A 231,693-nucleotide genomic window follows, 5' to 3' on the forward strand; every position below is an offset into this window, starting at 1 on the left:
AAACAAACAACACTTAAGTTGCCTGAGGCAGTCACCAGATATGTCTCTTCTGAATTCAACCCCTTGCTTGCTATTGGGCACTCTTGGGGACTGAGCATCTTACAGCCTGAAGGCCACATGTGACACTGTAACCTGAACTGGCCATTCCCACTTGAGGGCTCACAAACCCCATCTATAAAATTGGACAGGCTTGACAGACATCAGTTATCAAATAGAAATGGTACATTCAAGAGTGAGCCCAGCCAGGACCCCAGGGGACCATTATGTTCCATAAACAAATGGCTGGCTTATCAGAAGGAGCCAAGCTAGCCATACTGAATGCTCCAGAATGGCTGGCTTGGCTCCCTCTGAGGCCATCCAGGGCCCAAGACTCAGATACTTGCCTACTGATGGCATGGCAGGTCTACTGACAGAGCTGCAAAACAAGAAGAAGACAGGTCCACGAGGTTGTGTCCACCATCTGGCCAAGGGATGGTCATATATTGACTGAGACTGAACATGAATGTTGTGCCCAATGGGTCAAACCATAGGAAATGATGATGGCCATCCAGGCCACCTCTACCATCATATCTTGCTATATTTTCACGAATTTATGGGCTGTTGCCAACAACTTAGCCATTCAGTCAGAGGAATGGCAACTAAGTGACTGGACTATTAATGGATTCCTTGTATGGGGAATAGGACTATGGCAGCAGCTTGCTGCCTGGAAGGGAGACATATATGTCACTCATGTGGATGCTGGGACTACCATAGACCCTCTTGAGAGGAAGTTATGTCATATTTTTGGACACTTCATGGGACTTTACTCTGACCAAGGAACATCCTTCACTGCCTGGGGAACATGATGGGCACACTCTTAGGGAGTATGATGGACTTTCCATGCACCCTGTTATGTGCAGGCCAATGGAGCTATTGAACAATGGAATCGCTAGCTGGCTCAGACAGCAATGTAAAAAGGACATCAAGACAGCCTGCTGGTATGGAATACCTGCATCTGACTAGAGCAGTATGGATACTAAATTCTGCACTCCAATGCAAAAGAAACATGGCACTGCAGCACATGTTGGGAAAACACTGAGCTTGATGGAGATGGAGGTGAACCAGGCAGCCACCTGATTAGGCTATGTCTGGAAAATCCTAATCTCAGTATTCCCAACCATTCTTTTTCTGCTTTCCCTTAAGAGTGTATATTCTGGATTCAGATTCAGTTCAAGATTCAGGCCATTATGGCACCCTGAACAGGGCCTTCCCAACTCTAATCTTCAGGTGATAGTTCCCCTGCTGCCTCCCTTCTATGGGATACCACAGGGGTGGGAGACAGAATCAAGGAGTACCAGTGTGTTAGGGTTCCTCTAGTGGCACTGGGGACATCTGATCTTTCCAGTAAGGTGGGTAGTGTTATCAGATGTCAAATTTGTACCCGATGTAATTTCCCTACATGGGCTAGACAACTGAGGCTGCAAGGCCTGGGTCAAGCAACAAGGGCAATGGGTGCCTACAGAGGTGGTAGCCTGGGGACTGGGACAGACTGGGTCACTACACCACCTCAGTCCAACCCCTATCTGTTAGGCAGGAACTACCTGGACCTCAGGGAAGGGGAAGGGGAAGTAACCTGTCAATCTACTTCTTCCATGAGGACATGGCAGTAGAAGCCCGGAGCATAACACTTTCATTAGGCGTTCCCAAGCTGTGACCACTGCAGGTTGCCAGACTAAGTGCTGGATCCTCCATCCCAGACTTTGCTCTGTTACAGACCACACAGTGGTAAAGTATACCAGCATTCCTCTGGCCACAGTGTACACTAACAGAATCCAAGCCCTGGTTACTAAGTGAGGATCTGGCGCTTGCCACTTGAGAGGGGGCTACAGGTGCCTGTTACAACTTAACTGACTCAAAGTGTCATAACCACACCTAACAAAACCTTGGTGGGCTCATGCTTTAACACAACACGGTCCTTTGGCTACTTGGATCAGAAATGTCCCAGCAGTGATGACAAAAAGAAGGACTGAACAAATACTAGTCCCCTGCGTAGGAGCTTCATGAGCAATATCGAATGGGAGAACTGAGCTCATGCAGCTATGTGATTAATGAGGCCTAGCTGGTGAAGCCAGTGCCTCCGTGCTATGAACAGGTCACTGAACAATACAATGGGGGAATGGATGCTGTGTGCACCCGAGGGCTACATCTTTCTCTGAGGGCAGTTGGAGGTGACCTAAATATGGAAGGGGCAATGTCATGCCTGAAAAGCTGATGGATGAGGGGATTCCATACATTGAGCCTGCTGGAGGTGCCCCTAGACAGCACTCCTTGGGGTGAGGTGCACTGTTGGGCCAGCAGCCTAAACCTGTACACCAGGCTACCTAGGGACCTGCTAGGAGGAGGAGCTGACTCTGGAATTATGTCCTTTATAAGAGCTTTGGTACCATACATAGGAGTCAGAGCTGAAAAAAAAGTCTGTCCCTGACCATGAAAGATATTGTTTCTTCCACTGCCCCTGCCCCTGCCCCTGCTGTAGCAGCCCAGCAGATATCCTTCAACTTATTCAAGAAAGTTGTTTTGGACAACAGAATTCTTCTAGGCTTCCTTTTAGATCAGTCAGGAGGAATGTCATTGCCAACACTTCCTGCTCTATCTAGATAAACACTTCAGGCATTGTGGAGACACACGTGGAGGAGATCCGAATGCAGCTCCCCCGCCCCCGCCCACTGCAGACAGTGGGGGCAACTGAAGAATCCTTCTTTGGCCTCTTTAATGAACTCTTATCTGGATCACTCGAACCTTGGGTAGGTCACTGCTCAGGCAGGTAGAGCCACCCTGCTTGTGGTTATAATACTCCTGGGCCTAATGAAATGTACTCTGGCTCACTCAGTGATGTTGCACCAAGATTGTGTCAGCGAAGGTGTCACATCGACCTGACAAGGCAAACCTCTACCTCCAGATCTGGGGAAGTCTGTGGATGTACAAAATGCACTAGCTTTGCCAAGAGGGATATCTGGGTTGGTGGGGGGTGACTGCAGGACAGTCCTCCAGGGAGCCTTGGACTGACCTAATTCTCACCCCCTTTCTTGCTTGCGGTTCTCAAAAAAATTGTAGAATATGCTGAAAACGTAATACCCAAAATAGGCCTGTCATGGTGGTTCATGCTTGTGACCCTAGCACTTTGGGAGGCCGAGGCAGGCAGATCATTTGAGGTCAGGAGTTCGAGACCAGCCTGGCCAACATGGTAACACCCTATCTCTACTAAAAATAGAAAAATTAGCCAGGTATGGTGGAGGGCACTTGCAATCCCAGCTACTCGGGAGGCTGCGGCAGGAGAATAGCTTGAACCCGGGAGGTGGAGGTTGCAGTGAGCTGAGATCATACCTATGCACTCCAGCTTAGGCAACAGAGCAAGACTCCTTCTCAAACAAACAAACAAACCCAAAATAGGCAGCAACTGCCTGAAACAGCCCAATCCTCATTTCTGTCCCTCCTAGAAAAAGTAACATCTGGAGCTAGAGAGAAGCTGCCTGGGACAGCCCAGGCTTTATTCCTCTCTCCTCTGGAAGCAGGATGCCCTTCCCAGCTTTGCCCAGTGAATCGCATGACCCCTGAGATATGTAACTCAGGGGGAATTGCCTTTCAGGGCCTCTCAGCTGTGGTGTGTGGGGGGCGTGTACAGTCAAGACTCCATCCTTCCCAAGCAGCTGTCTTGAGCCTTGAGGACTGCCTCACAATGGATCCTAGGCTTCATTTGTCCCTTGCTGCCTGTCTGTATTATAATAAAGCCACTTCACATTATTTGTTGCATGCGAGCGTGTCTCCAACAGAGCACTTCAGGCCAGGATGCAGTGGGCGGAAGTGTGTGGATTCCTATTCCTGGCAGTTAGCATAGTGACGATCTCTGCTGTCCTGCCCATGGTGGGATTGGTGATTAGTGCTGCTTCATAGTTATGTGAATGCTCCTGTTTGTCCTCAGTTTGAGGTCATAATTGACAATTCCAGGGTTCCAGATACATAACATTCTGCTACACAGATGCTGTGTCCTTTACCCAGCACACCTGTCACCCACCTCAACCCCTTCTCTCTTTTCCCCATCTTTCTGTGGCTAGCTCCTCCTCATTCTTTAGGTCTCAGTGTAGACAGCACTACTATCAGGAAGGAGTCCTGACACTGCCAGGCCTAAGGTAGGAGACTAATCTTCTGCTTCCAAAGTTCCCTGTGCCTCCCTCATCACAGCGCTTCCCAATTATGTTTCAAATTAGTCTGTCTTTCTGGACTAGACTAAGCCCCATGAGGGCTGAGACAGTGTGAGCCCGTTTTGTTCATGTTTGCACCCAAAGTACCTTGTGTACAAAAGGCACACGACATTAGTTGACTAAACTTGTGAACGAACTTTTTTTATGGTTTTGAGGAAGAGGGAGCTTGTGTGTGTTTGGAAAAAGCCTGGACTCCTATTGATAACACCACCATCCCTGCAGCCCACTCCTCCTTGAGAGCCACTGCCCTTTATTCCTGCTGCACATATCAGATTATGTTTGCAGAAAAATATTTGAAATATCTAAACAGCTGTATTTGAATCTGTACTTCTATAAATCAGATTTATTTGGTCAACCCCATCCTATAAAGGCTTGCAAAAGAGAAAACTATGAGACAGCTAAGGATGGTGTATTATCCTGAACTTTTTGCTCCATTCCTCACAAGGCTTTTCTTGGTTAATTAAAGGCCTGACTCGGGCAGGTGCGGTGGCTCACACCTGTAATCCCAGCACTTTGGGAGGCCAAGGTAGGCAGATTACGAGGTAAGAGATCGAGACCATCCTGGCCAACATGGTGAAACCCCATCTTTACTAAAAATACAAAAATTAGCTGGGCGTGGTGGTGTATGCCTGTAGTCCCAGCTACTCGGGAGGCTGAGGCAGGAGAATCGCTGGAACCTAGAGGGTGGAGGTTGCAGTGAGTAGACATTGTGCCACTGCACTCCAGCCTGGTGACAGAGCAAATTCCATCTTAAAAAAAAAAAAAAAAAAAAGCCTGACTCAGCCAGTAGGAGCTCCCTTCCCACCAGTTGACTATAATGAAAGGGAAATTATGGCTTCTTCTACTACTCCACAACAGCCTTTGAATGCAACATTCCACCATTTATTTGTTCGACAAAATACTATTAATATTAACTGACCTCGAAGGGCTGAGAGGGCTTTAATGTACATCTAGCTGAGGCCCTTCATGCTACTAGGGAGAGAGTGAGTGATGAAAGCTTCCCCAAAGTAAGGATATTCCTATGCTTGGACACTAAAGTAGAGTTCTCAGGGGCTAGGGCCTGTCCTTCCTTCTCTTTCTCTTCTTCTCCACATCTCCACAATGGAAGAGAAAGCAACAGTTGTTCCCCAGAAAAAAATGCCGCTTGGCCTTCAGAACCCTGGGGTGAAACAGAATATCATTCCCAGGAAGTAGCTCCAGACATAAAATTCTCCACATATTGATGTATCTCAAAATAATAAGAGCTATCTGTGACAGACCCACAGCCAATATCATACTGAAAGGGCAAAAACTGGAAGCATTTCCTTTGAAAACTGGCACAAGACAGGGATGCCCTCTCTCACCCCTCCTATTCAACATAGTGTTGGAAGTTCTGGCCAGGGCAGTCAGGCAGGAGAAGGAAATAAAGGGTATTCAATTAGGAAAAGAGGAAGTCAAATTGTCCCTGTTTGCAGATGACATGATTGTATATCTAGAAAACCCCATCGTCTCAGCCTAAAATCTCCTTAAGCTGATAGGCAACTTCAGCAAAGTCTCAGGATACAAAATCAATGTGCAAAAATCACAAGCATTCTTATACACCAATAACAGACAAACAGAGAGCCAAATCAAGTGAACTCCCATTCACAATTGCTTCAAAGAGAATAAAATACCTAGGAATCCAACTTACAAGAGATGTGAAGGACCTCTTCAAGGAGAACTACAAACCACTGCTCAGTGAAATAAAAGAGGATACAAACAAATGGAAGAACATTCCATGCTCATGGGTAGGAAGAATCAATATCGTGAAAATAGCCCTACTGCCCAAGGTAATTTATAGATTCAATGCCATCCCCATCAAATCACCAATGACTTTCTTCACAGAATTGGAAAAAACTACTTTAAAGTTCATATGGAACCAAAGAAGAGCCTGCATTGCCCAGTCCATCCTAAGCCAAAAGAACAAAGCTGGAGGCATCACGCTACCTGACTTCAAACTATACTACAAGGCTACAGTAACCAAAACAGCATGGTACTGGTACCAAAACAGAGATATAGACCAATGGAACAGAACAGAGCCCTCAGAAATAATGCTGCATATCTACAACCATCTGATCTTTGACAAACGTCACAAAAACAAGAAATGGGGAAACGATTCCCTGTTTAATAAATGGTGCTGGGAAAACTGGCTAGCCATATGTAGAAAGCTGAAACCGGATCCCTTCCTTACACCTTATACAAAAATTAATTCAAGATGGATTAAAGACTTACATGTTAGGCCTAAAACCATAAAAACCCTAGAAGAAAACCTAGGCAATACCATTCAGGACATAGGCATGGGCAAGGACTTCATGTGTAAAACACCAAAAGCAATGGCAACAAAAGCCAAAATTGACAAATGGGATCTAATTAAACTAAAGAGCTTCTGCACAGCAAAAGAAACTACCATCAGAGTAAACAGGCAACCTACAAAATGGGAGAAAATTTTTGCAATCTACTTGTCTGACAAAAGGCTAATATCCAGAAACTACAAAGAACTCAAACAAATTTACAAGAAAAAAACAACCCCATCAAAAAGTGGGTGAAGGATGTGAACAGACACTTCTCAAAAGAAGACATTTATGCAGCCAAAAGACACATGAAAAAATGCTCATCATCACTGGCCATCAGAGAAATGCAAATCAAAACCACAATGAGATACCATCTCACACCAGTTAGAATGTCAATCATTAAAAAGTCAGGAAACAACAGGTGCTGGAGAGGATGTGGAGAAATAGGAACACTTTTACACTGTTGGTGGGACTATAAACTAGTTCAACCATTGTGGAAGTTGGTGTAGCGATTCCTCAGGGATCTAGAACTAGAAATACCATTTGACCCAGTCATCCCATTACTAGGTATATACCCAAGGGATTATAAATCATGCTGCTATAAAGACACATGCTCACGTATGTTTATTGCGGCACTATTCACAATAGCAAAGACTTGGAACCAAGCCAAATGTCCAACAATGATATACTGGATTAAGAAAATGTGGCACATATACACCATGGAATACTATGCAGCCATAAAAAAGGATGAGTTCATGTCCTTTGTAGGGACATGGATGAAGCCGGAAACCATCATTTTCAGCAAACTATCGCAAGGACAAAAAACCAAACACCGCATGTTCTCACTCATAGGTGGGAATTGAACAATGAGAACACATGGACACAGGAAGGGGAACATCACACACTGGGGCCTGTTGTGGGGAGGGGGGAGGGATAGTATTAGGAGATATACCTAATGTTAAATGATGAGTTAATGGGTGCAACACACCAACATGGCACATGTATACATATGTAACAGACCTGCACGTTGTGCACATGTATCCTAAAACTTAAAGTATAATTTAAAAAAAAAAATTCTCCCCATATTATCTGCCCTGCATTATCTATTTTGTTCTTTAAAATAGGGGCAGCATTTTTGTCTAAGAAAAAATAATATTCCTAGATTAAATAAAACATTAATTCATCTAGAATATTGCACTCATCTGTTCACCCAATGAATATATATTGAGGAATATTTATATGCAAGTTTCTGTGGATACTTAAAGATATAATTCCCGCTCTCAAGTTACTCATGATCTAGTGAGAAGAGGGAAACAATTTCAGCACTAAGCACTATGATAGGGTTATACATTTATGGCCAGAAAGTGGAGGAGGTCAGGGGAAGCTTCCCAAGGAAAACAACACTGGCTTAGTCTTAAAGTTGGGGTCGACCCAGCAGAGAAGGGTGGAGGGAGGTGATGCAAAATTGCGGAGTGAACACCAGGTACAGAAGCTAGGCATCATAGACGTAAGCCCTTGCTGAGCACTTATCCTGGGATGGATGCTACATTAAGAGCTCAACAACAAATCTTTGAAATAGGGCCTATGCCCCCTTTCATATATGAGGAGACTGAGGCGTGGAGGGGCTAACTAAATAAATTGAACAAAGTCACAGTTTTCTTAGCAAGTGATGAAGCCAAGACTCAAACCAGAAAGTTTGAGTCCGGAGTCACTGCTCTTCACCACTTCGTTACCTGGAACTTGCTATTGATGTGAGGTGTCTTTTGTAAAGGAATATAAGATGCCGGAGAAAGCAGGACAGGAAAACAGACTAGGCAGTGGACAGAAAAGCACATCATGAATGTAGAGTTTATAAGCCCTGTGGTGGCATTTGGACTTATCTTAAAGGCAACAGGGACCCAAATGATGGATTTTGAGGAGAGAAGTGGCCTGACTTATTTATGTGTAGTATTCCATCAACATTGGATAGTATGATTAGATTGGATGAGAAGAGAATAAGACTACTAGAAGTAAGAAGACCACTGGTAAACTATTGTGGTGTCCCAGGCAAGAACTGATGAGGACCAGGAAGTGAAAGCTTGAACTAAGGTAGAAGCAATGAAGATAAGGAGGAAGAGATGGGTATGGGGGGTGTTTCAGAAGTGGAATTGACAGGACATCGAAACTGAGTCAGTGCAGAGAGTCGCGAAGAAAGAGCAGTCGTGAATCCCAGGTTCTTTGTTTTAGAGGTAGGATATGGAGGAGAAGCAGATTTGAATGATAAGATAATTAGGGTGGGTTTGGGTGTGATGGGTTACACATGCTTGTGGGAAGATTCAACTAGACAAGACAATGGGAAGTTCCCTATATGAGTCTGGAGTTAGGAGTGAAATCTGAGTAGAGATGTATATTAGAGAGCCATTGGAACATAGGCTGTCATTGAGACCATGAGAATGGACGAGATAACCCAGAGAGGATCTTAAACGATAAAAAGGCTGAGGATGGACACTAGAGAAACACCAAACACAAAGAAGGAGAACTGGAGGCAGGAGGCACAGGAGGAGCTGAAATAGGAGAAAAATTGTGTGGGCATGCTACCACTGAAGCGAAGAGGAGAAAGAGGTTTAGAGAATGAGGAATTGATCATTTCTGCTATGTCAAGGTAGAATTGGAAAGTGCTCTTATATATGAGATGAAGTTGTTTGTTGTTGGCCCTGGGAAAAATTGAGTGGTGAGGATGGAAGAAAAATCAAAGTGGGTTTCAGAGCACGTGGAAGGGAGGGGATGGAGGCAGCACTTTTCAGGAAGCTTGGCTTTGATGGAAAGTAAGAGAGAACACAGGAGCAAGGGAGTTGTTTGTTTGGTGTTTTGTTTGGTTTGGTTTTTATATAAGAGACTTAGCATGGTGTATTAGTTTCCTATTGCTGCTGTAACAAATTATTACAAACTTATTGACTTAAAATAATATAAATTTACTGCCTTATAGTTCTGGAGATCAGGAGTTCTAAAATGGGTTGGCAGGGCCTGCATTTCTTTGGGAGACTCTAGGGGAGAATCTATTTCCTTTCTTTTTCCAGCTTCTAGAGTCTTCTTATATTCCTTGGCTTGCATCCCTTTATCAGTCTTCAAAGCCAGCAGTTTACCATTTTCCAATCTCTCTCTCTCTCTGTCTCTCACTCTCTCCCTACCCCTTCCCTCCCTCTGCTTCTGTTGTCACATTGCTTTATGTCTGATTTTTTAAGACCCCTTGTGAACTCATTGGGCCTACCCAAATAATCCAGGACAGTCTCCTCATTTCAGGATCCTTAATCATATCAGCAGAGTCCCTTTTATTATATGAGGTAACATATTCACAGGTTCTGGGGACTAGGATGTGGACATCTTTGGGGGGTTATTACTCAACTAACCACATATGGTACTCTGCCTGGTATATAGTAAGTGCTCAAAAATATTATTACAATAAAGATATTAACATTTCTATGCTGAGGAGAAAGAGCAATCAGAAAGAAAGACATTACAAACATAGGAAAGAGAGAAAGAGAGAGAGAGAGAGAGACTCTGAAAGACAGAAAGCAAGAATCCCTTAGACCAAAGGGATGGGGCCTTTAAGAACAGGAAAGGAAGGTGTCCCAGGTGGGAGGAATTCTTCAGAGACAGAAAAAGGAAAGAAGGCAGGGCAAAGAGGTATGTGGGAGTCAAGTGAAAACACTGGCTGTGGCCCAGCACGGTGGCTCATGCCTATAATCTCAGCACTTTGGGAGGCTGAGGCGGGTGGATCACTTGAGGTCAGGAGTTCAAGGCCAGCCTGGCCAACGTGGTAAAACCCCGTCTCTGCTAAAAACACAAAAATTATCCAGGCATGGTGGTGCACGCCTGTAGTCCCAGATACCCAGAAGGCTAAGACTGGAGAATAGCTTGAACCCAGGAGGCGGGGGTTGCAGTGAGCCAAGATCACACCACTGCACTTCAGCCTAGGTGACAGAGCAAGACTCTGTCTCAAAAAACAAACAAAAGCAACCAAAAAAACACAAACCACTGGCTGAAGTAGTTGAACAGGTAATTAGTAGAGGGCACAACAAGCCCCTAAGAATGAGTTTGCCATGGGCCGGGCTCGGTGGCTCACGCTTGTAATCCCAGCACTTTGGGAGGCCGAGGCGGGCGGATCACGAGGTCAGGCGATCGAGACCATGGTGAAACCCCGTCTCTACTAAAAATACAAAAAAATTAGCCGGGCGTGGTGGCGGGCGCCTGTAGTCCCAGCTACTCGGAGAGGCTGAGGCAGGAGAATGGCGTGAACCGGGGAGGCAGAGCTTGCAGTGAGCCAAGATTGTGCCACTGCACTCCAGCCTGGGCAACAGAGCGAGACTCCATCTCAAAAAAAAAAAAAAAAAAAAAAAGAGTGAGTTTGCCATGATACAAGATATACATTGGCGATAGTTAATAATACTGTACTATAAACTGGGAAATTGCTAAGAGAGTAGATTTCATGGGCTCTCACCACTTTAAAAAAAAAAAGGAAAGATCACTATGTGAGGAAGTGGACATGTTAATTTGCTTGACGGTGGTACTCATTTCACTATGTATCTATATTAAAAAACTATGTTGTACACCTTAAAAATATATTATTTTTACTTTAAAAATTTTTTAAATAAAAATTAGAAAAAAAGCTAATGACTCTAGATTTCTCAGAGATACATGAACAGTACTACAACAGAAGAAGCATGAGAATAAAAAAAGCACTGTGCTGGAAAAAATTTTTTTAATCCTAAATTAAATGCTTGATTCTAGCACTAATTTCTGCATGACCTTGAGCAAATTACTCAGTCTCATTGAGCCTCAGTTAGCTGAGAGGACAAAGCGAGCTGATGCAGGTATAACAGCCTAGTAGCTAGCGTTAAGAAAAGAAATAATGCCGGAGGCTCACGCCTGTAATCCCAACACATTGGGAGGCTGAGGCAGGTGGATCGCCTATGGTCAGCAGTTCAAGAACAGCCTGACCAACATGATGAAACCCCTTCTCTACTAAAAATACAAAAACTGGTCGGGAGGCCGGGCGCGGTGGCTCATGCCTGTAATCCCAGCACTTTGGGAGGCCAAGATGGGCGGATCACGAGGTCAGGAGATCGAAACCATCCTGGCTAACACGGCGAAACCCCGTCTCTACTAAAAATACAAAAAAAATTTAGCCGGGGGTGGTGGCGGGCTCCTGTAGTTCCAGCTACTCGGGAGGCTGAGGCAGGAGAATGGCGTGAACCCGGGAGGCGGAGCTTGCAGTGAGCTGAGACCGCGCCACTGAACTCCAGCCTGGGCGACAAAGCGAGATTCCGTCTCGAATAATAATAATAATAAATAAATAAATATAATTTTTTTAAAAAATGGTCGGGAGTGGTGGCAGGCACCTGTAATCCCAGCTACTCAGAAGGCTGAGGCAGGAGAATCGCTTGAACCAGGGAGGCAGAGGTTGCAGTGAGCTGAGATCGTGTCATTGCACTCCAGCCTGGGCAACGAGAGTGAAACTCCGTCTCAAAAAGAAAAAGAAAAAGAAAAAGAAAGAAAGAAAGAATGCAATACATTTTTGCTGTTACTATCTCTCAGAGTTGTTGTTATGAACAAAACACCATGTCAAAGCACCTAGGAAATCATCTTGGTGGAGGTTCGGTAAACTTTAATCTCTTCTCTTCCACATTAGAAATTTAAACTAAATGCTCTCAAGGGATGAGAGACACTGGAAGCTGGGAGGCTCTTGGAACTCTGTTGCCATCATCAAGGTGAGAAAACTCAGGGCCTGGTTCAGAGTCCATGGAGGACTCAGGTAGTTGAGGTTTAAGTGGTTGGTACATAATGTCTCTTTTTTCCACCTTAATATACAACATATCTCTTTTTCTCATCCAAGTTTTGGACCAGTGGAGACAAAGAAATGAGGCAGATAGCAAAACTCACCTTTATAACTGGTTAAAAAAAAGACATGGTGGACTGACTCACCACCCAACATAATTATTGATGGAAAACATGGGTCTCTCACTCATGGGGACATAGCCCTGGGAAATGTACAGAAAGCAGCAGGTGCATGGGGTGCTTTCTGCATCCTGGGGCCAAGAGTGACAGCCAGAGCCTAGAGAGGCCAGGAGTCTTTGTTTAATAGGGTTTCTGCCCCAAGAAAGAAAACACCAGCAATGTAGAGAAAGTGTTCCCCCAATGGCTGTTCTACTTCTTTTTTTCTACTTAGGCTTCCAGATACAGCCCTGTAGGTCATCCAGAGGTGCCAGCCAGCCCTCACCAGTGGTCAGCTTTTCCTCAGTGGAGTGGTGGGTGAGCCAGTGGAGCTTGCTCTGAAGATACTAGTGGGAGCCAAAGCTGTCTGTCCCTTCAGTGTGACTCAGCTTCCAGACTCTATCCCTTTAGACATAAATGAAGAAAAGTCAACCTTGATACCTTTGAGGGTTGGTTCAGGGGATGATGTGTTGTGGGGTTTTCCCACGGGTCAGCAGTCCAACTACCAGGGCCAGAGCCCCATCAAAGAATCCTCAGTGCCAGCCGGAAAGAATGATGAACTCCCTGTGTAAAGGGAGTTTCGGGCGACCACTCAAACCATGGCCTCATGAGAAGCAGCTGACTAGGGAATGAGAGAGGAATACAAAAGAGAAGGCATTGCGAAGCCATGCCTCAACTGTCATGTTTTTCTCCCCAAGTCTGGTTGGGGAGAAAAAATCAATATGCCTGAAACAGGGAACTAGAAAGGACTCAGACAAAACTGCTGACAAGTATGGGGTTTCTTGGGGTGGGTGGTGAAAATATTCCAAAATAAGATTATAGTGATGTTTTAATAACCCCCTGGATATAATAAAAAACATGGAATTGTACACTTCAAATGAGTGAATTGTGTGGTATGTGAATTATATATCTCAATAAAGTTGTTTTAAAAAGAAGACACAGTCTGGGCACAGTGGCTCACTCCTGTAATACCAACAATTTTGGAGGCCGAGGTGGGCAGATAGCTTGAGCCCAGGAGTTTGAGAACAGCCTGGGCAACATGGTGAAACTCCGTCTCTGCCAAAAATACAAAAAAAAAAAAAAAAAAAAAATAGCCGGGTGTGGTGGTGCTAGCTGTAGGTACGGTGGCATGCACCTGTAGTCCCACCTACAAGGGAAGCTGAGGTGGAAGGATCACCTGAACCTAGAAGGTTGAGGGCATGCCACTGCACTCCAGCCTGGGCAACAGAGCAAGATCCTGTTAGTGTGCCAAAAATTGTGTGACTCTAGTCACTTCCCTTCTTTATGCCTCAGTTTCCTCATCTATTAGGTGAAGGAGTGGGAATAGATAACCTCTCTAAGTTTCCCGTATTAACTTCCTGGGGCTGCTATAACAGATTACTACAAATTTGGTGGTTCAAGGCAACAGAAATTCATTCTCTCACAGCTCTGAAGGCTAAAAGTCTGAAATCAAGATATAAATACCAGGCTCCCTCCAGAGGCTATAGGGGAGAATCCACTCCTTGCCCCTCCCAGTTTTTGGTGACTGTTGTCATTCCTTGGCTTGTGGCCGCGTCTCTGTCTCTGCTCTGTCTCCTTCTCCTTTGTGTTCTGTCTCTCTCAAAACTCCTTTCTCCTTTCTCTTAGAAGGATACATATGATTGTATTTAGGCCCCACTTGGATGATCTAGGATAAACTTCTCTTCTCAAGATCCTTAACTTGGCCGGGCGCGGTGGCTCACGCTTGTAATCCCAGCACTTTGGGAGGCGGAGGCGGGCGGATCACGAGGTCAGGAGATCGAGACCCTGTCTCTACTAAAAATACAAAAAAAAATTAGCCGGGCGTGGTGGCGGGCGCCTGTAGTCCCAGCTACTCGGAGAGGCTGAGGCAGGAGAATGACGTGAACCTGGGAGGCGGAGCTTGCAGTGAGCCGAGATCGCGCCACTGCACTCCAGCCCGGGCGACAGAGCCAGACTCCGTCTCAAAAAAAAAAAAAAAAAAAAAGATCCTTAACTTAATCACATCTTTTGCCATTCCCATGCTCTAGGGAATTGATATAGATATCTTGGAATTGGGGGTGGGGGGCAATTTACTTATAGATCTTTGCGTATTTATAAGAGAGTGAGAGAACTGACTTGAGAAAAGTTGAACTAACTTATTTTTTCCAGAAACCCCCTCTTCACTTCCCTTCACCTCCATCTTAGATCGTATTTAAAATAACTTACACTTGTATGGAATTTTATGGTTTGAAAGTTATTATGCATTTATCAGCTCATTTTATTCTCATAAAAACCTATAAATTTGGTATTATCACTATAATTCCATTTCAGATGAGTAAATGGAGGCTCAGAGACACTAAATGACCTAACCAAGGTCACTAGCATGTAAAGTACTAGTGCCCAGACTCTGATCTGAGTCCCTGGACTTCAAATCCTGTGACTTCCGCACTGCCATCATTTGCCTAACACTTGGTATAGCACCAACCGGTTCTACACAAAGAAGAGTGGATGCACTTGGAGTAGATTCACTTCTTCCCATTCCTCCTGCTAAACTAAACACAGCTAAAACCCCTGGACGTTATATATAAAACTAACATAAAAAGACAGAAAGGTGTGGAAAAAGAAGCAGACTGACTAGCAACCTTGGAACCTTGATTTTGGAACCCAAGAATTGAATGGCAGTGAGTTTGTGGATTTTCTTTTTGCCTCGCATATCCTGAACTAGGTGCTAGAGAAGCAGCCCAGAAATGCCAAAGAGCATGCACAAAATAAGGTCCCAAGAAAAGCCTGCTTGTTCTCTTTAGCCAAAGCACTAGGAAGGCAATTCAGCAAGGCAGAAACTTTTAGAGAATAACTGCCCTACTCTAGCCAAACACCATGGAAAAAAATCACAGCCCCACCACCATCCCTGTTAGCAAAGGCCAAGTGGGGAGCCTAAACTTCCACCTTTAATTAGCTGTAAGGAGGTACCCTCCCCAGACTCTACCCCTCACCAGGGTGTTATCAGTGAATATGGAGTGGGGAGCTGGGACTTTCATCCCTATCCAGAGGTAACGAAATCTCTCTATTCAGCAGCAGTAACAAGGCACCCTTCCAACTCTGCCAGGACGAAGTCAGAGGAGGCCACCTGGGAAGTCTGGAATCCCATATCCACCAGTAAAGCACCTTTTTCCCCACTCTGGGTAGTCAAAGGAGGCTGAGTGGAGAACCTGGACCTTCACCCTTGCTTGGCATTAGCAAAATGAAACCCCCTCCCTTAACAGGCATGGTGTCAGAGGAAGCCTGCTAAAACAGAAGATTTAAGTAAGATCCAGAGTCTCATAACACCCAAAATGACCAGTGTACAATTAAAAAATCACACATCATACCAAGAACCAGGAAAATCTCAACTTGAATGAAAAAAAAAAATCAGCAGATGGCAACACCGAGATGACACAGATATTGGAATTATCTGACAAAGATATGAATACTCTTGGCACAAAAAATAGAAAATCTTATTGAATATAAGCTAAATGGAAATTTTAGAACTGAAAAATATAACCACCAAAGTAAAAAAACTCATTGGATGAGTTCAGTGGCAGAACAAAGGGGACAGAGGAAAGAATCCATGAACTTGAAAACAGAACTGTAGAAATGACCCAAGCTCAGTGCAGTGGCTCACGCCTGTAATCCCAGCACTTTGGGAGGCCAAGGTGGGCGGGTCACTTGAGGTCAGGAGTTCAAGACCAGCCTGGCCAACATGATGAAACCCCGTCTCTACTAAAAATACAAAAATTAGCTGGGCGTGGTGGCGGGTGCCTGTAATCCCAGCTACTCGGGAGGCTGAGGCAGGAGAATCCCTTGAATCCGGGAGGCGGAAGTTGCAGTGAGCCGAGATTGCACCATCGCACTCCAGCCTGGGGGAGAAGAACGAGACTTTATAAAAATAAAAATAAAAAATAAAAAAAGAAATGACCCAAGCTGAATAACTTTAAATTGTGTAAATACACAGACTTTCCTTATCTTCTTGAGTTTTCTAAATTGTTTGATGGCTGATGGCTGAAGCAAAAAGTATAACACGGCCTGAATGTGGATCTCAATGTATATAGATGAAATATTTAATATAATTATATCATAAGTGGAAAAACAAGGGACTTACAAGAAGGTAAGGTTTCTACTTTTGTATTGAAGTGATAGAATATGGACATCAGCTGGGCCGGGTGCGGCGGCTCACGCTTGTAATCCCAGCACTTTGGGAGGCCGAGGCGGGCGGGTCACGAGGTCAGGAGATAGAGACCACGGTGAAACCCCGTCTCTACTAAAAATACAAAAGAATTAGCCAGGCGTGGTGGCGGGCGCCTGTAGTCCCAGCTACTCGGAGAGGCTGAGACAGGAGAATGGCGAGAACCCGGGAGGCGGAGCTTGCAGTGAGCCGAGATTGCGCCACTGCACTCCAGCCTGGGTGATAGAGCGAGACTCCGTCTCAAAAAAAAAAAAGAATATGGACATCAGCTGATCTTTTTTTTTTGAAACAGAGTCTCACTCTGTTGCCCAGTAGTGCAGTGGTGCCATCTTGGCTCACTGCAACCTCCACCTCCCTGGTTCAAGCAATTCCCCTGCCTCAGCCTCCCGAGTAGCTGGAATTACAGGGGCCCGCCACCACGTCTGGCTAATTTTTTTGTATTTTTAGTAGAGACGGGGTTTCACCATATTGGCCAGACGGGTCTCAAACTCCTGACCTCAGATGATCCACCCACCTCTGCCTGCCAAAGTGCTGGGATTACAGGCGTGAGCCACCGCACCCGGCCAGATCTTTGTGGTGATAAAATAGTTCTGTTATCTTGATTGCAGTGGTGGCTGCAAGAAGGTACATGTATGATAAAACAGCATAGACTACACATTGTACCAATGTCAATTCACTGGTTTTGATTGTGTACTATAGGGCAACATTAAGTGAAGAGTGCACAGGACCTTTTTTGAGTATCTTTGCAACTTCCTATATGTCTAAAATTATTTTAAAATCAAAAAGGTTTTTAAAAAGAGGACAAAAAAAAAAAAGAATAAAAGGGAACTGAAGGGGCATCATCACAGGCAACTGGGGAACCCCCTTTTCAATCCGGAGGCCATACTTGAGGGGAGACAGTGCTCAGAGAGCATAGGTTTCCGGACTGGAACCTAGTTTCACCCTCCAGTGACATCACAAAGCCTCAGAAGCCCCACCGACCACCCAGAAGTTTTGCTAAGGGAACTATCATCTGTGTTTGTATTGGAAGCAGTTGTTTGGCCTCGCTGAGCAAACATCTATGCCTTCTCCATTACATCCGAAGGAGAATAGCCCCATGTTTGGAAAAGAATCAGTAGATGTTTGGTCGCTGTACCACATCCACTCCTAGGATATAACAAGAGCAAGCCCAATTCTCTTGGTGGTGTGGGCAGTCGGCTTGCACCACATACCTATCTCGGCTCTTTTTGGAAGCTTACGTTCTCCCCACAACTTGCAGTTTTCTTAAGGGACAAGGGTACACTCACCACTGCCGTATCTAATCCTGCTTACCTGGTAAACGTTCTCTTCTTCTTTACACCCCTGATGACTCTGGTCACTCTACTCACCCTGGTCTGGAAAGCAACCAAAGACAAAAGCAACAAGAACAGAGAGACACACCCAAGAAAGGAGGCAACAAGGCTGCCATAAATATCTGGATCTCTTGGTGGGGACTCCACTGCGGTGAAGACCTGATTGTACAAGAGGCAGGGCCACTGGAGGTGTCTCAGAGCCCAGAGCCTGGGGAGCCAGAGCTGCTTTAGCCACCCTATTCCTCCATTGCCAGATGTCCCCCTAGGCCTCATTTCCTTCCTCTGCCACCACCCCTCTTATAATGCACTCCTGCAGTTCTTTGGCTTGTCCCAGCTTCTGAGTTTGAATGTTTTTTGTTTTTGTTTTTGTTTCTTGTGGCTCTTCAAGACTGAAATAGTAAATGGCTCTTGATTTCTGCACTAACAGAGGAAAGAAACAAGTACATGGAAAAGTAAAAATTGATTACAAAGCCAAAATTTTCCTCTATAAATTGGGCATGTGCTGACTGTGGGATATTGAAATTATTGGGAGCTTACAGCATCTCAAATTATATAATGAAGCTATTCTGGAAGCTCATTTCCAGAAGATCCTTGAAATGAAATGGCTCACTCTATGCTGAATTGTAGGTACACTCCTTCCTCCTCTTCACTTAATGCTGGGAGTAAAAAGTATTTTTTTCTTAAGAAATGATTTGAAGTACCATACACTTTTCTCTCCTCTTCTCTCTCACCCTCCAACTTAGTGGGTTGACAAAATTTTAAAATATCATATCCTAAAACGATAATTTTTCTTTTTCTTTTTTTGTACTTTCAGAATTTGGAGCAAGTTAACTCCTTTCTCAAATGAAATCCAAATTAAAGAGGCAGTTTTTTGAAAAACCAAACTATTATCCAGTTCGGTTTGGGTAACCCTAGGGAGCATTTTACTACTTGCCTGAAATGAATGAATATTTTTCTAGGAGAAGAACCTCTTTGCCCAGCTCTATTGTTAACCCTTCCTTTTAGAAGCATCATATCAGGCGTCCCGTTGCTTCAACCCTCACATGCATTTGATTCTGGAAGTCTTAAACCGGGGTCCCTTCCCTCTAAACCTTTCCCCCATTGCTTACAATCACGGAACTGTGTTTGGCCACTGGAAGAATAAGTCACTCGGGGTATGTGGCCATGCAGTCTGCATCTCAAAGCATGGGTCTCTCTTTCGCCTCCACTTTAGCCCATAGAAATTTAGAAGCTTCGTCCTTTGGTGCTGTAGAGAGGCTAGGGTTGCTACCAGACCCAAGGGGAGTCCACCCCAGTGAGGGCTCTCACCTGCCTCCTGGAGTGCCTGTTGCCAATGGTGGTGGTGTGTGTTTGTTTCTGTGGTTGACCAGCTTTGGCAGAAACAAACCACCAAGCAGCTGGCAGATAAAACTGAAAAGCCTCATGGCTGAGAAAGACATAGCCCGGTTGCCTCTGACAGCTGACGCCCTCTTTATTAAAAGCCACTAGCATTCCTCCCAAGCATGGTGTGCTTGGAAAATAGTGTGTGCTAGGGGTGGGATGGGGAGTGGTGTCTTGACATGAGTGGGCATGGGTTCCATGCTTTTCCTTGTTGGGGAGGAGTTCCACCAAAGGTCTGTGCGTGTCTTAGAATTGGCAGAAAGATCTTCAGCAGCCGGGCGCGGTGGCTCACGCTTGTAATCGCAGCACTTTGGGAGGCCGAGGCGGGCGGATCACGAGGTCAGGAGATCGAGACCATGGTGAAACCCTGTCTCTACTAAAAATACAAAAAAATTAGCCGGGCGTGGTGGCGGGCGCCTGTAGTCCCAGCTACTCAGAGAGGCTGAGGCAGGAGAATGGCGTGAACCTGGGAGGCGGAGCTTGCAGTGAGCCGAGATTGCGCCACTGCACTCCAGCCTGGGTGAAAGAGCGAGACTCCGTCTCAAAAAAAAAAAAAGAAAGAAAGAAAGAAAGATCTTCAGCACTCCTAACACTCTTCAAATCTTTCTTTCCTATCATGCAGATGCCTCTATTCACCCAGAAGATATTTACTGAGCTCTAACTGTGCATCAGACCCTGTCCTGGGTGCTGGGATACAAGAATAGCAGAAAGGTGCCCCATCTTCTCTCTCCTAGAGCCCATACAGCACAGTGAGAGAGACAGATGTTAACGAAATAATTGCGTATATGATTTTTTAATTATAAATGGAGAAAAGTGCTCTGAAAAAGGAATCTGGCTTTATGAGAGTATATATGAAAGGAATCTGACCTACACAGAGAAGGTTTACCTGAGGAAGTAATGCTTGGGCTGAGAACTGAAGGGTGAGTGGATGAGAAACAGGCGAGGGGCAAAAGAAGGGCCAGGCCCCCCTGATAGAGAGACAGCACTGTCCAAGGCCTGTGAAGGGTGCAGTCAATGGCATAGAAAGATGATCGGCAGTTCTGGAACACCGAAATTGAACACAAAAATAAAGCATTATGAGGCTGGAGACATAGGTGGGACTGTATGTCACAGAACCCTGGTGGGCAGTAATCACTGGTGACTGAGCTGTGGAGGGGGGATGGGGATAGATCTCTAAGGCTCCTTCCAGTTGGTGCATTTCTGCATTTACTAGTTAGGTGCATGTATTAAAAGACTCCTGGCCAAGCGGGCGCGGTGGCTCATGCCTGTAATCCCAGCACTCTGGGAGGCCGAGGCGGGTAAATCATGAGGTCAGGAGATTGAGACCATCCTGGCCAACATGGTGAAACCTAGTCTCTACTAAAAATACAAAAATTAGCTGGGCGTGGTGGCGCATGCCTGTAATCCCAGCTACTCTGGAGGCTGAGGCAGGAGAATCGCTTGAACCCGGGAGGCGGAGGTTGCAGTGAGCCGAAATCGCACCGCCGCACTCCAGCCTGGCAACAGAGCGAGACTCCGTCTCAAAAAACAAAACAAAACAAACAAAAAAAAGACTCCTGGGCCAGATTATTTCACACTTCCCAGGGACTCAAAGTTCCCCTCCTCCCATGGAACTCAGAGCCATTTCCTTCCATCCTCCAGGATTTAGTTACTCCCCAAACTCCTCAAGACCCCCCTACATTCTTCTGTTTATATTATTCGGACTTAATGACGAACCGGCCAGGCTGCATTGTAAGCTTATGGCCATCAGATGGCAGCAAAAGATCAGCAAACCTGGTCCTTGTAGCACCCACAAAGGCAAAGGGACTCAGCTGGACAGGTCAGTCCCTCCCTCCACCTCCATAAAGGCCTATAATCAAGTCATCCACAATAATGGGAATCTCTTTTCCAGAAGATCTCCAGGGCTGGAAATTTCAGAATTTTAAAAACATGTGTTATATATTGAGCATCAATTATACACTGGTTCTTAACATATGGCATCTTTTTGCTACCTAGCTATGCTGTGGAAAGGGCATTATCCCTCCTATACAAGGAAAATTGAGGCTCAGAGCATCAGGGAGGCTGGTTATCTGTTCAAAGGCCCATAGCAGAGCCTGAATTCTTTTCCTCTCCCATGCTGCTCCCAGCATTCCTCATGGAATAAGACATTTTCAGCTTTGTGGAAGCTCTTCTTTCTCTATCAGAAATCATTTTGCTCTAAAATGCTGCTGGCATGAGTTTATAGTATTCTCTTTAGGGAGATGATCTGCCAGGGGTGCCTTGTGTCTGCCTCCCTTGCCTCCTATGACTTTTCTCCAATACCCTCCAAGAGGTCTGTCGGCAGCTCCAGCTCTTGCACCTGTAGGCATCAAGTCAACAAGCACTGACCATCATAAAGCAGCCAGTGAGCAATGGGCAGCAGAGAGAAGGTGGTGAAGAGCAATGAAATGTTAATCCCTTCTTTGAGGAGCTTTTGTTCCAGATGTGGCTAAGGGCTTCCCTTCTGCTAACAGGAGCCACGGGTTGTTTCTGAGACAGGCCAAGGATGGGGTGTTGGCATTCTAAAGCCTGAAGGGTCCTTGTAGACTAGGGAAAGCATTCAGAAGCAGCTGCAATGTTAGGGAAACAGCTAGCATAGACTTAAGAGTGGAAGGGAGTTCATGAGACGTGACAGGGGGGCAGTGAGCCAGCTGCATGACACATGCAGGGGAACAATGGGGAGTCAGGTGAGAAAATGGCAACTGCCCATGGTACAGACCTTGAATATCAGGCTAAGGTGTTCAATTTCAAGCTAGAGGGAGCCAGGGAAGGAAAGTGACACATGAAATAAACACTCAAGGTTAATCTGGCATGGTTGATGAATAGGAATAGGGAAAAATTAAGAAGATAGGCTACAATGCTATAGTTTTATCATAAAGGTTTCCAAAGTTTTATCAAAAACTTTCCAAAGTTCCCTAATTACCCTTTGGTAAGAAATAGGGAGAAATTAAGTCAAGAAGATAAGCTAAAATGCTATAGTTTTATCATAAAATGTTCCATAGTTCCTGGTTCTTTCCTGTTTCTCTGACTTTGCCTGTCGTATATTTTCCACCCGAATTGCCCTTTTGTAAACATTTCTCTGCTCAGTTTTTTGTTTTTTGTTTTGTTTTGTTTTTGTTTTTTGAGACAGAGTCTCACTCTGTTGCCCAGGCTGGAGTACAGTGGTGCCATCTGGGCTCACTGCAACCTCCACCTCCCGGGTTCAAGTGATTCTAATGCCTCAGCCTCCCAAGTAGCTGTGATTACAGGCGTGCACCAAAACGCCTGGTTAATTTTTGTATTTTTAGTAGAGATGGGGTTTCACCATGTTGGCCAGGCTGGTCTTGAACTCCTGATCTCAGGCGATCCGCCCACCTTGGCCCCACAAAGTGCTGGAATTACAAGCATGAGACACTGCGCCCAGCCTGTTCAACAGTTTTTTAAGAGTGTGTGTGGAGAAGTAGAAGTTGAATTCAAAGGGGTCCATCTTCAGAACTTTGTCAAAAAGCAGGCGATACCAATAAGGACCTTTGCTCACTCCCATCTTCCTAACTTGGAGCATCAGCTGGCTGGGTCAGTAGCTGAAACAGGTGATGCCACAAATTGGGGATAGGGTGAGAAACCTAGAAAAGTTTGGGAGTCACAGAGCTGTCTTCTCAAGTGATTGTGAGATGCTAACTGTTCCAGCCCACTGAAGCTCAAAAACTGTGGATTCCCTAAGTGGGCAGGGGCAGCAGCCGTAGAATCAGCACTGCCCAGAGCTGCCATCATCCAGACAGACTCATGGAGTGCCAGAGCCAGAAGGTCCTTGGCCCACCCAGAACTTCACTCTCACTTTACAGAGGCCTCTGGTGCCCAGGGGTAAGTGGGGGAGGCCTGAGTGTGGAGGTGTGTTTCAGAGAAACTGGGAGTGGAATGCTGGCTCCACCCTTCATACCAGCTGTGCATCCACAGCAAATTGCCTAAGCCAGTGGTTCTCAATATATGGTTCTGGGATCCCTAAGGATACCCCAAGATGCTTTCAAGGGATCCATGAAGTGGCAACTATTTCAATAAAAATATTAAGATTTTTTTCACCTCATTCTTTCATGAGTGTACAGAAGAGCTTTTGAAAGACTACATGTTGCATTTTAAAGAGATTTGCAAACATGTAAAACACTGTCATTCTTCTTTCCGAATATGTTATTTCTGTTAATATATAATAAGTTTATCATAGTTATTTTTACATAAAATAAGTATTTTTAAAAAGTTTAGTGTTAGTTTCTAACAAACTGAAGCTCTTTGGGGTCCTCCATAATTTTTTTTTTTTGAGATGGAGTCTCACTCTGTTGCCCAGGCTGGAGTGCAGTGGTGTGATCTCAGCTCACTGCAACCTCCGCCTCCTGGGTTCAAGTGATTCTCCTGCCTCAGCCTCCCAAGTAGCTGAGACTACAGGCGCAGGCCACCATGCCTGGCTAATTTCTGTATTTTTTAGTAGAGATGAGATTTCACCATATTGGACAGGCTGGTCTCGAACTCCTGACCTCATGATCCACCTGCCCAGCCTCCCAAAGTGCTGTGATTACAGGCGTAAGCCACCACGCCTGGCCTGGGATCCTCCATAATTTTTAAGATTGTAAAGGCAGACTTAAAAAGTTTGAGAACCACTGATTTAAACTCTTTAGTTTAAATTTCCTTATCTTATCCATCTCTTTATCTGTAAAATGGACACAACACTTACTTCACAGGATAGTTGAGGCTTTAAAAAGACACCTCATATAAAATGCCTAGGCAAGGTTTTTGAAACACTGCTTTCTCCAATATCAGCTCAGAGCAGTTCTTGGCTTTCTCTGGCATTGAGAGTCAAGATCTAGTGTCTGGGAAACAAAACTTTGTGGAGTACAAAGATGCTTTCCTGCCGGAAGCCAAGATCCGCGTACACAAGCTCCCATCTGTACCTGGGGAAGACCCCTCCCTGTGTCAAGAGCACCACACAGTGAGTGACAGTCCAACTAGACACATCACAATAAGGTGGCTATCGGCAACAGCTGAGTTCCCAGAATCTGTTAGCGCACCCGTAGCTCACCTCTCTCACCACCTGAGGGCAGAAACCCCACACAAATAGAACAGCATAGTGGGCTCGGGACAAAAACCAAAATAAGCTCTTAAAATGGGCACTTCCAGAACAGGAAAAGTCACTTCAGATGATGTGTCCTTTAAACAGCTGTTTTAGGAGCTGTGACATTTTCCAACCATGAGTAAATAGGGGCAGCTGACCAAGCCATGGGGATGATAAACAACAAGAATAGGCGAATAGGGGACACATCCATGCAGAGTCCCAGTTACCAGTCTTCCTTTAAGCAAGAATGATTTTCATATTGTAATGCCTCCCTAGGCTTTTTGTTTTTTTTTTAATCACTGCTACCTTTACCACCCGAATCTCCCGAATGAGGCTTTTTTTTTTTTTTTTTTTTTTTTGAGACGGAGTCTTGTTCTGTCGCCCAGGCTAAAGTGCAGTAGTGCGATCTTGGCTCACTGCAACCTTTACCTCCTGGGTTCTAGTGATTCTCCTGCCTCAGCCTCTAGAGTAGCTGGGATTACAGGCATGTGCTACCATGCCAGGCTAATTTTTGGCATTTTTGGTAGAGACAGGGTTTCGCCATGTTGGCCTGACTGGTCTCAAACTCCTAACCTCTAGTGATCCACCCGCCTCGGCCTCCCAAAGTGCTGGGATTACAGGCATGAGCCAATGCCCCCCAGCCGAACGAGTCTGTCTTAATTCTAATTAGATACCGGAAGGAGTCAGAAGATGGACTCCTAGACTGACCTGGTCACTAATTCCCTGTGTAAGTGAGCTTCAGTTTCCTCCTGTGTAAAATGGAGAGGAAAAAAAAATACACACATCTCGTAGGATTGTAAGGAGCTAAGGAAAGAGACAGAAAGGATCCTTGTGAAGTCTAAAGTGCCCTTCAGTATTTCTTACTGTAACTGTCTCAGGCAGCAAAAGCTAAATAGTTACATCCTTTTCATATATCGGTAGATCCTTTTTAATATATGCAGAAAAATCAATATGCCTGGCTTGGGTTCAGAAAGGAGCAGTGATTTAGCAAGAGCATGTTCCTTGGAGTTTAGTTGGTCTCCTTGATTCATTAATGCTCAATCCGAGTAAAATGGTTCTAGAAGACAGCCATACAAATGTGATTTGGGAAAAACTGTACTTTCTTGTTAATAATAATGAGTGCCTATTTAACACTTTAGAGTTTAAAAATGATTTTACCTACATTATCCCAATTCCTCCTAAGAATACTGAGAGGAAGCTAGTCTTCATTCTACAAAAACAGGCTGAGAGAAGTAAAGTAACCTGCTAAAGGTTTGAAAGCAAGTCAGAGGTGCAGCCAGATCTGCTGAGTCTAAGGTTTGCATTCTTTCCACTGTTTGACCCCAGAAGACACCACCTCAATTCCCAGTGAGATGATGTGGGCAGCTCTGGTCACCAGTGGCTTTGTTCAACCCAATTTACCCAATCTGCCAGAGGAGAACCAAGAGGGCCTCTGACCTCCACTCCCTCATCCCCAGTAAATGCCACTGTTTTTTTGGTCCCAAATGAATGGTAACCCTGCCTTTCTCTGCAGCTTGAAGGGGTTGCCACAGCTCCTCTGAGGCCGGCTCCCCACTGCTACCCAGACAAATATCCCAAGCAAGGTTTCCTCACAGCTGTGCCACAGTGAGCCACACGAGAGGAACCGCACAGCATGCAGGAGCAGGGGAGCAGGGCTCAACCGAATGGGCAGAGGAAGAGGGGGACCTGAGACACCCTGCCCGGGGAGGCAGAGCTCACAGAGGATCAGAGTCAGGGGCACTGAAGGGTTTGAGCCCTGCTTCCAATGCTTACCCCTTAGGGCTCTTGGACAGGTCACCGGCCTGGTCCATAAAAACGGTCCCAGGTCCATAAAAATGCCCTGTATATTCCAAAAATCTCTTTGGGGTAGAACAAAGCAAAAGGTAGGCACACGTACTGTCGAATCCTCTCTGTCTGAAGAAAGGCTTTACTTGATCTCCCCAGTTCTCTATTCCTTTAAAAAATACCTCTAGCTTGTACTTTAAAAATTTACATTAACGTGGATTTCAACCAGTTACTTCTACTCTTAACCTGGGATCCATGGATAACGTTTTGAGGGTTCTTAGTACTTGGATGGGAGGATGACTACATTTTCACTAACCTCTGAGTGAACTTAGTAGGTGTTTATTACAAGCCCCAATAGTATTAGCAATACCTGTGTCTCTGTCACTAATAGAAATCAAAATGTTTTCATATTCTATCAGTTGTTGTAGTCTCTTGAAATATTGTTTATACTCATCACAACTTGGAAATTATAGTAGTTATTAGGTCTGCCACTAGATCTGGTTATTGAATGCATTGTTAAAGAAGGCAGTAGATTACTATGTCACAAATTTGTTTTTTGATGCTTTCAATAACGTATTTCAGTAAAATTGGCTTCCTTTGTAATACTATATATTTCAGCTTCTGCATTTGGGAACACTGTAAGGAGTCCACAGGCTTCACCAGACTGCCAAAGGGGGCCTGGACACAGAAAAATTGAGGACCCCCTGACCCAAAATGCTCCTCTGAGTCCTCAGGGCCCAACCAAGCTCCCAGCACCAAGCTCCTCTGTGTGCAGTGGGACAACGGAGGTCTGAAGGATGAGTCACCTAATTTCTTGAGCTCCAATAAGTACCAAGAGTTGCTGTTTTGTTTAATTCTCACAAAGATCCAAAAAGATCTCAAGAGAAGAAACTGAAGCTCACAAGGAAGTGAGCAACAGCTACCCCAGCCCACCCCCTCCCACTCTGCAGTCAAGGGCCCCGCCTCCCATTCACCACCACCTCCACCCTCCTACCACCCCCCATAGAGCCCCATCTGCTAATGGTGAAAAATTGGACTGGGAGTTAGGTACAACCCGCTGTGTGACTGGGAGCAAGTCAGTCGACGTCTCTGAGCCTCTAAGTCCTCATCACCACAATGAGGATAAACATCCATTCCACGGGGTTTTATTGTGTGGGTCCAACAAGAAAGCATGTGTAAAGAGCTCAGCGTGGTGCCTGGGACCCACAGGCTGGCTCCTAAAAAGTGGCTGTCATCACTATCACTATCATAGAGCAGGGACTCAGTATATTGCATGTGTAGCTGCATTACAGTCCATTTTAGAAATTATAGGCAATCCTAAGGCCTCTCTCCCACCTCCAACAACTCTAATCAGAAATAGCCAAGAGCTTGTTTTCTTTCTCTCTGGGCATTCATGACTTCTTAGAAGCCAAATGGACTTCCCCTCCTCCACAGCAAAGAACACGCTGAAAGATGAAAGCTTCAGCGGCAGGGTCTCGAAGAGGGGAAGATGGGTGGCCGACTCCGGTGCAGGTATCAGCACCCTGGGCTCGGCTGAGCAGAGATTTTTCCCCCAAGCTCGCTGGGGGCCCAGGGGAAGATGGTTCCGCCGTGTCTCTGCGTGCTCGTGTGTAATTTATTTTCCTGCATGGTTGCAGGGAGGTGGCTGAGGTTTCACAAGCTGTACCTGACAGATAATTACACGAAGACAAATTGTGCCCTGCCTTACCCTTCTCCCAGTATGGCAACCTCCAGACTGCGTGTGTTGGGGATGGGGGTGGGGGATATGGAAGGCAGCGGGTGCTGAACTGCGAGAGGGGAGGGGCTGGGCCAAGCTGGCAGCAAGCTGGGGCAGACTAAGGAGCGAGCTCTAATTGAGACACAAACACTTCTTGGGACTGATTAGTGGCTCCCTTAAAGGATGACAGACGCAGGGGGCGCTGGTGCCTGGTTCAAAGTTATTTGCTTTGTGGGAAGCCGGAACCAGAACCAGACCACTCAGGGCTGCGCTGCCCCGGCACAGGATTCTCTGCAGCTCCCCCTGGGGGAGAAGCAGTGCAGAGGGTGGAGGAGCCCAACCCGGCTCCTGGTTCTGATCTAGGAGCTGACAGAATTCTAGTTTCTCACCGGGTTTCTCTCATGCCCTAGATTCCTGCCCAGACTCTTTCCACTCCTACCCTCTTCTCCCTGATCCTCCCCGTTTTTGTTATTGTTGCCTTGTAAGATTTTTAAAAAATGTTCCTGGGTGAAAACCTGAAAGATGGTATATACAGCCTCCAAATCTACCTTTTAAAAAAGAAATTTAAATGGTAGTAATTTTCACTGTAATTTTTTTTCTTTTTTTTTTTTTTTTTGAGACAGAGTCTCACTCTGTCACCCAGGCTGGAGTGCAGTGGTGGATCTTGGCTCACTGCAACCTCTGCCTCCTGGGCTCAAGTGATTCTCCTGCCTCAGCCTCCAGAGTACTTGGGATTACAGTCGCGTGGCACCACGCCTGGCTAATTTTTGTATTTTTTAGTACAGACGAGGTTTCACCATGTTGGCCAAGCTGGTCTCCAACTCCTGACCTCAGGTGATCTGCCCGCTTCTGACTCCCAAAGTGCTGGGATTTACAGGCGTGAGCCACCGTGCCAGGCCTTCACAGTAATTTTTAATTTATAATTATTTTATGTTGACCAACATAGAAGCTAATAAAAATAAATCAAGCCTATGAGCATATTAAGCTCTTTTTTTTTTTTTTTTTTTAGAAAAACAGACTGTTCGAGCCCAGAGATGCTAAGATTTTAGTCTTAAATCCTCCCAAAGCTGAAGGATAGCCTCAGCTTCCTCATCAATTAAATGGAAAAAATACCATCTTCCTTGGAGGGAGGGCTGTTCCTGGGTGCAAGGCATACTACTTCATTTACTCATTTATTCATGGAACATCTGTTAAGTACCAATGGAATGCCTGGCACTGGGCATGACATAATTTAATCTGTAACATCAAAGAGAAGAGCTGAATATGTAAGAGACCTCTGGGAGGAGCCACCAAGGCAGGAGTGATTGATGTCATCCACTAAGGGGGTCAGGGAGAGCTTCAGTGAGGAGGCTTTGTGATCAATACTTATCTCTTGGGCCATTTTCTTTAGCCCAGAGCTTGGCCTCTTCTAGTCCCTCAAAATAGATTGCTCCCTGCCAGACTCCCTCTCTCACTATATCTATATAATGTATCTCAGTCTCTCCCTCATCCTCCCCTCCGGCTTTCTCTGAAACCCCAGGCAAGATTAGCAACACATGACTGCTCTCACAACCCCACACACTGACCTTTAGCTCATAGTGAAATTACCTGGGGTTGTATGCGGTCCCCTACAGGACCCCTGGACCTAAGGGCAGGGATGGGTCCCTCCTTCCCCAGCTGCAGGCCCCACCCCAGCACAGACCAGGTTCATAACCGCAGCTGAACTGACCGGGCCTCTCCTTGGATCAATCTCCTCTGGCTCTGTCCTTCCTGCTCTCCCTCCCCACTCTGTCCTCCTTCTCCATTTGGCTTCTGCTCACCCTCCTCTCTCTCCCTCTCTGCCGCGCCTCCTCCCTGCTCCTTTGTTCTCGTTAAGATCTGTAACTGAGGAAAGATTCTAGCTCCTTGTCGGGCCCATTCGTTCTCCTCCCTTGCCTGGGCCGGCTCCCTTTGAAACACCTCTCACTGTGGTCCTGTGTCTTCTCCTGGCTCCTCCCTCTTTCCCCAGAACTAGGGGCTGAGCTTTCACAGGTGTTCCCAAGCCCCACTCAGCCTCAGCAGCAACTCCATTCCTGCACAGGCCCCCTCCCACAAATTCCCATCTAGGCACAGCTGAGTCCACACATAAGCCCATTCACTAACACAGATGTCACTGTGCACACACGTGCTCCCACCCAAACATACATACCTGGGGACTGCCAGCCTTTCAGTGAGGAGCCACTTTTGCACTCCTAAAAAGGGATAAAGGACACAGATACCTTGAGGATAAACCCACAAGTTCTTTGGAGGACACCCCCTGTACTATTGAAAATTCCAGCAAACCTCAAGGAACAGGGTCCTTACATGTCAACAGGTTTGAAGGAGATTCAGCACAGAAGGACAAGGTCCCCCACAATACAGCTCTTCCCTACATTGAAAGCCATGTGTCCCGGAGGCTCCTGGTCCTGTGGTCCCTGGTCAAATCTTGGCCTGGTCACTGCTCCTCAGATGTCTTCCTTCCAACCAGCACAGGCCCTTCTGATTCTGCCTGACACTCCCTCCCAGCTCCTTGCTCCCTGAGAGCATTTCGACTTCTTCTGCATTGAGCATATCACCTCTGGGGTATCCTGAAGCTCTGGACATCAACACCCAGCCCGGTCCCCATATTCTTCTTGTGGCTCCCCTGACATTCCAGCCCAACCCCTCTTGCCCAGATCTGTTAGATACACACCTACCCCAAGCCTTACCTGCTCCTTTTCCTTTCCTACCCCCAGCCTACTCAGCCACTCTCTTCTATAGAGAACCTTCCTAAGTCCACAAAGACACAGAGGACACTCTCTTGTTGGGATATTCTCCTTGGTCTCTACCCCTAACAGTCATAGATTAACACAGTTGTAGACTTCTGAGTCCATGGAATACAACCTCCTTATTTTACAGAAAAGAGAACTGAGACTCGAGAGATGAGGTAAGTAACCAAGGGCCCATAGCTCAGTCATCTGTATGTAAATGGTATGCCGCCACTCACTCCATTCAGTGCTCATACACCTCTGTACAGACATCTGCACGGACACATTACCCATGGCCTGGTGTGATGGTGAGGGTATGGGTGGGGGTGAGAGCTGGGAATAATTCTATGTGGGACCCCTGGGAGACAGGCCGAGTCTCCTCAGTTCTTTTTAATTTTCATTTATTTGTTCATTTTTTGAGATAGAGTCTCGCTCTGTCACTCAGGCTAGAGTGCAGTCTTGGCCCACTGCAACCTCCACCTCCCGAGTTCAAGTGATTCTCCTACCTCAGCCTCCAGAGTAGCTGGGCTTACAGGTGCCTGCCACCATGCCCGGCTAATTTTTGTACTTTTAGTAGAGATGGGGTTTCTCCATATTGGCTAGGCTGGTCTCGAACTCCTCACCTCAGGTTATCTGCCAACCTCGGCCTCCCAAATGTGCTGGGATGACAGGAGTGAGCCACTGTGCCTGACCCTTGGCCCCCTTTTTAAATTTTTTACTTTTTTTTTTTTTTTTTTTTTGAGAGGCAGTCTTGCTCTGTTGCCCAGGCTGGAGTGCAATGGCATGATTTCGGCTCACTACAACCTCCACTTCCCAGGGTCAAGCAATTCTCCTGTCTCACCCTCCCAAGTAGCTGGAACTACAGGTGCCTGCCACAATGCCTGGCTAATTTTTGTATTTTTAGTAGAGATGGGGTTTCACTGTGTTGGCCAGGCTGGTCTCGAACTCCTGACCTCATGATCCACCTGCTTCGGCCTCCCAAAGTGCTGGAATTACAAGAGTGAGCCACCATAACTGGCCAATTTTTTAAATTTTTGTATGCACTCCTCAGCTTCTTTCTCAGCCATTCTGGGAATCTTACAGTTGGGAAGATAGTCAACCGGCCAACTGGATGAACCTGTCACCCCACACTCCAAAGTACTCCCCAGGAGATGTTGGCCTGGCTTGGCTGTCTTTGGACCTCTGTCTCTGTCTCTCTGTCTCTCTCTGTCTCTGCTTCAGGGAAGGAAACATTTCTGGTGAATGAGGAGGCAACGCGCGAGACCGCAGGAGAGAAGGTTGTTCATTCTAGGAATCTGTCTCAGACAATCTTCATCACCCGGAAACGATGGGAGGGGTGATGGGGGTGTCTTTCTGTGGGCATAGGGACAGAGGCCAGGGGCGACTGAGAAACAGACAATGAGGAGACCAGAAGGAAAAGGAGAGATGGCCTAGGACAGGCAGGGAGCCAGCTAAGTTTCCACCAGGCTGAATTCCGTGAAGGAAGAGATGCCCATTTTAGTCATCCTTATATCCCTCCTGCCTCCTTCCTCATCCCCAGGTCCCCAGCACTAAGAAGAGAGTGATGTGGAGAAATGGATGGGGGCACCCAACGAATATGAAGCTGAAAGACAGGGGAAATGGCAGAAACAAAGGACAACCCTTAAGAAGCAAACGGGAGCTCAGGAGTTACGGAGGAGCAGAGGAGGGCAGGGGAAGGCTAGGCCCGCGGAGCTAGCGCTCCTCCTGAGCCCACCTCGGGCTCCGGGCAGCCGTCGGGGGGCGCCGGCGCATCCTTCGCTGCCAGCTCCCCGCCCGTGCCCCCGCTCGCGCCTGGGCCGCGCCACACTCCAGCAGAAGCCATTACAGAGAACAAACTACCTTCTTGTCTCCGACATGGGTCCCCGGGGAGGAAGGCAAATTGCCTGCCTCGTGCATAATAAACCAGGCGTGGAGAGCAGCGCGGAGGAGGCCGCGGCAGCCACCGAGCGGGCAGAGCCTCCCGCCCCCACCCGCCGCCCGCGCCTGCCGAGCCCCCTGCCGTGCGGGCGGCGCGCAGGTCAGGAGAATCTCAAAAGGCTTGGAACAGCGGGCTGCTTCCCGGTACCCCCATCCCTGCACAAGTTTGTGACTGTGGGCTTATCCCGGGAGAACCACACCAACAGCTCGATGCCTTTGCCCGGGATGCCTTTCTTCATGAGAAAAAGCCGGCTGTCCTCATCTTTCTTGGAAGTTACCGTCTCCTCACTTTGAATTCGACCATCAGAAGTAATCGCTTCCTCTTCCTGCTAAGGTAGCACTTTGTTCAGACTCCTAGTATTTAGCGATGACATCACGTTTATAGGTATTTGCATACAGGCACGTCTCTGCTATTGGACTACACATTCCTGAACGACAGAAACCATAATTTACTTCTCTCCATACCCCAGAGACTTAGCACGGTGTCCAGTACCGAATGCATGAATGAATGAGTTTTAAAAGAAGAACCTAGCGTCTCGAATCACCAACCCATCACAGGTTTGTCTCCTCCACCTACTATTATACCCTTCTTGCAATTCCTGGTCTCCCCTAAGATGCTATATACAGTTGAGAGTCTTTGGGTGAAGCCTCCTCAGGAGATTTAGACATTCTCAGGAACTGTGTAGAAGGAAAACATTGAAGAGGGCAAAAAGGGGTATGTACTGAGCCCAGTGCCTGCCTTCAAGGAGCTCCTACTCTCATAAGGAAGCCAGACAAGTAGACAGTGACAACCCAGTATGCTAAGTGCATAAAAAGAGAAAAGCAAGGGACCACAGCTGTTCCTGAGATAAGCCAACAACCACAAGCTTGTGTGTGAGTCGGGTGCAAGGATGGGGGTAGCACCTAGGACAAGCCCACAATCCAGACAGGAGCAGGGGAGAAGAAAATCTGGGAGGAGGCGAAGCCCAATATAGTTTTGTAGGATGATCATGAGTCAGGAAGAGATAAATGGGGGTGGATAAAAGTGTTTCAAGGATCCATTCCAAGGAGCTGAGAAAGGCAAGAAATGGCATGGCCCACATCATGGAGAACTATAAGTAGACTCAGGTGGCCTTGTAAAACCCTATGAAGGGATTCAACAAGAGGTGAGGCCACAGAAAGGGTTACTGAGGTCAGTTTAGGGAAGCTTTCAACCAACTTGTTAGTGGGCTTAATTTTATCCCTACCCTGACAGAGAGCCATGGAATGATTTCAGAGATGAGAGTATCATATCAGATTTGCATTTTAGAAGGATTATTTCAGAAGCAGCAGAGTCAAGTATGGATTACATGGGGTCAGGCTGGAGACAGAAAGCTCAGATAGGAGGTTCTGGTATTAATCCAGACGAGAAGTGAAGAAAGCCTGAACCAAGGCAGCCATAATAGAAATGGAGAGAAGCAGCCAGGCTGAAGCGTGAGCGAGAAGACAGAATTGGCAGGTACCAGAAGGTGACTGATTGGACATGAGGGATGAGGAAGGGGAAAGAACTAAGCCTGCTTCGAAGAGTTTAGATTAAGGACATGTGGTCATGGTGGCTCACACCTGTAATCCCAACACTTTGGGAAGCTGAAGTAGGAGAATCGTTTGAGACCAAGAGTTTAACACCAACGTGGGCAACATGGCAAGACCCTGTCTCTAAAAAAAAAAATTAGCCAAGCATGGTGGCTCATGCCTATAGTCCCAGCTACTCAGGAGGCTGAGGTTAGAGGATCACTTGAGACTGCCATGAGCTCACTTGAGGCTGCCATGAGCTGTAATGGCCACTGCACTCCAGCTTCAGTGACAGAACAAGACCCTGTCTCTAAAAAAAAAAAAAAAAAAAAAAAGGACCTGGGTAAAAGGTCATACCACCCTCAGGGAAGAAAAAGTGTGTTTTGTAAAGGTAAGGCATGTTGTTTTGAGGTACTGCAGGGATATAAAAAAATTAAATGTGGTTCTGAGCTCAGAAGGAAGCTGTGCTGGAGATAGAAGTTTAAGAGTTATCAGCATGATTTTGGTGGTTTGAAGACAAAAAAAAATAGATGAGATTACCCTCAAAAGTGTGAGTATAAGGAGAGAGAGCCCAGGAGAAAACACTGGAAAATATTTATATTTAAGAGATAGACTGGCTGGGTGCAGTGGCTCACACCTGTAATCTCAGCTTTTTGGGAGGCCAAGGCAGTTGGATCACCTGAAGTCAGGAGTTCAAGACCAGTGTGACCAACATGGTGAAACCCCATCTCTACTAAAAATACAAAAATTAGCCGGGCATGGTGGCACATGCCTGTAATCCCAGCTACTCGGGAGGCTGAGGCAGGAGAATCTCTTGTACCTGGGAGGCAGAGGTTGCAGTGAGCCGAGACCGTGCCATTGCACTCCAGCCTGGGAAACAAGAGTGAAAATCCATCTCAAAAAAAAAAAACAGAGAGACAGACAGAAGAAGAGGAGTCCAATTCTGCTAAGGATGGATAGAGAGGTGAGGGGAGAATCTGAGGTGATATCACAGAGCAAAAGAGGAGTTTAAAGGAATGGTAATTAGTGTGAAATGCTGAAGATAGGTCAAGGAAGTGTCAGGAAAAATTGTCAGGAAAGACCTTAAAATGGACCAAAAAAGATTATTGAGTGTCCGGTCTAATTTACCCATCAGGGTTATCTCTGCCTTACATTGTCTATGAGCTATTTTACAACTCTTTAAGTTGGAGAAACTGATAATAATGCAGATAATTTTTGCCCAAATAAACGCAAATTAGTTGTGTCTAGTGGAATGCAATTGATTAGTGCCCTGTGGATAAACCAGTTTTACGACTATTTGTAAATTCATTTCAAAATTCCTGGTTGACCTATATAAGCGTGGTACTTTGAATTTTCCTTTGAAATCAGTTGGAATATGTTACTGGCATCCTCATTAATTAATGGATCAAATGCAGTTTTTGACATGTGTTCATTTTATATCTGTATGAAAGTTGTGATTTAAAATTTGTTTAGCTGTGCACAGTGGCTCACGCCTATAATCCCAGCACTTTGGGAGGCCAACGCGGGTGGATCATGAGGTCAGGAGTTCGAGACCATCCTGGCCAACATAGTGAAACCCTGTCTCTACTAAAAATACACAAATTAGCTGGGTGTGGTGGCGTGCACCTGCAATCCCAGCTACTCAGGAGGCTGAGGCAGGAGAATCGCTTGAACCTGGGAGGCAGAGGTTGCAGTGAGCCGAGATCACGCCACTGCACTCCAGCTGGGTGACAGAGCCAGACTCCATCTCAAAAAAAAAAAAATGTTTAGAAAATTCCATAACAGAAGAAAATAACTGAAAAGTGACCACTGATTTTGACCATTGGAACAATATCTTTTGGGAAGGTTGAGATGAGCAGAAGACAGATTGTACTGTGCTGAGAAGGGAGAGAATGAAATGAGCAAGTAAAGACAATGGCTTTCCAAAAGCTTAGATGTGGAGGGAAGGAGAGAGATTGGACCTTAGCTGTAGGGCATTTTCTTCTTTCTTTTAAACAGGAAATTTTTTTTTTTTTTGAGGCGAAATCTCACTCTGTCTCCCAGGCTGGAGTACAGTGGCACCGTTTCAGCTCACTGCAAACTTTGCCTCCCAGTTTCAAGCAATTCTCCTGCCACAACCTCCCCAGTAGCTGGGATTACAGGTACGCCACTATGCTGGGCTGATTTTTGCATTTTTAGTAGAGACAGGGTTTCACCATGTTGTACAGGCTGGTCTTAAACACCTGACCTCAACTGATCTGCCCACCTCGGCCTCCCAAACTGTTGGGATTACAGTTGTGAGCCACTGCACCCAGCCAAGATTTTTTTAAAAAAACGGGCATGACTTCATGATGTAGATGACAGCTGGCACTACAACTCCTCTTTAAATTGTGAATAACTTAGTAAGCTGTGCTGGGTATAAAAACAATAACAGAGACACATGAGGCCATAGGGAAGGGCACTATGAGATGACAAAGGAGGGACACTTAATTTGGCATGATGGGGCACAGACCTTCTGTGAGGAGATAGGAGATAATGCCTGATTTGAGTCTTTAAATAAGAATGAGCCAAGCCAGGCATGTTGGCACATACCTGTAGTCCCATGTACTCAGGAGGCTAAAGTGGGAGGATCACCTGAGCCCACGGAGCCGAGGCTGCAGTGAGCCATGATAGTGCCACAGCACTCCAGCCTGGGTGACAGAGCAAGACCATGTCTCAAAAAAGAAAGAAAGAAAAAAGAATGAGCCTAGTTATCTTTTTAAAAGACAGTTATGGAGGCTCAAAAAGAGTCAAGAGATATTGCACAAAGTCAGTACCAAATGATATAGTTTGGATCTGTGTCGCTGCCCAAATCTGAGGTTGAATTGTAATCCCCGGTGTTGGAGGTGTGACCTGGTGGGAGGTGATTGGATCATGTGGGTGGATTTCCTCTCCGGGGCTGTTCTCATGATAGTGAGTTCTCACAAGATCTAGTTGTTTAAAGGTGTGTGGCACTTTCTCCTCTCTTGCTTCCTCCTGCTCCAGCCATGTAAGGCATACCTGCTTCCCCTTCACCTTCTGCAATGATAGTAAGTTTCCTGAGGCCTCCCCAGAAGCAGAGCAGAAGCTAGCCTGTAGAACCATGAGCCAATTAAATCTCTATTCTTTATAAATTACCCAGGCACAGGTATTTCTTTATAGCAGTATGAGAACAGAATAATCCGTGTTATGAAGAAATCAAGCTGTGGAGGGAAAGCCTTAGTGCCAAAAGATCTAGATCCTTGCTCTTGCCACTGATGTGCCATCAACACTGTAGATACAGAAACTGAGTTCTGAATGGAAAATTGGTGCAGGACATTTGCAATTGTACTTTTCTGAAAATTCAAGTGGCTTAGTTGCCACCACTTTGACATCCCTAAAAGAGATCAGAATCATGGAATCCTACATGTTAGTGTTTAGAGAGAAATTAGAAATCATTGATCCAATTCCCTTTTAAAAATGCAGTTCTAGTCCTTTACTTTAAATTTCAGACCCCCAATTTTTTACAGATAAAAAGACATGCAGGTGTTTCCTTGCCCTGAGAGTGTTTCAGTGTTATTGATGGCCCCCACACACATGAATTAGACATGCGTAACCAGCCCATTGGCCTAAACTTGAATACTAGTTTTTGTTTTTTCTCTTCAACCTACCAAAATCCCAGTGGTTCTACACTTGCCTTTAAGATCCTTTACCCCACTGAAGATTTTAAATGCAAGAGGAACCTGTGCCCAAAGGTGAGGGTCTGTGTCCTCCCATCAGAAAGAGACTGATTCTTGAACAATGAGGTCTGTTTTTCTTTTCATACCCTGATGAGGCGCTGTCCTTTTAAAAGGAGGATCTGAGATTTCAGGCTTTTTTTTTGGCATGTAGCCAAGACCTAAGGGACAGTCTACAAAAAAAAATTGTTTTAATAAGTGAAGAGACTGTTAATAGCCCTTTAGGTTATGAGGAGGAGAAAGTTGGAGCTTCAGGGGCCCTGAGGCTGGAAGCCTCTCAGGTTTATTTGCTGAGCTTTTCTTCTAGCTTGCTCACTGGGTACTGGGGATGGAGGATAGGGGAATTCCCTGTAAGGGCTAACTTCAGAGGCCCGTTATACTGAAAATTGCATGTAATCACATATATGAAAGTGCCTGGCTCACTTATTAAATATTAACTCTTTCCCTATTGCAAGCCCCCAACCTGAGCATCTCCATAAGAGGGTTTGGCATTTTATCCCATGATGGAATGTCACAGACAGCAAGGTCAGTGAAGCTGGAATGGCAGGTGACAAAGTAAGAATGGAGAGAAGGTGGGCAGGGGCCAGCTAAGGTAGGGCTTGTAGGAAATGAAAGAAGTATGGATTTTTTTCTAAGTGAGATAGGAAACCATAAGGTCTGAAGCAGAGGAGTGATGTGATGTGATTTACATTTTAAAAGGATTACTCTGTTGTCATACAAAAAGATTGTATTTTATTGTTGTTAAAGTCTTCTATGGTTTGAATGCTTGTGTCTGCCCAAAGTTTCTATGTTGAAATCCTAACTCCAAGGTGATGATATTAGGAGAGGCCTTTTGGGAGATGAATAGGTCATGAGGTCGGAGCCCTCAGGAATAGGATTTGTGCTCTTATAAAAGAGGCCCGATACACGGTGCCTCACGCCTGTAATCCCAGCACTTTGGGAGGCCAAGGTGGGTGGATCACAAGGTTAAGAGATTGAGACCATCCTGGCCAACATGGTGAAACCCCGTCTCTACTAAAAATACAAAAATTAGCTGGGTGTGGTGGTGTGCACCTGTAATCCCAGCTACTTGGGAGGCTGAGGCAGGAGAATCGCTTGAATCCGGGAGGCAGAGGCTGCAGTGAGCTGAAATTGTGCCACTCCAGCCTGGTGACAGAGCGAGATTCCATCTCAAACAACAACAAAAAAAGTGGCCCTATAGAGCTGCCATGTCCCTTCCACCATGTGAGAACACAGCAAGAAGTTGCCATCTATGAACTAGGAAATGGGCCCTCACCAGACACTGATGCTGCCATCAGTGTCTTGGACTTTGCAGCTTCCAGAACTGTGAAAAGTAATTTCTACTGCTTATAAGACACCTAGCTTCTGGTATTTTGTTATAGCAGCTCAAACAGACTAAGACAGAATCTAATGAATTTTGGTATTGATAATGAAACTAACAATAGGTAGGGAATTGCTACCAATGCCCTGCTGTGGAGAACAGACCCCTGGGGCACAAAGACTGGAAGCAGAGACCACTTAGCCACTGTAGGAGTCGAGGGAGAGCTGAGGTACCCTTGGACTTGGGGAAAGCAATGGAGGCCTTGTGCAGTGGTAGGATTTGGGTTACATGCTCAATACCCATCTGTGCTAGCTCCTCCTTCTGCTAGGGTGGTAGTATCATTATTCTCATTTTATGGATAAGAAAGCTAAGACCCAGAAATTTCCAGTAACTTGTCCAAGTCAAGTGGCTAATAAGTGGAGTTTAGACTAGAACTCATGTTTTGATTTAAAAACCAAAGAGAAAACAGATCTGGATTCTGAGAGCGGAAAGGATCTGGGTCATTGTGATGCTGACCATGTTGTTAAAAAATTACAAGTAGACCCATTACACAGAGCACATTAAGTCCTGGGATACCCCAGGAGAATCTAGGTTGTAGTGCCTGGCATGGCCATAGCTGAGTTGCTGGACCTGGGAACCCCTCTTATTTCATCTCCCTGGGATTTCTGCCTGAGAATCTGGCACCATCTCCTACTTCAGTGGAGGGGATGGGTATCAGGACCTTTGGGAGATAAAGGGGCCACAACTCCCTCCTGGAGAAAAGCCAGAATTCAGTGTCTATATTTACTGAAGATTAGGAGGTGAAGGAACATAGAGATTCTTAATGGGCTGAGATGGGGAACTCTCCCTCAGACTGGTAGGTTGAAGTGGGAGACGCTGAGCACAATGGGAAGAATCCAAAAACCATATCCTAAGAGAAAGGGTTTGAAGAATTGGAAATATTTAACTGAGAAAAGAAACTTCTTAGAAGAGACATGACATCATGACAACTACATTTCAATATCAAAAGAACTGCATGGAGAGGGAGGGGGAGGTGGCAGACTACCCAGACAGCACTGTCCTGAAGGCAGAGCTACAGCCACTGGGTAAAAATAATAAAGAGGCCCGCTCAGCCTCAATAGGAGGAAGAAATGCCTTTCAATTAATCCTGCCAACATAATAGAAAGGCTTGTTTCTTAAAGGTGGTAATAATAAATCAACAGTACTGTACGTTTACATGTATTAGTTTGAACCATATAAAATTGCTGCTGTTCACCCCTTTTTGACCTGTAAAAACAGTTCATATGGCTTGATTTACTACGTCCTCTCATCTCACAGTAATTTCCAAAGCCCTTTCAATGGCCTGCAGTTCTCACAGGATCTGTTCCATCTCACCCTTTCCAGATTTCTCACCGCCCTCTGCTCATACTGCTCCCCCAGCCACATTCCTTGCTGGTCATTGACTAACTCATTTCTGCCTAAGGTCTTTGCAGGTGCTGTTCCCTCAGACTAGTATATTCTTTCCCTAGATATAAACCCAGCCTACCTGTCCTTTTATCCTGGACACTGTCTTTGACCATCCAACATAAAATAGCACATCTCTCTTCCCAGTGTCCCACTCTACCCAGCCCTGTGTCTCTCCTGACTCCTCTCTGACATTCATTTGTTTATTCATTGTCTATCTCCCATCATTACAGTGTAAGTTCTGAGAAAAGAAAAGAACTTGCATTTGAGGAAGGCAAGTCCTTTTAATTATCAGACCCAGAGAGACATTAAAAGAGATCACAATCATGCCTCACTCTTCCCTTTGAGCTATGTATTCATCTCTTGAGACTGCTTACTTTTGCCACAAGTAGCTATAAATTAACCTAATAATGCCATACAGAACACTATAACCCACGTCCTATAGTTTAACAATTTATAGCCAATCACTAACCAATGTTATTTCTGTAAACCAATAAGAATTCCTGACAAAAAACTTCGTAGCAGTCCACTCCCTGTCAGCTTTTTTTGCCGTTAAAAATCCGCTTGTAACTGCTGCTAATTGGAGTGTATATTCAGGGCAACTTGAGTCTATGCTCCTGGGTTGCAATCCTCAAGCTTGGCTCAAATAAACTTTCCATGTGTATTAATTTTGCCTCAGCTTCTTCCTTTTAGGTGAACAGTTCCATGAAAGCAGGGACACTGTTTTGTTTCCTGCTGTATCCCCAGGTTTTGATGTAGTTTCAGACACAGGGAAAATGTTCAATAAATATTTTTTGCATGAATGAAAGATTTTTATGGTTGAGAAAACCGAGGCCCAGAGAAGGCAAATGGTTTCCCCAAAGGCACAGAGTTGGTGCGTGCAGAAGTTCAGGGGAATCAAACATTCAGATCCCAAAGTCCAGACCCCGTAAAGAGTCACCCTGCTTTCTGGTCCCCTGTTGGTCTTGATGCAGAGCCCATTTGTCTCTGAAGCTGAATTGGGGCTTCCGCTTCGGGTCCATAACAGGGCCAGGTGACCCCAGAGGTGCCTTCAATTTTTGAGATTCGATTTCCACTGTTAAGGATCTATTTTAGTGAGGGAATCATAGAGGCTCTGAGAAAAGCAAGGTTTTGGTCATCCCTCGGGTGATCACATGATTCTGGGAGCCAGATCCTTTGCTAGGAATGCTGACAGGATACTGCTCGAATAGAAGTCCCAATCAGTGTCTCTTTTGGGGAGGTAGAACATTAATCTGATCCTCAAAATATGAAATATTCCCCAGTTTGCAAATGAATGCAGGATGTGTTTGCATAGTGACCACCAAGAGAGCAGTATTATGTGGAGAGGAACAAAAAGACAAAGCTCCCTGGTTCAATTTGGGGAGCTGATGGCTCTGCTCTCCCCAGGAGGTTGCCTCTGTGTAGCTAATTACAATGAGTAAAGGAAATGGGAAAGTGAGTGCCGATGAAGTGATCTTTCTCCTCCCCCAGGTTCCTGCTTTACAAAGAGCTGGTCTTTTGGTTTTAGAACCCTGGGGGCTGGCAAGATGGGCTCTATCATGCCCAGCTGGATGGGCACATTCTCCTAATATCAGGTCACTGCTAGAGCAGCGTTCGTGTTGTGTTTGTGGCAGGGAGATGTGTGGCGTGGGATGCTACAGAGAGTGAGGCAGGTGGGGTGGCGGGGCGGTAACATGCTTCAGAGAGTTAATAGACCAAAGTAATCAACTCACATTTGAATAGCATTTAGCAATTTACAAAAGGCTTTTGTCTATCTCATCTCATTGAGTTTTTACACCATTTTAAATATAAAGAAATGGTAACTCAAAAAGGTGTGCTGACCTGCCATGCATTGCAGTTACAGGAGGCTTTGCTGGGATTTTAAGCTAAATCTTCTCATTCCAAAATCCTTGTTCTTTCCATACCCCTTGGGCAAACGGAGACATCTTTCCTGATGTCTCTAAGGAAGAGGCAAAGGAGGGAAACGGACAGATGCCCACTGCTCCCCTTTCTCTAGGCTAACAAAAGCTCACCTTTACTGGGTATTCACTTGCTAGGAACTCTGCTAAGCATTTTCCATGGGATAGTAACTATTACTAGTCCACTTCACAGAGGAGAAAAGAGGCATGCAGAGAGGTAAAGTAACTCACCTAAGGAGCAAATGGTGAAGGCAGGGTTTTAGCACTATCTGTACTAATCAGGATAGGATATACTGTGTTACAGTAACAAACAACTACAAAATTTCAGTATCTTAACAACGATTCATTTCTCCCTCAAACTACATATTCACCATGGGTTGGCTAAAGAGCTCGGGACACAGCCAGACAGATTCCACTATGACAAAGCCGTACCATTTGGAATAAATGGGCTCCTGTCGCTAGGGCAGAGGAAGACAATGCTGGAGGATCTCACACGAGCAATTAAATGCTTTGGTCTGGAAGTGACATGCCACTTCTATTTATAGTCAGCTTGGCCTTGTCTAACAGCCAGGGAACTCAGAAACAGAGAATTCAATATGAATAAGTACTGGTCATGTCTATCGGCTTCGTAGACCGACTTGAACGTCCATGTTTTTAATCACCATGCTATACTACTTTATCAAGCATGAACTCTGTCAGGCCTCTGAGCCCAAGCCAAGCCATCGCATCCCCTGTGACTTGCACGTATACATCCAGATGGCCTGAAGTAACTGAAGATCCACAAAAGAAGTAAAAATAGCCTTAACTGATGACATTCCACCATTATGATTTGTTTCTGCCCCACCCTAACTGATCAATGTACTTTGTAATCTCCCCCACCCTTAAGAAGGTACTTTGTAATCTCCCCCACCCTTAAGAAGGTTCTTTGTAATTCTCCCCACCCTTGAGAATGTACTTTGTGAGATCCACCCCTGCCTGCAAAACATTGCTCTTAACTTCACCGCCTATCCCAGAACCTGTAAGAACTAATGATAATCCACCACCCTTTGCTGACTCTCTTTTCGGACTCAGCCCGCCTGCACCCAGGTGAAATAAACAGCCATGTTGCTCACACAAAGCCTGTTTAGTGGTCTCTTCACACAGACGCGCATGAAAAGCTCCTTAGGTTAAATTCCTTTCATGTATTGTGTTTATGGGTTTGCTTCTCCTCCCTCTTTCCTTCCCTCCATACCTGCATTCCTCCAGCACATGCTGAGAAACTACATGCACTCTGTTGGGTGATGGATACTAAAATAAATGATACATGCTCTCTGCCTTTCGGTGACCTTCTTTTAGGAGTAAAGTGCTAATGTGTCATACACAACATCCTGTTATCAAAGCAGAAGGGCTATAAATGAGATGAGATCAGTGACATAATAGCTAACCCACGAGACTTCCAGGGAGGAAGAGAAGGTGAGTAATGAGTCAGGCAAGGCTTCCTGGAGGAGATGGCCTTTGGGCTGGGCCTTGAAGATAAGTAAAACTTAGAAATGGGAACGTAAAGGGACTCCAGGCAGAGAAAAGAGCTTGGACAAAAGCACAGAGGGAGGAAAGTTCAGGGGCATACCACAAACAAGGCATAATTCCATTTAACTGTGTTGAAATGTAGGGTAAGTGAAAGGGAGGGTTGTGAAGTAAGTGAAAGGTGTGGGGTCATGTCATGGAGAAATTTGAACTCACACAGGAATGTGTTTACGCCTGGGCCAATAGCTCCAGCTGTGACGCAAAAGCCTCGCTATGAGGGTGTGGCTTTTACAACTTTGCAAAGCCAGATGATAAAGTGGCTGTGTCATTATTACTTATCCTCAGGCTGGAGGTGACTTAGAGGGGCTGGGGCTCCCATCACAGAAAGAGGCCTGATACACAGGGACAAGGTCCTGTGGCCTTTCTTGTGGCTGAGAGTTGGTTTAGGCCCTTGGAGCCTTATGTAGTGTCCTATACAGACTTGTCCCAAAGAACCTGCTGGCCCTGTGCTGGGGTCTGGGGATGTGGAGATGAATAAATGTATCCCAGGTGGACACATAACATAGGAAGCACACCACCTAGCACCACTTGGCCTAATAGTATTCACCTGTGCCTCCACATTTGCACAACTTTGCTTCCTCTCCTGTTTTTTTCTTTTTTCCCTACTCTTTTCTGTTTGCTTTTGTATTCTATCGATACCATTTTAACCTATGCCAGTGCAACTTACCTCAATGCAGCCTCCAAATATAACTGTACCTTGGCCTCTCATTCCCATCCAGGTTGGATTCACCTTGGGCTACCTATAGGTTCTTGGTCCTGGCTACATGCCTCCAAACCCCAGGCCCCACCAGCACCTTGCACCTTCCCTCAGCTGCAGCTCCTGTGTCGTGACTTCTAGCCCTCTTGGAAATGGGTTGCATTATTTCGAAAGTATTTTTTCAGCTCTTACATCCTATCTTCCTCTCTGACTATGTTGGGTGTCCCTTGTGTACAAAAAAGGCTACCGTAAACTGTCTTGAGTTTGCTTGGTTGTTAACTGGATGAAGAAAACAATAAACCCTATTTCTCTAATGATTTATAGCTTTAAAAAACATTATCTGGGCCAAGCACAGTGGATCACACCTGTAATCCCAGCGACTTCAGAGGCCGAGGTGGGTGGATTACTTGAACTCAGGAGTTCGAGACCAGCCTGGGCAACATAGTTTCTACAACAAAACAAAATAAAAGTCCAAAACAAAATAAAACAAAACATTATCTGAAAAAGCATTATCTGAAAACAATTTCAGGTATCTGCAAACACTCCTGAGAAATGAGCAAAGTGAAACCCTTGGGAACTCAACTCAGAGAATTTAGGATTTCTCAGCAGGATGGCCTCTGTGTGTGTGCACTGCTGCACCATCTGTTTTTTCATTCTGCTTCACTACAAGTTCAAAAGGTTGGAGACCTCGTAACTTTGCTTTTTACCCAAACCGCATCATTTTAAATAAACAAAACTAGCCATTCTTACACACCTGTCCCAATTCCTTTGGGATCTAGATCTCAGATTCAAAAGTCTCCCCCTTTCGCGTTCCCATAATGCGATTTGGCACAGAACACTTGGATGCTGTTTTCCAATAGCAGGAGCCTCCAGCTGTTTGTCCCTGAACTGCCGTAATTGGCCTCAGGGTTCTGCACAAGTGGCAAACTAGAGAATACATTTTGCCCCACGGCCTGGAGGTGGCACAAACATTGCTTCTGCAATTTCATTCCAAGTCTGTTTTTTCCCCAAACCAGGATAACACCCGAAGCCAGACAGGCTTTTAAGTACCTAGCCGTTAATGCATTAAATAACACAAAACATGGTACTTTTTAAAACATTTATATTTATATATATAAAAAAATTAAATATATATAATATATAGTGTGTTTGAGACTAAAAATATAGTACATAATATTTTAAAAAAACGAAAAAAAAGTAGAATAGGAAAAGGTGTGAGGGACACACAGATACACATTGCTAAAAACCTACGATGGTTTGTCCTAACAAAAATAATATCTTTTTTTCTCTTCTCTTAATTATCATCATGGATCCATTTATTTCTGGGGTCTGGGTGGAGAAAATTCAACTGGAGCTAGAAATGGAGGTTGCAATGCCAAGAATGGCTGGGTAGAAAATGTGACCACAGGGAGCCCTGGGCCTCTTCTGGTAAAACTGGACATCTCAAAATTTTCTGGGTCACTGTTGCTAACAAGATTGTGTGGAGTTTTATTGTATTGGGATTTTGGCTGCTCTCTCCCCAAAGTTAGGGTATTCCCAGGGGGGACAGCATCTGAAGAGCTCCAGAAGCAAACAGAAGAGCTCAGGGCCCATCAATACTCAACAAGGCCAGTGGTTGGGGCCAGCAAAAAACCAGGGTAGGGACAGCAGACTGGCAGGAATGAGTGACAGTTCTATGCAAATGGGGTTATTATTATTATTGTTATTATTATTAAGGGCAGGTTTGTACCAGAACTGCCCAGTATGGCCCGTGACTTCTGCGCAGCAATTATTTCTCCAGGGACAGGGCCCGGAGCTCCCTCACAGTGATGCAAAAAAATGGGATTCCTCACCAACCCCCACACATACCCCCTTCCTACCAAACCACACATCTCTCAGTCCTCTCCAGCAGCCCAGAGGTGAGCGTCAGGACCACGCTGACAAAGGCGAGCCAATGCCTTTCACAAAAGCCTGGCCTTGAGGAGAGGAGGAGAAATACCATAGGGGGATAGGAGGAGGCCAAGAGAAGGGAATGGGATATTTAAATGCTAATTTTATAGCGTCTTCACAAAAATAAATGCCTTTCAATTATATCCCTTGGCCTGTGCACTTCAGTGTTCATTATGGCCTTGCCAGGGTCAGGAGCTTCACTAATCCTTTTGGGCGATTCTCAACATGCACAGCGGCCTGTAGAGGCACCAAGCGGTGGCCTGGCTCAGGTCAGACAGCACAAACTTGGGGAAGCCAGGATTTCTGAGGCCAGGGTGCTTGGGGAGGAACTGGAGTTCAGCAGTGGGGACAGAACCTTCCACACAGCAAAGAACAAGGCAGTTCGCTCCAAACGGGGTCTTGGCTTTAATGTGGTTTTCTTCAAACCCAAATGGCTGAACATTGCTATGAACGTAGGTCATGTATATTGAGACACCGATTCCGTTTTATGGAGCCCTGTGACTCCTGACAGGTTAACGAGAGGGCACGAAACTCCAGTGCGACGTGCTCCATTTTGAAAGCAGATAAAGCTCCCCTCATCAGAGTGAAGAGGAAAGTAGCCCTGCTGGAATAAGGGGAGATCATACCGCCTGAAGACAGGGTGCTCAAACGGACGTTTTCATTCCAAGCAAGACAGTGATAAGAGCACAGCACTGCTCCCATCCCTGGCCCCTTTCCTTTCTCACTTACTAGGCCTTTTTGCTTCATGCAAACTCTGTGGCTGGACTTTGAAGGATCCAGAATTTAGGATATAGGGCGGGTCCTTCACGAGGGAAGTGACCGTGGCTCAACCAAAATCACAAGATCCTCCGTCAAGATCCAGAATGTATTCCAAAGCTGTTGTACCCCTTTCCCTCCACCGGCTCCCCTTGCAAGCTGCTCCTTCTCAGGCAGGGGCAGCTGTGCTTACTCCCCGACCTCTCGCTCCAGGCACCTTGGACTGCAGGCTTCACCTGTTTGGTGAGAAGAACAAGCTGTCCCTGGGCTGGAGGAATGTTCCTAAGGATCAGGGTGGAGGAAGGCTCCTCCCATTTTCCCCTACAGAAAAAGTGCCTGAAACCTAGGCACATAATATCCCTATGTGCATACTATGTCCTGCCCTGGCAAAAGACACCTTTGCAAACCCATCAGAAATGAGTGGGGAGCAGCACAGATGACCCGATAGCCAAAGGATAGCCCCATATCAATTTTACTCTGAGGTTTAGGGTGTATTTTGTGTTGCTGTTTGGGATAAAGGGGTCCCTGGTGGAAACTAATTCACAACACTTCTGACAAGATAATGAAGCCCATGGTGAAAGCTTCTTCAAACAGGAGAGAACCCCCCCAACCAGCTCCCCAGCCCTCACCATGCTTGCTACTGTTCCCAGTTCCTTGCCAGCAATGGGCAGTCCCATCCCTACCCCCAACCCAATGGGTATAACAAAACCAGAATAGTTTTAGGTTTATGCAACCCTCCCCCTTCATTTTATAGGCCAGACAAATTGGGGGCAATGAACAGAAAGTTAGGCCGAGATCTAACCTTCGCAGCTTCAGGACTGGGTCCTGGATCTCCTGACCTTTAGTCCCTTGCTCTTTCCACTAAAACAAGCCGTCAAAGGTGATCAGGATCACCAACTGCTGAGGCATCACCATGTTGCAGGACTCCAGGATTTGACAGCAAAGCTCTGTGATCAAGGACGCCTTCCACTCCCCAGAAAAGCTATTCCACTGGGCCCATCAGGTAGGTTCCAATTCAGATTCTGATGCACCAACATGTAAGTTACAGAGGGCAGAGACTACCTTGGTTGCTGATGCTTCCCTGTGCCTTCCAGGGTGCTTTTTTGACACCCAAGAGGCTCCAGTTAACTTGTTAAGGAGTAGAGGACAGTGAAGTAGCTCTGTGTCAGGCTTCTGGAAACTAGGCTTCCTTTTTCAACAATTCTCCCTGCACCATTAGCTCAATTACCTAGTAACCTTAGGCCCTCTCTCCATCATTTCAGTAGAATGAAACTAATACTTAAGCTAAAAAGGGATAAATAAGAGAATCTGGCCAAACCCAAAACAAAAATGAATTCTTTTTGGAATTTGCATGTTTAAAAAGCCACCATCTTTAGACTTTAAGTCTTTGGATTCCCCATGGCTTCTGTTTTTTGTGAAAATAATAGAAATTTGCATGAATTTGTCTGTACAAGAACCTGAATTTCTTGACAGACCTTCCCACTGAGCTCTCATAAAAGGACTCTGTAGAAAGGTATCAGCTTCCAGGGATGGAATACAGCTGGAAGCCTGTAAATGCCCCAGGTAGGGCCCACTCCACAGGAGTTTTCCCTGCTGAAATGAAGGAGGATGCAGAGACTTCCTGCGAGGTTAAAATTAGAGCTACTTGCTTCCTGGGTATTATCTGGTCCTTCCTAGCAAGGGGTTGGCCAGGAATGTCGCCCCCCAGACCCATCCGTAAGGGTGGTAATGGCCTGTGGCTGATGAGCATGTAACTCATTAAAGCGAACATGAATTATGAATGGTGACCATGGAGAAAGGGCGAGGAACATTTTGGGAACTGCACCAGAGGCCCTGTCTCCCATTGGGCTGGACATACAGTTGGGGAGGCAGGAAATAGCCACCTCCAGACACTGCTTCTTAGGAAGGCGAGGCTGGGGCAGGGGTACAGGTTCTCCTTGGAGCGCCTGTTCTCTTTGGTCAGAAGGTGGTGGCTGAGAAGTGGTCACATGGAAGGTGTGTGTTGGATGTGCGTGCACATGGAGGAGGAGAAATGGCCCGTGGAATGCCTGTGGTGCCCTTCCGCGCCACCTTCTCCCGGTCAGCACAAGTTCTCTGCCAGGGCCATTTCCAGGCCCCTTACCTCTCCAGGTCCTCTCACCCATCTCTCTCCTAACACTGTAACACTTAACAGTGTGTCCGAGGCTCACAAGTACCCACTCCCTGCACAACCGCCCACGTAGGGTCAGTCATCCAAAGCTTGACACTCAAGGCACTGAAAGTGGAAGAAGGAATCTGATTGGTCCAAAAAAAAAAAAAAAGACACTTAAAAAACCAAAACCTGTCTCCCATACCCCCTGAAGGTGGCCTCCAACCAACTGATGGGACCTAGGAGAGTAGAGCCTGAGAGCCAGGCCCCCTCCGTAACCCTATCGGAGCCCACTGTGTGACAGGTCTGGCAACCTGAATGTTTAAAAATGGATTCAAAGTGCTTGGAGACTGAAAGAGTAATGGAGGGTGTTAGGAACCCCATGGAGAAGAATAGGTACTACCTTTCCTTTCCACTGGGACTTGTATTTGGGTGGGGGAATCCCTACAGCTTTTCTTCCCAAATGAGGTTTTCATTGTTTTTTGTTTTCTTTGAAAAATAGCCTACAGCACCCCCACCCCTACCTCACCACTCCCCAAACCAGCTCAAGAGTTAAAGCCAGGAAGTGGGGCAGACTGGGGAGAGGAGGCTTGTGTGGCTCCCTCTAGTGTTGGTTCACTGCTGTGCAGCACACAGCGGTATCTGGGTCAATCAGGACATGGTCCTGCCTTTCTTTCTCCACCAGGACCCTGACTTATCTGGTTGGCCCAGCATGGAGGAGAAGGAAGACGGGCAGAGCTACCGGGGGGATTCCTGGATCCCTCTGCATGCTGACAGACAGCTGTCCACAGTGGGTAGCCAAGGTGACTGGCATTTTGATCCCAGCTGAATGAAGGCTGGATTTGAATGCAGTGCCAGGGCTGTTCTGTAGACAAGAGCAAACATAAATCCAAGCTCCCTTCTGCAGTACCCTGAGGAAGGAGAGAGGCACCCAGGGCACGAATGCAGACAATAGAGGGACTGGCCAGGCTATCCTGTTTTCCACCTGTCTGTGCCACAGCTACCCACTCCCATACTTCATGTCCCTAGGCCAAAGCCTGCCCATCCCTGGGTACCCCCATTTCCACTTATGGGAGATCAGAGGGGTGGGATAGAAAGGGAATGCTAAAAAGTGCCCCCTCTGCTCTCCCTAACCTTCACTTTCCCTGTCCCCATTTTAGGGTCAGGCAAGAGTGCAGGTCAGAAGAGACACATCCTCCCGAAGAAGAGGGAAGGGCAGGCCCAGGAGGCTGGGGCATGCACAGAGCACCATCCTCGGGACGGGGTGTTTCCGGGAGACCTGCTCCCCACCTGCCACGGTGGAAGGAAGAAGGCTGGTCCGAGAAGGGAGCAATGAGCAATGCCCCTGAATATCAGGGAACAGCTGTGAAAGCCTTCTCCTCTGCCCCGCAGAGATGCCCCAGCCAGGCTCTGGCCCCTACACGTGAGTCTGCATGCGCTGCTGGAATCGCTGGCCGTAGTCCGAGTGCTGGGAGGTGTAGGAGAATCGAGTGGCTGTGGCGTACTTGCCAATGGGGTCATACGCCTCATATGGGGTCCGCTCCAGGCCAGAGGTTGGGGCCTGGGGGTAGCCCAGTCGGTAGGTGGGGTACCCAGCTGCCCCAGGGAAGGGATGGGAGTTGAACTTCTCATAGTTCTCGTAGGACAGCTGGCTGGTTGTGTCGGTGCCAGCTGGGGCAGCAGGGCCAGGGGGTGTGGGCTCAGGGCCATAGTCAGAGGCAGGCGCCCGGCTATAGGTGTTGAGCTGGGCATAGCCGCTGGAGTGGGAGAGACGGGATGAGGGGCGGCCGTCGAAGCGGGCAGGGCCAGGGGCACGGTAGTCAGCATAGAGCACTGCCCTGGAAGACGGGCGGTCTTCATGGGCACGCACGTTGTAGTAGCCATTGGTGGGGTCCTGGGGGCAATGAGAGAAGAGGATGGAGGCAGTGTCCCCTCTTGGGTGGGGATCAAGTCTCACCATGGCCTTCTGGGCCTCTTCCTCCAGCTCTCCCTATGTCCCTACCTAGCATTCCACCTCCTCTGCTCCTTCAAAAACCCTCCCAACCACTCCTGCCCAAGTCTGTCCTCACCTCCCCGCTACAGGACCTCAGAAACCCACTGGCCCACTAGCCCCCATGCCCTGGCCCCTTCCCTCTTTCCCACCTTCATCTCATACTCCTCCCGGGTGTCGATGGTGTCGCAGCGCAGGTCCTGCTTCAGATCCACATCATCCTTAAATGACTGCGGAGCAGCAGGAGTGGGGCATCAGCAGACGGAAGCCCTGCTCTTTTTGCCCCTCACCAACCCCTCCCCACACTCAGAGGCCACCTGCTCATGGGAGGGGTCTGAGGTCAAGGGCAGACTTGAGTTCTGGTGCTCTCAGCAGAGGCTCTGGGATGTGGTGGGAAGCGGCCAGAGACTTTGGTTCGAGCACTCGTTTGGTTGCTAACATGTAATGTGACCTTGTGTATGTCACTGCCCCTCTCCAGGGCTGTTTCCTCATCTCAGCAATGAGGCAGATGGACCAGAAAGCCTCTGGGGGCTTCCAACTTTCACACTCTGTGGGGCAAAGGAAGTCTTTGGAGAACCCCAGCTGCCTATCCTCTGCTGGAGGAAACTAGCCCGGGGTGTGTGTGAGAGAATGTGTGTGAGTGTGGGAGAGTGTGTGTGAGTGTGGGAGAGTGTGTGTGTGGCAGGACCAGGGATGGCCGACTGAGGAAGGAGAGAATGACCATGGTTATTAGAGATCCGGGATGAAGCTGGTCCTCAGAGAGTGGAGAAGGCAGGAGGCCAGCAAGGAGCAGGACCCTCACCGAGTAGATGGCCTTCATGACCCGGGTCGCTGTGGAGACGCTGGTAGTGTCATCCTCCCGGTCAGAATGCATCGTAAGTGGCTCTCGGTTCACTGTCTCCACCTTGATATCCAGCTTCCTCAGGGTCACGTCCTTGCGACCTGGGATGGGAGAGAAAGCCTGGAACAAGTGCTTCCTGCTGGCCTCTGCAGCGGCTGCTTCTGGCTCCCTCTGGGCTAGAGCTCAACGGCCAACCTCCCATCCATCCCGAGCACTGCCTGTCATGGCCCCGGAAGAGCAAAGGGAAGGCTGTGGGCTGCACAGGGCCCATACTCACTGCCTTTGCGGCGCCGGTAGAGGAAGAATACCAAGGCGATGAAGAAGAAGATGAGCAGGATGCTCGCGCCGATGGTGGCCCCAGCTATGATGCCCACAGGTAACACCTCTTTCGATGGGGAAGGAAAGGTGGAGGGGTGAGGCTGGAGTTATACTGGGAGCTAAGCTCAGTGCTGGCTAAAGGCTAGGCCACAGCTACAGAGGCAACCTTGGCTTGTGTACAGGGCTAAGTTTTGACTGAGCCTGGGGACAGTGTTAGGTTTAAGTCAAGGTTGGATTAGAGAGGAAGGTCTGCATTGTGGTTGGATTTTGGTCTGTGCTCCAGCTCCATCAGAATGAAGATCATGGTCATGTCTCATCCCTGCAGCTGGGGCAGGAGTTTGCCCCTGGTCTTGGTTGTCTGTCGATCCCTGTCCTTCAGCCCACCTGACTATGATGCTTGGCCCCTCGCTCTTGTTTGAGGTCAGCTATCTCCAAACTCTCCAATCTGCCACCTGTGTCTCGACATCTTTCACCACTGTGCCATCCATAATACCACTGTGACTGCTGCGTGTGCACCTATCTACTCAGTGCTCCAACAGTTTTCCTTGGTTTCCTCTGCTTCCCAGAGCTGAGGAGGAGCTCAGGAATCCTGCTTCCAGCCTTCTCTCTCTTCCTAGCAGCCCTAGTTGAATCCAGATCCTGCTTATAGCTCTTCCCCTCTGAGATCCTTCCCTGTGGAGCCCCACGTTACTGTATCTGCTCCATTCTTCCCCACCCCCAATCCCCTTGCTGGCATCCTCATTTAAGACTGAAGTGATAGGCTGGGCGCGGTGGCTCAGGCCTGTAATCCTAGCACTTTGGGAGGCCGAGGTGGGTGGATCATGAGGTCAGGAGATCGAGACCATCTTGGCTAACACGTTGAAACCCCGTCTCCCCTAAAAATACAAAAAATTAGCCAGGCGTGGTGGTGGGTGCCTGTAGTCCCAGCTACTCGGGAGGCTAAGGTAGGAGACTCGTTTGAACCTGGAAGGCACAGGTTACAGTGAGCCAAGGTCGCACCACTGCACTCCAGCCTGGGTGACAGAGCGAGACCCCATCTCAAAAAAAAAAAAAAAAAAAAAGACTGAAGTGATGGGATGCTGTCATTTCCCATGCGGTTCCCCATCTCGTATGTCAAATGGTTCTCAAAAAATAAAACAACAACAAAAAAATGCTATCTTTTCCTCCTTGGACATGGTAGCTTCCAAAAGCCAAAGGAATACCTCTTTTATCATGTGAGAAGTGCCTTAAAGGAGAGAACACTTTTCTGCTATCAGAATGACAATTCTTGAAGAGGTAGGGGAACCCATACTTACTAACACCTATTATATGCCAGGCATTTTGTAAATATTCTCTCATTTAATCCTCACAACAACCCAATGAGATGGGCAGTGTTTTTCCCTTTTGCAGTTCATATGATTCTCCTCCATCTGAATTAATTTGCTACCCCTCTGTAAGTCCCTCCACTACACTGAAAGTTTCTTGAGGTCAAGGACTGTGTCTTGTTCACAGCTCTTCCTGCAGCCCCTGGGGCAGAGCCTAGCACATAGCAAATGCTCAATACACTTTAACGAAGTAAGGGAACTTCCCCAGTTGAGCACGGAGGCCAGGTTCTGGAGGGGAGGCCCAAGAGAGTTCTTTCCCTCTGATGCACAGACTCCTATAACAGGCAGGAATCAGAGGGGTGTAGCCCCAAACCCCTTCACTCCTGACCTCTCAGCCAGGACCTCTCTCTGTGTGTCCCCTCCCTCAGAGCAGAGCCCAAGGGAAGGGGAGCAGCTGAGCCCTGCCCCTGGAGAAAAGAAGGAGCAGAATCCTCAGGCTGCCCTGCACCCCAGCTGGCAGGCAGCACTGCCAGTCACCTCGCTCTTCCAGCTGGATGATGGCTGTGCCCGGCCCAAAGCTGTTCCAGGCGGTGCAGTTGTAGTGAGTCTGAAAGTCGGCCTCCATGACATTGTTGATGGTGAGCGTGGATAGCACCCCACTGCCTGAGTTGGTCCTCTCCACTGTATAGCGTTCCAGGGTCCCCACCTCCAAGAAGTTCTCCTTCCAGGCCCATGCCTGAGGTGGAGAGGGAAGGAAGAAGGTAAGAAAGGGGCAGGTGGCAGAAGCCCATGCCCACGTATCCCCTGATCCATCCTCAATGCACCCTCACCCCTATGTGCCATGTGTGCCCCACGAGCCCAGCCTAACACCTCCCTGTAACAAACCTAAGTCACACCTGCTACCTCACACCCTCGGCACTGACACTCCACTCAAGGAGAAGCAGTGGCTCCCAAGCATGGCTGACATCAGATTCACCTAGGGAGATTCTTTCAAATGTAGATATTTGGGACTTATGTCCTAAATAGGAATCTCCAGGGAGGAGGAGAATCTCTATTCTCATAATGATCACATGTAATGTGGATGCAGCTGATCCAGTGAACCGACACTGGGAATCCCAGATGTAGAAAAAGTTCTGCATTTGTCCTCAAGAACGCTGGGCTCCTCTCCCCATCAAGCCCCTGTGTGGCCTCCCTGTCCCTCTCTAGGCCTCATTTTCTTCATCTATACAATGACAGAACCAGGCTAGGGCTAGACAATGCTCAAGATTTCTTCCAGCTCTGATAGTCTGTGATTCTAAGCAAGCGTAACTCAATCTTTAGGCGTACATTTAACCAACCCACATGACCTGCCTGGCTGGCTCTGAGACTGATCCACAGACTTATAATAGGCAGAACCCACAACAGGGTATTCCTGGACCCCTCCATCCCTGACCTCTCAGCCGGGCCATTCCCCTGCATGACCCCTTCCTCAGAGTGGAGCCTAAGGGAGGGGGAGCAGCCGAGAACTGGCTCTTTTCCAGGGATCAATCCTCCTAGATCTGCAAGGAAAGCCCCCCGGGAGGCCAGCCGCCTGCTGCCTGGGCTGCCGTGGTAATGAAGTGTCCCTGGGCAGCCCTGGAGTTAGCCAAATGGTCATTAAATGTGATGAGGGGTTTGACAGTTAATAGTCACAGAAGGAATTAATGGCTCATGGTGTGGGGGAGAGGAGAAAGGAGGGAGGAGAGTGGCAAGGCAAAGGGGCTGGTAGGAGGAAGGCAGGAGGAGGGAGGGAAGAGTGGGCCAGGCAGGCAGGAGAACTGATGGGAAGGGAGGGAGACAGCAGGAGCCAGAGGAGGAGGAGACAGGGAAGGGGAGGGAGCAAGGAAAAGAGCAGGAGGTCAATGACAGGGCAGATGAGGGAGAAAAGAGGAGAAGTGTTAGCCCAGGGGAGAGAGCGGGGAACTAACATGAATCGAGTGCTGGCCTAGGCATCTCACACCTGCTGCTGCCATGACTTCTCACAGCAACCCTATTAGGTAGGAGTTACTGGCCCTGTTTTATAGATGAATAAACTGAGGTTAAAAACATTAAGTGATCTGCTCAGGGACACATAACAAGTAAGGGAGGAGGTGGGATTTGAGCAGGTAAAGGGACAGAGGGACAGAAAGCAGAAGATTCAAGGATGGAAACGGGACAGGGAAGTTGAAGGAGCAAAACCAGCAGAAGTGAGAGGAGGCTGGGCCTGCGCAAAGAAGCAGGGAGGGCTGGCTGTCTGCAGGCAGGTCTGCCACTCACTATGCGGTCTGGGGGTGGTGTGCTCCCAATGAAACACTCCACCTTGCCACCGTCACCCCTCACAGCGTACTGCACTGCCTCACTGGAGATGATGGGGGGCCCTAAAAGCAAGAAGACACGAGTCAGAACCAGTTAAAAACTGCAGTACCAGCCCGCCCAGGCCGGGCTGCCTCTCAGGCCACTCACTCACCGTTCACATAGAGCGGCACCTCCCGCTCAGCCACTCCGATTCGAGGCACGATGGCCCGGCAGGTGTAGGTGCCAGCGTCTGCCTGAGTCACCGACTTCAGCAGCAGCTGGTTGCTGTTACTCAGGACCTGGGCAGAGAGAGCAGCCTCGGGTGGGGAGCCAGGAGGCCTGGGCCCCTACGTCCATGAGGGCCCCACATCGGAGGCATTGGAAAGAAAGCAGGAAGGGCCACAAGTGAATTCCCGGAAGGGAAATGGGGTTCCCGAGTCCATTTTGGTCCATGCTCTGACTCTACACAGGTTGGCACGTAAATACGCCATCTCTGCAAGTGTGGGCAGGGATGCGGTGGAGGCTAGAGAGGGCAGGTGAAAGCTGCAATCATTTTAGGAGGATGCAGCCTCTTCTGATGATCTGTTCTAGTGTTTTCATTGCCAAATGAGGTCGGACGTTTTACTCTGAAATTCCTCTTCCTGCAATTCTGGCCCAAATGGTCTAATGGGGGTCTCTGCAGAGCTGTAGACTCCAGCCTTCTTTGGTGAATCGCCTCAGCTTCCCCACCTCCCTGTGCAGCATTATTTACCAGACCTTTGCCACTGCAGTAGGCCTGTCCCAGGCCCTCTCCCTTCCTCCCACCCCACCCTGCTTCCCACGCACAGGTGAGTTTGTCCCCCCAGTGCTTCTGAACTGGGCAGCTGTCCTGTGAGAAGAGGTGGGGATAACTGTAAGCACTTTCTCCTCCAAATTCCAAGACCCTAGAAATAGCCCAGGTTCAAAGATAATGCTGCAGCCTCCCATCTACTCCCATCTGTGGCCGCACCCCTTCCTCCCAGCATTCAGAATAGGCAGTAAGAGTCTTACCATATTTGAGTCCTTTTTGGTCCAGGTGAGAGTGAGGGGGGGATTCCCAACCCAGACACAGGTGAGGGTCACATCAGAGCCAATGTCTGTGGTTGTGGGTTTGGGGTCAACTACAATCCGGGGAGCAACTGTGAGGGAGAAAGAAGCCACTCGTTAGGGTCTCAAGCTCATAGGGTTAACTCCAATCAATCTTTCTCCTGCCCTGTTACCTCCCCATTCATGGAGCAGTCCCCAACTCTGCCCCAGGCCCTTTGGGGGCCCCTGCTCTCTGTCCCCATCCCTGCCCTCCCAGCTACTCACAGTGGACATTTACTAAAGTGCTGACATTGGTGCTCCCCACTTTGTTGTGAACCTCACAAGACACAGGCTCCGTGAAAAAGGAGTAATCCACATTTGTCTCATAGCGACTCTCATGGGCGTCTTCAATCAAGAAACCCCCTTTGGCCCACCTGGAAGAGGAGGCAACACAGAGGTGGGATCAGGCCTCAGACCCTCTCAACTACATCCATGACACTTGGCCTCCCCAGTACAGCCTCCAACCCCGAACTCTTCCGTATCACTCCCCAGAGTGCTCGCAGCCTCTGACCCCCTCACCTGTAGCCCAGGATCTCGGGGTTGGCTGTGGCCTGGCAGGTAAAGACAACACGCTCACCCTCCTGCACCGTCTGTGGCTCAATGGACAGGGTCACTGTAGGAGGGTCTGCAAAGTAGAGCACAGGGAGTCAGGGTCTTTTCTGTCCCTTGAGTTTCTTTTTCCCTCCCTAACACATACACTCAGACCTGACCACTCTGGTGGGGATCTGGGAATTTGAGGTTGCAGTGTATCAGCTCCAGTTAACGCGCTGTCTTCCTCACCTTTTCCACATGGAGCCTCTAGGGGGCCTGCTAGGGTGACCACCAATGAAGACACCAAAGGGACAAATAACGCAATGGACTAATGACCCACTGTGGCCACTAGGCGTCAGTGTGAGCTTGCTTGGCTCACTAAAAGGGATGGGGTGTGGGCATCCCCAGGTGCTGCCCACACCACCATGGTTCCCTGGGCAGAGACAATTTATTACACACCTACCAGGTAAGAATACTCCATGCTAGATGCTCTTCTGCTATATGTCATTTAATGCTCACAACCCCAGGAAGCAGGTCCAGGTCCACAATCCCTTATTTGAAACCCTTAGGACTAGATGCATTTCAGAATTTAGAATTTTTCAAATTTAGAAAGGCAATGTTGTGCATAGAGCGTTTACTGTGTAAGATCCCCAGCAGCGTCTGGACCACATCCCATAGTCACACATATGAATACATTTGTAGTAAGACTTAAGACTAAATTAAATAAAAGACTATGAAGAGCCTTGGTTCAGGCTTCACCACCAAACCACTTTTAGTTTGAATAAGGTACTATAGGCCAGTATTTTATCTTTTGCAATATACAGTATACAGAATTGGAAACTGAGGCCCAGAGAGTATAAACCATTGACTAATAACAGGCTGATTTAGACCCGGGGACTGCCTGACTCCACAGCCAATGCTCTACCAGCCCTTAGTCCCCACGGTTCAATCCAGGGAATGAAAGATGTGAAGAAGGCGAGCGTTTGTCCTGGGGACCATGGGGGGATTCTTAGTTCGTGCTTCTCAAAAGGCTGCCTACATTCCCCTCCCACCCCCCTGCTCCAGACTGCTCCCCCCAGCCCACTCACGGTGCACGTCCAGCTCGATGGAAGTCTCCTTGCCACTAGGGATGGCTTCGTTCATGCTTCGGCAAGTGAAGACACGCCCAATGTCCAGGTCTGTGGGGTTAATGAGCAGTTGGCTCACGGTGGTCTCCCTCTTCCCATCCTTCAGCAATTCCTGGAACATGACAAGGGTGGGAGATACGGTCAAGCTAAAAGCCCCCTCCTCTGCTCTTAAGTTCACCTCACTCAGAGATGGGCTTGGGCTGGAGGGGTACTTTAACTTAAAGCTCAACCCCCTTCACTCCCCCAATCTCTTCCCTGTGTGTGTGTGTGTGTTTAATCAATAGACTATTAATTATCTTTTACTTAAAAGATATATCTTTAGGGTCTTGCTATGTTGCCCAGGCTAGCCTCCAAAGCCTGGACTCAAGCAATCCTCCTGCCTGAGCCTTCTGAGTAGCAGTGACTACAGGAGTGTGCCATCATGCCCACATCATAGACTATCTTTTGGAACAGTTTTAAGTTTACAGAAAAATTGAGCAGAAAGTACAGGGAGTTTCCATATACCCTCTTCCCTGACCTTACGGTTTTCCCCATTACCAACACCTTAACACCTGGCATTAGAGTGATAAGTCTGTTACAACTGATGGACCAAAACTAACATATTATTATTAAGGCCACAGTTTATGTTAGAGTTCACTCTTTGTGAGTCCAGCGCAAATCCCTTCTCTTCTGGAAAGCCTTCTTCAGCCAGCCCAGCCCTCAGAACTCTCTCCCAGACTGAATTTATGCCCTTATAGTCAGTGTGTCCTGCTCACAGCTCCAGACACATCCAGCCTTGCTTGTAGGCACCATGTGTGAGTGTTCCAGGGTTGGGTTTTTTCTGCTAAACTGTAAACTCCTTGAGGGCAGGGAAGGGACTCACAGGCTCGAAGTCTTACACTTGCTCAGTGACAGCCAGGGGTCCCTAAATATGGTCACAGGAACCCTTGATCTGTTTTCTATGTTGCAAACTGCCTGAGGGAAGCCATATTATTAATCAAAGTAAGGCCCCGTTGTTTGACCACCATGCATGCAGCTTTGCTGGACAGGCACAGTTCAGGGCCAGTGCAGTAACACTGACTCCCTTGTGTTGCTTTGAAGCTCCATTGTCTTTAATGAATATGAAAAATGGGGGTGGATGACAAATGGATATTAACAAATCAACTTGTTTGGTTGCCAAAATATCTAAAAACATGTAGCCCTGAGGAAGAAAAATCACAGTTTTTGGTTATGAAAAGGTTAAGTACCACTGAGGCCAAATTATCATTTGTCAAATGAGAAACTAAGGCCAGAAAAAAGTGAAGTGAATTATCCAAGGTCACACAGTGTGTTAAGGGCAGAACTGAAGCCAGAAGCCAGGTATCCCTGGGATTGCATGCTGAGGAGCATGGGAACGTCTCTCTCTCCACACTGAGAAATGCTCCTGCAGCACCAGCAAAGGGCTGAATACACATATGCTTACCCACAACTGGCAGGGTAACCCCAACCAGGAAATCTGGCTTTGAATTCCAGCTGTACTGTCCGCTTTGCTATGTAATCCTGGGCAAGTCACTAGATATCTTTCATGGCTTCCTCATCTATAAAATGTATACAAGGACCTCTGCTTCCCCAGCCTCTTTGTTATGATGACTGGAATAATCTGACAACCAGATGCTGAAGGAAAGAGGTAGAAGTGATCAGTGGAGAGAAAGCACAGTCAGACCCAGGTACAAACCCCAGCTCTGTGCCAGCTGTGTGACCTTAGACAAGTCACTCAACCTCTCTGAGCACCAGTTTCCTCCTTTGTGAGTTGGAAATATGCCTCCTTTATGGGACTCCTATAAAGATTAAGAGAGACTGTCCATAAAGTGTTTAGCATGCACAGTGTCTAGCACACAGTAGGTGCTTAATCCATGGCAACTTATTATTACTATTAGTCTCTGTTCAGCTACTGAATGACACAGTAAACCTGGGAATTCATTTCTCTTCTCTGGGTTTCAATTTTCCCAACTGTAGAATGGGAGGGCTGAACCAGATGACCTCTAAGACCCCTCTCATGTCTGTGTACTCCGGAGTCTGTGGTGAAACCCCCGTGGGAAAGGAGAGGTGAGCTGGGCTAGGCCCAGGAGGAGCTGGGGTTGCTGGCCGGAGCTCACCGTGCTGGCCACAGCGCCCTCCTGCTGCGTCCCATCCCGGAACCAGATGATGGTGGCAGCAGGCTTCGCATTGAAGGCCCGGCATGTGAGGTTGTGGGGGGTGCCTGCCTGCAGTAGAATCACAGGGCCTCCGTCAATCCTGGTGTCCTCTGGGGGGACTGTGGGAGAAAGCAGAGCAAAGTCAGTGCAGGGTGTGGCTAACACTTCCCTGATGACCGAAACTACTGCCTCTGGAAGCATCCTTGCACCTGCATGTGCGTCTCTAGGTAGGCAGTACCACCCTACTCCTAACCTACAACCACTGTCTCCATTGCTCTTGTGGTGGCTTCCCCTAGGTACTCAGCTCACACATCTTTCCCAGCCCTTGTCTGCTTTTCTTTCCTGGCCTATAATATTTTCTGGTACTCCATGCCCCTGCTGGTTTTTTGTTTGTTTGTTTGTTTGTTTGTTTGTTTGTTTGTTTTTGAGATGGAGTCTCGCTATGTCGCCCAGGCTGGAGTGCAGTGGTGCCATCTCGGCTCACTGCAACCTCCGCCTCCTGGGTTCAAGCGATTCTCCTGCCCCAGCCTCCCAAGTAGCTGGGATTATAGGTGCCCACCACTGCTCCCAGCTAATTTTTGTATTTTTAGTAGAGAGTAGGGGTTTCACCATGTTGGCCAGACTGGTCTCGAACTCCTGACCTCTCAGGTGATCCACCTGCCTCAGCCTCCCAAAGGGCTGGGATTACAGGCGTGAGCCACTGTGCCTGGCTCCATACCCCTACAGTTGCTCAGAGCTGCACACTACAGATGGAAGCCTCAAACTTAGGAAAGGGCTGGGCTATCTCAGGCCCTGAGTACAGCTCATACCCTTGGGAGTCTGGCTCGGAAAGGCGGCTACCTCCATAGGACTTCTCCCATCCTCCCTCCTGTCTGCTCCTCTGCCCTGGAAGCAGCCAGATGGGCTGCCCTATTACAGTAACCACCACGTCACACTGCTAGCAGGTTATTTTTCCCTACAGCACAGCTAAGTATGTGCCACTCCCCGGCTCAAGCACCTTCAATGGCTACAACTGCCTAGGGCATAAGTTCCAAGCATTTCGGCCTCCTGTTCGGGGTCCTCAAGCCAAGACCTGCAATGCAGTGCTTTCCATATGGCATGCCCTTCTCCCACAGCTTCTATTGAAGTGCTTCCCATCCTGTTCAAATCCCAGTTGATGCACAAGGCTTTCCATGCTGTAGCCCACCCCAACCATGGTGGCCCCCACCAGTCACTCTTAGCGCCATCTGTCTTGGATTTTGTTTACTTATAACAGCTGCCCCAACCAAAACTGTGATTCCCCTGGAAAAACAGCAACCCTGTCTCACTAATATTTATGTGGTCACCAGTGCCTAGAATGTGACCAAAGTAGGCTCTTGCTGAATGTTTAAAGAATTGAGGCCGGGCGCGGTGGCTCAAGCCTGTAATCCCAGCACTTTGGGAGGCCGAGGCGGGCGGATCACGAGGTCAGGAGATCGAGACCATCCTGGCTAACACGGTGAAACCCCGTCTCTACTAAAAATACAAAAAATTAGCCGGGTGTGTTGGCGGGCGCCTGTAGTCCCAGCTACTCGGGAGGCTGAGGCAGGAGAATGGTGTGAACCCGGGAGGCGGAGCTTGCAGTGAGCCGAGATCGCGCCACTGCACTCCAGCCTGGGCACAGAGCAAGACTCCGTCTCAAAAAAAAAAAAAAAAAAAAGAATTGAATTGACCGATGTCTGATGCTAGCAAACAAGGGGGCTCTCCCTGTCCTATCTCCACAGGCTTCTAAGACAAACCAGACTGTAAGTTCCCTGAGGGTAGCGGCTGCTTCTGATATGCCATCAACACTTCAATATCTAGCCCAGGGCTTGGGTGATCACAGGTGCTCAGGGATATTTGCTGAATCAATGAATGGATACTGATGAAACAGAGGCAGAAGGATTTTGATTATAATTTTTCTGGTCCACCCAGTGTTCATCAACCATAAATGAGAAAGGAACTCCTGGGCTCAAGCAATCCCCCCACCTTAGCTTCCCAAGTATCACAAACTACAGGTACACACCATCATGCTTGGCTAATTTCTATTTTTTGTAGAGACGAGGTTTTGCCACGTTGCCCAGGCTGGTCTGAAATTCCTGGGCTCAATCAACCCTCCTACCTCAGCCTCCCAAAGTGCTGGGATTACAAGCACGAGCCAGTATGCCCCACCGATAAAAGATTTTGTTTGCTTCTTTCTGAAGAAGACAAGAAAGACTCAGAAGAGGGTCCAGAGGGAACACTCGTGAGGAGATCTTGGGAGACCCACAGTGCCCAGTGGTGGGCAGGGCCGTTCTAGAATTTACACAATGAAGGTCTCTATGCTGGGGTTTCCAGTAGAAACTACTCGAAACCTGTCTCAGCATTCTGTTCAACTCATGCATGCCTAGTGGTATAGTGGAAAAATAATAAAACTTAGATTCAGACTGCCTGGTTTCAAATCCTGGCACCTTTGTTCACCTGCTGTGTGATCTCGGATGAGTTCCTAAAATCACTGAGTCTCAGTTTCTTCATCAGAGAAGAAACCAAGACATAACAATGCCCCCTCACTAGAGCCTCGTGAAGGTCAGATGAGACACTGTACATAGACTATGATGTGCAGGGCATGCGTGAGGTGTGGAATGTATTAGCCTTACTGCCTGGACGAGAGTAGCAGTGGCTCCAACTCCTGCCTGGCTAATTATCCTCTGAATCCCTGGCTCTTCCTCCTTGTTCTGTGGTGTATCTGGTTCCAATGCCAGATGGGGACAGGTTTGAGGATGGGGATGGGGAGCAGCTTGAAAAGTAGAGAAAGGTGGAGAGAAATGAATAAACAGCTGCTACTCAGGGCCTCCTGGTCTGCTCAGGCCCCTCTAAGGTCACATGCTGCTGCCACACCCAGGAGGAAGATCCTGGATGGGCAGAGCCCTGAGGAGACGCCATGCCCAGGTGTGTGCCCAGGCGTGTGAAGCCCCTCCACTGGGAAGGCATCAGCTTCCTCTGCCCTGGTAATGCTTCCTGCCCCTTTGTTCACGCAAAGAGTACCCATCTCTCACCTCTGCCAGCAGTCCACCTTTCTCTGAATTTTCCAAACTCTCTGCTCATCCTCCATGGGCTCATCCCTGCCCCTCATATATGGGACAAATGACAATAAAGCTGTTAAGGTGCCTGCTGAGCCAGCTGTTAAAGGGCATGCGTCCATGTGTGCATGTGTTTATAAGCAAGTTTTTATGGTTTGTGACTTAAATCTGTATATCTATATGCTCATGTGCCTCCCCACACTCATGTGCCCCTGAGTCTGTGGTCAAACAAGGCCTCAGTCTCCTTGTTTATAAAACTTCAAAAATACAATGGATATCTACTCCCCTGAGTTGTTATTGTGGAGGCAAAACAAAATCAAGAAGGGGAAGCCAACTGTAAATGGTGGTGGGATCGACAATAATTTCTGCCACTCAGTGAACGTTCACCTTGTGTCGGCCAAAGTGCCTCCTGTATATGACTTCATTTAATCTCTACCACAAAGTATATTTCATTATTCCTTTCATGGTAAATATCATTAACCCCAATTTACAGATAAGGAACGGAGGCTCGAAGAGGATAAACAAATGTGCTCAGAGACAGGAGAGTGAGTTAGAGGGTAGAGCTGGGATGTGGACCAGGCTTGCCTGACCCAGAAGTCATGCTCATCACCATGGCTTTGGAGGTCTGTATATCTATGTTATGTCTGCATCTGTGGGGGGAGTGGGAGGCATCTTTTCAAAGTCCTACCCTAAGGAAGAATGACAGAGGCCGTTTTGTGAAAAAGGCTGGCCTGGGGAGCGGGGGGGCCACTGAGGGGGATGGCTGGGGAGGAGAGGAGTCTATGAGACTGATGTCATGCCGGGAGGCTGATACCAGGCACTGGGCACAGCCACTCCTCATTTCTGCCCTGCCTAGTCTCTGGGTCCCCCAGCTGCTGTGAGCAAAGGCTGTAGGTAAGCAGGTATGCAGGAAGGGATGCAGGAAGTGTCATGCCTTCTTATTGCCTCCATGTGCTGCAGGTGGCAGGGTGTTTGAGAATTTAAGAGAAAGACAAGGAGAGGAGAGAGTGAGGGGAGATGGGCCTCCTGGTCTGCTCAGGCCCCTCTAAGGTCACACGTTGCTGCCACACCTGGGAGGAAGATCCTGGATGGGCAGAGCCCCTAGGAGACACCATGCCCAGGTGTGTGCCCAGGTGTGTAAAGCTCCTCCAGCTGGACTAACCGTCCCTGTCTCTCTTTCAGCTTAAAGTTATTCCTGGGGCCTCTCCCTGTTCTCTCATCCATCCAAGTCGCCCAGGCAGGCCAGCAAGGACCATACCTTCAATACCCACCATGCCCTCGAAACAAGCCAGTCGGCTCTCCTGCTATGTAGCTCTCCCTCATTGGCCTGCAAGGTCTTAAACAAGGCACTCTTCCATCTAGGGTTCCCATTGATATTCTCTTTTTCCAGGTTCTTCCTGGATTGAACCAAGCCACTGGGTGCCATTATAAGACATTGTTACTGCAGGCTGGGCGCGGTGGCTCAAGCCTGTAATCCTAGCACTTTGGGAGGCCGAGGTGGGCGGATCACAAGGTCAGGAGTTCGAGACCATCCTGGCCAACATAGTGAAACCCTGTCTCTACTAAAAATACAAAAAAATTAGCAGGGCGTGGTGGCGGGCGCCTGTAGTCCCAGCTACTCGGGAGGCTGAGGCAGGAGAATAGCGTGAACCCGGGAGGCGGAGCTTGCAGTGAGCCGAGATGGTGCCACTGCGCTCCAGCCTGGGGGACAGAGCCAGACTCTGTCTCAAAAAAAAAAAAAAAAGACATTGTTACTGCAACACTTAGTAGCTTAGCCGGCCTTTCTTCATCTCTTTCTATCTCTGTGATAAGGTAGCAGAGAGAAGAGTATCAAGGTCCACTCATTAGGATGAGAGTTCTCTAGGGCAACAATAGCACCTTCCAGGGCCTAAGATAGAGGCAGTTAGGGAGGAAAAAAGAAAGAAGAAGGTTTCCTAAGAGTCTCATGGTTCTTTGGAATGCTTGATTGAGCATGGGGCTGACACACTTCAGTGAGGGATGAAAGATGATGTCTTGGTATTCAAGCTCACCCTCTAATTTTTGCTGTCTAACCTCATTCCTGCTCCTTGCTAATTCTTTCCATTTTAGTCCTAGAGAGGAAAAGCAAATCATCCAACAGCCTTGAATCCTGGTCCTTCAGGGCCTTTACATCCAATGAAATTGGCTGTTGGGTCCCTCCAGTCCTCACTTATTCTGACACCTCACATTCACCCAGACCTTCACAGTTTACAAGTCTCCATGCAGCAAAGCAGCAGTTGCTAAGAAAAGGCTGGTGTCATTATGCCATGTTACTGATGAGAAAACTCATGCCCAGAGGTTGTCACCTCTTTAGGATCATGATGCCAAAATGGCCGAGGTACCCAGGTCTCCTAACCACCAGCAGTCTAGGACTCTCTCTTTCCACTACGCTCTGAGCACTTGTTATGTTCTCACCTCCCTCCTTGCAAAAACAAAAAACAAACAGGCTGGGCGCAGTGGCCCATGCCTGTAATCCCAGAACTTTGGGAGGCCAAAATGAGTGGATCAACTAACTGAGGTAAGGATTTCGAGACCAGCCTGGCCAACATGGTGAAACACCGTCTCTACTAAAAAATACAAAAATTAACCAGGCATGGTGGCAGGCACCTGTAATGTCAGCCACTCAGGAGGCTTAGGCATAAGAATCGCTTGAACCCGGGAGGTGGAGATTACAGTGAGCCGAGATCATGCCACTGCACTCCAGCCTGGGCGACAGAGACTCTGTCTCAAAAAAACCAACCAATCAACCAACCAACCAACCAACCAAACAACAGAAAACCTTCCTTGTGCCCAAACTCCCTCATCTCAGCTCCTCTCTCCCTTCTCCCATCCATCTTGGGGGCTCCCCACAAATTCAGTGATTTCAAGTTAGAGGGAAGGAAAGGAAGAGGGGCAAAACATAGCAAATGGAGGCAGAAAAAAAGGGACAGAGTCAACATAAATAGGGAAGAAAGAGGGTCACAGATGGACAGAGTCCAAGCCCAAGACAGAAAGCACAACAGAGGCAGAGGCCCAGTGAGACAGCAGGACTGGAGAGAACAGGAAGACTGGCAGATTCAGAGGTACTGCAAGAGTGAGACCTGGAGAGAGGCTGGGGGCTGAATGGGCGAGGGGGGGCAAGGGGTGTGCTGAAGCTGGCCTCCTTCCGGTTCTGTGGTGCTGCTGCAGGAGAGAGTCCCCTCATTATGCAAATGGCCTCGGGGGTTACCATAGAGGGACATCTGCTTGGTTCCCCAGTGGGTGGCTGCCTGGCTGGAGCAGGGTTTCCAAGAGCTGCAGGGCTTCCAAGAGCCAGCAGCCATCCAGACACAGCAGGACCCCATCCCTCCCACCCCTCACCCCAGTTCTCACCCTCAAGGCCCATTCCTTCCAGTCCTATTCCCCTGTTTCTGGAGGAGGCCCCCAGGGTGAATCTGAGAGGAGGGGTGAGCACTGAGGGAGGAAAGGAGGCAGCTGAGGGAAGAAGGGCTGTGTGAGGCTGGGGTGAGGTGGAAGAGGGGCACAGGGGCCCTTTGGGGTCTCTGAGGCAGCTGAGAGGAAAGTAGAAGGGAGACACCCCCTCACCAACAAGCCTGCCAGCCAGGACAGCTGGGAAAGGAGGGCCTGGGCCTCCATCACTCCATAGTTCCCTGCTCCTTGTCTCCACAGCCTTGTTTCTAAAAGGCAGAAGGCCCTGTCCCTGAGTGGCTGAGGCACCGGCTGGAGCAGAGATGATGCTGGGCATCACACAGCCCATGTCCCGCCAGCACCCCACATCTCCCGCATGCCTGGTTTACTTTCTTCTACCTGGACTTGAGCATTAGGGCAGGGATGAGGCCAGTAACAGAGAGGGAGAAGCTGGGAAATTAAAGAGGGAGCTGGAGAGTGGGAGAGACTGCCAGGATACAGAGAGACGGGGCCTCGAAGTACTGAAGGGCATTGGGGTCCTTACTGAGCACGGTGAGTTTGGCCCGCCGAGAACGCAGGGCGGCCTCCGTGGCCTGGCACTCGTAAGAGGCGTCGTCAGAGAGCTCAGCATCTGTGATCTCCAGGTTGTACTGCCCAGCGTCTGCGGAGCCCACGACCCGGTACCGTGGCCAGGCTGCAGAAACAGAAAGAATGAGGCCCAACCTTGAAACAAGGACACATCCTCATTCATCCCACACCAGTACTCCTCCCTCTGCCCTCTCCTGGGACACCTCTGGCAGGTGAGAAGGTGAGGCTCCAGACACAGACACCTGATGCCACGACACCCCACGGCGAGGCTGGGAGCCATACAGCCGGAGGAGCAGACAGGAGGGCAGCAGAAGCAGATGAAATCTCCAAGGCTGTTTGCAGACAAATGCCTCTCATAATGATAGGAGAGAAAGAGGAGAGAAAAAGGCACACAGCAGGGAGCAAAGGAGAGGGGGAGAGAGGGAGAGCGAGTGTGTGGGCGCCAGGAAATATAGGGCATCACGGCACAGACATGAGCTCACGGGAGCACCTCTGCGGGACTCATAAGGCAGAGGGAAGCCCAAGGCAGGCCCAGGGAGGAAGGATGAGGCAGGGGCCCGCCAGCTCCCAGGAGGAGCCCCTAAACCAAAGAGTCCTGGTTTCCTGCAGAAGCAGTGGCTGAGGCAGTGGGCCTTGCCCTCCTTCCTCCAGGCTCCCCCACCCCCTTCTTGCTTCCCAGCCCTCCCCTCAGGTTCCCCCATCAGCTCCTTCTTATGATCTCCCTCTGTCCAGAGGCTATCGATTCTTCTCACTCCATATCTATTGATCTCACTCTCTCTCCCAGTTTCTTTCTCTTTCTATCATCAATAGATCTACCAGACCCATCCCTTTCCCTTTTATGGATTGCTCTACACAGACAAATTTCCCCTACCTATACTAACACATGGAACTCACAGCAAATAATCTCAACTCTCTCAACAATAATAAGAATAAAAATATACAGCCCATCCCCCACACCCATACTTACGTCATTATAGTGCTTTAAAGCTAAAATGTGTTTTTACAAATCTCTTCTCCCATTTGGTTCAAAACTCACAGATGCACTTCTAAGGCAGACAGGCTTGCAACCACTATGCCTGTTTCACACATCAGTAAATAAAGGTCCAGAGAGGTGAAGTGGCTTTCCTAAGGTCACCCAGCTGGCGGAGGCAGGACTAGAACCCAGGTGTCCATTCTGCCAGGCAGCCTTTCCAAAGGTCTCTTTACTTGCTTTAGAATATAGGAGGTTGGCTTTTTTGTGTTTGACTGACTCATTATGTTTGCTTCAGCACCAGCTACATAGCCAGTGCTTAATAAAGGCTTGTTGAATGAATAAATAAATGAATGCTTAGGCTGATATTAAAATGAGTTTTTGGCCTCTGAGCAGACATCGCCTGGGCAGCGGGGAGGAGAGAGGCTGGAGCCAAGCCAGGCCGGCATGAGACACTTGCGGGACACAGAAGTTGCCTGTGCCCTCTCCTACCCTTGCTGCAGACTCTGGAGTCTCCCAGCACTCCTGCTAGACGGCTGTCTGCCTGCAGCGCCCCTCACGGGGTCTGTGTCTGCCTGAAGCTCTCTTATATAAAGGTCTCTTGGTTTCCCTTGACCTCTCAGGCTTCGTACTTCCTTCCTCAAGTCAGTCCTCAGTGGGAGGAAAGGCAGAGCTGCAGGGTGGGAAAGCTGTAGAGATGGAGCTCAGCAGCAGAGACAGAAGGGAGGCCGTGGCACAGAGGAGGGTGGTGAGGGAACTAAGGGATGGTGAGTCCAGGAATCTATGCTGGGAGTGGGGAATGGCAGAGAAGATGGGACAGTTTGGACGTTGGGTAGCCAGGCACTCACCTTTGAGGCCCTGGCCCATGCCCAGGGCCAGCCCGTCCTTGGTCCATTGCACAATTCCAGAGTAGTTGAGCAGCACACAGGGGAGCACGGCCCGCTGTCCAGCCACCACCGTCTGGTCAGCCGGCTCCTGGCTGAAGCGGGTCTGGGTCCCTGCAAAGCCAAAGCCAGCACTGGGTAAGACGAGTAAAGAGAGGGGCTCCTCTAAGAGGTCCCCCTCACCATGCAGCAGGAGGGAGGGTGACAGCCTCAAGTTGGGGATGGGGAGTCTCCGGTCCCTGCCCCGCTTCAGCCTCAACCCCTTTGTTCCAAGATGCCACGTCCTCACCCTTTATTCCTTCCTCCCTCTGAGACCCATGGGAACGGATTTCAGGAGATGAAGTGCTCAGCAATCACAGAAAATGGTGCACTGTTATATAAGGGCCTTAGAAATGGGTCTAGTCCAACCTTCTCATTTTACAGAGGAGGACCCTGACTTCCAGGGAGGAGAGTAACTTACTCAAGGGCAAGTTAATGGCAGAGCTGGGATTAGAACCTGAGCCCCTGCATCCAGGTCCTGGCTGTTCCTCTACTACCCATTGCCCTAGCCCACCCCCACATTAATGACTCCTACTTAGACATGTGTCATGTGAGCTGATGGGAGCCAATGTGAACCAACACACACGTGCAACTATGCCAGGTACAATTCCTCCATGAATACATCAGGGTAGATACTATAGAGCCGGCATGTCCACATGTGTGTATAGAAGCTTCCTGGGTGGAAAGTGTATCCAAAACAAAGTAGCTCTGAACCCACTTCTTGGCACATGTGCCCTGCTCCGTGTGTTCATCCTTTGCTCCCAAGTGCAGAGGGGCCTAAGTGTGTACACATGAACACACCTACACACACCCCGCCTCCCTCACTGTGGGAGCCGAGAGGCCACGTGACTTTGTTCCACTCTCCCTCCGGCTGTGGGAGCTACACATGGCTGCCTGGCTGGCAGCTCGGCCGGGAGCATTTGATTAGAGAACTGCAGAGTAATTGCCTTTAATTGTGGAGCCTAAATGGAGCAGGGAATTGCATTGCGGGTTTTTTCTCCCCCACCACTCCCACCCACTGGCTCCAACCAGCACTGGTCGGCCCCAGTGGTGGGGCAGGCCTAGGCTCCTTGCAGAGCTATGTGAGCTATGGGGCTCAGGTTCCTTTGCCACGTTGTGGGGAAAGGAGAAGGGGGACAAGGGAGTGACTAGAGGACAGCAAAGGAGAGTTCTGGGACTTCCTTGCCATGCTCCCAACCTGTCATACCAGGTAACTGAAATCGGCTCTCCCCAAAAGTCACGACCTCGTCCTTCTTCTTTCCCTCCACAGCTCATGAATCTGCACAGAGGCCACAATCCCCAAATCTGACCTTTTCCTAACACAGCTTTCTAAAATTCATCTGCCCCATCATCACTCCTGTGTGTAAGCAAACTTAACTCACCCCTCCCCACCCCAAAATCTCCCTCTAAGCCCCCACAGAAGTGGGATCCTAATCTCATCTCCTCCATTCCTTTTTCTTCACCAGCCCCATTTCTCCTTTTCTTCCCAAACCTGCTCTACATGTCCCTCTTCCAGGAAGCCCTCCTACCCCGATTCCTTGGCCTCCTGGGCAAATATAACCGGTCGCATCACTCAGCCCTGCTGTCATCACTATGTACAGGGTTTCCTCTCTCAAACGATCAGGGGTTATGCCCATGATTTTGTTTGTCACAGGGTAGAGGGCAGCTAGAAGGTGAGAGCATTTGCCCTATCTGTTCCAGCAGAATGCCAACATCTCCTTTAAAGCAGAGGGCCAAGCTCTTTCCTCCATCTGAATCTCCCTGAACATCCAACATCCATCCCCATTGGTTGTTGCACACAAAGGGGTCTGAAAAAGAGGTGGCCGGGGCCTAGAGTGGACTGATAACCAGAATGTGATCTAGCATGAGGCAGACTCTTTACTCTTGATTAAGTGTGCAATTTTAGCTCTTTGGGTCTGCAGGGGCCAGGAAGTTAGAAACAGGGTCCCTCTCCCATACTCCATGAGTGGCTCCTCAAGTCTGCTGACCTGATCTCTCATTCATGTCTTTGAAAGGATAATCCCTTTTGAGAGATCAGGGTGGCAGGTGCTGAGATCCTGGGAGAGGGGTGGGTCAGGTGAGCAGCCAACATTATTAATTCAAGCATTGCCCTCATTATTATTCAAATTTATTCATATCCTTGCGCATTTCTCTAGTGCAGCTATATGCTACAAACTCTCCACACTCACGTTTCTCCTCCCCATGGCCCCCAGAGCCCAAGTCAAGGGCTTAAGAGTGGGCTTGCGGGTGAGCCCTGGCTCAGAGGTGGAATTTATATGCATAGCTTTCCTGCATGGAGCCTGGACACCCTGGTCTCTTGCTGAAGTCTCTCAAGGACAGTGAGCAGCTGGCTCCTTGTCCACTTAGAATGAAGAGGCAGCTGACCCTGCGGCAAGATGGAGATGGGAAGCACTTGAAGTAAGAATCAGGAGACGGGGGTCTTGTGGAGGTGAGGAGTGGTGTGACCTTGGGTATGTCAATTCCTCACCTGGGCCCCCATTTGCTCACCTGTACAATGACAAGCCTGGACTGAGAAATGCCAAATCCCTCCGTGCCCAAATACTAAGAGCACAGGTTTAGGAGACAGATTGTGGTTTATATATTGCCTGTGTGGCTTCCTCACCCAGTGACCTTGGCCAAGTTACTTGCTAAGCTTCATCTTCCTCCCTGGTAAACTGGGGAATGTTAATGTCTATTTCTGGATTGCTGTCAAAGTCAAATGAGATGAGGTATATGCTATGCTTGGTACAGTCCCTTGCCTGTACGCACTAAACGGCAGCTATGATCATTATTTCTCCTGAACAGTTAGACAATTAGAGGGACAACTGGAAACCTGAACAGGAACATGACAAAGAAGGTGGTATCTGACTTTCTGGGAGTTTTGAAGTTTCCTCTTGATATAGGCCTGACTGAAGCAATTCAGTCCAGACACAGGGGGATGGAAGTAATAACCCTGCAGAGAGTCCAGAAAGGAGGGGAAGTAAAGACATCTCGGGAATTTAATTGGATGGAAAGGCAGCCTAGATCCTGAGCCTACTAAAGCCACTGGCAATGTTTTCTGGTCCCAAAACAGCCCCTGCAGCCAACACAGAATCCCAAATAGAGTTCAGATGCCCCTGGGTTATGCCGACCTGGATTATGATTACAGGAACGCCCCAAGTCTGCCTTCACCAAGTCCTGTTCTCTCTGATCTGTACACACTAGGCCTTTGTCACCTCTTCATGCCCTTGCACAGGCCTTTCCCTGGGGAGGACACTGCTCCCCCTGCTCCCTCGGGATTGAAACAGTCACCTCCTCTGGGAAGTCTCCCGTGACTTTCGTGTAGTTCCCTCAAGGCCTTCCTATTCACGTCTCACTTCTGCTGTAGTAGGGCCCACACTGCACTGGCCACCCTGTCCCTGCTGTTGCCCCAGGGGCAACTCCAGGAGTCTGGACCATGTCACTCATAGTCAAACCCATCACCCGGTACAGGGCCTGCTGCCCAGCACACTACAGGTGTTCCAAATATGTCTGTTGACTGAGGGAGTGAGAGTGAGCAAATCCGAGTCCACAGTCCTGCCTGTGAAACCACCATCCAGAAAAGGAGGCAGGGCATGCCCCTGACCCCAGGGGAGGCTCACAGACTTCCACAGAGGTAGAGACAGGCTGGGCGGGTGAAGAGGACAGCACCCTCCTCTCAGCAAGAGGAGGAACAATGCTGGGTGGAACTTGGAGTCGGTCCTGGGAAGCTCCCTGAAAAGGAGAATGTGGAGCAGAGAAGGGAAGGGCAAGGGAAACAGGCTCTGGACGGTTCTGACATATGGTGGTGTCGAGGGGGATGTGGAAGAGCAGAGGAGAAAGCCTAGAAAGTGAGCAGTGAGGTGCAGGCCTCGGACAGGGCACGGCTGCTCAGTTAGCAGGAAGGTGAGAGGGGACCCAGTAGCATTACAATGTAAAAGAGGGGTGAGGTGTTGGTTTGCCCTTGAGTGTCAAGAAGCCACCAAGAACCCACGACAAGTGGCCTAGCAAGTGGCCTAGGCACACATTTGTGTGCACATCTGCCTCTCAGGTCCTGGTTGCCTGGCCGTTCACCATCCACGCCACAAAGCAGAGCCTGCCCTGGACTGGGGGTGACATTTCAATCCCGTCCCTATGCCTGCGCCCCCTTCCAGGAAATAAAACCAGTGCCAAACAGAAACACAAGGAAACTGCTCTATGTGGGGTGGGAAGGTGGCCTCGGGGGGCCAGGTGGGAGAGGAACCAGGAAGGTCCTGACCACAGACATAAAGTGAAAACAGACCATTGCTGGGTCAAATTCTGGCAGCTCCAGTCTGGGGCCAGCCGGTGAGATTCTGCGCGTATGTTTTAAGTGTATTCCCACCTGCTTTGATCTTGCTCCCTCCCTGCCTTCAGACACCATCACAGCTGTGGCGAGCTCTTAAGCAGTCATTGTGAAGACAGCAGCACACCCGTGTGACAGGGCACACACACTCACACATACTCACACGCACCCACACGTACCCAGAAGGCTGACAGAGGCGCAGACAACGCTGAGAAACAGAGACAAAGACAGACACCCACACAGAAGCAGAGGAAGAGCGAGGAGGGAAAGGAGACTAGAGTGAGAAGGGAAGAGGCGAGCTCTGTGGGAAAGAGCCCAGGGTGGAAAAGACGCAGGCTGGACCGACAGAAATCCAGAGAGAAAAGCGGAGAGAAATCCAGAGAGAAAAGCGGAGAGAAATCCAGGAGGAGCCAGTGAGACAAAGACACCCATGGAGTAATAGAGACCCAAGGCAAAGCAGGTGGGATGGAAGGCAGAGATATGGAGACCAGGAGAAAGACAGAGGTGGGAGGGGAGCTGGGAGCCCTGGCAGCACCGCTTCTCCTGCCCCAGGGTTGGACACTCCGTTTTTCTCACCAGATAGGAAATTACCAGAAGGCCCAGCCAGGGTTTGCAGGCAGGTGAATAGTCTAATTAGGTGGAGGAGATCAGAGCCTTGAGGGGTGAGAGGGGCACAGAGGGACCTTGGGGAGAAATTAGGAGAGCAATAGGGAATTTGGTGTGGCAGCTCTGTGCTTCTTCCCCAGGTGAGGTGAGGTGAGAGGTGAGAGAACCCCAATCACCCACCAGCTTCCTCTCTGCCTCTCTCTCAGACATCCGTCCTTTCAGGTTAGCCCACAACCCTCACCACCCGCACCCCATAAGGCAAAGCTCCTCTAGCCTCAGACTGGGAATCATTCCCTCCCTATTCTCCTACTGCATTGTTGGGGCCTCTGGTTGTATCACTTTATCACAGCCTGCCTTGGATTAAAAGTTACCCATATGTGTGTGTTTCTGTCTCCCCCACACTCCTGGGAGCCCCCGGATAACAGAGATGCTTTGATTTACCTTCCTTGACCCTTCAACCCCAGGAATGTTCCTTAATAATAAACACTCCCAATTATAAGATGCCAACTATGTGCCAGGCACCAAGGCAGATGCATTGTAGACATTGTTTCTGCATAATAATCCACTATTATTATCTCTGTTTTATAGAAAAGGGAAATAAGGCTAAGGGTGCTTAAGGTACAGTTGTTAAGTGGCAGAGATGGGTTGTGAACTCAGGTATTTTCTGCTACAGGGATATCCAGGATGTCTCTCCTGAATGGACGAGATTCATGGCCTCTACCCAGAAGAGAACTATCAGTGGCCCTAAGTTCTGCCCATCTACCACTCCTGCTTCCTGCCCTACAGCTTAGACTCCCATCTTAACCCTGTTTACCTCCTGGGAGGCTGCACTCTTCAGCTCTGGCCTGGCCAGCACTCTATAGCCACGCAGGACTTGCCCCACACGCTGCCACCAACATAGAAGGCTTCGTCTAGATGTCCCTACACGAAGGGAGGAGCGGTAGCCAAGGCTGGAACGACTGTCAACAGCATCCAGAGAGGTTTTGGTGATTCATAAAGCACCAACCTTCAGGCCACCAGTGGCTACCAGCAGAAGTAGCCCCTGCTTATAAACGGCCAATGACTGTTCTGTGCAGCTCACTAATCCACTGCCACTTTTATACACAACAACCCAATAAGGTAGGCACAATTACTATCCTTAATAAAAAAAAGCTAAGGCTCAGGGACATTAAGAAACTTCCGTCTAGTCACACAGCTGGTAAGTATCGGACAGAGAGTACAGCAAGGAGCCGGACCACTGGCTCCCTTGGAATGCCATCTCAGCAGCCTGGCCACTGCTGTCTTCTCTTGGAACCTCCCAGTGCAGATTCAGGTCACTGTGCAAAACCAGTCCCAAGGGGCTTCTCCACCTCCCCTTCATACTGTCCCCTCACCTGGAGCACTCTCTCCCTCTTAACACTGATGCTTCTGGGGCGACTATCCCTGTTCTCCAGCTCCCTGCTCCATCCTCATCACAGCACTGCGGTCCAGAGCTAGGCCAGTCTCTGTGCATGAACACACTTCCTGCTCCTGCAAAGGCCGGGAGGACAATGAGGTCCAACTCCATTTTTGACAAAGAACTAGGAAGTGACCTCTAAATCTATCCTAGAGGGGCTGGAAATGCTTAGATTCATACACACACACACACACACACACACACACACACACACACACGTATGTCATACACTTCTTATAGGGACACATGTACCATAACACAAAAGCGCACGCATTTACCAGCAAGCACATGCACACACACACGGGGGGTGGTGGAGGACAGGCCCTGTCTCCCTGGATTTATCAAATGAGCAGTAATGAATCCCCTGGGCCAGAGCAGTCCCCAACTCTCCATTCCAGATCGTGCTGCTGGTTCAAAGAGAAGCCTTTGATTCGCACCGACAGCTTTCAGATGGAACTAAATCTCTCCACTCTCCACTCTCCCTCCCTCTCTGCTCTCACATCTTGGCTCTCCCTACCCCCGCCGGACTCTTTTCCCCCCAACCCCAGTCATTCCCTTCTTGCTCTATGAAAAATACAACAGCCAGAGAGGTCCCCTCACATTGGGTTCTCTCAGAGAAAAGAGGATTTCAATTCTCTAGGCTGGGCCATCGAAGGGGGAAGGAAAGAAGAAAGGCAGAGATTGGCACTTCTGGTAGAGGAGAAGAGAAGGCAAGAAGGAGGTAGGAAGGGAGGGGAGTGCTGGGCTGGGGCTGGGCAGGGTGAGGACAGATCCAGAGAAAGAAACCTGGCAAGGGCCACGGAGGCAGGCAGAGGCTCCCCAGAGTAAAGCTCTGTGCCTGCCCAGCTACTGCGGATGAGGGGTCTGGGTCTGTTGATTTTGCCTTACACACAGCCCAGCCCAGAATCCTAAAATGTCAAATTTTGATGCGACTGACTTTAGAGACCCTTAACCCCCTCCTTTGACAGATGAGGCATCAGAGGTCAGAAAACTCCATTGCCTTGCTCTCAGTGGATAATCTCAGAGGGATGACTATGCGTAGATGTCAGGTGATATGGACATCAGACGAAGAGAGGGAAATGACAAACGGCATTCCCCAAAGACAAGTTTCCAAACATTTAAGGACTATTATCACCTCTTGTCTCTGCCCACCGAAGCGCTCTGGCTTCATTTCACAGTTTGCAGTGAAAAAGACACTGAACAGTAGGAGCCTCAAATGCCCAGACTGAATCCACCTTTACCGCCTTCCCACTGCTGGTCCTTTCTCATCCCAGGAAGCCGAAGCCATGGGCAGAAGATCAATCTCTCCTCCCTCATCCAAGCAGCTTGGCCACCACCTCCCTGATGTCCGTCTCTAAGGCTGGGGGTATGGTAGGGACAGCCGTAGGGGAATCTTTCCAGGGACCAGATGGGATTTTACAAGTGGCCATGGTCTGGCCTGGTTTCCTTGCATCTGAGCAGACCACAGAGACCAGCTGCAGCGGCTGGCTGGAGGGGCTGGCTGGTGCTTGCAGTGACAGGGCAAGAAGGTTTACTGTTCTGGGCCTATGGATTAGTCACCCCAAGAGGCAGGAACAGAGCCCTGAAAAATGCAAGGGGGATCAGCCCAGCACAGCCCTGCCAGGAAGGGGCAGAAGTACTCTAAGCCAGAAGTTAGGAGACGTGGACTGGTCTGGTCCTGGCTCTGCCACCAACTTGCTGTGTGACTTGGAGAGCTCACTTCACTTATTTGGGTCTCAGGCTCCTTAGCTTGTAAAAGGGAGGAGAAGATTCACTTGGCCCCCAAGGGCCTTCCCATCTCTAATGTCCTCAGACTGCACCCCTGCCTCCTGCTGACCTGGGGCCTCGGTCAAACCTTGAGGACACTTAAGGACTCAGCACCAACTACTGGGAGGAACTAGTGTACCTGGGCCCATCTTGGCATTTCCTCCCTGGGGCGTTTCCTCCCTCATCCTGCAGGGATGTAGAGGGAGGTTTGTGGGTTTGTGTCACTAAGACAGAGGCTGAGGACCCAGATGAGGTTTCCAGCATAGGAGAAGAGAGGCCATCTTTCCTTTCCCATTAGAAGCTCTCATCAGAGTTTCTCACATCCCTTCCAGTAGGGCTCATGGTGGTGCATGGAGGATAGAGATCAGGCAGGCTGAGATCCCTGAAGCCACCTGCCAGCCCAGGCCCACTCACAGGACTTTGAGCTCTACATGGAAAAGGCTGGAAGTGGTGCTGGAAACACTCCCACCTGCCCCTTTTGAACCTCCAGCTCAGAGCACCTGGGCCAGACCTAGTAGGACAGCTCTATGCAAATGTACCCTGGCAAGGGCTCCTGAGAATGTTTTATGGGAAGGACAACGGCATGGGGAGCCTAAATGTGTTGGCTATAACAGGTACGACAGACAGGTGGGAGCAGAAAGGGGGTGGCAGGGCTGGTGGATGGTTCTGCTGAAAACCTGAATTTCAATCTGGCTTTAGTGGGCAAGGGAAGGGAGGTAGGGGAGACAGGAGGCAGGTGGCAGGCAGGGACTTAGTTCATATAGGAGGCTAAGAGGAAGGAGAGCAAAAGACAGAGCAGGAGGGAGGTGAGAGAGCAGAAACTAGGCCAGGGCTAGAGAGGCTGCAGGAGATGGAGAAAGGCACCAGAAGCTGGGGTGGGAAAGCAGAAAGGGAGGGGGAGCCTCTGTCCTCTCCATCCAGGCCCTGCACCTGCCTCCCTGACCTACAGGAGCACATGGAGGCAGGGTCCAAGGCTTGGCTTTCCAGCAATCCCCAGGGTCCACACAGTGGGAGGGAAGGAAACTGAGATGCAGGACACTGAAGGAGATGCCTCAATGTGCAAAGGCAGACTGGGAAGAGAAAAAGGATGAGAAGAAAGAGTCGTAGGCAGAAATAGACAGCAAAGGAGATAAAAGAGAAAGCTAGTTGTGGGAAAAGTAAGCAAGAGGCTGCTAAAGATTGTTTTAAGGTCAGGTAAGGAAGAAAGGTGCTAAGAGGACACTACGGTATGAAAGAAACAGAGGACAGGATAGAGAGACAAGCGAGGGGAAGAGAAGACAACTGAATTAGAATGATGACAGGAGGTGGGTGGGAAAGGCCTTGATGGTCACCACTCCAACATTCTTTATTTTGAAGGAGCTGAGGGTCAGTGAGGGAGGGAGTTATGTGGGGTGGGCATGTCTCCAAATTCCTGATGGCTTTGGCACTAGCCTCACAATAACAGAGGGCCCCTCTCTAGAGGCAGGGCACACCGCAAAGCCTACTCTTCCTGCACTGATGGTGGGGCAAGAAGAGGCTCTTCCTGGAAACCCTCCTTCACTGAAAGAAGAAACAAACAAAGGTGGTGACAGAGGAGTTATGGAAGAGAAGGTTGGGAAATTTGATAAAAAATAAGAAGTGAGAATCAAGAAAAAAGTAAGGAGACCATCTGGGAGAGGAAAATGAGAACAAAGATAAGGACAGAGGAGCAAGAGAGAAGAAACTGGAGAAGGCTGAGGGGAAAGAGGGCAGGCGGCAGAGGCAGCGGGGTCCCACAGGCAGAAATCCGCGCTGCGATTCCCACCCTCTGGCCTCATCTGAAGGCCTTGAGCTTCTAGGTCAAAGAAGAGGAATGAAGTCGTTGGGAAATGGAAGGGAGCTTTGAAAGGATTAGCCAAGGAGGGAGAGAAGAGAATGAGGTGGGCTATATCTGAGGTAACACAGAAGGCAACAGAGGACAGGGCCTTTGTGTCTCCCCACAAACCGAGGCTGGCTCACAGCTCACCTTCCTCCCACAGGAGTCCTTAAGGGGCTCTCTAACCTCACCTTCTTAGAAGAAAGGTCAATCAGTTACTCCTTCATCTCCTGCCATCCTGCCTTTTCCTGGGCAGGCACAAAATTTTTCCTGGAGTCTAACCCCATTCACTTCTTTTGTGTAAAAGCCATCCCCTCTGGGCACGACACCTCCCTACAGGCTCCATAATTAAGGAAAGTGCAAGTTCTGCTCTGAAAACCTCCCACTGCTTACTTCAGCATTCTTAGTTACCACTGTTACCAACAGAGCTTGTAAGCACAATCTGAGAAGAGCCAGAATGGTGCCTGGGTCCCCACAACAGGCTGGAAGCCCAGGAAGAAATGCAGGCTGGTCCCAGACCCTTTCTAGAGGTCTCCTGGCACTTTTAGGAACAGTCTCCTGAATAAAGAGCCTCAACTCAGAAATCCACAAAGGGCTGGGCAACATTGAGGAGGGCATTCTCTCCTTGACCCTGAAACCAAAAGAACCAGAAGTAAATCCAGATCTTCTGATACCAGGCGAGCGCTCTGAAGGACACCTCTCTGTTTCTAATTTTAACAAGCTTTATTACATTTCTATGACCCTTCACCTCACACCCCCCAACTCTTGCCCCTCTTTCCCGCCTCAAAATTTAAAAAACAAAACAAACAAACAAAAAAAAACCAGCAGGTTTAGATGTTAGACATTATTCTCCTTCCAGAGGCTGGAACTCATCGCCACAGATGACTTGCAGATTTCTCTAGAATTTCCAGATGGACCATCTGAGTCTATGAGCCAGGAGAGCAACTAATACGGGAAGGTATGGGGCTCTGATGAATGCTCTAGACATCGACCTTCCCTGGCTCTCCACTAAGTGGAGTGCCTCTAAGAAAGGCTGGCTTGGCAGACACTAGACATGCCCATAACACAGGTGTGTCCCCAGACCCCATCACTGCACCTTCCATACAAGCCCTAGGATGGACATTAACAGTTGTAGATCCCAAGGAATAGCACATAGCAGAGGCTTGCCATCACTAGAGGTGTTCAAGATAAGGCTGGATGGCCGCCTGGCAGCAATGCTCCAGAGGGCTCTAGGTAATATTTAGGATTCCTTTCAACTCTGATGCTTTAGCATTCTATTTACACACCATATATTTTCTTCTTATTTTGGACTTAAACCCATCAAATAATCAATTTGTAACAGGTCAATTAGGGTGGACTCAAAGTTTAAAGGGAGGAATTCTTTAAACAGGGCCATCTGAAGGGGAAACAACAGGTCAAAAAACAGTCTAGGATGGGAGTCAAAGGTATAAGTAAAACCTTTTCCCCATGGCAGTTAACCATGACGCCAAAGACATGGTAATGGGACTTGAACATAATCATATGGATTCAGACCTGGAGTTTAGTCTGTAGCTATAACTTTTTTTATTCTGGCTCCTTTTCCAGATGAACAGATGGCAAACTTCTTGAGGCAATGAATGTAATCTCAGTCGTGCGTCATCCACACACATGTTAGGTGCTCACTAAAAGCTTACTGTTTGCTTTTCTGAATTAAGGATGAAAGTATAAAACACCACCCTCCAGAGAAAATAAACTCAATTCAACATACATCGATTCATGTAATAAATACTTATTGAATGCCTACCATACTGTGCACTGTCCTGGGCCCTGGAATACAAAGGTGAACACGACAGACCTAGTCCTGCCATCATCCAGCTTCAAGTCTAGTAGACATACCCAAGCACCAAGTCCATACAGTGCGATGGCGGCTGTGATAGGGCAACATGGAGGAAAGTACCCGAGGTGCAGGAAGAAATCCTGTAGGAAGTGATGTCTTTGACAAGATCTGAGGGATGAGTAGGAGTTTTCCTGGTAAGCAGAGAGAGAAGGGAGAAGAAATTGTGCTGGGAAGGCAGAGGGCATAGACAGCAGTGTGAAGTTGGGAAAGTGAGGCCTTTTAGGATCCTAGAAACAGTTCAGCCTGGCTGGTATGTTGAACACAGCTCTCCTGGAAGCCAAACAGTGTGCTTGATGAGATGGGCAAGCTGGAAAATGGGAAGTTGCCTGCTCTCACATTCTATCAGGGGAGACAAATTAGTTAACAAATAATTAAGTGCTGAAAGATTCTACCAGTGTCATGCAGTAGTAACCCATGCTGATGAGATGAAATCACGGCCCACTTGGTGGGGGGCAATGATGTGGGAACCCATGCAATCTGAATACTCCTGACGGCATGGACATGGAGGTCTTATTCCACTCAGGAGCTTACAGCCTTAATAGATGCTTATTGAATGAGTATCTTAATTGCTGTTTGTTGAATGAACAAATACATTGCATTTTTTTCATATCTGACTTCCAAACTGGTCTTCCCTTGGGCTGAGACTCATGTTAGCCTTTTATAGTTCTGGGCCCTTACTATAGCCTCATAAGTTGGACATAGGTGGTCTTGCTTGCCACAGAGTAGGTATTCAATAAATGCACATTTATCGGCCAGAATGGCATTGAGCCTTGAAGACAAGAAATATTTCAACAGCCAGAGAACTGGGGGAAGAGTATTTCAAACAAAGGGAGCAGCATGAGCCAAGACACAGAAACATAGAAGTCCAATGGAAGTGGAAGTCCAGTTGGAAGTGGCTGGGTTGCAGGCACGTAAATAAATTGGAATCATGATCAGGCATCTTTAAAAATCTAATGCCTTCTCTTTCTGGACATTTCTCTGGCTCTGCACTCCAGAAACTTCTGGGCTATGGAGAGAATGGACATAGACAAACAAAGAAGTCCAGATTCAGAAAGACGAAGGTGGAAGCTGTGACACATCTAAGCTGCACAGGGCCATGTGTGTCAGCCTGATAAGGTTTGCGGACAGGCTTGAGAAGAATCAGAAAGGAAGAGGCTGCCTATGGTGATGTGAGTGTGTTTTGTATCTGTGTGCAAAGGGAGACACATGTGTCCTTGTTTGCATTTACCTGTCTAGGTAAGCGTGTGTGTGTTACCACGCATCAACATACTAGTGTTGGTATGCAGCCACCAAAAGGGAGAACGAGGCACTTTCTGCACATAAGCAGGACATGCTAGAGTTTTCCAATTAATCTCCATTAAAAATATTTCCTGCAAATGTGCTCCTAGAATCCCCAGGTTGGGGTCATCTGGATCAATTCTGCGTAAAGTAAAAGCAGTTCCAACCGGCTGCTGAATCGATCCATCTAACTCGGTTCATTTTACACGTGCAAGGGGCACAGAATGTTAATTTGCTGCAAGGAGCTGAGGAAGCCTGGAGTGGAGGCTCCATAATTAAGAGCTGTAGGAGCAGGTCTCAATATGGCAGCAGTCAATAGACAGAGGCTTGCATAGAGGAGGGAGCATCCACAGGTAGAACTTCAGGGCTGATGACGCTGGAGCTCTTGTTCTTCCCTGCTCTGCCTGACTGAGTTTCCTTGTCAGGCAGAAAACAAATGCCCCAAGAGCAGAGGAGGCCAGGGAAGCCAAAACCCCTCATCTTACCACTCTCAGAAATTTACAGGATATTGGTGGGGGACATGATTTTAGTGACCAATTGCAAGCCTGTGGTGTGGGCACATGGAGAGACTTTCTCTTTAGGGCATGCACACTGATGACTGTTCCTGGGACCCCAAAGCATGAACACCACGGCAGCTCTGTGCCCTCATTTCCATGAAGGAGGCAAGTATTAGCAGAAAGACAGAGCAACTACTTGTCCACAGGCCAGCCACTCCACCATCTCCTAGCAGACCTACATCCATCCACAGCCTGCTATGCAACCTTCAAATCTCCGTCCTCCAGGCAGTCTTCCCAGAGGGGATATAAAGGAGGTATTCAGTTTCCTTTCCCATCCTACCAAAACCAGCCACCCTGAACTGTGCCCTCATCAGCCTCCCACATGAGCCTGTTTCAGTTTTCCTACTCACCCCAAATTCTGCTGATCTGGGGGCACCCAACTCTGCTCACTTGTCTCTCTGTCCTGTGTCAGTACATCTCAGCCTCAGAACCACCCTATATGCCAGAGGAGGGGCCAGAAACATGCGACTGATGAAGCTGCCCACTAAAGCTTCACATAAAACTGCCTAGAGAGGAGCTGGATACAGCTGTGGCAAAGAAGATACCCCAATTCCAGGTGTAGGAGAAACCTTGAGAAAGCAGCCTGCCTCTTCCCTCACACTTTCACTCCATCTCTGAGTTTTCCTTTCCCTTTTTGATCTCCCTGTGTTGCCCACCCCCAAGGAATAGGGAGGGGATCTCTCATCCCTCCGCCTCTGTTGACCCTGTTCTCTGCAACAACCTAATGATTTCTCTTTCAGTTGTCCAGGGCTGGATGCAGAAAGGCTGGTTTTGATTGCTTGTGACACCTATCTCACAACAAATTTAGCACCTAGTTTCCTGGACGAGGCAATATTCCCCCTTAATTATCTCCCAGCAAGAGGGACAGGGTGCCATGCATTCCAACGAGCAGCCTTTGCTTCCTGATATCAGAATCAATCAAGCTCACAATCCTCTGATGGATGGATGGATGGGGGGTTAGGTTCTCAGGGGGGCACAGGAGAGCTCCAAGAACAAGGAAGAGGTAGAGGACAGAGCAGGGCACAGGGAAGCCTCCGGAATCTCAGCCCTCAGTGGGTTTACAGGCAGAATTCTCTGAAATGGAAGGTGGGGACAGGAGCAGTTTAACCTCTGCTCAGGTAGTTCTGGAACTTCCTTCCCAAACCACTCCTGAAATTTGGGTATTTCATTCAGCCACCCCCAAAGGTGCCCTAAACTTTGGGCTAGGAGTGAAATTTGGGTATTTCATTGAGCCACCCCCAAAGGTGCCCTAAACTTTGGGCTAGGAGACGGCACTGGAGTCATGCTATTTCACCCTGGAATAAGATGAGAGTGGAAGAGACACTTCCCTGCTTCAAGTCCCCACTCCAACATTCCTCAATACCTTGTATCGCACGGAAATGACTCTTCCTACAAAATCACTTGCTCCTGGCTGGGCTGCCAGGAAGCACAGGAATTCTGAGGGATCTGCCCCATATGACTGATGAGGGGAGATGAAAAGAAATTTCTCCAGCCCAAGAGGCAAGCAGAGGCTGTTGGATGGATGGGTTGAGAGTCCTCTCATAAGGGAGTTAACAGAGGAGGAAGGCTCAGCAGAAAGGCTCAGTGGAGGGGGAACAGGCAGATTGAAGTAAGAGACCAGGTGACTTCTGGAAGAACATGGGAAAGGGATCCAAGGAGGAGAGAGAGAGTAATAAGCAGAACTCAGCTAAAGACAGAAGGGTCCCATGCATGAAAGCTAGAAGTGTGAGGGACTTAAGCTGTGCAGGGTAATAGTAGAAGGGAAGGAGGGTAGGAATGGGTGAAAATGGCTCATCATGGTGGCTACAGACAGGGAGATGGAGAAGGAGGGGCAAAGGTCAGAGACCCCCAGAGTTTGAGCTGTGAAAGAGGACAGATGTCATCAGAACCCTGCCCAGGAATGCAGGATGCAGACTCCCTGCTGGGAAAGGCGAAGGAGGAGCGGAGAGGAAAGGGGAAGGGGCTGATCACTAGGAGGGGTGGCAGATGGTCGCTGTCATTAAACGGATTCCAGTAAGTCCAGGAAGCCTTAGACAGCACAGACAAGCTTGGGTAAGCAGTGGGAGGAGAGAATTAAGGAGCAGAGACTTGGAGGAAGGAACTTACACAGAAACCTCACACCAACCTGTATGTTTACATATAATCTAAACGTATTCCCACTTCAACCCTAACCCCAAACAGTAACCCCGAACCCAACGTCCACCTCAACACTAATTCCAATCCATACTTAATCCTAGCAATCACTCTAATCCCAAATCCCAATTAGAACATGGGCTCTTGAAGAGGCATAGCATCTCAAGTCCCCTCAGAGCCAGGTACAGCATAAGTGATCAATAGGTGCTTATTGAATAAATGAGAACATTATAAGCCAAACTTTACCTCTATCCTTAACAGTAATCACTGCTTCAAGCCTGAGCCCCACCCCTGCCTACCCCGATGCTCACACTGAGCACTAGTAAATCCCGCAGCCCAGCTGAGTATTCCCTACCCTAATCCTAAAGGCCACTTTCCTAACCCCAATCTCATTTCGCCTAACTCTAATCCCAGTTTTTTTCTGTCCCCACCTCTGGATAGATGAGGGTCCTCAGTTAGAATTCATCTAGGTGAACAAATGTAGAGACAAACAAAAGTGTCAACTCAACCTGGAGGCCAAGCCAAGGTGGACATGTTGGCCCCTGAATTCTCAAGCTAATTGTGGATGCTTACCTTGTCTCTAACCCAGACACCCAGAGCATTCTCCGCTACAGTCCTATTCTTGTCCCAGGGGCTGGGTGCTAGAAACTGGGGCAGAACATGGGTTTGAGGGCTGGGCCAAGGCTGTGAGGCTTCGGAAAAAAGGACTTGATGCTTTAGACAACAATAAGAATGAGTTAGATCTGAAGAGGCACATTCCTGCAAAGAGAAATCTGACAGGGAGTAAATGAAAGGACTCCAGTTTGGAAGGCAGAACCAAAACATCTTCCCACCCACAGCCCTGACCCTGGGATCCCTTGCCCAAACACAAGGCGCAGGAGTGCTCTATTGGGTGTCCATGGGAAACACGCAGTGGGAAGGGTGCTGTGAAGGGTGTGGAACTGCTCTGGAGACACTTCCTATCTGCCCCACAACTCAGGAGCAGGGATCTCTCCCTCTGGGCCCTGCCACTCCCTCTCTGCATCTCCAAAGAGCAAGGCCCTCCACATCTCTCAGGACATGTCGGCTGTGGCGTCTGGGAGAGGAGCCGAGTATTATGTTCTGTTCTTGCCGCAGCCAAATCTGATTATCAGGATGAGTGATGGATGAGCTGGGTTTGGACCCCCAGCGCAGGAATGGGATGATGGAGTTGGCCTGTCACTCTCTCCGCAGGCGATAAGCATCGGGTCCCAGATGTTGTCTGCAATGTGCATACCTAAGAGATGTCTCCCTAACCAAGAACTCTGAGGGACTGAAAATCCCTCTCTGGCTTCCAACTATTTCTTGATAGAAAGAACTTTGAGTCTCAAAGTACCTGCACTAGCTCCCCAAGACCTGCAGAAAGCAGGATCAGAAACCTAGGTGTCAGAATTCCTAACCCTGGGTGAGACCCATTGCTTTTGGCTGGCTGCCAACATCCATGGGGGCCACGTTGAGGGAGGGGGTGGAAAAGCTTGCCTCAGCTCTTGGCTAGGGGCCTCCAGGCATTTCTCAGTGACAGCCATGGGCCTTGGAAGCCTGGGGCAGGGCAGGGAGGGAGGAGGGAGAGACAGCACAGAATAATAATGAAGGATTTTTAATAACTCGTCAGCTATGGTGTCAGCTGAACAGCAGCAGCAGGGCAACCCGTTGGGAAAACTTGGTGAGGAATTGTCTTCCTAGGAAGTTAGAGGAGTCAGAGGGGCTGAGGGCAAGGAGGAAGTGTCTTCCTCATCCCAGGCACCACAAAGCTTTGAGTCAGCGGTGGTGCAGGACAAAGTACAAACAGAATTACAGAACCCGAGGCCTGGCCCTCTGGGAGCTTCCACTCTGGACCAGACCCGCAGGCCACTGACGCAGCTGAAGACACAAGCAATCTATGAGGACATTACCGAGCACAGCCAAGATTCCCCTCCAGAAAATCACAAGCCCCCAACTCACCCTGTGAAATCAATCAACTGGAAGGCAATTACATGCTTATCAAAGGGCTTCTTCTCTTTACCTAATAATTCACCAAGGATTTGTTTGAAGTAGCAGTGTCATCAAAGAAGGTTAGAGAAAGCCCCTAGTGACTACCTTTTCAATGGCCTCGTTTTTCAGATAAGGACACTGAGGTCCAAAGACACTGCAGACAGTTGGTGGCAGAACCGGGACTGCTAGAAACTAGAAATCCAGGTCTCTTGGAAATTAATATTATTTTACCTGCAAAAGCAGAATTTCCATATACTTTTCAGGGGACCAACTGCTGCAAAGAGTGGAGTACCTGGGTACTCTGGCATTTCAAGGGCAACTGTCTTTTGAGTGGGAGCAATGGGGAAACCTGGGGTGACCCCAAAAAACTATTACACATCTTTTCTTTTCCTCAGATCATCCTAGGAGGCCTTCCTGGAAGCAGTGGCTATGGATATGAACTGACAAATGGAGAAATAGTTCCCAAGCCTTTAGGTGATGGTGGGAAAGAGCTCAGTGGCATGAATAGAGAGGAATATTCTATGTCTGTGAAAAGCCCTGGAGACAAATTAAAAGACAGGAGTACTTATCTTGCACACAAATGAAGGCACAGAAGAGAGGACTGAGAAAGATTCCAGGTCTTAGGAAGTCAAGGGCCCTAAAGGGTTAGTGGCTCAGAGCAGACCACCAAAGACAAGGCAGGGCTTCCTTTCTGGGATAACAGAAAGAGCTGGCTGGGATTTCCTGGAAGCTCTGGCATCCTGCAGAGACCATCCCACGTGTCCCCAAACACCAAATAAAGCTGAGTGGAGGTGTCAACCCTCAGCTCTTTTTGTGTTAGGCCACAGTGCTGGGGGCAGGGACTCACACCTCTATCCCATCTACTCCCAAGAGCCCCCAAAGGCAGTAACATCTCTGCACCTCAGGTCCTGGCACACAACAGGCACTTCATTAGGGTTTGATGAATGAAGGAAGGAATGCTGGGGTCCTCCTAGGAGATGAAAAAAGATAAATGAAGGTTTGGAAGAAGGAGATGGGAGTGGCAAAGATGCTGGGATATGGCACCTCCATATCCTGGCAGAAGGTCAAGACTGAATGATTCCTTCCCTGTTTTAGAAGGAGAAACTAAGGCACCAAGGAGTGGGCACATGTTCCACATGAGAAGTTCAGAAATGAAACCCAGGAGTCAGCCCCACAGCTCCAAGCTCAGGCTGCCAACACCCCCGCCCAGCCAGCTGCTCTGGAAGATGTAAAGTGCTATCTAAACGTGATGCATTATTAACACTTTAGAAATCATATTTCACAGCCGCCCGGCTGGAGCTGGAAAATGAGTTTCTTCCTCCTGCTCTCTGAGCAGGAGAATTATTGTTGGAGCCAAATGTGACAGCAGTGACATGTGACCAGGGCCAAGGGAGAGGTGGCTGAGGGCGAAGGCCATAGGCACGCACCTGGGGCAGGTGCTGGGTGCTCCTCTTCTTCCTAAGCCCCAACCAGGCAAGACAGCCAACCTGACCCGGGCCTCTCCTGGTCATGAGCGTCAGCCTTCGGGGGCTCTTTTGCCTGTTCCCTCACCCCTAGACCCCTGCTGATCAATCCCCAGGTGCAGAACCTTGTCCTGAGCTGTGAGGAGGAATTGCAGATGGTGGTGGATGCTCCAGCCTGATGCGAAAGACAAGTCCTTGGGAGACAGACACAAGGGCAGAAGATCTGTCATCACCACTGCAGGGGCTTCTCGGGAGAGGAGGGTACAAAGCAGGATGGGGAAAGAGGGCCCTGGAAGAGGGCGAGTGGCCTCCAGGCAAGCCCAGAAGTGTGAAAGGGAATGGTGTTGACAAACAGAGACTGGTTTTGCCCATTTGGGCTGAAAGGAAAGGAATGGGCAGGATGAGGGGGGGCGAGGAGTATATCCCCAGCAGGGCAGAAGGGAGGAAGCAGGCAGTGAGCTGCATCCTGTCCTCACTGCAGAAGCACCAGCCAGAGAGGGAGGGGGATGGGGCTGAGGGAGCATCCTCCCTGCAAACACCAGTGCCTGCTCATGGGTAAGAAACCAGAAGGCCTCAGGTGGTAGATGCGGAAGAGGTAAAGCTGCCAAAGTCACTGCTGTCCCCATGTGGGACCACAACCCCAGGCCTTCCTGGAGGGTGCTGGGCTCGTGTCCTTATGCTCCATTGGCAGTGCAGGCACCTTGTAATTAGGCATGGGGAACAGATGAACCGATTTTCAATTAAAACCTTATCTACAGGGTGCATAGATATCAAGGCGGGTAGGTTTGATTCTTTTCTAAGCCAGCCTTCAATATTTGCAGTGCCTGGAAGGAGACGCAGGGAGGGCTCCCAGGCAGCCCTGGTGATATATAAATCCTGCTCATAATTACATGACTTTCAACACCACGAGATGCCAATAAAGCATTTGCAAGGCACACAAATTAATGACATGTTGGCATTCCCGAGATGGCACTTGGACGGCCAGGGCACAGGAAGGGGGGCTGCCGCTCTTGCCCATGAGGTTGGGGAAACTGAGGCTACTGATACATAATTCACCTGTTTCTTAACAAAGATATTCCATATTCAGGTCCCCTGGACCTGCCAGCTGATCTCTCTCAAATCCCCTGCTCAGTGAGAGCTGCAAAAGTAAAGGACTTAACCCCTGTTTCTACCAGAAGGGAGTGGAGGGGGTCAGAGGGACCAAAGAGAGTGGAGCTGGCAAGATGCAAACAGCTGTTAGTGATGACAGCAAAAGTCAGGCTCTAGGAGCTCTGGAGAGGCCGCCTCCCCTTCCTTGGTTTAATCTCTTTCCGTGCTCCCACCTTCTTCAGGTGGGCCAAGAATAGGCTAGGCAACCCCAGGCTTCTTTGTTCTCATTCATTCAGGGGGAAGGCAGGCAGCAGAGTCGCAAGTGCAGGTGCTTAGTGTCAATCAGGTGCCAGTGCAGCCTCTCTGAGTCCCAGTTTCATCCATGGTAAAACGGTGATTGATGGTGGATGGCCCAGAAAAGGGAGAAGCAAGAAAGCCCAAAGAAATGAGTCTGAAGATGCTTGGTGCCGTGCTCAATAAAAACTCACCCCCCAGTCACCTCCCACCTCCACCCACAGTGTAGGTAGTAAACTTGTCAAGATCAGAAACTTCCATCTTCCCTGTCGCTCTATTGTCTCAATATCCCCCAGCACAGGTCTCTCTGCAGGAGTAGGTACTTGATAAAATAAATATTTGTTGAATTGAACAGAATTGAGGAAGATAGAATATGAGGAATTCTAATGACAATTTGGTAGAGGCAGGTTTTAGTAGAGAGAGCAACAAAACATATCAGCTGGAAATCAGAACTGGATCTGAACTCCAGCTCTGCCACTTACTGCCAGCGAGACCATGGGTGAGGCACGCAGCTGTAGGCCCTGTTTCCCCATCTGTAAAGTGAATGGTTGGACAGAAGACATGGAAGATGCCTTCCAAATCTCAAGATGGTGTGAGTTCTTTGAGGACAGGGACAGGGCTTGGAGAACCATTTTGAGAAAATGTCCTGACAAGTTCCTGGCACAGGCATAGGTTGGCCATCAGCACTTTACTCAAAGCTCAGCATGCTGTTTGGGATAATAAAAAATTAAATAATAGTAGTGATGATGATGTTTCCATAAATATCCACAGGCAACTTGTTGGCAAGAAATTTTGTTTATATAACTTCTATGAAAGAGATCCCATCATGGTTAAGCAGCCTCCCCTTTGGTCCTGCCCTCGCCCACCCTCAGTCTCAACCCATCCCCAAAACTTTCTTTTTCTTTTTCTTTTCTTTTTTTTAGAGATGGAGTCTTGCTCTGTCACCCAGACTGGAATGCAGTGGCACGATCTCAGCTCACTGCAAACCGCCTCCCAGCTTCAAGCGATTCTCCTGCCTCAGCCTCCTGAGTAGCTAGGATTACAGGCACACACCACCACACCTGGCTAATTTTTGTATTTTTAGTAGAGATGAGGTTTCACCAAGTTGGTCAGGCTGGTCTCGAACCCTTGACCTCGTGATCCACCCGCCTCGGCCTCCCAAAGTGCTGGGATTACAGGTGTGAGCCACCGCACCCCACCCATCCCCACCACTTTCTTGATTCCTTCTGTCCTGTGGTTCCAGCAAAAACTGGAAGAACTCTGAAACCTAAACAATCAATTCAGTTCAATTCCATTCTTTTCTAAATAGCAAACAAGCACTGGGGACCTACTATGTGCCAGAGTTTATGCTGAGTCCCATAGAATAAGGGGATTAATAAGGAATAGCCTTGTCCTTGAGGAATTTATATGAAATAGCTTCAGCTAAATATGAGGCTCAGTTCAATCATCAGCTTTGGTGTTTAGGAGAAAAATGATCAATTCCAACAATGGGAAAAGAGGAGAGGGTGAATCTGAAAAGGGTCTGTGTAAAGGGCAAAATTAAGCCTCAAACCAGGAAATGTGGGAGTAAAGGGATTCTGGGCACAAAGAACAGAAAGGACATGAGCAGAGAAGGCTGTGGTGTGTCTGGGGAAGAGTCTGGTGTGGCTGAGGCACTGGGTATTTGTGGAAGGGCAGGGTTGTAAGGATTAAAAGTGATAATCTCCTTAAATACACTTGCAAGCTACTTGTGCATGGCAGCCTTAAGATGCTGCATTTTTATTGTTTATGAAAGATAAGAAAGGACAGCTAGACTCTGACCAGATTGTGCCAAATCTTGAATGTCATTCATTCATTTATCCACTCAATATTTAATGCACTTGCACCCTACTGTGTGTCAGGTGCTGTGCTGGGGGATGGAGACAGGAAGTAGAATCCCACATGCCTCCTGCTCTCAAGGAACATACAGGTGAGTACAGGCTTACACACATAAACACAACCTGCAGTTATAGGTGTGATACAATTTGGAAGTTTGTCCCCTCCAAACCTCGTGTGGAAATGTGATCCCCATTGTTGGAGGTGGGCCTAGTGGGAGGTGTTTGGGTAATGGGGGCAGATCTCCATGAATGATTTGGTGCCCTCCCCAGGGTAATGACTGAGTTTTCTCTCTGTTAGTTCACACATGAACTGGTTGTTTAAAGGAGCTGGCACCTCTTTCTCTCTCTCTTGCTCCCTCTCTCGCCATGCGACACACCATCTCCCCTCTATGCCTTCTGCCATGAGTAAAAGCTTCCTGAGGCCTCAGCAGAAGCTGAGTGGATATTGGTGCCTGCAGAACCGTGAGCCACATAAATCTCTCTCTCTTTTTTTGAAACGGAGTCTCGCTCTGTCGCCCAGGCTGGAGTGCAGTGGCGCTATCTCGGCTCACTGCAAGCTTTGCCTCCCGGGTTCACGCCATTCTCCTCATTCTCCTGCCTCAGCCTCCGGAGTTGCTGGGACTACAGGCACCCGCCACCACGCCCAGCTGATTTTTTTTTTTTTTTAAGTAGAGATGGGGTTTCACTGCGTTAGCCAGAATGGTCTCGATCTCCTGACATCGTGATCCGCCTGCCTTGGCCTCCCAAAGTGCTGGGATTACAGGTGTGAGCCACCGCGCCCTGTATAAATCTCTTTTCTTTATAAATTATCCAGTCTCTGGTATTCCTTTATAGCAACACAAAACAGACTAATACAAGGTACAATGATAAAAGTAAGGAAGCTTGGTGGTCAGGTAGTCTTCATAGAGGAGATATCATTTAGACTAAGATTTGAAATACAATAGGTGTTCACCAAGCAGATAAGGGGAATGTTGGTTGGGTTGGCTGCAAGCGGGGCAGTTCCTCCAGGCAGGAGATAAATGTTAGCAAGGGCTCAGGGGCCACAGATGTTTGTGAACTGCTGCATATGTAAGTGGTTCTGATTAACTAGAGTTCAAGAGAAGAGAGGGAAGAGAGATGGAGTAAGGGAGGTAGGTTGGGGCCAGATCATGTAGAGTTTTACATGCTGGATCAGGAGTTTGGATTTTATCAGAGTAGTTAAGACAAGTGATTAGGCAGAACACTCTGCCAGTAGTTAGAGGGAGGGTGGGTACAGCAGGGAGCTGCTGTACTGCTCCTGGAGAAAAATCATAAGGATATAAAACTAAGACAGTGGATAAAGGGAAATGGAATAGGTATGAAATAAATGAAGGGGTAGAATCAACAGGATTTAATGATTAGGAGAATGTGGAAGCTGAGAGGAAGGGGGGTCATTTTCAGTTTGGGTAACCAGAGAGGAGGTGAAGGCATTTACAGGAATCCTGGAGAAGAAGGGTGTGGTGATGGGGAGGCAGAAGTCAATGGCAAGTGGCCTGGTGGCCATCCAAGGTCATTCCAAGGAGTATGAACTTCATCCTGTAGATGATGGGGACCCACTGAAGAGAAGATTTTAGAAAAATTACTCTTGCATTTTTCCCAGGAAAAGAGTAAGCAAGAGGGGGGAATTAAATTGGAAGAAGGAAGACAGTGGAAGGGAGAAGAGAGCAGGTATCCATTCACTACGTCTCTGTGAAAAGGAGGAAACAAGAAGTTAAATATAGTGATAGTTACTCTAGTGTTGATGTTGATGCGGCTACATGCTGGTTATTGGTAGTGTTGACTAAATGAAATATATATGTAGCAAGTATTTTAAAATATTAGCCACTGTTATTATTTCAATAATGCCACTTCTGTCATCTATAGGTATTCACTGTGTGACCATGAACCACTAATAATAATAATAACTGATCATCTGTCATTATAGATGATAGAACAAGAAGTAGGATCTGGGAGTCAGGGTTCTTGTATCTCCCCTTGCTTCAGGAAAGACCACAGGAAGGAAAGGAAGATCTCCCAGGGAACAGCATAAGCACAGGCACAAAGGCAAGGGGACCGGGGAAGGCACCAAGTATGGACTGAGTGTGAGCAAACCTTGCAACTACACTGGGCTGCCCATGTGCTTCTCGGCCTCCATGCACCACGTCCACCATCAGAACAGTTGGTTCAATGCAGCCAGCACTGAAGTATGAGGACGGGACCTTCGTTCTGAGCAACAGTGGACAGATGTCTTTTCTCCCCAGTAAGGTCTATGCTGAAGCAGGAGAAACAGAAGGTAGACATGAAGAAGAACTTCCTGCTCTTAAGTTTTCAAGAATCCAGAAAAAGTAGGATTTTGGTAAAGTGTAGATAGTGAGATCAGGGAAGGATCAAATAGACTAATCTTAGAGCAAATATCTGACTGCATTTTTCAGAATAATGGAATTTTAGACCTGGAAGAAACCTACATGAGATAATTTAATCCAATCCTCTTATTTCACAGATGAAATACCTGAGGCCCAGAGAGATAAAGTGAATCTCCTGAGGTCACACAGCTGGTCAATAGTAAAGCCAGAAGGATAACTCTGTGGTCTCTCTGGACTTCTAATCAGGTGCCATCTCCGCTCCCCACTTTCCTCCCCAGTTCCTATTCATGGTTAAGGTCCCTGGAACACTGAACACCCTGTACTGCAGTGCTCAGTGGTCCCTTAAACAAGTGGCTTCTGGTTTTAATGGGTAGAATCTAATTCCCCCATCCCACAGTTCTGCAAGGGGTCAAGGAAATTTCCAATGTTCAGTGTTCCAGGGATGTTTATTGTGAATGGGAACTGAGGAGGAAAGGGGAGTGAAAATAGCACCTGATTAGAAGTCCACAGAGACCAGAATTATGATTCTGGCTTTACTGTTGACTAGCTGTGTGACCTCAGGGAATTCACTTCACCTCTCTGGGCCTCAGGTATTTCATCTGTGAAATAAAAAGATTGCATTAAATCAAGGAGTCAAGGAAATCTCCTTAACCTGCCACAGAACTCTGGGATGGGGAGAATTGGATCGAGTCTACGTTCACGCTAGGAGGCTGCCAGTGTGCGGCAGTACTGCCACCTGGGACTTCAGAAGTGCAGTAGTTCCTGGAACCCAGAAATTCCTCCCCAAATGTTGTAGATAATCTCTAACCACATCTCACATGCATATGCACACACACACACACCTCTCTCCTCCAGTCTCCACTTCCAGACACTGATTTTTTACTTTAAAACTGAAAAATTGGCAAGTCCTTGGTCCTCATCCAGGGATTTCCAGGAATTGCTCACCATCACTTGAAGACCAGCTCAGTCCACAAAACTTGTGGACTCTGGCTCTGATGACTCTCCCCAATTCACCGAGGGCCCATGGCTGCTGTAATACGGGTCTTTTCAGCTGCATTTCTGTAGTCTTTCTGCTCACCAACCCCGCTACCTCCCTACCCTCATTTAAACCTGGGACTCATCCCAGACTCTCTTCTCCTACCTCACAGCAGGCACCACTAAATATCCCTCCTAAATAGGTCTGGGTTCTATCCCTTCCTCTCCACCCTACCACTTTGCTTAAGGTCTTTATCCTCACTCCCCTGGACTATTGCAATAACCTCCTAATTGGTTCCCCTGTCACCAGCCTGCTTCCCTTAAGTCCATTCCTAACAAAGTTGCCAGAATGATCTTTCTGAAACACAAATCTAATGATAACATTGCCCTGTGAAAAACCCTTCAGTGGCTCTCCATTGACTTCAGATGAAGTTCAGATTCGGTTAGACCCTGGTCAACGTGCACTTTACCTTCTAGAAATCCCAGACTATCAGAGGTGTGTGCACACACCAAACCATTCTCTCAGTGCACCGCCTCAGGATGCTCCTGTGCTCCCGTCACTTGGCTCACTCCTCTCCATCCTTCAAGACACAGTTCCAGCTTAGGGCCCCAGAACCTCCCTTAAACCCTCAGTTGAGCCAAGGGCCCTGCCTGAATTCCCATTGTACTTGTGCATCCTCTAACTCTGTGAAGCTCTGAACTATAAGCTCCTTGAAGATAGGCACTACTTTTTAAATTCATTTTTATACTGATCAAAGAAGTCTGGCTCTTAGTAAACACTCAAATTACATTTGCAGAATTGAACTAAATCCAAAAGTTAATTCCCTCCTTTTCTATCACACACCACCTTCTACAAATACCTTATTCGTTCTGTCTCCACACTTGCAAATGCAAGTTTTTCTTCTTTAGTGCAACCCAAATGCTCTCTCTTCCAGAAAGCCTTTCCTGTAAGCCCCACCTGACTGCTTCTCAGGAATCTCTGAGCTCAGTTTGTACTACCTCCCTTAGCATCTCCACCTTACCTTTCAATTCTCTCTCAGAAGTGAGCTCAACTCCTACCAAATTGGACTGCTCGTTATTTTTCAAACACTTTAAATACTTTACACTCTTTCGGTCAATGTCATCCTATTTCCTACTCTTGCAATTTCCCCTCAGCTGGAGGGCAAGGACTTTACTTCACTCCTGCTGCAGCATCCAGACATGTATTTACTGTAACAGGTGCTCAACTTCAGTTGTTAATGGCCTGCCTTGAACCGCTGACTTGTATGTTTTATGCTATTTTTGTATGTGTGCAAAAGTATGTGTTCCCTTTTCCTTCACAGGTGTTTCACTTCACCTCCCTGTGTCCCAATTTGGATGACATCTCCACAGTCTCTTCCAACTTTGATGTTCTATAATTCTGTAGCTGTGAGTTCACTGTGGGCAAGGACTAGATCTATTTCTTCCCCACAGCTTCAGCACACTGCCGGCTCAAAACAATCATGCTGAAAAAAAGCCTTTCCTAGTCTTGTTTCTCTCCTCCTTTCCTTCTTAAGGGAAGCAGTGGAGCACAGCAGCTAAGCATGGCCACTTGGTAACCAGCTCTGCTACTCAACCCGGAGCAACCTGCTTTAGCTCTCTGTGCCTCAGTTTCCTCAATTGTAAAATGGAGATAACAAAAATAATTCTTCATAGGTAGTAAGCCTGATGTAAGTTTTAATAATCACTATTATTCTTGCCCTATCCTTCTTCCTTCCATCCTTCTTATTTACAGCGATTAGGTATCTAACTCCCCTAATTTTTTGGACGCAATAGGTCTCACCAACATCAGAGGAACCCAAGGACTGCTGGCCTAGAAAGTACGAGGAATCTCACAATTTTAGACCACAATGAAGTCCAGAGATCTTCTTAAAGTAAGAGAATGTGATGTAAGATCAGGCAAAAGAGAAGGGTTGGAACCAGAGAGAAAGAGCAGGGGAGAAAGCCCCAGGAAGAGGACGGGAAAGTTTCTGGCTTCATCAGAGCAGATTCTTTTGCAGAAACCAGGCTGGGGAAAGCTCCAAGAAATCAGGAGAAGGGGCATGAGGTTAGGAAATGTTTCAGCTGAGACCCAAATCCTGGCCCCAAAGTACTTTTGTGCATGGGTCAGAGAAGGGAGACGATAAATTATAGTCAGCATTTCACAGCTCTGAGAGGGTGTGTTCATTGGACCAGGGACTCATGAACCAGGTTCTGGCCCCAGCTCCATCTTTATGATAATGATGTGACCTTAGGCAAGGCTCACTGCTCTGAGCCTCGGTTAACCCAACTATAAAACAGGGACAACAGAATGATCCTGGCAGGCTGCTGGGAGGATTAGAAGTTCTCTGTAAATGATAAAGCACCACCCATCTATCAGACATCATTTTTATGAAGGCTGTATCTACATGGCCTAGCCATCCAGAAAACGTACCTGATAACTGAGGTTCAAGTGCCTTTTTAAGCCTCATTTATTTAGGCCAAATAGGCTCTCGGTTATCAGAAGGTGGAATATCCTCAGCCAACAATGATGACTTCTCCACCCAGCCTGACCTTCCCCTGAACCCCCATTCCCCACCCCAGTCAGACACAGGGGCCTTGTCAGCACTTTCCACATGGCACAACCATTGTTTGTCTGTGTTGCTCTCTTCCATTAGCCAGAAAGGGCTGAATCTTCATCATGACGACCCCTGGTGCCTAGGCCAGTGTCAGACATGCAGCAGGCATTCAATACCGACTTCCTGAATGAGCAAATACATGGATGCACAAAATTCTTATTTAGGCTGTGCTACAATCCTCCTCTTTGTAGCCTGTAGCCATTGGTCCTAGTTCTTCTCTCTGGAGTCACATAGAATGAATCTAATTTTCTTTGATATGACACTCCTTTAAGCATGTGAGGAGAGTTATGACATGTCCCTGGAGTCTCCTCTTCTCATGACCAAACATCCCTAGTTTCTTAACCTGTTATTTCCACAGGCATCTGCATACAAAGGGGCTGCATTCTCTCTTCTCTTAAAACCTCTCTGTTGACCCTGTGCCCAGCAATCCCCTCCACGCTCTGCTCTCCTTTATAGCAAAAGTACTGAAGCATAGTAGTACACACAATCCTTCTCCTCCCATTCACTCATGAACTCACACCAGAACTTTTAGTGCTGAGTTACCAATGACCTACAAGTTGCTAAATCCAACACTGGCCCTCATCTTCATCCTCATCTTGTTTAATGGATCAGCACGCTTGTTACAGATGATCCCTCCCTCCTCAAAGACCTTCCCCACCTGGTCTTGCAGGACCCCACAGTCTTTTGGGTTTCCTCCTCCTCTCTTGTCTGCTCCACAACCTTCTCCTCCTCTTCTTGTTGAAGGGTCCTGACTGGCCCTCCCCTCCCTCTCGGTTCGCTCCCTTGTTGAATTCAACCAGTTGCACAGCTTTAAACGTCATCTCTAACTTGATGTTCTATCCCAGCTCAGACCTTTCCCTCCAGCTGCAGTGGCATCGCTCAAACTTCTTACTGGACACCCCCACTTGGCTGTCTCATTGGCCTCTCATATTTAATGTGTCCAAAACTGAGCTCCCGATCTTCCACCCCCAAACTTGGTCTTCTCAGTCAAAGCCAGCTTCATTCCTCCAGGTCCGTAAGACAAAGCCTCAATGTCATCCTTGACTGATCTTTCCCTCTCACCCTTCGTCCAATCCATAAGGAAGTCCTGTTGGTTCTCATTTCCCAATAATCCCAGAAATTGACCACTTTTTGTGGCCTCTAGGTGTGCCAATGGTGCCCAAGCCATCATCTTGTGCCTGGATTACTGCAGTAGCTGCTTAATGGGTTTCTCTGCTCCTGCCCTTTCTTCACACAATCTATTCTTGACACAGTACCCAAAGCAATTCTGTTAAAACATGAATTATACCATGTCACTCCTGTGCTCAAAATCTACCAATGACTTCCCATTTCATTCAAAGTAAAAGCCTAAGTCCTATGATTCCTTCAAGGCTCTGGTCCAATAAGGAAGAATTTTTCTGGCCTTGGTCCACATTCCTGGGACAGAGATTTTAAACTCATGGAACTTCCCAAGTGATAAGAATGTCTTTGTTATTCATTGCATACTTGGGTTTATGCTAATGAGGTGACTCTGGATTGGGGCTGAGGATGCTGGAAAGATCAACCACGTGATTAGAAGGTTAGGGCACTGAGCCACATGACACCAGCTTCCAGAGAGGAGAGGGAGGTTGGAGACTGAATTCAATCACATGGCCAAATGATTCGATAATAAAACTACAACAAAAACTCTGGACTCCCAGAGTCATGGAACCTCCTGGTTGGTACACACATTGATGTGCAGGTTGGGGGAAACATCTTGATTCTACAGGGAGACGGCACAGAAGCTCCATGCTTGGGACCCTCTCACAGCTGGTCCTGTGTGTCTCTTCATTTGGTTCATCCAGATTTATATCCTGTATAATAAAACTGTAATAGTATAGCACTTTACTGAGTTCTGAGAGTCATTCTGTCAAATTATTGATCCCAAAGGGGTTGTGGGAACCACTGAATTTGTAGCCAGTTGGTCAGAAGTGCAGGTGGCCTGGGGACTCCCAAATTTGAAGCTGACATCTGAAACGAGGGCAATCTTGTTGGGGACTGGGCCCTTACCTAACCTGTGGATTCTGGGCGTTCCCATTAGCATGGTATGGCAGTGTTGTAGCCCCTCATGATTTGTGCACATGTGTAGGCACACTCCTCACTTCTATCACCAGTTCCCCTGCTCACCTCCCTCCATCCACACTGGCTTTTCCTCAAACACGCCAGGTGCATTTGCCCCTCAGGACCTCTGCCTCTGCTGTTCCCTCTGCCTGGAATGCTTCTTCCCCTTAATGTGCCTATTCCCTGAATTCCTTCACATCTTTTCTTGTTATCACCTTCTCAGTAAGTTCTTTACTAACTGCACTACTTAAAATTGGACCACTGCCGCACCAGCCTCCGGATTCCCCTTCCCTTGCTTAATTATTTTCCATTTTATCAATGTCCAACTAACTGATATTTTACCTATTAATTAGCTTATTGTCCCTCTCTCTGACAGAAGCCATATAAGGTCCTTAAAAGTGGAGATTTTCTTTTTTCATTTTGTTAATTGCTGTATCCTCAGCACTTAGAAAAAGTGCCTGGCACTTTGGGATGGGCGGATCACTTGAGGCCAGGAGTTCGAGACCAGCCTGGCCAACATGGCTAAACCCCATCTCTATTAAAAATGCAAAAATTAGCTGGGCATGGTGGCGCATGCCTGTAATCCCATTTACTCAGGAGGCTGAGGCATGAGAATCGCTTGAACCCGGGAGGCAAAGGTTGCAGTAAGCCGAGTTTGTGCCACTGCACTCCAGCCTGGGTGGCAGAGCAAGACTGTCTCAAAACAAACAAACAAACAAAAGATGCCTAATACTTTAAAAATATTGAATAAATAAATAAATCTGTTATAATTTCTGGAAGCTTCACCACTGTCCTCCATTAGGGAAGTCCAGTTTGTACACTTCTCATTAAAGTGGGTGTCCAGAGAGGATGGAAGCTCTCTCCGGGCATGGACCTCCCAGTCAGTACAGATAACTGTCCCCTCCCAGATGTGGGACTTTGCATTAAGCCCAACCTGGCTTTGGAGGCAGACAGAAGGGGGCTTACCTCCTTCTGCCACTGTTTTACAGCTGCCTTTTATGTAATGCTTCTTATATCTGGCACCCACCATGCCTTACAGAGATTGCTTGTTTTCACAAAGGCAGGGGCCATGTCCAGCTGCTCACTTTTGCATATCTAGCATGCAGCACAGTCCCTGGTATGCGGCTGGCATCCAGTTCACATTTAAATGAATGAATGAATGTCCAAAACACCCGAGCTTGTTCTTTTATGTGGATTGCCTCACTGAATCCTCAATATCCACCATTAAGATACCTATTATTAACCCCATTTTACAGATGGAAATGTGGAGGCTAAGAGAAATTAAGTAATTTGCCTAATGTCACAAAGCTAGTAATTTGCAGGGTGAAGCTGGAAAAATAGGGTTAAACATGGGGTCCTTTTTGGCGTCAAAGGGCATGACCCTGATCTCACTGTAGTATTGCCTCAATAGTATTGTCACCATGGATAAGTGAAGTAAGCCTCTGAGCCTCAGTTTCTTCATCTGTAAAATATGACTGTAAAGATTAGCTGAACTTAAAGTATGTAAAGTGCTTAGCCATAGTAAACTCCATGTATACAGTAGCTATTAGTAATAATTATGATTATAAAATGACATAAAATTGCATTAGCCTTTTTGTTCTCCACACCATGATTCTCAGCTTACCTTAAGCAAGGCAATAGTTAGTACCTGTCTTCCCCTGGCAGGGACTGCATGACGTCCTCATGGAAACCGCCACCTCCCAACCTGGCATGGGCTGTCAGGAGCCCCCACCTCCTCTTGGCACTGCTGAGGCCATGGCTGGTCTTGGTGGGAGCACATGCAGAGAGCGGAGAGGGGGCCTCACAGAGATGCTGCTGTTCACGGCTCCCTGCCACGGCACAGCCCACCACTGCCGCACCCCCACCCCCAGTGCCTCTCCAGGAAGGCACATTTTCTCCTGTTTTCCTCTTTCCCCCTAAGCAGGAGCCCAAGAAAGCAGAGGCCTTCTCCCCAGCCCCTAGAACTCGTGGTAATGGGGTACCCAGCCTAGGGGAAGGTAATGGGGAGATATGGCCACTGGGTGGAGGGGAAAGGCGTTTATTTAGGGAGTCCTGTCTGACTTCCCAAGCTGTCCCTCAAGCTCCCCTGAACTATCAGTGTTCCCAGACACAGAGGCCTTTATCCCCTGAAAGGGAGCAGCCAGGCAGAAAGACAAAGACCATATCTGATCCCGCCTGGGGTGGAGGCCACAGGTTGGGGGAAGGGAGGCGTGCAGCAAGGCCAAGAGAGGGCTGAGCACATCTGAGCAGGAATGGAGGAGGGGTGGGGTCAGCATTCTTACTCCACTCTTTCCATAAGGGGAGAATGAGGAGCTGGCTGGGACAACAATATCCCATGCCTACGTCACCATTTTCAGTTTTCGGGAGCTTTCCATCCATTCTCTTTTCCCATCTGTAGCCTCTCCCAGTGTGGATCTCACAGTCCACTCTGCAAGCAGCTTCTCCCTCTCTCCATCACTGCTTCCTCGCAGTAGGTGTTGGAGTGCCCCCACCCTCATGATGAAGGGCAAAGCTAATCTTTTTTTTTTTTTTTTTTTGAGACGGAGTCTTGCTCTGTTGTCCAGGCTGGAGTGCAGTGGCGCGATCTTGGCTCACTGCAAGCTCTGCCTCCTGGGTTCACGCCATTCTCCTGCCTCAGCCTCCCAAGTAGCTGGGACTACAGGTGCCCACCACCATGCCCAGCTAATTTTTTTTTTTTTTTTTTAGTAGAGACAGGGTTTCACCCTGTTAGCCAGGATGGTCTCGATCTCCTGACCTCATGATCCTCCCACCTCGGCTTCCCAAAGTGCTGGGATTACAGGTGTAAGCCACTGTGCCCGGCCGGCAAAGCTAATTTAGAAGGCATAGATAATAACATCACAGACCGTGCAGCAGGTGGTTAAGAGCACAGGCCAGAGCACAGCCAGTCTGCATCCATTTTCTCATCGACAAAACTGGGGAATAGTTGTACCTACCTCAGGTTGTTGTGAAGGTTTTAATGAGGCAATATGCATCTGTAAAGTACACAGACCAGTGCCTGTCCTCAGTAAACACTAGCTAGTGTTACAGCAGTGTGGAGCTCTGCTTCCACAATCTCAACTCATCTCATAATAGCTCTGCAAGGGAGGGACTGGTATCCCATATTACGCACGTGGACACCGAGGCTCAGGTAACAGAGAATGAGGTAATAGCGTAACCAAAGAAGCAATGCTTCTGGGCTCATGTTAAAGATTCTTCCAAATATCTTAGCTGTCTCCCAGTGAAAACCGAAGCAATAGGAGGGCACAAAGGTCACTCTCAACTGGTGCCCAGCATCTAGGCTGGGCCCCCCTTACCTGCACATTCACCTGGAAACCTTATTTAGTTACCAGGTCTGAGTCAAACACACACACACACACACACACACACACACACACACCCTGGAGAAGATCCACACCATGCAGCTACTCACAGCCCTGGGCCCGCCTCCATTCTGATGTTGGAGGAGCTCTCTTTCTCTCTCGTCCCTCCCTCCAAGCCTCCTCTGACATCGAGAGCTCTGGAAGTGCTCGGGCAACGTAACAATGTTCTCTGAGCTCCGGAAGTGCTCAGGCAATGCAGCAAGTTCTCTGAGTCCCTATGAAGGCCCTTGAACTTCTGAGGTCCACTTTGTTCCTCTCGAATCTCTGAACCAGACCAACTGCCTAACCCTCCTTGCCATCTCTAGCTCACCATGCTCTTCCACTCCATCCAAGCCAATCTGCTGCCTGCAATGATGACAGTTAATGTCCTAGCATCAGCCTAGGGTTTTAGAGTACAAAGCACCCCCATTCTCCCACCGCACAAACCAGAGGGGAGACTTGTTTACCATCATGCACACAGTAGGTACGGGAGCTGAGATTTGAATCTGGTTCTTCTGGGAGAGGACTGAGATAGAAATCTGAAGAGAGAGGTGGGAAAGCCCAAGCGAGGGTGGAGAGAAGTGATTCCCTCTGGGTTAGGTTCTAAGATAAGGAGAAGTGAGGCTCAGAGGGCAGAGGTCCCTCAGGTTTCTGGTCATTCCCATTAGCTGCTCTGCTGGTTTTCCTTTCTCCTTAGACACTCAAGCCTCAGGCACCTTCAGAGAGACTGTTATGAGCCTGGATCCCTTCCTCTCCCTTAATCCTTATCTCAAATCTATTGTCAATTCCAACTCCAGAATACTTTTTGAATTAAATGCTTCCCCTCCTGAATTGTCTCTCCCTTGGTTCAAACCTGTATTCTTTCTCTCCTAGATAATTTCAAGACCAAGACCACCTTACGAAGTTGTCTGTGAGTGGCACATGGGAGTTGTGTGATGTATGCACACCTATGGGGGATAAATGAGTGGCCTGTCCACAGCATCTTTTATTAGCTGACCCTCCCCAAGGCCTCTACAGGACCTGTTCTCCCCTCTAGCACAACTCTTACCACAGTTTATTGTGTTCCCTATTTATCTGTCTACCCCAGGGATCCTATTCAATTCATCTTTGTATTCCAAATGCTCAGTGGAGTGCCTAGCACATAATAGCTGCTCAATAAACATTTGTTGCTTGACTGCTTGTAGTCTCTCCTGGATGCATATCTACCTGCTCTCTCTCCTCTTCCTACTTCCATGCATGCCCAGCCCCCCAGAGCTATCCTAAAACACAAGATTGATTCACATCACTTACTGCTTACAAACCTCCATTATTTCCTTGCTGTTGATAATAAAATTCAAAATCCTAAGCTGGACACCCAAGGCCCTTCATAACCAGGTTCCCAACTTCCTTTCCATCTTATCTTCAGCCCCCCACCAACCACCACCTTAGCACATGCTCCAGCCCTCCTCCTCTGAATAGACCAGCCTTTTCATTACTAGGGTTGGTATTAAGGAAATGCCTGTTCCCATTTTCTGAAATGTTTTCCCCCTCCATTTTCACCTGAAAACTGCTCTCTGTGTTATAAAATCAAGCTCAAAACCCACCTCCACTGTGAAGCCCTCTTAATTTGCCTAGGCAAAGTGAGTAACTCCTTTTATATTCTCCTAGACAATGGAGAGGAAGAATCCATCTTTATAGAGTGCCGACTATGTATTATCTAATTTAATTCTCCCTCACAACAGTCTTGGAAGACAGATGTTATCATTCCATCAAACTTTTGCTGGAGTAGGTATAAAAACAATAAAAGCTGGGGTCAGAATTTCAACTCTGGTCTGTATGACTCTAAAGTCACAGTTTTTTCTTTTCCATGTCTCTGACCTCTATTATGGGACTTGCTTGCTATGCTTTATGGCATTTCTCAGCCCACATGTCTGTTTCCCCTGTTAGATGTATGGTCAGAGGCTGGTTCTTACTTATATCTACGTCCTGGAGGTCAAGCCCAGGAATGGTCTTACATAAGGGCCTCAATAACTGTGGTTAATTGAACAAACAAGTGAGTGAATGCATGAGTGAATGAATGAATGAACAAACTGAGGATTATGTTATTCCCCTAGACATGAGCAATAATGAAGGAAAGCAACAATTTATGCAGAGGAAAAATACGCAAGGGAGGCCCAGTCTCATGCTTTCTGCTGGAGAACCCCTTGTGCATCAACTGTCTCCTCTCCTCAGAGCTCTGCTTTATGAGCAGATCAACAGCCCACAAGGAGATGGCATGGTTGCCAAAAAACAAAAAACCAAACACATCAAAACAAACTGAAAAACATAACAACAACGCCCAGAGGTGGCAAGAGCAGCTCCCTATAAAGAACAAGACAGACATGCTCTCTCCCTTCTGGGACCTCCCTCTGAGACCAATACACCAACACAGGTAGCAACATCTAGGCCATTTGGAAAGAAGGCCTAGAAATAGACAATTAATACATGACCAGACTGTATTTACATCACAGGCCCGATAAGATACATGAAGGAGTGGGGAGGAAAAGGAAAGAACTGTGCTCAGGCAAAGAGGTCCCTGCAGGACAGTAGGTTCAAGAACAATTGGCACGACTGGGGAAAAAGCTGGCTTGATGAATAAGTGTGGGGTGGGAGGTTCTAGACATATGGTAATGTGAGTGCAGGCGCATCCTGGCTCTGGTCACCCCAGCTTGCCCAGCTCTCACATCCTGCTCAGCCTTTGCTGCTTTTGTGTCCTCCAGCTTGAGACTCGAGCCAATACCACTAATTGTTTTCTCTACTGGCCAACTGGTGGGAATGAGGGGCCATAAAGGAAGCAAACAGCACATGCCATGCATCCAGCAATTTGACTGTTGGCAATTTGATACAGAAAAATAAAATGGGGACAGAGCTGCAGGGTCAGTAAAGGGAAGTATATTTCCAAGTGATTTTCCCTTTTACTGCTGAGCAGTCAGGGCTCCTCTTCATGGACAATTCTATGGCAAGCAAGACATAGGCATTGTCAGCAAAGTCCAGGCATTTATGATGCAAAATCATAGGCAGGCTGGGCCTGGGAAGGGGTGGTGCTGAAATGGCAGAGCCTCAGTGTTGTAAGGGATAATGGCAGTCACCTTGTCCAACCTTCCTCTCAATCAGAAGTCTCCAGTCCAGCGTGCCCAGCATGTGGTCAGCCTGGCTCTTCCTGAACCCTCTTGGGCTGCAGGGCTTTCTGCCTCATGAAGCAGCCCTTTCTATCTGCTGACAGCTACAGCTATTAAAAAGCTGTTCTTTATAGTCTGTGGAACTCTGCCTTTCTGTAACATTGACAACCACTCATCTTCGTTTAGCCCTCTGGAGCCAATCAATGTTTATTGAAGACCTACTACGTACCACTCTTCTGGATTCTGAAGTTACAGCCGTGAAAAAAACAAAGCCCCTAGTGGGCAAGTCTACTGTTTCTTTGACATGACACAGAATTTTTCACGTCTCCTCAGACCCTTTGGAACCCTATTTGTGTTCAGTTGTCAGTTTGTGAGATCTCCCAGGGCTAAGAATAATCACTCCTACCACACACTAGGAAGTATTCCTTAAAAGAGGAAGAGACAATGGCTAGACACAGTGGATCATGTCTGTAATCTTAGTGTTTTGCGGGGGCCAAGGCAAGAATCGCTTGAGGCCGGGAGTTTAAGACCAGCCCAGAAAACATAAAGAGACCCTGCTTCCAAAGAAACAAAAAAAAAGGAAGAGACAGCTGTAAAAGGACTGGAAGACATCAGATTTTTTCATGCCACTCTGTTTCATCTTTAACATCATAACACTCATTCACAGTCCATATGTTCTTGTTTACTTGCTATTGTCCTCTGCCCCCTCCCACCATCAGTGACTGACCCCCTGCAGCTATGAGGGCAAAGCCTCGTTACAGCGACCCTACCGGGTCCCCAGGGGCCAGAGCAGTGCGGGGCACAGGGTGGAAGACTCAATAAACATTTGCCGAATTGAGAACTAAACGGATGAATGCACGGGACCCAGCTCACACATGAGGAGAACGGATGGAGTCAACACACGGACCTCTATTCCTCCAGCAGGAAGAAATAGCTGGCCTTCCTCCCTCATCAGCCAGGCAGATGGGTGGCGGGCCTGAGACGAGCTTCCCAGGAAGGTCATGGGCACAGAGCCAGACCCTAACTTAGCTAGAGCCATTGAGCCGCTGGCAGGCTGGTCCTGCCCCGAATCTAGCTGACACTGGGCCTGGGGGTGTTTCCTGGTGAGGAAATAGGTGTGAGTCGTAGGAAGTTCAGGCACCCTCAGCTCAGCCCAGTGCACTGCGGGCCAAAATCTGCAATGGGCCATGAGGAATCTGGGGAGGAAAGGAGACAGGTCCCCACTCTAAAGACCATGTTCCTGGGACACTCAGGACAACAAGCCAACTGCTACCTGGGAACTCCAAAGTGAGGCTGCAAGAGCCTGGGTGCAGTGTGTACGAGCAACTGGAGACCTGTGAGCTTAATCAGAGGATGCTTCCTGGAGGAGGGAGCTACAAACAGGGTTTGGAAGGAGAGATGGGACTTGATAGCTAATAATAATTCAAATAATGGTCATTTATTGAACACATATATAAGCCAGGCATGCTGCTAACCATTTTATAAATATCGATTCACTTAATGCTCACAAACCCTGAGAAGTAAGTGTGATTGACCCCTTTCTTTCTTTCTTTTTTTTTTTTTTTTTTGCCAGAGTCTTGCTCTGTCACCAGGCTGGAGTGCAGTGGCGCAATCTCAGTTCACTGCAACCTCTGCCTCCCAGGTTCAAGTGATTCTCTTGCGTCAGCCTCCCAAGCAGCTGGGACTACAGGCACGTGCCACCACGCCCAGCTAATTTTTGTATTTTTAGTAGAGACAGGATTTCACCATATTGGCCAGGCTGGTCTCGAACTCCTGACCTTGTGATCCACCAGCCTCAGCCTCCCAAAGTGTTGGGATTACGGGCGTGAGCCACGGCGCCCGGTCGATTGACCCCTTTCAACAAGCCCAGAGGGATGAAGCAACTAGGCCAAGGTCCAGTGCTAGTCGTGGCAGCAGTGGGACTAGAACCCAGGTGTCCAGGACTCCAAATCTGGACTCGCTGCTGCATGACACCCATGGGCCCACAGCAGCCTCTGGGATTTCTTTACCATAAGAGAACCAAAGGAGACACGGGAGGCCCTGAAGCGCCCAGCTGAGACTGTCCCATCTCAGGCTCCATCGAAGTCCAAGACTCTCAATGGTTCACTCCAGACCTGCCCTCCAAGGCTCCTCCGGCTGATTAAAGCCCACAGTCCAGCTATCGGCCGTCCTCACTCCTGTCTAACGGCCCTCATTCATCTGCTCTCCCAGTCTTTCTTCTCCAGACAGCTTGCTGTCCACCCCAAACTGCCCCCTCTATCCCCTACTTTAGGCCAGAAAATATGAAAACCATAAGCATCAGGAGGCCTCAGGTATAATCCAGCCCAAGCCCTTCACTGTAGACTGGAAGACATCAGCCCCAGTGAGCTGACCGAGACTGCAGCAAGCATCGCGGTCCACGGATGTTTATCTCCTCCATCAAGCGCCTCTCTTTCCCAGGTTGTGACTGCTTTGAGAGAACTTCCACCATCCTCCTCCATGAACCTTGCCGCTCTCCTTGAAGGTCCTGCCAAAACCTGGAAAGGTCTAGGAGCCCTCTCGAATTGCTCTCATTCTCCATGTCCTTTCCCCATTTGTAACTACAGGTTACATAGTGGACTGCTTTCTGTTACCTAAGCATCATGCATGTCCCCTTATTACCCAGTCTGCAAAAAACCTGCATATTCTCCATGTTAGTTTAGCTCCCTAAGCCACCTAAACTGTCTATCACTGCCCAGCAGCTCCAGCTGATCTGTCCAATTGGTGCTACAGGTTCATTGCAGTATTTATCTGAATAAGTTACAACCAAAAAATAAGCCTGGAACGATAATAAATAAAGAAATGAATAAATGAATAAATAAATGGAAATTCTGTATTCTAATTATGTGCTCCAGGGGGCGCCATTTGCACCGTAGTCTACATGCATTGTAATGTCAAAGCCCAAGGTCCCTTCTATATCAAAACACGAACAAACCACAACACTTTTAGTAATCCCCAGTATCCCTGGGTTTTGACTGTTGGTTTAGGAAAGTATCTGTCCACACTCTGGCTCTCTGCATTTGTTGAGAATTGAGGGATGACGGTAAACTCTGTCAATGCATAAATCCACCCCCGGAAATACCAGTTCCCCCTGGCTCTGTGTAGTTCTGTAATGCTCTGTAGGTTTCTGGGACTTTGGGGTGGTAAAATGTCTTTCTAAGGGGCAAAGGTATGTTCCTCCCAAATTATTGACGCTACTGCTACTAGGACATAGACTGTGGCTACAATCACCCAAACATGCAATCACTGTTATTAACCTCATGGTCTCCACGTAGCAGGGGCATGGCCTATCTCCATCAGAGTGGTTCTTTAAAGCCCTGACAGATCATGGACTGGTGAAAAAAAAAAAAATACTAGGATTTGGGGTCAGACAGGCCTGGGTTTGAATCCCAGCTCCACCTTCACTTCTCTGAGCCTTAACACCTCATCCAGAACATAAGGTGAGTAATTCTTATTTAACAGGGCTCCATGAGAATTAAATTAAATAGGTCAACAGTAAGTAGAATATCTAGCAGTGTCTCTTGCAGAATAGGTTCTCATTATATATGAATTGTCTCCCCCTTGATTTCTCTCCTTTCTTTGTATTTACCCTTCTAGTGTTCAGGGCAGGGTCTTGTCATTATCCTGATACCCTGGACCCTCTGCTGATGGAGGAAAGATGCCAGAGATGGGGAAAAAACTCTGCAGTCCTTGCTGTCGGGCTCCATGAGGGCAGTTGCAACTTTACATCAGCATACAGCATCTGGACCTCACTTCTCTACTACACTTACTGCCTGGGGCCCTAGTCCCAAGGGGGCTGTTCTAAACAGGTTTCCTTCCAAAAGATAAGAGAAACTGACGGATGATAAGTAATTGATCTCTTAAAAGAGGCAGAGAGGGAGCCTGAATAGCTACCTAGCCAGGGGGCAAAGGGAATGGCTCCTACCAGTTCCTGCTTCAATTCCCAGATTCCAAGATAAAATACATACCCAAAGAGGCGGAAGAAAAGGAGGTAAGAAAAACAGAACAATGGCAAAAATAAATACACACACATATACACACATGAACACACACACACAACCAGTTCAGTAAAGATGTTTGTTAGATAGAAAATATAGAGAGAATTTAAAATTTTTTTCTAGCTTGCCTCAATTTCTTTAATGAAAAAAAGTACACATTTATATCTGGTAGCATGAGAAATAAACATGTGATTTTTCAGTAATAACTAGATGGCCCCACATTATCCAAAAATATGTCTACCCTAGCTACTGAAGTTGTAGATCACCAGGGTCTCCCATCCCTCAACCCCTATTGCCTAAGTAACTGCGCTAAGATGGAATTAGCAAGAAATAACAATCCCTTATGTTTCATGAACAGCTTACAATTCAAAAATCACTTTTTATTCATTTAACTTCTTCAGCCACAAAAAAACTCAGCCCTAGGAAGCTGAATCTGAGTTTCATATCTTTCCTAACGTCTCACAGCTGGCGAGAGGAGATTCTGAACTTGAACCCACATCTGACTCCTAATACACACTTTCACTCAGTCACATTACAAAGTAAAAGGTCCAGGTAACTGGATAACAGAGACTAGAAAACAACACCCTTCCATTTTGGTCATGCTCAGAATCCTATTGAAGCTTGGGTTTCAGGGATATAAAGAATGCCAAGTACTTGGATATAAAACGGAATGAAAATTGGGAAAGGGGAGTCTATGGGAAACTGAGGCATCTAAAGTCAAAGAGGAGAAGGATAAAGAAAAATTTCATTTTTTTTTTTTTTGAGACGGAGTCTCGCTCTTTCTCCCAGGCCTGACTGCATTGACGCTATCTCGGCTCACTGCAAGCTCCGCCTCCTGGGTTCACGCCATTCTCCTACCTCCGCCTCCTGAGTAGCTAAGATTACAGGCGCCCGCCACCGCGCCCGGCTAATTTTTTGTATTTTTAGTAGAGACGGGGTTTCACCGTGTTAGCCAAGATGTCTCGATCTCCTGACCTAGTGATCCTCCCACCTCGGCCTCCCAAAGTGCTGGGATTACAGGCGTGAGCCACCGCGCCCAGCCTTCTTTTTTTTTTTCCGATGGAGTTCATTTTGTCGCCCAGGCTGGAGTGCGGTGGGGCAGGATCTCCGCTCACTGCAACTTCTGCCTCCCAGGTTCAAGCAATTCTCCTGCCTCAGCGCCCCAGTAGCTGGGATTACAGGCACGTGCCACCATGCCTGGCTAATTTTTGTATTTTTAGTACAGACGGGGTTTTGCCATGTTGGCCAGGCTGGTCTTGAGCTCCTGATCTCAGGTGATCCACCTGCCTTGGCCTCCCAAAGTGCTGGGATTACAGATGTGAGTCACCATGCCCGGCCGAAAACTTCATTTTCTGTCTTTGAAATGTTAGCTCCATGATATGTAGTCAAGGGCCAAACAAGAAAGAGGACTCTCTGCAGCAGTAGGCTTTGAGACAAGGATCAAACAACCTGACTGGGGCAGTGGGAGCATGAGGAGCAATAAAATGAGCTGCAAAGCAAGGAAGAGAAGGCCCTGTGGAGCACTGATGCCAAAAAGTCACCATCCAGCCCAGAACTGCAAGGCGCTCCTCAAAAGGGAAGGCAGCCACTCATGGAAAGCCCTGATGTTTCCTTTAAAGGTGAGGCAGGGGGATAGTGGTGGGGGTACTCTCAAAAGGGAGTCGGGGCCTGGCACGGTGGCTCACGCCTGTAATCCCAGAGCTTTGGGAGGCTGAGGTGAGTGGATCACCTGAGGTCAGGAGTCTGAGACTAGCACGGTCAACATGGTGAAACCCCGTCTTTACTAAAAATACAAAAATTAGCTGGGCATGTTGGTGGGCGCCTGTGATCCCAGCTACTGGGGAGGCTGAGGCAAGAGAATCGCTTGAACCTGGGAGGCAGAGGTTGCAGCGAGATCACGCCATTGCACTCCAGCCTGGGTGACAACAGCGAAACTCCATCTCAAAAAGAAGAAAGTGAGGATTCCGGCTGGGTGCAGTGGCTCATGCCTGTAATCCCAGCACTTTGGGAGGCTGAGGCGGGCAGATCACTTGAGGTCAGGAGTTCGAGACTTGCCTGGCCAACATGGTGAAACCCTGTCTCTATAAAAATACAAAAATTAGCCGGTTGTGGTGGCACATGCCTGTGGTCTCAGCTACTCGGGAGGCTGAGACAGGAGAATTCTTTGAATCTGGGAGGTGGAGGTTGCAGTGAGCCAAGACTGTGCCATTGCACTCCATCCTGGGCAACAGAACAAGACTCCACCTCAAAAAGAAAAAGAAAAAAGAAAAAGAAAGTGGGGATTCCCCATCACAGGCTGAGGATGATTTATAAGGAGCCTGGGGACAAGCAGTGAAAGGTGGGAGGTGGGGGGCGGTTCTTACGCTTGGGACACACCTGGAGTTAAAGGAAGGGATATCCAGAGTTCATCTCTTCTCAGACCTGCAGGGAGACCTTTGAACGGACTTCCTTTTCCACACTTCCACCCTCTGCATCCTGTTCCCAAGAAAAATAGTTTTTGAATTCTGCCTTCAATTGCCTTCTGACTCCTACTAATTCCAGGGACAAGTTCCCTTACAGCCCATTTGCACAGAAGCCAACTTCACACATCATTCAAGCACCTACTATGTTCCCGAGATTGAGACACTAGGGGAAAGTCAGCCCCACCTTCAGGGAGTCCACACACAGCCAGCCTCGCATTACCCCAACCTCATCTCCCTGCTCCCAAGCCTGAACTTCCCACTTCAGCCAGACAGGCCCAGCTCCTCCTCATCCTCTCCAGCCATCTCCCAGCCCTGTGGAAGCCATGAGAATCCCTGCCCCTAACTTCTCAACCCTGCTCTAGTTTCCCCCATGGACGCCAGTCCCCAGTTACCATCATACATTAAGTTCTTAATACTTAATTTTGTCCTATCTTGCTCTCATTTGCATGTTTGTTTGTTTGTTTGTTTGTTTTTCTTTTCTTTTTCTCATTTACAGGATCTGGCTCTGTCGCCCAGGCTGGAGTGCAGTTGTGCGATCATAGCCACAGCCTCAGTCACCTAGTCTCAAGCAATCCTTGCACCTTAGCCTCCCAAGTAGCTGGGGCCAAGGGTACGTACCACCACACCAGGCTAACTTTTTTTTCTTTTTTGTAGAAATGGTTTCTAACCATGTTGCCCAGGCTAGTCTCAAATTTTAGTGCTCAAGTGCTCCTCCTACCTCTGCCTCCCAAAGTGCTGGGATTACAGGTATAAGCCATTGCACTGGCTTCATCTGTCCATTTTTAGAAGACTTTTCAATCTTCTTTAATCTATCCCTCCAAGCAACTGGGATCCGTCAAAATACAAGGACTAAAACTCTTTTCCCTCCAGTTTTTCCCACTCTGATTCCCACAGAGGGTAATCAGCCTCAGGAATTTGCTGCCAGGGCACAGAAGGCTTCCAGAAGTCACCCAGCCATTTGGACTCAACAGGTAAGTATTGAGTACCCACTGCATCCCTGTGAACTCCTGAGCATTACATGCACTATTCTCTGATGAGGAAGGTGGTGAGTGACAGACAGGGATTGGAATTGGGCTCTTCTGACTCCTTCCATCCCACTTGGCCCCTGAGCCTAGAGGGCACCTGAGAAGTACCACTGGGCAGTCCCAGCCAGTTTCAGTTTCGGTCACAAGAATGGAACCCTAATTCTCCAAGCCTCATGGCAGTGCGTGTGTGTGCATGTGTATGTGTGCGTGTGTGTGTGTGTAGTGGAGGGGAGAAAGAAAAGAATAAGAAGACAGAGAAGTTCTAGAAGCGAAGGCAGCCTTCCTAGTTATTATTTGATATTAGGGAAGACATCTTACTGTTTGTTTCCCATTACAGCCTTCAATTCCCTTCTCGTTCGGGGAACCTGAAGCACAGAGCCGGCTTGTTGATTGGTTTGAGTTTAATTCATTTGTGTAATATCCCTGTTCTGAATGACGTCTAATTAACACTTTTGTTGGGGGGAATAAAACCTTCCATAATCATTAATGAACAGGGGAGAGGAGGGGACTCTTTCCCAGGCAGCAGCCTCGATGCTACTGGGCTGTTTCCTGGCTCCATCTTAAAGAAGTCTTAATGAGACGTGTCTTAACAATGGGATTATCGCCCACTTTGGACCAGGATGAGCAGATGGAGCTGGGATTTGATGACGAGATGTTCAATGCAACATGAGTCAGCACTGACACCTACTCCTGGGGATCTTGACTCTGGGTACCAAATCCAGAGAGGGGGTGCATGGCTGGACAGCCTCTACCACATAGGACAGGTACTCCAGCTACTGGATGAAATTCCAGGTATGAGACTACTTCTTTCTGGTTTTCTCACCTGCTCCAGGCCTAGCAGGGAGAAATAATGTATTAGATTTGTTTGTAATTTCACAGTTTGCAAAATGACTTTATAAATGTTAGTTCACAGCTCCTGGGGACAGAGAATACCAACCCCATTTAACAGACAAAGAAAGTTAAACTCAGAGAAATTGAAGGACTCACTCAAGGTCACAAAGCTAAGATATGCCATGGCCTAGAGTAGAACCCAGATCTTCTGACTCCAGAACTTTGGGCTCTCTGGGGAGCAGGTTCGGTTTGCAGGTCACTGAGCACACTCCACTGCTCTCCAGAGAAGTCCCATAGAGCTAAAACCCTGGTGATGATGTAAAGGTATTGGGATGGTTTAGACTTTTGAACTTCTAGTGTTTGAGAAACCATCGAAAATATACGCAAGTCTGAATGGCATGTGTATGTGAGGGTGAGAAAGAAAGGATCCATAACTTTCATAAGATTCTCAAGAGTCTATGGTCCCAAAGTGACAAAATTCAGCAGCCTGGGGTCCATCTCCGACCACATCTTCTAGTGTGAAACATGAAATACAACAAGCTGGGGTACTAACAGGAAGATGTGGGTTCTAGTCCCACCACTTTCATGTGGGTAACTTCAGGTAACCATTTAATCTCTTTGGGCTTCAATTTCCATACCTGAGAAATAAAAATCAAAAACCCTGACCTGCCTTATACACAGGGATTTTGTAAGGACCAAAATACTTAAGGTTATGAGAAATGGTAGCTAGAAGATAATGGTGGGAGAGAGAGTTATTTTCACTATTTTCTTTTGTAGTTTTTATATTTTGTACTATGTATATTACCTACTAAAAATATAAAATTAAAAATTTAACAAAAATACATTAAGCCATCAGGTTATAGAGTGCTTTACTTATACAATCTCACTTAATTCTCTGAACAGCCCTGCAAGGTAGAGATAATTTTCCCAATTGCATGTGAGGCAACTGAGGCTCAACAAGCTCAGATAAATTGTGCAATGTCACAATTGTGACTGAATATTAGCAGGTCTAGGATTAAAGTTCGTATCTCTCTGATTTCAGAGTTGCTATTTGCTTCTCTCTCTCTCTCTCCTATATTACAGGTGCTCATTCCATCTCATAAAAGCTCAGTGTTAAGAGATAAACTTGATGTACATCGGAGGAGAATAAATTTCACTATACTGCTACAGGAGGGCTAAAAGTTTCCCCATCATTATCTAAATATAGGACTCCCATAACTATTCACCTTCTAACCAACCCAATTGTGCATTGGCAGCCTGAAGAACAATATTTTAAAATTATACATATTTTATGTGCGTTATACATATGTGCATATATGCACATGCATGCATGTGCGCACGCGCGTGCACGCACTCACAGGTTTTTGTTACAGCAACAGGGAGAGAGAATTAGGGCAGCTACTGAAGATGCACTCTGTGGTCTGGCACTGTGGAGATCTGCCCAGGCACTTTGGCAAGAGTTATTCCTTCTGTCTTATGCCTGAAATGCGCTTACCCTTGTCTTGCACAGTCTTGTAAATACTTTGCTGTTGATTCATGATAGGTTATTGTTTTCATTCTGCTGTACATGCCCTGTACAGGTTTTTCCATGTCAATGCCTCTGGCTTAGACTGCAGGCCCCAGAGGGCAGGGACTGGACCATACGTATCTCTTTATACTACATCCACACTGAGCCAGACGCAATTATGTGTTTAATAAAGGTTTGAACAGATGACCACAAAGATAAAGGTCGTTTATTTCAACTTAAAGGGATATGAGCCCTCTAGGTAGGGTAATTTTCACCAGACAGTGTTGTGCAGTGGAATGTACACTAATACCTGGAGAAGGTCAAGTACTGCATCCTGACTTTATCTGGTTCTACCAAGACCCAGAGCAAGAGAATTAGCCTCTCACTTATTAGCTTGTGCACCTATGAAATGGACATAATAATACCTACTTCACAAGACTGTAGTGAACATTAAATAAAGAGACTGTGAATCCCTAGTAAACTGAAAAGTGCTATGTAGTTTTCAGTTACATAACTTAAAAAAGTAGAAAAAATAAATGAAAAAATGGCAACTGAGCAAACCCCTAAGATGTGGAAGCATCCCAGGAAAATGCCTCCTGGGCTTTCCAGCCTCGGTGGAAACTATGGCCCCTATGCCTTGCATAAGGCCTGGTACATCATCGCAAATGGAATGAATACTCCAGAGGTTCTTGCAAAAGCTAGTTGTTACAATTAAAAGCAGAATTTGCATCCAGCTTTGGGAACAACTAAAGAGGAAAGAAGCAACCCAAATTCTCCCTAAATTTCATTTAAGTTGCATTAACCCTTCTCTAGCCATTCTGGATGGGACACATCACACAGCTACACACTCCCCAACATTAGAGAGGGTTTATTCAAGTGACAGACCAACTAGTGCAAATTACCATGCAAAGGTACACCCTGAGGACCCAGGTGCCCAACAGCCCCTGGGCAGGCAGACAAGGCTAATAAAGTCACAGTTCCTGCAGACCACTGCAGCTGCTTTGGCAGGAGATGAAGGTCAAGGTTAGTTGTGGAGAGAGACAGGGCATTCCGGCAGAGACAGTGGCATGTTCCAAGCCTGAGGGCAGGAATGAGCAGACCCTACCTCAGGGACATGGTAGGGTGGGGGAGTGGAGGAGGAGTTGTGTAGGGAGGTGATGAGAAATAGCATTATTAAAACCTGCAGGGAAGTATAATGGGGAGGTAGGAGTGTTGGTCTTTTCTGAAGTGGTCTCTAGATTATCATTCCTTCCCTGGGGCTGCCCCTGCACTATCCCTAAGACTGAAATCCTATTAATTCTTCCTGAAGGTCAATCCTTCTCCAAGCACCCTAATAAGAAGTAATTTGTTGTTGCTGGGAGCTTCCTGGCTATGCTACTCACAAGGCAATTTAACATCTACTGCTTTGCTCTGAGACAACACAAACATATTGAGGACCTACTATGCACCAAGTGCTTTCAGCTGATCTAATTTTCCCCACACACCTGTGTATTATCTTCATTTCTGAGAAAGACTTTTGTGATATTGTGAAATACATATTTGGTCCTGGCTCTTGGCATATACTCCTAAAGTCCTTGGAATCTCCCAAGCAATAAGTGTCTTTCTGTATGCTAATGAATTCACTGGTGGCTGGCAGCCCCTCGGTAGCTTCAGTATGAGAGGTGTTCACCAGACAAACCAAGGCAGGATTAGAGGGTTGGGACCTTCCACTCCATACCCCGACTTCTAGGGAGGGAAGAGGTGCTGAAGGTTAAGTTGATCACCAGTGACCAATGGTTTAATTAATCATGCCTATGTAATGAAGCCTTCATAAATCCCAAAAGGACAGGATTCCGAGATCTTCCAGGTAGCTGAACACAGGGAGGTTTCTGGAGGGTAGCACGCCCAGAGAAGGCATGGAAGCTCCACGTTCCTTCCCATGTGCCTTGCTCTGTGCATCTCTTTATATCCTTTTCTACTATCCTTTTATAAAAAACCAGTAAACGTGTTTCCTACCTCTGTGAGCTACTAGAGAAAAGGAATAAAACCTCAAGAAAGGGTCTTGGGCACCCCAATTTGTAGCCAGCCAGTCAGAAGCACAGGTAAAACAATGAGGGGCTTGCGATTGATATTGGAAGTGGGGGACAGTCTTGTGGGACTGAACCCTCAACCTGGGGGGTCTGATGCTATCTCCAGGTAGATAGTGTCAGAGTTGAATTGAAGGACACCCAGCCCAGTCTGCTAGAGGATTGCTTGCTTGCTGGAAGACTGATTGCTCGCTGGAAGTGCAGGGGAAACCCCACACATTTCATCACAGAAGTCTTCTGTGTTGACTGTTGTAGGGGCTGGGGGATGCAGAGCAGAGGAAAAACAGTTTGCTTTTTTTCATTCAGCTTTGGAGCATGGAGATTAGGAGCATAGTCTCCAGGCCAGACTGTCTGACTCCAATCCCAGCTGCTCTGTCACATCTTAGCTGTGAGACTAGACAAGTTACTGCTCTGTGACTCCGATTCCTGTTCTGTAAAATGGAGATGATAAAATATCTACCTCATAGGATCATAGGGAAGATCACATAAAGTAGTATCACTTTAAAGGGTATCTGGCATTTGGTTAGCTAATAAAGCGACTGATGCTTAGACATTTGCCCAAGACCCAGTAAGTGATATAGCTGGCATGATAACCAAGTATGTCTCCCTTCAAAACCATGTTGTTTCCACTTTTCCACATAGCGTCCCATTCCCTTGTATTTCTCTAAGTATGCTGTCCCCATCTCCTGCATGTTCTCATTAGGTTAACAGTGGTGTGTCCTCCACGGGGCCTAGAGGACGTCCGGTCAGTGAGCCCAGATAAGCAAGTCTACAGTGAAGATATACTAGACCTAGCTTCTACACATTACCTGGCAGGACAGGAAGAGGGAAGAAGCCAGACCGGCCAGAGGCTGGAGTTCCACCTACCCCTGGTGTGCTTTCTGTGCCTCTGAGATTCAGAGGGCAAAGCATCAGTACCAGACAGAAATACGGGGCAAAGAAAAAGGCCCCATGGAGGTGCTGGGGAGTAGAAACCCCAGCCTGCAGCTCCTTCTCTGCTTCTCACTCAGCCTTTGGCCTTCTTATGACTTAGCCAAGAGGTAGGCAGTGCCAGAGTGCCAAGTCAAATAGGTGTGCCCCTTCCCACCACCCCACCAGGACTGGCAGGAAGAGAGGCCTGCAGGAACCAGGGCAGGGGTCCCATCTGCTGTCCTGCCAGCTCAGCACTCCTACTTGCCCCTGCCCCAGCCCATCCTCCCTTCACCCCACCTCCCCCAGCCCTTCTGCTGGGGGAGGGCATTTCTTCAGACCTCCTGACCTCCTCCTGCCCGGGAGGATGAAGGCATAATTAGCAGCAGCCTCTCCTGGGAGTGGGAAAGAAGAGTGGCTCATTAAACCAGCCATTCGTGCCTCTTCTGCGGCTCCCTCCCCGGGTTCTGCCTCTTCTGCTTGCCCTCTCCTCTCCATCTCCTTTGCTCCCATTCCCTCTCCCGTCTTCTCACCCTCTGGCCTCTGCTTCTCCTCTTTGGTGCTGCTCTTGGCTGCATCTCTTCCCGCCTGGCCTCGTCTTGCTCTGTTTATCCTCTCTCCTCTCTCTCTTCTTTCTCTGGCTGTTTTTCCTTCTGGACTTTTCTTTCCTCCTTCCTCTCTAGACCATTTTTCGGCTGTCCCCCACCCCCATCTCTCTCCTTTGTTTCCTTTCTCAGATCCTGTCTCTGCTGTCCTTCTCCCTGGGGCACTCTTAGCCTTTGTCCCTCCTCCGAGTCTTCAGTTCCTTGCTTCTCCTGCCCTTTCGCTTCACCTCTGGCCTCTGCTCTGTTTATTCCCAGCTCCCCTTTCTCTGTCGTTTCCCCAATTTTCTCTTTCCCCTTTTCTTACTCCGTTCCTCTTCATTCCTGGGCCTGACAGCGCCTGTTGTTGCTCCACTCAGTGTCTCCGCCACCCTGAAAGAAATCTGTGCATGCATTCTTTCCCTTTCCCAGTGGGAAGAGAGAATGGGGGGAACTTGGGGAGGACCCATCTGACTTTTCTCATCCAAAGCACTCCCCTGCATTCAATCCACGCATTAATCCAGAATGTGAGACCCAGTGACAGGTCAGTTTGCAGGGTCAGAAGAAAATTGAAGATGCTTTCTCCACACAGAGGAGGCGGCTACAAAGGAATAGGCTTTGAGTGTCCATGGGTCCCTCGGGGACAGGGTGTCTGCCAGCCACACCTGGGCTGCTCACAGTGGTGGCTGAAGAAATCGGAAGGGAGGATCTCTTTTTTTGGTCTGGTTTCCTCAGCTTAGGGCAGGAAGTGCCGACCTCTGAGGAGTTACTTAATTTGGTTTTGCCGCACTCCTCCCCGCCTTCTAAAAATGCCACTGGTGCTGAGCTGATTTCAATTCCGAGGTCAGGGTGGACCCTAGGGAACTGGGTGGGGGAAGGGACACAGGGAAAATACCAGGATCCCCTTTGCCAGATCTGTTTCAAGTTGTCCTCTATAAACCGTTATGTTTTCAGGTATGGCATTCTACAGTTGGATCCAAGTGCCTTCCTACCCTCATCCTCTGGGTCTACCACTTCCTACACTACCTGTTCACAATACTTGTTCAAAACTCTTTGTCTCAGCCGGGTGCAGTGGCTCACACCTGTAATTGGAGCACTTTGGGAGGCGGAGGTGGGTGGATCACCTGAGGTCAGGTGTTTGAGACCAGCCTGGCCAACATAGTGAAACTCTGTCTCTACTAAAAATACAAAAATTAGCCAAGTGTGGTGACGCACACCTACAGTCCCAGCTACTAGGGAGGTCGAGGCAGGAAAATAGCTGGAACCCAGGAGGCGGAGGTTGCAGTGAGCAGAGATGGCACCACTGCACTCCAGCCTGAGAGACAGAGCAATACCCTGTCTCAAAAAAAAAAAAAAAAAAAATACAACAACAACAAAAAACCAGGCCGGGTGCGGTGGCTCACACCTGTAATCCTAGCACTTTGGGAGGCCCAGGTGGGCGGATTACCTGAGGTCAGGTGTTTGAGACCAGCCTGGCCAACATGGCGAAACCCGGTCTCTACCAAAAATACAAAAAATTAGCTGGGTGCGGTGGCGCACACCTATAATCCCAGCTACTTGGGAGGCTGAGGCAAGAGAATCACTTGAACCCAGGAGGCAGAGGTTGTGGTTAGCTGAGATAATGCCACTGCACTCCAGCCTGGGTGACAGAGCGAGGCTTCGTCAAAAGAAAACAACAACAACAAAAAACCCTGTGTCTCTTCCATCCCCTCCCACTACCGCACATTCCTATCTCCATTTTACCAAGATATTCGACAACAGGACACCTTTCGCAGCACAATAACTTAATGTGTTTTCTTTCCACTTTCCAAACAGTTCCTGAAATTGTACTTCTCTCAGGAAGCTGTCCTGGATTGACTCCATCTTAAAGCTGGAAGAGAGCTAAGAAATTATTTAATCCTGTCTCAATTTAGAGTTAGGACACTGAAAGTTAGAGCAGTAAAATGATTTGCCCAGTGCACCTAGGATATTAATGGCAAGGCTGGTAGAAGACACCCAAGTCTCCTAATCCCCCTACTTGTGCTCTTTCCATGGTACCCAGCTGCCTTTTAAACGGATAATGGAGAATTGATGGTCCTGTCTGGTGTGGGGATTCCTGTAATTATGCCTCTTATTCTCTACTCCAAAATACTTTCCCTTGTAGTCTGTCTCTTTGCTGTATTTGAGACTGGTATTATTGTTCTTAAGTGAAAATTTACTTAACTGGAAGGGAAGTAACCATATTGTATTCATCTCTGTTTCCTCAGCACTGAACAGTGCCTGGCACTCAATAAATGCTTGCTGAATTGAAACTAACTAAAATGAAAACATACTATTGACTGTCTATAACTATAGAGCCCTCACCATCAATAAGAGGGTGAGGGAGGTTTTTTGTAGACAAGAATGATAAGGCCTGGCCCAGTCCACTGGGGGCCAGCTCTCTCCTGCCACTCCCCATCACTCCCAAAGGAAAATGGGGCCTGGAATGATGCCTAGGGACACAACTTGCACGTTTTGCCCTTTCCAAGGCCCGAAGAAAAAGGCATAACCTTCCAGGCCATGACCTTTGCATTTGTTTGGCCTGCTTCACGGCTGCAGGCAAAACCTGTGGAGAGGAGAGAACAGGGGCCACATAGGGATCCAAAAAGAACTTCAGAAGACACCCGTGGACTCTCACATCATCCAGGGTGGTCACTCTGGTTGCTCCTGGACCTAACCCCAGGTCTCTCTTCATTTGTAGCCAGACTGAGTATACACAGGTAAGAGTGCACGGGTGTGCAGGTGTGTGGCAGGAAGAGGCTGAAAACAGGCTAGGGCCCTGGCACTTTAGCAGAAGGCCCACAGATGCAGATGTGGAGAGGAGCTGGCAGAGCGGTACTTGCCTGAACACTTGAACCCTCTCTCCCGCCCTTCCCATTAAGTTATTATGCAATCTGTTCTGGAGGCTGTTTGGGGAGTTTAAATCTCAGGGCCTGGATTTTGGCAGCTGGCAAAGGATCTGGGACAAGACCTAACTTTTAACCATAATGGGAAGAACATCTATAGTAGGGGTCCTGGGTGTAGCCAGTGGTGCCCCTTTGGCACCAGATGTAAATTCAGTAGGGAAAGTGAAGTCAAAGAATATGGGTGTTTTTTAGCTGTAGCAGAAAGAACAGTAGAGTGGGAGTCAGGAATCAGGGCTTTTACATCTGCTTCTGTCAGAATCCGCTGGGTGGCACTGGGAAGTTTGCATCCCTTCTCTGATCTTCAGTTTCATAATTCATAGAACAGATCACCTCTAAGGTCCTTTCCAGAACGGACATCCCAGAACATACTAGGTGTTTAGCACAAGTTAAATGCTCAAATAGAAATAATTCTGAGTCTCTCTTTCTCAGGATATTTATACAGCTCTTATCCTTTACATCCCACTGGTCTCATTTGGATGATAATGGCCCTTCAGCATCCTCCTTGCTTCATGCCTTCCCCACTTTTATGTGCCCAGAAATCAGAATGCAGCCTCTCAAACTTCATTATGTTGACCCACTTCTCCAGAACCCAAAATAGCTGCCCACTAGGAATCCAGGTGCATAAGGCTTTAATAACTACCCACCAAGCCCCACCCCAACCGCACCCACCCACACACCTGGAGTGGATTTCTTTCTCCCCTTGCAATCCATGCCATGTCTCCTCCTGCTGAGCCCTGCTCCAGATTTACCTCTTTAAGGAAGCCTGGCCAAACTAGCACTATCCATAACCGCACCCAGTATTATTTCCTGTCCCTTCAGTACTTAACACCTCAGGTTGCATGGCATTTCTCTGCAGTTGCTTACATATATCCTGATAAGTATAGGCACAATTTTCTTTGAAACCTTACAAGTGCACAGAAGGGACCAAAAAAACCCCTTTTGTAAAGCTCACCACAGCTGCCACACCCACAGAACCTCTAGGGCCTATTCAGTCTTCCCCAGGAAAGGGAGGGAGGCTGAAAACATAATTTTATATATATCCTGTAACCTGTTATAGAAAGTAAATAGTATTCAGTCAAAAGTCATGTATATGCACATTTCTTCTTAACCTCAATTACAGACTTACACAAAGAGTTATAGCTAAAAAGAGCCTCTGCTTTTACCTAGCCCAACTTCCACATGTTAGGGATTATGATTACCAAAGCCCAGAGAGGTTAAGCAACCTGTTCAAAGTCACACAGCTCATTAGTAGCAGAATCAGGAATGAAACTAAGATGAGGGTAATGCCTCGAACAGGGCTCCTTCCATAATACCATGATACTTTCACCAGCTGACTGAATTAGCCAAAGCAAGGAGTCATTTTGGCATCATGCAGCCAGCTGAGTTCTGCTTTTTTGGTGGAGAATCTACAATATAGTGCGGTGAAAGAATCTCTCCGGATCACCAGAAAATAATTCTGATAACAAAAGAGGGACAAATAGGTCAGAAGAACAACCAAAAGGATTTTATAATTCCACCAAGAAAAAAATTAAGAGCCCTAGGATACAGCATTTTTTACTGTGAATTTTTGAGGTTTTGGTCGAGATACTTCCTTGATGCCAGCCCACATTGGCCATTTTTAGGTTGCTGCTGAGGGTGGGACCATCAACTCTAAGTGTTCTGTGCAAATCCAAGGAGCTTAGCAACTGGAGAAGAAAGAATTACAGATGTGGGCCACCGCTTCTTCCTCCTGGCACCCAATAAATCCAACTGCCCTTTAAGGGGGTTCCATCATCAATTATGATGAAAATGTTTATGTCTCAGTTATCCACACCATTGAGGAAGGGCAGTGGAGTGGATAATACAAAAGTCATTTCTTTTTGGCTTTGGAAAGCATGATGATGAATTTTTAGCAGCACCTAATTATGTTGTACTGAAGATAATAGTTAAAAACTGTTTGCATTCTCTGAGCACATATTAAGTGATAGTACCAGGAGCTGAGCTAGAAGAGAAACTAGACTTTGAGTTAAACATTAATTATAGGGATCTACCAAGTGGATAATCCACACTCAAATAACTGGGATATTCACTAAACGGCTTTTTTTTTTTTTTTTTGATTTATTGTGTGGCAGTCATTCTGCTCTATGCTGGGGAAAAGAGGCAAGAGACGGAAGTTATAGATACAAACAAATCATAGTCCCTATCCACAAGTAGCATTATAGTCTAGTGCAGGAGCTTAACAATCCACTATGATTAAAACAGAATGTATGATCTTTTGGAATTCCAAAGCAATTTGCTTTGGAAGCCCCAAAAAAAGAATAGTCCATTCTTTGGGGGGAGTTGAGAAGACTACCTTAAGAAAGTGGCATGGGAGGCGCATCTTGAAGGCAAATCCAGACCTCAGAGAGTAATGGATGGGAAGTGGGGTCATTGGGACTGATGCGGCAGTGTTAGCTAGGTATGGAGGTGAGAAAATGTATGGGCTGTCCAGGGAACATCGTCTTCCCAGAGGTGATGACTGGGATATCCTGACCAGGTGCTCTGGGAGGAGAGCTCAGAAAGGGAGAGACCTGACTGACTGGTTTCACCCTTATAGCAAAAGGAAATTCTGTCCACCCCAAGACCCCTTCCAATGTGCTCCCTGCACAGCCATCATTTATTTCAGCAAGACAGTTCTTGCTCCTAAACCAAGTTCCTTTCCACTGGCTATTCCAAAGAACTAAAAAAACTCACCCCTGGAAAAATGCTTATCCCGGGCCACAGCAGTCTATTTTTGACTTCAAACTTACTCAATTCAGGACTAATTTCTCTGGGATTCCCAGACTTGGGACGTTCTTTACTGAGGTGGGGGGTGTTATGCTTGGGGCCTCTCTCATAGCCATTGGCCCCTCCAAACCCTTCTGATTTGCTGCAGCTTTAAAATTGCAAGAGAAAAAAAGATGGAGAGAAAGCAGTTCTCTGCCTCTCCTGCCTCTTTCTCTTGCTCTGCGGTTAAGCTCAGCAATGATCCTACAAGCCTGGAATTTGAGGAATTTCCTGCCCCGTGCTCCCTGGAAGAGCTGAGAGAGACCTAGCAATTAGGCCTGGAGTTTCCACTCCTGCCTCCCTCCACCCAAGTTAAGTGCCCTGAGTGAAAGCCTCAGTCTAAGGGGGCCAGCGTGGAGCTCAGCCGGGGATGTGTCTGTGGCCTTAACGCCTTAACTTTCAGCCCAAATGCGACCCCCGTATAGTCACTCCAACAGCCATGCCCTCCTACCTCCCCCTCTCAATCACCCAAAGAGTGTCTGCCAAAATGCTCCAAATCCTTTCATTTGCCCATCTTAGAGTGTAGTAATGATACTAGTACAGGACATAACAGAGTTAATTCCTTCCAGAATCCGTCTTGTCCTTCTGAAATTGTCTGAGAATAATTCAATGCCTTTTTTTTCCACCTTCCCTTCCTCTAACATCACAGGAGCAGAGCTATGCCTCAGCTCTTTATTCCTTCTCCTCCAGTCTACTCCTCTCTCTTGTCCCTTCTCCCTTTTCTCCCCTTTGTCCACATGTTCATCATGACAATACGTTGCCTTATTCGATTTGTGCCCTTGTTCCATGTCTGCTATAGGCTGAGGGTCTTAGATCTGCTCCTTGAGCTCATGTCTGTCTTGGCAACTTCCAGAAGGCAGAGTGGAGGCTCTGGGCGTCTATTTACTTGGTTCAAGCCAGATAAACGGGAACAGGAATAGGGAAGTAGGGAAGGTGTTCCCAAGTCATCCGAATGAACCTTATGTAACTTCTTTGCTGCAGCAACTGCAACAGCAGAAGCAAATTTCTCCTTCTAATTACGTTTTGTTCAGGCTAATAATAAAAGTGGTTCATCTTCTCTCGTAGCACATCAATCGATGGCTGGATACCAGGTGCTGGGGCAAAAAGCAGCCTGGGATTTAAACGCTTGCCACAAATGGTTCTCAAACTGGCCCATCGACTCTCATCAGATGGCCTCCAGGAAAGGAGGCCCCCTCTTTACACTTCCCCTCTTTTTCCAAGGCTCCCCCTTGTCTGGGTGTCCAGCTTTATGTTTGCTTCCTCATTCTAGCAGTCCCATTCTTGACACCCTTTCAATAATGCCCCATGCTACTTTTTGCTTTCACCCTTCCTCCAATCAAGAGACATCTCTGAGTCTTTTCTCCTCAAAGTCCTAGAGCAGCTGACTAATTAGAACCTTGCTTCCCTACACGCCACACTGCATTCCCAGGTTGGCACCATCTCACGCTCTGATGCCTCCTGGCTCCATGGCCATGCTGCCAGCTGCCTCCTACCTGCCCACAGGTCTCTCCCGGGGCTTCACCAGCTTCACCATCACCAGCTCTCTACATCAGTTCCCAAGGCCCTTCCCCTGCCCCCTGACTCTGCCTACTCTCTGCTTCGTTCCCTTTCTGGGAAGTATTAGGCTGGGACGCGTGGTGTGGTGCAGCACAACAGAGCCTGAGGCTTCAGGCCTAGGGCTTCTTTGCAGTCATCCTAACTCCTGACAATTCTGACCCAGGGTGAAATTAAAATGGCAGTTTCCTGCTTCCCCATGCTTCCCACCCCCCCAATTCTTCCTCTCAGCATATTCCACCAGCCTCAAAAGGACAAGACTCTCTGGCTAAAAAGGAAATCAAAGCTATTCCACTACTTCAATGGGAGTGTTCACTATCTCCAGATTTCCTTCAACTCTCAAGATATTTGCCTTTTGAGGTTGAGAGTTGCCGGTTGCCAGTTCCCTCCTCCTCCCCCTTCACATTCCCTTCAAACAAAGCTTTTCTGTCAGGTTTTTGACCCTGATGAAGATTTTTAAGATTTTTAACTGGAATCTTTTTTTTTTCCTTTCCCCTCTTCCTCTCTAATTCTGAAGGATCTTTTGTCTTCTAAGCAAAAGAACTGAGAGATTGAGAGCGAGGGCTGCCTTCTTTTTTTTCCTTGTAAGTAATTAGGAAAGAGGTTTAAAAAAAATAGAAAAAAAATGAAACTATTTTCTTTCTCAGCAATTTATTTTTTATTATTTTTGTTTTTTTGAGACAGAGTCTCACTCTGTCACCCAGTCTGGAGTGCAGTAGCGCAATCTCGGCTCACTGCAACCTCCTCCTCCTGGGTTCAAGCGATTCTCCTGCCTCAGCCTCCGAAGTAGCTGGAATTACAGGCACCACCACCATGCCTAGTTAATGTGTGTTATCTTTAATAGAGACAAGATTTCACCATGTTGGCCAGACTGGTCTCAAACTCCTGTCCTCAGGTGATCTGCCCTCCTCAGCTTCCCAAAGTGCTGGGATTAAAGGGCCACTGCACTCGGCAAAAAACTTATTTTAATAGGAAAAAAAAAAAGAGAGAAAGCCCTTGAAAATGTAAAAGGAAAAGAAGGATCTTAAAAAGGAGGGAGAGGTAAAGAGGGTAGGAGAGAAAATGAAGAAGGGCTAGAAAGACCTGGAGGGAATGACAGAGAAGAGTGAGAGGAAGAGAGCCCTTGAGAAATGCAGGAGGAAGCAGGAAAGGAGGAAAATGAGGACCACTTGCCTGGGGAGATGCCCATTTCCTGGGCCATGCGTACAATGATCAGTGTCTCCACTGGAACCTGCCCTCCGCAGGAAAGGGAGCTCGCAGGGACCTGACACATCCAGAGCACCTAACAGTGCCTGACATATAGTAAATGCTCTGTGAATGTGGGGTTGAACAAAACAGAGATGTCATGGCGATTTTTTTCTTTTTCTTTTTACCCTTGGACCAAATGAAAGGTTTGTTGGAAATGAGCAAATAAGAGACAATGCAGGGCCAACCTCACCTGAGCTAGGGCAGGTTGTGCAAGCAAGGCTGAGGAATAGATAGAAGTCACACTCTGTCAACCTCCTCTTGCCTTATCCTATTGTCTTTCCAAGGCTTAGTTCTCTCCCTGTCTGACTAGGCAAAACTGATCCAATGAAATGCTGTCAGCTCTCAATTACTCACACGTAGGTTCCTCACTTTGGAGATTAACCATGGAAAAATCTTAATCCCAGGCAGGCTGATTCCCTTTGCCACCCAGAAGGTTTCGGTTGTCAGTCTGGTGTGAGCAGGGAATTAGAAACTCATTTAAATAGCAGACCAAGTCAACTCTAATAAGCAAGGCAAATCTGATTATTTATCATCATTATTATCACCATGATGCATCCCAAAGTTAAAAAGAAAAGATTAAAAAAAAATCAGTGGCTGGGTGTTACTCAGGTCAAGGCTCTTCCTTCTATTGGGTCAACTGGGAGTTAACTGTATTTACTGCCTTTAACTGGTGGCCTTCGATCTGGCTAGCTTTCTGCAGTCTCTGGTCCATATTTGCAACATCTCTAAAATAAAGATTAGAAACAATTTGTATTATTTGTTTACTTAAAATAGTAGTTGACATTTTCTTTGCTTTTTTTTTTTTTTTTTTTTTTTTGAGACGGAGTCTTGCTCTGTCGCCCAGGCTGGAGTGCAGTGGCACGATCTCGGCTCACTTCAAGCTCTGCCTCCTGGGTTCACGACATTCTCCTCCCTCGGCCTCCTGAGTAGCTGGGACTACAGGCACACGCCACCACACCTGTCTAATTTTTGTATTTTTAGTAGAGATGGGGTTTCACCATGTTGGCCAGGCTGGTCTCGAACTCCTAACCTTGTGATCCACCCACCTCAGACTCCCAAAGTGCTGGGATTACAGGCTTGAGCCACTGCACCCAGCCTGCTTTCTTAATATTTGTCAGGCACTATGCTCTATGTTTTATAGATCTTAACTCAATTAGTTTACTTGTTTCATAGAAAATCTGAAGCAGCATACATAGATTCCGTCAATTATATTAAAAATAAGAGAAGAAACTAGACACTGGGATGGGGATGGTGGTGATTAGGGAAGCAGGGAAAGAGACTAAAAACAAAAGAAACAAATTGAGATTGGGGTAAAACTAATATACTAAATATATGCCATAAGATCCTAAGTGCCTCATCAGAGATGAACTACAAGGTCTAGTCCTGAGCTTCCAAGCAGTCAGTGCAAAGAGCAAAATTTCAAAATTCATGATACAATTTGCAGTATCCACAAAATAAAAATGAACCAGAGGCTTAGGTAAAGTAGCTCTGGAACTTTCTCCCGTGGATCCTCATAAAAGGACACTGTGATGTGTTGAACCATGTCCTGGACCACATTCCTACCATAAATGCAGTAAGGAGTCTCACAGGGCTGTTCCTTAAAGCATTCCTCAGTGAGGGCTGGTGGCACAGCACCAAATGCTCAGTTCAGTAAAAGCAATTCTTCAAGGGGCCAAAACCATTCCATCTTGGTTCCCAACTCTCCAATGGTCTGGCTTAGTCTGAGGATAACATTGAGAGTATCTGCAGGAAGGGACTAGAGGTGGGTGATAACAGCGGGCAGGAGTGCGGAGTGCTGCAGGTGCAAAACACGACCCTTCCTACTTAGCTATTTTGGCCCCCAGTTCAGAATTGCATCAGAGATGAGAGGAAGAAAAGGACATCACAGCCCTCTCTGATATTCATAGTTTCTTAAGAGACACTGAAGGTATGGCAGGACTCAAAAGATTATTTCCCTAAGGAGATGGGGTGAGGGGCCAGCCAGCTGTTGTGATGTCTGGGGTAGAAGTAAGGTGACTTTATGAAACTCATTTAAAAAAGAAAAGAGTACTTTGGCACTAAAAAAAAATTTCTTCAGAGTACACCTAACCCCCAAAATATCAGCTTAGCTTGCGGCCATCCTGAGGCTTGGGAAGATTAAGCCTGCTGGAAAAATCCTAAGAAGCATTCAAAGAGGAATTAGTGGTAGCATTAAACACAGTTAAATAGTCCCAGTAAAGCACCGGAAGGAGGAGAACGCACCTCCCCTTCTGAGGAAGACCCCAAGAATCCCAGCAATTCAGAGATCTGGAGGGCCTCAGTTAACACAGAGGTGGGCCTTGCCTGTCGTATCCAAGGAAGGAAAGAAAAGCCCACAACTTAGTTATCCATCTAGTAACTCAGCGTCAAGAAGTTCTTCCATTTATCTGACTAAAACCTCCTTCCCCCTCGCCCCCCCCCCCCCCATAAAGACTATATTTCTCTTAATAATGAAGGAGAGAAAACTCGCCCAGTGTCGGTCTAAGGAACTGGGACCAGAGTAAGCAGGTCAGTCCCTCACTAAAGGAAAGAAGATGACAGGGAGGGTGGTCGGGTGTTCCCTGGCTGCTGCTTTGAAATCCTTGTGAGTGAGGGGAAGGAGTAAAGGGTGGGAGAAGAAGGCAAGATGGGAAGGTGACTAGGATCTCAGGCCGAGTCCCGGACAATGGGCAGGAGTATGGAACCTGTGCCTTAATTATCTCTGAATGGTTTTTGTTCCTGGCTTTAAACATTTACCCCTATTGGGTTTTCACGGCTTCACAAGCTCTCTATCTTCTTTTCTTTGCTGTTGCCATGGCAACAACTCCAGGCTTACAACTGCTCTCTGATTTTAAATAAAAGTTGAGGTTTCTCTCTCTCTCTCTTCCCTCCCCCTCCTCCCTCCTTTTTCTCTCTTACTCTAGTGAGGTCTCTCTCATCTCCCCCTTCCCTTTACCTTCCTCGTTGCCCTCCACTTCCCCCACCTAGCTCTGTTTTTTTTTTATCATCACCTCATTCTCTCATTTCCTCCTTCCACCTGCCTTCTTACTAAGCCTCTCCCATATCTTTGGGCTTCCAAGCTGGTCCTAATCCCCTGGTTGCCATGACAGCAAGAATAGGCCCCTTAGGAGGGATGGGGGCAGAGGTTGAAAAACAAGGGCATCTCTGGGGAAGATGGGGGATCTGCTGACGGTCCCAGGAGCAGTGTCACCTAAAATCCTCCAGGGACCACCACCTTCCTCCAGCAATTAATGGACAGTAAGCTCCTTAAGTCACCACCCCCACCCCCACCCCAGAAAGGACTTTTTGATCTGTGCAGTGGGGAACGGTAGGGGAGGCAGGGAGGTCTGTGGAGACAGCCTAGATGAAGTGGCAGTTTTCTAGTCGGCGGGAGGTGTACACACACCTTGGTTGTGGAGCAAAGGCAGGGGACTAAGGTGGAACTTGCGGCTGTGGTCACTGCTGTGGGGCAGCGAGTCACTTACCCTCTGAGTCTTGGTTTTCATTTGTAACATTCAAGGGTTGGAATAAATCTGTAATTTTCAAACTGTACTCTAAGATGCCCCAGGTCCTCTCAGAACTACTGTGGGACATGGGGTGAGGTATGCAAAGTGAGAAGAAACGGGGAGCCGTAGGCACCTGAAACCCAAAACAGTTCTGTCTGGCATCACAAGGAGTCTGCTTTTATCTGCTCGGGGTGGAGATGTGGTAGATCGTCCAGCAATCCTCATCACAAACATGAGATGCTTCTAGGGGAAGTCAGGTCCTCCGTCCACTCTGCTTAGTGGACTGCCCAGGTGACTCTCTTTGCCACCTGCCTCCTTCCTTAGCCCTAACCCAGGACAGACAGGTCAGTCGCAGCTTATGTGGAAAATAATTATCTCTGAAATGGGCTAGAGGACAAAATACTTTACTTCATCCTTAACAACATAAACCTCTCTCTCTTAATTTTATGGGGTATGGGGTAAAGGGAGAAATGGAAAACAGTGTGGCATTTTAGAAAAAGCTATGGAAGGGGAGTCAGAAGACTTCATTTCCAGTTCTAGCTTTTCCTCTGCTTAGCTCAGTGGTTCTCACTTGGAGCAATTTTACTTCCCAGGTGACATCTGGAAATGTCTGAAGACATTTTAAATTGTCACACCTGGAGACTGGGGTGCTACTGGTTTCCAGTAGGTAAGGCCAGGAATGCAGCTAAACATCCTCCAATGTACAGGACAGCCCCCACCCACCACAAAGGGTTACCTGTGTCCAGCTTAAGCAAGTCATTTCCCCATTCTGGGCCTCAGTTTCTTTGTTCATAGATTAGTATCTTACACTAATTATCATTTATCTCACATTTCCTGAGTTCCCATACACTAGGCAGGTAATGGGAGGCTGAGACAAAGAAGGCCCTTGCCCCTATAGACTTTACATTAACTTATATTCACAACTCCCAGTGAGGGGCAAAACAGGACTTACGAATTCCGTGTTATAAAGTGTTAGGGAAACAGACTTGCACAAGGTCACACAGACAATTGGAAAGGAAAATGGAATGTGAACTCAGTCCCTGATTACAAATCCAGGACTCTTTTTATTACACCACATCAAAAAAGGTTAGGATTTAAGAGTAAGAGCTAACTTATACCACTGGCTTACAGCGTGGTACCAAGCCACACATTCTATGCAGGTTATTTAATGCAGTCTTTATCATCACTCCATGAAGCAGATGTCACTGTTCTCCTACAAAGAGGTGAAGTGACTTGCACAAGGTCACATGGGTAGGAGGTGACAGGTCCTTGAATCTGAGCAGTCTGAACTCCAGATCTTGCTCTTTTTTCCAGAAGGTGAAAGGCACTTTTGAGGCCTCAGGCATCATTTATGGAGCTCCTCATTTTACGACTGAATAAACCGAGGCCCCAAAAAAGCACATGTCTTGCCCAAGAGAAAGCAGTCCAATAAGAAGAGCTGAGATTAAAATCCAGGTCACCTGACTCCCATTCTAAGGTCAACTCTAATCCACCCTCAAGTTCTACATTTTTTAATCTTATTGGGGAAGGGAAGCAGGAGGTGGGAGATACACTATGAAAAACAGACCGAAGTCCAAAGGCCCAGGAATCAAAGTTTGAGGGAAAGTGGGAGGGGGAAAGTGGGAGAAACAGCTGGTGGTCATGAGAATGAAGAGAGCTGCCTCCAGATGGAGAAAGAAACTGAGAGCTCAACATTGAGGGGGAAGAGCTGGGGGAGGGAGCTCAGAAAGAAGAAAGATGCTGAGCACAGAGGGGACCCAGTCCAGGGAAAGGAGGCTTCTGCGTGTGACTACGTCCTTGTGGCCACTGCCTGGCCTCCTGCTTCCCCTCCAGGCTCCTTCCCCCACTGCTGCCCTCCGGGCCTCCCACCGATCACCTCTCCACAGCTGGCAAGATTTCCTGGTTCCCTCCTTCACCTTAAAACCCACCGTGGCCCAGGGAAGGAAAGAACCTGGAATCTCCCATCCCATCTCCCAGGCACCTGTGTCCGGGAGCTTCACCCAGCGCCAACCAGCCCTACCCCTGAGAAAGGGGACAATAAGACCCTCTACCTCCCCTAGGCCTCAGTGAAATGCCTCCAACCCCTCCCACAGGGCAGCCTTGAGAGAATCCTGAAGTGCCCAATAGAGCACAGCACAGAGGAGGCACCAGCCGCCAGGCTCCTCCCAGCTCCCGGTTCCTTCTGGAGTCTCTTCAAGGCTGGGCTCAGCTCTTCAGCCCATTTTACAGATGAGGAAGAGGCCGTGGGGCTTCTCCGAGGGTCCAACCCTCATGCAGGGGAAGAGGCATAATTATGAAAGAGGCTTTGATTTGTCATTTGTTAGTTTTGCTTTTAACAAAACATAATCCAGGGCCTTGGGGAACTTGCAATCCGGTTGGAAAACTGAAAGGTCAGTGCCTGAAAACCGAGTGTAAAGTGAGATAAAAAGAGAGGGTTAGTCAGGATGGGCTCTCCGGAGGTGGTAAACCATCTGCAATCAGACAGGGGAGGTCAAGAGGGCCTGGGCTGAGAAGAGTGAGCAGCTTGCATAGGAAGGCTGTCGGTCTTTGCAGACAGTCTGAGATTCCAGCCCGCTCCAAGTAGAGGGCCCTGGTTTTCATTTTTTCCCTTCCCCCACAGCTCAGCTCTGGTCAGCCTCTGAGATGATTAAAACCAAAAGAATTTTAAATGTCTGGAATTCACTTTTCACCACTGATGCCATTGGCTTATTTTCTCTCTCTCTCTCCTCCCTTCCCTTCTTATAATTTCTCCTCTTTGGAGAGCTAGTTGCTTTACTCCTTTCTTCTGGCCCAGTTTGCTCTGAAATGATTCCCAGTACACACCAGTTAACTTTGTTTTCATTTTGGAGAGGAGGAGAAAGGGGGTTGGATGTCTCAGGCAAAGGGGAGGGAGGAGGGAAGGGTGGAGGGCCCTTGATCTTGCTGGCAAAAGTTCCCAGAAAAAGAGAAGAAATAGCTTTCAGGGAAAGAAATCTGCCGAATGTTTATGTTCCCACAAGATTCTGCAAAACCTTTTCATAGACCAAAGCTAAAGTTCAGGGCAAAGCCAGAGCATGTTTCTTCAGGGAGAAACTCTTATCAACATGCATACACAAGCACACACACCCTTGGTCCAGGTCCCCACCTTCCAGGGCAGGCTGGAACATTCTAAGAACAGTGTGTGTGTGTGTGTGTGTGTGTGTGTGTGTGTGTGTATGCATGTGTGTGACATTCTCAGGACTGTGTGGTGTGTGTGTGTGTGTGTGTGTGTGTGTGTGTGGTGGAGACTCCTGCTCTCCTTACCCCAAGTTCAGACCAGATCTGAAGATGCATGAAATGTTTGCTTCCACCCTGGTTCCTGAGCAAACGCTGCTCCTGGGATACCCCTGCTCTGGCCCTCTGAAATCAGTACCTCTGGCCTTGGCTCATAAACCAAATCAGAGAGATCCAGAGCCTCATTTGGGAAGAGCCAGTCCTTTTCATGAACTCCCACTGGATGAGGAGTTGGAAAACTGTGCAGCCAGAAAGAAGCTTGGAAATTAACCTTCTCATTTTATGATAAGAAAACAGGCCCAGGTCACTGAGTAAGGTCTCTCCAGTACAGGCACAAATGGGGCTAAAATCCACATCTAGACCTGCAATCCAGTGCTCTTTCCATACTGCCTCCTGAATATAGAAGTTCCTATTGTAATGCCCAGGAAACCAGAAGCTGAGTCAGAAGTTGCAAGCCATGTGATATGTTTAACCCTTTTATGTTTAACTCGATACGTTTAACCCTTTGGCACACAGGCTTGAGGTGGGCAATCTGAGGTCTGGCAGGTGGCAGAGGCAAGATCAGCCTTGCTTGGAGCTGGGTGCCAATGAGCTTTCAGCCAGAGGCAGCCCCAGCTTGAACAGGCAATTTATTTGTGGAAAGAAGAATTATACCAGCACAGGCTGTCATGACTTTTCTCAATAGCACACCCTAGAAGCAGCACAAGGTAGAAATTCTGTGCCTTCCCTCCTTTTTCGAGGAAGTAGAACAAAAGGACCCTCCCTCCCTCACCAACTTTTTAAGAAACTAACTTGCTTTGTTTGTTGTCTTCTAAGCCAGGTGCTTTCATGTATGGTGGTAATAATAATGGTAGCAGTAACAACAGCCACCATTTGTTAAGCACCTATCATGGGTCAGAGGCTCTGTTTTGCATATACTGTCACCAGTCTTTTCAAGACTCCCATTTACCAATGAAGAAATTGAGACTCAAAGTTTATATTGCAAGGTCTCACTGCTAGTTAATGGCAAAGAAGTAGGATCCAACTCATTTAATTCTAAAAACCAGGCACACTGGACTAGGGTCATGAAAGAAAATTCGATATGTCCAGGGAAAGAAGGACCTTTCCACGTCCCCCATCCGCTTCTCGGGGACCTGAAGAAGCTTGGGCCACAAAGAACTGCTGAGGAACAGGAATGAGGGACAGACATGAGACACACTAGAGATTAGGGTCCCCTGGTCCAACTCTGTGTAACTCACGGGCAAAGGTTTCTGTCTCTTGGGCCTCTCGATTCATCATCTGGACGGGTGTCCTTTCTGTTTATCTCTGGGATGAAAGCCCAAGGAAAGCCCCGAGGTGACAGCAGAGCTGACCGTCTGCTGGGTCCAGAGGGGAGGGCCCAGCAGGAATGGTGTCCCCTCCCTCCCTTTTTCCATTACATCCTGTCCTGTGCTCTGACCCCATGGAGACAGGGCCATTGGGTGGTACGAACATGACCTTTACAACTAACCAGACAGACCTGCATTTAATTTGTTGTGACTCGAACAAATGACTGGCTCTCTCTGAGCCACGGTTTTCTTCATCTCTAAAACGGGCATGATGAGCACACTGTGAAACACTTGGCGCAGCTCCCACGTGGTGCCGAGTAAAGGTGAGCCCTTTCCCTCTTCGTCTGATCCTACTACTGAGTGATCCTTCCCTGGTCATTTCCAGGGGCTCAAGCCTCAGGATAGGTGTGCTGCTCCCCCGAAACAGAAGAGTTCCCAGGCCAGGGTCCAGGTCCTGTTGTGATGGTGGCCCTGCCCTTCCTTTCTCTACCACAGCGATTCTCGACTTCCCAGCACACGGTTGACTGAACCTCACTGGGGACCATCTCCTGCTCTTCACTAAGCTTTCTGGCCACCAACCTGTACACATGTCCTGCTGTACCCCTAGGGCAGGTCAGAGGAGCTCAGGGGATAAAGCCTGTGCCAGCAGCCAGCATTGTGGACCAGGTGAGGCCTCCCCAGGGCGCACAGCCTCCTGCCTTCTGGCAGAGACCCCTGGGGCCTGCTGGGCAGCCCAGGGGTCCTGGCTCCCAGGCCGCCTTACCACCCCAAGTGTCCCTTTCTTCTCACTGCGCCCCCCCCTTCCTCCAACATGTCTCTTCCCACTTTCCCCTTCCTTCTCTCCCTCTTCCTCCCCACCCCCCTAGCTGCCGGCTTGGAGCAGGAGGTTATGAAAATGAGCTGCGTGCCCAGGAGACTGTAATTATCTGCTAAGTGTGAAAGCCAGAATGATTAATTAAGAGATAATAAAAAGAAAAGGAGGGCGAGAGGGGGGCCTCCCGGCTTTGCTTTGATGATAGAACCTGAGGTGAGCCAAGCAATTAGGGGAATCTTTATCGAGAGTTAGCTATAATCCACAAATTATCAAGCTCCAAATGCTCCAGGAGCAGGGCGCACTTCACTCCTGCCGAGTGACAGACCAACAGACAGGGAAGGACAGCAGGAGCGGGGGAGCATCCGGCTCGGGGGCAGAGAGAAGCCAGGACACAGGGGCTGCTGGTGGATGGCCAGCCGCAGGGCCAGCTGCACTTCCAGGACTCCGGGCCATGGTTGTCCTACCCTCCTACCCTTGAAGGGTGCACTACCCTCAAGCAAACCCAGGCTGCCCATAGGCAGGCTCCAAGCTGAAGCCCGGTTTAACTCCAGGACAGGCTGCCCATGCTGCACTCTCCCCCCAGACACACGAGCTCTTCTTCTTCAGAGGACTTACATTCCACCCCAGGCCTCTCCTGAGGTGTCGGGGGGGCTCTGCCTGTGTGTGTGGAAAGCATGTCACCTGGCCAGTGTGAATGTTGCAGGGACCACATCTGACAAAGCCATACCGCAGCTCTCAGCCTCCAGACCCTTCAGCCCACATAGCCCTCGCTGGGTGACCTCCTTCGGGCCCCACCCCCACCCCTTTCTATGAGCCCCCCTATAAGAATCGTCTTCACTTCTCTCATGGGCTCCACCTGGTGTCCTCCTTCCACCTGGGCCCAGGTTCCCTTCCCTCCACCCCTTCTGAGGAAACTTCCCTCGCTGATGACCCAGCTCCAGTGTCTCTTTCTATCCTCTTCTGTGCAGATGCACAACAGGGTCCAAAATCTTCCCTTATTTAAACGATCTTTATAGGTGTTTATACACTGGGGAAGATGGGAACCCATGTCCCCCCATTATAATTAGCTAACTGGTAACAGAAACCACGTCTCCTGCCTCAAGTTCAAGTTTACAGTTGAGTTTGCACTTACATGGTTCAGTATCCCAGGAAAATGCCCACACTCCTTCATCAGACTAGGAGATCCCCAAAGGCAGGCACCCCATCCCACAGACCCCATGCCCTCCTCTCTCTGCTTACACTGCTATCTCTTGAGATCCACCCTGGCAAGGCGGGGCAAGGACACCGCTGAGTGATTCCAAGAGGAAAACATTCCTGCTCCTAAGCTAGAACTGGCCCTGGCTGTGAGGCAGGCCCACCTCTGCCATCACCCCCATGCCCACTTTCCTACATGCTGGCTTCAGCAGCAGATGCCAGCACTGCTCTCAGCCTGGCTCCCGTGGAGAGAGGAGGAGGGTCCCTCAGGCCATCGGCTAGAACTGATGGGAAGGACACCAGAGTCCTCTAGCCCCCAGCTGCTCTGAGCGGCTGAGAAGGGGACACTAGACAGGTAAGGGCACAGTGATTCAGCCAGGTTCTTGTGAACACCGTTCTCCTGGTACTGGCTGGGGATACTGTAGGAGGACAGCCTTGGTGGTTTGCTGGAAAGCAAATCTGACCCCTAACAAGATAAACTTCTCGGGCTCACGTGGGGCCCAGGAGGCAGTCTTGCCTATGACTTCTCTGGGCTTGCTTCTCTATTACAGGGAGCTTTGCCTTGAAGTATGAGAAAATAAACCTGTTGTGGAAAATGTTATTTATCCAGACATAGAGAAGACTGGAGACGTGTTCAGTTACAATACCTAATTAGACAATTTCCATGCAGGAGCAGAGAAGGTTCAAGTTAGACACAAAGAAGAACTTCCTGCTTGCCAGAGAGTATTTGAAATGAAAGTGAGTGAGCAGAGAGTACTAATGAATTCCTTTCTCTTCAGAAAAAGGACAAACATGGATGTCTCTGGGTTGGTTCAAATTAGTCCAACCTAAAGAGAGACATTTTGAGAGTCCATTTTGAGGTTCTTAAGGAATCGTCACTCCACTTTCATTTCTCATCGCAGGTTCTGCGTTCCAAGAAGCCCAATCTATTGATCTCACCCCATCCATACTTTGCTTGTGTTCTCATTCACACTTGCAGATAGCTAAATGTGTGTTGATTTTCTGGGGGAGAAGAGCAGGTAAAGGAAAATTAATGGGAGTTCCTGTTTCCCCCAGTGGACAGGATTCCCTATGTATAAGGACCAGGCTTCTCTCACAAAACCAGGGAAACCCTGAAGGCAGGCAGTCTCTCTCCTCTGGCCTGTGGATCTCCCTCTACAGCCTGCGGTTCTGCACACAGAGAAGGGAGGGAGAGAGTGAGTTTGCTCATCATGTGGGTTGAACAATTATGAGGTCTGTGTGAGTGTGAGATGCTGACCTGCCCAGAGACAGTTCCCCACTGCTCCCCCAAATCATGCATCCAATTAAGTCTATGACCTACCTTCCTTCCCAAATCACACAACTTGCCCATGACCCAGTTTTTAAGCCAAAGCCAGCAGGGTCAAGGCCCAGACCAGAAGCTCTGTCAAAATGCTTTCCCCCACATCTCCCATTGAGAGATGAATTATGAGGACTTTTTTCATTTAAAAAAAAAAAAGTGGAAATGACTGGCTCCGATATGGGTGAGTTTCCACCAGCACACCAGCAGGTTGCTTTTCAACTCCACAGCTGGCAGCCTGAGTGAAGACTTGGCAGGGTGGGGTGGGGTGGCATGGAGCTAGTGAGGTGGCAGGGAGGGGCTTAGATAGTACAATCTTGGGGCTAAGGATGGGCGTGCTGGCAAGCTCTGTGCACTCTCTTGTCCCACCAGCTGCTTCCTGAAAACAAACATATCAATGCTCCCAAATCAATGATCCATCAGGGCTGTTATACAACTAAGCTGGCTGAAAACTGAATTCAGTTAAATGAATTCTATTTTCTTTTGACTCTCATTAGAACGTTGAAGATCTATTTCCCCAAGGAAAGCATCCCCTAACACCTCAAGGTGTGGTCCTAGGACAAGCAGCATCAGCATCACCAGAGAGCTTGGTGCAAATACAGAACTTCCATCTGACCCCAGACTTTGTGAGTCAGAATCTGCATTTTAACAAGATCTCCAGATGTTTTGTAAGCATGTTAAAGTTTGAGAATCATTGTTCTAACATACTGGGTTGAAACCCGGAAAGAAACGGGTTTTTTAAATTAACTTATTTATTTTTGAGACAGAGTCTTGCTCTGTGGCCCAGGCTGAAGTGCAGTGGCACCATCTCCACTCACTGCAACCTCTGCCTCCTGGGTTCAAGTGATCCTCCCACCTCAGCCTCCAGAGTAGCTGGGACTACAGGTGCACATCACCATGCCTGGCTAATTTTTGTATTTTTAATAGAGACGGGGTTTCACTATGTTGGCCAGGCTGGTCTCAAACACCTGATGTAAAGTGATCTACCCACCTAGACCTCCCAAAGTACTGGGATTACAGGTGTGAGCCGCCGTGCCTGGCTGAAAGACAGGGTTTAAAATGATGGTTAAGCTTACTGTATACTGTCCTGAGAGTGCTTTTCTAGGACTTACAAAAAAAGGAAAGTGGATGCTATCACTCTGTTTTACAGATAAGGAAACTGAGACTCGCAAAGGGCAAAATGGCATTCAGTTTCCAGATCCAAGACACAGACCTAATTCTAAACCAGAGTGCTTTCCATTACACTGTGCTGCCTCCCAAAGCTCCCACTGCACTGAACCCTAGAAAACAGAGCTCAAGGATCACCCACATCACTGGTCACCCTCCTTGGCCCAGTTAACAGTCTGATCTGTATTTGGCCTATTCTTTGTTCATCTCTCATTTCTATTGTCTGTTTTTTCAAGATCTGCCTTGGACTGAACTGTAAAAAGCAAGGACTGTGCAATATTAATAACAACTATAATTTATTGAGTACTTATTGTATTCCAGATACTGTTCCTTAATATAGATTCTCTCATTCAATCCTCACAACAACCCTAGAAGATAGACGTAATCATTTGCATTTGATAGATGAGAAAACTGAGGCTCCAAGTAAGTGACTTGGTCATGATCACACAGGAGTAGCCCCTCTGAGAAAGAGGCTGCCACAGGCCCCCTGGTGAGGAGGTCACTCTAGGTGCTTCCCAATTCCAGGAACCGGGTTGTGTTGAAAAAGGCCAGTCTTAAAACATGACCCTGGCATGAAACCGAAGGCAATGTGCACAAACTAAATCCCTCAGGCACAGACTTTACAGGCTCCCCTCTCGATTTTCTGCATAAATGGAGAGTGGCAGCGGTGCAGATAATCCAGAAGTCATTTCAACTTGGCTTTGAAATGCATTAGGTTTTTTTTTTTGCAAAGTCAGAGATTTTCCTTTCTAATTATATTTGGCTCAAACTGACATTAAAATGAGTTTGCATTCTCACTTCGCCCACTGCCTGGTGAAGGGAGACTTCCCAGATGTGTGCTGTGTGATAGGCACGTCAGTCTGGGATCCAACATCAACCACAATGTAGCTGCCCAGGTGGGGGGGAATGCTGGAGGGTTCTGGCGCTGGCAGCACAGCCAGCCACGAGTGTGTGTGTGGGAGGGTCGGGCATCAAGGGGAGTGTGGGACCTCTGGGAGTCCCCCATCCCATCCCACAGTGTCAAGCTGGTAGATTTCCAGGGAGAGTGGGGAGTGGTGGGGAGGATTGAGACAAAGAGGAGCAAGTCAGTTCCTCAAGGTTTTGGATTAAAACCCAGGAGTCCCACTGTCTGGATGAAATGTCCTTCTGGATGACTCGGGAGTCCAGATGAAAACTTCAACTTCTCTCGGAGGCTTCATTCTGCCAGCCTGCCTAGGCTTGGGTTTCTGCTCCTTTGAAATGCCTTCTCTCTCTACTATGTTCTCTCTTCCTCTGCCTGCCCATCTCTGCTCCTTTCCTTTTAATAACCTCCCAGTTAAGCGAATCGAATGGGAAGAAGCAGTTAAAAGCACCTCATGGCTTGACAATGCTGGGTAATGGAGCAAGCACGGCCCCAGGCTGTTCCTGGGAGAATTCAGGAAGGAGGAGGAAAAATAATAATAATAAAAAGAACTCAGCTAAGCTGATTACAAGGACAAAGTTAATTTAGAAATCAGCTCTGTTGGGTGGGAGTGGTGGGTGGAGAGTACGGAACTGGACACAAGAGGTTGGGAGATTCGATTTGGGGGAAGTGTGCTTTATATAAACTGCCTTTGTTCCTGGAAATCATAATCCTTGGGAGGGACCAGGGTTCACTCCTTCGGATTCCTCGGCTCCTTCCATCCGGAGCAGGGGGTACAATCGGGGATTGTCCAGAGCTTGGATATCTCGTGGCACCGCATTCCAGAGGCCCCGCAGCCCCTGAGCCTCACATCTGTGGCCCCCTCCCCGCCCCTGCTCCCTGCTCCGCTCCCCCTCGCTGGACAGTTAGGCTTCAGCATTTTTCACATACCTCTCTCACAACCTTTATCTTATAAAATTGTCAATATGTGTTTATACATCCATCTCCCACACCATACTGAGAGTGCCTCAAGAACAGGGACTAAATCTCACCCACCTTTTCATTCCCAGGCCTAGGCCCAGCACAGCCATTTAAAAAAACAATGCTGTAAGTTGAACACATGCTCTCACCTCCCCTGGTGGGACCCTCTTCAAAGGACTCCATTTGAAAAACCAGAGCTCACTTCCCAGCAGAGGTTTTAACAATCTTTAGGCTCAGCTCCTAAATGCACATGTATCTAAGGCCACAGACCAGTGGAAATGGCCCAGAATTGACCCTGAAGGGACTAAACTCGGATGGGCCCTCTGATGGAAACAGATGGCTCCCCTTGACTCTGGGCAGTGTAGACATGGCCCAAGCTTGGGGGGGGACAGGTAACAAAGAGCCTGGCCTCAGAGTCATGCTGCAGAGCTCTCCTCGCAGTTATTGCCGTTGAACTCTGCCTCCAGGCATCTTTATCTTACACTGAAGGATTCTCAGAGGAAAGGATTTCCTCATCCTTCCAAAGTCTCTCTGGCTCAAGTCACAGATCTGAGACTTCCCAAGGCAGAGCTGGTATTTCTCTACGGTTTTCTGCTCACTTCTGCCTGGCCAAACCTTGGTTATCTGGTTTTTTTTCATGTTTTTAACTGGAGAGGTTACAAATTTCCATAGCATCTCCAGTAGAAGAGGTGTTTAAGAGGAGGGGAGGCTTTGGTGAGAAATGAGATGGGGATTATACCTGTTTTTAACACACTCTTTGTCTGCTTAAAAAACAGAAATCCATGGCTCCCTAGTTCTTACAGGGGAGTCTTTGTAAGAAGCCTTTGGCCTGGCTTTTCCAAGCCTCCTCTGGTCTGTCCCCATTCTACCGTTCTGGATCATCTCATCTATTTCTCCCAAACCAACCCAAATCCTCAGTCCAACCGGCCTCGGTGTCCGCCACACATCCCAGCAGCAACATCTTGGTTCAGGAAGTCTGGCCCGTCTGGTAATGCTCTCCCTCTTCCTGCCACATCCATGTCCTGTCCATCCTTGGGCCCCACTTCCTCCACGGAGCCCTTCCTGGTCACTTCAGCCCACAGCAAACTCCCTTCTCTGGACTCTCCAGCTCTGACCTGCACACTGCTATCACAGCACCAATGACTCCACACCTTGCACCACCAGCAGTCTTCATGTATGTATATCTTAGTTTCTTAAAAGGGAAGGACCATCTGCTGTCATATTTTTTGGTCCACATAATGCCTACCAGTATGTTTTGCATATAATAATGTACAGTTGATGATTTAAAAAATAATTCTCCCGATTTGGTGAAAGAGAAAACTGAGGCCTACTGAGATTAAGTAATTTGCACTGAAATCACAAAGTGAGACCTTCAAGGGCAGAGATCTAGTACATTATTCACTTTGCAACACTGGAGCCCAGCACACAGTAAGCACACAATTCTCTTCCACTGAATGAAGGAACAAAAGTCCTTCCTCTTTCCACACATCTTTCAGTGAGGATATATTCCTCAGACTGCCTCAGAAAGAAAGAAGGGGCAGAGAGAAAAGGCATCTAACGGCCTAGTCGATTCCGAAGCGGGCCTAGGATGGGACAGCTTCCTGGGATAAACCTGCTGGGCAAAGAGTACACCTCCAGACACTCGGGTTCCTGTTATCCCTTCCCTGCCTCAAAACCCAAGACCCACAGCATTCTGGGTGAGTCTCCCATCACCTTCCAGAGCCAGACCGCAAAAGGAATGAAGCGGCAGCATTCTCTCCTGGGAAACTAATGGAATTTGCTAGAGAGTTCTGGAGATTTCTACCCCTGAATTTAAGACCCTTAATCCTGAGGAGGTTGACTGGCTGCAAGGCTCATTTATTTCAAGACGATCCCTATTTTGTTAAATGGGCTCAAGGAGGGCAGAGAGGGATGAGGACTGCAGCCCCTGGAGACAACAGAGGTTAATAAAAGTGGCTGAATAAATTAAACATGGAGGGAAGGACAAGCTGGGAGCTTGGAGTCAGCTGATAGAGGGAGAGTAAGTGGGATAGAAAGAAGAAAGAAAAGTGTCATACTTCAGTGGTGTCTGGGAGCTAGAGCAGCTTTTATCCTGGATGCTCCAAGAACTTAATTAGGTTTGCATTGTCTGACAATCAGACGTGGGAAGGTATAAGAGCTGGAGCTACAGAATGGAGAGGGACCAGTGTTATAGAATGAGGAACCCCAAGCTTCTTTCTCAACTTTCATAACCTCACAGTTTGTGCATCTATCAGAGAGGATGCAGAGCATGCAAGGCAAGGAAAAAAGTAGTGCCTTTAAAGACACAGGAGGGCTGCTATGGCTAGAAGAAAAATGACTCACAAAAATGTACTACTGTTGCACACTAGTGCTCTGGTGACTGAAAGGGCTTGGGTAAAGATGAGAGATATCTGTCCAGATGTGTATGGGGATGGGGATAAGAAGTGGGTGCATGTATAGCTGCACTATGAAGGCATGTGTGAATACATATGCATATGCATGCAATGAGATTGCATCCACACGCTTGCATGCAGCAGTAATGCAGAATAGGCAGGTGTGCAGTCTTCCTTCTAGGAATTATCCTCAGCCCCCACCCCAACTTCCCTGCTTGGGTCCTAGTTCTGGCTCTGTCACTTACTAGCTGGATCATCTTGGATAATCTGCTTAACTTCTTTGGATCCCTGTTTGTCCGTCTGTAAAATGGGGATAACACCTAACTTCAACAATTATTGTCAGTATTGAATTAGTTACTAATATATGCAAAATACAAAATTGCCCTTCACAAAAGTGAACAGCTTTCTCCCCCACTCTGAGAGAGCCCACTATTTTTCCTGATTTCTGAAATTGCCTCTTCCTCCTCCCTGGTTTCACATTTGAGGATCAAGGACATGACAGCCTCTTTCTCCTCTACTGCTGACAACCCACCCCCACACCCCATCCTTTTCCAGGTCAAAGAACCCTCCAGGAGATTGCCAAGTAAACTGGTCCAGAGGCCCTGGGAAGAAACCAGACAGGAACTGGTAGGTCGGGAAGGGGCATAGCTTTCTCATCTCTGGACATATGAAGAGAAATGTCTCTAGCCTCAGATGGAAACATCTCTCAGAAATTGGGGAGATCAAGGAATTTGTCCTCATCCCTCCCCTCCATACCAACTGCCACCCCTTTGCAATTTATTTAACTTCTCTAGGTCTCTGTTTTCTCATCTATTAAATGGAGAAACAACTATCCTGTCTACATCATAGGATGAGTTTATCTCTCTATCAAATGGTACATGTAAAAAGTTGCTAAAATTGCCAAGCACCATACATATACAAAGATAAAAGACTCTAAACGTGGGAGGAAAAGGATTGAGGTTTTCCAAACCTCCTTCTCACAGGGGCATTATTTACTGGTCCCAGCCCCACTGATTAAAACATGTATCCTGACATCTAAGTTTTGCTTCACAAATGATCATCAAAGCAAGGCAGGGAGACAGATGTGGCCTTGGAATTTCTGGGCTGAGAACTAGGGAAGGGGGCTGAGCTGAGTGAGGCACCAGGAGAGGAAAAAAGGCCTAGGCTTCCCTCCTGTCCTTCCACAGCTGCCTTAACTCTAAGAGAGGCAGGGTGTGGCTCTTTTAGGCAGGTTGAAGCACACTCATGGCACTTAGTAGGGAGACAAAAGAGGGGTTGAATCTAGGATCTAACACCTCAGGTATGCCCTTAAGCAAGTTACTTAAACTCAACTGTGGTTTCTTTAACTATAAAATGTGAGTAACATTAACCTGAAAAGCACACTGTAGGAATTCAATAAAAGGTAATTTTGATGCTTTGGTATGGAGTTCACCTCCTACAATCACTTTTCACCACCCTAAGCCAGGCAGTTCCCCAGGGCACAGGCTAAGAAGGAGGGTTGAAAGCCTCCCCAGGTGGGTTAAAACAAGCCATCTAAGACCCTAGCCTCCAATCCTACTAGACTACCAGGGACTAGATAAATTTGGAAGCTGACACTTGGGGAGATCCTGGTCTCAGGATTATCCCCTAGACCCCTTCTCTGTGCTTCTTTTGCCTCTGTATGGCTCTGGGCCTCTCCAGGAGTCAGCCTTGCATGGAACAAGAGTAATTCCCAAATTTGTAGTTCATGGACCTGTAAGGCTGTGTTTAATATTAGAAACAAACCTTTTTATTTGCCAAGTCCTTGAAAAAAGTCATTTACTAGATTTATCATATCATCAAAGAAAAACAATTTAACACCAAAAAATGTAGGACAGAATCTCAGAATAAAGGATCGATTTTTAAATTTGAACGAGTTTACCTTTATGAAATACTCACTCCCTTTTCTTCCTAGTTCTCATTCTGCTATGCACCAGGAAAATCCCTGTCCCAGCCCAGCATCAGTCTCTGCTGGCATGTAGGATCTGGCAAAGGAGAAGGGTGCAGGCCGTGGGATCCGCTGGTTCCTACAACTACCAATAAGATACTTAATGTATCTAAACCTCAGTTTCTTGGCCAGGTACAGTGGCTCACACCTATAATCCCAGCACTTTGGGAGGCCGAGGTGTAAGGAGCGCTTGAGCCTTGGAGTTTGAGAGTAGCTTGTGCAACCTAGCAAGACCCATCTCTCCAAAAGAAAAAAAAAATTAGCCAGGTGTGTGTGGTCCTAGCTACTTAGGAGGCTGAGGTAGGAGGATGGCTTGAGCCTAGGAGGAGGCTGCAGTGAGCCATAATCACACCACTGCACCCTAGCCTGGGCAGCAGAGCAAGACCCTATCTAAAAAAATAAATAAATAAATCTCAGTTTCTCATCCATGAAATGGGGATAATTTACACAGCCAATCTCAGGGGGGTTGTAGCATAGATTAAATCAGATAATGCATATGAAGTAGTTAACACAGGGCTCAATAAATGATCCATATTATTTCCAGACTCTGAAATGCTGCCACCTCGGGGCTAGTATCCCTCCTCATTTCACACGAGAGCTCTGGTTCCTTCTCACTCAAGTGCCAACCTCTTCCACTTTTCCTCTCTCTCCTCAAATCCCTTCCCCAGATCTTTTCTGAGGTCTCCAAGGAGGGGGTCATTTTCCCCTTCTGGGTCTGCCACAACATAGTTTTTTCCATGAGAGATTCAAAGAAGGCACTTACTGAAGCCCAGGACCAAGAATCTGGGGAGCTGGAGCTAGAAAACACACACACACACACACACACACACACACACAACACAAAGAATCATAAGGAGAAGAAAAGGAAGAGCAGACAACTCGACTGCCTATCTATCTATGTCTCACCTCAAAGTCAAGATAGCAAGCATTTACTGAGCACTTCTCGCTGTGCCAGACACTGTTCCATGTACGTTACATGGATTAACATATTCAAGTGCCACCACGACCCTATCAGGTATTACTTCTATCCTCACTTCAGGAAGAGCATGCTGAGGCACAGAAAAGGTACATGACTTGTTCAAGCTTACGACTACCAGATGGTGGAGGTGGGAGCTGGATGCGAGTCTGTGATTTAATAGCCATTGAATGCTGCCTCTTTCCAGCACTGCAGCGCGCTCATCAAATCAATCAATTGATCAGATATTTAAGGGGCACTTACCACATGCTTAGCACTGTGCCAGAAACTATAGGATAAAAGAAATTAAGACTTAGTCCCTGCAAGGATGTAAAGAGGTCCTAGAGGAGTAAGGGGGGCAGAGGTGGGGCTTCCTCCTCCCATCTCACTGGAGCACCAAAGGCAGAGCCAGAACAACCAACCACTCAGCTGTGGGAAGGAGCAGAGGCGAGAAGGCCTGGATGTCTCCTCCCCCTCCTCCTGACCAGGTGCTCTGGAGCCCAGGGCTGAGGCACTGAGTACTTGGTCCACACCCTCCCTTTGGGTCTAAGTGAGTAGAAGGCAGAAAGTGGAGTCCAGTCAAGAACGAGGAGAGGAACCCAGTGTGCTGGTTTCTGCCATGTCTCCCCTGACTCTTCCCCAACCTCAGTGCCCTGCTCTGGGCAGAAATGGGACATGTAAAGTGTGTATATGTGTCTATGTGTAGCACCGGGAGGGGAGAGTCCAGCTACTCTCCAGACCTGCTGTTCTCTGCCAGGATTCAGCTGTACTCAGGGAGTTGAATCCTGGGAATTTAGGAGGCTCTCGGGCCTCCTCCCTTTACCCTTTACTCCCCTCAAAAGCTGTGGCAGGAATGCCAGGGGGAGCTCTGGGGGCTGGATGGGCTTATTTTTCTCCTGCCCCCACATCCATCCCCGCCCTGAAGGCAGCTCCCGCCCCGAGCCGGCCTGTCATCCCACATTGCTCTGATTAGCTATAATCTTTCTTTTTCAATTTCTCCTCCCCGAGACTAGGGAGCGAAAAAATCTCCCAGAAAATGAATAAATATTTCAATTTTCGGCGCAATCAGTCTGTGGAGCTGGCGCATGATGGAAACGGGGGGAAGGATAATGGTTTTCATTTAGATAAGATACAGAAAATTATTTAGTGAAAAATGAAGATTGATGAAGCCCATTGAAATTCTTTAAAATGCGATTTTTATTTCTCAGCCTAGGCTGAATCTCCCCTTCCCCTCTCCTCTCTGCTCCCCTCAATTCTATGGCTTCCTGCTGACACCTACTCCCACATCCCTATTCCCCCACCATCATCCCTCCTCCCTCTTGTAGCGCCCCCCTCCGTTTCCTCTCTCACTGCCCCAGTCCCTGACCTAGAGCTCCTTTCTGAGGATGGAGGCTAAAGAAAGGGGGTCCTGCCAAGCTCTCCACACCCATGTGTGTCCCAGTCTCCCCAGACCCCTACTCCTTCCCTCTCTGCCTCCTCCCCAGTCCCTTGCCAAGCTTCCCCCAACACTCACTAGTGATTTCCCCTCCCCTCCTGTCTAGTCTCTCCCTTTCTTTTCTCTGGTATCCTCTCCCCCCACCCCAGATACTTTCACCAGGTCCTGCTTTCACCCCTGTTGGAGGACAGAAGTGGGAGCTCAGCATTCCCTAGCCACTCGCTCCTTTCCAAAGAGAGAAAGGCACACAACACACACTTCTTTCTGTCCCCAATTCAATCCACATGTCTCTCCTGTTTGCTAACTGCTGCTTTTGTTCCTTAACACTCATTTGTATCCATGTTGCTGACATGTAAGGGCTGTAAGAAAGGGGCAGACATAAGCTTGCCCCCAACATAGACCAGTACTGACCCAGGGGCCCCCTCCACCACCAACATGACCCTCCTCCACCATCACCATGGCCCACCCCCTTCCCCTCCGACACCAACAGCCTGGCTGAACAAAGTCAGAACTTAAGTCATCTTCCCAACTTTCTGCCAAGTGGCTGGCCTGGCCTGCCAACCCCAGGGCCAGGCCTCCTCCTTTCCCCTAGCATCACCTCCCACTCTTGGCTCACACCACAGATGTGTGCCCTTCCCATATCATAGTGTGTGCTGGGGGGCTGGCATGGGTGCCCTGTGGGGAGAGATGAGTCAAGACCTGCCCCCACCAACTCAGCCAGGCTTTGCCTTCGGAACTGGGAAGAGACCTGACAAGGAGAGGAAAGGTCCAGCATAACACCCCACCTACAAACGCAGGAAGGGAACAGAAAGCAGGGCAATAACGCCTGAGGCTGTTCTACCCAGATTCATTCCCAGACACCCCCTAAAAGAGACCACCTCCTCCATCTGCAGTCTGTACATCTCCATAGGTGTCTGCCCATATGAATGTCTGTTCAAGTTTCTTTGTTTGCTAGAGGGTTGGTTTCTGTGAGAGCGTGTGTCCTGTCCTTGTAAACGCCTGCATACATGTACTGTGTATAGTTGTAACGTTCGGGTGGATGAATGCGTGAGTGTGTGCCGATCTGGGGGAGGAATCTGTCTTCCTCAGATGTCTCAGTGTCTTTGTGTATATGTGTCTGTCTCAGTGTGGGGGATGTTTGTGGGGATGTCTCTCTCTCAGTAGGTGAGTAGTCTGTCTCAGTGTCTGTGAGTGTTTTACGGTGTTTGTGTGTCAATTTCTGTGTGTCAGCTCCATTTTTGGGGAGGGAAGGAGTTCAGCAGGATTCAGTCTTCCTTAGAGTCAGACCTGGGAGGCAAGAACCAACTCCCACAGACCCCAGTCCCTGCTGCAGTCTAGACCCTTGGTTCCCTCAGCCCTCTTCCCTCCCCCAACCCCAGCCCTGCCCAGGATACACTGACATCCTCATCTCTCTTAACCACCTCCCTCACCTCCCAGCCTCTCCCCTGCCAGTTCCAAATAAGCCCCAGACAGCAAGACTTTCCTGAGCCCAAGTAGTGTCAGCCCCCTCCCCCCACCGCCTCTGCCCCCGCCCCCGTGAGTTCCCCCCTCTGTATCAAGCGGGCCTGAAGCTGTATTTGGAACTCCACTCTCCACCCAGAGCCTCCGTGGGCAGGGGTTCCAAATCCCCACTAGAGGCGCCGAGACACCCCTCCCTTCCTCTAGAGGGGGCAGCCCCAGGCAGTCTGGAGCCGTGATTCTGACTCAGACCCCCGAGGGGCTGGGCTGGAGTAGGGGGATCCCCTTAGCAACATCTTCGGGAGGTGGGACCCAGCTTTTCGCTCACCCCCTCGCCCCAAATCCGAAATCCCACCCTCTTCCCAGCCTTGCCCTTAGGCTGGACTCAGGTGTCCGGAACCCCGGCTTCAGAGGGCGAGGGTCGGTAGGGCTGCCAGAAGCTAGAGAGAAAGCGTTCGCTTCCCCGTTTTACTCGGACCTCCAGCCCTCGCGGCCCCATTGCTCTGTTCTCCCGCGCAGCCAGAGGAAACAACTTGGGCAAATCAACGGCAAACTCATTCTCCCCAGCCCCCCGTTACTCCGCGCCCCCTCCCCCAGGGCTCTGCGCCCGGACCGAGCCCCCGCCTCGTGGCGTCGGGACCCGGGGACTAGCCGCGGCCGCGGGGCACCCCAGCACTCCCCCACCTGGGGAGCAGTGCCCCGGCCCCGGGGGGAAGCCGAGCGTCCGGGGGCGGGCTGGGGGCCCTTACCTTGGGAGAAAGTATCGGAGAGAGTGAGGATCCAGACGAGGAGGCTCAGCATGCTGTCCGCCCGCCGTGCGCCCGCCCGCGGCTGGGGCCCGGAGTTGGCGAGCAAGCCAGAGGAGCGGGCTGGGGAGGAGGGGAGCCCGGGAGCCCGCCCCCCGCCCGCCCGCGCCCGCCCCTGCACACACACACACGCGCGCGCGCACACTCACGCGCACAAACTCACTTCCCTGCCCTCCGATTCTCTTTATCTCTCTTTCCTCCCAGTCCTTTTTCTCGTCCTGGTCGCCCTCCCGCTTTAATTATTTCTCCTCTCAAGCTGTATCTCTCTGGGTCTCTTTCGGTCTTTGCTCCCCCTTTCTCTCCCCTTCTCTTCCTTCCCTCTCTCCCTCCCTGCCTCCCTGCCTGCCTCCCTCCCTCCCTCCGCCTGACGTCTACTCTCCCTCCGACGGCGCCTCCCTCCACGAGCCCTCCCCCTGCCCCCCCAACGCGCGCGCACACACACACACCCCTCGCTGGAACTCAGATGGAAGGAGCGCAGAGAGAGAAAGGAATCGAGGGCAAAGGCAAAAGGGGGTGAAAAATGTGACCGTCGTGGGTTCTGGGGCAGGCAGGACAGGACCCCTGGCCACCCCACCCCCTCCCATTTATAGACGCAATCTTGGTCGCGGGCTATGGAACTAAGCAGTGGAGGAGGAACATGGGCTGAAGGACATCAGCCTCTAGCTCAGAGGATGTGATGGGGAGAGTGTGTGTGTGTGTGTGTGTGTGTGTGTTTCCGTGTGTGTGTCTAAGAGTGGGGTAGGGGGCAGGGAGTTAAATTAACATAAAGACCTTTCTTTTTAAATTCTACACCCAAAATCTAGCCCCTAGATTCCCCAAATTAAGAATTCTCAGTTGACTAATGAATGCTTGGATAGGGGAGGGGCATACATGCCTCTCCCCACCTACAAAACCCAGAACTGGAGAATGGGAGCTGCCTCTTGGACGTGCCTTGAGGCCCTGCCTTGGCTTCACCCAGTCAAGGTTGAGCACAGCTAGGCGTTGGAGGACTTAGCAGCCTAGAAGAGGCACAGTTGACCCTTCCTTTGTTCATCTTAGCCTTCCACCCATCCCGAAGGAGAAGGTAGCCAACTGGATGGCTTTGAAGGGCCAAGGCCTGGCCTCACCTCCCTGAATGCAAGCCAGAGAAGACAGCCACCAGAGGATCTCTAAGCACGCTGGAGTTTGAGATCTTTTGGGTAGGGGTATGGAGGAACTAGGAAGGAAGGGAATTCCTGAGAATCATGAGAGCATTCAGGAGGGATCTCCACTTTCTTAAGGGCCCAGTTTGGCAACCAGCTCCTCTTCTCACCCCTGACCAGATACTTCTGCTCACAGGGTTGCTCGGGGAGCCAGAGGTCTGGACCCTAGGGAATGGACAGAGGAGTTGCTGGAATTGCACAATTTTACAGTAATGTGTTGGTCCAAAGAGGGCCCCACTTCTTTCCCCCCAGATCCCATATCTCCTGGGTCTCTGACACTCCCCGCCAAGCTTTCTTAATTTCTGCCCCTGAAAGTAGGTGCGTGGCTCTCTGGTGCCCTCTGTTGATGTGTAGCGGCCACAGCTCCTCTTTCCTCCGCAGATTCTACCACCAGCCTGTGGTCCAGACACACCCATACACAACTAGAAGACAGAGAAAGGCAGGAAAACACCCAAGCTCATATGCAGAAGCCCCATATGCACAGACCCAGAGAATTCTTCATATGTTCCAAAACACAGGCAAACACAGTTTAAGAATAGAGCCATACCTTGGCCAGAGAAATAGGACTGCAATCCCAAACGTATACAGAAAGACACCAACACACAGACACATAGGGCTTTTCATTTGTTCATTCATTAATCATACATTCCACAGATATTTCTTCAGCTCCAGACTGCTACTTTCCAGTCACCATTCTAGGCTTTGGGGAGACAATAATAAAAAAAAAAGGACAAAGTCCTTCTCTTTAATGTTCCATTCTGGAGGAAAGTCAGAGGCAGTAGAAAAAATATGAAATACACTAGGTTATGGTAAATGCTATGTGAGACAAATAAAGCAGGATAAAATATTAGGGAGAGGGAGAGAGGGAAGAATTACTGTTCTTACAGGTAGTCAAAGAAAGCTGTTCTGCTAAAGCGACATTTGGGCACAGACCTGAAGGAACTGAGGGTTCAGCTGCTCAGGCATCTGAGGGAAGAATGCAGCAGGCAGATGGTAGCAGCAAAGGCAAAGACCCTGAGGTAGGGAGCTCTGGACATGTCAGTGAGACAGCCTTTTCTCTTTTCCACTCCACATGATGGTGCATGGAGGGGAAGGCGAGGGTGACCCTGACTTAGGAAAGTATTATTTGTGTGTGTGTATGTGTTTTCTTTTCTTTTCTTTCCTTTTCTTTCTTTTTTTGATGGAGTTGCACTCTGTTGCCCAGGCTGGAGTGTAGTGGCGTGATCTTGGCTCACTGCAACCTCCATCTCCTGGGTTCAAGCGATTCTCCTGCCTCAGCCTCTTGAGTAGCTGGGATTACAGGCACCCGCCACCACGCCCAGCTAATTTCTGTATTTTTAGTAGAGATGGGGTTTCACTATGTTGGCCAGGCTGGTCTTGAACTGCTGACCTCAAGTGATTTGCCTGCTTCGGCCTCCCAAAGTACTGGGATTACAGGTGTGAGCCACCACACTCGGCCTAGGAGAGCATTAATTAAAAAAAAAAAAAGTCTTTAATTGAAGGAAGGGAATATTCTCAGCTCAGTGCTTCCTGCCTAATCTCCATGTCTGATATCAGGCTTGATAGCTATTCTTTTTATGAGAAGGGACTGGGTTATCAGAGCTTTTGGATTTTTGTAGGCCTTTTATTTTGCCTCAAAAGCCTAGAAACAGAGGAGCCAAGTTTCTCTAGCTCACTAATAGCCAAAACAACAATCTGGCCTGTCTCCTCTGGTCCTTTAGCTTTACTTTTCCCTCCTCCTTTCCTTTAATTCCAAATCCTCACCAGCTCAGTTCATAGCAAACTCATGTCTCTAGAATCTCTTCCACATAAGTCATCCAGCATCCCAGATCTCAGAGCTTAAGACCCCATAGACCTCATCCCCAGCTAGTGGTCCTCAACACCAGTTGTACATAGCACCTCCTGAGGGCCTTTAATTTTATTATTATTATTTTTTAATTTTTGAGATGGAGTTTAGATCTGTCACCTGGGCTGGAGTGCCGTGGCTCGATCTCAGCTCACTGTAAACTCCGCCTCCTGGGTTCAAGTGATTCTCCTGCCACAGCTTCCCAAGTAGCTGGGATTACAGGTGTGTGCCACCATGCTTGGGTAGTTTTTGTATTTTTAGTAGAGACAGCAATTCGCCATGTTGGCCAAGCTGGTCTTGAACTCCTGACCTCAGGTGATCCACCCGCCTCGGCCTCCCCAAGTGCTGGGGTTACAGGCATGAGCGACCATGCCCTGCCCTGAGGGCTTTTTAAAAACACCAGTGCCATGCCCTCGTCCCTAAAGATTAATTGCTCTGGGGTGAAGTTCAAGCATCAGTATTTTTAGACATAGCCCCAGGCGATTCTAGTAGACAGCCAAGGTAGAGAGCTGCTAAACTAAGCAAACCCCTGCTTTCCAGACATTGTCTTCAGCAAACCTGCACACCACACAAGTGTCCTGCCCTCTTATCTCCACTAGCATTTCTTCTGCTTATTGCCAATCTTGTATCACTCTCCCCTCCTGGGGCAACCCCAATTAAGCTGCCCCAACTTTGCTCCATCCTCATCTCTTTAACACTAATGCTCACAATTTTGTCTAGTCGAATTAACTGAGTCTCTTAGAATCTAATAATATAACTCATCAAACTGTAGACATCCTGGGGCTGAGTCCCTAGTATCAGTCAGATGATCCAAAGATAAAGCTTGTGTCTTTTCCATCAGACTGGACATATCTTCCTAGGACAGGATATCTGCCTCCCCTATCAAACTTGGGGATTCTTGGGGGGCAAGGAATATGCATGTCACACCATTCTGGAGCTCCCTGAGAGCAGAGCAAAAGCTGGGTAAGCCCCTCCCTATCAGAGAGGTACCTTGCAGAGTAGATGACAGCAAAGCACACGGGCCCTGAAACCAGACAGGGATTCATATCTAGGTTCTTTCCCTTCCTTTCTGTGTGACCTTGGACATTTTATGTGGCTAACCTCTCTAGTTCTTGTTTTTTTCATATGAAAACAGGGATAATAATAGTACTTACGTTAGGGGGTAGTTGTGAGGATTGAGTTCATATCCATACAGCCCTTAGAACAATACTAGGCATACAGCATATGCTCAGTAAATACTAGCTGTGATTATTTTTCAGTTTTAGAGCTTCCCAAACAGAGATCTTTTGAATCTTCCTCCTGTGGATTTGTCTTCATCCTCATGCACAGAGCCCTGCCCCGGCAGAAGCAGGCAGGTGCGGAGGCGGAGGAAGTAATCCCTAAGGATGCTACTTCACCTAGAATAAAGGAGAGAAACAGCCAAAGGTTATATATGGAGTTAAGAGAAATATTAATAATTTTTTGAGCACAAAAGCAAAAAGATCAAGAGGTCAGGGAGTGAGCAGGAAGGCAATTTATGACCATCAGCAGGAGAAGCCACCTTGAGAGACAGAAATGAATTCTTGGTCTCAGTGAGGGCTAAGAACAGCACAACAATTCTATAAATTGTCCTTTTTCCCCCTAGAGAGGTGGAGTATTGTGTCCCTGCTGCTTACCAGAGACAGAGGAGAGAAAGGGTGAGATCCTTATTCTCAGCTTGGAAAATTATCCTGACCCAAAGGAAACCTTGAGTCCCCAAGGGTAAGGGATCACCAGAGGTCAGCTGGTCTCTTCCCCTGCTGCAGACTGTAGCCCAGAGCAGTGAGAGTGAGAGATGTACCCCTTCTTCAAAAGTCCTCCCAGCAAAGGGGGATCTTCATCCCTTCTCCACTTTTGTATCTCACAGCCCAGGTAACTGCGTCAGTCTTTCCAGATATTCAGCCTTGAGATTTCCTGCTATTATACCAGTTTATTTCTCTTGTGCTCCTTTTCCTTAAGATGCCCAGCTTTTGAGATGTACAAGAAAAAGGGCAGCATATGTCAGTGGAAAAAGTCTTTAATCTGCACTCTGAGGGGAGAGTGGGGCAAAAGGAAAGACAGCATTAGTCAAAGTACCCCAGACCTCTCCTTAGTGGCCAGGGGGCCCTGATCCTGGGTCCAGCTAGGCTGGCCTCTCTGTAAAGACTATCTGGCCCTGTAAAAAAAAGTGAAGAAGAAATCTGGGCCTGGGGACTGAAGTTTCCTCATCTCAGTTTTGCCACCTATGCTTGATATCTTGCCAAGGAACAGGGGTCTCAGCAGTTGAAATGATTGTTGTTCACCCTCTCTGACATCTGTGCAGAGCAAAGAAGATATTCCAAAGAGGCCCAGATCCCTGACACATTAAGATATGAGGATGCCAGTAAGACACGCAACAGAAAGTAGGTACCCTGGACAGCAGTGGGGTTAAGTGGCCATCTTAGGCCTCCTACAGAAGGGGAAGATGGTAGACGAAGGAGGTCAGGCTCCATGGATGGGGCATGGGTGTCAGAGGACACTTAGGAAGCAGTGCTGCTATTGAAGGAGAAAGACTAGAGGCTAGCCACCATAAAGGACTGTCTACTGAGAAGTATCCAAAATATTTAGGGATAAATGTTTTGGATGGGTTGAAGCTGCTCAGAGGCAGGGGCTTAGAAAGAATGACCTTGGCAAAGACAGGTTCCCAGTGTATATATCTACCGTGTGCCAGCATTGCCTGCGAATGACTGGGATCCGTTCCACACCACCCATTTTCAGCCCTTCCCCTTCCATTGCTTCATATTCCAGCTCCAATATGGCAGGGGAAGTGTTGGGGGGAGGCTAGTTTGTACTAAATGAACCAGTTATCTCTTATTAGGTTTAATGAATGTCTCATTGCCTGAGTCATGGGGATTGGAAGATCCCTGCTTCCAGTGAGTAGCCTGGTTGAGGAGACCTGTTCAGAAAAAAGAAGAGTGTTAGCGTTCAGCAACTCTGGGCAGAGGCCTTGAGATGGGGAGTGGGTATGTGTGTGTGTGGGAGGGCAGTGGGAGATAGACCTTTTGGAAAAAATGGAGACAGTAATAATGAATTAATAACTCAAATGGGAAGCTGCACAACTGGAGACAGTATGAAGTCCATTCCCCTTAGAGGTGGCAAAACTGGCCTGTCAAAGGTCGCAAGGGAAGGCACAGTAGACCTGGGACTAGAACCCAGGCCTCTCAGGCCAGGATTCACTTATGTATCTCACTAACTCCATCTTTCCCACCCTTGCACCCCAGTCTCATTCCAAATGCTTTTATCAGCAAAGACACTCCTGATACCTAAACGGCTCTGACCATTATGTGGCTCTAGTTTTCTGTAAGGGTCTGGAAATCAGAGAATAAAGTGAGCAGGAAGCAAGGGATACTGAGGAAAAGGGAGAAGTCTCTCATCTTCCTTTGGCTCTTGGTTTTAGTTTTCTTGGATTCTGTCCCCAAGCCCAGAGTTTCTTGGCCTTTAACATTCCCCAGTGCTTCCTTGAACACCTAAAACCACCCATTCATTAGATCCATTTAGTATCAGAACTGGTTTAGAGGGTTATGGTTTATGTTTTCATCCAAGCTGGAGATGAGATTGAGTTTGCAGCTAGGATTAAGGCCTGAAGTTCTATTAAGGACACTGAACATCATGGCAGTTGAAGAGTGAAATTAAATAAGGTTCATATGAGTGGAAATATACGGGCTAAGTTTACTTAACCCTAACTATAAGAGAGCCTGTTAACTTAAAGCACAACTCTTAACAATGTCACTCCAACCGTTATAACCCCCTAGTGGAGGTTTGCTAAGGGTTTTGGTTGAGATTAATTAAGTAATTAGTCCATTCACCCATTCATTCATCTATTCATCCCACAAACATGTACTAAAAGCTCACATTATGCCAGGCACTGGGTGAAGCACTTGGGATATAAAGAAGAATGAAGTACACCCCCTTGTTGTCCAAAGCTCATTGTCTAGTGGGAAAGGCAGACAGATAATTACAACAGAGTTGGGAAGTGCGGATAGAAAAATGCCTGTGTTTTTTAGTGCAAAACAGAAGTTACTCAACTCAGCTTGCAGGCATCAAGAAAAGTCTCCTAGAAATGGAGATTCAGGATCTTTAGAGTCTGAGTGTGGCTTTAGATTAGATAGCTCCCCTCTCTGGGCTCAATTTCCTGCTAACTCTGATGCCCCCACGGTACTGTAATATTCTTTGTCTCTAATATTGAGTTACGAGATATTCCCTGGGGATGCCTTTTAGTGGGTTCCATCAGGGCCTATAGTGTATTCTGTAAATTCTCTGTGTTTGAGAACTACTTCTGGAAACTTTGGCTCATTTCCTCTCAAGGAACCAGAGCCAAGATTCTTTCCCAGGTCCAGAGTTGGGGACCAATTTTCTGACTCCCACTCCTTTCACCTGACTTGGTGCCTTCCTACCTGTGACAGTCAAGCTCCAGGACAATGGAACTCCTCTCTACTTCCACTGGCTTTCCAGCTTCTGTGCCAGGGAATAGGCCTCGTGGTACCTGCCAGGCAGGGTCTGGCTGCTGGCTTAGGTGGCATTTCCTAAATGGACAGATGGAGAATGTTGGTTTACTATCTCTCCAGTGCTTCTATTCCAGCCTCCAAGACACAGCCAGCAAATAGGTCCTGGTACTAAGTCGTCTCTTCCAGGCATTGGCAGTTTCCCCTTTTCTACTAGCCCTTAGCCATGAGCCTCAATGCTTTCCCCATCCATAGGTCCTCCTCATGCAAAGCCCTAGTCTAGGCTTTGGGAATAGATCCAGAGGAAAGCAAATTCAGAGGAAAATGTTGTCCCCCAAGTAAAAAACAAAACAAAGCAACAACCAACCCTGGCTACTCCTTCAGCAGTCCTCTTTCGAGAATGGCACGAACCTCCATCCTATTGTTCAGACCAGACATCTGCTAGTACATACTCTCTCCATCCCCATTCACATTCAAACAGTCTCCAAATCCTGTGGATTGCCTTTCCCAGGTAGTGGCCTAATTTGCTTCCATCTTCACTGTCACCACCCTGCTCCATGTGTATCATCTCCTGCCTCAACACCAGCAAGGCCTTTCTGCATGAGTCCAAGCCTAATAATTTTTCTCCAGCTCAGATTTGACCACAATACTCCCCTGCTTAAAACTCAGTGGGGCTCTCATTGCCCTTAGGATCAGATACAGCACCTTCCCGTTGGTTCCTAGAGCCTGTCTGGGGTACGTTGGCCTTCCCTGCCAACCCCACTGCTCTCAACTCCCCTTCTTATCCTTTATACTCCAACTCCACCCGGCTTCTCTAAGTTCTAGGGACTGGCCATATTTCTCTCATTGTTTGGGGTCTCGGCACATGGGGTTCTCTTTCCTGCAATGTTCTTTCCGCCCGGGGTCTACCCCAACCTTGCCCCTTAAACTAAGTCCTACTCATTCCTCAGACCTCACACTAAATGCCACTTCTCCATGGAAGCCTCTCTAATTCCTCCAGACAAGCTAGATCAACTTGTTATTGCCTTCAAGCACCTTCTATTTCCACTAGTAACATTCATCTCCCTTCTAATTAAGTATTCAATGTCTGTTTCCCATGCTAGATCATAAGCCCTGTGCAGGTAGAGCCTGTACTGGTGTTGTTCACTGTTGTTACCAGAGTGCCTGGCAAAAAGGGAGATATTTCTGATTCTGAGTTCCACAAAGGATTTACTGGAGTAGAGAGGAGGCTGAGCTCCATTTCAGAGTACAAAGCCAGGGGGCTAGCAATTGAACTGCAAGAGGATATTCCCAACTAAGCAGGCACTTGATAAGTCCAGGAAATCATCCTTCCAAGGAGCTGGGAGAAGATGAGCAGGAGTGGCATAAAAGTTTATCTTCTGTTGTTTAGGATGAGTGTTGGGGGGGAGACACTTATTACCTCGAATGTGGCAAGAAAAAAATCCCAGGGAACAGTGAACAAAGCTATAAATACAGCCGAGCGTCGGGTGACATCACCTGAGCACAGTGCGGCGATTTATGGCCAAGTCACACGGCCCTAAACTATATTTATAATGGTGTAACTCACTAGTACTTCTCCCTGCCTGCCTGCCCTCCCTCATTTCCCTGTTCAGTGGTGGCCACATTCCTTGTTCTTCTGATGAAACAGCATGGCTGGGCCAGGCACCTGCTCTGGGGGTACTTGGCTACTCTGAAAAGCGGAGCCATTTCTCCAAAATATGTATTCAACAACGTGCAATGGTTCTTTGCTTTTTGGAGAATTCTGAACATTTAAGCTGCGCATTCAAGGCATGCAAACCCTCTGGCCTTAACTTACCTTCTAGCTTCATGGACAGCTTTGTTACCTTCCAGCTTTATTCACGTATGTCACATGGATCCTAATCTCCAACCTATCAGTTCTTCTCTGAAGTCTTCAGGTTTTTACCCCCTTACTTCTTTGTTCATGCTTTCCCCTTTATGTGATGTATTTTTCTACCATAATCTCTGGTCAAAACTCCTCCTTCAAGGCCCAACCCAGACACGACATTTTCCCTGAGCTGCCTGATGTGAGGACATGACTTTCAGTTCTCTCTTTCCAAAGCCACTGACTCTCCACTCCTGGAGGCCACCTGTTTACTATTACAGTCATGTATTTACATAGCTTGTTTCCTCCTCAAACTTTGAAAGCCTTCCCCACACATCTTAGTTCCTCCCTGAGGGTTTGCTCAGGACCTGTCACAGGGAGGAAGCTCAGGGCACATTTTTTCAACCAAATATCTGTCCCTCCTGCCAACCCAGTCCTCTATGAGCATCTCCAACATGTCTGACACTGTGCTGAACATGCTATGGGCATTAGTTTCAATCTTCATAATGACAAGATAGGCATTATCATTCCCACTTCTGTATAGGGGAATTGTGGCAGAGAGAGGTTAAGCAGCTTGCCCAAAGGCACGCAGTATGTGAATGTGACCACAGGATGCTCACCCAGTGTGTCAAACTCCACCATGTTTCTTCTATTTCTGGAGACCTTGGGCTGTGTGTTCCATAGCCTAATTTCTATCCAATATCCCAGGGTTTGTATTCTCTTCTCAAAGACACTGCACACAGCCAGCTGAGAGCCTGCCTCTTCACAGAGAGTTCCATTGTGGCTCGTTCAGGCAATGGGGTTATCAAAGTGGAGTTTTTGAAGAAACTTTTCAGAGGATGGCTGCTATGAAAAAGGCAGCCCAGGCCCTGTCTGTATTCTGGGGGCCTTCTCCTCCCTTGCTTCATTTACATAGGGAAAAGAAAGCTCAGAGTCAGCTCAGAGAGAGATGAACACTCACCTGCCAGCTGCTCACTCCTCGCAACATGGGTTCTCCTCTTTGGTCTCCACTCCTCTGATCCTGGATTTTCTCAGGTGATTTTACCACTACCTCTGTTTAGAGTCTAAATGGAGAGAGAAGCAAGGTGGACTGAGATTCTCCTTCTCACAAACACATCACCAAGTGCTCAGCTCATGGAGAGTGTGGCCTGGAAATCACCCAAGGTGGATGGGGTAGGTGTAGGGAGAGTTCAGCTAGGCTGGTCCCTGAGTCAGGATCTCTTAACAAGCTGAAGTTGGGCAGTGTGGACAGAGGGCAGCGGGGGAAGCAAGCCAAAGGAAGTTAGAAAAATTATGTCTCTCCAATTCAGCCTAAACTAAGTCACCAACATGCGGCTTAAAGCACTCAATAAAATCCAAAATACTTACCAAGCAAAGTGATTTTGTTGAGAAATTGCTATTAATACTATTAATAATTATTTTCTATTATTGCTCATAATTGAAAAGTGACTAAAAATAATGCTGTATGCTAGAGGGGTTCTCTTTCACTCTATCTCCTCACATAGGCCACTTGTAATCCCAAATTTGGCTGTAGGACACAGCACAGCCACTTTACACACAAAATGTGAAGTAAAGAAAGTTTGCCTTTGGTGATACGGTCTCTTTTTGTTGATACTTTATTCTACAACCATGAGAATTCTCTTACAGTTCTAAACTTCCCCTGGTGAATGCATTCATACTAAAATGTGAGCGACTCTATATCCTGTCTCCCCTCATACCCCCTACCAAAGCGTATTTTAAAAGAGAGCTAGCACTGGCACAATGCTGTAACCAAGGGAATACATTTCTGACAGTGTAATTATAGACACCCTTATACTTGATAAGGAGGCATTTTGGAGGTATACTAGAGAGACCTTCTACAGCCCCTGAAATTATAGAGTCTACAACCGGAGGCAGACTTATCATAAAGTTAATGAAGCTCATTTGTTCAGGGCCCTCCTAAGGCCCTGGGAGGTACCCGGCTAGTATGTTCACGTGGTTCTTCATAAAACATGCTAGAGTAAGATATTGTAACTATAATTCATTAAGTCTGATGTCTCTTTCCATTATAATTTTCTCTCTGACCCACCTCCCCTCATATTAGGTGGTAAAGGAGCCATGGGTGTTTTCGGGGTCTGCCTAAGTGGAAATTGAGTTGAAAATACATTAAGGTTTTTTCTTTCTTTCTTTTTTTTTTTTTTGAGACAGAGTTCTGCTCTTGTTGCCCAGGCTGGAGTGCAATGGCGTGATCTTGGCTCACTGCAACCTCCACTTCCCAAGTTCAAGCAATTCTCCTTAGCTGGGATTCTCCAAGCAATTCTCCAAGTAGCTGGGATTATAGGCGTGTGCCACCATACCTGGCTAATTTTTGTATTTTTAATAGAGACAGGGTTTCACCATGTTGGCCAGGCTGGTCTTGAACTCCTGACCTCAAGTGATCCACCCATCTCGGCCTCCCAAAATGCTGGCTTCAGCCACTTCGCCCAGCCTACATTTAGGTTTGATTACAGGGGTATGTGATGTGGCCCACGATCACCTGCATGTACAGTTGTTGCTAGCTTCTGGTATAGGAATGGCTTCCAGGAATATTCCTACAGCCATTGAGCTGACTGATTCAGGTATCATCATGACATATAGATTCAGAACCTGAGGGTCATGATGGCAAGAACATGTCCTCTAGTGTCTGGACCTGGAAGTAGTATTTGAATTGTATGGAGCCAGCAGCCAGTCCGTGGAAAATTCTCCTGATCACTAGACATGTAACATTGCAAGCAGTGGATTGGGTTCTCACTGGTGCTTTATCAAAATGGAAGTTTTCCCTGTCAGGAATACGTTTAATAAGGTGGGATATACAATTATAAACATACCATACAAAAATGTTTCCGATTGATTTTCATATAAAATTGTTAGATAGAAATTATTCTGACCTTAAGAAGTGAATTATAACATAAAATTCAGATTATCCTCAAAGAGATACTGCAGTAAGAGGAAGAGATAGATTTCTAATAAGATCTTGGATTGTTTAATAATTCAATTAATGAAGAAGAGTAATTCATAGGAATACATTGCAAAAAGTTCTAAATTTCTTGGTGGTTTGATAAAAATAACATTCATAAACTTCGTAACAGACCACTACATCTAGGACAAACTGGCTGACTATTATCCTTTATAACAAATATTTAAGATTAGTTACTACGTAAGAAAGCCTGAACTGTCCTGAAATCTTACAGCTCTATTGTGAAAAAAATTTGCATAGCTTTCTTTTTGAAATCTGACAATCCTAATTTCTTTTTTTCTTAATAGAAACAGAGTATTGCTGTTGTCCAGGATAGAGTGCAGCGGCACAATCACAGTTCACTGCAGCCTTAAACTCCTGGGCTCAAGTGATCCTTCCACCTCAGCCTCCCAAAATTCTGGGATTACAGGCGTGAGCCACCATTCCTGGACTATCCTAAAATTATATGTTGTATCACCAAGAGCAATTTTTATTTATTTATTTATTTATTTATTTATCTCTAAATGGAGTCTTGCTCTGTCGCCCAGGCTGGAGCGCAGTGGCGTGATCTTGGCTCATGGCAACCTCTGCTTCCTGGGTTCAAGTGATTCTCCTGCCTCAGCCTCCCGAGTAGCTGGGATTACAGGTGTGTGTCACCACACCTGGCTAATTTTTTTGTATTTTTAGTAGAGATGGGGTTTCACCATGTTGGCCAAGCTGGACTTGAACTCCTGACCTCATGATCTGCCCGCCTCAGCCTCCCAAAGTGCTGGGATTACAGGCATGAGCCACCGCACCCGGCCTCACAAAATTTTAAAGTTGAGACATTTTAAAATAATATCAATAATAATAATAAAAAATTTTCATCAACCATGCCAGAGGAAAACTGAATTATCTTTCTGCTCTCTCTATAAAAAAAATGACAAAATCATTATGAAGAATCAATCAAAGAGCATGCTGCCAGAAAAAGTAAAAAAATACTATATAAATGTGCTAGGCAGTTAATATAAATTACTATGTTATTTTTCTGGATTTTAAGTGATTTTTGATTTGCCAACTCTTTAATTTGCAACTTGTTATGATTCCTCTTCTGATTTTAAAAATAAATTTTCAAGTATGTATCTAATTTTGCATTTACACTTTTATCTTTTTTTCCTTTATGGGAGACCCTCCCTCCAACCAGTGTAAGCTTCAGGCCCCATAAAATTGGATTCACCTCTGTCCACAGCATTGGGTTTTTTTGTTTGTTTGTTTTGTTTTTTTTTGACAGAGTCTCACTCTGTCACCCAGGCTGGAGTGCAGTCTCAGCTCACTGCAACCTCTGTCTCCCAGGTTCAAGCGATTCTCCTGCCTCAGCCTCCCAAGTCGCTGGGATTACAAGTGCCCGCCACCACGCCCAGCTAATTTTTTGTATTTTTAGTAGAAACGGGGTTTCATCGTGTTAGCCAGGATGGTCTCGATCTCCTGACCTCGTGATCTGTCCGCCTTGGCCTCCCACAGTGCTGGGATTACAGGCTTGAGCCACCGCGCCCGGCCAGCATTGGTATTTTATTAAGGTAGTGTTGGATAATAATAATAATGATAACGACAACAACAACAATGGCAGCACCTTTCCTGACAGTTTGCTATGCATCAGCACTGTCCCAAGGCTTTACATGAATTCTCTTATTTACTCCTCTATGACTGTGTTGTCTCCATTCTACAAGTGAAGGAACTGAAGTCCCAGAAATGTTAGGTAACCTGCCCACAGTTATTCAGCTGGGAGGCTGCAAAGCTTGTTTCCTCTATCTGTCTCCCTCATCTTCCCTGACTCCAGAGGGAAGAGCAATGTCCCACTTACTACGGCATGTCTTACAGAGGGTGCAGCAAAGGCTCAGAGGGGTTGAGTGACTTGCTGGGCGATGCACGGCGGGCAAATGGCAGAGTTAGACCTCCAGGCCGCAGGTTTTTCCCGCCCACATCAGCAAACACCGGTCTCGGCCCAGGCCCCATCGCAGTCGCTCCCTGCCGGCGGACTGAGGCCCTGTGTGGAGGGGATGTTCGGCAGGTGTGACCCAACGGCAGCCTGGGGCGGGGGAAGGGGACAGGGACACAGGCTGGAGTCTCTCAGAGGACATGCCTTCAGAACTCCGTCGTCTCCAGGGGCAGCGACAGGGACTCAGCCTCCCCCCATTTCATTAACTGGAAAATAAACTAGAGCCACAAAGGGCTGAGGGAAGCGGAGGGCCGGGGCCCAGCTGCCGCGGGGTCGAGGGGCGAGGGGCGAGGGGCGAGGCGCATGGTGGCGAAAGCAGGGGAGGAAGCGCCGCCAGCTGAGGCCGCTGCAAATCCCTGGCCCGCAGCCCCCAGACTGTTGCCCCTCCCCAGCCTCAGAGCCGCCCACCCCCTGCCCCCAGTCAGCACCGCGGAGCCCGGGGAGCCAGTGGACTTCCCAGAGCGGGAGGGAATTTTTCCCCTCGGAATCACTCCACCCAGCTCTGTGGACACAATGGGCCGTCAGATGGCGGGGAGGGGCGGGGGCAGTTCTACACCCTCCTTGGAGCCAAACCTTCTGCTCCCTGAACAGAACAGAGGCACATTGAGAGTGTGGCCCTGGGGAAAATGGGCTGGCCCAGGGGAAAATGAGATTTTAAGAGAGAGAAATGAGACTTTCTGTCTTCTGCAATCCCCCCTCCATACACAAAGTTCCTAGCTCGTCTTTTTTTTTTTTTTTTTTTTTTGAGACGAAGTCTCCCTCTGTAGCCAGGCTGGAGTGCAGTGGCGCGATCTCAGCTCACTGCAACCTCTGCCTCCCAGGTTCAAGCGATTCTTCAGTCTCAGCCTCCCAAGTAGCTGGGACTACAGGCGTGTGCCACCACTCACTCCCAGCTAATTGTTGTATTTTTTTTAGTAGAGACAGGGTTCCTTATGTTGGCCAGGATGGTCTTGATCTCTTGACCTTGTGATCCGCCCACCTCGGCCTTCCAAAGTGCTGGGATTACAGGTGTGAGCCACTGCGCCCGGCCCCTAGCTCCTCTTTTCAAAGCACCCACCCTTTTCATTTTGTCACAGGATCCCCTGAGCAATCTCCAGTGCCATCCCAATACCACCCACCTCTGTCCTCCAAGCTCACCTGTTTCCTAGCAGAGCAGTTTCCACTGCCCTCCAGTTCCCTTCTGCATTATAATAATTTTCTAGGGCTACGATAACAAAGTAGCACAGACTGGGTAGCTTAAACAACAGTAGTGGCTGGGTGTGGTGGCTCATGCCTGTAATCCCAGCACTTTGGGAGGCCAAGGCAGGTGGTTCACCTGAGGTCAGGATTTCAAGGCCAGTCTGGCCAATATGGTGAAACCCCCATCTCTACTAAAAATACAAAAAATTAGCTGGACGTGGTGGTGGGCGCCTGTAATCCCTGCTACTTGGGAGGCTGAGGCAGGACAATTGCTTGAACCTGGGGGATGGAGGTTGCAGTGAGCTATTATGTCATTGCACACCAGCCTGGGTGACAGAGCAAGACTGTCTCAAAAAAAACAAAAACAAACAAACAAACAAAAAAGTTGATTTTCCCCTAGCTCTGGAGGCTAGAAGTTCCCGATCAAGGTGTTGGCAGGGCTAGTTCCTTCTGAGGCCTCCTTGACTTATAGACAGCGTCTTCTCGCTGTGTTCTCACACATTCTTCCCTCTATGCATACCTGTGTCCTAATTTCCTCTTCTTATAAGAACGTCAGTTAGGTTAGGACCCACTTTAATGACCTCATTTTAACTTAAAGACTCTATCCCCAAATGTGGTCAATTCTGAGATACTGGGGTTAGGACTTCAACATATGAATTCTGTGAGACCCAATTCAGCCCATAACGCCTTATATGTCTAGACAGTCTGCCACCAAATCCTGCAGGTCACAGGATTACCTTAGACTGGATGCTGTGACACGCACCAACACACCCTAACACCTTTTCCACTTTTCTCTCCACATTCAGGCCCTCTCAGAACTACCTGGCCACACAGGCCCAAGTAATTTGGCAAGTATAACCTAGCACACGGGGTTACCAATCTCCTGCTCCCAAGAGCAAAGCTGGCCTCTGGCTTCTTACTCTGTGATTTGGGGGCTGCTTATTGTAGAATCATAGCTCTTCAGTTTCTTTGGTCCTTTAGAAATCTCTTCCCATCCCCCTCCCGCCCCCAGTGTTTCAATGCCTTTAAATAATACATTTTAACTAGTTCAAAGTTTCCAAAAAATGACACAAAACCGAATACATCGAGGAGTCTTCTTCTTACCATCTCCACCTACCCTGTTTCTTCCCCAACCCCACCCCTTACAGCGAGTAGGTTTAATTAGCTTCTGTTGTGTCTTCCCAGTGTTTCTTTATGCAAATAGAAGCCCACACAAATGCATATATGTATATTCCTCCTTTCTTATACAAATAGTAGTATTCACTGATTTACCCTTTGCATTTTTCACTTAACCATATATCCAGGAGGTTTCCCCATATCTATACAGATGGCTTCACTTTTTTCCTGTAATAACTGCATAGTATTTCATTATGTGGATGTAAAATGATTTATTTAACCAATCCCCAATAGACAGGCACTTGGGCTGTTTCCTGTGCCTGTCCTCTTAAGAGGAGTATCTTGAAAACTTTAATCCACCAAGGTTTCCTAACACCTGGGGAATATCAGGGCCTGGGGGGAAGGCAGAAGGGACAGCAGAAAGGATCCAAAAGTACAGGAGATATGGTCTCTGGCATTGGGTGTTTCAAATTAATGGGAAAGATATGGCTGCCCTGCTTTGAGGAGTCTTCTATATGAAAAAGATCGTACGGAAACTCAGACCAGGCACATTTCTTGGATACTGCTTTACTGGTTCAAGACCTCTGGGACTGGTGATATCACTGAGTTAAAGGGCTAAGATTAGAAGTAAAACTTAAAGGCCAATTTTTTTTTCCTCTTTATATTAGTTATCACTGCTGTGTAACAAAATGTCACAAATATAACTGCTTAAAACAATGTACATTTACTTGCTCACAGTTTTGTAGGTCAAAAATTTGGGCAGAAAGAAAGATGTGGAAGCTGGAATATGGTAATGGGGAGAGGGGAGGTAGGCAATAAGTAGCCCGGTGGTCTAGAACTCATTATGTAGGGAGAAAGGGGAAGTGGTGGTGTGATCTCAGCTCACTGCAAACTCCGCCTCCCAGGTTCTCTTGTCTCAGCCTCCCAAGTAGCTGGGACTACAAGTGGGCACTACCACACCCAGCTAATTTTTGTATTTTTAGTAGAGATGAAGTTTCACTCTCTTGGCTAGGCTGGTCTCAAACCCCTGACCTTAAGTGATCCTCCCGCCTCGGCCTCCCAATGTGCTGGGATTACAGGCATGAGCTACCGTGCCCAGCCTCTAAAATGTATCTTTTTCAGTGCTAATGAATGGAATGATGAAACATTCATTCTGTCTTTGTACCCTTTCCCTGTACCTAGCACAGTGCAAGGCAAAAAAGCAGACATTTAATAAATATTCGTGGAATTTAAATCACTGATGAGGAGCAAAAGAGAAAGCAGAGCTGTGGGTATAGATTCAGGAAGGGAGGAGGAGCTGGGAGCCAGGCCAGGGCTCGGCCTATGGGGATGGGCTAGGGGACAAAGAGCCACCCACCATCAGTATCCCAGCTTGAGCAGACTTGGCAGCCAAGCCCAGTCTAAGTAGCACTTTCTTGCTAAGTGTTCTGTGGGGAGGTGTAATGTGTCTCTATTTAAAATTAATTTTTCAGAATTGGAAGCCCCGTTCTGAAAGGCAGTGCTCCCTTGGTGGCTTCTGGCAGGATTGGAAAGCTATAACTTTGGAGAGAAACACAATAAACCAGAAATTTCCTCCCAGGTGAGCAAGAAACTGCCTCTCTCCTTCTGAACAGAGCATTTTCCAGAACTTTGCTCATCAAGTAGCTGGTTTTCGAGTCATTTCTTCTATTTGTAAGTGAACCACATTCCAGTCAACTGTCTGTTCTTCTCTCTGATGGATGGGACAGAGGCCTAGGCAATCAACATATAAGAGAGAACACAGAAGTAATTTCTCTCTGGCTAGGGGCTATGTTTCTGTATTTACATGTGAATGGAGTAGCGTCTGATGCTTGGAAAATTTGCCGTGCTTGCTGCCAATAAAGAAACACTGCTCTGTGGTGGACTTTGTAGAACTTGTTCAGTTCAACAAATGTTTACAAAGGATGTAGGTGCTGAAGCCACAAAGATTCATTCATTCATTCATTCATTCATTCAACCAATATTTATTGAGTGCCTACTACGTTCTAAGTATTGTACTAGGCACAGAAGAAACAGCAGTGATAAAAGCAGAATCCCCCAAATCTCTGCCTTTATGAAGGGGAAGTAAACAGTTAATATTATAAATAAGTAAAATGCATATTATGTTAGGTAATAAGTACTAAGGGGTCTAAGAAGAAAGTGGGGAAAGAACATATTGGGAGGTAGGAAGGGTTTACCAGGAAAAGACTCACTGAAAAGGTGACATTTAATAACAACTTAAAGGAGGTGAGGGAGTAAGACATCCAGAAATCTGAAGAAAGTATTCTAGAGAGGCCACAGCAAATGTGAAGGCTGTTGAGGCAGGAGCACATTTAATGTGTTTGAGTAACAGCAAAGACCAGGAGGTGTCTCAAGCCCAGAGGGTGAGGAGAATAGTAAATGATCAGAAAGGCAGTGGTTAGAACGACAGTTAGCAGCCATAGAGGTCACTGTAGAGATCTGGGCTTTTCTTTTTTTCTTTTTTTTTTCTTTTTAGACGAAGTCTCGCTCTGTTGCCCAGGCTGGAGTGCAGTGGCACCATCTCCGCTCACTGCAACCTCTGCTATCCTAGGTTCAAGCGATTCTCATGCCTCAACCTCCTGAATAGCTGGGATTACAGGCAGGCATCACCACGCCTGGCTAATTTTTGTGTTTTTAGTAGAGATGGGGTTTCACCATGTTGGCCAAGCTGGTCCTTAACTCCTGACCTCAGGTCATCCACCTGCCTCGGACTCCCAAAGTGCTGGGATTATAGGAGTGAGCCACTGCTCCCAGCGGACTCTGGGCTTTTAATATCAATAAGATGTGCTACCAATGGAAGGTTTGAGCAGAGGAATGATCATGATATGGCCTGACTTATGCTTTAACAGCAACACTTTGGCTGCCATGTCAAGGATAGAGGGCAAAGGGAAAGGGGCAAAGGCAGAGAGCCATGGGGGGGACTGCTCAACCATCCATGAAGAGTAGCTTGGGTTAAGATGAGAGCTGGGGTCTGGATTTCTCTTGAAGACAGTATTGACATGATTTATTGATGATTAGACGTGAGGTATGAGAAGAGCAAAGTCGAGGATGATGCCTGGGATCTCGGCCTGCACAACTGGAAGGATGAGGGCAGTGTCATCTGTTGCGACAGAAAAGAAAGCAGTAGGAGCAGGTGGGGGCATGAGGAAAGAACAGGAACTTGTTTTTTGACATGTTAAGTTTGAGGTATCTCTGAGACACCCAAGTGGAGAGTGCTACTATATAGTTGGATAATAGAATGTAGAATTCGGGAAAGAATATTCTGAGCAGGAGTTATAAATTTGGGAGTCATTAGCATATAGATGGTATTTAAAGCCATGAGACTGAATGAGATCACCTAAGATGTGAGTGAGTGTGGATAAGAAAAGAGAAGAGGTCCAGGGATTGAAATTGGGGGCGCTCCAATCTTTAGAGGTCAGGGAAACAAGAAGGAACCAGCAAAGGAGACATTGAAGGAGAGCAGAGACAAACTCGGGGGAGGGTGGTGTCCTGGAAACCAAGGGGATAAAGAATTTCAAGGGGGAAAGAGTGGTCAGCTGTGTCAAAGACTGCAGCCTTCCTGCTGGGGTAGTGGGGGCTAAGGCCTGCCTGAAGTGGGTTCAAAAAAGAATGTGAAGAAAGACATGAGAAACAATGAGTATGGACAACGGTGTGAGACATTATGCTGTATAAAAAAGGAAATAAATGGGTGGTAACTACAGAGGGAAGTGGGGTCAAGATTTTTTCTTTAAGATTGGAGAAATAAGGATGAATATGGTATGGTCTGTTCTCAAGTTGCCATAAGTCTAGCAGGAGACAGACACGTAGGCAGAAGAGATGGCATAGAGCTGTTTACAGGGGTCTGTACCAATGCACCACAGAGAGAATTTAAATTGTAGCCTAATTTGGATGTTTTGCTCCATCGGAATCTTATGTTGAAATGTTGGAGGCCGGGTGTGGTGGCTCATGCCTGTAACCCCAGCACTTGGGGAGGCTGAAGCAGGCAGATCACAAGGTTGAGAGATCTGGACCAGCCTAGGCAACATGGTGAAACCCCATCTCTACTAAAAATACAAAAAAATTAGCTGGGCATCGTGGCGTGTGCCTGTAGTCCCAACTACTCAGGAGGCTGAGGGAGGAGAATCACTTGAACCCAAGAGGCAGAAGTTGCAGTGAGCAGAGATCATGCCACTGCACTCCAGCCTGGGTGACAGAGCGAGACTCTGTCTCAAAAAAAAAAAAAAAAAAAAAAAGAAAAGAAAAGAAATGTTGGAGGTGGGCCTAGTGGGAGGTGTTTGAGTCTTGAGAATGGATTCCTCATGAATGGCTTGGTGCTGTCCTTGCAGTAATGAGTGAGTTCTCATTCTATTAGTTTACATGACATCTGGTTGTTTCAAAGAACCCAGCACCTCCTCCCTTCTGTCTTGCTCCCTTTCTTGCCATGTGATACACTGGCTCCCACTTTGCTTTCCACCATGATTGGAAGATTCTTGAGGCCTTACCAGGAGCAGATGCTGCCACCATGCTTCTTATACAGCCTACAGAACTGTGAGCCAAAAGACACCTCTTTTCTTTATGAATTACCCAGCCTCAGGTATTTCTTTATAGCAATGCAAAATGGACTAACAAAAAAATTGGTACCAAAAAGTAGGACATTGCTATAAAGATACCTGAAAATGTGGAAGCAGTTTTGGAACTGGGTAACAGGCAGAGGTTGGAAGAGCTTGAGGGCTAAGAACAAGACGGGAAGATGAGAGGGATTTGGAACTTCTTAGAGATTTGTTGAGTGGTTTTGACCAAAATGCTGATAGACATGTGGACAGTGAAGGCCAGGCTGATGAGGTCTCATGGGGATAAGGAATTTATTGAGAATTAGAACAAAGGTCACCCTTGTTATGCCTTAAAGAACTTGGCTGCATTGTGTCTGGGCCCAGGAGCTGGGGAAGGTTGAACTTAAGAGTGATGACCTAGGGTATCTGGCAGAATTTCTAAGCAGCAAAGCATTCAAGATACACATGGCTGCTTCTAACAGCCTATTATCAGATGTGAGAACAAAATAATGACTTAAAATTGGAAGTTATAATTAAAAAGGAAGCAGAGCATAAAGCTTCTGCAAATTTACAACCCTGGATGGTAGAGAAGGAAAGAGCATTTTCAGAAGAGGAATACAAGCTGGCTGTGGAGCAACCACTTGCTAGCGGGATTAGTATGACTAAAAGGGAATCAAGTGCTAATATCCAAGACAATGAGAAAAAGACCTCAAAGGCATTTCTGAAATCTTTAAGGCAGCCCCTCCTATCACAGGCCAAGTGGCCTAGGAGGAAAGAATGGTTTTGGACACCAGGTGCAGGGCCCTGCTGCTCTGTGTAGCCTCAGAATACTGCTCCCCACATCCTACTCACTCAAGCTCCAGCCTTGGCTCAAAGGGGCCAAGATGCAGCTCAGGCTGCTGCTTTGGAGAGTGCCACTATAAGACTTGGTAGCTTCCACATGGTGTTAAGCCTGCAGGTATGCAAAATGCAAGAATGAAGGAGTTTTGGCGGCTCCCGCCTAGATTCCAGAGGATGTATTAGAAAGCCTGTGCGCCCAGGTAGAAGCCTGTCGCAGGGACAGAACCCCCACAGAGAGACTTTACTAGGACAGTGCCAAGGGGAAATGTGGGATTGGAGCCCCCACACAGAGTTCACATTAGGGCACTGGCTAGTGGAGCTGTGGGAAGGAGGCCACCGTCCTCCAGACCCATGAATGGGAGGGCCACTGGCAGCATGCACCCTGAATCTGAAAAAGCCACAGACACTTAACTCCAACCTGTGAGAGCAACCACAGGAGCTGCACCCTGCAAAACCACAGGAGTGGAGCTGTCCAAGGCTTTGAGAGCCCACTTCTTGCATCAATGTGCACAGGATGCAGGACATGGAGTCAAAGATTGTTTTGGAGCTTTAAGAGGTAAAGATTGCCCTGCTGGGTTTCAGACTCCATGGTGCCTGTTGTCCCTTTCTTTTGGCTGGTATCTCCCTTTCAGAGTGGAATGTTTACCCAATACTGGTATCACCATTGTATCTTGGAAGTAAATAGGTTGTTTTTGATTTTACAGACTCATAAGTAGAAGGAACCTGCCTTGAGTCTCAGATGAGACTTTGGACTTTTGATTGAGTGGATGCTGGAATGAGCTAAGACTTTTGGGGACTATTGGGAAAAGATGATTGTATTTTGCAGTGTGAGAAAACCATGAAATTTAGGGAGCCAGGGTCTGAAAGATATGATTTGGGTGTTCTGTCCCCTCCAAATCTCATGGTGAAATGTGACCTATAATGTTGAAGGTGGGCCTGGTGGGAGGTGTTTCAGTCATGAAGGCAGATCCTTCATCAATGGCATGATATTGTCCTTGTGGCAATGAGTGAGTTCTCACTCTATGAGTTCACATGAGACCTGGTTGTTTAAAAGGGCCTGGCACCCTCTCCCCTCTCTGTCTTGCTCCTTCTCTTGCCATGTGATATACTGACTTCCCCTTTACTTTCCACCATTATTGGAAGGTTCCTGGGGTCTTACCAGGAGCAGATGCTAGTACCATGCTTCTTATACAGCCTGCAGAACCATGAGTCCAAATATACCTCTTTTCTTTATATATTACCCAGCCTCAGGCATTCCTTTATAGCCATGTGAAATGGACTAACACAAATACTTTGAAAAGATAAGTCCTAAACCAAGTCTTGAAAGGTAAGTGATTTTTATCCGGGGGAAGAAAGAAGGGAATGGTATTTCAGGTAGAAGGGAGAATATAAATCAAATCATGGAAGCCTGAAACAGCTTGTTGTGTGTGGAAATCACAAAGAGAGCAGCATTTCTTTTCAACAGCTGAACTGCCTGGGTGTGACTCCCAGACTCTGCAAGATATGTGACCTTGGACACATTACTAAACCACTAGGTGAATCAGTTTCCTCAATCATAAAGTGGGGAATATCATAGTGTCTGCCTCATAGGGTTGTCATGAGAAGGAAACAAATCAATTCACGTGAAGTGCTTGGGACAGTGTCTGGCACATCGTAGATGCTCAATAAATGACAGCATTTCTTATTATTGGGTGCAGACAGTGAGGCAGGGATTAGATGGAATATGAGATTGAAAATGTAATTAGCTGGATGTAGAAGGTCTTGTATGCCATACCCAGGGTTTTGACTTTGTCCTGGTGACACTGGGAGCCACTGCAGGATTGTAGGCTAAGGAACAATATGATGGAATTTGGTGTTTCAAGTGGCTCACTATGGCCACCTAGTGGAGGATGGCCATGGGGAGGAAATTTGGAGGCAGGTTTTAGAAGACCTGGCTGTATATTCTGGCTCAACACTTATCAGTGTATGAATCATTTCCTTCTTTGAGCCTCAATTTAATAATCTGGGAAGTAGGAATTGTAAAACATATCCAAAGGGCTGCGGTGAGGAGAAAATTAAATAACAGAATGAAAGTGCCTAACCCAGTGCGTGACACATATAAATAGGTTTGCAATGAATATTTGTTTTGATTTTAATATCAGAAGTCTTACAAGAGAGGAGCAAAAAGCCTCACAGTTTCCCCATCTTTATGTTCTGTCCCACCAGGCCGGCTGTCCTTGCTTCTATAAATGTGCTAGAAACAGTCGAACTGGCTCACAGACCTACACGGTGAGTATCATCCTTACTCTCTCCTACTGCACTCTTCTCACCTCCATAGCTGTCCAGTTCACCCTGACTCAGTGGTCAGAACCCTGACCTCTTTCTAAAGTGTCTGCCATATCCAAGGCTAAGACCACATCCACCAGGCTGGAAACGGGGTAAGGAAAGCTTCTGATGTAACAAGTCTTTTCTTTGTCTGCCGATTGTCATCAGAGAGCTGTTGTTTTTCAATTGACCCTCACCACATTCAACACCTGTTGTTTTACACAATCATTTTGCAACACCTCTGTCTTATCTCCCCTAATAGTCTGTACGATTCTAGAAGGCACAGACTGCACAGTAAACATGTCTTAGGACCTGCCGCTTGCTCATGGCAGAGGCTTGCCGGGGAATGAATCGAATGAAGAGTTGACTGATGCTCACGCAGTGCTGAAAGCCTGCCAAGCTGTGAATAAGTGTGAGCTGGTTTGATTATGAAAGATGGGAAATCATGTCTTCTTTTCTAGAGTGGGTGTTCATAAAGCTTCCCAGCCTCCTCAGGCTTGCTCAGGCAGAGCAGGCAGAGCTGTGACCTGTGAGCCCAGAATTGTACCCTTGATAATCTAAATAACAATCAGCTTATTAAGCCTTACAGTCCCCTGTGCAAGCTGATGAAGGAGGGTGGGCGCCTCAGTGGTCAACAACAGTTCAGGGGTCTCCTCCCAACAGTGGCTCTGTGCCTCTACAAGGCATTTTGAAACACACACAGAAAAGCAGCCGATTTACACACTCTTCTTCCTGCTGCTCCCTTGGCACACATTTTGTGCTGACGTGACAGCCACAGGAACAGATGTCTCTTTGGCCTCTGGGAAGGCAGAGGAAACCCAGGCCACATCTGAAGCTCCTCCCCTTCTTTCCGGGCCACCTGGAACCCAGGCCATGAGTCATGTAGGACCAGTTCAGGGATATGGTCCAGGAAGGCTACAAGGCGTGGGGGTGATGACAGTTGGAGAAAAGAATCAAAGGCATTGGCACAGAAGGGGAAGTTGAAGGAGTCTCTGGCCCAGCTCTCGGGTCATTAAATAGTATTATTGCTCCAGTTTTGTAGTGAAGTAACTGAGGCCTGGGGTGGGTGAGTGACCTGAGCGAGGTAAACGCTCCATGTGTGTAGAGAAGAGACAAGATGGTGGCAGCTCAGGTCTGTTGCAACTTTAATCACTGCCACCTGCTTCTGACTAAAGATGTCGGTGGTGGTGATGGAGAGAGGATATTGGAGAGGACGTTGTTACCTCAGACTGGGTTAACCAGTAAAGGTGAGTGTGCATATGTGTTTGTGGGTGTGACCTGCTCTTCAATACTCAACTTCAGAGGTCCACTTCTACAGGATACTACTGCTGCTGTCACACCTAATGATAATAATAATGGTAATAACAAAAGCTAACAGAGCAATTGAGCACTTAACTATGTGCCAGACATGGTGCTCAGTGCATTACACAGATTACCACATTTAATCCTCTAAGAGCTTGTTCTTATTATTCTTACCCCGTTCCATAGCTGAAGAAAACGAAAGATAAGTTTAGGAACCTGCCCACAGATGTACACTAGAGTCTTGGTTAGATTGGGTTGCTATGACAAATACCATAGACAGGATGGCTTAAAAATCAGAAACGTATCTTTCACAGTTCCGGATACTGAAAGTCCAAAATCAGGGTGCCAGCAGATGGGGTCCTGAGCCGCTCTCTGAGCTTCGGCAGATGGGTCCTGAACCCCTCTTCTGTGCTTTAGCAGATGGGTTCTGAGCTTCTTGCTGGATCTCTTGCTGTGTCCTCACATGGTGGAGAGAGAGAGAGAGAGAGATCATCTCTTTTGTGTATTTTAGGGCACTAATCCCATTCATGAAGGATGCACCCTTATGACCTAATCACCTCCCAAAGGCCCCACCTCTAAATACCATTATATTGGGGATTAGGGCTTCAGCAAATAAAATTTTGGGGAATGCATGCATTCAGTCCACAGCAGTTCCTAGATTCACAGGACGAGAATTTGCATGTGGGGCAGTCATTAGGATTGTTCACAAATCCTTTTTTTTCTCTCTTTCCCCAGGTTAGAATTTTCTGTCTCAGCTGAGTTAAAGCATGACTGTGGGACTTTGTCTGGCCAATAAAATGTGAGTGGAAGTGACACTTCTGGCCAGAAGTTTTAGGAACCAAGTTATGCTCTGCCATGTTCTCTTTTCCCTTGGTCACAGCAACTGGCAATAACCTAGGTGATGTTTTGCTATCAGCCCAGGTCCTAGGGGGAGGAGGATGATGGGGTTGAACAGAGCCCTCAACTGACTCTCAAGATTGCATAGTGAGAAATAAACCTTTGTGGTTGTAAGCCACTGAAATTGTAGGGCTGTTCACTATCATAGCAACAGGGCTCAGCCCATTTTGACTGAATTGGAATGAGGCTTTTTTAGCACAAAGTGAAACTCAAACCCCATATTTTGCCATCTCCTCAATTTCTCCAGCTGTCCTGGATATTCCCCCAGTGGGCTCAAGTAGCACTCTGCTATGGCATCAGTTACATTGTATGTCCAGTCTTCTTTCATTCATGTGACCAAGCCCATTGGGGCACACTTCTGTGTCTTTGGGGTCTAAGCATCTAACACAGAGCCTAGGCCACAGGACAGGCTAAGTACATGCTCACTGAATGGATGCCTGTAGGAGAAGGATTCTGGCACTGCAGTGTTGCCCTGCAGGACAAACTCCAAGTGGCCCAGAAGGTCAGCCCACCTTGGACCCCACATTTTTGTCAGATTACGCAGACTTTTTGTTTCTGTTATCCTCATCCCTGGGGGCTCAGCCAGGTGGGTTGGCACCTGGGGTGTCTGCCCAGCTGGCTAGCAGAATTTATATCACCCTGTGCAGACCTCAGCAGTAAATCAGTAGGTGTGAGGAATTTACCCCAGAGAATGATCCAGCAGTGGCATGAATGAGTAATTTACAAAGCCCATTAAGGCGGCACAGAATTACTTATTTATGGGATTTTTGACAGATCTGCAGCTTAATCATTTATCCCTATGAACATTTAGCCAGGGTCATTGGTAAATAATTCACTTATTACACACTCTGGAGTGGTTTACGGTACTGTGACTTATGATCTCACATGAGTTCACAGCCAGGGAATTGGAATGTGAAGGCCGGGGAGGGGAGGGGAAGTGGAGGCCTCTGGATGCAGGCCCCAGTAGAAAGGCCGTCTGCTCTAAGTCAGCTTGATGTTACAGCACAGGAGGATTTTAGTCCCCAGTCTAACCGGGGAGACAGTGAGGGGAGGAAATAGGTATTAAGAGAATGGTCTGAAAATGCTAGGTCTTAGCTCCAGGCAAAGCGAGGACAGACTCCAGCTTCACTAGCTCTCCAGGGCCTAGTGGGGAAATCTGAATGCCCCAGCCTGACATTCAAGATCCTCCAGGAACCCTCCCCATTCCTTCCCAGTCTTATCACTCATTACTTATCTCAGCAGCAGCCATGGGGGCTGATATATCACATATCTCCCCCTCTCCCCAAGCATTTGCTCGTGACACTCCTCCTGCCTACCTGCCCTTCTCTTCTTTTGTCTAACTGCTACTTAATATTCAGCTTTCAGCTTAAAGCCCATCTCTGCATGAAGCCTTCTTACACTACTTCAGCTACGTTGACCACCTCCATGAAGTTCTTGAAAACTTGCAAAGTACCATGCACACATGAAGCACATTACACATGCCATTGATTAGCTGGCTCCCCCGGCTAGACTAGGTGTTCCTTCAGCACCAGAACTCAGACCCCAGTGAACATGGTCCCATGAAAGTTAGCCCAGAGCCTTTCCCACAGTGAGTTAAATGAACATGGGCTGTTGTTGATGATGATGATAATATGAGGATGCTAATGAAGATGGCTGTCAGGCTGACTTCCTCAGCATCCCACCATGGCCTCTCTTCTCTGTCCCACACGTTCCCAGGCCCCAAAAACAGTGGAAACAGGTGGTCACATCTCTAAGGTTCTTCGAGATTCTAACTGATACCATAAGTGGAGAGAGGCACTTATGTTGGGATGGAGGAGGAGTGCATTTGGGCCTGTTCACCAGAGAGGAGTCCAGTTGAGGGGGAAAGGAAATCCAGGTGCAAGCACCAAGCCCCACCCTCTTATTGAAGATCCATCCCAAGCCGCATCTGTCTTGCCCATAACCTTCTAGGAAGACCCCACAGATTTCCAAATGTGTTTCCCGGACCTCTAGTTTAAGGAGATTAGCTTGACTTCTTGAGGTTGAGTCCAGTTAGATAAGGTCTTCTACCTTTGTATCAATACCAATTGTTGCCCAGATGGTAGAAAGATTTAGCAAGATGGCTTCCTCTTCCCATTGGAGTTTTTAGATCTCCAATGGGAAGACACAGGAGATAATTTACTGTCTTTCCCACCAGGAAATCCTTCCTAAAGTCTAGTCTCAAGCAGTTTTGCTATAATAGTCAAGAAGAAGCATACGATATTGAGCAACTTGTATTCCAGGAAGGGAAAGCCTGGGCTTGCCTGAGATGAGTTGGGAAATGAGAAAAGATAGAAACAAGGTTGTTCCTAAGCACAGTGCTCTGTTCTTCCCTAGATCTTAGGGAATTTGAAACAGGTTTCTAATCACTGCCTAGAGTGGTCAGAGCCATATGGTTTTTTACCTTATTCACATGTTTTTATGTGCTCCCATAACAACCATGTCAAGTAGGTATTCTTGTGAGCTTCTATTACTGACTGAATTGTGTCCTGCCTGAATCTATATGTTGAAGCCCTAACCCCCAGTGTGACTATTTGGAGACAGAGCCTTTAAAGAGTTAATTAAGGTGAACTGAGCTCATAGGGGTGGAGCCTTAATCCTTATAGGACTGGTGTCCTTATAAGAAGAGAATAGACATCAGATCTCTCTTTCTCTCTCTCTCTCTCTCTCTCTCTCTCTCCTTCTTTTGCTTTTCATGCACACAAAGGAAAGGCCATGTGAGGACATAACAGGAAGGCAGCTGCCTGCAACCTAGGAAGAGAGGAACCAGCACCTAACATGCTGGTACCCTAATCTTGGACTTCCAGCCTTCAGAACCGTAAGGAAATAAGTTTCTGTTGTTTAAGCCACCTGGCCTATGGCGTTCTGTAACTGCAGCCCGAGCTGATGAGACAGCTTCCTTTTGCAGGTGAGAAAATTAAGGCTCACAGCAGAGAAATGGCTTATCCAAAGTCATCCAAATAGCAGGTGGCAGGATTTGAAATGAGGACTGGATGCCAGCATGGATGGACCAGATCCTGCAGATTCCATCCCAGGATGGAACCCTGCATCTGGCAGTCTCCCTGCTGGCTGTCCTGCTGTGGGTTCCTGTTACAGCTTCTCCCTCAACGCTGCACTCTCACTCCAAACATCCTACACTTTGGGTTGCTTCTCCCCTTCTCTCCACTCAGTGCGCATCAGGTTTTGTGGTTCTACGGTGTGGTGCTGCCATCTGCTGGCGGGAGGCACCAGCTGCCCTAACTGCCAGGGCGGGATTTTCTTTCTATTTTATTTTATTTATTTATTTATTTTTTGAGACGGAGCCTCCCTCTGTCGCCCAGGCTGGAGTGCAGTGGCACGATCTCGGCTCACTGCAACCTCCGCCTCCGGGTTCAAGCAATTCTCCAACCTCAGCCTCCTCAGTAGCTGGGAGTACAGGTACACGCCACCACACCCAGCTAATTTTTGTAATTTTTGTAGAGACAGGGTTTCACCATGTTGGCCAGGCTGATCTTGAACTCCTGAGCTCAAAAGATAGCCCGCCTCGGCCTCCCAAAGTGCTGGGGTTACAGGCGTGAGCCACAGCCTGGCCCGGGATTTTCTTTACTATGTCTCTCTCTTACTTCCACATACCGTCCACCTCTCTCTCCTAAATCCAATCCCTTTCACTCTCTCCTGTAGGCAGGTGGCTAATATGATAGGTTCCTGGAGGAAAAATAAAATAAAATAAAAGGAAGCAAGTACAGAGAACTACCTTTAGTTTGAGAAGAAAATGGATTACAAAAGGGAAAAGATGGTTGATTCCCAAGGGGTGAAGTCCCCACAGAGTGTCAAACCAGACCCTTCCAGGGTAGGTCAGAGAGCTGGGGGAGGTCTGAGGCAGTGGGCATGGTGTCCTTTGGCTTTGATCACAAACAGAAGCACTGAAGACCTCCCTGCATGTCCTATGGAGGTGGCAGGAGCTCCTGGAAAGCCTGTAGGAAGAGGCTACTAGGAATAAAATTCTATCTATCTATCTATCTATCTATCATCTATCTATCTATCATCTATCTATCTATCTATCTGTCTATCTATCTATCTATATCTATCTATCATCTATCTATCTATATCTATCATCTATCTATCATCTATCATCTATCTATCTGTCTATCTATCTATCATCTATCCATCTATCTCTCTATCATCTATCTATCTATCTATTATCTATCTATCTCTCTATCATCTATCTATCATCTATCTATCTATCTCTCTATTATCTATCTATCTATCTATCTATCTATCTATCTATCTATCTATCTACTATCTACCTATCTATCTATGAGACAGCACTCTGTCATCCAGGTGGGAGTGTAGTGGCACAATCACAGCTCACTGCAGACTCGACCTCCGGGCTCATGCCATTATCCTGCCTTAGTTTCCTGAGTACCTGGGACTACAGGTGTCATGCCTGGCTAATATAAAAAATATTTAGGTACAGATGGGGTTTTGCTATGCAACCCAGGCTGGTCTCGACCTCCTGGGCTAAGGTGATTCTCCTGCCTCAGCCTCCCAAAGTGCTGGGACTGTAGGCATGAGCTGTCACACCTAGCCTACTGTCCCTTTATTCCAGAGAATGAGGGTGATCTTGCTGACTGGTTTCTGTTAGGTACTCTCCCATAGTGACATGTGCGGTAAATAATCCCACCTCATTTGACAGATGTGGAAACTGAGTCTCAGTGTGGTTTATCAATCCACAGGTTAGTGTGGATGAATGATATCATATTTTGTGGGTGTGGCTATTGAGCCGGGAATGTACTTCAAAGGCATCTGAAAACTCTGACTCATCTCATGCCAGAGTGTGAAATATTAAAGTTGGTGCTTAGGAAGGATCTCACTTTCTTCTCTCCACACAAACCCTAGCTTCAGTGTCTCTCTGTGAGGTCACCCAGAGTCTGGTTCATATGGCTACGAGGCACATATTGTAGGCACAGCCACAGCCAGCAGCTAGTTTCTGCTCTCCTGTGTCAGCAAGGCTCAAGGCAGGAGAAGCAGATTGGTGAATGGGAGCCAGGAGAAGGGTGCGGAGAGGGGGAATGGCCAAGGGGCCTAGCATAAAGGAAGGGAAGGTCATACAGAAGGGAAAAAGTACAGACATAAAATACAAAGATCAGAGGACTTTGACTTTGCAGTTACCAAGCTGTGTGTCTTCAGGGAATTCTTCATTTGTAAAGTGGGCATAATACAGCTATGCCTGCCTCACACATCTATTTTGAAAATTAAGTGAGATAACATGAGTGAAACCACCAGCCCCAGTGTTCAATTCACAGTCAGCCCTAGTAAGTGTTTGTTGAATCTGAAACCGTGAAAGGGAGAGGGCTGATTCATTGCCCCCTCATGTCCTGGGACTACTGACCTATATTAACATGAATATGCTGGCAGCCACTCATCACATGCACCACAACACCTCTTGAATGAAGGCTCTTACCTAGTCCCAGCATTCCAGAAGCCAGGAGGTGGTCTTGCTCCCTCTAGCTTTGCTCTTCACAGCACAGCTTTGCCACATTCCTCTAAATGCATCAGCATTGCAGAAGCCATGTCCTGTATGCCACAATGGAGCAGATTCCAATTAGGAGCCACAGGGAGTCACGTGCCCTCAACTGGAAGGGGGTAATTTTGATAATTTTTTTTTTTTTTAGATAGAGTTTAGCTATTGTCGTCCAGGCTGGAGTGCAATGGCATGATCTTGGCCCACTGTAATCTCTGCCTCCTGGGTTCAAGAGATTCTCCTGCCTCAGCCTCCTGAGTAGCTGGGATTACAGCTGCCTGCCACCAGACCCAGCTAATTTTTGTATTTTTAGTAGAGACGGGGTTTCAACATGTTGGCCACGCTGGTCTTGAACTCCTGACTTCAGGTGATCCACCTGCCTCGGCCTCTCAAAATGCTGGGATTACAGGCGTGAGCCACCGCGCCTGGCCAATTTTGATAATTTTGTTTCCTGGGAAGGACAATACATTTACATGGCTTTGCAACATGACTAAAGAGCCTTGAATTTAGAGTCAGGAATCTGGCTTATGGTCCAGTGTCTTGATCACTACCTGTATTACTACCTGTATCACTACCTGGGCAAACTAGGACAAGTTGGTTACCCTGTCTCTAAGCCTCCTTTTCTCCATGTTTCAATCACTAGCCTACCCAATTTTACCTCTTGGAAATGGTTTCGGTTGCAAGAAATAGAATACTCAGCTAACATTAGCTTTTGACAAAAGAGCATTTATTGTTTATGCACAACCATTTCAGACACAGGCAGTCTATGTTATCTCAACAGCACAATCAAGGACCCAGGCTCCATCATCATCTTTAGCATCTTGATCCTCATGACTTCCACCTGAGGTCACAAGGTAGCTACTGCAACTCCAGGTGTCACACAACTGTTAAAGGCCGAAAGAAGGAAGGAGTTGGCATCAAATGTTCCTGTTACTTATGTCAGGAAAGCAAAAGATTTTCCAGAAAATCCCTAGCAGACATCTCCTTTGCTTTCATTGTCTAGAACTCTGTCATATGAGAACTTCCAGCTGCCAGAGAAGCTTACTAACCTCTAAGTGGGAGGCAGCAAGGGAGATCCCACAGTTCTTTCATGTGCCACCCGAATGAGCGTATATTCCCTAGTGTTGCTTTCCTGAGAGAGAGGATGAAGAGCCAGTGAGTAGCTTTTGATAAAGAGGGAGGAAAAAGCCCTGAAAAAATGTAGGCCTTCCCCTTGGAGGTTAGACAGGGGTGGATATAATATAAAGACCCTGGACACCATGAGTCACAGGGCCCTGAGGTTTGGAATACTGAACAGTGGAGTGTGAAGGTCTGGAAGGTTGCATTGTGTTTTGTCTAGCTTTGTTATCCTCAAAACTTAAGAGTGTATCTAGGGCAGACTCCCCACCTGTTCACCTGGCTGGAGCATCAGGGGTTCTAATGTGTGTTTATCTCTATGGAGCCCCAGAAAGCCTGACAGTAGTATCTTCTTCTTTCTTCCTTCTCCCAGGAGGCTCTGGAACCTCTAGGTGCCCAGACCTGTGCAATGTATAGACGTTGCTGAGTCCTGTAAATGACACTATTGTACCTCCTCCCAGGAGCTTCACTACTTCCTGACCCCATTGAAGTGGCCATATAGGTTCTTCCCATTCCTGAACAACTGTGCCTGTGGAATCTTGATAAAGTAGGACATTATTTTTTCATAATAAGCATAGCTATCATTTACTGACTTATAGCAAAACAGTTCAGAGATGACCAGCCCAGAGTTACACAGTGACAGAGCCAAGATTCCACCCAGGTCAGTCTGATTCCACTGGCCTTACCTTTCTCTTTTCTTTTCTTTTCTTCTTTTCTTTTCTTTTCCTTTTCTTTTCTTTTTTCTCTTCTCTTCTCTTTTCTTCCTTTCCCTTTCCTTGTCTTTTCTTTTTTCTTTTCTTTCTTTTTTTTTTTTTTAACAGGGTCTCACTTAGTACCTGGGCTGGAATGCAGTGGTGTGATCTCTGCTCATTGTAGTCTCAACTTCCCGGGCTCAAGTGATCCTTCCACCTCAGCCTCCCAAGCAGCTGTGACTACAGGCGTACACCACCACACCAGGCTAATTTTGTTTATTTTTGGAAAGAAAAGGTCTCACTATGTTGCCCAAATGTATTGAACCACGGGGCTCAAGCAATTCTGACTCAACTTCCCAAAGTGCTGGGATTATAGGTGTGAGCCACCGCGCCCTGTCAACCTTATCTTTCTTGTTGCAACAGTCTGATTTCTGAGTGGATTTCCTAGACTTTGTGCAATATCCAGCACACAATATATGCATGGGATTGCTAATTTCCTCCACTGGTTTATTTCCATTTCCTGGTTCCTGAAGAACTCAACTTTTTGTATAAAAAGACTTATATCCCCAGTACCTTTCAGAATAGTGGCTAGCACCTAGTAATGCACATGTGTGGAATGACTGTTACATAAAGAAATTTCTCATTTCCCAGGCTTTCTAGATATTTGGACTAACAGAAAAAAATGGGCCTGTCTACATGTGGGTCTGTCATTCTTAGAGATTATTAACTTAATTATCTATTTTTATAGTGAAAGGCTGAGACTAGGGGAGATGAAATGTTATGTCCAAAGCTCATACAGCCAATTCAGGAAGGACCTCTACTGTAGCCCTTCAAGCAGGTGCAGCCAGAACAAACACCTCATTCCTATATGAAGCTGGGGAGGTGACAAGTAAACCTAAATGTTTTCAGGTCAGACTGTAACATCCACAGGTGGATCCCAGTTGCCTGTTGGGGGACTTTGCCTCACTTAGTGAAACTGTAAAGAAATCTAGCCTTCTTTTGGAGTAAAACATCAGGTTGAATCACAGTTTTACCGGTAACTAGCTTGATGCTCTCGAGTAAGTTCTTTAACCTGATTAGGTCACCGTGTTCTTTGCTGTAAAGTGGAAAAATGACAGTGTTTACCTTGTGCGATTGCTGTGAGGAGTAAATGAAGAGCTCCACGTAAAGTGTTTTAGCACAAACACATACCCAGAATGAGCATTCAATACATTGTAGTTATAGTCATTACTGTCATAATTAGACTTTTTTTCTAATTATTGGTGTGCTGAAGAATATTTGACTTTGTCACTTTCCCACATTGTTTTGCTTCTTGCTGTGGGAGGGGCTCTGCAGCTGCAGAAGGTCACTGATGTCTGAGGTTTGGTTTTGCCCTTCTCCTCTGTCTCTTCTGACACATTCTTCTGCCTGTTTCCATCCTTCCAACCCTCCTGGAACCTTCCACTTGGCCCAGATGAGCAGCTTGCTGGGTCACAGGGCTGGCCTGCCGGAATGCCCTGACACTCTGCTGTTGAAACGGGTGACCCTTCATTACTCCTGGGCAGAGGCTGGCCTGTCAGTCAGCTGGTAATTAACAGAGCCTGGAGATGAGTTGCCAGAGAAAAGGCTCTGGCCACTGCCTCCCACACAATGCTTTCCTGGTGTGCTACAGCTGGTAAAGCCAATGGTTAAATATCCAGGAATTTGGCAAGCCAGCTGTTAAGCTGCTGAATATCCAGGAATTTTGTGAGCCAGTTGTCAAACTGTTGGTAGCTTGAAATCATTCGTGGTGGGAGTCTTTATGCCATGGAAATATCAGCAGACACTACAAATCAGGATACTGTCTCACCCTGCAGCGTGTTTACCAGCACATCATTGAGCAAATTGTCTTCTCCTAAAACTCACTAACTGAGGGAAAGACTACAGGATTCTGGGCTTGACATGTGGTTAACACCCACATTTTAAGAAAATTAATTATTTTAGTTATAAAAGTAATACAAGCTTGTTATGAAACATCGAAATAATATAGGGCAAAAAACCTGAAAAGTAAAGGTCTCTGTCCATTTATCCCTCCTCGTTGCAGAGATATCCACTCATTTTTGTTTGTTTCTCTCTTGAACTCTTTTGTAGAGATAGAAAAATAGTTATTTTATGTGTCTACTGGTTTATTGGATGGGGCTGAACTTGAAAGCAGAAACCACTTTATTTTTCTCTTACCTCTGCTCCTGCTATTCATCATGTTACATAGAATCCCTCCGACTTGCCCCTGAGGACTGGCTTGAGCAGACACAATAGCTTTCTGGCCATGTCTAGGCATTGGAAAAACAGTGCAGTCCAGTTCAATTTAAAACTTGAATCACACATCCATTTCAAAGCTCCTCTCATCCCCCAATCTTAGGCCTGAACTGTGGCCCGGAAACCTGCAGTGGGAAAGGGGTGGGGTCGCTCATTCTTCTTCTATCTCCTCCCACTTAGGGCAGAGAAAGATACATAAAGCTCTTTTTATTTAGGGGCTGCCCTCTGTAGCTCTCTCTTTGCTTGCTGGTTGACCTACACACCCTATAGGATGGCAGCAAGTTCTTGGGAGGTCTATCACCCGGGGTCTTCTAATTGCTGTTTCCTCCTGGCCGACCTCTTGTAACCCTTCCTCAGGTCCAGCCCCTACAGGTACAATCTCTAGCCACTTACTGGTGGTGTCCCATCTCCAAGCAGGCAGCCTTCTTGGGTTGAATCTCATCAAAACGTCTTTAGTGTGGCTACTTCCCACAACATCCACTTGGCTCTCAGGAAATTCAGGCATCTTTGCCGTATCAAATGGTAGGAGTACAGCTTAGCCATCGGCCGACCCCTCTCTTCCCACCTTCTATCATGTGTGGCTCCAGCCAAAGGTAAGTAGTTAGCTGTCATTTGCCCAGAACTCTCCCCTAGTTGTGCAGTGGTGCACCCAGGTGAGATGTGGGTTGCTGCAGTTGAGGAGAAAGTAACTAGCCTCTATTTCTGTAGGCACCTCCAGTCTCAGGCAGTGATTCTTTTGGGACTTCCCTCTGTGTGGTTTAAGATGGAGAGAAGTCCCCTACTTCCCCTTCCCTTCACACGACTCTACTCACATGAGTAACCTAAACGTCGCTTTAAATTTATAGCCTCCCCTATAAGGTGGGGGTTGGAACTGGGTAAGGGCTGCAGGACAGGTTTTGTCCTCTTTTCATAAATTCAACAAGGGGTGTTTTATACTTTTCTTTAGAATGTAGGGGGATTTACTACCTACTCTTTTCAGCTTTAGCATTCAAACTGAAATTTAAAGACAGTCTCCATATATAATTATATTAAGCAAATAAGATTATTATATGCATATTGTTCTACCATTTGCTTTTCTTTCTAAGCAAAATACTGTATCTCAGGCATATTTCTTTGTCATTGTATGCAGATCTACCTCTACCTCTTTTAAAAAAAAGTATCTCATTTTTCTTCACTTATTACTTCTTTTTGTTCTCTTGTGTTCATGACCATTTCCTCCTCCTCCTCCTCCTCCTCCTCCTCCTCCTCTTCTTCTTCTTCATTTGTTTTGTTTGCTTTTTTGTTTGTTTTTTAGACAGGGTCTTACTCTGTCTCCCAGGCTGGAGTGCAATGGCATGATCTTGGCTCACTGCAACCTCCGCCTCCCGGGTTCCACTGATTCTCCTGCCTCAGCCTCCCGAGTAGCTGGGATTACAAGCGTGTGCCACGGCACCCGGCTAATTTTTGTATTTTTAGTAGAGATGGGGTTTCACTATGTTGCCCAGCCTGGTCTTGAACTCCAGACCTCAGGTGATTGGCCTGCCTTGGCCTCCCAGAGTGCTGGGATTACAGGCATGAGCCGTTGTCCCCAGCCCATGATCATTTCTTAAACTAGAGATTTTAGAACTGCCTAGAACGGCAAGCAATGCTTCCTCTTTATGATTTTGTATTTCCTTATTTTCACTGGGTGTCTTAAGAAAGGTTGGGGAACTTGAGTGTGCCTGTGTTCCTTGGCAGTGGGGTAGATTTTTTACTCAAGCAGCACAAACTTTTCGAAATGGTTCAGTATTTCCACTATATATATCACCATGTGCATGTATGATGATCTACTGAATTAGCCCCCTATTAATGGACATTTAACTGTTTCCAATTCGTCCCAATTATAGATAACATTATACTGAACATCTGTCTGATATTCTTGCGCACGAACTCATTGGTTTTTAAGTAAGCAAAACATTATAAGATGTGATCCTTTCCCCTAGGACACTTTTCCAGAAACCCCTTTTGTAATCAGAATGCAGAGAGAAAGGCTAGGATTAGGACAAATAGGTTCCCAGAAGGGACCTTTGAGGGATGGTGAATTTGTTAACCTTCCTTTTTACCAGGAATACCTCTAGAGTTGGCACTTCATGGGCTCTGAGTATGGCCATGGCCTATTGATCAGAGGCCTGAACAAGACCCAGTGTGGGGCATTCAGCAGGTCCTCAATAAATGTTTGTTTAACCTGAAGCACATTAGCCACCCTTATATAATGGCAGGCAGCCCAGGAACAGTTGTGCACATAATTACAACTCGGTCAGATTGACTGGGTTGTAACTTGTAAATTGGGCTTGCTTTCCACATCTTCCTGTTCACTGAGTTAGGCCTTCACAGATCACTATGCCTGACAGTCATATGACCTCATGAAGGACTGGTTTTTTGGGGGTTTTTCTTGAGACAGAGGCTCACTCTGTCATCCAGGCTGGAGTGCAGTGGTGTGATCATGGCTTACTGCAGCCTCAACCTCCTGGGCTCAAGCAATCCTCCCACCTCAGCCTCCAGAGTAGCTGAGATTACAGGCATGTGCTACCATGGCTAATTTTTTAAATTTTTTTGTAGAGTCAGAGTCTTGCTATGTTGCCCAGACTGGTCTCAAACTCCTGGACTCCAGCGATCTTCCCATCTTGGCCTCTCAAAGTACTGGGATTACAGGTGTGAACCACTGTATGCAATCGCATGAAGTACTCTTGGCCCAGACTATAAATCCTTAGGGTATAAGGGAGGAGGCAGCCATACAAAATATGACCAGAATATTACTTTTTAAGGCTATACGTGCCCCAAGTCACATTTAAAGAAATGGTAGGCTAGTAGAAAAATCTAACTGAAAGCATTTCAAATGTTTACTCAGGAGATACTTGTTATTATGGTGCAGTCCACCTTAGACACTCCTCTTAGTTTCAGTCTCTCTTCTTTGCCAGGCAGAAGGTCCAGAACAAATCCTTCCTTCTCCTCTAATTTTCACAAACTCTTCTTTCCCCCATCCACTGAGTTCTCCTATATATGTCTGTCCCTTTTAGACATCTTCCTAGAGTGGGGCTCTCCCTTGCTGATCACACACACACACACACACACACACACACACACACACATGCCCCTCCAGACCTGTGGCTTTTTTTTTTTTTTTTTTGGCTATACTCTGTTCCCTGGGAGGTATAGGTCACCCTCCCTGCCCACACAAACTATTGCCATTTCTCTCACAACCTTCAGCACCTTTGGCAATTACAGGGAATAAAATTTCGTATCACTTTACACATAGAGTCTAATCAGTAAAGGCTCCATTCCCCGGGCTGCCACATGTTGCATTGCAGATCTTTCTCAGCGTCTCTGGCAGACAGTCTCATTGGACTCTTTCTCCAAATCCTGCTGTAAAAGAATCAGAAACACACCCAAGGCAATGATTTTGAGCATTCCAAAGTCTGGTATTGGTGCCATCATTTCTGAATTCTTGGGACTATTCTTGGGACTATCTCCCTCCCAGGAGAGGGAGGATCAACGGTACTCAAGTCTCTGGTTTTAGGTCTTGTGTTGTTGCACTGAATTTCTACTTCTGGTCAGTGTTGTCTCTGCATCTCTGCCTAGATAACTCAACTCATACTCAGTTCAGTATGCCATCTACCCAGGAAGTTAATCTTGAATATCCACATAGAACAATGACTGATCTCTGAGATCTTGAAAGTGCTATGTTTACCTCCACCATAACACTTTTTTTTTTTTTGAGACACGGTCTCACTCTGTCACCCAGGCAGGAGTGCAGTGGTGCAATCTTGGCTCACTGCAACCTCCGCCTTCCAGGTTCAAGCGATTCTCCTGCCTCAGCCTCCTGAGTAGCAGGGACTACAGGCATGCATCACCATGCCTGGCTAATTTCTGTTTTTTTTTTTTCAGTAGAGATGGGGTTTCGCCATGTCGGTCAGGCTGGTCTCAAACTCCTGACCTCAGGTGATCTGCCTGCCTTGGCCTCCCGAAGTGCTGATTACAGGTGTGAGTCACTGCGCCTGGCCCTAAAATAAAATTTTTCCCCTACTAGAAAAATAATAAATGCTAATTACAGAAATATTGGGAAAACTGAAAAGTAGGGAAAACAGAGCACTCTTGTCTCAGCAGCTGAAAATAAGCAAAATTAATATTTCAGCATATTTCCTAACAGTCTATTTACTGTAAAAATTTTAATTTAATTTAATTGTGCTCATGTGGTAAACATAAAATTGTACATGTTGATATATATGAATACACTAGCTAGTCAAGCATATTAGAGAAAACACCTATAAATACAGAACAAAATACAAAGAAGGAAAAAGTAGCATTTTAGAATTCCACACCAAGAAACAACCTAGTTACATTTTAGTATATTTTCATAAAACCTCAAAAATTACCTGTTTGCATAATCTCACACTATGTGTCTTGAATTTTAATCATAGTTAACAAAGGAACACTCATAAAATTTGGTTGGCAGATTTTACGTAAAGGTTTTAGTGACATGCATTTTCCACCTGGTGGTTTATTAGTCTTGTTTAATTAAAAAATGATTCAGGCTATACTGATTGGCTTTGAAGATGTAGAAAGTCATTAATAATATTCTTTATTAATGAAAATAGTCAGTATGCTCTTTTGTGCACTTCTGCTTTGAGAAATGGAAGAAAGGGGGGGAAAACAAAGATTTTTAGTTTAATAACTATCTTGGCTCGGCATCCCAACATACAAATTGTTTGGCCATGCTAATCAAAGTTGGAACAGACCCAGTTAGTGTTTTATGTAGTCTTTTATCAAATTGGCAAGAGATTATCTGTAAACTGCTTTTTTTTTTTTTTGGTGGGAGGGGGAAGCACAATCAAAATAGAATCTACAGGAAAGCAGAAGACAATCTTGGGAACTGTACAGGGCCGGACTTTGACCTCAGGCTGGCAAAGCTACTTGATAGCACATTGTTCCATTGTTTCTCTTGGTTTTGAGTCTAATTTTAGTAAGGGAAGATCCATCAGTCTTTCATTCCATGACATCTCCAGTTTCTACTTTTAAACTTTGCTTTCTGTCTTATTGACTGGAGAATATGTTCAAGTGATTTGTTTCAAGATTAGCCCATGCATGACAGGTGTATGTTCTGAACCCTTTCATTTCTGATGTTTGCTTTTTTCCTTCTTTCCCACATATAGGGAGCAATTTGGTTGGACACACATTCTTGGGGGATAACTCTTTCCCCACAGTACTCTAGATCCTTCCATTGAAAACTAAGTGCAGGGAAATCTGAAGTCAGCCTTCAAGAGAGTTCTTTTGGTGAAAAGATTGGTGATGGTGGTGGGTGGGCCTCACTGTCACTTCTCAGAAGGCAGCTCCCACACAGTAGAAGTGGATGTCCAGGCCAGGCGCGGTGGCTCACGCTTGTAATCCCAGCACTTTGGGAGGCCGAGGCGGGCGGATCACGAGGTCAGGAGATCGAGACCACAGTGAAACCCCGTCTCTACTAAAAATACAAAAAAAAAATTAGCCGGACGTGGTGGCGGGCGCCTGTAGTCCCAGCTACTCGGAGAGGCTGAGGCAGGAGAATGGCGTGAACCCGGGAGGCGGAGCTTGCAGTGAGCCGAGATTGCGCCACTGCACTCCAGTCTGGGCGACAGAGCGAGACTCCGTCTCAAAAAAAAAAAAAAAAAAAAAAAAAAAAAAAAAAAAAAAAAAAAAAAAGAAGTGGATGTCCAGGTCTCTGGTGTAGATTCAGCGTTTTGTAACTGGGTGAGGGGAGTGTGATGTGGAGATGGGAAAATGACCTTTTCTATTTACTTTCAGATAAGCCACCTGCTCTGTTTTTTCCAACATACACAAGGTGTCCCTCTCTTCTGTTTTTTGTTTTTTCTTTTTTCAGTTCAATTCTAATGACCTTAAAGTTCATGGAAATTCCTTTTGCCTCTGACAATAGTTGATTTTTAAAAGTCCTAATTTTTAGTGTCATTATTATGTTTGTCTTTTCCTGGAACTTTATAGATATTTCATGTGAAGCTTTAAGAGACAAGGCTAGGAGTGGTTAGCCAGATTTTATTTTAATTCATAAGTTTAGCTATGACATTCAGCAGGTTTAATCAACCTTCCATAAAGCTATCATTTGGTTTCAGAGGGAAGGCAGCTCAGAGCTACAAAGAGAAATGAGTTTTGAGACATGTAAGGGTGGGGGCAAGCAAATGTGGTGGTTGCTAGATCCAGGGTTGCTAGACTGTTCTATCTCACTTTTTTTTCTATTGTATTCCATCTCATTGGATGGTCTGTTAGGAAGAAACATAAATAGCACCTCAGCTGACACATAATTTCTCTCTGTCATTATCCTTAAGTAGAAGATGGTTCTATGTGGCTCATCGGTTCAGCACACGAACCATGTCAGTAATGGTGTGAGTGCAACAGCATTAAAGCCACAATGGAAAGAGGGCTTGTATCAGTTCAGGTCCTCTGGGAAGCAGATACCAAAGACGGTCAAGAGATTGTAAGGTCAAGAGATTTTGAAAGATGGGAGAGAGGGAACAAAAGGAGTCAGGGAATGTTCAGATAGTGATATGGGTCTGATGCCTGTCAAATGAGATGGGGAGGCAAGAGGGTTGGGAAAGAAGAGACTTTGACCCTGATGCAGCTCTGAGGAAGTCTCATCCAGCCCAGTGGGAAGCTCCAGCGAGGTTGCCAGTAGAGGAGTCTATGTTAGGAGAATGGCCATGTGGAGCAGAAAGTACCCCTGCTGTCCCGCTGTGCTCAGTGGCCGAGGCTGCCTGGGGAGACTTTAGCTTTGGTTCAAACATTGCAGCAGATTCTGAAGGTGATGCAGCTGGAGGCTGATAGCTAAGTGCACTCCTGGAGCAGGGTCTTCCTTGAAGGGAGATCTGACTGGTGCACCTTTATGGCTGCCACAAGTCCCCTTCCACACTCTCCAGGAGGGACCAGGAATGTTACCCGTCCTAAGCAGATGATGCACAAGGCAGCTTAGCTCCTGTGGCTGGATGAAAACTGAGCAGGTCCATTCATAGGAGACCCCGGCAACCGCTCTTTGGCAAAGCTGAATGGGCAACCCTGAGCAGATTGTCTCTGGGGGATGTGACCTTCAGCTTCAAGTGATTTTGAATGTGTGCTTGAATGGGCCCCCAGAACAGCACAGAGCCCAGCCTAAGGGTCAACTTATTTTTGAGCAAACATTTCATCTCTCCATCCACAATTATTGAATAGCTACAATGAGGCAGATCTTGTACTAGTTACAGGTGATACAGGAGAGAACAAGATGAAGCTTCTGTCCTTGGTTTGCCTATAGTCTAGTGATGGAGAAATAATATTGAAAACTAAGAATGGTGATAAGCACGACTAGCATTTGTGAACAATATTAGGGATCAGATAGGAAAGGGAAGTTAAAAGAGGAGAGAACTTCATCTGTTCCCTCTTTGGAAATAAAGTATGAAAAGCATGAGTCTTGGATCTTGAAAGGTCCCAGAGGAGAGTGGTCCAGGATCTAGCCTCTGGTCGGTCCCACTGACTTCCATTAGAGTGGAAGTTCGGTATGGGGCATCATGATGGGCAGAGGGAACAGAACAGACAGGCATCTGGGTCTCTCTCTACTCCACCCTGGTTGGGATGGAGAAGAATGGGGTGAAATCAGTAGAGAGATTTAGAAAACACATCAGGTCTCCTTCCACTGACCTGTTTCTTGGCTTCTGCATCATGGAACTATTCCCTTTTCCTTCCCTCAGTCCTCTAACATGGATGATCGGGGCTGGACCGGTCTAGGTATGGAAACATGGTCTCCTGTCTACAAGTCATTGACTAGTCCTGCTGTATCTGGACCAGGGTTGCTGGGGAGACCCTTCCTTCCTTCCTTTCCTCCTTCCCTCCCTCCCTCCCTTTCCCCTCCTCTCCCCTCCCCTTCCCTTTCTCTTTTTGTTGGAGTTTTGCTCTTGTTGCCCAGGCTGGAGTGCAATGGTGCGATCTTGGCTTACTGCAACCTCCGCCTCCTAGATTCAAGTGATTCTCCTGCCTCAGCCTCCCAAGTAGCTGGGATTACACTGAGATTACAGGCATGCAGCATCACGCCCAGCTGATTTTTTGTATTTAGTAGAGATGGGGTGTCACCATGTTGGTCAGTCTGGTCTTGAATGCCTGACCTCAGGTAATCCACCTGCCTCGGCCTCCCAAAGTGCTGGGATTACAGGCGTGAGCCGCTGCACCCAGCTGCTATATTTTTCAATTCTTCTCACCTTTCACCATTAATTCCTTTTTTATAGCATTTTAAAATTTATTAGGACAGGCGCAGTGGCTCATGCCTGTAATCCCAGCACTTTGGGAGGCCGAGGCGGGTGGATCGAGAGGTCAGGAGTTCAAGATCAGCCTGGCCAAGATGGTGAAATCGCGTCTCTACTTAAAATACAAAAAAAAAAAAAAAAAAAAAAAATTAGCCTGGTGTGGTGGCAGGTGCCTGTAATCACAGCTACTCAGGAGGCTAAGGCAGAGAATTGCTTAAACCTGGGAGGTGGAGGGTGCAGTGAGCTGAGATCACGCCACTGCACTCCAGCCTGGGTGACAGTGAAACTCCATCTCAAAAAAAAATTATTCAACAGAACTCTGATGAGTGACATCAATATCACGTGTCCTTATTCTTGTCCTAAGAATCTCAGCAGGGCCAGAGTTATTAGGAGACCCCTTCAGTCCTCACTCACTTGGTGCCTTCCTCACATCTTTCTTCCTCCTTGGGTCCAGTTCTGGAAGTTTAGCCCCAAAGGAACCATTATCATTACTGCACACTGGCTGCAGCTCCACTGGGGTGGATGAGAGCTGGGAGCCATCTCAGGCTGAGTGGATGCCTTGACAGCAGGAAAAACAAAAGATGTTCACTGACAGTAAGTGAGACTGGAATAGAAGCTGGGAAGAAAAAGGGGCGGGAAAGACAATCTCAGAAATTCCGTAGTCAGGAAAACAAAGGCCCTGCATGGATAATGAGATGACACAATTTATATGGGACCTTTGAACATGGATCTTAGAGTGGGGAGGAACAGGAAGAGGGCAGAGGAGTAATCTCAGCTTGGAGAGTAGACAGGCAACTGGACACAGGGCTAAAGGGTGCTCATCACTCAGTGACCACAAATCTCCATCTGGTTTGACCTTAAAATTAATCTGGATGCAGCAATAGAAGGTGAAGCCCTCCCAGCCAGAGGGCTCAGGCTGGGACTGGCTGAATTCTCACAGCTCACACTGCAACATTGATGGTCTCTCTCCATTTACACCAGGGATCGAGACAGCAAGAATGTGTCTGTGTCAGCAGAGGGCACTCCTTACTAACAGGCTGGGCTTGCTCTGAAAGACTGGGCTAATGAAGGAAGGCTCAGCCTCAATCAGGAAGAACCAAATTAGCTCTTCTTCACAGCCAGAGGGGTCCTGGCTGCCTTAGTCAGAGCTGGGACAACAGCCACCTGTGTGGTGCTACTGGCAGGACTGCCTGATGCTGGAAGAGCAGCTGACACGGGTTCTTGTCTGCCGGCGTGTCATTCATCCTCTGAATATTTATTGAGTGCTGAGTGTGTTAGCACTCTTCTAGGGCTGGGGACACAGAAGAGATGAATGATGAGGCAGTGTTTTGTGGTGGTTAAGGGAGTGTGACCTGGAATATTCTGCCTGGGCTACAGTCACAGGTTTGCTGCTTCCTGTGTAAACCTGGGCAGTGGACTTAAGTTCCCTGATCTGCACTGTCTTCATATATAAGATGGAAAAGATGATAAAAACGCTGTCTCAGGATTATTCTGAGGGTTAAATAAATTAATACAAATAAAGTGCCTTGAACACTTCCTGGCATATGTTAAGTTCTCATTAATGCTGGCTACTATTCTTTTCCCATGAAGGGCATATGAGAGTCGGTCAACAAGTATCTGCTGGGATCCTGCTGTATTCCAGGACCTCTGTCAGGTGCTGGGGATGGTGTGGTGAAGGCAGATGTGACAGTACCTATATGGAGCTTACAATCCAGATGATTGATTAGAAAGTATCCTAAATGCTGGAAATCATTTTGGGATGTTACAGGAGCTAGTGTTGGCTCTGCTCCCACAAAACAATGTGAGCTTGGGACAGTCAATTCATCTCTCTGGCCTTCACTTTCTTCATCTAGAGAGGGAAGGGTCCTTGATGGTGCTATTGCAAGCTGGTAGCCATGGTGATAATAGTACCCTCAGATCCATCTAGCAATTCAAAGGGTCCATCATGGGGAGGTTCCACTGACTCACAAGCCCCAGATACATCTTTCTTGTCCCCTCCCCACACGTATCAGTAGGACTTACAGTCTATCATGATGCTTTTGGGGTTAGTGGTGTCTTTCTACCCACAAAGGTGATGATCCTTGAGCAAGTTAGTCTCTAAGATTCCTTCCAGCTTCAATATTCAGAGCCCATGAAAACTTCTTCCCTTTGGACCTGCTAGCCGGTCTAGAATCCCGCTTGTTCCTTCTCTGTCAAAACACAATTGTTACTTGCATGGTGACTTCAGTTGAGCAGCTGTGAGTTAATAGATCTTATGGTCATATGGGCCCTCCACCATGCCAAGTGCTGGGGGAGGACAGTTTCACAATAGAGGACCCCTGGGTCCTGGCTGTCAGAGCCCAGCTAAGGGTGAGACTGGCAGTCTGTTTCTGAACAAGTGAATAATCAGTTGCACATAGAAAACCTTGAATGGGCAATGACAGCCTGGCTGCTGTTTTCAGAATTTCTGGTTGATTTGATCCCTGTCTGACTTGAAACCATACTTCTCTCTGAATCATCTTCCTGAAGAAGAACAAAGCTCTGCAATGACATTTGTGTAAAAAAAAAGGGAGGTAGGAAAATTGTCTTGTTGAGTCTTGTTATGGAAAAGACATCTGGTATCTCCCCTTTACTCTTGAAGGATAAGAGGTCAATTCTTCCAAAGATTTGTCACACACCTGATAGGTCAATTGCTTTGATTAAATTCAGGATGTAAAAATTAATACTCTGGGATTTCTGACTCTTCTTGGTTATGGAAAGGGGACTGTGGTGCCCACTGTTTGCTGCCCTGTCCTAAAAGCTGCCCTGTCCCCAAACTGTGCTGCTGTTTGAGTCCGATGCCTGCCTGCCCAGCAAGTCAGGGAATCTTCCAAGTATGTGTTGTGCTAGTGCCTTCCTCCCACAGATGAAACATGGGTTAATGTGGGTTAGTGTATGAAGACTGTAATGGGGTCTCGTGGACTCTGCAGTGCCAGCCTAGGCATGGAAAAGTATGGAGTGTGGGATGTCTCTCTTCCATGTTCCCAACCTTCTCATCATGTTTGTTTACCCTTCAGATGCTCCTTCATACACCCACCAACAGGATTGTCAGAAAATAAGATTAAGCAACCTCAGTGGCTTCCTGGCACTAACAAAATAACTCCTTGCTGAAGCATTCAGTGCCCTTTACAGTCAAGGTCCAATGTTCCAGTGTCTCTTTCAAGCCATTCTAGTGTTTCTATATCAATTTACTCACTAATCTCTAAACACATTGTGATGTCTCATATGCCTGTGGCTTTTCTCCTGCCCATCCAAAGTGGTAATATACTGTTCCTGTCTGCCACAGACTGAACTTTTCTTAAGCTGCCCAATTAAAAATGTACCTTTTGGGGAGGCTAGAGAGAGCAGTGGTTATCAGTGTGGGGAACAGGCCTGAGTGTGAACCCCAGCCCCATCATCTTGGGTTGGGAGACTTTGAACAGGTTTCTTGTTTCTGACTTTATAAAAAGGAGAGAACATTATCATCCTTAGAGGGTAGTTCTGAGGATTAAATATTAATATGATAATGCTTGTAAAGTTGCTCAGTTCACTGTGGGTACATAGCAAGCCCTAAGAGAGCTATTCTTAGTAATTTTGTAGAACCTTGTCAGTCAGTTCAGGCTGCTATAACAAACTCCCATTCAGTGGGTGGCTTATTTACAACAAACATTTATATCTTACCATTCCTGAGACTAAGAAGGCCAAGATCAAGGTGCTAGCAGATTCTGTGTCTGGTAAGGGCCTGCTTTCCGGCTCATAGACAACCATTTTCTTGCTGTGTCCTTACCTAGTGGACAGGAGAAGAGAACTCTGTGGGATCTCTTTTATAAAGTTACTAACACCATTCATGAGGGCTCCACCTTCATGAACTAAACACCTTCCAAAGGCCCCATTCCCTGATACTGTCACTTCAGGGGTTAGAATTTCAACATATAAATTCAGGGGAAACACAAACATTCAATCTATAGCGAACTTCAATAAAACTTACCGTCTATAATGATAGACTGTACCTCCATCATAGCAGTAAATGTATTCTTCAAAGAGGACTCTACATATGTGTCTCATACCAGATTTCTGCAATTTCCTCAGAGTAAAGGACTATGTCTGATTAATCTTTCTCCCAGTATACCTTATGTCAAGCATATTATATAATAGAGGTTTAATAACAACTATTGCAAGGGATTTATGGTTGATAGGTCAGTTCTGAACATCCCAGTGGAAGTTTAGCACTGTTCCACCAGCACTGAAAATACTGCTTTCCCTTTGGGTGTCCATTCAGGCACAGTTTGCTTGCAGAATTATGAGGAGCAAAGATCTGTTTAAGAAAGCCTTTCTTTCTCTGTTTGCACAGGAAGAGGGCAGATCTATTCAAGGGAGCTCTGAGGTGTCAGAGACTGCAGTCAGACTCAACTCTCTGATCTCCTGAGAGAGAGCTTCAGCCTCTATGCTGGTGAGAACACTTTTCTAGGAGTGACAATGGTAAAAGAAAGTGGGGAGAAATGTGGTGAAGGAAAATTATGAGAGCCTACAATAAGGAGGTAATGATAGATGCTGTTCTTACTGACTGGCAGTAAAGAAAGGGAAGTGAGAGAATGTTGAAATCTATGACAGAAATAGGACATGAGGAAAGGAACTAGTTCTGTGGAAGAAGAGGTTTTTGATTTTAGATGGATTGAGTTGAAGTAACCATGGAACAGAAATCTCTAGTAGTGGAAAAGTTTTTAAACCTGAAGCTCAGGATGGAGATCTGATAAGCAGCACGCATTGTGACTATAGTTAACAATTGTATTGCATACTTGAAATTTGATAAAAGGGTAGCTTTTAAGTGCTCTCACCACAAGAAAAGAAGAAAAAAAGTGACATACTATGTTAACTACTTTCATTTGATTACTGTTTGATGGTGATTATTTCACAATGTACATGTATATTAAAATATCAAGTCAAGTTGCCCACCTTAAATATATACAATTTTTATTTGTCAATATACTTTGATAAAGCTGTTTTTTTAAAAAAACCAACCTGGAGCCCAGAAGAGGAGATACAGATTTTTGAATTATTTTCTTGGAAGCCATAGTTAAAGCTTTGATAGTGATGTGATTCTTGGGAGTAGAAAAGTTAGAGGGAAGAATAAAGTCCTGAGAAACACTTAATGCAAAGGGAGAAAGAAGCCCAAGGAGGACAGAGCTCCGAGGGTGGGGAGGAAATGTGAGGTCAGAGTGAGATTGAGCCCTGACTGTGGGAGCTGGGGAGAAAAGTCACTAGGAAAATTGAGGATGCAGGCTAAGTCAATTGCTGCAGAGAAGGAAAGCATGGGGCCTGTATTAGACTCCTGTAGTCAGATGTTAGGTGCTCATGAGAAAGCTTTAAATTGGCCAAAGAAGATATGATAGAAGAGGCCTGTTATGGGCTGAGTTTTATGCTCCCAAAATTCATGTGTTGAAGTCCTAATCCCCCACTTTCTTAGAATGCAACTGTATTTGGGGATAAGATCTTTAAACAGGTGATTAAGTTAAAATGAGGTCATTAAAGTGGGCCCTAATCCAATATGATTGGTATCTTGATAAAAAGAGGAGATTAAGACACAGACACCCACAGAGGGAAGACCATGTAAAGACACCAGGAGAAGGTGACCGTCAACAAGCCAAAAAGAGGCCTCTGAAGAAACTGTCAACGTAAATAACAAATATAGACAGACCTCTAAAAGTACTGAGTTTAGTCGGGGGAAGCATTGCAATGTGGAACACGTGTGCCATAGTAAACTATGGGCGTATTTGAGGAGGTTGAGGCAAGGGGAGTCTTTTAAAGGCAAAAGGAGGAGTACACATACATCACAGGAGCTGACACCAGTTCATTAGTGGAGATAGTGTGTCAGGCAAGTGTTCCTGTGCATCTCGCTGGCTGTCCTTGTGACTCATGTAGCAAGCTGCAGTTTAGAAAGTCCTTCCCAAAAGCTCTGTGACAGGTATGTGTGCATAAGAGCCCTCCAGACAGTCTTTGTGCTAGTTCTTATCACAGAAGTGTGTGTGAAGGCCTTCTGTTCCTAAACTCTTGAACTTTTGTTTGGGTGACCTAAGTGACTTCATTTTAATATTGACAACTTTCACAGAACCAACCCTGCCAACATCTTGATCTCGAACTTTCAGTCTCCAGAATTGTGAGAAAAAAAATTTGTATTGTTTAAGCCAGCCTATCTATGGTGCTTTGTTATGGCAGCTCTAGCAATCAGAAAAAATACCAAACATAATTTACCCATCATTTTTATTCTGAGATCCAAAGAAAATAGGAATATCGGTAGCGGAGAGGAAGATCATAATGAACATGGCCACATTTCTTCACAGGGGCAGCAATCAATGCAGGGGGCCTGTAAGACTAAAGCAGTAGTTTTCAGTTTGTCTGAATACTGTAGTAACCTGATGGTTAATTTGAAGGAAGAAATCTTGATGTCCTGGCATCACCCCAGACTCCTAGAGAATTTGGAAGTAGAACCCCAATATCAGGACTTCAGAAAACTCCTCAGGTGATTCCAATGTGCAGCAAAATGGAGAACCAACATTCTAAAGAAAAATCCATCCACCGAAGGCCAGAGGAAACAGACAGAGTTTCTGAAAGTCCATCAGGCAGCAAAGGCCCAGCCACACTGGGAAGTCCACAAGGAACAGAAGCCTATGAGATGCAGACTTCTAAGGGCACTTTGGGTGGGCTTGAGGACTGCACACAGAAGACCATGGCTTGGTCTTGCGTGATACAGGATGTGCTCCTTTTGTTGTTCCCCACAATGTGGTGAAGTCCTGAGAAGTTGTCAGGAGGAAAGGAAATGAGGTATGGATCGAGCAATAAAGATATTATTCAATCCTTGCTACCCTCTAAGAGAGCCAAAAATTTGTGGAAAAGAAAGAGAAAAAATACTTTGTAAGGGAAGTTTATGTGTTTACATTTAAGTCCATCTCCCATTCAACAAAATAGGAATTAACATGCCCATGTCATAAAAGAGGAAGCTGAGGGGCTCTGCAAGATTTATAAATTTTCCTAAAGACATATATCTGGCAGAGTTGTATTTCGAACCCAAGTCTATCTGACTACAATATTTAATGATATTGCCATCACATCGTGCTTTCTCCCAATGAAAGTATGAGTAGCGGTAGTGTAGGATAGGAAGCGTGCTGGACTTTTATTGTGTCACTTTAGCTAAACTGGAACTACATTTCCTAGAATTCCCTGCCCTGCATGGTTCCAAATTACTGTGGGCCACAAGAGACATTTTTATGCAAGATTTGGAAGGTGGAAGTGATGTAGCAGCCATGTTCTTATTTTTCCTGGAGAGTCCTCAATATCCAAGGCCCTGTTGCAGCTCACTCTTATAGCTTACTGTGCTCACTGTGCTGGCATGGGGTAGCAGCCTGCAGTGACTCAAGCTTCTGCAGGGTCTTCTTCAGCTTCTTTGACTCCTGGCCTCATTCATGTTTCGCTTAGTAATGAAAGGTGCCACCTTCATCCTCATCATTGATGAGGACATCCTCATTGTCCTCATTGATAAGCAGGACATCCTCATCATTGAGGCTGTCACCTGGAGATGCTGAGAGACTAATGCAGGTTCCAGCTCATGCTCATGGGTTCCATTCATTCTTGCAGGTTCCAGGTTATCCTTGCTTTTCCCAAATGTGTCTGCCACACCAGACACAGAAGAAACAGCCTTCTGTAGACTGTTTATTTCTCACAATTGTGTAATGCCAAATCCCTACAATAAATCCCTTATTATTTATATTAGCTAGTAGGTCTGTTTCTTTTATTGAAATCTGACTGACATAGGGAAGCATAGCCAGGGAAACTTTTTTTTTTTTTTTTTGACACAGTCTTGCTTGGTCACCCAGGCTGGAGTGCAGTGGCACAGTCAGCCCACTGCAGCCTCAGCCTCCCAGGCTTAAAGGGTCCTTTTGGAAACTTTGTTAGGACACAAAGTAGAACTACCATGCTGAGAAATTCTGTTCCTGGATATCCCACAGGCAGGTAGCTCATCAGAAACACTGTTACATATTCTGGAATCAGAAAGCAGTTTTGAACCATGAGGTTGGAAAGTTTCAGCTCAGTGGCTTATGGCCCATGACAGATGAGCAGCCAATCAGTGACAAAGAGTGCCACCACCTCACTGTGCTGGGTCCTGGGGCCATTGTCAGCCTCACAGGAACAGTTTTCCGAATGCTCTGTACTCCGAAAGAGGTTGAAGGATGCTCCTCTTCCAGAGGGGGCTGAGCCCAAGGGGACATCCCTGTGATAAGAGTGGTTGAGGGGCCGGGCGCTGTGGCTCCCGCCTTTACTCCTAGCACTTTGGAAGGTTGTGGCAAGTAAACTGCCTGAGTGCAGGAGTTCAAGATCACCCTGGGCAACACAGCAAAACCCCAGCTCTACTAAAATACAAAACATTAGCTTGGCATGGTGGTGGGAGCCTGTAATCCCAGCTATTTAGGAGGCTGAGGCACGAGAATCGCTTGAGCCCAGGAGGTGGAGGTTGCAGTGAGCCAAGACCTCACCACTGCACTCCAGCCTGGGCAACAGGGCAAGACTCTGCCTCCAAAGGTAAAAATAAAATTTAAAAAAAGTGGTTCAGGATTGGGAGATCCTTTTTAGGCCTCACAGTGAAGCCCCACCATTTCCCCCATGTCAGCCTGGACCCCAGGAGCTCTGAGGGTGGGGAGACAGTTAGACACTGGAAATCACAGAGAAAATGGGACTGTCAGAGAAGGCCCCTGCTGCTTCTACAGTCCTCCCATCTGTCCATCTACTCAAGGAGGCTAGAAGAGGTAAACAGCCCATTCTCATATCTAACATCCCCATATTCCTGATATTACATTCAGAAGAATCACCCCCAGAGCTGTTCTGCAGAATTTTAAGCAATATTCCATACACCTGTCCTGAATCCTCAGTTCCCATAAATTCCTCATGGCTATCCTTCTAGGACCCTGTAGTACCTTCATCATCACCACCACCAAAAGCAATAGCAACACCATGGAGCTGGCAAATTATCTCCCAGGCTCTGTCACGTAAAGTGGCTAATTGTGCTCCATAGGGTTGGCTTCTGGGTCCTCCTTGAAACATTCTCATGATGCCTCTGGGGATACTGACCACACTTTGAGATTTGCTGGTTGAGATGAATGAAGGTAAATATCCTTCTCATATTGATATTTACCTGCCCACTAAACATACAGCCTTGGCTGTTCGCAGCTGAACAGTATCACCCCCACTCACAGCAGAGGTCATCTGTTTACTCTCTGGGAACGTCTAGTGCTCTTTTCCAAACCTTCCCTGTGCCTTCTCTGTATCAGAAGAATGTGGTGTCCCCTCGGACCTTAGACACCAAGGAGCCAAAGAAGAGCATTATTCAATCACTCACCCTACTCTAGGGAGGGAAATGGGCTGGGACTCATGGTCAAGGTAAATACGGGGACCCCTGAGTGAACATAAGGTATCACAGGTTGGGTTTCCAGGAAGGCGGATGCTGAGATAGAAATGAACATGTAGGAAATCTATTATAGAGTGATCTCTGTATCAAAAACTCTCGAAAGGAAGGAAACAACTTTGTATAGAAGCAGAAGCTGGGCTTTGATGCCGTCTCCACAAAAGTCTCAGCCAACCCTATAGACACCCTGAGTCCAGGATGATCTTTCAAAGTGGTCCTGGGTTGAGATTTAGGGGCCCTGCCTTTATACCCTAGTGTGGACAGCCACTGGATACAATGCTCTGGAAAGGGAAGATGACCCTGGATGGAGTGGCCAAAGCCTTTCCCAAGAGGGCTAATAACAGGATTATCTGCTGGCAGCAATTCTAGCAGCTGAGGGAATAAATCCATTCCTGACAGGGGATCTAGGTGGTCCATCACAGAACCCATTACGTAAAATAGGAGTCAATTTTGAACATATTTCTGTGGAGGAGGGCAAAATCCCTGCCTATTCACGCAGCTGCATGTGGCCTCCAGATGCAGATCACTTTGGGAGCTCAGAAAGGTTAGGGTGGGCATGTGTCTGGGTGCTCACTGGGTAGCTCTGAGGGAGGATACCGGAGGATATTAACCCTGACTTGAAGATCACTACCGAAGATCATAAATCCCCCTTTCTTCTCATGTGTACAGACTTATCTCAAGCATAATGATTTCCTTGACACTGACTTCTCTCTGCTCCAGCCCATACTAATCTCTCTCTTTTGCACTGTTCCAGGTTTGTAGACCATGTTTCCCAGTTGTTTATCAGCTTTGTGTCAGAAGAGATCAGTTCACTTACCCTACTGACTTACCCTACAACCTCTATGGCTAGCTGATGGGCACCCCATAATTACTAGTATAAGTATTTGGTGGTTTTACCAAATATTTCCTTATCCTTCTGGAAGAAGAAGGATATAGATATGTAGAGGCCTTATAAAGCTTGGGATTTATGGAATATCATGATAACCATCCCAGTTCTTTACACCATTGGGAAATGGAGGAGGCCAGGATGACTGATGGACCTAGCTGCTTTCAAGAGGAACCCTGTTTCTAGGAACAAAATAGAAAAGAAGAAACAAATATCGGTCCCCTTCCCTTCTGCTTAGCCCTCAAACTGGCAGACAGGTCCCTCTGACACTCATTATTTACTTGAATCTGGGGTTGTTGACTTTCTTCCTATACCCCGTGACCTTCGTATTCTCCCTCTGACATCAGTACACACAGAGCCTTTCATTTTTTTCTGTCTCCAGAGGGTGAAGCTCTTGGACTTGCATCAGCTTTGCTCTAAGAGCTCTGCCATTTCTAAACAAGGCAAAATGAAGCTGGGTCTCTCATATCTGGAAGAATTTGGTCCCTGAGCTCTCCTCCATGGAATACTAGCATCTGGCTTTTGGGACAGAAGGCTGAATAAGCTCTAGGGACGATTCAAACAAGTTTCCCAGGGCAATGAGCTCAAATTTCTGGTAAGAATTGCATTGTGTCCTCAGCACTAGAACATGGGACATACAGCCCTTGGGACACAAAGACCCATGGCTCACATATCTCTTTAGGAGACTAATCTGGGAGAGTGCTAATCAAAGAGATTTCTCTTGTCAGCACCTTCTCTTTCTCTATAAACCAGTCCACTCCCTCTTCCGGCCCAGGCCCATGAAGAGAGTTAGCCTTGCCCTAAGCTTTGAGCCTCATTGTTTAGAAGGTGTTGAGATTCTGAGATGTCCTGTAGTGGTACTTGAGTTTGTCACTGGAGTCTGTGATTGACTTGTCAAAGCCTGAGTTTTTTTTTTTTTTTTACTAAAATAAAAACTTTCTTTCATCTTAAGGAAGTCAGACTAGTTCATAACTTTTCCTCCTTACCCAAGCCTCCAGGTATCACAGAGCTGCGGTGTCTCCATCAGAGATAGACTGTGTGGCCCTGAGATCAATCTGTTCACTTTTTTCAAGTTCCTCTAATTTGAGTCTATAAGAGAAGTCACAGCCCTAAATGTGCCTGAAGATGTTCTGCTTCCACATTAGCCACAGGAACCATCTGCCTGACCACTTCTCTGTCTGGAGACCCATCTGCCTGACCACTTTTTATGGGATGCCACAACTCCCATGGAAACTTATGCTTTTCCCTCTCCAAGCTGATTCTTCATTCAGAAGTGGGGTTTTTCTTAACTTGAGTTTCCTCTTTTACTTGGAGAAACAGGCAAATATGCAGGGTTCTTCAGGTATTAATCTGCATTTTCTAGTAAAACTCACTTGAATTCTATTTGAAAGAGATTCTTTATTCCATCATCCCTCCCATTCCTCACTGTCCCAACATATTCTCTTTTATTTAGGGGAGAGAAATTCTTTGCATGTTGCATTGACCCTGGGCTTCTTTGCCCTCAGATCCATTTTCCACCTTGCCCTTGCTCTGCTCTTTGTCACAGGGGATAATAATGGAGTGCTTATGTGCATGCCAACATTTTAGTTTACTAAGTCAAATAACACCACTTCATGATAGGCAGCTAAGGTCACATGCAACTTTGTGGCCCATGGTCAAGGGTTCAGTCTCTATTAGGACTTAGCAGCAAGTCAGAAGCTAGTTTTCAAAAGGAGACTAGTTATCTACAAAGGTGGACATGGCTTTGCTACAAAATGTATCCTTCACCCTGGGAAATATGTTTTGACATGTCTAAGAACCCTGGACCACCAGAAATTTCACCAAAATGGGATTTATTTACCACCCTCTGGCATGCATATGTCCTACCAAGATGTCTAGAGTTGCTGCTTTGTGCTCAATTGGTCTAATCAGTATGATGCCATTGATCTAATGGATGAGTGTGTGATGTCCTATGAAGAAGAGAAACTGATCAAGGTCTTTGTGATTCTATGACAGAGGGCTGAAAAGCTGATATAGCTCAAAGTTAGGACAATAAAGTGTATTGTAAATGCTTCTGGTGGTCTCAATTAACAGGAATTGAGGTTAAAAAAAGGCATTTTCCAGGTCAAAAGCTGCATGGTGAGTGCTACTAGCAAGATGATTTGCTCTGTCAAACAAAACCACATCTGGAGCAGCCACTGCAGTCGCTGTTCTTCAAAATACACCTGTCATTTGCACAAACCAAATAAGTGAGTTGAATGGAGGATGTGATAGGAATCTCTCCCTATGTTCTTTCAAATTAATCTATAAATGTAATAAAATCCCAATAAAAAGTTCCCCTGGATTTTTGTTTAGCCATTTAATATACTTACTCTAAAATTTTATAGAATAATAAAAATCTATGAAAGGCCAGGTTAACTTTGATAAAAAATAACAAAGAGTGGTTTTATATTATCAGATATTAAGGTAGATCAGAAGTCCAGGGCAATTAAGTCAGTACAATGTATGTGCAAGATCAAATAAATAAATCAGTGGAACAGAGTAGAGAGATCATAGACCTTGGGTGCACACACACACACTTAAGGTTGACATCACAAAATAATGGGGAGTGCATGGCCTGGCCTATTTAGTACCCGGTGCTAGATTAAGGGAAAACAATTTGGACTTATACCTAATATCAAATGTAAAGTTGGACTCCAAAAGATCCAATGCATAAAAAGTAAAACCATAAAATTAAGGTAAGATAACTGAAGAAGATATCATTGTGATTTTGGAGTCAAGAAGGACTAAACAAAACTCTAAAAACAAATGTTAAAAGCAAAAATTGGATGAGTTTTATAGTTTAATTTTTTTTTTTTGAGACGGAGTCTCACTGTGTCACTAGGCTGGAGTGCAGTGGCACGATCTCGGCTCACTGCAACCTCCACCTCCCGGGTTCAAGTGATTCTCCTGCCTCAGCCTCCCGAGTAGCTGGGACTACAGGTGTGAGCCACCACGCCCGGCTAATTTTTGTATTTTTAGTAGAGACGGGGTTTCATCAGATTGGCCAGGATGGTCTTGAACTCCTGACTTCGTGATCCGCCCGCCTCGGCCTCCCAAAGTGCTGGGATTACAGGCGTGAGCCACCGCTCAATAAAAGACACTATGGACAAAGTTAACTGATGGTAGAGTAGGAGGTAATGTTTGCAAAGTCTAAAACAAGCAAGAAACTTATATAGAAAAAGCAGTAGCTCCTATATACCAAATAGGAAAAACCAGAAATTATATTAACAAAATGGGCAAAGGACACAAAATGGTTATTTCACAGAAGAGGAAACTCAAAAGGCTAACAAGCATATGCAAAGATACTTATGCTGATTGATAATTAGAAAAATGGAAACAAAACACCAGTTAGATCTCTGAGATCTCTCTTTATCCTCATGTAATTGGCAAAGTTAGAACACTAAAGGGTTGAGTGGGATGTGGGGTTAGGGAATGTTCTTGCCCTGTTGGGGGCACTAGTAACTCTGGGGACCACTTGGCATCACTCGTTCCATCAATCACTCTCTCAGGTATATATCCAGAGATATTCTCACACAGATCTATGGTGTGACATGAAAAAGCAAGTGTCAGTGTTTGTAGTAGTAACAAGTTGGGGACAATCTAGATATCCTTCACTGGGATTAGATAAGGGAAGCATGGTGGAATAACCTGCAGAAGTTAGGAGCAATGGGCTAGATGTACACATAACAACATAGATGGGTCAAAACATAGTGCCAAGAGAAAAATGCCCAATAACATATGTAAATTAAAAAGGCTCAAGGAAAATGATACATGTATGTGTATCATCATGAAGTGATTCGGAGGCTGGGAAATGGAAATAGTAAGTAAAGACACAAGGAAATAAATAAACAAGAGAGAAAATTCATATGGACCCACAAAGTGAGTGAGCCATGAACTGAGGGATTAACTCTGTGTCTGAGGTTACAAAATGAAGAGTAAGAAAAACAAAACAAAACAAAACAAACAAAAAACAAAGGAAGCATTAAGAAGAGAACAAATAACACAGAATAAAAAGGCAGGCACGCTTAATAAAATAAAATAATTTTATATTCAGTACAAAACCAAAACTCAACTCTACATTACGTGTAAGGGGCATATCTCAAAGAAAGTGACTCAGGAAAGTTAAAAGTAAAAGAATGGAAGGCTGGGTGTGGTGGCTCACACCTGTAATCCTAGCACTTTGGAAGGCTGAGGCAGGTTGATCACCCGAGAACAGGAGTTTGAGACCAGCCTGGCCAGCATGGTGAAACCCCATTCTAAAAAAAAAAAAAAAAAAAAAATTAGCACCCAGGAGGCAGAGGTTTCAGTGAGCCGAGTTCACACCACTGGACACTCCAGCCTGGGTGACAGAGTGAGACTCTGTCTCTAAAAAAAAAAAAAAAATGGACAAAGCCATATCAAGGCAAAAAGCACCAAATGAAAGTGGAGGAGGTTAAAATATATGAGAAGGCTCTAGGCCTCATAAATCTTTGAAATTTAATATCTTGGCATCAAAATACCCTACACACAGACTGGAGGAAATAGAAACAAAAACAGAAACAAACTCGAGCACAATGACAATAACAAATGACACCTGTAGACCTAGAAGATCTAGTGGGTAAAACAAGGAAGCATATGATTTGAGTGATATGATTAATAAGTTCCTAATAGATACATATTGAACAATAGATCCTAGCAACAGAGAATTCACTTTCTTTTCTTTTCTTTTTTTTTTTTTTGAGAGGGAGTCTCCCTCTGTCGCCCAGTCTGGAGTACAGTGGCGCCATCTCAGCTCACTGCAAGCTCCGCCTCCCAGGTTCAGCCATTCTCCTGCCTCAGCCTCCCGAGTAGCTGGGACTACAGGTGCCTGCCACCACACCCAGCTAAGTTTTTGTATTTTTAGTAGAGACAGGGTTTCACTGCATTAGCCAGGATGGTCTCGATCTCCTGACCTCGTGATCCGCCTGCCTCGGCTTCCCCAAGTGCTGGGATTACAGGCATGAACCACTGTGCCTGGCCAAGAATTCACTTTCTTTTAAGTACTCACGGATCACTTACAAAAACTAACCATATTTTAGGTCACAAAGAAAATGTTTAAAAATCACAAATGCAATGAATTTTTTAAATCACAAAATTAGGGGAAAAGATTATCACCAGGTAATTTTTTTTTTTAAAAAATCCCTCTTTAAGGATCAGGAAAAATAACTAATGGGTACTAGACTTAATGCCTGGATAACAAAATAATCTGTGCAACAAACACCCATGACACAAGTTTACCTATATAACAAACCTGCACATATACCCCTGAACTTAAAAATAAAAGTTAAGAAAAAAAACAAATAAAATAAAAAATAAAAAATACCTCTTTAAATCAACTTTGAGATCAAAGAAGAAAATAAAATTGATGTTGCAGACTGAAAATAGTAGCAACCAAAACACTACATATCCAAACCTGAAGGATATGACTAAAATATGTTCTCAGGAAAATTAATGAAACAGTTGGAATGAGTACCAAGAAAAAATGGAAATAAATGAACCCAGTATTAATCTTAAGAACTTACAAAAATATCAACAAAATAATTCAGATGAAGGCAGACATTAATGAGTAAAATAAAAAAAACCCTCACAATAAAGAATATGAATAAACTCAAAAGCTTTTCCATGAAAAGCATATTGATATGCCACTGAATAGCCTAATCAAGAAAGGAGTGGCAATGAATAAATATACATCTGAACACCTATATTGAATGGATAATTTTCTAGAAAAATATAAATTACTAAATTTTATGTAAGAAGAGACAGTTAAATGAAAAGAATAATAGTCATGAAAAAAACTGAAGCACTGTTAGGGAGCCACACCTCTAAACATATCAGGGCAGATGATTTCGTACTAACTTTTTTTTTTTTTTTTGAGACAGAGTCTCACTCTGTCACCCAGGCTGGAGTGCAGTGGAGCAATCTTGGCTCACTGCAACCTCCGCCTCCTGGGTTCAAGCAATTCTCCTGCCTCAGCTTCCCAAGTAGGTGGGATTATAGGCACCCACCACCACACTCAGCTAATTTTTGTATTTTTAGTAGAGACAGGGTTTCACCATGTTGGCCAGGCTGGTCACAAACACCTGATCTGAAGTGATCTGCCTACCTCGGCCTCCCAATATGCCGGGATTACAGACGTGAGCCACCTCTGCCAGCCTCATGGGAACTTTTTAAAAATCTTCAAGGGAAATGATAAAATTTAGTAGCATTCAAATTGTTTTTAAGCATAAAGAAAGCTTTTAACATAATAAGAAATCAATATAGCATTGATATCAAAGTTTTTCAAAGAAAGAATGAAAGACTACCGACAAATCCTCATTATAAATATCTGTGTAACCTAATGTAAATGACGAGTTAATGGGTGCAGCACACCAACATGGCACATGTATACATATGTAACAAACCTGCATGTTGTGCACATGTACCCTAGAACTTAAAGCATAATAAATAAATAAATAAACAAACAAACATCTGTGTAAAAGTCTTATATAAGATACTACCAAAGAGAATTCAGCAGGATGTTAATATACATCACAGCCAGGTAGGGTTGAAATAATTATTTATTATTAGGAGATGTTAATGTAATCCACCATATTGTTAAAAGGAAACAAAAATAACACTGGGAAGATGTTTTAAAAATTCAACATGTACCTCTGATTAAACAGTAAATGAGTTTTGATGACTCATAGAGTGTGTTGCATCATGAAGCATGTGGCTTCTACCTTCCCTTAAGTCTGCACTCCCAAAGCCAGTAAAGGGCCTTTTTGAATCAATATGTATCTTCTTGAGAGGGAAGTTTTATATATACACATACATACATATATACATATATGTGCATGTGGTATGTATTTTCTATACCTATCGAATGTCTGTTAATGTTGCATTGTTAAATTGAATAAACACTATCAAATAATATATAGATTATGGTACAATAAATTCAAATATATGCGTTAATATATGCTTATATATTATTTCACTGAAGAATATATAAACGTTATTTTTATTCCTTATATGACCTTCAGGAAGTTTCAGAACATTAACAGCAGTTACTTCTGAGTGTTAGAATTTTGCCTGACTTTTATTTTCTTTCTTGTATACCACTTTTTTCCAATGTGTTTTACCATTGTAATTTTTAAAAAATTGAAAAAATAACTTTTTTAAAACCTAGTTTATTTCCAAGCCATTAAGAAAGGAGATTAAGGCCGGGCGCAGTGGCTCATGCCTATAAGCCCAGCACTTTGGGAGGCTGAGGCGGGCGGATCACAAGGTCAGGAGATCGAGACCATCCTGGCTAACACGGTGAAACCCCGTCTCTACTAAAAATACAAAAAAATTAGCCGGGCGTGGTGGCGGGCGCCTGTAGTCCCAGCTACTCGGGAGCCTGAGGCAGGAGAATGGCGTGAACTCAGGAAGCAGAGCTGAGCTTGCCGTGAGCCGAGATCGCGCCACTGCACTCCAGCCTGGGCAACAGAGCGAGACTCCATCTCAAAAAAAAAAAAAAAAAAGAAAAAGAAAGGAGATTAAATACCCATATTTTCTTTAATTTTGTGTCATTTATATGTCCACATTTCTACCAGGTGTAGGGCCCATCTCAGGTTATTTCTTGCTTGTTCCATCTCAGGCTGCCAAGGAGACAGTAACTGAGATTCCCAGCCAGGCACTTCTGGAAAAGACTAGAAAAGCCTACTTGGCCAAGATGCCAATGTGGGGGACAATTTCACCAAGCTCAGCTTCTTTGGGAGTTGAGTTTTTCCCTTAATGCAGGTGGGGCTGAGACTGGCTCAGGAGAGTGGTGTTTACAGTCCTGCAGAGGGGATGAGGGAGCCACAGGTAAAGTATTAAAGTCCATCTGGGGTTGTGGTGCTCTCCAGGCCTGTGAGGCCAATGAGGATATGGGCCTGCTGATCCCCAGTCTCCAGATCTTCAAAAAGTATTAGGCAAGAATGCTATAGAGAAAAGGGGGAGAGGTGGTAAGGTGGGGATACCCAGTAAAGTACTGTTCAGACAAGCTCATAAGATCTCCCAGGAGAAGAGAGGCCCAGATTAAGGATGGAGCCCAGCCCCAAGCGTCAGACTGGTTCCCCTCATCCGGACCATCCCAAAGCAGCCCAGGGACTTCTTCCCAGACTTTGCTCCACAAGAGGTCTTTATGAGTGTGTTTTGCTTGATCTTGTCCTACTCTGTGAGGAAGTTTGGCTAGATGCTATCCCACTTTTCTGACAAAGATAATAAGCTTTGGAGAAGTTTGCTACCTACATGGCTGGCAAGTCAGGGAGGTAAACCTCTAGCTCTAAACAGTTGACTCCAAATCTTGGATCCTTGCTAGTGCCCAATACTGAGTCAATTTCCTTGAACAAGTCACAGGTTCTTACTAGGTCCTAAAGCTCAGCATTGGCCTAGTGTTTTAAAGACTTTTCTTCTCACCGAGGACCTCCGAAAGGCCACTCATTAGCCCTGGCCCATGGGACTGGAGGGCTCCATGGGAGGCTGGGGCTGGGGCTGCAGCTAGACAGAGCAATCAGTCTTACTGGCTTCCACTCCAGTCAAGGCTCTATGGAGGCTTTGGAACCTGCAGTGGTCCCAGAATTTCTTCATTTTACCTCTACCCTTAGGTAGCTCTGTCCTTTACAACTTGTGGCCTGGCTTTCTTGACAGACTCAGTGTTCTTCCAACTCCTCCTAGTCCCTATTAGAATCCAGAGATTCATTTTGATGAGCAGAGTTGTTTAGGGGAGAGAGCTGAGAAAAGCTGAAGAGATTATAGAACAATATAAGCAGTGTGATCTTGACGAAAATCACTCAAATTGTATAATTCTATGATTTTATAATTATTTTCCTAGCATTATGCCTCACCCACAGCCACAAAAAATACCAGTGTTTTGTCTTTTGAGATGACAGGTAAAGTCTACTAATATGAGCATAGATTATAGGAGACCCCTTTAACTCTGGACCAGCTTAAGTGAAGTAATGGTGTTGCATTCAGCACATTTTTGCGTAGAGTGGTTGAGTGGTTCTGAAGAAGGAGGGGGCAATGGTGAGTAGTAAGGAGAATTGGAAGTGGCAGCACAAAGAAGGATCTTGGAGTTGGGCTAGCCCACAAATACCACTCCCCAAGCCCTGCCATTACCCAACATCACACACTGCTCCTGCATCCTCTTCATGCCCACAGTCAAAGGTCTCAATTTGCTCACATTCAGCCAGTGCCTCTTCTGTCCTGTTGCACAGGGCAACCTGAATGAACACAGGTTGGGCCTCTTCTGCCACTCTTGAATACAACATGCCAGCAGGTGCGTGCCTGGCTGCTCCACAGCCCAGCTCCCGGCACACCATGGCCACATCCTTCATGTCCCAGCCGTCATCACACACGGTACCTCAGTGACCTTCCTGTTCCACTTCCACTCTTCCTTTGCAGTGGTGGGGACCATTAATCAAACGGACTTTGGTCGGGGGCTCTGCAAACAGAAGGGGTAAGAGCACACTCAGGAATGTACTCTTAAAGCAGCTCCCAGTGTTAAGAGAGGTTGTTTGATGTTGGTGTTGGTGATGTTGTGTGATGTGGGCTTAGGGTACTTGCAAAAGTAAGGAAGTACAGAACTTCAGATCTTCCCTATCCTAATCACCATTTTACAAGCATCTCGCCCCACCAATGCCCCTCACTCAATGATACCTAAAAAGGAGCCCTTGCTTCCACTCTGACGATAAAGGGACGTGGGGACATAGAGACTTATGGGTTGGTTCTCACGAGCTCAAAAAATCTTAGAAACAGAGAAGGCTAGAATTAGATCTTTCCTAGAGATAGAGACTGAGGCCTAGAGTAGGAAAGGCCTAAGGTCGACTGAGTTATGCATTTTCCTTTTAAAAACTGCGCTGTATGACACTGATGACTTCACCAACGGCAGGCCCATTTTCTCTGGGAAAGGGGGTGGTAAGAGTGGGATGGACACATTTACACAGACTGGTTAATCTCTAACCTCTGCCTGTCTTGTTTTTATGGTTTTAAGCTGGAGTCATTGGAAAGAAACTCTTTTCTCTAGGATCTCTGGCAGAAAGGAGAGATGTAAGCCTAGAGCTATCAGTGGCCAGCTTTGCCTGTCTAAGAATGAAGCTAATGGCAGAAAGCAGAGGAAAGAAGGGGGACAACGAAGACAGAGCCCTTGCATCCACTTGCACACAAAGCCTTGTCCATTCTTGACCCCTCTCACCAACTTTGCTTTTTTTTTTTTCCCCTCAAGCCAGTTTGTATGAGACTTCTGTCATTTGCAGCCAAAATGCCCCATCTCACACATTTACTATGATCACGGCAAAGCCCCTGGGAAAAGGTAGACTTAACAGAATTATAGATAATAATGGGAATATGATTCTCAAAAATTAATAGATTAAACAGGACAAACATATATAAGACTCTATAGAGAATGAATAAATCAAGCAACTAGCTTAATTTTATAGAAAAATATATACTGTGTACCTCTAACAGAAAATTCATATTCTTTTCACATTCTATATAGAATATTTATATAAATTGACTATATGTTAGACCATAAAGAAATTCTTAGTAAGTTCCCAAAAAGTAAAAATTATACAGGCCACTTTGAAAAAATGTTAAATACAAGGATAACAAAGAAACTTATGAGAAATTAAGAAAAAAAAGGATTAAAAAATCTATTCATAAGAAATTATTTTATAATAGTTATAAATTATAATAATTTGCCAGGTTGAAAAACAAATGAAAACATATACACACACTTTAGATATTAAACAAATGAAAATATTCATTAAAACTTTTAGGATAAGGTGAAAGTGTACTTAGAGGAAAACATACAGTTTTAAATGTATTCATTAGAAAACAAAGATGAAAAATGAATAAGCATTTCAGGTAAGAAATTAAAGAAAAGGCAACATAAAATAAACTTAAAATAAAAAGAAGGAAGAATATACTGAAAGTAAAGGAGAAATAAATGAACTAGAAAACCAAAACCAAATATATTTGAATGATAAAACAATTATCTATTTGTATAATAAAAATAAATCTAGGTATTTGAAAAGAGCAATATAACAGCTGAACCTCTGGCAAATCTGATAAGAGAAAAGATACCACACAAACAAATTAGAAATGAGAAGGACACAATCACAAACTAGAGGGCTTTAAAAAATTAGATGAAAATACTGTGGTTGACTGGGTGTGGTGGCTCACGCCTGTAATCCTAGCACTTTTGGAGGCCGAGGTGGGTGGATCACTTGAGTTCAGGAGTTCCAGACCAGCCTGACCAACATGGTGAAACCCCATCTCTACTAAAAATACAAAAATTAGCTGGGCGTGGTGGTGCATGCCTGTAGTCCCAGCTACTTGGGAGGCTGAGGTGGAGAATTGCTTGAACCTGGGAGGTGGAGGTTGTAGTGAGCCGAGATTGCACCACTGCACTCCAGCCTGGGTGACAGAATGACTCCCTCAAAAGAAGAAGAAGGAGGAGGAGGAGGAGGAGGAGGAAAAGAAGAAGAAGAAAATAATACTATGGTCAACATTATGTGACAAATTTGAAAATCTAGAGAAAATGCCCAACTTTTTGAGTGAAAGCATTCAAATTGTGTTTTAAAAGGGTGAAAAAATTGAAAAAAGCAAATAAAAAAAGATCTGACAATGGAGAGAAAAATACACCAGGCTCAGAAAGTTTTTGGGCTAGTTCCAAAAACTAAATAGCAGATAATTCCAATAGTGTTTTCAATTGTTGCAGAGCACAGAAACTATGGAAACTTCTGAAATTATTCTTATGAGGCTAACCTGTCCCTGAAACCTAAACTAGATGAGTAGAATTTAGAAAAGAAAACTTACTTATAAACAAAATGCTAAAATTTAAAATAAAACATTAGCAAGTTTTATGTAGTTACTACCTGCAATGACTAAGAAGGGTTTATAGGGGAAATTCAAGGATTGTTCCGTATTAGGACATCTATTAATGAAGTTCTCCACAATAATGGATTAAAGAAAAAAATGTATAGAACCATCATAATATATTAACATGGTGGCTAAGAGCACAGTTTCTTGATTCTGGCAGCCCTGGCCTAAAGTTCCCTCTTTGTACCTATTTGCTATGTAAACTTGGGCAAGTTACTTAATCTAAACTTTATTTCCTCATTTGTAAAATGAGAGTTGCTACAGAGATTAAGTGAGATAATTCTAGTAAAAGTTTAAATCCCAGAATCTAGTCTGTTCACGGTTTTTCTACTTGTATTTACAAGGGTTAGTTGTATCTCCTCCCTCCCTGGAGCTCTGCATGTGCAAGATACTTCCTTATTTTTCTCAGGGAAGTCTTCTTCCTTTCTTCTTGCCTTACCGACCTGACTCCCAACGCTGATTTGACTCTAGCACAGTGCCCAACACCCACTATCTATTTCACACATTTTACTGGTTCAGTGAAAGGGAACAGGAGAGACCAGGGGTTCGCCAGCAATGCTGCTGTTAAGATCAATTACACAAGGCCTGCTGCGTCGGCTCACGCCTGTAATCCCAACACTTTTGGGAGGCCGAGGCTGGTGGATCACCTGAGATCAGGAGTTTGAGACCAGCCTGGCCAGAAACCCAGACGAAACCCAGTCTCTATTAAAAATACAAAAATTAGCTGGGAATAGTGGTGGGTGCCTGTAATCCCAGCTACTCGGGAGGCTGAGGCAGGAGAATAGCTTGAACCCGGGAGGCGGAGGTTGCAGTGAGCCGAGATTGCCCCATTGCACTCCAGCCTGGGGGACAGAGCGAGACTCCGTCTCAAAACAAACAAACAAACAAACAAAAGCCAAGACAAAAAACAAAAAACAAAACAAACAAAAAACCCAATTACAGGGAGAGCCGTGGAGCATTAAGGCGCTTTCTAGAGGAACTCAGATTCCTCGAGGAGCAGAAATTTCCAAAGGAAAGGAAGCAACAGCCATTGCTTGGTATAATTGCAGCCAGCTCTCTGGAAGGAGCTGTTTGCCATGTCCCACCTGTGACCTTGAGTGCCACCACTTCACTGCGCCGGGACCCCCAGCCATTTTCGGCCTCACGGGAGTAGTTCCCAGAATGCTCTGCGGCGACGGAGAGATTGAAGGACGCTCCTCCTCCAGAAGGTGCTGAGGCGTTCCCCAGAGTCACATTTTCATGGTAAAACCAAAACAGAATGGGTGCAGACGCTCTCCTGTCTTCACAGTGAAGCTCCACCACATCGCCAATGAAGGCCAGGGCGCCAGGAGCAATGAAGCTGAGGAGAAGACGCGACACGGGAACTGAGAGAGGCAGTAGGGTCCGTCAGCGAGGCTGGTCCCAACTCACAACCCACCCGGTCCTCGGCTCAGGACGTCCTCGCCTCATAGCACCCCGCCGGCCCTGGACTCCTTCCCACGTCGCACCTCGCACCTCCTGGTCTAACCCTGCAGGGGTGCTTCCGGTAGAGCTGTGCTGGGCTCTGGTGAAGATCTCGGGATACATGGCCCCGCGTCCACCTTCTCACCCTCCTCTTGCTCTCTGCCACCGCTGCTGCTGCCACCACCTGCCCCATCACAAGACTACAGTGCCCATAGGGCCTCTTACCTTCCTCACGCCCTGTTTCTTGTCAGCACCTTGGAGCATCCTCGCTGCTACAGAAGGAAACTGACCCCAGCGGGGAGCCGCCGGCTAGCCGATTCAGACAGGTCGCTTACCTCTCACAGTGACATTCAGCAGCGCGCTCTGGACGGGGCCGTAGCTGTTGTCTGCTGTACAGTAGTAACCTCCTGCATGGCTCTCCCTGATGGCAGGGGGCTCCGGCTCTGCTCTTGGGGAACTCTGAGTTTTCCTCCCCAGACTCTCCTGCATGTCCTCTCGGTGCCAGAAGAACTTGGTGTCCCCCGTGCCTTCAGCCACGGAGCAGACAAGGACCAGCGTCTCCCCTTCAACTGCCTGGCCCCCTGAGGGCTGGGTCTCCAGGAGCACCCCAGACACAGGGATCCCTATGTAAAAATGAGACCACAGGTGAGGGCCAGGTGTGAAGGAGGGCAGGGCTGGGTGGAAGCCGGTATCACCTGCTGGGCATTAAGGCAAGTGGGGTTGGTGGAACTAAACGTTTGGGTAGAGGGTCCACCTCACTTGTCTGAGTGTTTTTAATAGCGAGAGAGCACGCTGAGGAACATTACACAGGACCACCTTGCTGTTTAATACTCCATAACAATCCTACCCTGCACCTCCTCCACATTCTTTTGCCCTCTGGAGTGACCACAGCCCACAGAAATCTCATCCTCTCCTGATCTCTAGATGTACATAGGCAGCAGGAGTGGTAGGAAGAGCACAGGCTAGGGGGATGGACTCAATTACTATCTCTGGATCTCAATCTTGGTAAGTCAGTTACTATTTCTGGTTCTCAGTTTTCTCAAATATAAAATGTGAATAATCATGTCTGCCTTACAGCGTTCTCATGGAGATGAAATGTGATACAGGTATAAAGTACTCCTCACTTTGGAGAGGTCCAGCAAATGGTAGCTATTATTGGTACCACTCTTCACTGGCATGGTTGAGATAAGAAGTATAGCAAGGGGGTTAAAAGCACATACCCTGGAGCCTGAGTGACCAGGTTCATATTCCAGCTCTATGTGTTGAGTTACCTTGGGCAAGCCACTTAACAGCTCGGTGCTTTCTCTTTCCTCATCTGTAAAATGGAGATAATAATACTACCTATTTTACAAGTGCTATTTGTAGTACTATATCATAGGGTTGCTACTAGGACTAAATGTTAAACTGCTTTGAACAGTGTCGCGTAAGCTGTAAACATTCCTTAAATCTTCTCCTCTCCAGATATTTATGAGTATCAAAGGGGTTATTCCTGAACTGAGAATAACAGCTTGGGTTCAGACCTGGCATTTAAGCCTTTTATAAAGGCTGGGATTGTTCGTTGTAATTTCTATTATTATTATTATGTCATTCCTTCATAGCTCTATCTGGGTCAAATGTGCCTCCTGGTTGGGCGTCCCTCCTTGCAGACAGAGACCCATGATTTATTTATCTCTTGGTTCACTGAGATATCTCAGTGCCAGTTGCACAGTAAATGCAGAGATTTTTATTGTTTTTCTGACAGGGAGAGCAAAACTATTGGGAAATGATGCCACTGTAGAAATAAAGAGAAAAGGGTCCAGATCAGTCATTGTAGCTCCCACACCCACAGGGATAGGGGAAGCACAACTGGAAAGAAGAGTCCAAAGTCTGGCCAGATGCCATGGTTCTTCCCTGCCCAACCCAGGCCTGGAAGCCCAACCCACTCTTACTAACTGTGTACTTGTATATAGGATTCCAGACACTGTGAGATGCTTCCAGACACTGTGAGATGCTGTCATTGCCTCACACCAGTAATATCCTGGGTCTTCTTTCCATATTGCTGAGATGTAAAGGGAGCTGGGTGTCACAGGACAGGGTCACTGAGCTCCTTTCTGAGAGCTAGAGGAGAGTGGAGGGTCTGGCTGTTAGCATAGGTGCTGGAAACAACTCTAGAGTGAAGAATTAAACAGAGACCACCTGTCAGTGCGATGGGGGGTTCTTGTTGAGAAAAGGCTTGTTTTCTTAGCCCAGATGAGCAGGACACACAGCCCACCTATCACTTCTCCTTCCTGGGTGGTCTCCTCTGTCCTGTACCCTCAGGGCCTTCACAGGCCCTACTCTTTTCGTTTCATCCATTTGAAAAGTGAGCCCTCACCTTGGACAGTGAGCCATATCGATCTTGTTTCTTCTGTCACATCTACAAATAAGAAAAGTTTCCTCTCTTCCTTACAATAATAAGAGCCACTGTCACTGGATCTTGCATTTGAAATGGTATAGCTTGAGGCACTATGGTAGGTAGATATCTGAGATCCATCCTTATAGTATATTAGTCTTTTTATGTCTTTATTTTTCCCAAGCACCTCACAACCACACGGTCTCCTTCATAGGCACTGCGTAGCATGTCGATGTTCAGCCAGTCTGCAAAAGATACAAAGATACCTGTAGTGATGATGCTGCTCCCTGACCCAGCACTTTCACTTCTGTTCATAAGGGAAGGGGATAGTACTGTACACATAAGTCAGGAATCTGGGTATCCGCAGTTGCCCTGGGACCTACTGGCCCTGTTAGCTTCCCTGCTCAGCAAAGGTGGCTTTATTCCACTTAGTTTCCCTCTAAACATCCTGTTCATTTTATGTCTGTTACCGATTTTGATGTCATTTTTCCAGGTGCCAACAGTTTTCTGGACTAAGTATGGATTTTAAAACAATCCCTCTTACATCTCCTACATCAATTTGAGGTTACTTTACATCCTCATGGGACCATGATTACCTTTCTCTGCATCTCTCCTTCCTTAGAGGCTCTGACCAGTGGTACAATTCAAGGACCTGCCCTTTGTCATTTTCCCTAGATGAAACAAACTAGGCCACTGAGACATCAGCCCTGAATCTGTGTCTTCAAACTCTAGAGTTCCCCACTTGAAGGCTTTTATCAGAGGCTTCTGGGAATTGTTTTTGGGTTTGGATGATCCCTGTGAGAAAGGATGTGGGCTCCTCTGCTTGTTCAGGTCATTGCCTCCCCTTGGAAGATAGTGGTCACTAGAAAGCGATTGAGCAGCTGGGTGTTTGGGATCTGCCCCCAGCAGGGAAAAAATCCACAATAGAATAGAGAAAAGCTTGTAGACTGTTCTCTAGAAGATTGTGCAGAAGGAAAGGAGAGCCAGCCACCATACTGCTCTATGACCGAGGCTGCAGGGCTGGGCTTGTTGGGGAAATTTTTCATTTGGAAATACAGCCAGGAATTCAAGTTTAGATCTCAATTTGGAATTGTAGTATATTGGACTATATTTCAGGAAAAATGTTTGTCATTCTGATAAAAAGCCTAACCCCAGGCCTGAACCTTTGATCATTAACTTCAGTGTAATGAAAGACAGTGTCATACATGGAGGAAGAATGGAATACAGAAAAAGGGCATGAGAGTTGTTTAGATTGTCTTCCCAGCCTATCCCTCTAGCCATGAGACCATGGAGGAGGGGTAGCTCCCAGGGTCCTGTCTCAGAAGAGAGGCCATCTTCTCACCAGATCTACATCCACAGTCCTCAAAATGGGATCCATAAGGAAGTGGGGAGAAAGCATTGAGAAATTCCAGATTATATTAAACACTTTTTAATCTTTAAAGTTTTCTGTTTTGTGTATATTTTACCACATTCACAACATTTCAATATAGGATTTACATCAGTGTCTGTATAATATATTGCAGGTACATGCTCAAAATTTTTGTTCTCAATAGCACAAGTGATCAAATAAGTTTAAAGACAACTGTTCTACACCTTTTAACCACTTTGAAAGTTCTACCATTAGAATAGAAAGTAGGTGTGGACAGTGGGAGCCATAAGTATTGATAATAAGAAAGCAGTGCTAAGCCCTCTTGGAGGCCAAATGTTCTCTTCCTTTATATTGAGACTGGGCAAGATTTTCAGTGAAGATGAGGAAGATGCAATCAGTTTGATTCAAGAAATATTTGAAGAATAAGATTTTTGCGACCATATTGATAATAACGACAGGGCTAGAGATAGAGAAGAAATGTTGGCACCAGGTATTACTGAGTATGGAACAAGGATTTGACTATAATTGCCTGGATAGGTGGCCTTTAACTTTTGACATTTACTTATAGGCTCATTCCCTAGTGGAAGGCACAATTGTGCATATACACACATTTTGTCGTAATTTCAGGGAGTTTGCTGGATCTCATGACACTGCTCCAGAGACCACCCTCCCCCAGCCACTTTAAAAACACTCTTGCTTAAAATTACAAGCTAGGTACACAAGCATCACCTCCCTTATAGGTGATTATAGAATGATTATAGACATGATTAAAGAAGAAAATATAACTTTCCAGTCTAATAAGAAACCAAGTTTTCTGTATTATATTAGAATTCCAGTAAAAAAAGAGAAACAAGTTAGGCATTTGATAGTTTACAATCCAAGTAAAAGATACACGGGCATTCTTATTTAATGCAGAACATCTCCTTAGCTCTCTAGTTGCCACTCTAGTATAAATATGTTTCCCATCGTTGCCTCCAGTGCTTCCAGTGGGGGCCTTTGAGCACCTGTGGCCGGAATCAGGAGAATGATTTACTTTCCCTTCACATTTATCTTCTCCTTTTCTGTCCCAAGGCTCAATAGTAAAGGGAAAATTCATTGCCTTGAGAGAGTCAGGGCATGGTCTCCTTGCCCATCAAGCAGGGAGGTGGCAAAGCGGAGATGAATGTGATACTGGAGTGTCCCTGCCATGGCCAGGACTAGAGGGAGGTGAGTAAAGCACTGGACCCCAGCTCTTTTCACCCTAGTTCTGGCCCAAATCCCTGCAGCCCACAGCCAAGAGGCTAGAACTGGAAGTATCTCTCATACCTAGCAGAGTGAGTGTGAGTCCTAGAGATCTAAAAGAACAAAGAGAAGAGCCACTCACCTGACTGGACGGTGACAGGAGCCATGAGGGAACAGAGTCAGAGAGGTTACCACAGGACCAGGATTCTTACTCTCTTTAAAAAGTTGTAGCCCTTTGAGGACTTTCCAACAATTATCTTTCCCCAACTTTCTTTCTGTTTCTTCCCCCCACCTCCCACTTTTTCTGCCCTTATATCCTACCTCCCTCATTTCCTCTGTTCTTTTCCCCTCCTTCTCTTCCTCCTTCTTTTCTTTCTTCCTTCCATCAATAACAAACAACACTCCTACGGAGCCCACTGCAACCTCTGCCTCTTGGGTTCAAGTGATTATCCTGCCTCAGCTTCCAGTGTAGCTGGGACTACAGGCACGTGCCACCATGCCAGGTTAATTTTTCTATTTTTAGTAGAGGTAGGGCTTCACCATGTTGGCCAGGATGGTCTCAATCTCTTGACCTTGTGATCCGCTTGCCTTGGCCTCCCAAAGTGCTGGGATTACAAGCGTAAGCCACTGCGCCTGGCCTCATCTTCTCTTTTTAAAGTATCCTATTTTGTCTGAGATACGTTGCCTGCCTGGGGGGCAACATGAAGCCCAGAAGTCCCATGAAAGAAATGGAGGTGTCCTGTCATATTTCATTGATACCATTTATCCTTCCATTCCTATTCTAGGCCTAATATTGTGTTTGAGTCCATATAAGAGAGACATATTTATCAGCAGAAGCCATGATCTCCTCTATGGTTAGCAAGACTTGAAGCCTCTCTGAAATCTAAGTCTAGGGAGGTAAGAGGGCAGCCAGAAATGTAGTAGCTTAGAGTGGAAGTGGGGGTGAGGGCAGAGTAGGATTTATGTGGGCTGGAACTAGAATTCACCCTAACAGAAAATTTCTTTGATGTCCTTTTAATAAATTTTCCAGTTCTCCTAGAGATCAAAGCAGAAATGGATGTTAAACAAAAGAGAAGTAATGAATATTTAGTAAAGAGATTCATAGTTCTTTTGTTTTTCCTAGGAACCCTGCTCTGCTCAATACTCATTTGCATAGTATCTGTTGATACTGAGTTGGGAGCTGAAGCCCTCCGTGCTCATCCTAGGAGAAAGAATGTGCTCAAGAATAGCTTCCGGGATGCCCAGGGACAGGTGATTCTGCCCACGTCAGTCCTGCCCTAGCATTCTACCCACCAATGACCAGAAGTAGTGTCCAGAGCAGCATAAGGGCTAAGGCAAGAAGTTCTACCAGCAACTGTCAGGTGCAGCTCAGGTCCTTAGGGCAGCTGTTTGTCTGCATGGCCCGTGAAGCCAGGATTTGGCCCTGTGGTTCAGTAGGGATTATATAAAATAGAAAAAAGGAAGTAGAAAAGCTCTCTGTCAATCAGCATTTTCCCCACCACCATGGATAAGGAGAAAGTAAATTGTTTCTCCTTTACAGACTTGCTCAGATGTTTGTGTATTGATCAGAAATGCTCCATAAAATGTCAAATGTCTTTATCCTATATCTAAGTTTTCCAACTCATTTTGACTTTGTGGAGAATGCTGAGTTCTGGGCCTTCTGAGATTCAAGTCACTTGCTTGGTCTGTTTCAAAGGGAAAATGGCTTTACCACTCAAGATGCATGATTTGTTACACAATTCCTGATATTGTGACACCATGTCAACACCACATCAATGCTGCTCTGCAGAGGTCTACTCAGACTACATCAAGAGACAAGCAGGCATTTGTCAGAAATGATGATGGGATTGGTATGATATTAGAGGTGTTGTGTATGGTCCAGGGACTCAGGAAGACACAAATCCTGCCCAACTCAAGTCACCTCTGCCCATGAGATGTTCCAGCCAGATACATGCAGAAAGGAAGAGGTAATATGCACACCCTATGGCTACCTGAAGCTTTAGCTCCAAACTACAGTGCAGCGATTTAAAGGGCCTTAACATGCTCAGGAGAGATCAGGTCCAAAGTTCAAGATTAAATTTTAGAAGAGATCCCTTGTATCAGGCTGGAAATAGAATCCATCCTAGTGAATAAAAAATGACTTTAATGAAAGGACTACCTAGAATGATGTGGACAGGACTTAAATAATAGACTATAGACAGTGAGCCATCCAGAGACCAGCCACAGTGGAAAGCTGTCACCACCTTCAGAGCTGAAGGAGCAAGGAGAGGAAGGACTGCTACAAAAGCCCAGTGAGAATTGGAGGGGCCACCAGGTGGAATTGTGATTGTGGAAGGCACTACTCCTGCCAGAGATAAGGCACCAAACTAAGCCAACAGGTGGTGGGAAGAGTGGGAAGGGGGGAAATACCTTGACCTCTCTCCTTCCTGCTGTCTGGTCTCTCATCGGCACCTCCTATTGATGGAGCCAAATTGTAAGCCAGAGAGGCTGGTTGATGCAGTCCACAGGGCATAGCTCCTAGGGCAGAGCAGCAGAGGATGAAGGAGAATGGATGTGGTTGGGGAGTGGAATGGGGTGGCTCTAATGCAGAATATCCAGTGTAGTCCTCAATGGGGAAAAAGAGATTACACCAGTGCTGGGAGCTCCTTCCCAGCAAAAGCCTTTATTTCCCCATGTTGGAATCTGCCCATTCCCACCCAATGCTGTCAGTGTGTGGGGTGCTCAGGTGAGAATAAGATATTAAGGTCAGGCAAACATAATACCTTGATTATCTTCAGTCAGCCACTCTAGAAAGGAATACTGACCAAAGAATAAACAATGCAAATTAACACTTTTTTACTAGCAATTTCAGACCCGAATTCTACAGGTAGCTATTTTTAGTCTAATCTGTAGACCTTCATGACTTGACAAACTTCTTCTCCCTCAGTCATTCTACCCCTTGAGTAAAGATGTGAGCATAAGAGGTGAAGCAAACCAGAACTTGCCTAGGCTACCAGGTAAAGTCTTTCTCTGCTGATGTGTTTATGTTTGGGGTCTGTGGGGAAGCAGAAGCAGGAGGGACAGCATATGAGGGTACACACTCCAGGCTTGCCTTGCTGCATGAGTGTGAGAAGAGAGGGTACTGAAGAAATCACATCCATATGCATTTTATCTTGTAATACCTTTGTTGTTTCACCCTCTAGAACTGTGGACAAGTAAATGTTCCCAGAAAGCTTTCAATCAGAAGTAGAAATGAAAATGGTTTAAGTCAAAGGCATGTTTGAGAAAGAACAAGATTCTGTGACCAAGAAGGGAATAAATTGCAGGACTAGAAGCAGAGAGGAAATGATTTTACTGGGACATTTCAAACAAGAACCAAGGCTTAAACTGTAAGACATGGGACTGTCCAGCAGCAGATGGACTCCAAATTTGGTACTATCTGGAATCATGGCTCATCATTCTGAACATGCTCCTTTGAGATTGTGTTATAATATACAGACACTTTATCCTTTCAAATACAACAAACATACAAAGGTAAAAGGGTTTTTTTCAGGCAATTTTGGATGTTCAAACACTTTCAGATGTGATCCAGGGAAATCAGATAACAGCCACTAGCCTATTTCTGTACAGCAGCAAAGACAAGGCAGGTTAGAGATGATCAATTATATTTTCAAAGGACAGGTTCCAGGAAAATATGACTTTTGCAGTGGATGGTAAAAGCTGGCTCTTTTCTTTGTTAATTATGTTAGAATTTTAAGCCATGAGGGGAAACATGGTGAGTTTTGCCAGTTTATTAACCAAGCTGAGAACAAAGGATTTCTCAGATTTCAGAGCTGCTATGGCTTCTGTTCTCTAGAGCATCCTGCATCCTCTGGAGAGGACACCCCACTGGGGAAATCAGAAATCTTGGAGTATCTTTCAGTTTGCTGTAAAGGGATTCTTCCAACATCTTTCAACTCCACAGATACCCTTTCCTCCATAGGTGTGTTGTTTTCCTCCCAGCTTCAGGCTTTCCCAGGTTGAGTGAGGTTTTGTTCACCCAGGAGAATGTGCAAGTGTCAGGGCAGGGATTGACATATCCTCAGAGCAGGGAGATCTCACACCTGGAAAAGCAGGAGAGCTCATCTCTGAAGCCTTTGGCAAAAGGGGAAGGGCAGGCAGTGGTCACTGAAATGGGCATCTAATAGTTTTCTGTCCTCTGATACCATAGACCCAGAGGTTTGAAAGAATGAAAAGAAGAGGAACCCACATAACTAACTACATACACACTAGTGGGTGAAGATTCTGAGAGTAGCCGAGGTAGGACTTCTCATACTTTAAATCTTGCAATCCTCTGAGAAATTTTATGCATGCCCTGCTGTCTTTCCCTCATGTCTCCAGTCTGGAGGAAATTGCCTGCAGAATGGGAAGAGTCCTGACATAACATCCCTTGGCGGTGAGCCATGTTCAACAGATCTGTCACTTCTACTGGAGCAGGGAGACTGTGGAGCTTCAGGGAACAAATCCAATCAAATGTGAAACAACACTTTTCTCAGGCCCTTGGGGACCTTTGATTGGAAAAGTAATCTTTCCTAGGACCTCCAGCAGTACTGCAGGTGGCAGACTTTCTGTCTAATGTGTCTGGCCTCCAATGGCGCATCTCACTGGTATCCTGAACCTCATATGACTGGTCACTGATACTGACATAGAAAGGTTGTTAATACTGACATAGAAGGGTTTTCAAAGAGCGAAGTGGGGTGGTGTCTCTAGGTCTAGCACAGCCTGTGAAGGATCAGCCTAGAATCTGTGGTACATTTGGCAGGTGGGTGATGGTCATGCTGGGCATCTCCCAGCTGTATGCTAGGTCTGGCCATCAGCCTACCATGCATATGGAGAGAGCCAGGGTGCAGTTAGTGACTATAACTGGGTCATATTCATGACTGCAATTTAGTAATATCCTAAATCGTCAATTTTCTAATGTTCCTCTGCACTAACAGGAACTCCTGTCTTGCCCCAGAACTGAGAATGATCAGGAAAATGCACAAGTGTAAGCACAAAGACTCTGATTCAGGCTGCAGAAGCAGGTGCATGTATCGATTGCCCAGGAAGTTGAGGTCATTTTGGAACAGGGAATACCCAAGCACCGCTCCCAAGAGTAGAGATACCCAACACAAACTTAAAGGATTTAAACTGGTGTTCATGGCCATCTTTCTGCTGCCAGGGAGGGTAAATGGGATCATGTCAGCATGTTCCAGCTGTCTGGGAAACCACCCCAGAACATGTCAGCAAATTGCAGCTGTCTGGGAAATGACCCCATAGTTCTAAAAAAACCCCTAACATCTATATGGGGAATGCCCCATTCTAGCATTTCATTATGCTGATTTAGTCCCCCATCAAATAAAAAAGTCAACTCAGGCAAGACAAAAGTCTCCTTCTCCCAGGACTGGTAGAACCATAAGGAAATCTGGAAGTCAAGATTTCAGGAAGCTATGTAATGTGGTACTAGACACTGGGCTACTGTAATTTTCAGTGTTCTTTGTTATTAAAATCTGGTCTGATTCCATCACAAGGCCTGAGGTTATGGCCTCTGGGGATTAAATACTGAGTTTTACACAGACCCAGGCTCAATTTTGGTGAGTTTTAAATGTTGTGAGGATATTTTGAAAGCAAAGGAAGACTTTGGCTCAAGGGAATGAGTCGATGACAAGCCCCAGATGATTGGGTGGAATAAGCAGGGCCTCCCCCAGGTGGATCTAAATTTTGTTTTGGCAGTGGCAAAAACTTGAACTGCTTAACTGATATGCTGCTAAAAGATACAGGGCTCAGTTTAAACAATGAATGATTCTGTTCCAAGTGCAATATTTCCCAGCTCGGAGAGAATTACCTGGATATTAGGGGTAGGAGGAAACCCTAAAACTTAAAAGTCCCATATTTAACAGTCCAAGATTTTTGTAAGGACATCAATAATCTAAACATGAGATGGACTTCTGCTTCTGGGAAGACAGAGTAGATGTACTTCTTTCTTTTTTTTTTCTTTTTTTTTTTT

General features: G+C 46.8%; 1 protein-coding gene and 1 long non-coding RNA gene across 3 annotated transcripts; both read right to left on the bottom strand.

Annotated features, from left to right (window-relative positions):
- Positions 1–45,979: 45,979 nt before the first annotated feature.
- On the bottom strand, positions 45,980–152,695 carry KIRREL1 (kirre like nephrin family adhesion molecule 1). Of its 2 annotated transcripts, none has more exons than XM_058439142.1 (15): positions 152,612–152,695; positions 70,235–70,384; positions 68,373–68,522; positions 61,329–61,486; positions 59,176–59,326; positions 58,076–58,181; positions 57,782–57,930; positions 57,482–57,609; positions 56,625–56,751; positions 56,435–56,535; positions 54,698–54,896; positions 52,816–52,923; positions 52,500–52,639; positions 51,850–51,927; positions 45,980–51,601 (listed from the first exon to the last, which is right to left on the bottom strand). In XM_058439142.1, exons 1-15 carry the CDS (start codon positions 152,661–152,663, stop codon positions 51,125–51,127), a joined length of 2,274 nt encoding a protein of 757 aa, XP_058295125.1. In that variant the 5' UTR covers positions 152,664–152,695; the 3' UTR covers positions 45,980–51,124. The 2 variants fall into 2 exon arrangements, with proteins under 2 accessions (XP_058295125.1, XP_032009973.1); XM_032154082.2 differs by having other exon boundaries at positions 56,625–56,799; positions 152,612–152,686.
- Positions 152,696–197,715: 45,020 nt separating this feature from the next.
- Positions 197,716–220,448, bottom strand: LOC116468295 (uncharacterized). The gene is made up of 4 exons (XR_004248019.3): positions 220,371–220,448; positions 216,587–216,847; positions 200,705–200,810; positions 197,716–198,317 (listed from the first exon to the last, which is right to left on the bottom strand). It is a non-coding gene; the product is annotated as an uncharacterized LOC116468295 (long non-coding RNA).
- Between the last annotated feature and the right edge of the window lie 11,245 nt (positions 220,449–231,693).

Source organism: Hylobates moloch, unplaced genomic scaffold (assembly GCF_009828535.3).
Source record: "Hylobates moloch isolate HMO894 unplaced genomic scaffold, HMol_V3 SCAFFOLD_5, whole genome shotgun sequence".
Taxonomy (NCBI): domain Eukaryota; kingdom Metazoa; phylum Chordata; class Mammalia; order Primates; family Hylobatidae; genus Hylobates; species Hylobates moloch.

Excerpts from the sequence above, each read along its gene's own strand:
- KIRREL1 (XM_032154082.2), bottom strand. The coding sequence starts at position 152,663 with ATGCTGAGCCTCCTCGTCTGGATCCTCACTCTCTCCGATACTTTCTCC. Across the intron at positions 57,931-58,075 it reads CCCGAGATCCTGGGCTACAG|GTGGGCCAAAGGGGGTTTCT; the intron begins GTGAGGGGGTCA and ends CTCCTCTTCCAG. Across the intron at positions 56,536-56,624 it reads GGTGCCGCTCTATGTGAACG|GGCCCCCCATCATCTCCAGT; the intron begins GTGAGTGAGTGG and ends TCTTGCTTTTAG.